This window comes from Odocoileus virginianus, chromosome 4, assembly GCF_023699985.2.
Source record: "Odocoileus virginianus isolate 20LAN1187 ecotype Illinois chromosome 4, Ovbor_1.2, whole genome shotgun sequence".
In the NCBI taxonomy this organism is placed as follows: Eukaryota; Metazoa; Chordata; class Mammalia; order Artiodactyla; family Cervidae; genus Odocoileus; species Odocoileus virginianus.
The window spans coordinates 83,476,280-83,679,140 of record NC_069677.1 but is presented as its reverse complement, the minus strand read 5'-3'; the positions used below and the strand labels follow the sequence as shown (position 1 = coordinate 83,679,140).

General features: G+C 50.1%; 7 protein-coding genes and 2 long non-coding RNA genes across 22 annotated transcripts; 5 read left to right on the top strand and 4 right to left on the bottom strand.

The window, feature by feature from the left end:
- The first annotated feature begins 4,744 nt into the window (after positions 1–4,744).
- Positions 4,745–17,471, top strand: C4H21orf58 (chromosome 4 C21orf58 homolog). Of its 3 annotated transcripts, XM_070466922.1 has the most exons (9): positions 4,745–5,026; positions 5,806–5,866; positions 7,208–7,281; positions 8,346–8,510; positions 10,726–10,837; positions 15,455–15,576; positions 15,905–16,122; positions 16,516–16,578; positions 17,230–17,317. In XM_070466922.1, exons 1-8 carry the CDS (start codon positions 4,967–4,969, stop codon positions 16,559–16,561), a joined length of 858 nt encoding a protein of 285 aa, XP_070323023.1. In that variant the 5' UTR covers positions 4,745–4,966; the 3' UTR covers positions 16,562–16,578; positions 17,230–17,317. The 3 variants fall into 3 exon arrangements, with proteins under 3 accessions (XP_070323023.1, XP_070323024.1, XP_070323025.1); XM_070466923.1 differs by lacking the exon at positions 15,455–15,576 and having other exon boundaries at positions 17,230–17,471; XM_070466924.1 differs by lacking the exons at positions 4,745–5,026; positions 5,806–5,866 and adding an exon at positions 5,879–6,595.
- A 4,741-nt stretch (positions 17,472–22,212) lies between these two features.
- YBEY (ybeY metalloendoribonuclease) lies at positions 22,213–26,364 on the bottom strand. 3 transcript variants are annotated; one of them, XM_020877049.2, is made up of 4 exons: positions 26,050–26,364; positions 24,760–24,888; positions 23,479–23,547; positions 22,213–22,470 (listed from the first exon to the last, which is right to left on the bottom strand). In XM_020877049.2, the coding sequence occupies exons 1-4, from the start codon at positions 26,257–26,259 to the stop codon at positions 22,384–22,386; spliced, it is 495 nt and encodes a 164-aa protein (XP_020732708.1). In that variant the 5' UTR covers positions 26,260–26,364; the 3' UTR covers positions 22,213–22,383. The 3 variants fall into 3 exon arrangements, with proteins under 3 accessions (XP_020732708.1, XP_070323026.1, XP_070323028.1); XM_070466925.1 differs by lacking the exon at positions 23,479–23,547; XM_070466927.1 differs by lacking the exon at positions 24,760–24,888.
- On the top strand, positions 25,912–67,257 carry MCM3AP (minichromosome maintenance complex component 3 associated protein). 5 transcript variants are annotated; one of them, XM_020877036.2, is made up of 29 exons: positions 25,912–26,015; positions 27,592–28,924; positions 29,197–29,420; positions 31,544–31,622; positions 31,854–31,998; positions 33,312–33,502; positions 35,466–35,605; positions 36,965–37,162; positions 37,500–37,768; positions 39,034–39,196; positions 40,855–41,015; positions 41,694–41,935; positions 42,154–42,359; positions 42,943–43,043; positions 45,775–45,906; positions 46,214–46,327; positions 47,412–47,564; positions 49,090–49,287; positions 51,114–51,182; positions 51,265–51,399; positions 54,202–54,355; positions 58,416–58,674; positions 58,890–58,987; positions 59,788–60,178; positions 61,249–61,506; positions 61,940–62,069; positions 64,173–64,379; positions 65,927–66,077; positions 66,970–67,257. In XM_020877036.2, the coding sequence occupies exons 2-29, from the start codon at positions 27,709–27,711 to the stop codon at positions 67,126–67,128; spliced, it is 5,943 nt and encodes a 1,980-aa protein (XP_020732695.2). In that variant the 5' UTR covers positions 25,912–26,015; positions 27,592–27,708; the 3' UTR covers positions 67,129–67,257. The 5 variants fall into 5 exon arrangements, with proteins under 5 accessions (XP_020732695.2, XP_070323021.1, XP_070323022.1 ...); XM_070466920.1 differs by lacking the exon at positions 25,912–26,015 and adding an exon at positions 26,401–26,418; XM_070466921.1 differs by lacking the exon at positions 25,912–26,015 and adding an exon at positions 26,695–26,796 and having other exon boundaries at positions 27,684–28,924.
- On the bottom strand, positions 51,296–58,417 carry LOC139034833 (uncharacterized). The gene is made up of 2 exons (XR_011487416.1): positions 56,115–58,417; positions 51,296–53,547 (listed from the first exon to the last, which is right to left on the bottom strand). It is a non-coding gene; the product is annotated as an uncharacterized lncRNA (long non-coding RNA).
- A 7,071-nt stretch (positions 67,258–74,328) lies between the features above and the next one.
- Positions 74,329–108,223, top strand: LSS (lanosterol synthase). Of its 2 annotated transcripts, XM_020877012.2 has the most exons (22): positions 74,329–74,435; positions 74,881–75,049; positions 75,748–75,886; positions 77,893–78,001; positions 78,703–78,824; positions 79,554–79,650; positions 80,911–81,046; positions 81,288–81,396; positions 82,029–82,147; positions 83,207–83,304; positions 83,563–83,590; positions 85,133–85,189; positions 85,794–85,865; positions 86,142–86,192; positions 86,678–86,827; positions 87,130–87,226; positions 87,969–88,074; positions 103,584–103,649; positions 104,032–104,112; positions 104,627–104,797; positions 105,543–105,621; positions 106,094–108,223. In XM_020877012.2, the coding sequence occupies exons 1-22, from the start codon at positions 74,422–74,424 to the stop codon at positions 106,223–106,225; spliced, it is 2,202 nt and encodes a 733-aa protein (XP_020732671.1). In that variant the 5' UTR covers positions 74,329–74,421; the 3' UTR covers positions 106,226–108,223. The 2 variants fall into 2 exon arrangements, with proteins under 2 accessions (XP_020732671.1, XP_020732679.1); XM_020877020.2 differs by lacking the exon at positions 86,678–86,827.
- Positions 108,224–118,497: 10,274 nt separating this feature from the next.
- On the top strand, positions 118,498–135,411 carry SPATC1L (spermatogenesis and centriole associated 1 like). 2 transcript variants are annotated; one of them, XM_020876982.2, is made up of 5 exons: positions 118,498–118,793; positions 125,594–125,730; positions 125,821–125,941; positions 134,338–134,489; positions 135,025–135,411. In XM_020876982.2, the coding sequence occupies exons 1-5, from the start codon at positions 118,592–118,594 to the stop codon at positions 135,349–135,351; spliced, it is 939 nt and encodes a 312-aa protein (XP_020732641.2). In that variant the 5' UTR covers positions 118,498–118,591; the 3' UTR covers positions 135,352–135,411. The 2 variants fall into 2 exon arrangements, with proteins under 2 accessions (XP_020732641.2, XP_020732633.2); XM_020876974.2 differs by having other exon boundaries at positions 125,594–125,941.
- LOC139034832 (uncharacterized) lies at positions 132,423–138,620 on the bottom strand. 3 transcript variants are annotated; one of them, XR_011487414.1, is made up of 4 exons: positions 137,432–138,620; positions 135,576–136,566; positions 134,360–135,370; positions 132,423–134,075 (listed from the first exon to the last, which is right to left on the bottom strand). It is a non-coding gene; the product is annotated as an uncharacterized lncRNA (long non-coding RNA). The 3 variants fall into 3 exon arrangements; XR_011487413.1 differs by having other exon boundaries at positions 132,423–135,370; positions 135,576–135,895; positions 136,409–136,566; XR_011487412.1 differs by having other exon boundaries at positions 132,423–135,370.
- Positions 137,557–153,920, top strand: FTCD (formimidoyltransferase cyclodeaminase). 2 transcript variants are annotated; one of them, XM_070466917.1, is made up of 14 exons: positions 137,557–137,681; positions 138,269–138,452; positions 139,397–139,525; positions 140,313–140,401; positions 140,486–140,665; positions 141,635–141,772; positions 141,864–141,995; positions 147,418–147,479; positions 147,808–147,937; positions 148,015–148,176; positions 149,608–149,651; positions 149,826–149,964; positions 150,892–150,986; positions 152,005–153,920. In XM_070466917.1, the coding sequence occupies exons 1-14, from the start codon at positions 137,628–137,630 to the stop codon at positions 152,177–152,179; spliced, it is 1,713 nt and encodes a 570-aa protein (XP_070323018.1). In that variant the 5' UTR covers positions 137,557–137,627; the 3' UTR covers positions 152,180–153,920. The 2 variants fall into 2 exon arrangements, with proteins under 2 accessions (XP_070323018.1, XP_070323017.1); XM_070466916.1 differs by having other exon boundaries at positions 137,565–137,681; positions 150,892–150,987; positions 151,986–152,253.
- Positions 153,921–163,571: 9,651 nt separating this feature from the next.
- COL6A2 (collagen type VI alpha 2 chain) lies at positions 163,572–194,863 on the bottom strand. Its single transcript, XM_070466915.1, is given in 29 exon segments — positions 163,572–164,168; positions 164,170–164,693; positions 170,285–170,323; positions 170,501–170,953; positions 171,118–171,270; positions 171,439–171,484; positions 171,674–171,709; positions 171,853–171,915; positions 172,001–172,063; positions 172,286–172,321; positions 172,568–172,618; positions 172,887–172,949; positions 173,332–173,394; positions 173,598–173,660; positions 174,228–174,290; positions 174,884–174,973; positions 175,259–175,321; positions 175,831–175,893; positions 176,293–176,346; positions 176,906–176,950; positions 177,056–177,082; positions 177,298–177,324; positions 177,619–177,663; positions 177,749–177,802; positions 179,060–179,125; positions 179,849–179,869; positions 180,097–180,695; positions 180,881–181,020; positions 194,756–194,863. Coding segments are annotated over 28 exon segments (3,084 nt in total). The 5' UTR covers position 181,020; positions 194,756–194,863; the 3' UTR covers positions 163,572–164,093.
- Between the last annotated feature and the right edge of the window lie 7,998 nt (positions 194,864–202,861).

The following is a 202,861-nucleotide window of genomic DNA, read 5'->3' as shown; positions in this document are numbered from 1 at the left end:
TGCTCTCTCAGACTGAATGACAATAGCTATGCTCCTCCACTGGTATGCTGCCGGGACTCTTTGCTGACATGAGCTTACCTTTTAACCACAACTCACAAATCCTCAGGGAGCCTTGGATACTCAACCACCTCCTGAGTCAGACCACAGCCCTCTCTGTGTGGTGAGTGGAGTTTCCAGTCTTGGCTCACAGACATGAGGCACTGGACTCCTAAGGCTGACTCCTAAGGGGTCAGCAGGTTACACTAGCAGACCACAGGATCAGATTTCCCAAGAGCATTCAGGGACTCAGATCCACACCTGAATCTCTCAATCTCTACATGTTGCGATACATCAGATTGATTATCTTCCTTGCAGTCAAAGATGGAGAAGCTTTGTACAGTCAGCAAAAACAAGACCTGGAGCTGACTGTGGCTCAGATCATCAGTTCATTTTGCAGAATTCAGGCTTAAATTGAAGAAAATAGAGAAAATCACTAGGCCATTGAGGCATGACATAATCAAATCCCTATGATCATACAGTGGAGGTGACAAATAGAATTCAAGGGATTAGATATGGTAGACAGAGTGCCTGAAGAACTATGGAGGGAGGTTTGTAACATTGTAGCAGAGGTGATCACAAAATCCGTCCCAAAGAAAAATGCAAGAAGGCAAAGTGGTTGTCTGAGGAGGTTTTACAAATAGCCAAGCAAAGAAGAGAAGTGAAAGGCAAGGAAGAAAGGGAAAGATATACCCAACTGAATGCAGAGTGTCAGAGAATAGGAGAGATGAAAAGGTCTTCTTCAATGAACAATGCAAAGAAGTAGAGGAAGACAATAGAATGGGAAAGACTGCATATCTCTTCAAGAAAATTGGAGGTACCAGGGAACATTTCGTGCAAGGATTGGCACCATAAAACACACAAAGTAAGGACCTAACAGAAGCAGAGAAGCTAAGAAGTGTCAAGAATACACAGAACTATACAAAAAAGCTCTTAATGACCTGGATAACCACCATGATGTGGTCACCCACCTAGAGCCAGACATCCTGGAACATGAAGTCAAATGGGCCTTAGGAAGCATTACTACAAACAAAGCTAGTGGAGGTGAGGAAATTCCAGCTGAACTATTTCAAATCTTAAAAGATGATGATGTCAAAGTGCTACACTCAATATGTAAGCAAATTTGGAAAACTCAGCAGTGACCACAGGACTGGAAAAGGTCAGTTTTCATTCCAATCCAAAAGAAAGGCAATGCCAAAGAATGTTCAAGCTTCTGGACAATTGTGCTCATTTCACAAGCTTACAAGGTGATGCTCAAAATCCACATGTTAGGCTTTGAACCGAGTATGTGAACTGAGAACTTAGAGAGATTCAAGCTGGATTTAGAAAAGGCAGAGAACCATTCATGTACAGCTTCCCCAATGGCTCAAGGAATAAAGAATCCCCCTGCAATGCAAGAGACACAGGAAACACGGGTTCAATCCCTGGGTTGAGAAGATCCCTGCAGAAGGAAATGGATGTATAAAAGGCAAAGGAAAAAAAGAAAAGGCAGAAGAACCAGAGATCAAATTGACAACATTCGTTGCATCACAGAAAAAGCAAGTGGATTCATCAAAACATCTACTGCTTCATTGACTACACTAAAGCCTTTGACCAGTGGATCACAACAAATTGTGAAAAATTCTTAAACAGATGGGAATACCAGATCACAGAAACCTGTATGCAGGTCAAGAAGCAACAGTTGGAACCAGACATGGAACAACAGACCATGGTTCCAAATTGGGAAAGGAGTATGTTAAGGCTGTATATTGTCACCCTACTTACTTAACTTACATGCAGAGTACATCATGCAAAATGCTGGGCTGGATGAATCACAGCTAGAATCAAGATTGTCAGGAGAAATAGAAACAACCTCAGATTTGCAGATGATTCAACTCTGATAGAAAATGAAGAGGAACTAAAGAGCCTCTTAATGAAGTTAAGATAGTTTAAAAGCTGGCTTGAAACTCAACACGAAAGCACTAAGATCATGGCATCGAGTCCCATCACTTCATGGCAAATAGAAGGGTAAGAAGTGGAAACAGTGACAGGTTTTGTTTTCTTGGACTTGAAACTCACTGCAGATGGCGACTGCAGCCATGAAATTAAAAGGCGCTTGCTCCATGGAAGAAAAGCTATGACAAACCTAGACAGCATATTAAAAGCAGAGGCGTCACTTTGCCAACAAAGGTCTGTATAGTCAAAGGTATGGTTTATCCCGTGTTCATGTGCACTTGTGAGAGTTGGACCATAAAGAAGGCTGAGCACCAAAGAACTGATGCTTTTGAACTGTGGTGCTGGAGAAGACTTGACAGTCCCTTGGACTGCAAGGAGATCCAACCAGTCAATCCTAAAGGAAATCAACCCCTGAATGTCCATTGGAAGGACTGATGCTGAAGTTAAAGCTCTAATACTTTGGCCACGTGATACAAAGAGCCAACTCATTGGAAAAGACCCTGATGCTGGCAAAGATTGAAGGCAAAAGGAAAAGAGAGCAGCAGAGGATGAGATGGTTAGATAGCATCATCGACTCAATGGACATGAATATGAGCAAGCTCTGGGAGATGGTGAAGACCAGGGGAGCCTGGTGTGCTGCAGTCCATGGGGTCTCAAAGAGTTGGACACGACTTAGCAACTGAACAACAACAAACCACAGTATGTGCATCATGCCCATGCTGCCTTGGCCAGTGATTCTCAAACTGTGTTCCTAAGAGCCCCAGAATCCTTTCCATGGCTCTTCTAGATGTTCTGTAAATATTGGATCTGAATTTTAGTTTATTTTTAACAATTGAAAAACTGTCCAAATATGTAGATATACACCCTCATGGAGGGAAACATAACCCCCACTCCTTATGAATGGGCTGTGCATAGCTACTTCGTCCTGCAGAGGACAGTGTGGAAAGAAAGAGAAAAATAGTACCTGTGCAGTGGGACACCTGACAGACACACTTGTACCACGTAACTGAGGTCGACATCATCTGTGTGGGTCATGTTGATGCATGCACTTTGGATGGAATGTCGTTACAAGAGGCTCTCTCCTGTGTGGTCTTCCTCCCAACAACCGTGACCCCAGTGCAGTCATGAGAAATTATCAAACAAATCCCAATAGTGGAGAGACCCCTTGCAAAGATTCCAGATATAGTAGATACTGGTACAGTATACCATAATAGAAAATACTGTAGTCATGCGCTCAGTCGCATCCAACTCCTTGTGGCTCCATGGACTGTAACCCGCCAGGATCCTCTGTCTATGGGATTTCCCAGGCAAGAATAGTGGAGTGGGTTGCCATTTCCTACTCCAGGGGGTCTCTCTGACCCAAGGATCAAAGCCACATCTCCTGAGTCTGCTGCATTGGCAGGTGGCACTGGATCAAAATAGTATTCCTCAAAACTAGCAACATCATCAAAAGCAAGGGGAACCCAAGAGGACATGGTGACTAAATGTCATATGGTGTCCTGGATAGGATCCTGGAACAGGAAAGGAACAGTAGGCAGCATAATATGGAAGTCAAATGAATTATGGACTTTAGTTAATGCTACTGTATCGGTATAGATTCATTCATTGTAACAAATGTGTCATACTAACTTAAGATGTTAATAATAGGGAACCCATGTGTATGGAAATTCTCTTCTCAATTTTTCTATAAACCTAAAAAGAAGTTTTTTAAACTAACAAACTGAAACCCACTGGGATGTGTTATGGCGACCTCCCGCCATCTCAAGTTGCTTGGCTAAGTTAACTCATTTTTGTGTACCTCAGACCTCCTGTTTGAATCTTAGGGTCATGAAACATATGAAGCCATAAATACTGAAGTGTATGGGCAGTTTGGCTGCCAGGTCAAGTTTCTGGGTCGGCTGCTCTGAGCGGGGCTGTAAGCATAATGACACGGCACTCACCCCAGCCAGGACTGCTGGCACTGGGTCCACCTTCAAGTCTGCTCTGTTGGCTTCCTTCTTCAGGCTGACTCATTTGGGAACCTGAACTGGAAACAACAGGGTGCCCTGCCCTCCCTTGCTGGGCTCATCCCCTCCCCACACCAGCCCCATGGACATGCACTCCCTCCCCACCCAGCAGGTGGGTCATCCATCAAGGGCTGACCTGGCAGGGGGGGGCCTGCTCCCAGGTGCCCCTGACCCCAGCCACCAGGACCCCCCCACCCTTCTCTGGGCAGATGTCCCACATGGGCAGTCCCCCTGCTAGAGTCCCATCAACACTGACAGGTGATGCCTTGGGAGGCCTCATGTCCTGTGAGATGCCGGCTGGGTGCCTATGGGGTGGGCCCACCTCAAGACCCCACCCCTGCAGTGGAGGGGTGGGGTGGTCACACCGTGACCTCTAGGGGTCCATCTGTTGGGGAGGCTCCCTAAGAGGGGCTAGGGTCTTGCTGGCCTTCTGAAGGCCATAATCAACTGGGAGTTGGAGTGGCAGACCCCGGTGGTGCATTGCCCCACCTCACCCCTCTGGGCTCTGTCCTGGGGGTTCTGGACTGTCCTCCCCCCAGGGACACATGCCCCTTCCCGTGCTCTGCCCCTCTGGCCCCAGCGTCTGCCTGATCTCTCCTTCCTGAGGAGCCCAGCCCGGCTACACCTGGGGATCAGCAGTGTTTATAGGTAAACCCTCATGGGGACCGGGGCAGGCCTGGGAAGGACTCTCAGCAGGAACCTGGCAACGGGGGGCCTCCTTGCGTCTGCAGTGCCTAGCAACTGTTGCGGTGATACCAGCCTGTTGACTCTGGACACTCTGCATCCATGGTGCAGGGCCACCTCCTACACGCCCTCCTGAGGCCAGCCAGCTGGCCGTGGAGACCAGTCTCTGGGATATACGTCACGTCCAGCAAGGGAGTCCTTAGTGACCCCAGGATGGGGCTGCTTCTCTCTAGCTGAGCAATTCTTCCGGAGGGGACCGAGCAGGGAGGGGGTGGGCCTGCAGTGTCCCCTCCTGTGGCCCCAGGATGCTGGACTCCTCAGTGGCAGATCAACTGACCCGACTGACCCTGAAACTCCTTGAGAAGGTAAGACAGCTAGAAAAAAAAAAAAAAAAGACAGCTGGGCACTTGTGCTTTTAACAGCTTGTTACAGAGCACAGCTTACACCTGTCACGCCCACTTCCAAAGCAAAGCACTTCTGGGTGGTCCTAGCCTTGTAGTGAACAGCTGTGGTTTCTTGGTTCTTCTTTGTGTTTGAATGGAACCAAGTAGGGTCTTCTGGAAGTTTCTACAGCTGGGAGGCAGGCCTGCAACCACAGGATGGAGCACGTCCAGGGCTCCCAAAGCTCTCTCGCAGCCTCCCAGCTTCCAAATTTTAGGAAAGACAGACCCAGCCTACCGCGGCCTCTCAGCAGGGCATGGGGCAGGTAGCCTGTGCACGCTCCTCAGGCCGGTCTTCTCCTCCTCTGAGGGTCGCATGGTCCTTTCAATGCCCCCCTCCAACCCCTCACCTGCCTGCTCTGTTCTTCTGCCCACCATGCTTGCCTTCTGCCCTCCTGGGCTGCCCAGAGAGGGCAGCAGGGGTCACCCCAGGACTGGTCTGGATTATAACTGCTCAGCCCTGGGTTCAGCTGGGGCGTCAGGGCAGTCAGGACGCAGGGCTGGCCTGGTCAAACTCTTCAGAAAGCTGCCTGAAGGGGCCCATAGGTTTCAAGGTGGAGCATGTGTGCGTCATATGGAAAGTGTGACCACAGGACCCCACCTGGCACCAGTCAGTCGTCTGGGCACTCGTTCCTGGCCCGGCCCCTCATCCGGAGGAGCCTGTGCCTGGAGCCCGCAATGCTTGTCCCTCTGTCTCCTCACAGAAACTGGAGCAAGAGCGTGAGGATGTGGAGGGGGCTTCTGAGGACCCCCATGTCGTGCCAGGTAAGAGCCTGGGCTGCTTGGCGCTGTGTGGGCCCCAGACCCACCTCCAGGTATGGCCAGACTGTCCTCTAAACATCACTCTCAGAGCAGAAAGGCCTTGTTTATGTCTTAAACGCACACACACACGCACCCTCATATCGTATCACCTCTGTCTGCACATCCAGGGGGGCACGTTCATCACTCCATCTGCAGATGAGAAGAGGGAGGCAGAGAGGGTAGGGGACCAGCCCCACTGCCTTGCTCAGATCAGAATCGCCCTTGCCTGCATCAGACCATGTTGCTCTGAGCTTGCTTTGGGGTGGGGGGTATATGGGGCCCAGCCATCCACATCCACCTGCTCATCCTCAGGTGCCCAGACCAGACGTCTCCACATCCCCAACCTGTCTGGTGGTCAGATGCTCAGGCCACAGGAACCAGGGGAAGGGCCACCTTCCCTGGCTGGGGTTCTGGGCTCAGGGACATCTGGGCAAGGTGCTGGGGAGACACTGCTTGCTCTTCACCACATGGTGAAGCTCCTTGTGCTGCGGAGTTCCAGGCAGTTCCTGAGGGCAACAGACAGAGCCCAGGGCTGAAATCCAGATAGGAAATCCCAAATCAGTTCACATGACCAAGGGCAAGCACAGGCATGTGCTGCGCTCAGTTGCTCAGTCGTGTCCGACTCTGCGACTCCAGGAACTGTGGTCCACCAGGCTCCTCTGTCCGTGGGATTTTCCAGGCCAGAATACTGGAGTGAGTTGCCATTTTCTCTTCCATAACACAGACATGGAACACTACAAATGGGCCGGGGGAGTGGGGACACCTGGGGGTGGGGGGAATGGGGACTCTAGGGGGAAGTGGGGACTCTTTGGGGAGGAGTGGGGACTCCTGGGGGAGAGGAGAATCCTGATTGGGGGCGGGGAGTAGAGACATCTGGGAAGGGAGTTGAGACTCCTGGGGGAGTGGGGACTCCTTGGCGGGGGGCGGGGGGAGGGGACTCCTGGGGGGGAGTGGGGGCTCCTGGGGGGGAGTCAGGATTCTTGGGGGTGGAATGGGGACTCCTGGAGGGGAGTGGGGGCTCCTGGGGGGGAGTCAGGATTCTTGGGGGTGGAATGGGGACTACTGGAGGGGAGTGGGGACTCCTGGGTGTGGAGTGGGGACTCCTGGGGTGAGTGGAGACTCCTGACCCCAACTCGAAGACTCAGCTTCCTGAACGCCCCCTACTGTTGCCCACACAACCCCCATGGGGTGGCTCCTGAGCTCCGCCCCCGCAGGCACCTCCCTCCTCCTCTGGGACAGGCAGGTCCTGGAGGCAGGAAAGGCTGGGATATGGTGCTGAGCCCTGAAGCCTGCGCTTCCCTCCAGGAGATGAGGATGGGCCAGAGGCCGCCTTGCGGAGCGCTCTGAGGATGAGGAAGGACCTTCTGCAGAGACTCTGGGTAGGCCATGTGGACATGGGGCGTCTTCATCAGAGCTCTGTGCAGTGAAGCTGCGGCTGGCGCTCAGAACAAGCACTGGGGTGGGGTCGGGGGGGTAGGGTATGGGGGTGAGGGTGGGGTTGTGGTGGGGTTCCTGCACCCACACTGCTTCTGATGTTTGTGAGGTGGCGGTGGACAACTAGTGGACCATGGACTCCACTGGAGAGAGAACTCACCTGCTTCCTGTAGGCTGGGCTCTCACAGGGGCTACTTGCTGAGAAAACCTGCTCTGGCTGCATATGATCAGAAGCAGACATGCCCCATGAAGGGTCTGGTTCCAGGAAGTGGGATTCCAAGATGCCCAGGGCTTTGTCCAAACAGACACACTTGTTGCAGGGAATGACACATGGGGGGAGGAAGGTGTTTGGGTCCACAGAGCAGCTGTGATAAACTTACTGCTCTGCACTGGAAATGTGCTGGAGAGACAGAGTATCCTCTACCGGCTTCCCTCATAGCTAAGTCGGTAAAGAATCCGCCTGCAAAGAAACCCCGGTTCAATTCCTGGGTCAGGAAGATCCACTGGAAAAGAGATAGGCTACCCACTCCAGTATTCTTGGGCTTCCCTTGTGGCTCACTTGGTAAAGAATACACCTGCGATGAGGGAGACGTGGATTTGATCCCTGGGTTGGGAAGATCCCCTGGAGAAGGGAAAGGCTATCCACTCCAGTATTCTGGCCTGGAGAATTCCCTGGACGGTATAGTCCACGGGGTCGCAAAGAGTCAGAAACGACTGAGCAACTTTCATTTTCACTACTGGCTGGAGAAAGTCATCTTTGGTTAATTGCTCCTGTGTGCACCACGTGAAGGGCTTTGCCTCCAGAGTCTGGCTGCAGTCCCAGCTCAGATGTACGCTGGGCCCTGGTGGGGGCAGGAGGGGGCCGGGTGCAGGGCAGTGGTTGGTGGTACTGGGGCTCGCTGCTTCTGACTGGGGTCACACACCTGTGCGCTGGCACTGCTCTGCCAGGCAGTGTGAGGGCCGGGACACACCCCCACCGAGCGGCCATGGCTCTGCTTTGGCTTTGCAGGAGCAGCGCCTCTTGGAAGAGGCTTCCCGGGTTCGTCATCACAGGGAACTGCATGGAGGAGCCCATGGGTCTGTGCTGCCCCCAGAGGCGCCTCCTGTGGGCATCCACCCCGCTGTCCCCCCAGCCCCACCTGCCCCAAACCCACCACGGATCATCCAACACCTGGTACGTCTGCCTTGGGTGACCCTGGGGGGCAGAACCAATGGGGAGGGTACCGTGCACCCAGAGACCTCTCACCTGAGCGGAGATGTCGGTCACTCCACACTCGCACCCTAAGCAGTTTAGGGAAGTGCGCTGAAGGGGCCATCGGCTCAGTGGCCACAGCGGCTGCTGCCTGTGTCCAGCCCTGTTGGGAGAAACGTGTCCCGTATCGTCAGGCTTCACAGGCGCCCTAAGCACTGGCTGTGTGTGGAGGGGCGAACCGTTATCTCCTCATTACAGGTGGAGGCTGGGGTCCCCGCTCAGCTCCAGGTGCTAACCTCTGCAGCAGAAGCGGAAGTATGGGGGGATTCCGCACTGGCTGGGCCTGAATTTGGGGAAGAAGTGTGTCAGCTGCTTTCCAAAATTTCCTAATTACCAGAGGAAGCTTGGGCCCCTAGTCTCCAGGCAGAATTTTAAGGTGCATTGAAAGGTGAATGTGCACCCACTCCTGAGAGGCTCACCCCTGCATATGGCAACAGAAAGCCACTCTTCCTTAAGCAGAAGGAATTGTATCAGGGCAGGTAGGTGCCCAGAGGAAGGAGGGGCAGCAGCTAGTCCCGGCGGGCTGTGGCCTCAGGGGTTGAGAGCATGAGTAGATGACAGGCAAGGGCTGTGGCCTTGTGAGGAGGAGATGACAAGGCAGGAGGTGGCCAAGGCTGAGCGGAGAAGGTTCTGGATTGGCTGGCCAAGGAGACCGATGGTGCCGGTGGGCCAGGTCGTGATCTGGAGGACGTTTATCCCCTGGGGGGCCCTGGCTGCCCGTGCAGAGGGAAGAGAGAGGGATCTGTCCAGTGGAACCCCCAGAGCCCTGGCCCCAGCACTGTCTGTGTCTTCCCCAATTTCCTGCCCCTGGAACCTCTGCCAGGAACGGTGGGAGAGGGGTGTCGGTGCAGGAGGCTTGCCCAGTCCCCAGCGTATGCTCACATTTACTGCAACTCCTTACCCCAGTCGTGCTTGGGTGTCTCAGCCTGGACTCTGGTGACACCACAGAGCAAGCAGGATCCAGGGTGGTTGGGATGGGTTTTCCAGAGACCCTGGGGTGAGTTGCCATTGGCCACTCAGGCTGCCTCTCCAGTCTGCTCCAGGTGGTGGGCTGTGACGACGCCAAAGCTGCCTGCCACCTGTGTGTGCCCAACCTGCTAGCCGAGGGGTCTGGTAACACACAAAGAGGATACGAAACGCGCATCTCTGGGTGCTTAAGTGAAGTTTCACCGGATCAGCTCTGTTGGCTTACCAGTCTGGGGCTGCCTTCCAACTGCAGCAGCAGAGGTGAACACTTACAACTGAAGCTGTGTGGCCACAAAGTGGGAACAATACCCCATCAGGCCCTTTGCAGGATGTTTGCCAGCCCTGTCTATGCCATCCTTTCTGTGAACCGAGGGAGAGGGGACAGGGCAGGGCCCGGTGCATTCAGAAGAGGATTTAAGTGGGAATCAACACCAAGTGCATGCTCTGAACCGTGGTACGTTTGTGTTAACTCAGGAGTGAAGCCAGAGGGTGTTTCCATGCCAAGCTCCTTGGATGCCTCTATTAAAGCAGAAGTAATGGACGCAGGGATGAGCTTAGCCCACTGACACCAGGAAATGTGGGAAACATTAGAAAACGACACGCCATGTTTCACTCAGCTTGGGCTCCGTTATAAAATATTAATACCCCCATAGTCTTTGAGCTTAAATGTCAGACATTTCCCTTATTACTGCCCGGAAGCTGGATGTCTTGGATGGAGGTGCCAGCCAACCTGGTTCCCTGAGCATGGCCTCCTGGCTAGGGATTGGCAGCCTTCTCGTGGTGTCTCATGGGGCAGAGAGAGTCTGGTGTCTCTTCCTCTTACCAAGGGCACCAGGCCTATCAACCTAGAGCCCCACCCTTATGCTCTCTTTACCTTTATCACCTCCTCACAGGCCCCATCTCCAAATGCAGTCAGTTTGGAGCTTAGGGTTTCAACATGTGAATTTGAGCGGGGAATAAACATTCAGTCCATAACATGCTATGTCCTAAGTGATACCCAGATGCAAGTATTTATCTAATTGGACACTTGTTTAATCTCTAGGGTTTCTCGCCTAAAATCTCCCATGGATGGATGGATGGATGGTGGATGTCTGGATGGCAGGTGGTGGGTGGTGCTGTAGGTCACTATTCCTAGGGCACATTCAGATAATGGGTTGTCTGGCTCTTCCAGGCCCCCCCACCTCCTGCCACCATCATCCAGCAGCTGCCTCAGCAGCCACTCATTGCACAGATCCCCTCTCCCCTGGCCTTCCCCACCCAGCGGTCAGGAAGCATCAAGGAAGGTAAGTGTCCACACGAGTGTTGTCTTGTTGTTGTTCAGTCACTTAGTCATGTCTCTTTGTGACAACTCTTTGCGTCCAACTCTTTGCGACCCCATGGATTGTAGCATGCCAGGTTTCCCCGTCCTTCACCATCTCCCAGAGTTTGCATAAACCTATGTCCATTGAGTCGGTGATGCCATCCAACCATCTCATCCACTGTGGTCCCTTTCTCCTCCTGCCTTCAATCTTTCCCAGCATCAGGGTCTTTTCCAGTGAGTCAGTTCTTTGCATCAGGTGGCCAAAGTATTGGAGCTTCACCTTCAGCATCAGTCCTTCTAATGAATATTCACAATTGATTTCCTTTGGCGTTGACTGGTTTGATCTCCTTGAAGTCCAAGGGACTCTCAAGAGTCTTCACCAACACCACAGTTCAAAAGCACCAATTCTTTGGTGCTCAGCTTTCTTTATGGCCTAACTCTCATATCTGTACATGACTACTGGAAAAACCATAGCTTTGGTCATACAGACCTTTGTTGGCAAAGTAATGTGTCTGCTTTTTAATATGCTGTCTGGTTGGTCATAGCTTTTCTTTCAAGGAGCAAGTGTCTTTTAATTTCATGGCTGCAGTCACAGTCCGAGTAATTTTGGAGCCCAAGGGATTAAAGTCTATCACTGTTTCCATTGCTTCCTCCTCTATTTGCACGAAGTGATGAGACTGGATGCCATGATCTTTGTTTTTTGAGTGTTGAGTTGGAAACCAGCTTTTTCATTCTCCTCTTTCACCTTCATCAAGAGGCTCTTTAGTTCCTCTTTGCTTTCTGCCACAAGGGTGGTGTCATCTGCATATCTGAAGTTATTGATATTTCTCCTGGCAATCTTGATTTCAGCTTTAGCTTTATCCAGCCTGGCATTTCACATGATGTACTCTGCATAGAAGTTAAATAAGAAGGGTGACAATATACAGTTTGACATACTTTTCCAATTTGGAACCAGTCTGTTGTTCCATGTCTGGTTCTAAAGTTGCTTCTTGACTTGCATACTGATTTCTCAGAAGGCAGGTCAGATGGTCTGGTATTCCTATCTCTTTAAGAATTTTCCAGATTTTGTTGTGATTCACACAGTCAAAGGCTTTGGCACAGTCAATAAAGCAGAAGTAGATGTTTTCCTGGAACTCTCTTGCTTTTTTGATGACCCAGCAATGTTGGCAATTTGATCTCTGCTTCCTCTGCCTCTTCTAAGTCCAGCCTGAACATCAGGAAGTTCACTGTTGAAGCCTTGCTTAAAGAATTTTGAGCATTACTTTGCTAGCATGTGAGATGAGTGAAATTGTACAGTAGTTTGAACATTCTTTGGCATTGCCTTTCTTTGGAACTGGAATGAAAACTGACCTCATCCAGTCCTGTGGCCACTCCGTTGCCCTTCTTCGGGATGTTGTCACAGGTTTATGAAATTGTCTACTGAAAGAAGAAATACTTTTGTAAGCAGGGTAGTCATGTAGGGCCTGGGTCCTTAACACTCGGGCCGCGGACCAGGACTGGTCTGTAGTCTGTTAGGAGCCAGGCTGCAGAGCAGGAGGTGAGCGGCAGGCTAGTGAGCGAAGTGTCATCTGTATTTACAGCTGCTGCCCATTACTCGCCTTACTGCCTGCACCCTGCCTCTTGTCAGATCAGCAATGGCATTAGATTCTCAGATTAGTGGTCACCCTACTGTGAACTCGAGGGACCTAGGTTGTGTGCTCCTTGCGAGAATCTGATGCCTGATGATCTGATTTTGCATTATGGTGAGTTGAACAATTCTTTCATTATATATCACAATGTAATAATAATAGAAATAAAGCACAAAATAAATGTAGTACTGGAATCATCCCAAAACCATCCCCCTTGACCCGAGCCTGTGGAAAAATTGTCTTCCATGAAACCAGTTGGAGACCTCTGATTTAGGGCCATTTTTTTGACTACTCAATGGAAGCTATGCATTTACCAACATGAAAATAATTTTACTTTGAAAAATCCTTACTGATGGATATCCCTGAGGGAAGGGCCTGGACTCAGAACAGAAAGAACTGGGCTCACCGTACCAACTCGTTTAGTGATTAGCTTCTCAAAATCATTGGTTAAATTGCTTTTGCTCTTTAAATAACTTTTGAATACCTTTATTTCAGAACAGCTCTACTGAGGTGACATAGACTAAATTGCATGTGGTTAAAGTGTACAATCTGACAGTTCTGACACCTGTACATGCCTGTGAACCCATCATTAAATCAAGGTGGTGAACATGGGCACCACCTCAGGCCCTGTCTCTCGCCATCCTGCCTGCTTTGCCACTAGGCATTGATCTGTGTCTCCTCTGTTCTGGTCTGAGTAGAATCACCCAGTGTGCACTTTCTGGGCGACTTCTTTCACTCAGCAGCACTGCTCTCAGACTCATCGCTCTTGTTGGGTGCAGCAAACCATGGCTCCTTGAAATTGCCAAGTGACAGTCCTCCCCGTGGATGGACACATTTGTGATCCTTTCACCTGATGATGGAGCTGGAGTTGTTGGGTATCACCACACAACTCCCTGGACATTCACATTTGAGTCTGAGTGTTTATTTCTCCTGGGCACATACCTAGGACTGGAGCAGCTGAAACGTGGCAAGTGTGTGCTTAAAAGTGCTGCATGTGAGAGGTCTGGTTTGTCACATCTTCTCCTGCACATGGTGTGGTCAGTTAGTGGGGGTGGTGGTCAGTTAGCGGGGGTGATGGTAAGTTAGCGGGGGTGATGGTGAGTTACTGGGGGTGATGGTGAGTTAGTGGGGGTGATAGTCAGTTAGTGAGGGTGATGGTCAGCTAGTGGGGGTGATGGTCAATTAGTGAGGCTGATGGTCAGCTAGTGGGGGTGCTGGTCACTTAGTGGGGATGGTGGTTAGTGGCGGGGGTGGTCGGTCACCGTGGTTGTAGTTTGCGGTTCCCTAACGACGGGCAGTGATGAGAGTCTGGAGGCAGACCTATGTATGGAATCACCTGATGAATGTTCTCAGCCCTGTCCTGGTGACCATAGCTCCACCATGTACATGCTACATGGCCCATGCCAGTCTGCAGCTCCTCGGGAGGCTGCTCACACCGAGACCCATAGGAAGGTGCCCTGCAGGTGCAGGGAGAACCGCGCACCGGCCTCTCCTCACCACCCTCCTCGGTTTTTCCAGATGAACTTTAGTGACTATCTGGCCCTAGAGGGGAAGCCAGCACACTGTGTGTGTGTATATGTGCATACTGCACGCATGCAAGTATCTGTGTGCTTTAAAAAAGTGCATTTAAAATCATTGGTAAAAATGAAAGTCAGTAAGTGTTGGTCCTTTAATGGACCGGAACTTGGTGGCCTGGAGTCGACGATGAGAAAGTGAAAGAAGGAAAGAGGCTAATATTCCCTGGGTTACACAGCTGGCTTTAGCACTCCAGGGAATCAGCCAGGAATAGAGAGATAAAGAGAGAGAGAGGAAGAGAAAGAAAGAAAGAAAGACATAATGGAGCAAAGGTGTTTTAATCAACATGGCATGCGCATATATACTGTCTTACAAGGTAGTTATTCTCAGCAAAGATAAAGATTAAAATTCCAGACTTACAAAACACAGGGCGATCCCTACCAAAGAGAGAAGAGGGTACTTATCACCATAATGAGAAACTGACAAAGGAAATGCCTGGATTCCTCGGCCCCGGGAAAGGGAAAGGCGTGCCTCTCCTCTTAACTCCTGAATATTCAGGAATTAATAAGGGCCAGAGGATTCCTGACAAGTAAGTAGCTAGCTATTCAGAAAAGTAAAGTCATGTTCCTTACCCTACTCTTTGTACCAAAACAAATCCCAACTCGATCAAATACGGAATGTAAAAATAGGAAATCTCGAAAGTACTCTAATAACCACTTTGGAGAAGTCTTGGGCTATTTTGTATGAAGTTAAACTCAGTTTCTGTAGCATCCACTCTGCCCCGACTCCTCATGACTGTTCTCCATGCCAGTTCTACCTTTTAGAAAACCTTCTCAGAAACAGACACTGGTATATCATCATACAGAAGTACATTTGAATTAACCACTCTTCATTGTGTCTCAGACTGTCCCCTGGAGTCCCCATCTATCATCTGGGGAGCCTGCATCTGTCATCTGGGGAGACCGCCCCCTGAAGTCCCCATCTGTCATCAGTCTTTTACAAGGCCTTGCAGTAAGGCTCCTAAGCTCCCTCAGCATTCCCTTTCTTCTGATGTCCGCCTGTTCTTAAACACGAATGTTGTTGCTGGATATTCAAGTGTAGGGTGATAGTTATTTTCTCACAACATCAGGACCACCCAGATAATCCAAGATAATTGCCCCATCTCCAGATGCGTTTCTTAAAAAAAAATTAATAAATGATTAATTTACTTTTAAAACTGTGGGGAATTCCCTGGCAGTTCAGTGGTTAAAAGTCCACCCATCTGCTGCAGAGGGTGTGGGTTTGACCCCTGGTCGAGAAACTAAGTTTCCATGTGCCAGGTCTACATGAGGAGTCCAGTAGCAGGAGGGGCTGCATGGGACCTGCAGATCCACAGGCAGTGGCAGATTCCAGGAGCGGCAGGGTCGCGGCCGCCCACTTGAGTGACCAGCCCTCCATGCCCCCCGCCCCCCACACAGAGGTGGTGGAGATGATGCTGATGCAGAACGCGCAGATGCATCAGGTCCTCATGCAGGCCTTGATGCTCAGAGCCCTGCCCCCGCCAGCACTCGCGCCCACCCCGCCGCACCTCACCCCACAGGTAGGCTCCACGCCCAGGCCAAGACCAGAGGACCTGTTGGCTTTGCCTCCAGAAACTCATGTGTTTCTGGCTCCGGGTCTGTGTTTCCTGCCTGAAGCCCCCGGTGCTCCCCAGGGCAACCCCAGGGGAGAAGGACAGGTTGTGCCATCCAGGCCCAGACAGCTGCCCCCCAAGCTGCAGGAGCTCTGTGGGAGCCTGGTCCGCCCCTGCCCACCACTTCTGACCCTGACCGCACCCTGAGTCAGGGCCCATGTGGAGGGAGGGGGCCGGGGCGCAGCCGGCGTCCTCGCTGAAACACTCTGCTGTGTGTCCTGCTGCGGATGCACAGCGCGCCCGCCCGGCCACCCAGAGGCCGCCCTCCGTCCGCCACCACCACCACCGCTACGCACCTCCAGCCCTGCTGCCGGCCATGCCTGCGCCTGGCTCCCCTCTGGGTTACTCCGTGTGGCCCCTGGTGGTCTCTGCCACTGCTGTCCCGCCTGCTGCCAGCTTCCTGCCCAGCACCGCGCAGCACGTGACCGGCCCGTCTGCGGCCGCCCTCAGCACGTAAGTCTGGGCCGGGCTCTAGCCCGGTCTCCTGAGCCTGCAAGGCGGGAGGACCCCGGGGCCTGGGTCACCCCTGCTTGCCTTCTGTCAGGCCAGTGGCTGCAGCGGGAGTCTGCGGAGGCCTTCCCAGCTCCTGAGCGACAGGGGCGGGCTGGGGAGGTAACCGCGGCAGTCTCGGTCCTGGTTGCCATGGCTGAGTGTGGACCCCGTGCCATCCTCCCAGGGGAGCAGCCTGAGGCGGGGGTCGTTTGTCCCGCCCAGCAGGGGGTCCCTGGGAGAGCCCAGGACAAATCCAGCTCTGAGGGCCCCACCGAGGCCTGGTGGTGAGACACACCTGAACGTGGCGTCTTTGAGCCAGACCAGGGCAGTAGCAGACACCCTCCTTCCCCTCAGGATGGCATCCAGTGGGGTCCTGCCGGCACAGGCGCCAGGCCCGTGACCTCATGGTGGGCTCAGGTAAGCAACAGGCCCCATTCTCCCGGGTGGTGGGGCAGCTGAGGCTCCTGGACCCAGGGCTGTGAGGATCACCAGGGGACACGGGGATGTGACCAGGAAACGGGGCTCAGGAGCCAGGAGAGAAAAGGCTGATGGGTTCAGCCACACAAATGCCATGAACACAGTCACACATGTGGTGCCCGGGGAAGGCGCTGTGGCAGGACGTGTGCCTGGTGTGCCTGGGTGAGGGCAGCGTGTCTGTTGAGGGCAGAGCGTCTGGTGAGGGCAGCCTATCTGAGTGAGGGCAGGGTATCTGGGTGAGGGCAGGGTGTCTGGGTGAAGGCAGGGTATCTGGGTGAGGGTGTCTGGGTGAGGGCAGGGTGTCTGGGTGAGGGCAGGGCATCTGGTGAGGGCAGGGCCACAGGCTGGCTGGAGCAGTCTCTCCCCCTGAAGTGAAGCAATAAAGCTGGTTGAGGGGACTCTCCTCCATCTGAGCCAGTCTGGACTCTCCCAATGGGACACGATACCTCTACTCCATTTTTGGCTCTTTTATATTTTTCTGGTGGAATTGCACCTCCTGGATGCTTTAATATCATTTCCATGTAAATGCCCTTTGCAAGCATTATACATGTTTGCATTGGCCCCTTTGGGGATGTTACCTCTTTCCTCAAGTTCCACACAAGCAGGAGCTCTGCTCGGGTCTGCGTCTTTGGAACTGGCAGTTGCCAGAAGACTCCTCAAAGGAAGAGATGACCTTGGAATTGCCCTCCAGCTGCACGCAGGCTCCCCCACTGGGCTGACTGCACCCCAGGCAGCTCCCCAGTGGCGAGAGCGCCAAGGGCCTGGGTGCAGCGTGTCCTGACATCTGCACATCTTGTTCAATGTGCCATTAAAGGTCTGACCCAATTTCCGTATTTTCATGTTGACATTTTCTTTAAAAAAAAAAAATTCACCACGGTTTGTGGAATCTCAGCTCCCCAACCAGGAAGCTAACCCGAGCCCTCAGCAGTCCAAGTGCTGAGTCCTCATTACTGGACCGTGAGGGGGTTCCCATTCATGTTAACATTTTCTCACATGGCTTTTCACTTTGGTTTCACTTCTCAACATAATTGTTAACTCAATAGAGGGAAGAGGTTTGACAGCAGCTCGTCATCTTTGGTTGGCCCGGGAAACTGGACAATCTGTTTTGTTTGCCTTTGGAGTCAGGGAAATCCCAGCCCTTCCCTCAGGTGTCTGCCTCTCCTGTGAGTCTCCCCTACTGTCACAAAGGATGTTTCACTTCTGGCACCAAATGTGTGTGAGGTTTGCCCACAACAAGCAGGTCCCCGTGATCCTGCTCGGGTGTCCTGCAATTCAGCTCAATTCTGATACCACCTGCCTGGAGATGGGGTCAGATCCCTCAGGTCAAGGGCTCAGTCTCCTAGGACTGTCCCCACTTCAGACACCAGTCACAAATCCAGGGCTCACCTGTGTCCCCGCGCAGTGGGGTGCGTCACCTCCCAGCCTGGATGCGTCTGCCGACCTGGACCCCCTGCATCTTAGGCTGGGATGGTGTGGAGGCTTCCTCACATGGGCCTGACCACTGGTCACTCCATCTCCAGCCCCCTCCCTACTCCAGGGAAGTTCCGAGGCTCTAATCCTGCTTGGCCTTCCCAGCAACCAGACTCATCCAGGATCCACCCAGAGTCACCTCATCATCATGTGGGAATTTACAAAGGTTTCAGGATCCCTGTCAGGAGCTGGGGCGGGGGGCGGCGTGAAGACTAACATGCATGTTTTCTGTCACCGCACACCTGGCCTTGGCAGGTCAACCAGGATGAAGGGAATATGTTCCTGCATCTGGGAGAGTCCAGTGCTGTGAGAACATGGCAAGGCCACCAATGGGAGGGCCTCTGGGAAGGGAGGTCAACGTTGAGGACATGGGGTGAGATCGCCTTCATGAGTTGGCCAATCCGGGGCAGCTGAAGAAGTCTCAGTAGGCCCTGGAAGTGGGGTGGGCCTGCCAGGGAGGTGGTGCTGGGGCCCAGAGGTGGGGGCTTTGCGTGCTGTGATACTGTGGCATAGTAAGAAATGTGTATTTGGTTTTGCCCTGGTTCCTGGCACACAGCTCCTAAAACCTTCGTAATCCGGAGGTTATGCTAATGAGGTGACTCTGGGCCCCAGGAGGGCTTCAGGAGGATGGGGGACGGTTGTCCAAGGAGCCCACCCTGATTGGAGGTTGGCACTTAAGCCCCACCCCCAACCTGAGGCAGTGGAGGCTGGAAGTTGAGTCAATCACCAATGGCCAATGACTGAATCCATCAATGCCTCAGTAAGAGAACCTCCATAAATCCACTAGAAGATCGGGCTGGTGAACATCTGGGAGGCGGTGCACACCCCGCTCCAAGGGGACAGAAGCTCCTGTGTTCACCCCATGCACGTCTCCAGCTGACTGTTCATCTGTGTTCTTTACAATAAAGCAGTGTTCCCTGAGTTCTGTGACCATTCTAGCAAATTACTGAACCTGGGGGACGGGGAGGGTTATGGGAACCTCTGATCCTGGTGAATTTGGATACTGAGTATCCTGGTCTAGAGTGGGAGGGCATTTTTTAAAAAAATATTTATTTTTATTTGTTTGGCTGCACCAAGTTCTAGTTGCAACATGCGGGATCTAGTTCCCTGACCAGGGATCAAACCTGGGCTCCCTGCATTGGTAGCTCAGAATCTTAGCCGCTGGGCCACCAGGGAAGTCTTGAGAGGGTTAATAGCCTTGATAGGGAGGCCATATAAGATGGTTGGATGGCATCATCAACTTGTTGGCCTGGGAGATGCCCATGGGAGTCCATGGGAGGTGGGAGAAATATCAATAACCTCAGATACACAGATGACACCAGCCTTATGGCAGAAAGTGAAGAACTACAGAGCCTCTTGATGAAAGTGAAAGAGGAGTGAAAAAGTTGGCTTAAAACTCAACATTCAAAAAACTAAGATCATGGCATGGCTTAAAACTCAACATTCAAAAAACTAAGATCATGGCATCTGGTCCCATCACTTCATGGCAAATAGATGGGGAAATAATGGAAAACAGTGACAGACTTTATTTTCTTGGGCTTCAAAATCACTGCAGACAGTGACTGCAGCCGTGAAATTAAAAGACACTTGCTCCTTGGAAGAAAAGCTATGAAAAACCTAGACAGCATGTTAAAAAGCAGAGACATTACTTTGCTGACAAAGGTCTGTCTAGTCAAAGCTATGGTTTTTCCTGTAGTCACGAATGGATGTGAGAGTTGGACTACAAAGAAAGCTGAGCACCAAAGAACTGATGCTTTTGAACTGTGGTGTTGGAGAAGACTCTTGAGAGTACCTTGGACTGCAAGGAGATCAAACCAGCCAATCCTAAAGGAAATTAGGAAGGACTGATGCTGAAGCTGAAGCTCCAAAACTTTGGCCACCTGATTCAAAGAACTGTCTCATTGGAAAAGACTCTGATGCTGGGAAAGATTGAAGGCAGAAGGGGATTACAGAGGATGAGATGATTGGATGGCATCAATGACTCGATGGACATGAGTTTGAACAAGCTCCAGGTATTGGTGATGGACAGGGAAGCCTGGAGTGCTGCAGCCCATGGGGTCACAAAGAGTCAGACATGACTGAGCGACTGAACTGAACTGAACTGAACTTGTGGGCCTGAGCCCTTCACTTGTGGGGGGCTGCACTGTCTCCGAGCAGTTAGTGGTAGAAGTGTTGTGAGGAGAGGAAATTTTAATGGTTGTGCCAAGTGCCCTGGTGGGGGTGCTGGTGGGCCTCTCCTCACCAAGATGCCAAGGACAATGAAGCAGGAGGCACTGCCTGTGCCCTGTGGACCTGGCATAACTCTAAGGTGCCTTCAGGGCTTGGAGGCTGGGAGGCGAATCTAGAACACAGCTAGGACAGTAAAGGGCTGGGAACCCAGGCAACACCTGGAGCAGGGGCTCTGCTCAGGCGACACTGGATGTGCCGGAAGCTCTAGGACTGGGCATGTGTGGATATGAGAGCTGGACCATAAAGAAGGCTGAGCACTGAAGAATTGATGCTTTTCAACTGTGGTGCTGGAGAAGATTCTTGAGAGTCCCTTGGATAGCAAGGAGATCCAACTTGTTAATCCTGAAGGAAATCAGTCCTGAATGTTCACTGGAAGGACTGAGGCTGAAGCTCCAATACTTTGGCCATCTGATGGGAAGAAGTGACTCACTGGAAAAGACCTTGATGCTGGGAAAGACTGAAGGCAGGAGGAGAAGGGGATGACAGAGGATGAGATGGTTGGATGGCATCACCAACTCGATGGACATAAGTGTGAGCAAGCTCTGGGAGTTGGTGATGGACAGGGAGGTCTGGCATGCTGCAGTCCATGGGGTCGCAAAGAGTCGGACACAACTGAGCAACTGAACTGAACTAAACTGGGACCAGGCAGCATGTGTCTGGGTGAGGAGGGTGGAGGGTGGGGGCAACCAGTGGAACGAGACAGAACCAAGACGCCCTGTGGCCAGCAGATGGCCTGGCTGCTGATGGACCGTGGCATGGCCTTCTCTCAGATTCAGGTCAGGACAGTCGCTCACATTCTGTACTAAAATTCAAGGGCTGTTTACAACCACATGTTAAAACACCTAATTAATAAGAAAAAAGGAAAAACCAGTAGAAAATGGGCAAGTCTGCTCAGACTTGAACACAGGAGGAAGTTGCCTGTGTCCAGACATGACCAGAGGTCCTGTGGGGGGCTGGCTCTAGTAGCAGGTGAAGAGCCTCCGAACACTTGCTGGCAGGACTGGCGGGTCTCAGGACCCTTCAGTCCCTTCAAAGGGCCCAGAAAGCAGAGAGCGCTGGGGGCTTATCTTCGGTCTCTGCCATGTTAAACTCTAAACTGAGAACAAGTTTAATGATTACAAGCAGGTCACACGCAGCCAGCAGCTCAGGAAAATGACAGACCCGTGTCCCCAGGAGCCAGTGGAAGTCCAGGCTCAGGACACAAATCCAATGGGAAATGCGTTTTCGTTTCTAAAATCAACATATGGGAGAAACCAAGTTCTTAGAACCATGGTTTTCTGAGTTTTAGAATCTCCAAGAGGCCGTGTGTTGTTGCCCTGACTCGTCTGGAGCTCCAGGCGAGTGGAGAGTCTGTGGCACCGTGGTGAGTGCTGGGGCCTGAGGTCCAGGCCCTGAGTTGGCTCAGTGTCCGCCCCCTCCACATCTGCCCCACTTGCGAGGTCAGAGCTTAGGCACAGCTCTGGAGAAGGCTCTGGGTGACCCCTGGGTTTACTTGACTGTCCAGAAGTCAGGACTGAACAGGACTGACAGAAGGACGCTGTCCGACAGAAGGATGGGATGTGGCAGTCAGAGCTCTGCCATGCGGGCAGAGGACTCGGGAATGACTTACGAGCAAATGCTTGAACCGGGGACTGAAGGGCTAGGGCAGGTGATGGCCAAAGAAGAGCTGAGGGTCCCCCGGTGTGGGAGTGGGTCGGCGGGCCTTGCAGCCATCTTGCTCCTGTGGGGGCTGGGTGGGACTGAATCCAGCAGGATTTCAAGGGAGGGTACACCCACCTGGGCTCCTTGATCTGTCCTGAGATGGGAGAGATGCCCCTATGCCAAGGGCAGAGCCCCGGGGAAGGGGCGGTTCCCATGCCCCACCTCTGCATGATCTGAGAGCTGAGAACTATTTTATTTACAACACTGGAAATAGCAGACCAACTGTGTCCTAAACAAAGGAAGGAGTGGAACTTGCCCCACAGGGCAGCAGTGGCCACCGAGACCCGCAGTGTGGGGGCGCCCTGATCTCTGGGGCCACCTTCCAGCCACTCTCCGTCACCTTCGTCAGAAGAGGCCTCTGCTCAGGGGCTGCAGCCTGGTCCCCATGTGCTTGTTCAGCTCCTGCAGAACCTGCTTCTCCTTCTGGTACATCTGAAAGAAAGGGGTAGAAACCAGCTCTGGACTGGCCCAGAGGCCTGGCCTCCCCTGACCCTGGGGGCTCTCTCCCTGAGGCCTGTGGCCTCCCACACAGCCTGAGGCGGGCAGCCCTAGGACAGAGGCGCTCTTGGTAGGAGCCTTGGAGCCAGCAGGGGCAGGGGGCGGGGGGCCAGGGCCAAGTTGGTGGTCTTGGGTATGAAGAGGAGGGGAGGGCCTACCTCGGGGTTCGAAGAAGGGGTCAGACTGGGTGACCTGCCCCAAAGCCTGGGAGCAGGTGTGTGAAGCCCTTCTTGGGGGAAAGGGTGGGCTGCTGGGAAACCGCCCTGGAGCATCCCTGAGATGCTGCTGGTGTGGAGGGCAGCGGGGCTGAGGAGGGGAATGAGGGGGTTACAGCAGGGATGGGGGTGTGGGACAGCCAGGGTGTGGCCGGCGTGGACCCAGGAGCCTCGGAAGGCCATGGGGAGGCCAACTGTACCAGGACCATTTTGTTAATTTTCAAAAAATGTTTTTCTATGCAGTTCAGAAAGCCTACTTGATTATGAACATAATTTGAGTTAATAAAATGCAATTATGGTTCTATACCAACACAGACCTTTATAAACTGAGTAAATAACTGGTAGTCTTTGAGGAAACAAACCACCACATAATAGGTCTGGATCAGATACTCGAATGTCCCAAATCCTGTTTCCAACTGACAAATATCATCACAATAACTCTCATAAAGATTTTAAGTCATCTTGGGATTTTATGAAATTCATGGCAGCGTCTCTCCTTGGACCTTTCAGTAGTGAATGAATAATGTAGTTATCAGCATTTAGGGAGTCCAGTATTTAAAACAAACACTGTCTCTTTTATAAAGTGGGCCCTATCAACTCCTCATTTTGCTGCATTTCTCCATTTGGTTTTCACACTGGACAGCAGGGGGCAGGTCGCACAGCCTGGTTTCTGGGGCCTGGGCTGCAATGCGTGCCGTGTGTGCTGCAGGCAGGGCAGGGGTCCTACCTTCTGCCATTCGGCCTCTGTGCTGTGTGTGAAGCCCAGCAGGTGACAGAGCCCGTGGGTGGCAGTCACCTGTCAGAACAATTAAGAAGCTGCCTCAGAGGGTGGTCAGGATCAAGCCATGAGCCACGGTGGTGGTGGCGGTGGCGGAGGAGGAGGAGAAAGAGAAAAAAGTCAGGGAGGGCTGGTGGATGCTGAGCGGGAGGTGAGGAAGCCTCCTCTGGGCCCAGGCAGGGCTGTGGGCAGGTGGTGACGTCACGGTGGGGGGTCTGGTTAGCAGGAGTAGGTCAGGCCCCTGTGGTGGGGTGTGAAGATCAGGATCGCCTCTGGAGTTGGGGGGAGCTGTGGAGACATGGAGAGCCAGGGCAGGGGAAGGGGAGGAACCCAGCGTTGCCATGCAGGTGGGTGCCAGCTGGGAGGAGAGTGGCTTGGCCTGGCCCAGTGCCAGGGAACTGAGGGTCCTACGCGTGCAGGCTGGTCCTCCACTGTGGGTAACAGACTTCTCAGAAGGTATTGGGGAGTGGACAGTGTCCACAGGTGACCCAAGCCCAGAGCCCTCCGGGGCACATGACGCTAGTCACGGAGATCCTGGAGTTGAGATCGGTGCTAAGCGGTGCTGTCTACACAGCAGTTCTCACCACTTGCAAGGAGAAAGCACACCTTCCTCCTGTCAGCAACCCTGATGCCTGAGCACAGGGTGTCTCGCTGGGAAATTCCACTTCAAGTCTCAGAAGCACTAGGATTCCCCAAAGATGATACTTTAGGGTATGGATAAAGGGAGACACCTCCATTGAATCCATGGGGACAGTGGAACACGACTCAATGGCACACCGCTTTTCAGAACACTCCCACCATCCTGCCATCCTTCATGGCATCAGGGGAGGAGACAGATTTGAAGGTCCTGGAGGCTGGAATCCTGCCCGCTTCTAGCAGTTCAGTAAGAAGCTCCTTCAGCTGCCCTGAGCTGGCTAAAGGCAGCCTGCTCATCTCCAGAGGCAAAGCTAAGAATCAGGCCACTCCTAGGGCTCCCTCCTCCCAGGAGTGTCCCCTCCCCTCACCCAACACTGCCTCGGGGGCACAGACCCATGCCCCAGGCTCTCCTCTCTGAGATGTGGTGAGAGGGTACGGCCCTTGCCTGCGGGTTTCCCCCAGGAACCCTTGTCCTACTCAAGGCTTATGGTGTGGATGTTCATGTCACCTCCACAACCTCTTCTCGTGGCCTGGATGAAGGACATTGGCTTCTGCTTTGCCCATGAGGATTTGTCATTTCCGCATCCCACTTACAGTCAGGATGTCATAGTAATCTTCATCTTCCTTGCACTGCTGGAGGATAAACTCCACGCCCAGGAAAATGTCTCCTAAATTATAGTCATCTGGAAAGTTGGGCTGGGGGATTTCACCTGCTTTCAGATTCTGAAAATAAGGAAATATACATCTGCAGAACATGACCTCAGAACACTAACTGGCCACAGGCCCACAGGTTTCACCCTGAAAGACCCGGTGTTGCTAGTCCCAAGGCAGACAAATCAGGGACTGTGGCAGAGATACTGCACACGACTGACTCAAGATGTTCCCACACTGTCAAAATAATTATTTCCATTTCTTTCATCCTTCCTAATGCACAACTACCCAGCTCCAAAACATCTAGGAGCTAAATCACCACATTGATACAAGTTTACATTTCTGTTCTTCCCAGTTTTGATACTGATCACATGTTCCCACATAAAAGACCAGTCCATTCAGCTGAGGGCTGTTCACACTAAGTCAGTCAAATATTTTTATTTCTTTTTACGGAAAATAAATGGACACTTTAATATATTTTTATATTAAATGTTGAACATTTAATTCTCTTTCCTCCTTCAATTTATTTCCTTAGGTGTGATCCTAGTGGATTAAACAGTTATCAAGATTTACTTCAGGTAAATTGCCAGACTGCTTTCCAAAAGGGTTGCCCCAATTTATGTGGCCACTAACAATGCAGGAAGTCTCCAATGAGTCATTCACATAACATAGGTAATAACCTGATGCGTGTGTTAGTTGCTCAGTCGTGTCCAACTCTTTTTGACCCCATGGACTGTAGCCTGCCAGGCTCCTTGGTTCATGGGATTCTTCAGGTAAAAATACTGGAGGGTTGCCGTGCCCTCCTCCAGGGGATCTTCCCGACCCAGGGATGGGACCTTGGTCTCCTGCATCGCGGGCAGATTCTTTACCGTTTGAGCTACAGGGAAATCCTTATAATCTGATAGACAGCACATATTTGTTTTAAAATATTTGCCCAAGTCTGTCCTCTTATTTTCAGAGTTATTTAAAATTTTCAACCCGTACATATCCATTAATGAACCACACTTAAAACTGCAGAAGCGCTTTCTCTTTAATTCACTGTTACGAGGAGGGCGGGGATCACCCTCCCTCCTTCAGCGATAGGCTCTGATCAGTAGCGACGGTCACATCTTACTCCCTACTTCCGTGTGTATTTGAAATTTTCGGAGCAACACTGACAATCCTGTCTGTGGTGTAATTAACGGAATTCACAGCGGAAGGTAGGCCGGATGTGAACCGAAGGGCTGCCTTTACCTCGTGAAAGGGGAAGGAGAGTACGTCGGTCGGGGTGTCTTGCTCTCGGTAGACCCTGTTCATCTGCTGAATCTTCCGGTTGTCGACGCAGACAACGCCCAGGTCGAAGGCCTGGACGCCCAGGGCCCCGCGCACCGCCTGCAGCCTCTGGCGCAGCAGCGCGCGCCGCAGGGGCACCGCCCGCTGCAGGTTGCGGAGCGCTAGGCTCATCGCGACTTCGGGCCGATTAATCGAAAGCCCGCGGAAGTTCTGTAGCAACGCATGCGCACGCACGCTCACGTCATCCCGTTCGGTGGAATTCGTTGAAAACTGTCGTGGAACGTGCGCTTTACCGGGAGGAAGACGCAGCCCGGGGGGCCTGGGCAGACGGTGGAGTGGGGCGCGCCGGACGGGCGGCGACACACACTAGAGAACGGGCGAGAAGGGAGGGCCCAGCGGTGTAGGGGTGCACGGCGGGCCCAGCGCGCGCCGCCCCACTTTGGGGAAGAGGCGCTTACTGAGCAGAAGCGGGCGGACCGGGGTCTGGACGCCGCGCCCCGGAAGCCCCGCCGCCGCCGCCCGGCCGGAGAGCGGAACCCGAGCGCGGCGGGGCCCGGGCGGTGCTGGGTGGCGCGGGACCGACCGGAAGTGGGTCCGCGGTGTTTTTTTGTTCTCGGGCCGCGGGCGGCACTGGCCTAGGCGGCCACGGGCCCTGCGTGCCTCTCTAGCCCGAAGGCATGGCGGGCGGCCGTGTCCCTGAGCTAGACGGTGAGCACGGCGCGGGGCACTGGGGGGGGCGGAGGCCGCCTTCTTCCCTGCCGCCGCGGCCGTGTCGCTAACCGAGAGGGGCTGGGGGAATACGGTGGGCGCGCGGCCAGGGGCGCGGGGATGGGACATGGCTCGTCCCGGGGCGCAGGGCCAGGGGCGTTGGGGGGCACACGGCGGGCAGGATGGGGGGAGGTGCGCGGCAGGCGCCGAGCCCACCCATGGGCCCGCCTGAGATTTGGGTTGCGCTGCACCCGCGTTCTGGCGGAGCTGCCTGTTTTTCATGAGCACTGTGTTCTTCTAGCTGGATCCTGGGGACAGTCGCCACCGTGTTAAAACGCAAATTATTTCTTTGTTTGGATAAAGTATTTGGTGCTCTGGTTACTGGGAGAAACAATTAGATGGAAGGAAACATTGAAACACTAACGTTTTAACAGTGTTACATTGTAATTCTCTGGCTGTGGAGATTGAAAGACGTCAGAAACTCCTGTCTTGCAAAGTGCAACTGGCGTGTACTTTGTTATTGCTATTTTAGGTTTTCCATAAATTTGCGGATTCAGTAAGATGTTTTGATTTTTTTTTTTTTTTTTTAGTTTTAAAGGATCATACTTTGAACCCCCATAACAAAGTAATTTATTTGTATCATCTTCTACTCTGCATTCCCCCCAAAAAGGCGGGGAACCACCATTTGGCTCTCAGAAAATAAGAATTAGCCCTTTGCTTTGCCTGCCATGTGATTAAAAATTCTTAGCCTTCCAACACCACGTAGTTGTGATTGTCTGAATTTTTGTTTTTCAGCTTATTGTGGAGATAGGGGGGAGCTGCCTATTTGAACAGACCATTTGAGGAAGAGGACTCCTTTTTTACACATAGTATTTATTGCCTTCTAGTAACTTGCAGTAACTTGCTCAGAAGATGAATCCAACTAATCCTTTTGGTGGGCAGCAGCCTGGTGTTTTTCCAACATCTTCCAGTAGTTCCATAGGAACATTTCAAGCTAAGCCACAATTTCGGTTTGGTGAGCCCTCTCTTTTTGGACAAAGCAATACATTATCCGGCAAAAGCTCAGGATTTTCACAGGTGTCCAGTTTTCCAGCATCTTCTGGACAAAGTCATTCTTCAGTGCAAACGTTAGGATTCTCTCAAACCTCAAGTGTTGGGCTATTTTCTGGACTTGAACACAGTCCAGCCTTTGTAGCTGCCTCTGGGCCTTCGAGTTCATGTGTGCCTGCAAACCCTGGATTCAGTTTTAAGTCCCCCAACCTTGGAGCATTCCCAAGTACTTCTACTTTTGCCCCAGAAACTGGAGAAAAAGCAAGCCCTGTCTTTGGGAAAACAGAATTTAGCTTTAAACCTCTGGAAAATTCAGTGTTCAGACCAATATTGGGGGCTGAATCTGAGCCAGAGAAAACTCAGAGCCAAGTTACTTCTGGATTTTTTACATTTTCCCACCCAATCAGTAGTGGACCTGGGGGACTGGCCCCATTTTCTTTTTCTCAGGTGACAAGTAGTTCAGCCACCAATTCAAATTTTACCTTTTCAAAACCAGGTAATAATAATTCATCATCTGCCTTTACCCCTGCTTTGCCAAATCAGAATGTGGAGGAAGAGAAGAGAGGCCCAAAATCACTGTTTGGAAGTTCTAGTAGTACCTTCACTGCCTTCCCCATGTCTTCTTCAGGGTCCTTGGGTGAACCCTTCCCAGTTAGCAAAACAGGTGTCAGACAAGGATGCGAAGAAGCTGTTTCCCAAATGGAGCCACTTCCCAGCCTCATGAAAGGACTGAAAAGAAAGGAGGACCAGGATCGGTCCCCAAGGAGGCATGGTCATGACGCAGCTGAAGACTTGGACCCTCTGTCAAGGGGCGATCATCCTCCAGATAAACGACCTGTTCGCTTGAATCGACCCCGAGGAGGCACTTTGTTTGGTCGGACAATACAGGATGTCTTCAAAAGCAATAAAGAAGTAGGTCGTCTGGGCAACAAGGAATCTAAAAAGGAAATTGGCTGTGTCGAGTCTGGGGAAAATGACCACTTGGTCATCCCAGGAGGCAGTCAGTCTGTCCCAGCAGCTTCCCGGCTTCCAGGTGTGAATAAAGAGGAAGATACTGAAAGCAGAGATAAAAAAGAAGGTACGTTCTAGAAAGTACGAAATACAGTATATCCTGCTGGCAGGTTCTTGGTAAATTTCCCTGAGTGTTAGCTTGAATCTCCAAGTTAACCCCCTGCAAACATTAGGGATCCTAACATGTAGGATCTTGGAGCAGGTCTTAACATCCATAAAAATTTTCTTTGCTCCTTCCTAGTTGATGCCGCCAGTAATTGGAAAATGTTGCATCTGATACTTTTTTTTTTTTTTTTTTTTGCATCTGATACATTTTTATGACTTTCACTGACCCCCTAGATTCTCTAAGAGGAACTCCTTGCCGTCCGAGTAAGAGGAGTGAGAGCGCAGACAGCCTCGGGGGCTTGTCTCCTGCTGAAGTCACAGCGATCCAGTGCAAGAACATCCCTGACTATCTCAATAACAGGACCACTCTGGAGAACCACTTTGGCAAAATTGCTAAAGTGCAGCGCATATATACCAGGCGCACCAAAAAGCTTGCAGTGGTGTATTTTTTTGATCATGTGAGTACTCCAACAAAGTTCATGTGAGAAAAGAAATAGGCTTTAAAGTGGCAAAGGTAGAGAGAGCTTTGTCACTTTAAAACTTATTTTTAAAAATCTTTCAGTTACTTGTTAGAATTTAGAAAAGTACTCTAATGTCTTAATTTGGAGAAACTGGAATACCACTATTTTTTTTTTTCATAAATTAGATTTATTTGTGAAAAACTTGCGGTTCCAGCTATACGCAGTGTTCTAGAAATTTTAGGTGAGTGATTCCCATGAAGTCAGATTTCTCTGAAGCACATGGGAATGTCTTGTAACCACATAGCATTTTTTCAAAGTTGAGTTTTCTTGTTTTGTTTTTGACTTTATTTTATTTGCTGATTTCATAAACATTCAGAACAATACAGGAAAGGTAAAATCTTTTAATCCCATCTTCCAGAGAGAACTGCTGTTAATTGTTCCTATGCCTTGACTTTGATATGTGTATATACACACACATGTGTAACGTATTGGTTGTAGTGTATATGCTTACATGAGCTGCTCACTTTATATCTTTTTATTATTTTTTTCTGAATATTCTTGTGGGGAAAATTATATTCTATAGGTATTTACAAAGCATGTTTTCATTCTTTTTTAAATAATGGAAGTGTTACCTGTCAACATAGAGGAAAAATCCAGAAAGTCCTTTGGCAGGGGACACAAAATCACCCATAGTTCTATCCTCTAAGATACCACCTGTGAATATTTTGGATAACGTCTTTGTAAATATATAGTCACATTGTTTTTTCACAAATAAGATTGCACGACATATCCTGTTTGGTAACCTCTTAGGCGGTCATTTTTAGTAGCTTTTGAAACCAACGAACAGTCTAGATTAGAATGAGGTTGTTAAGAGCTACATGACATTCTATCCTATTTACCTACTTGGCCAGCTTTCTGCTTATGGGCATTTCTGTGCGTTTATTTTTGATTATAGCCTTTGTTTAGGTTCCTGAGAGTACAAGTTCTCTGCCCAGATATGCACAGTTTTAGGGCTTTTGCTGTTTTTTCCTCTCTACTGATTTTTTTCAATTCAGTAGCATTAGTTACATTCACAAATGTTGTACAACCATCACATTATCTGGTTCCAGAACTTTATAATCCTCCCAAACAGAAGCTCTGTAACCACTAAGCAATGACTCCCCATTCCCTCCTTCACCCAGCCCCTGGTGACCTCACGTCTACTTTCTAGCTCTATGGATTCATCTGTTCTAGATATTTCATAAAAGTGGAATCATACAATATTTATTCTCTTGTGTCTGGCTTATTTCAGTTAGCATAATGTCTTCAGGGTTCATTCATGTGGTTGTATTTCTTTCCTTTATTCCGGGTATGGTTGTCCCACACTTTGTTTATCTGTCCACCTGTCCACGGACCTTCTGGGTCCTGTGAATAATGCTGCCGTGAAGACAGTGCAGGTCTCTTTTCAGGACCCTGCTTTCACTCCTGTTGGGTGTATACGTGGGAGTGGAATTGCCAGGTCATATTATTTCTGGCTGTTGCAATGTCCTTTTTCTTCTATCTGAACCTTAAAAAATATTTAAGTATACAGATTATCATTGTAAGCAGTTCATTGATCTATAGAAAGTTGAGGTCCACTCATCACCCCTTTCTCCCCTATTAGAGCCAGCACAATTATCTAATGTGTGTATGTTTTCCTAGACATTTTCGTGGGTATATTTATAGGTATGCTAACATACAGTTGGTTTTGTGTATGTATGTTTTATGATAAATTGTACCCCATATGTGTCATTCTACAGGTTTCTTTTGTGTTTAAGTGTTACTTGGCCATCTTTCCCTTGTTCTTCAGAAAATCATATGGTGAGAATTATCTCATCAAATGCCAATAGGGCCAAGTTTATGGATTCTATCACAGCAGAGTCATTAATTTCGATAAGGAGAAGTGCAGGTACATGCTGTAAGTCAGGTAAGGGAGATGAGGACCGTGGCTGCCATGGCTGGAGGCAGGCGATGTGGTCAGAACACATAGCTGTAGAGGTGTAGCTCTGTTGAACAGAATTCCACTAATGCATGTGAAAGCTTGATCTCGTTTCCTTGGTCTCCTGATGCCTTCGTCCTTTGTGTTGTGGACTGCCTTCCAGGCATCTGCAGCCCTGGCCAGGAAGAAAGGGAAAGATTTGCATAAAGATATGACCATCTTCTGGCACAAGAAGAAAATAAGTGAGTTTTCAGTTGTTCTTTACACAGTCTCTCCTGCTTTGTGCAAGGCCTTTGAGTGCTGAGTGTGAGCCTGATCCCCAGTGTGGGGTGAAGTGGGGGTGGGGGTGTCTCATTTCCTTGGGCTCCTTTCTAACAACATCCTGTCACAATTATAGTATAACTTTCCCAAGAAGCCCCCGTGTCAAGTGACTTGTGGTGTCATTAACTCTGTCCTGACTTTTGCATCCTCAGGTCCCAATAAGAAACCCTTCTCCCTCAAGGAGAAGCAGCCAGGTGATGGGGAAGCTGGCCAGGGCGCCGAGGACACACCCTTTCAGCACTCCCCGCTTGGCAAGCCTGGGGTGAGGACTACGACTGGCGGCCTCCTGAGCAAAAGGTGTGGCTGGTCCTTCCAAATGCCACTGTTCTAACAGGGCAAGTGGGTTCTTTGGCTTCTCCTGTCACTGACCTCGAGGGACTTCATAGCCGTTGTGACATAGCATGGAAGGGAAGTGGGTGATCGCTGACCCCTGGATAGGGGCTGAGGGATGGGGAGAGGACCTGGTGGGGGGCGGTGGAGGCTGCCCTGGGCCCCTCATCTCCCTCAGCCCTGCAGCCCACGCAGTTGCTGTCATGCAGTCTGTGTGATGTATATGTGCACAGACAATCGCTTTTCTCCTTGAATGTGTAATTGGCCGCACACCATGTTCCTGATTGTCACGTGTAGCCGTGGCTGTAACCACATAGCCCTGTGCGGTCTCCGGCCAGGTCCAGCACACCGCGTGCACTTCAGCGACCTCCCCGTCTGTGTCTGTGTCTGTGTCTGTGTGGAGCCTCCGTTCCCTGAGGCGCTTCCCTCCTTCCCGTTGGCTTGTGCTCCGGGACTCCTGTGTGACCCCCGCCTTCCTTTGCACAGCAGGCCAGCTTCTGTGTAATCCTGCTTTCCCGTATTTTGGTCAGTGGATAGTTTTCCGCACATTTTGCAGTTAATAGTTCCGTTGCTGATTTGCTTTCGTTTTTTCCTTTCTTTACAACCTCTTTGACATTCAAATTCACAGAATGTTGAAAACCAGCTAGAAATGAGGAAGCTCACAGAATGCCCTGTTCTTTTCAGTACATCATTCTACTGAAGGGAAGCTGTGTTTGAAAACATGTAGGCATGATATTTCCTCATGGTGTTGAAATGTTTTTACTTCACTCTTAGTTTCATGTCTTTAAGATAGAAATCTACAGGTAATTCATTTCATGGCTGCCCTGATAGCTCAGTCGGTAAAGAATCCACCTGCAATGCAGGAGACCCTGGTTCAATTCCTGATCGGGAAGATCTGCTGGAGAAGGGATAGGCTACCCACTCCGGTGTTCCTGGACTTCCCTTGTGGCTCAGCTGGTAAAGAATCTGCGTGTGATGAGGAAGACCTGGGTTCGATCCCTGGGTTGGGAAGATGCCCTGGAGAAGGGAAAGGCTACCCACTCCAGTATTCTGGCTGGAGAATTCCATGGATTATATCGCGGTTTAAAGGGGAGAACCTGTGAGTGACGTGAGCCTTCATGCTCATCTCTGGTGGTGTTACGGCTGCCTCCCCTCTGTGCTGGCTGCTGTCCAACTTTAGAGGAGCCGGGTGTCTAGGACGATAGCAGAAGTGTTTGGATGTGGAAAAGATCCAGACACCTGATGGATATACAGCCCTTAGCATGTTGCCGTCCTTCTAGCTCTCCTGTGAAGAAGCCAAGTCTCCTGAAGTCCCATCAGTTTGAGGAAGACCCTTTCGATGAGAGCTCCGAGGGCTCCGAGGGCCTCGGGCCGTGTGTGCTGTCCCTCAGTCCCCTGATAGGCACCGTGGCTGAGACGTCGGAGGAGAAGTACCGCCTACTTGACCAGAGGGACAGGGTCATGCGGCAAGGTGAGGGGCCGGTCTCGGCGGAGGAGGTCTTCCCGGCAGCTGTGGGGGGAGGGGTGACCCTGGCCTGGGGACACCACTGCTCTTGGGTCTTGGGACCTGTGATGTGTATGTGTGATCCCTGCTGCTTTCTGGTCTACTGAGGCTGAGTGTAGGTGTGGAATCAGTGCAGGTGTGTTTGTCATGTAATGTTATTTCTGGAAGAAAGCCAACACCATTGATACATGCTGGATTAAATAATTTAAAGGGCAATTTTTTAGCCATTGAGAAAGCACACATTAAAGATCAGAATTTTCCATTTTAACAGAAATCACCACAAATAAAACTACAAAAGATGTCAATCCAGGGGAAGAGTCTGTAACTCATGACAGACAAAAGGCTGATTCCCAGGTACAGAAAGTCCTGTAGAGTCAATGAGAAAAAGACCAAATCCAGGAGAAAAATGAGTAGGGTCTGAGAGGTTTGGAAAAGGAAGTGTCAAGAGTTGACACTTAGAAATTCCCCGGTGGTTCAGTGATTAGGATTCGGCTTTGGCTTTGGATTATATCCCTGGTCAAGGAACTAAGATCCTGCAAGCTGCGCAGCATGGCCAAAAAGAAAAAAAAAAAAGAGTTACCTCTTAAACATGTGGATGGAAAGTGGAAAGATCCAGCTGCTCTCTGCCCGTCACATGGCAGCGAGAGATGGAGAGGTCTCATACCGCCCCACCCCTGGGCAGGCTGCTCGGAGGAGTGAGTCGGCAGTGTCTCCAGCCTCAGGGGAACAGTGCTTTTGACCCAGCATTCCACACCCAGGAGTGTGACCTACAAACTGCCCCATGAGTGTGTGATATGTTTACAAGGTTGTTTGTGATGACAAAGATTGGAAAGTGACTGTCCACACAGTGGGATTCTAAACAGCCTGAAAGAAGACTGGGGTTTCTTGATGGGAAAATGTTGAGTATTTATTGTGAAGTGGAAGAAGCAAGGTGTGGGAAGTGTACAGAAGGGGGCGTGTGTGTGTCCATATACATGTGAGTATACTTGGCCTGTGTGTGTAAAGTCTGGAGGTGAGGAAGGATCACTCACATAGCTGGTCAGGACAGCAGGGAGTAGGGTCATGGGGTTCCATCTGGGATGTTGTACCTTTGGAATGTTAAACCATGTGAATGTATTTAAAACCTATTAAAAAATCAGATATCCTGTTAACACTAAAAGATATGTACAGTGACCAAAAATAAAACAGCACCTGTGCTCTTTTTTGCAGAGTCTTTTTCAGAATTAAATTTTAGCTGTAGGATCTTGTAGAAGCGGTACAGGAATAATGACATGTTTTCCTTAACACAGTAATAAAAGCTGCTACCATAGGTTATGTCATTGACGTGATTTTTGTATTCCCAAAAGATTCATTAATAGATATTGGAACTTTTAAAAATAAAATAAGATGTGAATGTTTTGAATTATGAGGTTGTTGCATTTCGTTTCATTTAATAGACACTTTGGTAACTGTAGTTCTGTGGGTAATAGTAGTTTATTCAGGTCAGGATTCAGCTAACTTCCATTATGTTGGTTCCTGTTAAAAACATGATGAAATACTGAGAGTTTGGGAATACTGGCATATTTTGAATATTTTCTTTTAACAGATTGATCCTTTGAACAAAATATTGCAGCATGATTGTTTATCATTAAGGTCATTATAGGAGCCATAAAGACCCATGTGTGCCCTGAAGGTCTGTGCCTGTTGGAGGCCCACCCGGAGAGGAGAAGCCCTGTAGGGTCTTCATGGGTCTTGGTGGCTTGTCACCTGGTGTGATAGGCAGTGCTTTCCTTTCTCTGAGACCCAGTAGTGTTTTTTAGATTTCTTTGCCTTTGTAAAGAAAAGGAAAAGAATTTTTGTTTTTATTTCTCTGTTTATCATTGTGAAAATGCACTTCTCTGGCTTCCCAGTAACTGTGGTACATTTTTACTTTTTACTTGATTCTGTTTAGCTCGGGTGAAAAGGACCGACCTGGACAAAGCAAGAACTTTTGTTGGGACGTGCCTGGATATGTGTCCTGAGAAGGAACGGTACATGCGGGAGACCCGGAGCCAGCTGAGTGTGTTTGAAGTGGTCCCAGGCACTGACCAGGTAGAGCGTCGCATCCCTGTGGGGTTGCTCTCCAGGCTGCTGTCCATGTTTAATCATTGGGGTGGAGCGGGGTGTGCTGGGGAGGGAAGGCTGGTTTCGCGATTTCTACACGTATTTGATTTGGGGGTTGCTTTGCTAGAATGTGGTGGGGATATGCTATTAACAATCATATTTATTCCATTATTTGTATCATGAGGTATGTATGAAGCAGTCTTATGTAAGGTGACTGGACCACATGGTTCCTTAAGTTATGGAAGTACATACAAATCTGTGTTTCAGAAATTAAAATAATTTCCATTTCTTTTTGCTTTTCACAGTTTTATTCCTTTTTTATGTTTGTGTTTTGTGTGTTTGAGGTTATGCTCTAGGTATTTTGTATGAATCTTTTTCACTTAAAATTCTATCTTGAGCATTTTCTTTTGTATGGTAAACTCTCTATAAATATTTAAAACTTTACATGTAGGCACACTACTTGATTATGTAACTCTTTCAGAACTCCCCCTTTTGCAATCATCAGGCTGTTTCTGATTTTCCATTGTTACTAACTGTTGGGCATGCTGTGTGTAATGGTTCTAAGGTATTCAGCTTCCTTCCTTCTGATAGATTCCAGGAATGAAGGGCTGTACCAGAGGTGTGACTTTTCTTAAGGTTCCTGAACATGAGTAGCCACATGTTCCAAGTTGTTTCCCCAGAAATCTGCACCATCTTAGATTCATTTTCTCTCTGTTAATTTTCCTTCGGGTTTCTCCTCCTTTCCTGGCTGGGGGTTTTACGGCTGCCTTCACCATTCTTGGGGTCCTCAGCAAGGTGGCAATTGTCAAGGCAGAGGCCCAGGGCTCCTGCCCCAAGAAATGGTGATACCAGCTTGCAGGGTGCCCAGGGCGGGGACTTGTGGCTTTTCTGCTTCCACCGTCAGCCACACGTCTCCAGCCTCTTCTTGCAGCTCTGGCCTCTGGAGGTCCTTTCCCGGACCCTGGTGCTGCTCTTCCTGTCTCCTCACTGCCAGCTCCATTTCTGGTCTGTATAGACAACCTGGTATATGAGCATGGCTGAGACCTTTTAAAATCTTTATCAAGTCCTTCACCTGTCACACCCCAGCAGGTGTGTCTTCACTTAAATTCCTCTGCATTTTGATGTGGTAGCCTGTTCACTCCTGGTCATGTTTGCCAAAAGCAGGTTTCTTTATTTTGCCTTTTAATGTTAATTGTTACCTTCAAATAGAAACTTTGTGTTCTAAAATTGTATTCTGTAGTATTGACCTTGTGTGTGTGTGTGGTCTTCCCCACTTCCGGGTACAGCAGCTGGGAGGCTGGCCCGGCACCTGCCACTCAGCTGCTCGTCCCTACTCCCCGCCCTCAGGTGGACCACGCGGCTGCTGTGAAGGAATACAGCCGCTCCTCAGCCGACCAGGAGGAGCCCCTGCCCCACGAGCTGCGTCCCTCGGCGGTGCTCAGCCGGACCATGGACTACCTGGTGACCCAGATCATGGACCAGACGGAGGGCAGCCTGCGGGACTGGTACGACTTCCTGTGGAACCGCACGCGGGGCATACGGAAGGTACCAGCCACTTCCGATGAGGAAGCTAGAAAAACTAGAAAGCACACGTGAAGTCTAGAGTGAAAATGAGAGTTCTTGTCATTTTACTCAGTTACATTTCATCTGTAACAAAAAAAAACACTCTTCCTTAAAATCTTTATAAAGTCCTGTTAAAATGTGCTTCATGCTTGTTTCAAATTGAAGTCTGAGAAATTCAGGTAATCATGGTTTTTCTAATAGTTGATTCTTACGTTTGGAGATGTGTGGAGACCTGTGTGTATGTGAGAAGTGTGTACGTAAGGTGTGTGCCGGCATGCGTGTGTGACACGTGTAATTATCCCACCTCACTTGTGTCCAGGACATCACACAGCAGCACTTGTGTGACCCAGTGACGGTGTCCCTGATTGAGAAGTGCACCCGGTTTCACATCCACTGTGCTCACTTCATGTGTGAAGAGCCCATGTCCTCATTCGACGCCAAGATCAACAACGAGAACATGACCAAGTGCCTCCAGAGTCTGAAGGAGATGTACCAGGACCTGAGAAACAAGGGCGTGTTCTGTGCCAGTGAGGCAGAGTTCCAAGGCTACAACGTCCTACTCAATCTCAACAAGGGGGACATCCTCAGGTGAGCTTTCCAACTCGGAAGGCAGCCTCAGCCGTAGGGAAAGGCAGGCTGTAACCAGGAAGAGTGTGTTCGGGATGAGTGGTGGCGGCGGCAGTGAGGACGCTCTGGTGTCAGTGTTAGTGAGAAGGCTGGGCTCGGCCTGCAGCCCCTGGGGCTGAGCTACCGAGGGGGAGGCTGGGGCTGCCCACTAGTACCTGAGCACACTAAGTGGGCCCCAGACGCTTCCTGAGGACCAGGTCTCCTTGTCAGCTGGAGAGACTGCGCTCAGTGAGTGGGTCCCCTATCAGAGTAGTATATACGTGCACTCAGACCTCTTCAAATATCTTAGCCACAGGAGAGGGAATAATGGTGTGAAACAGAAGTGCTAAGGGTGGGATATCATGAATGAATTTTAAACCTTGCTGTGATATACCTGTAGACATTTCTGTGAGGAATACTAGAGTCCCCAGGCCCTCCATTCCTATTGTTGGTAAACTGGATTTTCTGAAGTTGAAATTTGTTTTCAACTTAGTGTTTTCCCTGAGAACCTGGTTACAGAATATCTTAAGTGTGTGATTGATTTTAAGTTTTAAAATTACGCCTTAGGGATAAACTAGTCAGGGAAAATGGCTGTGTAGTCTTTTCATATATGATAAGCTTTTGTTTCCTATCTTGAATAATTCAGTCTGGAGAATCCCAGGGATGGGGGGAGCCCGATGGGCTGCTGTCTATGGGGTCGCACAGAGTCGGACACGGCTGAAGCAACTTAGCAGCAGTAGCAGCAGCAGCAGTCAAATCAGTATTTTATCCCCCCTGGCCTTGCTGCACAGCTTGTAGAATCTTAGTTCCTTGACCAGAGATTGAATCCAGGCCGTCGACAGTGAAATCGTAGAGTCCTGACCATTGGACTACCAGGGAATTCCCCAAATCAGTTTATTTCTAAACAAGACAAAGTTAAACTTTGTTTCTTAAGCGTCATCATCAAACACTGGCAGCTGGCAGTCAGTTGGCATTAAAATAACTCTTTGATTTGATAATCAGTTCTTACAAATTATTGCACAAGTCTGTTTATTCAGCATCTTTTTAAAGAATGCCTTTGTTGCCAATCCAGCCCGAGTTACGGTGGCCTTGACGCAGGTGAGCCATGAACACGCTGGCACTGTGACCACCAAGACCTTCTACTTCAGTGTAGTTGAGATCTTATGTTACTGTCAGCTCTGTTTTTGTGGAAATCTTGTCTCATGAAAGATCACGTTCTAAGCACTTCTATCTCCTTTGGTTAACAGAGAGGTGCAGCAGTTCCACTCTGCCGTTAGAAACTCCCCCGAGGTGAAATTTGCCGTTCAGGCCTTTGCTGCATTGAACAGTAATAACTTTGTGCGATTTTTTAAACTGGTCCAGTCGGCTTCTTATCTGAACGCTTGTCTTCTGCACTGTTACTTTAATCAGGTGAGTATTGTCACTGTCCTGGAAGGAAAAGGTCATGCACTGGGAAACACTCTTCTTCTGGTTCAGATGAGAGAGGTCTCTTCAGAACACTCTCACTTGAGTTCAGCACTATCATTTTCCATGGGAACAAAGAAGCCAGAAAGCAAACCACATGCACAGACCTCTAAGCTAGAACTTAACAAGTGTAGTCTGTCTTCAGTTCTGGAGTGAGCCTGATGATGCTAAATTCATTTTGGTAAATATCTGAAGTGCCTGCTGTTTGTTGCACTGGGGTTACAAAGACTGGGCAAGACCAGTCTCTTACCTTGGGCTTTGCGTAGAGTGTCATCCTGGTCTCAGACTCCCACAGTCAGGTCTAACACCCTTGAAGCAGCTGGGGAGGATAAGAAAGCAGTGGCCCTGCCACCTCACAGCAGCCCCTGCACCCCTGGGGCCCTCGCCAGGAGCACCTGGGCTGGTGGGGTAGGGAGGAGGCTGCATCAGGCTTCTTGGGAACCTGCCTGGCTGGTTTTGTGACTCCAGCTCATTTTTCTTCTTTGGTCACAAGTCCTCCTGTAAACAGTGACTAAACCCACTATCACATCCCAGGCAAAGAATCTACAAGTTTGCTCATTGTCAGATCTGACAGTTTCCAAGAGAACAGAAATTCTGGAACAAATGAAAGGATTTCTAACAAAGTGCACTTGGGGAACTCCATGCAGTTGATAAATACAACTGGTAGTATTTTTACAATGAGTATTTAATGTTACTAGAATGTTGACCATTTGTACCCATTTTAATAATTTTAAACTAAGAAGGAATCTAAGCATTTTTTTTTAGAGAAACAAAGTGTTTCACCAGCAGTAGCCACAGGGTCCTGTTTTCCCCACCTACAGCGGTGCCTTCCTACCCTCCAGCCCCAGCACGCTCCTGCCTCAGGGCCTTTGCAGTTGCTGTCCTCACTGCCCGTCTTTCTCCTCACAGAACCAGATCCTTCTCGGCAGGGTCCGCCCTCGCCACCCCGCCCGTCAGCGCTCCTGTTCCCCCTCCTTGGCTGTCCTTCCTGTCACACTGTCACTGCTGAATGCACTCTGCATTTTGTACACACATATTGTTCAGTGTTGGTCTGTCCTGCCACGTCAGCTCTGTGAGGACAGGGGTCTTGTCTGTTCATTGCTGGACACTGGCATGGACAATGCCAGCCTTGAAATAACGCTGTCAGCCGGGGTTGGATTGGTTAAAGGACATTGAAGAGGAGGGGGCGGATCACTTGAGCCCTGGGCCCAAGCTGACTTGTCAGCGCCTTCTTGTTTCCCTCTGTGTTTGTGGAGCGCTCAGTGTGATGCTGTGAAACAGCTTTTACTCCGTTTCACGTCACACACTTTCCATGGCATCCCATCGTCTCCGTGGTGAGTGTTAGCACCTACACAGCTTTGTGTTGAGTGGAAGACGCACCTGCTGGTGGGTGGTTTGTTTTTTAGTTTTTCTTATAAAGTCTTCATGGCCCAACCAGTTCCATGTGTGAAGCTGTTTGCTTTGCATCATCTCTGGGCATCTTCTGAAGAGCAGACAGCCCAGTGAGCACTAAGCTGAGTCCAGGGTACTTTCCAGAGGAACTGAGCACTCTGGTCACGGGCACACGACCTGCTGTGACTCAGTGACTTGGCTTCTCCTTTCAGATCCGCAAGGATGCTCTCCGAGCGCTCAATGTGGCGTACACGGCGAGCACACAGCGCTCCACCATCTTCCCCCTGGATGGTGTGGTGCGTATGCTGCTGTTCAGAGACGGCGAGGAGGCCACAGACTTCCTCAACTGCCACGGCCTCACTGTCTCTGACGGGTAAGCACCGCGGCAGAGGCGTGGGGCTGCTCTCCTTTCTTCCCTTTTACTGGGAAGGCCGGGAAGAGCCTGTGCCTCACCAGGCCCTGGAGAAGGCACATGCCATGGGCTGCCTCCCTGTGGTACAGGCACGAGGGCAAGGCCTGGAACAGCCGGCAGGGTGAGGTTCAGACCACCAACTTTTCACAGGTTACTTGAGAACCTGATGGTCGAGGTTGAGGTTGGGGCCTCCTTGTTTGGTCCCTGAAGATGGCCTCTCCGACTGGCCAGGGTGTCGTCTCTGCTGCAATCAGAGATTTGAGAACACAGTGGAATTTGAGGACCCTCTTCTAGAACATGGCTCACAGCCTGTTGTGTCTGGATCTGGGATTTCCTTGACCCCCATCTCCTCTGACTTCTCATCACAGGCCACACCTGCTGCCTTGCAGACCTGCCCTTAGGGGATGAGCCAGGCACTTGTAGTCAGGTGTCATTCTACCTGGGGGTACAGACAACTAGGCCAGGTGACTCCTGTATCACATGGAGATGCTGGCGGTGGTGGGTGCTATGGGCTGGACTTTTGCCGCCTCCCACGTTTCCATGTGACTGTCTGGCAGCATGGCGACTAGGGGTCTGCAGAGGTGAGGGCGGCCTCTTGCCTGTGTGATGCCTCTCCATGGGTTCTTTGTGGTCTGATAGCTGTGTCGAGCTGAACCGATCCTCGTTCCTGGAACCCGAGGGCTTGTCCAAGGCCAGGAAGTCGGTGTTCATCACCAGGAAGCTGACGGTGTCGGTTGGGGAGATTGTGAATGGAGGGCCGTTGCCCCCCACACCCCGTCACACCCCCGTGTGCAGCTTCAATGCCCAGAACAAGTACATCGGGGACAGCCTGGCCGCAGAGCCTCCTTCGGGCATGCAGAGACCTGGCTTGGACGTGGCAGGTGAGTGAGGCCACGGTCTCGGGAGAGTGGCTCACCCTGGGGCCGGGCAGACACCGGCGGGGTGCCGCCTGAACGGCTTCCTGGCCCCGCAGGCGCTGGGTTCCTACTGGGAAAGCGCTCCTGGCACCCGGTCATGGCTCAGGAGGCACCCCGTGGTGGTCTGCTCAGGAGGGTGGCCTGGGCCTATCCCTGATGCCCGCCTTTGCCTGTTCCTCCAGGCGCGGGGAGAGCAGAGGAGTGTGGTGCAGAGGCGGCCGAGCCCCTGCCAGCTCTCCTCCTGCAGCCGCTGCCGGTGTCGGCTTCTCCACCACATCGCCCGGTGCTGCCCCCGAGCGTGGCGCCCAGCCTCTTGCAGCCCCCTGTGCAGCCCCCCATGCAGTCAGAGCTTCTCCCGCCAAAGCCTGTGCCTGTTTACTCAGATGCGGTAAGGAATCCTGCCATTGTTGGGGGCAAACATCCAGCTGTGTCTGATGTCCAGTCTGACCGTTGTCTGTGTCCCTGGGGTCAGTGTGCCCCTGGTGGATGGCCCCAGGTCTGAGCACCCCACACAGGTGTGAGACTTTATCTTGCCACCACATTGCTTGGGCAGGCGCTGGGCACCATCCTCACTGGGGAACAAGGAGACCTGAAGGGTAGCGAGGAAGGACCGCAGAAGCTGAAGCTGTGTCAGCATTGGGGGCGGCACTGGGGCCGTCTGAACGGCTGTCGTCCAGCAGGCAGCAGGCTTGTCTGTCATGTCCAGAAGGCTCCTGCTTATTAGGAAACCTTACCAGGTGTGCATGACCATGCCTTGTGTGAGGGTCATTTAGACACCTTCAAAGAGCTTCCAGTGATGAAGTCTTGCAGGAATTTCTGACCCAGGTGGGACGTCCTGTGATGTCTCTGTGGCTCATGGAATATCTTCAGTGCTCCTGGCTGTAGAGGTGGATTGCTTGGGGATAAACTGGGTGTGGACTGAGGCAGTGTTTCTTTGGCCAGCACTCCTGACCCTTCTGCCGTCCCCTTAGGACCTGGCCCAAGTGGTGGATGAGCTCATCCAGGAGGTTCTTCAGAGTGACTGTGAGGAAGTCGGTGCCGCCGGGGCGGCCTTTGCAGCCACAGCCCTTGGGTAAGTGCGGTGCGCCTCCTGTTCTGAGGCTGTCTGCTCTCGGGGCCGCCTACTGTCCCTCCAGACGCTTCCTCTCAACGAGTGAGCACAGCTCTCCCTTGGCGCAGGCTCGAATGTTGGTCCTGCTCACTAGGTGGGCACCCCTCACGCTCCTGACCCGTGTGTGGTGTTTGCAGGTGCTTTCTCTGTGTGTGCGCGTTTTGAGCAGCATTAGGTTTATTAAAGTTGTAAATTAGAAACTTGTTTTTTAAATTTTAAACATGATTAAAAATCTAATAGTAAAAAATCTAGTGGTAAGTAGTTCATTCTCTGTTAAAAAATAAAAACACTTGATCTTAGATTAAGTCTCAGTTTATAAATTTGGCAGATTAAATTCCTTTAAGCATTTGATACCATTTGCATTTTATACCATGATAAAATTTCCTTTGGCATTTCAGACCACATTTACAGATTTTATAAATCTGATTTTGTGTAATACTTTAAGAATCTAGTCTTGATAAATTTAATAACCAAAATCTTTCTAAACTCCTAAGCAGCTTTTGTAGTTAATAGTTAATTAAAATCTGATTAATTAGTAAGTTAGGCTGTCTTAAGGATTTCAAACTTCTTTTAAAAATTCTAGTACATATAAAGCAACACACTGATAAGAAAGGATATTATTTCACCTGTATAAATGTAGGTTACATAAAAGGATCAGTATTTTTCATAGATTTGTTCTTTTTTTTTTTATATACCAGAATTAGATAACATACTTTCTATTTGATGGAGTTAAAAATAAATATGATTTCCATGGGCTTAATTTTTTATTGTGGTAAATACACATAACAGTTTACCATTTTAACCATTTTAAGTGCACAATTCAATGGCATTAGCTTTATTAACAATGTAGTGTATTCATCACCACTATCTACTCCCAGATCTATTTCTGAATGATATTCTGTTTAACATATGCACATACATACACACAAACACACACATACATATTCATGCCACATTTTATTTATTCACTGGTGCTATTTAATAAGCTGTTATTTCCACCTTCTGGCTGTTGTGACTGATGCTGCTATGAACATTGGGGCACAAATAACTGTTTGAGCCCCTGCTTTCAGTTCCTATGGGCACGTGCTTAGGAGTAGAACTATTGGATCATGTGAGCTATTTTACATTTTTTTTGCGAAATCGTCAAACTATTTTTCATAGGAGCAGCACCATTTTGCTTTCCCACCAGTAGTGCACAAGGGTTCCAGTTTCTCTACATCCTTTTAATTCATGCTATCCTTTTCTTTCTTTTTAAAGTAATAACCATTATAATGTGTGAAGTAGTAACTCTTGGTTTTGATTTACATTTCTCTAATGACTAATCTTATTGAGCATCTCTTCATGTAATTATTGTCCATTTGTATGTCTTCTTTGTAGAATTATGTACTTAAGTCTTTTGCTCGTTTTTGAATTTTTTTGTTGTTGAGTAGTAGGAATTCTTTCATATTCTGGATATTAATCATTATTCAGTATTTGATTTGCAAATATTTTACCCCAATCTATGGATTGTCTTTTCACTCTTTTGAATGTGCATCCTCTGATGCACAAAAATTTTTAATTTCTATATAGTTCAGTTTATTTTTTCCTTTTGTTGTCTGTGCTTTTGTTAGCATATTCAAGAAATCACTGGCAAATCGTGTTGTGATGATTTTGCCCTATTTTTCTTCTAAGAGTTTTATAATTTTAGCTCTTGTTTGTTTTTGATCCATTTTATTTTTATATATTGTGTAAGATAAGGATCCAACATTGTTCTTTTGTATGTGGGTATATGGTTTTCCTAGCACTGCTGTTGAAAAGAGTATACTTTCCTCTTTGAATGGTCTTGCTATCCCTGTTCAAAATCAGTTGACCATATATGTGAGGATTTCTTTCTGGGCTCTATATTCTATTGGTCTGAATGTCTGTTTTTATGATACCATATTGTTTTTATTTGATTACTATGACTTTGTTGTAAGTTGTTATAAGTTTTGAAATCACAAAATGTGAGTCCTTCATCTTTGTTTCTCTCTTTCAAGATTGTTTCCCTATTTGGAGACCCCTTAAATTTCATAAGAATTTTAGGATGGGTTTTTCTATTTCTGCAAAAAGTTATATTGGGATTTTGTTGGTGATTGCAATGAATCTATAGATTGCTTTGGGTGGTATTAACATCTTAACAGTATTAAGTCTTCTTCCAGTCTGTGAACATGGACGTCTCTCCATTTGTTTCTGTCTTCCTTAGAATAAGGATTAAAAAATCGCTCAGGGGACTTCCTTGGTGGTCCAGTGGTTAAGACTCTGTAGTTCCACTGCAAGGGGGTGTGGGTTTGATCCATGGTCAGGGAACTAAGCTCCCAAATGTCATATGGCATGGCCAAAAAATAAATTAAAAAATTTAAAAAATACCACTCAAATTTTTTTGTTTTGACATCATTTTTATAGTCTAAAATAAATATAAAATAAACAGCAAATAGTCATTAGCAAAAAATCATAAAGCAAGAAATGCGCATTAAAATGATCTGTAACAACCACATTTAAGAATATTCCAATATCAAACTGCAGATTTCCACAATGCAAAACTGCAGTTACTTTTGCATCAACTTAATGGAAACCAAGTAGATACTTTTTTCCTTGCCAGTGTTAGAAGTCTAGTAATATGGTGTGTGTGGCTTGTATTATTTATTTAGAACAGTATCCACTTTGCTCTGTCTAGTGTTTCCAGTGCTGCTATGGAGGAGCTGTTAACAGCTACAACCACAGGCATTCTGAGGCACATTGCAACTGAAGAAATCACCCAGGAAAGGGAGCAGAAGGAGGAAGAGAGGCGGAGGGCTGAAGAGGAGAGGCGAGTGTCTCATCCCTGCTGTGCCTGGGGCAGCGTGGCTGCAGAAGAGAGCCTTCCGCGGCCTCGGATGCTCTTGCTTTTGCCCGCTGCACTAGTTGGACTCACAGCTCACCCCGCACCTTCGTACACTGTGGCCCAGGGTGTGGGTGATGGTCAGGGGAATGGGAGTAGGGGTGGCTGTGTGACCTTCTGCTGGGACCAGAGGAGTCAGGTCTGCCGACTCAGACAGCATAACTCAAATCCCCTCTTGCAAGGTCACAGAGGGTGGTGACTCTTATTTCTTGTGCTCTTTTTCTTTTTCCTTTAGGTTAAAACAAGAGAGAGAATTGGTGTTAATTCAGCTGAGCCAGGACCTGGCCGCAGAGCTGACAGAAGTTGTGGTGACAGAATGTGTGAGAGAAACCTGCTCCCAGGAGTTGAAGTAAGTGAAGCTCTGGTGTCCTGCAGTGTAAGGCGCACGGGTGGGCAGGAGGAGGGTTAGCGCAGGCTGGCTGGCTTTCATCTGCATGTGGAGTGTATCTGCTGGTTAACTAGACACGAACAGGCCCTCCCTGAGCTTCTGTCTGTTACTGCCGGAGGGGCCCTCCCTACTGTCATCTTCCTGTAGACCCTGCCCTGGGCTTGGGGATGTGTCCGTTAGCAAAAGAATTTGCTGACAGTCTTCTCCACACTCTTCATTTTTCTTAAGTAGAAGATCCTTTCCCTTGTTTCATATGTCAAAAAGATCCCTTTGCGTTATCTCACTTAAGAACTTCAATGTCAAGCTTCAGGAAAGAGGTTCAATTGTGCTGGGAAATCTGTCCTTGTGTTTCCTCTGGGACAAGCCTGCAGCCTCTGGTGCAAATGGAGACACAGCTAGGAGGCAGAGTGTGTTATTGAATGTTTCTTTCCATTTTTATTAGTTGGGAGTCTATTTCACTGCTTCCTATAGCAAGAGACCTCACAAATGATGGGTATTTGTCTGCTCTTATTCCCAGGAAGGGTTATGAGATAGCAGCACCTAGGACTCATTGACATGCAGGGCAACTGCTGTTCTCTGTAGTTCCAGGAGACTTGAACTAGAGTTCAGGCCCAGGATGTCTCTACCCACGGTAGAGGATAGCTATTGGAAGTGCATCTTGCTTTCTGAGCTTCTTTGACTTTGTGGCTAAATAAATTTGATAATAAACTTCTCATCAGATATTGTTGATGAGAAGATAGTTTAGTTGTTTTAATGACCATTTAAAAATTAAATTTCTAACTATAAAATAAAGGTTTATTTCTTGACTGTTTATAAGGGCTGTGTTGGATCTACAACCTTATACCCTGTACCACTTTAGTTCTTTTTCCATCTATCTTTTCAGATGTCTGTGCCTTATATGAAATAAAATCTTCGAGCTTTTCTTATGGTGACGACATGATTTCATTTTAGAGTTAAGGACGTGGACTTGTATACTTCCAGGCAAGCCCTCTGTGGGGCCTTGGGTGCAGTGTCTCTTATGCTGATCGATCACCCTGTTCCCTAGGAGTGCAGTGGAGATGGACCAGAGGGTTCGTGTGGCCCGTTGCTCTGAGGATGTCTTTGCCCATCTGGTGGACTTGTTTCTTGGGGAGGAAATTTTCCAGACTGCAAAAGAGACCCTGCAGGAGCTTCAGTGCTTCTGCAAGTATCTCCAACGGTGAGTCTCGTGTCCTTACAAATAGAGTCAGTGCACATACAGTCTCTTTTACCAAGACTATACTTTCACAGTTGATAATACACACATGTAACATGTTCCTTCATAAGGGCTATAAACTAAGTAAAGAATTAGATTGGGATGGGGGAACTGTTCTGTATTTCAACAAATATTTATAGGCAGCCTTCTGCTGTTTACCCAATGTGCTGGACACCGGGAGATGGCCATGAACAAGCCAAGTGATAGCTGTGTACACCTATATATGAATTTGTAAAACATAATTTTTAGTGAAAACATAAATTTTAGTGTAAAAATATAATTTTTAGTAAAAACAAAATTTTAGTGAAACATAATTTTTAGTTAATTTTAGTGAAACAGTTCTTAGGGAAATGTGTACAATATCTAAACAGTCTATTCCAACTAAATAGGTTGTTTTAGATTTATGAATAGTAGTACAACCCTAAAGAAAGGAAAGGAAATAACAAACATAAAGCTGACACAGGGGTTACCTTTGGGAACAAGAGGGTGTGTGACTGAGCAGGGCCCGTGGGTGCTTGTGGCCACAGCTTCTTCATTGCATGGAAGGATGTAGGTGTTTGATTTATCATTAATCTTTAAAATGGGGGTACATGGGTTATGTATGAAGGGTGATTCATTTCATAATAACAATTAAAGTGATAGTGTGCTTGATAGCTATAGCTGTACAAAAGGAGATTTAGTGAGAAATGAGTCTCCATTCCACGAGGACCTCGGAGCTTTGTGTGGTGGTTGGCACAGGTGGGAGCATGCTCACTGCTCTGCGCTGGACTTGTCTTGACTCCCTCTGACATAAGGTGGAGGCCTGACCGCAGTAGCACAGTGGCCCCTCTGCGTTGTCATCCATGCACTGGGCAGTATCTGGCCCCTCATTGGACTTCAGTGTGGCTTTTCCTCTCTAGCTATGACAGAGGGTGCTTCAGTGGCCACCCTTGTACAGACATTTCACACACATGCCTGGAGTGTCTGGAGAGAGATTCCTGTCGGTGGTGTTTGCTGGGTCAGAGGGTACATGTATCTGTGTTTGTATACATATCAGCAAATTGACCTTTAAACACTGTTTAGCATTCACTTCTTTTTTTAATATTTATTTATCTATTTGGCTGTGTCAGATCTTCTTTGTGGTGTGTGGACTTCTCTCTAGTTGTGGCACAGGGGCTTAGTTGCCTCCCGACATGTGGAATTTTAGATCCTGACCAGAGATCAAACCTGTGTCCCCTGCATTGGAAGGCAGATTCCTAACCACTAGACCACCAGGGAAGCCCCCAGCATTCACTCTTAGGTTCAGTAGTTTCATTGCCCCCCACCACTCATTCTCTGTCATGCATCCCCACACCTGAGCTTTAGTTGTGATTAATTTCTCAGTTTGAGATCTGTTGCTGAAATAGACCTAAACATGTTGGCAGAAGATGTTTCCTTTCTTAATGCTGGAGGTGTTTTGCATTTGTCCTGTGGCAGACCTTTACAACACCTAGTCATGTGTGTCCTCCAGGTGGAGAGAAGCTGTCGCAGCCCGCAAGAAACTAAGGCGCCAGATGCGGGCCTTCCCTGCGGCACCCTGCTGTGTGGATGTGAACGACCGGCTGAGGGCTCTGGTGCCCAGCGCGGAGTGCCCCATTGCGAAGGAGAACCTGGCGAAGGGCCTCCTGGACCTGGGCCACGCGGGGAGAGTGGGCGTCTCCTGTACCAGGTCAGCACCCGGGGCCTCCCAAGTGCCTCCTGGCCCAGCTGGCCTTAGGAGCGTGGATTGATGCGTGTGTGGTACAGGGCAGACACGTGGGGCCAGAGGCAGTGAGGACAGATGGAGAGTTGCGTTTTTGGAGTGCAGCTTGCTCTACTTGCTGTGTTTTCACTTACCTTTTCCCCTTAAAACACTCCTGGTCCTGCCAATCGAATTACCTGGAATTACGTGCTTTCTCCTCACCTCCCTGACTCAAGGACGCTTCACGTCCATTCTCGTGACTGGAGCCAGAGGTCCATGTTGGCCTCACCCTCATCCCGTCCCCTCTGCCATCCTGGGTCTGCTGCAGCAAGCAGCATTTTAGCAGCTCTTCCTCCACTTTCTGGTCTGGCCTCTCACAGGCTGCCTCTCTGTGTCCCCTTGCATGGCCCTCTCTGCTACTCCTCCTGGCCACTCTACGGGTACCTGGAACCCTGCCCCGGTTCTGGCTTCAGCTGTGCAATCCTGGCCCCGCAGGGCTTGACCTCTCTCTTCAGACCATGCCACTGTTCCCTTTGGAGAGGACCTCCCGGTGAGGGGCCAAGGAGGGTCATGTGCAGGGGCAGCAGCAGCCCCCTGTGCTAGGGCCTTAGGGCATGCCTTGTCTTTCCCAGGCTGTCACGAGGTGCTCCCTCTGAGAACCAGGTCCATGCTGCTGACAAACTACACAGCTGCTCAGGTTCCCAGTGCTGGGCCTGCGTCTGGAAGCAGGGTAGCGTCTAGAAGCAGCCTGGTGGCAGCGCAAGCCTGTCTCTGATGCGTTGTGTGTGGTCTGGGCATTCGGGGTTCTTTCTCTCTGACCCGTGGCAGCCTTGGCCCTGCTGCGTCCTGGAGTCGAGGCTGCTTTACCTACATCAGGACGGCCCTCTCTGTGTCCCTCTACCCTCACCCTTCCAGCCCAGCCCCCTGCCCCTTCTTCTCCTCCGCTTCTTTCCCTGTAGTCTTTCCATCCTGCATGCTGACAGCGCCCTTCATGCCTGAGCAGCCAAGGCTTCCTCCTGGTGTCCCCAGCTCGAGTTTGGAACCTGCTCTCCTGGCCCGCTGCACTCAGTGCTCCTCTGTCTCACAGGGCTGGTCTGACCTCCCTGCACTGGGTCACCTCCGGACTCAGACCCACCACCCTGCAGCTCGCCCCTCACCACCTCCACCCCCAGCCCTTGCTCACATAGCCACCTGTCTGTGTGCCGGTTTCTGCCCTTGGTGCCTACAGCCTGGTGTTCTCATCACGACCGCGGTCAGGCCATCCTGACAGACTTCCCTGGGCTCCTCTCTGAGTCCTTCCACAGTGGCCTGCATCTGCCTCCTGGCTAGCCCACCACTCTCCCTGCGCTCCTTCTGTGTGCATGCCATGGCCACTCCTGACATGGCCTGGCCTGTCCCCTGGGAGTCTTCATGCTGGCTCCGCTTGTTTCCTTCCGGTCTTCCAGGTCATCTCTGAGCACCCGGTGTATGTCCATAGCTTGCCCACGGCGCCTGCCACGCCGTCTACCTACAGGGGCCCTTCTCTCCCTATGGCAGCATGTGTTCTATAAGGGCAGGATTTTTGTCTGTTTACTGCTGATCTGCCATGACTGGCACACAGTAGATAACTGTTTGGTAGTTGTGAAATGAACAAGTCCTCTGACTAAACTATTTCTTCATCAGAAAAAGTTCTCGGTCTCCTGAGTATTGCCCACTGGGAGACACTTGCTACCCAATCAGTAGCCCTGAGAACATCGCTAGATGCTTGTCCGCCTCCCACGTGGGTGCTGAGTGGGCCTCACGTGGGACTCCTTCGTGTGGTCCCTCCTTCACAGGTTAAGGTGGCTCAGGGACATGGTGGCGCACCAGATGAAGGTCCAGCACTTCCACCAGCAGCTGCTGAGGTTGGTCACCCCTGCCCGCCCTGCCTGCTGCTCCTGCTGAGGGCCTGCAGGTGACTCAGCTGTGGCGCTCTGTCCCTTCCAGTGACGCAGCATGGGCACCCCTGGACCTGCCGTCCCTCGTGGCTGAGCACCTCCCCAGGCGGCAGGAGCGAGTGTTTTGGAAGCTGGTGCTGGTGTTGCCTGATGGAGAAGAACAGTCCCCAGGGAGCCCCGGCAGGTAAGGGAGGGTTCCCTCTGTGGGGCTGGGGCTGAGTGAGGGGCAGGAGAGGAGCGAGTCCTGGCTGAGCCTCGGCAGCTGGGTGTGCGCCAGCGTGGCTGGTTGTCAGCCCTGAGTGCTCCTCTTCTGCCCGGGACCCTGATGCCTGCTTTCATTTCGATGCTTACTTAGCTTTGTAGGCTGTTTTGTGTGTGATTTGAGTTGACACTTTAGGTCATTCACATTTTAATCTTGTACAGTTATCAATGGTCTTTGTCCAAAAGTATCTTAAGACTTGATTGTGACTTAAAGCTGTGCTGAGGTATATTATTACAGCCCATTTAATTTTAGACTCTTGGGGAAGACAATATAGTTTGTTTGCTGTAGTTCCATTTTTTTCCTTAGGGAAATAAACTTGGCAGTTTTAAAAAGAAATCCAGAAAGTTGACATGGCATTATTTCCTGTAACCAAATTGCTTCTAGAAACCATACTTTTAAAGCAACTACAGAACATATTACTTTTCTCTTTTAATAGCTTTTTAAAATGTAATTTGCATATCATAAATTTCTCCCATTTAAAGTGTACATTTCACTGGTTTTAGTATATTCACAGAGTTGTATAACCAACAACTATCTAATTGCAGAACATTTTTTTTTTCAGATGATAGTTTTAATTTTATCAGGAACTTCATACTATTTCACATAGTGGCTGTACCAATTTATATATATTTTCATCAATGGTTCACAGAGGTTTACTTTTCTACGCATCCTCAGCAACATTGTTTGTCTTTTTTATAATCGTGTTAGTTGCTCAATTGTGCCTGACTCTTCGCAACCCCATGGATTATAGGCCACCAGTCTCCTCTGTCCATGGAATTTTCCAGGCCGGAATACTGGAGTGGGTTGCCATTTCTTTCTCTAATAGCCTTCCTTTTTCATAATAGCCAGAGTAATGTAAGGTGATCTCTCTTTGTGATTTAATTTTGACTTCCCTAATGGTTAGCCACGTTGAGCATCTTTTCATGCACATTTTGGCTATTTGCATGGGCTTCCCTGCTGGCTCAGATGGTAAAGAATGCTTCTGCAATGTGGGAGACCTGGGTTTGATCCCTGGATCAGGAAGATCCCCTGGAGGAGAAAATGGCAACCCACTCCAGTGTTCTTGCCTGGAGAATCCCTATGGACAGAGGAGCCCAGCAGGCTACAGTCCATGGGGTTGCAAAGAGTCAGACGTCACAGCACAGCACACATGTCTTTTTTAAAGAAAATGTCTATTCAGATCTTCTACTTATTTTCTAATTGGATCATTTGTGTTTTGCTATTGAGTTATAGGAGTTCCATATATATTTAGAATATTAACTCATTATTAGATATAGGGTTTGAAAATATTTTCTTTTATTTCATTAGTTGCCTACTCCTTTTGTTTCTTTTACAGCAAAGAAGCTTTGTAGTTTGATATTGTCCTAGTTTATTTTTACTTTTGTTCCTTGTGTTTTGGGGCTCACATCCGAAGAAATCATTGACAGTACCAGTGTTGGGGAGGTTTTTCCTATTTTATTCTAGCAGTTTTATGATTTTAGTTCTTACATTTAAGTCTTTTATCCATTTCAAGATAACTTTTATTTGTGCAGGATAGGGGTCCAATTTTGTTCTTTTTATTATTCAGTTTTGCTAGCACCATTTTTTAAAGAGATTATTCTTTTTCAATTGTATATTCTGGGCTCTGTTGTTAAATATTAGAAGACCATATATGTAGGGTTTTATTTCCAGGCTCTCACTTCTGTTCTGTTAGTCTGTGTGGCTCTATTTTATGCCAGTACCATACAGTTTTAGTTACTATAGTTTTGTAATGCAATTTGAAATCAGGACGTGTGACGCTTCCAACCTTCTTTTGCCTATTTGGTGGTCTTCTGTGATTCCATAAAAATTTTAGGATTTAAAAATGTTTCTTTGGACTTCTGGTTCAAGATGGTGCAGTAGAAAGATGTGTGCTCATCCTCTCCTGCTAGTTTTGGGGGGCCTCCTGTGGAGGTGTGGGTTGGCAGGGGCTCACCGCAGGGATGGGGGCACTGGCAGCAGCAGGCTGGGAAGGTCCCCCTTGGCTTAAACACTCTTGGAGTTCGCCATTAACCCTACGACATACCCCAGGGCTGGAGAACATTTTTTCTCCTGAAAAGAAACACATGCCCATTAGCAGTCCATCACTCCTTACCTGCAGCCCCTAGCAACCACTCATCTGTTTTCTGTCTCTGCAAATTTGCCTGTTCTGGACATTTCATACAAACAGAACTGGAATATATGTTGTCCTCTATGACTGTCATCTTGCACTTAGCATAATGTTTTCTAGGTTCATTTATGCTGTAGCATGTATTAGTCCTTCATTTTGTGGCTAAATAATATTTGATTGCATGAATATACCATATTTTATTTCTCTGTTCCTTGTTTCCACTTTCTGGTTATTATGAATAATGCTTTGTGAACGTTGATGTATAGGTGTTTGTGTGGACATATGTTTGTAGTTCTCTTGGGTTTAAACTTAGGAGTGGAATTGCTGGGTTGTATGGTAAACTCTAAGGACCTTTTCGATTGTTCAGCTTCTTAGGGCTTCAGAATGATACATCACATTAGAATGAGTGCTCTCTCCTCCTACCCAAATATATAACCCAGTTGAGTTCCTAACTCCTTTTAAAAATCACAGTCTGCTTTGTTCAGATCAATTTCATAGTAAGGTTTGATGTTTGTGGATCTCTGTGTGATATTTCTCTTTGTGATTCACATTTAGAATTAGACTCTCCTTCAAGTGTTATTTTCTTTCATTCACAGAATTCTATCACATTGGTTAAAAGTCAAGTTCATGGGAGGTGATGGCTCAGTGGATGACATATACCTTGATATTGGTGGGATTCAGACACTCACTCTCTTTAACACTCTCAGCAGCAAAGGGGATCAGACAATTTCTGTCAGTGTGTGCATCAAGGTGAGTGACAATCACTTAGTGTATTTACTTCTATAACTTTCTTATTTATACTCACTCCCAGACATCATGGGAATCATTATAACTCCCCTGAAGTGGCTCTGAATCAAAATGGGAGGCTCAGAAGCAAGTGTTGTATCTGTTCTTCCTTGCGCCTTGATGACCCATGTACCCCCGCCTTGGTGTGAGAGATCAAGCTAGATTCTCAGGATGCAGTAAGTCTTCTCTTGGTTCACAGACCTCTCTTTGAGAAATTGGTGAAAACTAGAACCATCGTAAAAGGTATCTGTATTTCCCTATGTGTTCTGCACACAGTTCAGAAGCCGTGAACTCCATGGACCTCTGGTAATTAACCCAAGAGGGTTATGACAGATGATTACACAGAAATGCAGTGTCTGTTGCATTTCACAGGGTCTGCCAACTGCTGACATCTTTGTTTAAATAGCTTCCTGATAGATCAAGTCCTACCAGAAGACTAATGGTTTTTAGTCATACGCAGTTTTCATATAGGTTCAATGTTAGGCATTTCAGGTTAGTTGTTTTTATTTTACATTCAAGTTGTCCTCAGCTTTTGATTATAAGTTCTAGTCTTTGTTCATTATAGGTGTTTGTACAATACTGAGCTTAATTGGTTCCTACAGAGAGTCTTATTTAATGAAAACCTGTTTTCTCATTAGATTCAAACCTGCAGTAATGAATTTTAGGTTTTACTATGTGTGTTCAGAAATAAAACCAGATGCATATTTTATTTACTTAGAAAATAGCAGTGCAAAGCAGGAAGTGTGGGCTTCAGTGTTGAGCAGACCTGGCGTTGGTAGCTGCTGCTCTGGCCAGCACTCTGACCTGGGTCTCTTGCAGTCCACAATGTGGGATTCATGACTGGCTGCATGCTCAGAGCAGGGCCTGGTGAAAGTTGCCCTCCTCACCATGTCCTGACCCTAAGGCCTCACTCCAGGCTTCTCCTCTTCCTGACAGTCTCCTTCATGGCACACCCTGGACATTTGCATGTGGCACTCTAGTCCGTGTTCCTTCTGTCCTTGGAACTGCTTCAAATTGTAGTTTGACTATAGGATTTTTGTTTGTTTCTTTCCATCTTAATACTGTTTAATATTTGTCTTAAATGTGAAAGTAATACATATATAAAACTTTAAAAATATAAGGAAATATAGAGGAAATACAAAGATGGTAAGAGCCATCTATGTTTTCACCATTCAGAGGTAACAGAAACATCCTGGGACATGTGCTTCCCCTTTTCCTAGGATGATAAAGTCATCCTTCACCTACTGGACAATTAGTTTGCTTTTCTTGCCTTTAGTCTTAAGATTTAAGTCAAAGTAATACTTGCATGTAGTTAAAGAGTCAGATAGCATGGCATGATTTATGATGATAAATTGCAGCCCCTGCCCCATCTCCTAGCCCCTCTCTCCAAGATTTGGTTTCTGTCATGTTTCCACATCATGTAATTATACTGCTCTTTCTCTATTTATCCACTTTAGATCTTCTCTGCTGACTTACTATTAAAATAGGTGTATTTTATCTATTATTATATAACATGTTACCTCCAAATATGGCAGCTTTGGAAATTCCCTGGTGGCCCAGTGTATAGGACTCTGTGTTTCCACTGCAGGGGGCCTGGGTTTGATCCCTGGTTGTGGAACTAAGACCTTGCATGCCACGTGGCTCAACCAAAACAAACAAACTAAAAACACAAACCAAATGTGGCATATAACCAATGTGTTAATAACCAATGTTTGTTACTCACAGTTTCTGTGTGGTAGAAGTCCAGGTGTGGCTTAGATCCTCTGGGGCATGATTTCTCAGCAGGTAGAAGTCAGGGCTCTGGTCTTTCTGAAAGCCCACTTTTCATGGTTGTTGGCAGGATTCACTTCCTTGTAGGCCATGCCCGTGGGCCTACATGAGGCAACTCACAATAGGGCATCAGCCAGCTCCCGTGAGCTGAGTAAGCTGGCATCATCTCTTTAAGCTAACCTTCATGTTGGCTTCCCATCATGTTTATCTGACTCTGTTAGAAGCATGTCACTAGGCTCAGCCCATCCTCAGGGCAGGCAATGGTGCCGCGGCATTAGCACTAGGAGGTGGGCTTATGGGGGCTATCTTGGGGCTGTGCACTCACCCGCTAGGTGAGGCATGAACTCTTAACACCCTGCTTGCTCTCAGCCTTCCCCATCTTCCTGGTGGTTATGTGGTCACTTTATAATATCTCAGAAATTGAGGTCACATGTGTGTGCTCCAGAACCAGCAAATGTTCTGTGACTACATTAATTTTTTCTGCACATAGTATTTGCTACATTATCTTACTTAAGAGGGTGCCGTTCTGCTGCTCCCGTTTGGGCTGGAAACGTGTCCCAGGGTGTGGCTGCCTCTGGGGCCTCCACACCAGGAATGCAGTCCTGCTCCTCCACCTGTAACTCTGACCTTGGTCCTCGTCCCAGGTGCTGACTGTGGGTTGGTATACTCTTGCCTGAGATGGTGCTGGCACCATGCATGGGGGCCCATGAGGTGACTCGTGTTATACAGAATCCAGCACTCAGTGCTGCCATTGGCAGCAGCAGCAGCAAAATTTTTTCTTGGTTTAGTGTCTTGTTTGAATGGAGCACGTTTTCCATTTTCTTCCAAAGGAAGAATGCAATGGGAGGAGAATTTTCGGAGCTCTAGACTTTCTAAAAATGTGTTTACCATCACATTTGCTTCATAGTTTAGCTTGGTATGTAGAATTATAGGATGAAAGTTACTTTCCCTCTAGTTTTATTCCATGGTCACTGACCATCCAGCATTGCTGTTGATATTTCTGAAACCGTTCCCATTCCTTTCTCTGGCCTGGCCTTGTTTCACTTGGGAAGCCTGCTCTTTTTGCCCTGGGACTTAGGTGCCCACTTCCTTCCCTCATCATCTGGGAAGGTCTTTGATGGGACCCTTGGTGCGTCCTTGTGGGCTGGAGACTGATGTTTTTGCATCTTGATGACATCTGCTTTCCTTCTCTTTTATTCTTCCTCTTTTTAATATTATTTTCTAGGAGATGTCTTTGAGTTTTTAATAACATATTGTATTATTGATTTCCTTTTTTTTACCCTTACTTTACTTTCTCGTATCATCTTATGACTATTTCTGGATGCATCTTCAGAGGAAATTAGGGTTTTTGCCTAAGTTTTCTTCCGTTCCATGTGGTATCCATTTTCTTAGGGTTTCTATTCTGTTACTCTAGTTTTTCTCTTATGTTGAAGGCTCTCCTCAGACACCTTATCTGAGCCTGCCTATACCTGAGTGAGGCCCTAAAAGGCTGGTCATAGGCCTGTGTTTGGGGTGGGGTGGAGGGTAACTGAAATGGCAAGCCAACCTTTTTTGGGGAGATCTGGGGATCGATTCCTTAGGTTGTTTGGCTTCCCTGGAAAGGACTCATCGTGTCTCCTCCTTGTGCAGCTGCTGGTGCTCTCGGGGTAAGGTAGGGGGTGCCCCGCCAGGTCCCCTCCTCTGTGCCTGCAATGCCCCTATGTTGGGATCCTCAGGACAGGATGCTGGCCCAGGGCAGGGGGACGGCTTGTGCTTAGAGGCAGGGGGGTGGACGACCTGTGGGCCACTGTGTCGTGGGTGACTTGTCCTCCTGGCCTGGAGCCCTGGCCTGGCTCTGGTGCCATGGGCCTGGGCTCCCAGGGCTTTTGCAGGCCCAGACAGCCTGGTCCCTGCTCACTGTGTCTGCAGCCTTCGGCGTGGCATCCTCTGGTTCCTTTCCCCGTCTCTGCACTGCCTTTTAGAAATGGGTAGGGATCCCTTTTCTGCTGCTGCTTGCCTTTCCTTTTTTTGTCAGTAAAGGCTTATTTGTTTTGACACCTGTTTGAGATAACTGTTAAGATTAAACTGCTCAAACACAGTTCTCACCAGAGGCTGGGTTCATCGTTTCCCCAGTTTCTTGTACTAGTTCTTGGCCTCACAGAAGGAGGCCGACCTGGAGTGCAGTGAGCGATTGGCTGTGCTCTCTCTGGGGCTGACGCTCACTGTTGATCTGTCCGCCGGTGCGTCCATCTTGATGGTCTGGGTGCCGTTCCAGGTGGCCCACGGTGCTCTTAGTGACGGTGCCCTCGATGCCGTGGAGACACAGAAGGAGCTCCTGGGAGCCAGTGGGCTCATGCTGCTGCTTCCTCCCAAAGTGAAGAGTGAGGACATGGCGGAGGAGGACGTGTACTGGCTGTCGGCACTGCTGCAGATCAAGCAGCTCCTGCAGGCCAAGCCCTTCCAGCCTGCGCTTCCACTGGTGGTTCTTGCGCCCAGCCCTGGAGGGGACGCCGTGGAGAAGGACGTGGAAGAGGGTTTGTGAATGTAGTTCCACTTCTGAGCTGGCATGTTTAATAAGTGGGTAGAGCCTGGGGTCTGAGAAAGTGCTGGCGGTGTGGTGCTGCCACATGTGACAACAGCCGCTGCAGTGCCTGGGCACGGGGCTCTAGGGGTCAGGGCAGTGAGACGCCTCAGCTCGTGTGCAGATCTCCACCAGGAGATAGCTGACTGGTGTCTGTCTGTCTTAAAGGTCTGATGCTCCAGGATTTGGTTTCAGCTAAGCTGATTTCAGATTATACTGTTATTGAGATCCCTGATTCCATTAGTGACTTAAAAGGCACAACTAAGGTAAGGTTTCATCGTTTTTAAAGGTCTGACAAGATGTTTTAGTTTTTTCCCTTTCACTCTTATCTTGAATTTAGTGTGTATTACATTTTGCATTTTAATTTTACATTTTGACAGGAAACTTTCTAGAATTATAAGCAGATATCAAAATAAAAGATAAATTTTGCTCATAGTCCTGCTATTGGCAACAAATTAAATTCTGTAAATTTTTTCAGAGGTTTTGTTGTTACAGATTTAAACTGTGACAGTGAAGGTGAATGACAGTGAATGTCTTGTATCTGAGGGTCATTTGTATGATTATTTCCGTAGGGTGGTTGTCCTTGGAGTATGAAGAAATAACGTTATCAGAGTTTCCTTAAAAATTCTGTGCTGACAATTACATTTAGGGAAAGAAGTGTCGGGACTTAAAAATAACTACAGGAAGAAAGATAAAGATGACTACAGGATGTGAAAGCATCCAGGCATGAAGCGAAGCTGTTAGTCCTCTGATAACTGAAGATGTAGTGTTCTCTTCAGTGTGAGGTGGAGAGGATGTGCATGCTGCTTCCCTTGGGCTTCTAGCCCTTCTGGGTGGCAGGAGTGATGGGAATGGGAGCCCTTCTTGGGGTCCCTGCTGTGTTGGTCTCCAGGGAGACCAGACTCAGCTACAATGGAAGCTTCTGCTCCCCTCTGGCATGGTGAGAAGCTGCTGTTCCGGTGGCACCTGCTGTGGCAGCTGTGGGAGGGGCGCCTTCAGGAGCCTCCTCTTGAAAAACAGCGTAGATTGCTGAACCCGATCTCTCCCCACTGTCTTTGCTTCTCAGGTTTCGCAGGCTGTGCAGTGGCTGGTCTCCCACTGCCCCTGTTCCCTTGACCTCTGCTGCCAGACCCTCATTCAGTACGTGGAAGATGGGGTTAGCCGGGAGTTTAGCAGCCGGTTTTTCTATGACAGAAGAGAGCGGAGGCTGGGCGGCCTGGCCTCACAGGAGCCAAGTGCCATCATTGAGCTGTTCAACAGCGTGTTGAGCTTCCTGGCCTCTGTAGTGTCCTCCGAGCAGCTCAGCGACCTGTCCTGGCCTGTCACCGAATTTGCTGAGGTAGGGGGCAGCCGGCTGCTTCCTCACCTTCACTGGAACGCCCCGGAGCACCTGGCCTGGCTGAAGCAAGCCATCCTTGGCTTCCAGCTCCCACAGATGGATCTTCCACCTCCAGGGGGTGCGTACTGGTGCTGAGGGGACTGGCTGGGAAGGAGTGTGGGGGGTGCATTCCCCAGATCCTTTTTGCTGTCGGGACACTAGCAGGTGTTGGGTGCCACTGTGCACCCTGGACTCCCATGGCTTCCACCCGCACTTGCCTTTGAGTTCAGATGTCAGGACAATCTGGGTTTTCTGGAGCAGGAGCTGTTGGCCTTCTACCACCAGCTGAGTGGTCTGTGGGTGTCTGCTCAGCCCCAGGACGGAGGTTTCAGGAGGAGTGCTGAGTCCAGGCCTAGGGTTTCTCAGTTAATAGCAGGTCCCATCTTACCTGCACCATGGCCTTTGGAAGCTAAAGGCATGGAGACAGTGCAGTCCTGTCTCCACGCTATTGGCTCTGCTTGGGCCGTGGCGTTCAGTGCTGTTGTAACACCAAGGTTCCTTTTCTGTTAGAGAAGCTCATTCTGTGGCTCTGGCTGTGCCCAAGTGAGGCTTCTGGGCTGTTCTGACACAGATACTGTGGGCTGCTGTGCTGCAAGGAGCTGTCCCTTCCCTTGCTGATGCTGTTAGGAGGGAAGGAGGCTGTTTGTGCTCATGTGGTCTTGGTAGAGCCATTCTCCTCTGGATCATGTAAAGCAGAGGCCTCAGGCATCCTTCTAAAATTTGAGGTGTGATCTCCAATAGGTCTAACAGATGTTTGCTACTGAAGGAACCCAAAGGGAAACAAACTTCACTGCGTAAATCCTCTGTGGTGAGTTAGGTTGGGCCTCCCTGAGAGAAGCCCACGCCTCTGGGACCAGATCTCCTTGAGTGCTTGGTCAAATACAAATTCCTGTGTGCATCCACAGACCTATGCAGTCAGCCCCCCTGGTATGGACCCTTTGTTGTGAACTGTGGCCTGGGTAACTGCATCCTTTACCTGGACACAGGGAGGGAAATGTACTTTCTTTAACAACTATGGTTCTGTTGTACTCAGAGTTGAAGACTGACTTCTCAGCTACATAGTTGCCTTCTAGGAAAAAAATACAGAGTGAAGAACATTTCATGTAGATTTCCACCAAACCCTGTAACTCCTTGGTGCTTTCTCTCCAGCTCCCTGGCTCCCTGTGTGTTCCATGGTCATCCAGTATGCCTCCCAGATTCCCAGCTCTCGCCAGACGCAGCCTGTCCTGCAGTCACAGGTGGAGAGCCTGCTCTGCACCACATACAGCAGGTGGAAGAGCAGGCGCCCCTCCCCAGGACAGGGGTCTGGGCCCTCAGTTGCTGAGATCCCGTGGGATGACGTCATCGCCTTGTGCATCAACCACAAGCTAAGGGACTGGACACCCCCAAGGCTTCCTGTCACATCAGGTACTTAGTGTTCGGTGCTGAGTGGCTGGCTCCTCAGGAGACTTTCCTGGTCCAGTTTCAGCGAAGAAAGATGTCTACTTGATGTTTGTGTCTTTCCTGTGGGTCCGGACTTCCAGATGACTTTGGGAAGAGCTGAGAAGGTTCGGTAGAGCCTGCACTCATCTCTCTGAAATGGGCCCCTGAGTCTGGCTTTAGAGGGACCTCTCTGAGTAGTCATACTGGGCATAGAGGTCTGGACATGAGCCTCTCTGGACCTTGAATGAACTATGGACACCTGGAACATATTTAGCTCAAGCATGGAAGTCACATGATTGTGTGACTTCAGTTAATCAGAAGGGCTTATCCTTAAGTTGGTAAATTTAAGCAAACATCATCAGGTGGTCACCTGTTGCTCTCTTGATAATCTTTTCTTATTTTTGTATTGTTTTCTCAGAGGCATTGAGTGAAGATGGTCAGATATGCGTGTATTTTTTTAAAAACCATTTGAAAAAATACGACGTTCCTTTGTTGTGGGAACAAGCCAGAATGCAGACGCAGAAGGAGCTACAGTTGAGTCAGGGCCGGTGAGATCTGTGTTCAGTGTATGTTTCTGTCATCCCTCAGCCAAGAGAGTAAACTGTATTCTCTTCCAGAGTATACTGCAGAAATTCACATCCTATACACGAAATCTAGGTGACTCTGGTGGTAAAGAACCCATCTGCCAATGCAGAAGACTTAAGAGATGCAAGTTCTCTGGGTGGGGAAGGATCCCCTGGAAGAGGGCATGGCAACCCACACCAGTATTCTTGCCTGGAGGATCCCATGGACAGAGGAGTCTGGCAGGCTACAGTACATAGGGATGCAGAGAGTCAGACAGAACTGAAGCAACTTTGGACACATACACGAAATCCAGCCCATTGTGGGAAGATTCCAACAAATAATGGGGGGCAGATCATTCCCATGTAGTAGAAACTGTTGTAGAGCAGAGAAAAGCAAGCATCTTGTTTTATTTACTGGACGAACCTGACCCTGAAGTCATAACATAGCCAGGAGAGTACAGACAAAGAAGGCTGACCTCTGATCTCAGTTACAAACCTGGTCCAAAAATACTAAGTAAAATGTTAGCACTTGTAGTTTTGTAGTGTATAAAAAACTCACAAGCTCACTTTATACCATGCTAAACAATATGAACAATAGAAATCTATTATGTAGTTTGCTGCCATTACAGAAAAATAAGTGATCATTTCACTAGGTGTTGAAATGCTTTCCTTAACATTTATAGCCATTCCTTCTTCCCCTCCCCAAGAAAAAAATGTATACCCATTCCCGATAAAATTCCTTACTAAACTTGGATAAAATTCCTTAGCCTGATATGGCTACCTACCGTAAAACTAGCCCAAAGCCTCTCTGCTTCTTGGTAAAACATGAGAAACACTGAAGTTAGAACCAGCCTTGAACTGCACCTGACATCACTGTTGTTTACTGTTCTCCTGGAGACCCTGCCCAGTTTAGCACACAGACACGGTGGCATAAATATTGAAAGAGAGGAGGAACTGTCATTTCCAGAGGGTAAAATTGTCAGTTCAAGATCATAAACAGTCACACTATTAGAACCATTCAGTATTTAGCAAGGTGATCAGACAGATCAACCTACAACCTACAAAAATTCTCATTCACAATGGCAACAAATCTAGACTGTATGGACACAAACTGGCCAGGAGAGGTGCTAAACCCTTATGAAGGTGATTCTCAGGGCCCTGAAGATGCAAAGAAAATCTTAAATAAATGCCTTGTTAACTGGAGGATGAAATGCTATAAAGATGTCAGTTCTGAAACTGTAAAGTCGGGGCATTTCTTTTTTAAAAATTTCTTTTTAATTGAAGGATGATTGCTTTACAGTATTGTGTTGGTTTCTACCAAACAGCAACATGAATCAGTCATAGGTTTGCCCATGTCCAGGGCGTTTCTAATCAAAAGCCCAAAAGGATGTTTATCCCTGGTCTTGACAAGTTAATTCTAAAATTCATCAGAATGAGAAAATTAGTAGCAATTGCTGAGAAAATTTTGAATAACAAGGAAGGTCTGCTCTACCTGATACCAAAACAAAATAAAGTCATAGTAGACAAATGGATCACAATGGAAAAAATGCAAGAACAGAACCATATGGGATAAAAATACCATGCCAAATGAGGGAAATTAATGAGGAGAGGACAGACACTGGCATCTGTTTAGAAAAAGCATTTGACCCTCATTTCCCGCTGCTGTAATCATTACTTCCAGGGAAATTCCCTGGCATTCCAGCAGTTAGGACTCAGCACTTTCACTGCCTACAGTCGTGGGTTCAATCCCTAATTGGGAAACTAGGATCCCACAGGCCTTGAGTCACAGCGAAAAAAAAGAAAAAAAAATCTCAGATGGATTTAGGAGCTAAATGCAAAAGTAAGAACCTTGCCAAAATTAGGGGAAAACAGAATCTGCTGCTGACCCTGGAATGGGAAGCAAAACTTACAGTAGAGAAGCTTTGGGAGCCCAGCTGCTCAGGAGAGGGGAAGTTCCTGCAAGACAGAGGCTGCTTGCCCTTGGCACCCGTGCCCGACCCCAAAGCACCCCCACTCTACCTGATGCCAGAGGAACCCTTTCCTCCCTCTCTTTGTTGACTGTAAGCATTTCAAAACATGTACTTACAGTTTGGGGATAAGATCTTTTCATCCTTCCGGAAACAAGCTTCCTACTCCATTACTTCACGTGCACCTCAAAGGGAAGAGAGGTGTGGAGCGTGGCCAGGAGGGACGGATTCCCAGTTCGGAGGATCTGATGCACGGAGCCTCTGCCCAGGAGCTCCTGGCCCAGTGTCTGTCTAGCAGCCTGCTGCTGGAGAAAGAGGAGAGCAAGAGGTGAGGCCTGCTCCCTGGGGTTCCTTGTGTCCTTTAGGCCTCTTCTTGCTGGGTTAGCAAGGATCTCAATGATGAGACTGAAAAAGGAGGCAAGTCAGACGTTTGACGTGTGAGCTCTTTGAGGACAGAGGCTGTGCCCTTAATAGTGTGCCTTAAACTGCTTTATTACTTGAAATCAGTTTCCTTGATTGTTTATCACTGAAGGTCTTGAGTTTCCTACTGGGAACTGACTGTGGTTGGCTAATAAGCCTCTGCGGCGCGTGGCCGGCACCTGCTCTGTCTGTCTGGCCAGCCTGACTGAGGATGTGGATGCATCCCCACACTGCAGGTGGGCAGTAACTGGAGCAGACCCTCCTCTGCCTCCCCCGCTACCCTTGTTTATGATTTTACCAAGAAAGAACCTGCAAGATAGGAGTTTGCATTGTTGTCCTCTTGCCTCTTGCACTGTTCCCTCCAGCAGCTTCTGTCCTGGAGGCAAGGTCAGCCCCTCCCTTTGGTTGGACTCTGATTTCCCACCCACTCAAGGACACTCATCCAGTGAGAGTCCTTCACTCTCCTGTCAGTGTACAAATGTGAAAACGTGCTGCCATTTTTCCCTGTCATGGTTCCGTTTCCCTCTCTAGTCACCACTTCTGTGTCTCTGTTCCCCTCGGACATGAATTCCTCAAAAACTGTGATTCTCACTTTTCCAGTCCTCTTTCCCAGTCTTCTTCAGCCCTTCCCTTCCCCTGCCCCCCAACATTGCTTTGGCTCACCTTGTACTCACTTCTAGTCTCTGCTCATATCTACTCAGCAAGGACCTCTTTACCCATCTCACCAGTCTTCCCTGTGCCCATGTCTCTGCTTTGTCTTTCTAGCCTTCAGATGTCTCCCATGTCTGTCTCCCCTCACTTAAGGCTTTCTGCTCTGTCTCAGTCCTGTATATTTAGTACCCAGAATGGTGCCTAGTGTTTGGTGGAAGCTTGATAGAATGTGTTAGGAGAGTGAATGAACGTGTTACAATTCTAAAAGTAGGTTTTTCTAGATATGTATCATTTAAGCAGTTTGGATCTCATTGTTTTTCTTAAAAAGGCTAAGTATATAGAGTGGACAGCTCTGGAGTGTGTTAGGTGGCAGTGGGATGTTACTTTGGGTTAATCTTAAACTATAAGCAGCAATTCATACATTTGGATAATCCAAAGAAATACTAATTAATTATAGACACATAATAGTAAAATAAGTCAAAGAAGATAGACCAAATGAGACAATTACAAATAATGTTAAAAAAAAACCAGTTGTTTTGGATAAATGCCACCTTTTTCATTAAATAGAAATCATGTTTATAAATTAAAGAGAAGATAGTAACCTGTTATATTTTTCTGCTTCTCAGTTGATGTTATAACTTAATTCCACCCTTAGTAAAAAGCAAAACTTTAAAAAATTTAAAGCATACATAGGAGAAAAGTGAGTGATAGTTTTTATCGTCCTAATAATTTTTTTCTTCCTAATAGATAATTTTTTTCTCCCTAATAGATAATTTTTTTCTCCCTAATGCACAAATGTTTCAGGTTTGAAGATCAGCTTCAGCAGTGGTTGTCGGAGGACTCAGGAGCACTTAGAGATTCAATGTCCCTTCCCCTCTACCTTCCTCAGAATCTGGTGTCTCTGCCTCAGACTATTGAACCTATGATGAAAACATCTATGACTGCTAGCCCTCAGGTGAGAAGAAAATACATTTGGCTTTTGTATTAGACTTAACGACTGAGAGAATGGGGAAAAAGCAAGGTCTCTTTATTAGCTTAAATTAGAACTTTTCTTACACTTATCTGTCAGTGTTACAGTGGCCTAGCTAATTCTGAATGTTTGCTTATGAAATGGGTGAAGAATGGAATTGAAATGTGCTTAAGAATTGAACAAAACCCATAACCACATGCTGACATGCAGTAGAATGTTGAGAATAGTCAAGTTGACAACAGTGGCTTGGTTCATGGAGCACATACCATCCAAGCTTTGGCATCACCCAGACCCCCCTTTCTGGGATTGACTTTCCATGAGGAGAATTAATGAATGAGGAAGGCATGCTCACAGAAGTCCAGGGCTTCACCCAACAGTGTAAGATGACATACTGTTTCCAGTTATTTGTTTGGCAGATACCTTAAAAATATTTGTACTGATTAACTTAGCAATTCTGCCCTAAAGAAATTACTGTATATGACAAAAATTAATGTATTTTTGTTCACTGTAGTGTTAATTATAATATATAAAAGTAGAAACTAAATATTCAAATATGAGAGTCTGCTTTAGCAGTTATATATAATGGAATAGTTCCTCGTTCTTGACAATGATATTTAATAATAAAAATTACTAGAAGTTGTTCATGGTAGAATCAGGAGAGAAAACATTCCATGTGCAGATGATACCAGCTAAATGTGTGTGTGTGTTGGGAGGGGCTGGAAGGATGTATGATAGATGCCAAGAGAGGAGTTTGTTGAGCCCAGCAGCCCCCAGGAGAGGTTTCTAACGTGAGCTAGATCTAGTGGCTTTAAAGAGAATATATCTTGGCTTTTGGGTATACCAAAACTACTTTTAGTTTCTTTATTTGTTCAAATAGAATGAAAGGACAGGGAGGCAGCTGCAGCTGTCAGAGGCAACAGGCACATCTCTGACTGAACGGCTGAAGCACCTAGAAAGGCTGATCCAGAGTTCAAGGGAGGAGGACATTGCCTCTGAGCTCCATCTCTCTGCAGTGTTGGACATGGTGAACATTTGAGCTGCTGGAACTGAGAGAGGGTCCAGAAGATTTTATTTTACTCAAAATAATGTTATTCTCAGATGCTTGATGCATGTTGGAAATGTGATTATTAATCATGCAAATAAACCTTTGGAATATCTAATGAAATCTTCCTCAGTTTTTGCAATGAAAGTCTGTTTCCTCTTGTGTAATGTTTTTGATACTCTTTATCTGTTTTCATAATCTCTTCTGTCACCCACCAACCCTTGCTGTTACATTTCCATGTGTAACAGTGATCATTCATTTCTCAGCAAAAGTTGTAGTCCCTGATGTGCCAAAATCAGTCATGCAGAGATGAATAAGCTGCAGGGACCCCACCAGCTCATACCTCAGAGAGACAACAGATGTACTGAGCCAACAGTATATGTCCATATCTCTTTGAGGCATAGAGCATGTGTCTGGATTGGGAGCAAAGGGACACAGGGGACTGGGTGGAGGAGAGAGCAGAATTCCTGAGAGGAGTGTACCTGAGAGGATATGATGAAAACCTGGAGGTGCCAGTTTGGTAGTATTGCCAAGTGAGAAGACAGGCCAGGTCACAGCGACTCTTGCTGCTTTACTGTGAGTTCTGTGGGAATCAGCTGTTGGAGGATATTAGGCAGAGAAGTGACTAGGTCACTTTTGTTTTAAAAATTGCCTGTGGGGAACATTAGGAAGACAAGCCGTGAATTTCGAAAGGGGGGTGCTGCAGGTGTCCAGGTGAAAGATGAGCCTGCGAGCAGTTGGTGTGGAGAGAAGGGACACATTTGAGACATACACAGAAAGGGGTATTAAGAGACTTGGTGATGTTGAGTATGATCATCAGTCTTTTTTTTTTTTTTTGATCATCAGTTTTTAATTGGCACTCAGCATCTCCCTACCATATCCCACATCCCCTAGACTCTGAGAAGACTATTTCATATCTTCTCATTCTCTTCAAGTGTACATTTCTAGATGACGACTTGCTTATCTCACTGAGAAATGAGAAGCAGTAGGAATACAACTTCCTCATCCTACCAAAACTAAATCTACCAGCCAAATTTTGTGTCCCCTAGAACAAACACTAATCGACTCTTAGGAATTTCTTCAGTGATTAACTTCATGTTTTCAATAAAGACTTAAGTAATGCTATTTCTTAATCTTGATTTTAGATATTATCTATTGATTTCCTACAATAGAAAATGAGTTAGCTCTTGTACTATCTTCTCTGCAATGAGTATCACCCACACACCCATGCTACATTTCCTCTGCCACTAGTCTCCCAAAATAGTTTAAGATAGCTGAAATCTGCATTCAGAGTTCAGTATGGGTGTATTAATACTGTTTGCTCTTGAGCCCTGTATTGGTTTATGATTACATTTCCACTAGGTACAACTGTTGTCCCCGGAGTCAATTGTCTTTGTTTTTTCATTTGCTTGGTTGTCTGTGTTCCTGGTTCTACTTCACTCAAACCTCTCATCACTAAATGTAAAGCTTCTATCAACACTCCTGTGCATCAGGTAGTATGCTACTTCCATCTTCTTTTGGAAATGACCCTTTGGGAAACCCCCATCTTTGTGCCACACATTGGACATTTCCTGGATTCTGAGTCATAATATCTGACTTGGTTTGCCTTCTCATTTTGATGGAGCTCATCTTGAGCCTTCTGAGTTTGCATATCTAAAATGTCTTTAATTCTGCCCTTATATTAGATTCATAATTTGAATGGAAATATAATTTTACATTGGAAATCATTCCCCTATGTTTTTGTTTTGTTGTTGCTCAAAGTTTTAAAGATTATCTCTATCCCTGGTGGTCTCAAATTTCTCAACAACATGGTTGATGTATTGGTCTCTCTCCTCTATTCCCTGCCAAATTTATTGTGCTGGGCACATAGTAGTTCTTTCCAATAGTTTTTGCTGTGTAACAAACTACCCCAACCATAGGTTAAATTTGGGCAGCTTAAAGCTGGGCAGCTTTCTCTTGGGATCTCTCATGCAATTGAAGTCAGGTATTCCATGCATTGACTGGGACTGTGGTTATCCAAAGTCTTGACTAAGCTGGATGTCCCAGACAACTCACTCATATAGCTGGCAGGTGATGTTGCACTATTGGCTAGGGGCTCAGCTGGGCCCCTTTTTCAATCTGAGTAGCCTCAGGTTGAATATGTGACCTCACCATGTGGCCTGGCTTCCTCACAGCAAGGTGGCCTCAGACAGGACTTCTCACATGGCATCTCAGGGGTTTAAGTGCAAGTGTCCCAGTGAACAAAATGCAAGCCCAGCTTTGGAATCTGTACAAGATCTCTACTGGTTACAGACAACTGGTTATAGATTCAAGGAATGGGGCATAGGTCCTATTTCTCAGTGAGGATAAGTGGTAAGACCACATAGTAGAAGAGTATGTGAGATGGGAGATTTTGCAGGCTTCTTCAGAAAACATTCTCCCATACTTTTTCAATCCAGAAAATTCTCCACAATTCTGAGAATTTTTGGAAATTATTTAATGCATTCTTCCCCTCCACTACTTCCCTTAGTAAGTCCTACTATTCAAATGTTTGACCACCTGTATTGATGCTTCAAATTTCTTTTTAATTTTTTTAATATCTTTATCTTTTTATCTTACTATCCTAAAATTTCTCTATCTCTGTTCTAGTGACTTTAAAACTGCTGCCATATTATGAATCACTATATTGTACACCTTTATATAATATTGTATATCAACTATACCTCAATTTTAAGAAGTTAAAAAATTTTTAAACTGCCATATTTTTAATTTTCTGAGAATTTTTAATGTTTTTTTTTTCATTTATTTTTATTAGTTGGAGGCTAATTACTTATAATATTGTAGTGGTTTTTGCCATACATTGACATGAATCAGCCATGGAATTTTTTTTCTTAATGTTTCTTATTAGAGACTCATGCTCATCCACTCATTTATTTAGTATATAATTTTGGAATATTTACCATATGCCAGGCATTACTCCAGGTGCTGGAGATATAGCAACAAATGAAACAAATTTCAGCCCTCACAGAGGGCTTATATTTTAGTAGGGAGATAGGCAATAAACAAGATAAATGTTCAAAACATTTGGAATGCTAATTGATGATAAGCACAGAAAAATAAGGCAGGGAGGGTTAGAATATGTCAGATGGTTATTTTTTTGTAATTTCTTCATTTATTTTTGACTGCAGTAGTTGAGGTGAGCAGGGGGCTACTCTTCGTTGCAGTGCATGAGCTTCATGTTGCAGTGGTTTCCCTTGTTGCAGAGCATAGGCTTTAGGGCACACCAACTCAGTAGCACAGGATTAGTTGCTCCGTGACTGGTGGAATCTTCCCAGACCAGGGATTGACCCTGCATCCCATGCATTGACAGGCGGATTCTTATTTACTGTACCACCAGGGAAGTCCAACAGATGATTCTTGTTTCATGGGTGCAACATCCTATCTCTGTGAGGACGTTTTTGTCAAAGTCTTCTTCCACAATTTTTGATTATCTCCACTTCTCAAAATTTCCTTTTTCTGTGTGTTTTGTTGCCTTTCATGATAGAGGTCTTCCTTGAATGTCTGGCTCGTTGATGGACCTCTGAGGATCTTGCTGGAAGCTCTATGCCAACTAATAGGCTTCTCTGCTTTTCCAATGGGTCCCAGTTGTCAATGTTTGCAGGTCTTTTGTGGGAGCACCATTTGTTTCAGAGAAATCCTCCTACTGCCTGAAGTTATATGGCTAGTGGGAAAAGTGGCACTCCCATATGAGTGGAGACTTTCGTTCAACACCCTGCTTTCAGTGACCCTCAGCTATGCTTGTGCCTGAGTTCACACCTGCTCTGACTCAACTGCAGCAGGCTTCCACCCAGGTAGGAGAAAGGATCTATTGTCACATTGCTTCTTATTCAAACTTCCCACCAGTTCTAATTTCTGCACCTCCAGTTCATTGGCAAAAATGGTTTTTTTTCCTGAAAGACTTTACCTCCACACATGGGTTTCAGCTTTCTCTTCCTTGCTAGGTCAGTTATTGAAAGTGAAAGTGGTAGTTACTTAGTTGTGTTCCACTCTTTGTGACCCCCATGTAACCTGCTAGGCTCTTCAGTCCATGGGATTCTCTAGGCAAGAATACTGGAGTGGGTAGCCATTCCCTTTTCCAGGGAAAATTCCTAACCCAGGGATCGAACCCAGGTCTCCTGCATTGTAGCCAGATTCTTTACTGTCTGAGCCACCAGGGAAGCCCAAGTCAGTTATTACCCCTTCTTATTTTCCCGGCCTCTCTGATTTTGTTGACCTCTCTTGTTTATTGGTGCTTCCTCTCCAATGCTTTTACTATGCATTTTAATCTCTTATTACTTTATGTAAGTAGCGTTTAAGTAGGAAATGGTAGTCAATGCCTCTGCTCAGTCTGATATGTTTAACCTGAAATCCCCACCCCCCCACCCCCACCTCTTTTTAATTGCCACTGGGCTTTTCTTCTCACATCTGAGATTGCTCTGTCAGTCACCAGTAAATTGTCTTGCTGCATCTAGTCACCTATTCTCAGAGCTCATTTTACAATCCCTTTAAAATCTTTGCACAGATCACCATATCTTCTCCTGGCTTCCCTGACTCCACATTTCCCTGGTTTTTCTCCTCTCTTTGGCCATTCGTCCTCCTCTAGATTGGAAATTGTTGTTGCCCTTGGACTGATTCTGAAAATTCTTCTGTGAAATATTTATGCCCTAGTTGATTTCATCCAGTCTTATGTTTCCAAAATATCAACCGAAAACAGACCATTCCCAAACTCCTCTCTCTAGTCTTGTCCTCTCTCTTGAACGCCAGCCTATTCAACCTGTCTACTTTGAATGTCTAATGGGCATCTCTGTCTTAACATGTCCCTAATCTAAGCTGAAAGTTTTCCCTAAGCCTTCTCTACTTTAGAAGTGACACTACTATATGCCCAGTTGTCCAAGCCAAAACCCTCAGTCTTCTGTGTCCTATTTATTAAACAAGATGGAATTGGTAGGGTGCAAGTAGAGAGAAGCATTATGTTTTCTCGTGACTATCCCTGGAAACTCTTATCTGTAATTCTCAGATAGATTTTATAGGTTTTTCCTTTCTATCTTAGAAATTTTTAAAAATGGATTATGTATTGCTCATAAAAATCCAGTCCAGTAAAATACCAACACTCAAACTCCACACCAACTGAAATGAGTTCGAGATGTCCACATAGGCTGGAGTCCTTATTCCCATGCTTTGTGTTTCCACATGGAGGCACATCCCTGGAGAAAAACTTCCAGCTTTTTCCCTACTCCCAGGAAGTGTGAATTAGTGAATTTGGGGGAACAGAACAGAATTTCAGGCTCTTCTGGTACACTTTCTGGGATCAATAGGCTAATAGGCATCTTTTCATAGGCACTTGGCTCCATGGTGCTTTGTGGGGCAGCTCTGTGAAGGGTACAGTTGTCCCCCTGGGCCAGAGGCTGAGAGGTACATGTGTATGATTTAGAGGTGGAAGTAGCTGGCCATCTTGTCAATCGAAGCCATGTCTTTCAAACTATAGTTTTTTCTGTGTGGCAAGGCTGGTAATTTGATATCGATTCCTCTTATTGCTATGTCTTCTTCATTGGTTTTTGAACTTGGATAGGAAGAGGCAAGTGTCCTTTACTGACTGTCTAATATCCTAAAGGGGATCAGTCCTGGGTGTTCATTGGAAGGAATGATGCTGAAGCTGAAACTCCAATACTTTGGCCATCTCATGCGAAGAGTTGACTCATGGAAAAGACCCTGATGCTGGGAGGGATTGGGGGCAGGAGGAGAAGGGGACAACAGAGGATGAGATGGCTGGATGGCATCACCAACCCGATGGACATGAGTTTGAGTAAACTCCGGGAGTTGGTGATGGACAGGGAGGCATGGCATGCTGCGATTCATGGGGTTGCAGAGTCGGACATGACTGAGCGGCTGAACTGAACTGAATAGCCTGATATTCCATTAGGGGAAATGTACATGTGTTTTCGTTTGCAAGTACCCCCCCTGCCCTTCTCCTCTGACTTGCTGAGATTCATGGCCTGGGGACAGGACTCAAGGGATGGGTACAGAAAAACTCACCTGACTGGAGAAGCTGTGACATGATGGCTAGAGCTTCTGTAGGGAAGAATAAGAAGCGGTGGGGCTGTCCATGAGTTCCTGAAGAGTCACATTTGGGACCTCAATGTCTGCACAATTTCCTCCAACTCCATGGAGCCCCTGGCTCCTGCTGCATACCTTGAGACCACTTTACCGCCACCCATCCCATTCCCAGTCCTTTTGGCATGTTTTCCATTTTTCTCTCCCTTCCTTTTACAGTCCAAGCCTTCCACATTTACTTAAACTGGAACTCCAAAACTGTTAGGCTCCCCACTGAGTGACCCAAGCTCTTTCAATGTGGCTTCCTCCCTGGGCAAATAAGTGCTTGGCACCTGTACCTTGAAAGCCCCACAGCAAAGCATCCTGAAAGATGCACCGCCCCTTGTGGACAGCACCAGCCTGTCATCTGTCCCTTCCTGTTGTCTCCTTCTCATGTTCTTTTCTCTCTCCTGTTGTCTCCCCTCTCCTGCTATCTCCCCTCTCCTGTCGTCTCCCCTCTCCTGTCCTTTTCCCCTCCTGTCGTCTCTCCTCCTGTCAGTCTCTCTGGTGTCATCTCCCTTCAAGTGTCATCTCCCCTCCTGTCAGCCGCCCTACCATCAATCTCTCTCCTGTCAGTTCCTCTGAGGAGAGCAGCTCTTCAGCAACCTTTCTCCCTCGGAAGCCTCCCCAGCCCCCCCGCGGGACCTCGCGGCCACGTCTCCCCTCACTCACTCACTACAGCCTCGTGCCCTGCCTCAAAGGCACTCGCCGTTCTCCAAGCCCCCTGCTTTCTGGTCTTGGGTGGGACCCTCCTCAAGGGTCAGTCTTAGGCGCCCCTTGGTGGCCTCGTCCTGGCGCTTTGCTCCACAAGTAGCTCCGAGGCTGACAGAATCTGGCTGCATGCGTGACAGGCAGCCTTGTCCCTCCGGGGCTCGCCCGTTCGCCAAGCCCCGCCCACCGACGCGCCCCCGCCCGCCGACGCATCCCCGCCCATTCACTTCCTCGTCCCGCCCCCAGATCAACCTCTGTCGCTGAACTTCGGCTCCACCCCCACTGCGCCGAGGTTAGCACTCCGCCACTGAGGTATCCAGGCATGCCCCAGGCCCACCCTCCCTGTGCTCTGATTGGCTGCGTGGGCATCTGGCCACCGCGCACGCCAGTCGGCCCAGGCGAAAGACTTCGCCGGCTACGCCAGGTACTGGGCGCAGGTTGCCGGGAATCAGGATCGCGGCAGCGGTCATGACGGAGGGCACGTGAGTCCCCGCGTTCCGCGAGAAGGGAGAGCGTCGTCGGGGGTCCAGAGGAGGGGGGTCTCATCGGGTCGAGGGCTTCCAGGGAGGCTGCTGCACCGTCCGGTCCAGCCCGCCGTCTGTGGAGACCTGCGGCACCAGCCTTGGGGGGCGGTGACGGGCAAGCTTTCCTTCGGCGGCGTCGCCCGAGGGCCTTCTGGGGCCGGGCCGGGGTGAGCCGGGTGGAGCCGGGGGTCGGGGTGGGGGCGAGGCCGTGGGCGGCGGTCCGGTGGCAGGTGTCTCCTCTCCCGGAGAAATAAAGGCGCGATGTGTAGGTGCAGAAGCGCCTCTGGAGGGTTTTTATTTTACAACAGTCTGCTGGTAGGTTGTTGGGGTGAAACAGTGAATTCGTTGGGCCTCTGGCCTCTGACTGGGTCAGAGCAGGTCACTTGAACATGATCTTTTCTAGGTGTCTGCGTCGAAGAGGGGGACCCTATAAGACAGAGCCGGCCACAGACCTCAGTCGCTGGCGACTCAGCAATAAGGTTGGGAGGCAGACATGGACCTACTTTCAAGAAGAAGAAGATCCTGGCCGAGAGCAGTCTGGCCTGGAAGCTCACCTCTTGGGACTGGATACAGTAAGTGTTGATTCTGCTAGTCCCATGCAGCGTCTGGGACACCACCAGAAACTTGCGTCCCTCCCTTCTTAGTAAGGAGCACCAGGAACCAGCAGGGAGCTTTAAACAGCTAGATGTAAAGGGTATTTTTTTCTTTCTTAAAAAGAAGGGATGTGTAATGTGTATTTGTGTCGCATGTCACCAAATCTGGTTCCTACAGGAGTTAACTGGATAAACACAGAACATGAAGCCCCTTTGCTTCAATCCCTTTATCACTAAGCTGTGTGTAAAAAACAGCTCTAACTTTGTTTTTATTCAGAAAAAGAAGTTTTTGATCCAGCGAATTTCATGAGAAATTCAATTAGAGAGTATGACATATAAATGAGGTCTCCCTGTCACTGTGCTATCCCGTGGCCCCTGCCCGAGAGAGGCCTGAGTTCTAGGTCTGAATGGGCATCAGTGCCCCACCCCACACTCTTGGGCACCTGGTTTATATAAGATGTCTTGGAGAAGTTGTGAATAAATTTGAAAATATATGACTGGAACACAGAACCGTGAGGGAGATTGGCAATACCATCATCAGAATTTTAGGCTTTGAAACAGCTGTAACTTTCAAAGTAATTCAGGTTTGTTACTTTGGCTTCGTGTCTAAATGCCGAGGGCTCCTCTCGCCTAGCTGCAGACCCCTCAGCTCTCATCTCTTTTTTTCTTCTTTGCAGAAGAGTTTCTTTAAGGACTTGCCAAAAGCGCACACAGCCCTCAAGGGGGCTCTGAATGGGGTGACATTTTACGCTGCACTGCAGACTGAGGATGGGCATTGGGCGGGTGATTACGGTGGCCCGCTCTTCCTCCTGCCAGGTAGGAAGGTGATGTTGTGGCTTGTGGGTAAGGCATCCTTGAGATCCTGGCTTGATTCTGGTTCAGGCCTTCATTGAACATCTGTGGTGTGAGTGAATGAACAGGTGACAAACCAGGAGCTTACATAGAAAAGGTCTGGGGAGGGTTGCCTTGTGCCTGAGTTGTCCTGGTGTTGTTGCTGGGGGATAGGAGCAAAGGCTCAGCTAGCTAGTGTTCTGACAAAGGAAGCAAGGGTACTTTGGGCGGTACCTCCAAGCAGGGAGGCTCTGGAGTCCCAATGCAAGGCAGGGGCATCCCTGGAGGGCCTGGCCTGTGGAAAGGTACAGAGGTGAGCAGGGTGGTGGGTGGGGATCTTTAAGTTCTGTGTAGGCAGTTCTTGCACATGTGAACTCGCTGGAAGGCTTGGCCAAGAGAGCTTAGCCGGGAGCTGTAGATGGAGGTTGGTGAGCTGTAGGAGAACTGCAGTTGCATCTCCTGGGTACTCAACTGGTTTGGCTATATCAGACTGTTGCATCCTGGGAACATTTCTCTAAAACAATGTGAGAAATTCCTTTTGTGAATTTCTAAGAGTCCATCAGGCTCCTGTCTCTGCTTTGACTCCAAGCCCTGCTGTCTCCTGGACTGTTCAGCTTTGAATTCCTGTCCAGGGACCCATGGGCCTGTCCTTGAGGGCAAGTCATTGGGCTTTCTTCCTTTGGTCCCACCTGGAGCCTGTTGAGACTTTTCCCAGGGGTCTTTGTAGGGAAGCAGTGGACTGCACTGGCTTGCTGTGACCCTGGGCAAGGTGGCAGGACTGCACCATGCCTTGGCTGACTCATCTGTGACGTGGGGACGATGGGAACTGGGTTTGGTCATGTGTGCATAGCACCAGGTACTCAGTAGGTGACAGGTCATGGGGATGCTGCCTTGGTTTGTGCTTGCTGCTGCAGCTCTGGGCTCCGCCTGCTGCCCCCCTCTCCCCACCCCCACCACCCCCGGCCCTCTGCAGGCTGTAGGGTGGGGCTTTCCTCTCTCCCTCTGGACTCTGGACAGACCATCTTTCACAGGTTAACACTGGCCTGTTTTGGGGTGCTGTCTCAGGGCTCTTCCATGGCTGGCTGAAATTTGACTGGTCTTTTTCTGCTTTAGTTTGGAGAACCCTCCTGGAGGTCATGACTCTGTGTGGCCAGTGTTGCACTGAGCATCACCATGGTGATCACTGACTCTGGGGTTAGACCTCCTGGGCTTCAGCCCCAGCCCCACCACTTAGGGGCTGTGCCTCAGTTTCCTTGACTGTAAAATGGGGAAGCCACAGGCACTGCTTCCTGCTTGTGTGTTTCACTATCTTAAGAGCATCATACCTGTTACAAAAGGGGATGGACTTTTTCCTATGAACCTCTGTGGTATCTGTGTGGCTATGTCTGCTGGGGCTTCTCGTGCCTCTGGCCAGAGTCAGGGATCCATTCCACAACACGTTGTTGCTGAGGCCTGCCTGAGACCCCATGTGCTCAGTGCCATCAGCATGTGGCTGATGAGGTTGAGGCCAAGGGTAGATTGGAGGGGAAGGAGGTGGGGAGCCTTTGAACACCATGCTCAGGAGGGTCAGGCTGGGAACAGAAGGTTCTTTGTGGGTATTATTTATTGTTGTCCATCTCTCAAAGTGACATGTGCAATTAAAACATTTAACAAAACAGAAATATGTAAATATAAGCAAGTAAATACTACCCCATCCAGGGATGATCCATTTGGGGTTTCTTTCCCAGTTGGCCTGTCAATATCATGGCACCCTGGAGGGCCTGGTAGGTTCTGCATGCCCCACACAGTGTGTGTCACGTGTGCTGTTGCCACTGCTCCTGGGGCCTCAGTTCTGAAGTCCTTGATGGGGTGGGGAGGAATAGCCTTCCCAGGCTTGTTTGCACAAGAACGGGCTGAACAGAGAGCTCCCTGTTGTGTGGGGTTCCCAGGGTCTCAGACCTGGGCTTAGAAGTGCTGAGTTCCTGCCAAGGAATATCTGTTCTGCCCCACAGGCCTCCTGATCACGTGCCATGTGGCACACATCCCTCTGCCGGCTGGATACCGAGAAGAAATTATACGGTACCTGCGGTCTGTGCAGCTCCCCGATGGCGGCTGGGGCCTGTGAGTCTGCCTGATCCTGGTTCATGGCATGTGTGTGTGTGTGCATGTGCACATGTGTTCTTATGTGAGAGATGCACCTGTTGGCAGGGAGTTACTGTAGCTGTGGGCTGGGAGTGGGTGGGGAGAGAGCCTGGCAGGAGGGAATTGGGCTGGAGGCTCCATGCAGGCGGGTCCAGGTTTCCCTGGTGCTTCTTATCCTGCAACTGGGGCATGGGCTCCTCCTGGGCTTGCTGACTTCATACCGGCAGCCTTCATTACAGAATCCTGGGAGGACAGCTCGGCTCTGCTCACCTCCTGGACAGAGCTGTGGGCGTCTCGAGCTTGGGATCCCAACTCTCTGGCCTGTGGGCCCTGGGGCAGACAGGATCTTGCCAGCACCCTTTCCCTCCTGGCTGGCTGCCTCTGGAGTGTACTCTGTGGGCCTCAGTGATGTAGAGTCTTAGCTGAGTCACTGCCACATGACACTGGTCCTGTCGATTCGGTGTGAGAAGTGGACAGAGGAGGCGGGCAGGCCTGGGGAGCAGTTTGGAACTGCTCGGTTGTCACAGAGGTGCAGGAGCTCTTACCAGAGTATGGCTGTTCTGGATGTTTCTTGTGTAGTTATGTCATTCTTGATTTGCTGAAGCAACTTAATGAAAGCATTGCTTAATTTCTTAAGTCATAGAAGACATCATTTTCTCATCCACCTCCTTCTGCCATAGGCACATTGAGGACAAGTCCACGGTATTTGGAACTGCGCTCAACTATGTGTCTTTGAGAATTCTGGGTGTGGGGCCTGATGATCCTGACCTGGTGCGAGCCCGGAACCTTCTTCACAAGAAAGGTACCCCCTGCCCAGAACACACTGTGCAGTAAAGAGGTCGTGTTACCTCAGTGTAAGGAGGGCTCGTAAATGGAAACTATTATAGACAGATGCAAGGAAGGCATCAAAGCAGGGGTAGGAGGAAACTGTCTACCCTTGCCCGTAAAATTTCAGAGCACAAATTAAGGTTGCCGTGTTTCACAGTTCTGTTTTACAAGTCGGCATGGACTCACGAAGGACACACTGGTGCATTGCTTGCGGGAGTGTGCCTTCCCAGAGGGCAACCGGGCCGCACATGCGGGGTGGAGCTGGTGGGTTCTGCTCTCCCCCCGCCTGTGTGCCTGGCGGAACTCCTAGTGGTGGCTGTTCTCCCCTCACCCTGGGAGCCCCTTCTCCTGCCCCTAAGAGATCATCCACTGCTGCTCTGGCCCACCTGCCCGCCCCTCACGCTGTTTGTGCTTCCAGCTTTGTGCTCACACACCGGAGGACCTTCCAGTTGGCACCCTGAAGCCTCTTCCTGGTTCAGGGATCCGCCTGCACTGCTTTGTCTTCCTAGGGGCAGGGGAGACATGCTTGTTCTGGGGAAGCTGTCTGTTCCAGCCGATGGTCATGGTGTGGGTGGTCTGAGAGCTCTGGAACCTGCTTGGCATGAGGAGAGGACCCTCAGCAGCGTGTTGGCTGAGGGGCTCTGTTCCTGAGAGTGTCCTCTTCAGCCAGAGGCCAGTGATGGGGTCTGCGCTCTCCCTCCAGGTGGTGCCGTGTTCATCCCATCCTGGGGGAAGTTCTGGTTGGCTGTCCTGAACGTGTACAGCTGGGAAGGCCTCAATACACTGTTTCCAGAAATGTGGTATGTGCCCCCTACAGTTAGTTTGGTGGCCGGGTCACCAGTGTCTCAGCAAGTGGAGTGACACTGCCTGGGTCACTTGCTGCCTGTTAGTCAGATATGGGACTGTCCGTTCAGTGGTGTGGGGTGGTGTTAGGCTCCTGGCAGAACCTGTGCTTGGCTGACAGAGGAGAGAAGGGGGTCCCCAGCTGGGGGGGAGGGAGGGAGGTGCAGTGGGGTTGGGTCCTCAGCAGGTGGGTGGGTCCTGCCTGACTGCTTACAGAGCCGCTGGGGTAGGGAATGAAGCGCTGGCTTTGCTGCACAGGTGCCTGTAACTGTGTTGTTATAGACACCCTGAGCATCTGTCGAAACAGAGAACTAAGGGGTCGGCCATACAGCCCTCCCCAGCCAGGGTTGGGGTGTGCATGCTGTCTTACTGCCTGCCTTCTAGTTGTGGGCCAGTGAACGTTAAAGTTGATCCCAGACATCCTATTTCCCCTGTGAACACTTCAGTGTGTATATCTGAAAGATGAGAATTTTCCTTTCAACAGAACCATAATGCTGTTTAAAAACTCAGCAAAATCAACACTCATTCTGTATTGTGTGAGGCCTATTAGCTGCTGATTTTAAGCATTTTGTGAATATCTCATGAAAGCTGTGGATGTGTCCAGAACACTTCCATATACATACAAGCATCTGGTATCACCCCCCCAGGAGGTGAGGTCCCTGGGGCGGGGAGCTGTCAGAGACCCCCCGCATATGTGGTCTGAGGCTGAAAGGGGAGGGTGGAGGAGACTGCCCAGGCGCTCAGCCGCCTGGGGGGCTGCAGAGCTGTGCCCACGTCAGGCTGGGTGTCTGGGCAAAGCACAGCAGGGCCAGTGGTCAGAGTTGGTCAGACTTGAGGAGGCATGGCAGTCCTGAAGGTTTTTAGGTAAGAACTTTTAATTTTGAATAGTTTTCAATCCCCAGAAAAGCTGAAAAGATAGTCCAGAGCGTCTCTGTAGCCCCTCACTCAGCATCTCAGTGGTTAAGGGTTTCTGTTTCTGTGACATGTTGGTCACAGCTGGGAACTCACAGCCTCCCTGACCCATTAGGGGCCGCGTCTCCTGGCGTTAGGAGGCACTGGTGAACCAGGAGGGGTTGTTGGCTACTGCGGACTGTGCCCCTCAGGAGCTCGGCCGAGAAGCGCTGAGGGCTGTGCCCACTTGGCTGGAGACAGCCCTGCCTCGGGTGTCCACGGGCCGTAACAGTTAGGGGGTGCCCACTAACATACTCTGCTCTCAGGCTGTTTCCTGACTGGATGCCCGCACATCCCTCCACGATCTGGTGCCACTGTCGGCAGGTGTACCTGCCTATGGCCTACTGCTACAGCACCCGGCTGAGTGCCGAGGAGGGCCCGCTGGTCCAGAGCCTCCGCCAGGTGAGGCTGACCGCGCATGCGTGCCCCAGAGTGCAGCCCCGCCCCCGCGTGCCTGAATGACTGCGGGGGGCGGGGCGGGCGGCGAACGCTGCTCTATCGGTAAAGTGAGCCTCGAAGCGCCCTGGGGTGGACTTGGGGAGGCTGTGCTCATCAGGGTCTGCCCGGGGCGGAGCGGGGATGGGGGCAGGGGCCTGGGGCCCAGCGCCCAGCAGGTCTGGGCTGAGGCGCCGCACGCCCGCAGGAGCTCTACGTGGAGGACTACAGCTGCATCGACTGGGCCGCACACAGGAACAGCGTGGCCCCGGACGATCTGTACACGCCGCATAGCTGGCTGCTCCACCTCGTGTACGGTGGGTATCCCCCCGGCACCCACTCCCCAGGCTGGCTGGGCCCCTGGAGTCGGGGGACACCTGAAGTCATAGGAAGGGACACTGCCCCTCAGAGGGTCTCCTTCTGCCCTTCTCACCATCCTGTATTGGGGTCCTGTGGGGACGAAGGGGGCCGGCCTTGCACAGCTCATGTCCAGCAGACCTGCCTGGGACTCGGGCTCCTGGACAGAGGATTCGGAGCCTAGGGCCTTGAGGGGTCAGGGGTGTCTCCTCTGTGGAACAGAAGGGGCGGTCCCCAGAGGCCAGTCCAGGCCTGGCTCCCGTGGATCCTTCTGGCCGCTCAGAGCCGGGCGCCTCCTCGTGGTGCTGTGTGAGCAAGCGGCATGTTCCCCTTCACTCCTCTGCTCCCCGCCCCTTCCGCTCGTACCCCCACCCCCACCCTGCGCCCGTACACCTGTCTGCTCCCCGCCCCCCGCCCGTCTGCTCGTCCCCCCCGCACAGGTCCGTTCACTCACTGCAGGCTGCTGGGGTGGGGCGTGGAGGGCAAGGACACAGTTGCCCAGGCAGGCGGGTGGGGTCGAGGCTGCCGGCTGTGATGGAGCCAGCGCTCCTCCCGTCTGCTGCCATTGACGACCCCCTACCACGCCCCGCAGCCATCCTCAACTTGTACGAGCGCCACCACAGCACCAGCCTGCGGCAGCGGGCCACCCAGAAGCTGCATGAGCACATCGCGGCCGACGACCGCTTCACCAAGTGCATCAGCATCGGCCCGGTCAGTGCGCTCGCCCCGGGCGTCTGGGCCTGGGTCTGTGGGGCTGGGGGTGGGGGCTCCCCCAGGTGAGGTCCCTCCTTGGGATGTGGCCTCCGATCCCCCGGGACCCTTGGCCTGGCCCACACTGCCCCAAACGCTGCTCCCATTCCCCCCTCCCCCACCCCTGATGACCCACCGCTGGCCTTTCTTCTTCTCCTTTGGAGAGTCGGGTGCTTGTTTCCATTCCTGACTCCTGATGAGCCTGCTGGCTCGAGGCTCTCACTTCATTGAGCCTCTGGGCTCCTTATCCGGCTTTGCCTCTCGTGTGCGCCCAGGCGGCCATCACAGGATCAGTCAATGGCCTGCAGCCTTAGGGCGACGGGTCCGGGAGGCAGAGTTGTGTGAACCAGGGGGAAGGCTGTGACCTGCATGCTAGGTAAGCCCACGGGTCCATCGTGTGAGCCACATCCCTGACCCTGCTGGCAGGTGTTTGCTGGGCCACATGGTACCTGGGGCCGTAAACCACCGCTGCCCCAGTGAACAGCCAAGTGTTTCCCTTTCAACACTGGGGGATTCTGTGTGGGCTCTTAGCACTGCATAAGCAAGTTCAACCTTGATTTGTGATCTCTCGGGGTAGAAGGGTTGGGCCTCTAGAACTTCTGCTTTGAGCAACAGGCCCTGGCTCACTGGTCCCACTTCCAAGTCTCTCCAACGCCCCACAGACAGCTCTGCCCTCGGTCCTGAGTTATCTCGAACACCCCACACCCCAGGCGCCCACGCAGGGCCCCCCGCCTTGTCTGTCACCTCGTGGCAGTCCTGCTCGCTCGCTGGCTGGCTTGCGCCCCCTCTGTGGGTCACCCTGTCTTTCCCTGCTGCAGTGCCCCCGCGCTCCGGGCACACCTGCCTTGGCCCCTCGCTGCAGCCTGGTTTTTTTATCTCGGAGCCTGGAAGCAGAGAGTGCTTGGGAAAGTGGTCAGAGCAGTGGCCTGGCCTGGAACAAGGCTGTGCTGGGGCCGCAGCCCTCAAGCCCAGGAACCTGGTGGGTGTGGGGCAGGGCCCTGACCAGGCTGTCTCCTGCAGATCTCGAAAACCATCAACATGCTCGTGCGCTGGCACACAGACGGGCCGGCCTCTGCTGTCTTCCAGGAGCACGTGTCCAGGATTCCTGATTATCTCTGGTGAGTGTGCGGGAGGCAAAGCCAAGAGCCGAGTGCTGGTCTGTCTGGGGGAGGGTGGGCACAGCCTATGTGTCCCTCAGTCTGCGTTCCAGGGTGGCCTCTTCTCCCCGTGGACCCTCTGCATGCCGGGTTTGGGGGAGCCGTCCTTGTGTGTCCCACGCTGCTTGGGTGGGTTACTCTCTGGATGTGGACTCTGGGCCCCTGACGTCTGGCACTGCCTGTGCCCCCTGACCCAGATCATTCTCCTCCTCCCTGTAGGCTGGGCCTTGACGGCATGAAGATGCAGGTGAGGGCAGCGGGGCCGAAGCTGTGTCCTTGCCACCATCCCCGCCTAGGATTTGTTCACAGCCCCAGTCTCTCCTCCCTGCATGGCCTGTTGGCTTGAGGTCTTGTGTCTGAGGGGTGCTGCTGGGCCCTCCTGGGCAGATGCCGTCTGGCAGGAATGTTGACGGGCCCTGGGGTGATGGGAGAACCAAGGGCTGGCAGCCACCCTGTGGGAGTGGTCTGTACACTGAGGTCACTCAGCTGCAGCTCAGAGGAGACAAAGGCATGGGGGGTTCTTTGACTGCTGCTGGACGCTGATCTTGCAGCTCACACACGGAATCTGGCTGGCGGGGTCAGGACAGTCAGAGGAGAACCCCTGCCCTCCCCTGCCTCCTGGATCTGAGCCCCTCTTCAGCGTCCTGAGACATGCTCCCTGTGGGCAGGCTGTTTGTGCTCTTTGCTGGTTTCCAGTGTCTGGATGCCGTAGATGATGTTCCCCCCACTTGTGTCCTATGCATGGCCCTGGGGGTGAGGCTGCGGGTCACAAGGCGGCCTGGGTTGACCCGGTCCTGTCCCGGCAGCAGGGGCCCCAGAGGCAGCCAGCCAGGAGCTCTCAGGATTTGGTCTGCTGTCCCTCAGTGTGGAACAGGGTGCCCCCAGCAATGTCCTTGGGTCACACTAACTGCTGGACCCTGTGAGATGGGTGCATGTGAGCCTGGCCCTGCCCAGCACAGACCACCTGCCCAGCTGCCCTTGCTAAGTGTGCTCAAGCCTCTCTTCCAGCTCCCTGGCCCTTCTTCCAGCATTCGAGCCCCTCTTCTAGTTGCCTGGGCCCCACATGGTCAGTCTTATGTGAAGTATCCCAAAAAAACCCTCAAAGTTGAGGAGGGTGGGAGCCTCCAGCCCTGGAGCTTCTGGTTCTGATGGAACTGCCATGCTGTCCCCTGGATCTCATGGCAGCCTGCAGTGGGGTTCTGCTGTGGGTTCACTGGTATCATGATTTGACCCAGGAGGCTGGTCCTTAATGTCACCTTTGTCCTACAGTCTCCCAGTGTCCTTCTTTCCTGGGCCATTTGTCCCTAGGGTATCCACCTTCTGCCTGCTCTGTGCCCTGATCTGATTCAGGGCTTGATCAGATCAGGTTTTTGTGGCCTGGGGTTGTCTTTGTCGTGTACTTTCTTCCCACACATTGTCTGGCAAGGCCATGATGTCTGGGGCCCCTGAGAGCCACCAGTCTGTCTGGGCTCCGTGCCACTGTGTGGGCAGTGGAGGCCATGGCATCCAAATCCTGGAAGTGCCCTGAGGAAGCCCTGCCCTGGCTAATGTTCTGATGAAGGCAGATGGAGTTGCCTGACCCATGTCTGCCTACTGGATCACCCACTCAGGCCCCTGTGGGTGTCAGAGTGCAGAGCCCAGAGCCTGGGGTCAGGGGTCAACTGGGCTCCCACCTCTTCAGGATCTGGTAGAGGCCCCTGCACCCTCTGACCCTCTAGGTGCCTATGGGATCCAGGAAGTTGGGGTGGAGTGCAGGAGAGGCAGCTGTAATGTTATCCTTTCTCCACAGGGTACCAATGGCTCACAGATCTGGGACACTGCGTTCGCCATCCAGGCTTTGCTGGAGGTATGTGGCTCTGTCCCTCGTTCTCCAGCTGCCCTTGCTGTGTGTCCACCCCTGCATCCAGCGGACATGGTGCCTGCTGGCCCTGACCCTCCCCTCAGCTGGGCTCTGAGGCTCTTGCCTGGCAACTCTGGGTGGGGGGGATGGTGATGCTTGAAGGCTCCAGGGGCAGGGAGCTTTGGGGGGCAGTTCCTGAGGTGATGAGGTGGTGGGGTCCTTGGGAAGGGGCAGTGGGCTCCAGGCCCTCTCTGAGAGTGCTCAAACAGCTCATTATGGATACATCTGAGTACATGCTGGGGAGAAATAGGAGCTGGTGGGAATGAGGTTGGCAGGATGGGGAGCCCCAGGAAGAGGTGTGGGCCATGTGGCAGCCTGCCTTAGACAGGCAGGGACCCTGTGTGGTGGGCTGGGGCTGGGTGCAGTGGAGAAGCCTGCTTCATTGCTCCACCACATCCTGCTGACTTGGCGGCAGAACCTGAGCCCACCAAGACTTGGGGGGTTTGCCCCTGGCTCCCAAGGGTGACTGGGTGTCACCAGTAGCATCCAGGGACCAGCCATCATGCAGACATACACTGCCGAGCATCTCAGCCCCTTTTCTCTTTTCCAGGCAGGTGCACAACACAGGCCGGAGTTTTGGTCCTGCCTGCAGAAGGCACATGAGTATCTCCGGATCTCCCAGGTAAGGCCAAGCCCGGCGCGTGCCTCCCACAGATGGGGCTCCCCTCCTCCCCTCTGCCATCTCCTGCTCAGGGTGTGCCCGATTGTGGATGGGGGGAGTGGGCCAGGGGGTGCTGCCAGGGGGGGTTCCCTCTGGTGCTGGTGACCGAGGGGGCGGCAGCTCTGGGTCTCAGCACCTCTCCCTGTGCCGGCCCCTCCTGCCCCGTCTGTGTGTGTCCGGTACGGTAGTGATGTATCCCCCCCTGCTCTCCCTCTGTGCTCCTTGGATGCTGCCCAGGTGCCAGACAATTTCCCCGACTACCAGAAGTACTACCGCCAGATGACCAAGGTACCACACCCCACACCACTGGCCCTGTTTAGCTGGACCTTGCCTGTGAGGAGGCAAGTCTCTCCCAGCCTTCTGGGGCTTCCTGCTCTGACAGACGCACAGGGTGGGGTTCCACCGGTGCACCCATGATATTCCTGACCATGGAGTCATGCACAAACCCAGTTGCTGAGCTGTGGGGGTTTCACTGCACCACGTCATACACAGGTGCACTCAGCAGCACGTGCAGACTTTAAACAAGCTGTCAGACATGAATGGGAGGGAGGAGGGCAGGGCTGGATGGGTCGTTGCTGCAGTGTGTGGGGCATCAACACGGCCACAGCCACCTTCTCGCAGCAGCTGCTTGTGCCCTTCCTGGAGGCTGGGGGCCTGTCTGCATGTGCGTGGCCTGGGGCTGTGGCTGTACCTACCCATGATGGTCAGGCATCAGCCCTGCGAGGGCGGGGAAGGTGCCGTGGCCTCCACCTTTACAGCCCCGCACTTTACAGGGCGGCTTCAGCTTCAGCACGCTGGACTGTGGCTGGATTGTGGCCGACTGCACGGCTGAGGCCTTGAAGTCCATCCTCCTCCTGCAGGAAAAGTGTCCCTTTGTTACCAATCATGTCCCACAAGAGCGGCTTTTCGATGCTGTCGCTGTGGTGAGGCTGCTGGGTGTGGGACTCCCATTCCTGAGGGTGCTGGACACGCAGAGTCTTGGCCACCCAACCACAGATCCTCTTAATATATCCAGGTCTTATCCAGGTTTTACGTGGAGATGGCTCGTTTGGTGGTGCGTATGTGATTTATAAGTGATAAGCGTGTGTGTGCTGGGAAGGGATCCCAGGTGGTCCTAGGGCGCCTGGTTGACAAAATGCCCACTGTTCTGGGCACCCAAGGTCTGGGCTGCTCCTCGGCTCCTTGCCTTGCACGGCTTCTCAGGACCTTTTCTCACTGGTTTTAGTTGCTGAGCATGAGAAACCCCGACGGAGGGTTTGCCACCTATGAGACCAAGCGGGGGGGACACCTTCTGGAGCTTCTGAACCCCTCCGAGGTCTTTGGTGAGTAGTTGACCTGTCATGTGGCCACGGACTCAGGGGCCCCTTGTGTCCAAGGCGGGACCTCCTGCCAGCGCCTGGAGGTCTTTTCTTGCTTGTGGGTGGGGGGCGGTGCGCAGTACCCACCAACTGCTGGCGGGGAAGGTGGATGTGGGCAGATGCTCTGAGGAGCCCAAGCACCAGACTGTCTGGGCTGCTCACCTTCCAAGGGTGTGGTGACCCTGGTGGTAGATAGAAAAGCTGCAGTCTGCCTCTCGGAGGTGGGTGGGACTCACTGGGGCTCTCGGGTCTCCTCCTGGGCCACTCCTGGCTCTGTGTTCCATGAGGGCTGGCCTGTCTCCTGAGTGCCCCTCGTGGAGCCCTCGAAGGGAGGTGATGGTGGGAGTGCTCACCGTGTCCTCCCAGGTGTGGCCCATGTGCACCCTGTACCCTCCTCTGGGTTTCCATTTGTTGGGCTCCTGTAACTGGCAGGCGTGCTCCCAGGCAGGCCTTTTTAGGGTGGGTGCAGCTCCACTGTGCGCCCTGCTCTTTCACCCTCGCACCAGCCTGGCCGTCCTGTGGCACAGACGGGCCTCCAGGTCACTGGTACTGGTACCACCTTCCCACCTGGTGGCCACGTCCCCAGGCTGGTCGCTGGGGACGTTTCCTCCTTTCCTCTGCAAGACGGTCAGGCCCCATGTGTTATGGCGCTCTACTGCGTCATGGTTTGGCTGGAATTGCCTCAGTCTTCCCTTCCCTTTACCAGGGGACATCATGATTGACTACACGTATGTGGAGTGCACCTCAGCAGTGATGCAGGCACTGAAGACTTTCCACAAGCAGTTCCCAGACCACAGGGCCAGGGAGATCAGGTAAGGGATGCTTGGCCATGCAGCATAGGTGCCATTAACTTGGGGCCAAGAACTCAGACAACTTTGATGTCATTGACAGCAAGCCATTTGCTCACTTGGGTGCTAGGGCGGGGGACCCATCTCAGAAAGGGGGCTCTGGAATGAAACTCATTTAAAAATGCAAGAGGTTCAGATGCTTCTGGATCCAGTTGTATGCCCTGAAGTATAGCAAATGTGTGTACTGGAGGTCAGGGTAGCACAGTTATACCAGAAAAGCTATTCTTTGCATCTTCTTAATAATGTTTAAAGAAGACACATAGAAGTGTACCTAGGAGATAGCACAGGTTCAATTCCAGCCACTGCAAATGTCACTATAATGTGGATTAGATGAATTTTTTGGTTTCCCAGGGCATTTGAAACTTATGTTTATGCTATATTGTAATCTTTTAAGTGTTCAATAGCATTATGTCTAAGAAAATAATGTACACATCTTATTTAAAAACATTTCATTGCTAAAAAATATTAACCATCATCTTAGCCTTCAGTGAGTCGAATTGTTTTTGTAATAGTACTATCAAAGATTACTGATTATAGATCACCAAAACTGATATAATAATAATGAGAAAGTTTGAAATATTGTGAGAATTACCAAAATGTGACAGAGACATAAAGTGAGCAAATACTGTTGGAGAATGGCACTGATAGACTTGTTTGACGCAAGGTTGCCATGAACCTTCAGTTTGTAAAAAAAACATAGTATCTGCAAAGTTCATAAAGCAAAGTACAATAAAGTGAGGAATGCTCCACCTGTATCCAAATAATAGAGTTTTTACATACACCTTTCCTGGTAAAGTTTGGCACATGTTCAGAGAAGCACACAAACCCTGCATGTAGCCCTTGGGTGAATAATGAAGTCTTCACCCACACACCCATGTGACCACATCAGGCAAACACGTTACCAGAAGCTCCCCTCCTGGTTCTCCTTCCCACTGTGATCCCAGGTAGAATCCCATGTCTGTGTCTGCTGTCAAATACAGATCCCATACTTTGTTTTTGCATGTGCTGTCATGGATCTTTTAGGGCCTCTCAGTGGGTTATGATGAACCATCCTGCTGTGAACCCTCTTAGACTTGTCTTTTGGGGCATAGAGGTTCCCATTTCTTGAGGATGTGGATGTGGACTTGCTGTGTTATGGGGCTTCTATGCAATTTTTGCAGATTTTCCTTCATCCTTGTATGATTCTATTGTTTCATGATTCTTGGTCATTATGTGCTTTCCCTTTTATAGATTGTTGGACCTGGTAAGTATCTTGTTCAAGATTTTGTCAAAGGTTTTTATTTTGTTAAATAGCTAAAGGGAAACCAACGAATCACTGAAGCAGTAATTAGTAAGGATTTATCATGCACACACCAAAAAGACAGTTTGCAAACCAAGAGTGCTCAAACCAAAACTCTGAATGAGAGTTGGGTATATATTGTTATAAAGCAGCTTATATTGTGGGAAAACAAAATGTTTATTCTTCACAATGATTGGTTTACAGTATTAAAATTTTCAGTGCTTACTTTGTATCAAGCTTGAGAAGCAGTTTTCTTTATGATTTCCAGAGGTGAAAACAGGAAATGACCCAGGTCAAGTTAGTCCTGCAAAGTAAGCTAAATTAGCCTTTGTTTGTATGACTAAGCTGGATTTGTCTGCTTGGGGAATTTTCCAGGCTGCACTCAGTTTTTTGGTCACTGTCTTGGCTGGCTGAGAGGATCACCAGCCAGTGTCACATTACTCTTTGTCTCTACCATTGCTGTCTCTTCTCATTATTTGAATCGACAGATGGGAGGGCCATGTAGTCATGATGTTCATCATCCTTGCGGCTATTGTAGATTTCATCCAGTTGTCTTATTCTGATGGATAGCATTTGGCATGTGAGTGGCTGCATGTGACTGAGACATTTAAAACCATTGAGAGTTTAATGTGATGACTATAAAAAGAACAACAGTCAAGATTGAGAAATTTCCCAGAGCCAACATTTAATCAATGAAGTAAATCAAATGGGTTATCATCAGATTCAGGTATTAGCTTTCTGACTCAGTCTTCAAAAACTTTAAACGTTGTTTATGTAGACACATATAGTGTGTTAGCAAGTGCATGTCCTCAGCGTTCCTCAGTAGGAAAGACACATGGGGGCTTTACTTCAGGAGGCAGTATTGCACATGTGCTTCCACCTAAATCAGTCCTTTATATGATCTGAGCCATCAGGTAATTCAGTGAGAGGCATTTCTGTGGAAACAAAAGAAAACAATGAGTAATAGTTAAAGCAAATTATAATCTCAGTTTCTGAGTTTGGGGAGCAGCCAGTTGAGACAATTTCTAGGTGTTGGGTTCAAAGCATTGTCAGAGGAAGTGAGGACAGGTGTGGCAATCAGGTAAGATATTCCTGGTTCTCAGTGTGAGTCTCTGGTGATCTTTCTGAGTGGCCACATATCAACAGGCCTGAAGACTGTCCTCTCATGAGCTGTTGAAGTTTGTATCAAGTTGTCCAGCTTTTGCTTGCAAGGTTTGGGAAAAGGGCAGTATTCGTTTTGTAGTGAACTCAGAAGATGGAAGAAAATTGGAATTGTTAGTTTGAAGAGTTCTACCTACATACAGGAAGAAATCAGAATTCAGGATTCAGTACTTCAAAGACAATTAATGATACTAGCATCTAATGTACATCAGTTCAGTTCAGTCACTCAGTGCTGTCCAACTCCTTGAGACTGCATAGACTGCAGCACACCAGGCCTCCCTGTCCATCACTAACTCCTGGAGTTTACCCAAACTCATGTCCATTGAGTCAGTGATGCCATCCAACCATTTCATCCTCTGTCGTCCCCTTCTCCTCCTACCTTCAATCTTTCTCAGCATCAGAGTCTTTTCCAATGAGTCAGTTCTTCACATCAGGTGGCCAAGTTATTGGAGTTTCAGCTTCAACATCAGTCCTTCTGATGAACACCCAGGACTGATCTCCTTTAGGATGGACTGGTTGGATCTCCTTGCAGTCCAAGGGACTCTCAAAAGTCTTCTCCAACACCACAGTTCAAAAGCATCAATTCTTGGGCGCTCAGCTTTCTTTATAGTCCAAATCTCACATCCATACATGACCACTGGAAAAACCATAGCCTTGACTAGACGGACCTTTGTTGACAAAGTAATGTCTCTGCTTTTTAATATGCTGTCTGGGTTGGTCATAGCTTTTCTTCCAAGGAGCAAGCATCTTTTAATTTTATGGCTGCAGTTACCATCTACAGTGGTTTCGGAGCCCCCCAAAATAAAGTCTGCCCTCTTTCCACTGTTTCCACTGTTTCCCCATCTATTTGCCATAAAGTGATGGGACTGGATGCCATGATCTTAGTTTTCTGAATGTTGAGCTTTAAGCCAACATTTTCACTCTCCTCTTTCACTTTCATCAAGAAGCTCTTTAGTTCTTCACTTTCTGCCATAAGGGTGGTGTCATCTGCATATCTGAGGTTATTGATATTTCTTCTGGCATTCTTGATTCCAGCTTGTGTTTCATCCAGCCCAGCGTTTCTCATGATGTACTCTGCATATAAGTTAAAGAAGCAGGATGGCAATATACAGCCTTGATGTACTCCTTTCCCAATTTAGAACCAGTCTGTTGTTCCATGTCCAGTTCTAACTGTTGTTCCTGACCTGCATACAGATTTCTCAAGAGGCAGGTCAGGTGGTCTGGTATCCCCATCTAATGTACATAATGGTGTATTATTGAAGAATAGTTTTTCTATCCATAGTAACCTCCGTTTCTGTCAAAGATACCCAAGTCCACTTTCAATAAACTTGTCCTGATTATTTATGTAAGTGTAGCTGGAATAGTGACTGACCATGTAAGCTTTTAAAATCTGTTTTGCTGAAGCTTTTCATAAGGTATCTCAGATTAGACCTTCAGCATCTCTTTAGGCTAAGAGGACAAGCCAAGGAATTGTCCAGTTATGGCCTGTTACTGGAACAGATTTGTATTGAACTTTCACAAATATGTATTGTTATGAAAAATTAGAATGTTTAATAGGAGTTTCAGAATTCGATCTGGGGGGACCAGATTGGGAGAAAAAGATAACTGTTTACCAAATTGCTGTAAGTTAAAGATAGCTTAAAAAAGAAGAAAAGGGGTTCTTTAAATTTAGAAAATGAAATGATAAAGAATGAGCAATGTTTTAAATGAAGTTATAAAAATTATAATTACCTTCATCAGTTCATTTATCTCCAGTGATTAATGCTTGCTGATCTTGATCTTTTGTTATCAGTTATGAATTCACCAGTTTTCCATCAGAGTTACAGAAACTTTTACCCAATTCAGTGTTTTGATCCTAAACTTAATCAGAAACCTTCATTCTAGAGGACTTGTCAGAGTCTTCCATGAATCTCTTTGAAGATGAAGCACTTTTGCAGGAATATTTTTGCAAAAGCTGCAAAGTAAAACAAATAATAACTATTTTAAAATAATAACTGTAAATGACAATAATTGGTATTATGACTGATGACATTGTATCAAGGCATACCAGATTTTTGGGAATTTCATGATTTCTGATTGTTGTTTAGTTGCTAACTCATGTATGACTCTTTTGCGACCCCATGGACCATAGCCTGCCAGGCTCCTCTGTCCATGGGATTTCCCAGCCAGGAATACTGGAGTGGGTTGCCTTTTCCTTCTCCAGGGGATTTTCCCAACTCAGGGATCGAACCTGTGTCTCCTGCATTGCAGGTGGATTCTTACTGCTGAACCACCAAGAAAGCCGTGTTTTTTGGAATATTTATATTAACAATTTCCATATAAATATTTCCTTAAAAAAGTTCAGCCTCACTTCTTATTTAACAAATTTCCCATGAAATTTAACACATAATGAAAGTTAGATAGTTGTAAAAAAAAAATTTCTTTCTTTTAGTAGAGAAGACTCAGTTTTCCTAACCCTAACCTGATAAAGACAAATCATAGAATTTTAGTTTCCTAGGCATATTATATTAAAGGTAAACAAAAATCTTTCTTATTAAGATCAGACCAGCAATCTAAGAAAAATATCTTTTTAACAAAGAAAAATTCTAATTTTGTACCAGTGTGATTTTGATATAAAAATTCTTCCTTTTTAAAAAACTAGCATAAAATCCATTCTAATCTTAGTTGACTTGACTAAACATAAAATTCCTTTCTTAAGATTCCTTTTCTATAAACCTACAGCTTTTTACATCCATTCGGGTTTTGTCCGTTTTCCTTTTTTATTCTGGAACAATCATTTTACCTTAGAACAAAATTACTTTCTTTTTTCCTTCAACGAAAATGCATATTTATTTATCCCTCATGCTTTCTACTGAAAACATACATCTGACTTCTCCTATATAGTCCACTGTTTTCATCTGTATTATTTCTTGTAGTTTTGTAAACAAAGGAACAAGCTTAGCTCTTTTGCAAATCAGTTTTGGTAAGGGAACTTGCTGTAGGCAGTTTGCATTTTCTTTGAAAAGCCTCTTTTTTAAATGCTGTAGTTTCAACTTTATTAGTTCAAATGTTATTTTATCAATTTCAAAAACTTATAAAGCTTATCTAGAAAGGATGCAAGGCAGTCGTCACTCTGGAGTGTGTGTGTGCTCAGTTCTTAGTCGTGTCCGACTCTTTATGACCGCATGGGTAGCCTGCCAGGCCCCTCTCTCCATGGGTCTTTCCAGATGAGAATACTAGAGCGGCAACACCATTTCCTCCTCCAAGGGACCTTCCCGACCCATGGGACAAGCCCACGTCTCTTGCGTCTCATGCATTGGCAGGCGGATTCTTTACCACTTCACCACCTGGGAAGCCAGTTGTCACTCTTAGAGGATAGCATAATTGCCTGTGAACTACAGGCAAATGATTGTGAACTCTTTCTACATAATACAGTTAAAATACACCATATGCTTTTTGGAAGCTACATTATGAGATTCCCTTGTGTCTACGGGTTCATCCTGGTGTTCTCTGCTAGAGTGGGAAGGACCGAACAGGCAGGGATGCAGGGTCCCCACGTAGCTGCTGAAGGGGGTTGCTCTCTGAGTTGAGTAGGCAGAATAAAGATTTGAAAGATGGGAGAAAAACTTCTGAACTGGTGGCAGCTTCAACTATCAGCTGTGACTGTCTTTGAAAACTCCACCAGAATTCCCAGCCTTGCAAGTAGTTATAAGATTGCTCCCTGGCTGAAATCTGAAAAGACACGGCAACAAAGCAGGGGCCTATCAGAGAGTGGTTGCACCTGGCTTGGAGGAGTTACAACTGTGTGGGCAGGGCAGGACAGGTGGTGTGGCTGTGCTGGCCTCTGACTGGTGCACAGCCCTTTGTTACTCCATTTGCCATCCTATGGGAATGGTGATTTTCAGACATGTGGAGTCATTCCTCAGAAGAAATACAGTGTACATTACTGCCTGTAGCTTTGCATGTAAAACCATGGAACTAACTGAAAGAAAAGTTTAATAAATGGACACATGTTTCTTGTTTTCAGTATATGCCATGCATGCATTCTATTTTGTACTTTATGAAACTATTACTTATATATAGATGATAAATGAATCTATAATAAATCTACCTATAAATTATGGATAAAATTGAAAGTATATGCTATTTCTTTATATAGATATAGGGATAGATAATATATATATATTTTCTTTTCTTTTACATGCTTATGATTCTTTTTCTTTAGAACTCGAGAAAAGAGAGATTGATCTTTGTAATGGAAGCAGATCATTGGTTTCCAGAGGGTGGAGGGAGCATCAGGAGCATAAGGACACATTAGAGGGATGGTTTGTCCATTGTCCTGAGTATGACGATGCTTTCTCAAGTATATACATGTAGTAGAACTTACTAAATTATATACTTCAAGTAATATACCATCTGTCAGTTATACCTCAATAAAACTTCTTAAAAAAAATACAGCACCTAAAAGCACAGGTACCTGTATCTTTGCGAGGCCAAAGAAGAATGAAGCCCTTCAGCATAAAGGAAAAGGACATTGAAGTGGGGAGAAAACAGGAACAGGTTAAAGGTCAGATGAGTAGGGTTGCGCCTCAGTGGGGCTCTGCCAGCACTTTTTAAGGTGGGCTTGTCAAACAGCCAGGAAATCCAGGCCCACCAGGAGGAGGGGCACTGGCACAGGTAGAACATTGTGCCCAGACCCTTTCAAGTGTTATGTCTCTAATCACAGTGTAGGACACACATCACAGTCTCTGGGAGCTCTTTGAAATGGGCCTGTCCTAGGCCTGCTAAGCCAGAGCCTGTATTTACATAACATCCTAGATGATTCATAGATAGTTAAAGTTTGTGAACTGCTAACCCAAACTATCAGTACACAACAGTCTTTCTTTTTTAACATTAGCTAATTATAATGTTAATTATAACTCTCCAATAGTCTGTGACCACAGTTTGAGAAATAAGAAGTTGCAGTCAGTCCTCCCATATAGGAGAAAGCTCTCTTGTGCTGTGCTGTGCTTAGCTGCTCAGTCCTGTCCAACTCCGTGCAACCCCATGCATTGTAGCCCGCCAGGCTCCTCTATCCGTGGGGATGCTCCAGGCAGGTATGCTGGAGTGGGTTGTTATGCCCTCCTCTAGGAGATCTTCCCAACCCAGGGATAGAACCCAGGTCTCCCGCGTTGCAGGGAGACTCTTACTGCCTGAGCCACCAGGGAAGCCCACCCTGGGTCCTGCAGATGCTCCAGGGCACATGCACAATTGCCCGCCGGGCCCTGGGGTAGGGGATGGGGAGTACTTCTGTGCTTAGAGATGAGCGCAGTTACCCTCCAGTCCTTCAGCAGTTGGCAGGCCTCCAGAATAGTCATGTTGGACACATTCTTCCAGTGCAGCTGTTGTCGTGGTGGGAGAGGGATTCCTGTGCTGCCTGCCCTGCCATCTTTCTAGGATCATCTACAACTGATTTTGATATTGGTCTTCTAGCTAGACAGTTTGCTAAACTTTAATAAAGTTAATACAGTTTGTCTTATATAGCAGTCTTAGGTTTACAGAAAGATTGCATAAAGGGTTCCTGTTTAGCCACTTTTCTCCCACCTTGTTTCCCCTGTTATTAATATCCTGCATTAATTTGATACACTTTTTAAAAATATACAATTGATGAACCAGTATTGACACATTATTGTCATCCCAAGTCCATAGTTTACATTCAGATTCACTCTTTGCATTAAAAATTTTGGGGGGTAACATAATGGGTATTGTGATTTTAATTTCAGAATAGAATTGTTCATTATTGTAGGAAAAAAATTGTCTATTGTATATTAATCTTGTCTCCTGAAACCTTGCTATAATTATTTAGTGGTTCCAGGAGTTTTTTGGTTGAGTCTTTGGGATTTTCTCTGTAAATAATCAGGTAATCTGTGAACAAAGACAGTTTTATTTCTTCGCCCCCAATATGTGCACCTTTTATTTCCTTTTCTTGTCCTATTGCTTTAGCTAGGACTTCCCATATGAAATTGAATAGGAGTGCTGAGAGTAGACATTCTTGTTCCTGATTTGGCAGGAAAGCATCTAGTTTCTCACCATTAAATATGATATTAGCTATAGGTTTTTGTGGCTGCCCTTTATCAAGTTGAGAAACTTCCTTTCTGTTCCTAGCTTGCTGAAAGCTTTTCTTATCATGAGTAAGTGTTAGATTTTGGTAAATATTTCTTCTACAGCTGTTTATTTGGTCATGTGATTTTTCTTCTTCTTTAGCCTATTGATTTGATAGATTGCATTATTTGATTTTTCAGTGTTGAACCAGTTGTTTCATACCTGGGATAACTCTCACTTGTGATATGTAATTCTTTTCATACATGATTGGATTGGATTTGCTAATATTTTATTGAGGACTTTTTAATGCCTGTGCTACTAGAGATACTGATCTATAGTTTCCCTTTCTTTTTTTTTTTTTTTTTAAGAATTCAAGGTTAGAAATAATTTTCTTTCAGAATATCTGGTGTGACTGTCCAGAAGTCCAACAAAATTCTTTTTTTTTTTCCCCCATTTATTTTTATTAGTTGGAGGCGAATTACTTTACAACATTGCAGTGGTTTTTGTCATACATTGAAATGAATTAGCCATGGATTTACATGTATTCCCCATCCCGGTCCCCCCTACCACCTCCCTCTCTACCCGATCCCTCTGGGTCTTCCCAGTGCACCAGGCCCAAGCACTTGTCTCATGCATCCAGCCTGGGCTGGTGATCTGTTTCACCCTAGATAATATACATGTTTTGATGCTGTTCTCTTGAAACATCCCACCCTCGCCTTCTCCCACAGAGTCCACAAGTCTGTTCTATACATCTGAGTCTCTTTTTCTGTTTTGCATATAGGGTTATTGTTACCATCTTTCTAAATTCCATATATATGTGTTAGTATACTGTAATGGTCTTTATCTTTCTGGCTTACTTCGCTCTGTATAATGGGCTCCAGTTTCATCCATCTCATTAGAACTGATTCAAATGAATTCTTTTTAATGGCTGAGTAATATTCCATGGTGTATATGTACCACAGCTTCCTTATCCATTCGTATACTGATGGGCATCTGGGTTGCTTCCATGTCCTGGCTATTATAAACAGTGCTGTGATGAACATTGGGGTGCATGTGTCTCTTTCAGATCTGGTTTCCTCGGTGTGTATGCCCAGAAGTGGGATTGCTGGGTCACATGGCAGTTCTATTTCCAGCTTTTTAAGAAATCTCCACACTGTTTTCCATAGTGGCTGTACTAATTTGCATTCCCACCAACAGTGTAAGAGGGTTCCCTTTTCTCCACACCCTCTCCAGCATTTATTGCTTGTAGACTTTTGGATAGCAGCCATCCTGACTGGCGTGTAATGGTACCTCATTGTGGTTTTGATTTGCATTTCTCTGCTAATGAGTGATGTTGAGCATCTTTTCATGTGTTTGTTAGCCATCTGTATGTCTTCCTTGGAGAAATGTCTGTTTAGTTCTTTGGCCCATTTTTTGATTGGGTCATTTATTTTTCTGGAGTTGAGCTGGAGGAGTTGCTTGTATATTTTTGAGATTAATCCTTTGTCTGTTGCTTCGTTTGCTATTATTTTCTCCCAATCTGAGGGCTGTCTTTTCACCTTGCTTATAGTTTCCTTTGTTGTGCAAAAGCTTTTAAGTTTCATTAGGTCCCATTTGTTTATTTTTGCTTTTGTTTCTAAAATTCTGGGATGTGGGTCATAGAGGATCCTGCTGTGATTTATGTCAGAGAGTGTTTTGCCTATGTTCTCCTCTAAGAGTTTTATAGTTTCTGGTCTTACATTTAGATCTTTAATCCATTTTGAGTTTATTTTTGTGTATGGTGTTAGAAAGTGTTCTAGTTTCATTCTTTTACAAGTGGTTGACCAGTTTTCCCAGCACCACTTGTTAAAGAGGTTGTCTTTTTTCCATTGTATATCCTTGCCTCCTTTGTTGAAGATAAGGTGACCATAGGTTTGTGGATTTATCTCTGGGCTTTCTATTCTGTTCCATTGATCTATATTTCTGTCTTTGTGCCAGTACCATACAGTCTTGATGACTGTGGCTTTGTAGTAGAGTCTGAAGTCAGGCAGGTTGATTCCTCCAGTTCCATTCTTCTTTCTCAAGGTTACTTTGGCTATTCGAGGTTTTTTGTATTTCCATACAAATTGTGAAATTATTTGTTCTAGTTCTGTGAAAAATATCATTGGTAGTTTGATAGGGATTGCATTGAATCTATAGATTGCTTTGGGTAGTATAGCCATTTTGACAATATTGATTCTTCCAATCCATGAACATGGTATATTTCTCCATCTGTTTGTGTCCTCTTTGATTTCTTTCATCAGTGTTTTATAGTTTTCTATGTATAGGTCTTTTGTTTCTTTAGGTAGATATACTCCTAAGTATTTTATTCTTTTTGTTGCAATGGTGAATGGTATTGTTTCCTTAATTTCTCTTTCTGTTTTCTCATTGTTAGTGTATAGGAATGCAAGAGATTTCTGTGTGTTAATTTTATATCCTGCAACTTTACTGTATTTGTTGATTAGCTCTAGTAATTTTCTGGTAGAGTCTTTAGGGTTTTCTATGTAGAGGATCATGTCATCTGCAAACAGAGAGAGTTTCACTTCTTCTTTTCCTATCTGGATTCCTTTTACTTCTTTTTCTGCCCTGATTGCAGTGGCCAACACTTCCAAGACTATGTTGAATAGTAGTGGGGAGAGTGGGCAGCCTTGTCTTGTTCCTGATTTCAGGGGAAATGCTTTCAATTTTTCACCATTGAGAGTGATGCTTGCTGTGGGTTTGTCATATATAGCTTTTATTATGTTGAGGTATGTTCCTTCTATTCCTGCTTTCTGGAGAGTTTTAATCATAAATGAGTGTTGAATTTTGTCAAAGGCTTTTTCTGCATCTATTGAGATAATCATATGGTTTTAATCTTTCAATTTGTTAATGTGGTATATTACATTGACTGATTTGCGGATATTAAAGAATCCTTGCATTCCTGGGATAAAGCCCACTTGGTCATGGTGTATGATTTTTTTAATATGTTGTTGGATTCTGTTTGCTAGAATTTTGTTAAGGATTTTTGCATCTATGTTCATCAGTGATATTGGCCTGTAGTTTTCTTTTTTTGTGGCATCTTTGTCTGGTTTTGGAATTAGGGTGATGGTGGCCTCATAGAATGAGTTTGGAAGTTTACCTTCTTCTGCAGTTTTCTGGAAGAGTTTGAGTAAGATAGGTGTTAGCTCTTCTCTAAATTTTTGGTAGAATTCAGCTGTGAAGGCATCTGGTCCTGGGCTTTTGTTTGCTGGAAGATTTCTGATTACAGTTTCGATTTCCTTGCTTGTGATGGCTCTGTTAAGATCTTCTATTTCTTCCTGGTTCAGTTTTGGAAAGTTATACTTCTCTAAGAACTTGTCCATTTCTTCCAAGTTGTCCATTTTATTGGCATAGAGCTGCTGGTAGTAGTCTCTTATGATCCTTTGTATTTCAGTGTTGTCTGTTGTGATCTCTCCATTTTCGTTTCTAATTTTGTTAATTTGGTTCTTCTCCCTTTGTTTCTTAATGAGTCTTGCTAATGGTTTGTCAATTTTGTTTATTTTTTCAAAAAACCAGCTTTTAGCTTTGTTGATTTTTGCTATGGTCTCTTTAGTTTCTTTTGCATTTATTTCTGCCCTAATTTTTAAGATTTCTTTCCTTCTACTAACCCTGGGGTTCTTCATTTCTTCTTCCTCTAGTTGCTTTAGGTGTAGAGTTAGGTTATTTATTTGACTTTTTTCTTGTTTCTTGTTTCTTGATAGTTTCCCTTTCTTATAATGTCCTTATTTGTTTTTAGTATGCTGTGCTCATCAAGTGAATTAGGCAGAATTCCCTCTTTCTGGTCTTTGGAAGAGATTGTAGAGATGGTATAATTTCTTCCTCAAATGTTTGGTAGAATTCACCAGTGAATCCATCTTGGCAACTCTTTTTGTTCTGAATAATTGCTTATAGATTCTTTTGGGTTTTCTCTTAGAGAAAGCTTACAAATGACATATTTTTCCTTTCAATCCATAGGCCTGTAGTCCATTTTCTTGTTTCATTGCCCTGGCTGAGACCTTCAGTGTTTTGCTTAGCAGAACTGGTAATAGTGGCATCTTTGTTGTATTTCCTGATTTTGAAGGACAATGCTTCTAATATTTCTCCATTAAGAATGACATTTGGAAGCTTGCATCTGTGTCCATTAATGAACAGCCTGAAGTTTGTACTTTACCACATCACTCTTATCTGGCTGATTGAGAAGCTTATGTTGAGCTCCCAGAATGAACGAGGGAAAATGTTCCTTCCTCTTTCTATTCCCTAGAAGAGTTTGTATAAGATTAGAATGATTGTTCTTGGTGACTTAGTAGGCTTCACTTATAAATTGTCTAGACCTGGAGTTCTTTTTCTCGGCAAAGTTTGTTTTTTATGCATATCTTTAGTAGTTGTACGACTATTCAGGTCCTTTATTCTTGAGGCAGTTTTGATAAGTTAATATTCTGAGTAATTTGTACATTTTGTCTAAGTTTCCAAATGTATGTGTTTTTCTTTTTTTCACTTTTTAATTTCTGCTAAAACTAGAGTCATACCACTCTTTTCATTGCTGATGTTATTTATTTGTTCCTTCATCCTTGGTACTAGTATCTCTTGCTGAGTGACAGTATTATGACAGACTTGGTCGCTCAAAGCAACACGTCTGTCACCTCACAGTTTCTGTGGGTCAGGAGTCTAGGCATGGCCGAGCCGGGGCCTCTGCTCTGGATTTCCCTAGGTGGCCATCAGGATGCTGGCAGCATGGGGGCCTCACCTGAGCCTCAACTGGGGTCTGCCCCAAATGCATGCAGTTGTTGGCCTGTTTCCATCCCCCATGGGTTGTTGGCCCCAGGCCCCATGTCCTTGCTGACTGCTGGCTGGAACCACCCTTGAGTTCCTGCCATGTGGGCCTCTGTACAGTGGCTCCATGAGAACCAGCAAGGGTGGGTCCAGTAGCGCCAGGGAGTCCATCCACCAGTCAGGGGAAGCTGGAGGCAGTGACCGTCAACTTGCAGGGTCAGCTGGCTACATGCAGGTTATGGGCCACCGCTCACGGATGACATGGGCTGAGTGCCTGGGGGCAAGTGAGCATTGTGGAGGGTAGGTCATCCTGAGGCTGTATGCGTACATTCACCTCTAGCCTTTTCAAAGAACCCGGTCTTCTTCAGAAGTATCAGTTAGGCCTGTGATGGATCTTCTCTGCCCTCTGAATGTATCATTTTCTCTCTCACTTTATGTTTACTTAAAAAATTTCATTTGTGCGACTTAAACTATCTATGTCACTGACCCTGTTTTTGGTGATACTGATCCCCATTGTAGCTGCTTCTGTGGGCTTGTCCCTGAGGTTTTCTCTCCTTCATTTCCTCCTTTATCTGCCCCTTCGCTCTCCTCCTGTGACCTGTGATCGCTGCTCCTTCAGCCTTGTATCTCCTCTATGAACCATTTGTCTTTGTGTATTTTAAGGAAGATCATGCTCGTACTTATTTTATGTATTTTAAGGGAGACCATGCTCATATTGGGCACAATAAAGGACAGAAATGGTATGGACCTAACAGAAGCTGAAGATATTAAGAAGAGGTGGCTGGAGTACACAGAAGAACTATATAAAAAGATCCTAATGACCCAGAAAACCACAATGATGTGATCATTCAGCTAGAGCCAGACTTCCTAGAATGCAAAGTCAAGTGGGCCTTAGGAGGCATCACTACGAACAAAGCTAGTGGAGGTGATGGAATTCCAGCTGAGCTATTTCAAATCCTAAAAGATGATGCTGTGAAAGTGCTGCACTCAATATGCCAGCAAATTTGAAAAACTGAGCAGTGGACACAGGACTGGAAAAGGTCAATTTTCATTCTAATCTCAAAGAAAGGCAATGCCAAAGAATGTTCAAACTACACAATTGCACTCATCTCACATGCTAGCAAAGTAATGCTCAAAATTCTCCAAGCCAGGCTTCAATAGTACATGAACCATGAACTTCCAGATGTTCAAGCTGTATTTAGAAAAGGCAGAGGAACCAGAGATCAAATTGCCAACATTGTTGGATCATTGAAAAAGCAAGAGAGTTCCAGAAAAACATTTACTTCTGTTTTATTGACTATGCCAAAACCTTTGTGTAGATCACAACAAACTGTGAAAAATTCTTTAGGAGATGGGAATACCAGACCACCTTACCTGCCTCCTGAGAAATCTGTATGCAGGTCAAGAAGCAACAGTTAGACATTGAACAATGGACTGGTTCCAAATTGGGAAGGGAGTATGTCAAGGCTGTATATTGTCAGCTTGCTCATTTAACTTACATGCAGAGTATCTCATGTGAAATGCTGGGCTCCAAAACCACTGCAGATGGTGACTGCAGCCATGGAATTAAAAAATGCTTGCTCTTTGAAAGAAAAGCCATGACCAACCTAGACAGCATATTAAAAAGCAGAGACATTACTTCGCTGACAAAGATCCATCTAGTCAAAGCTATGGTTTCTCTAGTAGTCATGTATGGATGTGAGAGCTGAACCATAAAGAAAGCTGAGCACTGAGGAATTAATGCTTTTGAACTGTGGTGTTGGAGAATATTCTTAAGAGTCCCTTGGACTGCAAAGAGATCAAACCATTCAATCTTAAAGGAAATAAGTCCTGAATATTCATTGGAAGGACTGATGCTGAAGCTGAAGCTCCAATACTTTGGCCACTTGATGAGAAGAACTGACCTGTTGGAAAAGACCCTGATGCTGGGAAAGATTGAGGGCAGGAGAAGAAGGGGACGACAGAGGATGAGATGGTTGCATGGCATCACCGACTCGATGGACATGAGTTTGAGCAAGCTCCAGGAGTTGGTGATGGACAGGGAAGCCTGGCGTGCTGCAGTCCATGGGGTTGCAGAGTTGGACACGACTGAGCAACTGAACTGACTGACTGATGTTCATACTTCTGAGGCGGTAGAGTGGGGGGTGAGGGTAGCAGATGCACTGCTGCTTTGCTGGAATGGACATCACAATGTCCCACTGTGTTGCAGGGAGACCCTCGAGCGGGGCTTGCAGTTCTGTCGGCAGAAGCAGAGGCCTGATGGCTCCTGGGAAGGGTGAGTGCTGCCTGTGGGTGCAGATGCCAGGGGCAGGGGTGGGAGGGGGGCACTGTGCTGCCCAGAAGTCTCTGGACATGCTCCTGGGCCATCCCCCACAGTCACTGCTCAGCATTTTGCTGGGCAGTGTAGTCAAGGGCGTTGGAAGTACTTGGTGGCCTGATGGCTCCTCACCCCCTTCCTCTGGGCTTGGATCTGGCTTGTGGAGCTGTCGGTGGAAGCCAGGTTGGGCAGGTCTGTCTCCGTGTTGAAGGCTTGAGGATGTTTTTCTTGAAAACAGATGCAGCCCCTCCCTGCACTCCAGAGGGTACTGGAGGTGTGCCTGCACCCTGCCGTGACTGAGAACTCAGGGACCAGACTGTTCCCCCTTGTCTTCCTCCAGCTCCTGGGGCGTGTGCTTCACGTACGGCACCTGGTTTGGGCTGGAAGCCTTCGCTTGCATGGGGCACACCTACCATAATGGGTGAGTGCAGGCATTTGTGCTGTGGTGGGAGGCCGTCTTCTCAGCATAATACTCTGCTGGGGGCTTTCTTCCTCTGATGTTTGACTTTGGGGTTGTTTTTACATGCTTTTAAACATTGAGATAAGATCAGTTTTCCAGAAAAATGTATGAGGTGCTGTGCCTCGCTGCTCTGCAGAGCCTTCTGGCTATTGTGGGGCAGGAAGCCTTTGGCCTTCTGCCCTCCCCCAGCTCACCTACCCCACCCAAGTCCCACATCTGGGCTGGAGCAGGAGCAGCCACAGGCCAGGAGGTTGGCCAGGCTGGGTTGTGTCACGTTCGGAAGCCCATCTGCAGCTGTCTGGTCATCTCTCAAAATCCTGTGATGCTGGTACCTCTGTCCCTTTCACCTCCGCTCTGGCGCGCTGAGTGCAGGGGGCCCACACCCCCCTCTCCGTTACCTGAGGAAGCCTGGCCAGGGTGAGGAGGGGCAGGGACCCTGCCCAGAGTGATGGCTCTGAGTCTTCTGTCTCTGCAGGGCTGCCTGTGCGGAGATCTCCAGGGCCTGTGACTTCCTGCTGTCCCGACAGACGGCAGACGGAGGCTGGGGGGAGGACTTCGAGTCCTGCGAGCAGCGTCGCTATGTGCAGAGTGCCCGGTCCCAGATCCACAACACGTGCTGGGCCCTGATGGGGCTGATGGCCGTCAGGTGGGGGCTTGAGGCCTCTCCCGGAGCCGCGGGGTTGGGCGGAGGAAGGACAGTGAGCCGGCAGCCAGGGTGGGCACAGCAGCGGAGGGAGGGGGAGGTCACCTTGATAGGTGACAGGTTCGCACGGCTAGGTGGTGGTTCCTGCAAAAGGCCTCTGAACCAGGTCAGCCAGGGCACAGGGCTGCCAGGGCATGACTGTGTAGCAGCACCTGCAGCGGCTGTGTCACAAATGTAATCAGGCATATGCACACATGACATGCACACACAGTCATGCACACGGACGTGTACGTGGTGCCCCAGTCTGTGCCCCCTGTTGGATTTGGGGCCATTGGGAAACCTCCCTAAACCCCTCAGAGGAAGGCCAAGGGTGTGGGCAGGGGCAGACAGGCTGCACCTTGACCTGAGCCATCGTGCCTCCTGGTGCCTCATCCAGCAGCAAGCGAGGTTAGGCCCCTGAGGACCGGTGGCCAGGTGGACGGGACAGCACTGCTCATGGCAGGGACAGCTCGCTTGGCCACAGGTGGGGTGCCCTCCTGCCCCCTCGTCTCCATCCCAGTGGCATTCCCGCTCCTCGGGGTGTCTGGAGGACCGGCTGTTCCCAGCGGGCCTAGAGGTTCAGGGTGTCCATCATCGGGCCGCGTTTCTCATCCTTGTTCCTGTGCTTGGCTGCGTGAGCCTGAGGACCCAGCCAGAGGGTGTCTCATTCAGGGGGGCGGCGGGAGTGTTCAGTGCCCCTCTCTCCCAGGCACCCTGACGTGGCCGCCCTGGAGAGAGGAGTCAGCTATCTGCTTGAAAAGCAGCTGCCCAACGGGGACTGGCCCCAGGTACGTGTGGCTCCCCCACAACAGGGCCCAAGACCCCTCATGGCCTGTGGGCAGGGTTTCACCTGCAGGGTTTCACCTGCAGGGTTTGGGCGTCACAAACATCACCAGGGTTGGAAGCAGGTCTGTGACAGTGGCAGGTCCTAATGGCCTGGGCTGGTGGCAGGGCTGGTGGTATCAGGGAAGGGCTGGAGGAGAGAAGCTCTCAGCCAAGACACCTTGGGCTGAACCGGTGGCCCCTTACTGAAAAGGAAGTGTGGGAGGGCATGGGGTCATGAGATCAGGGGAGACTGACCCCCCTTTCGGGTGAGTCCAGATGAGCCTGCAAGGGCTGGTGGCCCAGGCTGAGGTTTGCTTTAGGGCCTGGGGTCCTAGAGGTGGGGGGTGGTAAGCCCGCCTGCTTAAGTTAGGGTCCGGTTCAGGGAGCTGTCCTCCATCTAGTGGAGCCGCTGTGTTAACCCCTGTGTCTTTTCAGGAGAATATCAGCGGGGTCTTCAACAAGTCCTGCGCCATCAGCTACACTAGCTACAGAAACGTCTTCCCCATCTGGGCCCTCGGGCGCTTCTCCCGTCTGCACCCCGAGAGCGCCCTCGCTGGCCACCCTTGAGAGCATCCCTGCGGGTGCCTGGGCGGGTAGGGGTTGCTGGTCTCGCGAGTTCCAGGGGAGGTTGGGGCGGGGCGGGGCCTGCTGCGGGGGCAGGGCCTGCTGCGGGGGTGGGGCTTTCAGCTGGTGGAGCAATTTAGAGGAGCACGGGTGAGGGGAGCGACAGAGTGAACCTTGATGCTGGGTACAGCGCATTGCGTTCATGGAACCGCCTGGAGCGGTACCTGGCCTAGCTGTGGGCGGGGCTGGGAGCTTTCCTGACCAACCACCGAGATCGGGAGACCAGCGGCTAGCCTCGTACGCATCCTGCCGCGCGCTGTTGAGGGCCGGCTCTCCCTGCCTGTCTCTGGCTGGGAGAAGTGCTCGTCTCCCTATCACCCCAGCAGGAGAGGCTGGGCCTCGCTGTTCACCAAAGCCGGTTGGGCTATCCGGGATGGGGGACCAGACTCGGTGAGTGTCCGGGGCTGCTCAGAGGAGAGCCAGATGCTGCACCCTGGCCCCGCCTCAGGTCGCGGTTCAGCCAGCTTGTGGGGTGCCAGCATGGCTACCTCCAGAAGTTAGAGTTGTCTCCTAATGAGAAAAGCAGGAGCCTGAGCTAACACGGGGTGAGGGGTCGTGAGTGGCCCCACAAGGGGATGACCCTCACGCCCCCTCTAGGGTGCTGCCTCTCAATTCTCCTCTGGCTTCTAAATGCCTCTGGTTTGGCGTGCATGCACTTCGGGCTCAGGTTGGAAAGTCTTAAGTCCTGGAGTTGCTTCTGACCTACAAGGATCGGCAGCTCACATGCTCAGGGTTCCTGGGAGTGTGGCTGTGAAGGTCGTAGAGCTTTGATGAGGGCCAGAACCAGGCCTGGTGTCACCCTTGGGCCCCACCTCCTTCTCACCCACCCCAGGGCTGGAGGGACCCAGAGAGGTGCCACCTCCCCTTCTGATGGCAGCCCCAGTCACGCTCCCCCAGCCAACTGTTCTCCCTCAGACAGCCGGAGATGCCTGGATGCCCCCCTGCTCCCACCATTCCTGCCGGGAGCCCTGAAGGCCTCTCGGAGGTTTGCACCCTGTGGCCTTGCTCCTGCCGGCTCTGGGGCCCCCAGTGCAGTCCCTGACTTCTGTCTGGGGCTCACCTGCGAGGAGCCTTTTCCTGAGCTGCCCCAGTCCCCCTCCCCCAACTACCCCAGGTGGTGGTCCTCCTGCTTCAAGCCTTGCAGGGCCTGGGCACAGGGAGGCAGGCAGGTCCTGCTGCTCTACCAACCACCCCACTGGCACCTCGTGGTGTTTAGTTGTGCTGGTTGAATGTCAACACTCTGCAGGCACTTTTAAATGAGTGTTTATGTTGCTGAAGGTGCTGTGCTGGACCCTTTGGGATCTGTCCAGTTTGCTCTTGTTCCAGCAGCAGACAGTGGTTTACCGGTTTGCTCCTGGCAGTAGCTACTGCCAGGCATGACCAGGTCCCTGGACAAAACACTAAGCTTCCCGAAAAGAAATGAACATCCACCTTTATACTGAAACATTATTGAAAGTCACCTATCTCACCAGTTACCTTAATACCCAGATCCAGCCCCTAGGCAGAGGCACGTAGTGCTCTTGTCTTGTCCTGGAAGCAGTCATGGACTCGGGTCCTTCACGCCTCATGGTGGACACTGGACCACCACCCCTCAGTCTCAAGGAAAAAGGAACTGCGCAAGATAAGCAGGAGGCACTCTAGTTATCTGAGGGAGAAATACTTGCCTCAGCCTGATTAAAAATCAAGTTCTCTATCCTGGGTGAAGGATAGAGACCTAGGTGGGTCTTGATTCACACTGCTTTTCTTTTGGTTATCGGGAGCAAAATCTGAATGTTCACCAGGACATAAACCAGATCTGACCCTTTGAGGGATTCTCTAACCAAAAGTGCTTAACGCATAATAAAAATGTGCCTCCAAGAAAGTACTTTCTTTACTGGGCGTAACCAATGTTGATACGTAGATCTGAATTTTTTTCTGGTAATAAAAATGTTTAAAAACTGATGCCATCAACTGTGGCTTCCTCATTCTCTCAGCTCTCAGCAACTAATTACAGGTTAATTGGCTGGCTTGATTTAGTTTCATCTCTCCATCTGCAGTAAAAAGTTTTATTTATAACTCCCGTTGTTTAAAAAAAAAAAAGTTAGACGCACAAGACAATGGGACATGAAGGCCAGAAAGTCAAAGGGGACTGGGAGGGACATTGCTTGACTTGCTTGGTGTTGTCAGCCTCCTAGCTCCTGGCTCAACTTTGTCCTTGCTTGTGGGGAGGGGGCATCTGGGTTCTTCTCTCCATAAGGCATCTGGGTTCCAGCAGGATCACAGGAACTATCCTTGGAAGTATCCATGTTGGAAGCTGGAGACGCAGCTCTGGAGAGCTCTGGAAACTTCCTAGGGGCCCTGGGGCAGACGGTCCTGACATTGGTTGCGTTTTTCACTTGGAATTTCTGCTGCTGTTCTACAGGCCCTCGTTTCTCACTCAGGGTTAGGGTGATACTGGTAACTTCAGAGTTACTTGTAGTCTTTTGTGAAAATGATTTACCCATTAGTTTCTATGAGCCTATTATTGGTACATGACTTGCAGGCTTCCTCATGGGAAAGTACCGCGTGGGGGCTGTTTGAGACCCACATTGCCATCACTGCAGAGTGGCTGTGTTGGTGGCTTCAGGCAGACTCGGGTGCCTGCCCCACAGCCAGGATATTCTTGGGTACAGGACAGAGCAAGCCTTCAGCTCTGTGTTCCCTGACACCCCCCATTTCTCGGGAAGATGGAGAAGCAGGGCCTGCCCTCAGGTCATCCAGGAGTAGACAGGCACTGAAACGCCGTGAAGGTGGCCAGAAGACATAAAAAATTGAGCAGAGTTTCAGTGGCCTGTTGGATAATAGCAGTCCACCCTGTGTAATCTGAGTCCTAGGAAATGGGGAGGGAGGGCAGGAGGCAGGCAGTAAAATACTTAAGTAACTGTAGCTGAAATTTTCCCAAATATGATACATATAAGCTCACATTCATGAAGCTCAACCCACATGTAGCAGGATAATCACAGACCAAAAAGCCCAAGCAAAACCCACTTCAAGGATCATGATAATCGATGATGAAAACTAAGGATGAATACAGCTTAAAAGCAAGCAAAACAGGCAAGTTAGGCTTCCCTGGTATCTCAGTGGTAAAGAATCTACCTGCCAATGCAGGAGACACAGGTTTGATCCTTGATATAGGAAGATCCTACATGTCGCAGAGCAACTGAGCCCATGCACCACAACTATTGACCTGTGCTCTAGAGCCCAGGAGCTGCAACTGCTGAAGCCCTTATTCTAGAGCCCGCAAGTCGCACCCACTGAGCCCACATGCCCTAGAGCCCATGCTCCACAGTAAGGGAGGCCACCGCAACGAGAAGCTCGTGCACTGCTGCAACTAGAGAGTAGCCCTGGCTCACCACAGCTATAGAAAAGCCCGAAAAGCAACAAAGACCCAGCACCACCAAGAAAGAAAAACCAGGCATTTTATGTATCAGTGAGCGAAGACGAGAATGACAAATGACTTATTAGGAGGAGAGCACAATGAAATGACTTCCTCAAAGTATCAAAAGGGGAAAAAAAACCCTTAAATTCTGTATTCAAAGAAAAGAGAAATGAAAGCAGAGTAGACCTTTTCCAGATGAACCAGTGCTGAAAGAATTGTCCAGCAGCCTTGCCTTTGAGAAATGTTAGGTTGTTTGGTGCAGGAAAGAGATGCTGGATGGAAACTGATCTCCAGAGAATGAAAAGCACCAGGTGGTGTGTGGTAAGGATAGAAGACCTCCCCCCTTTGTCTAAAAGATTTTTTCTTTAAAATTAACTTTTAAAATAGAAAAACAATAATGGTGTTTTTGACATAAGAAGTAAAACATATGACAACAATAACAGGATGTTAAAGGTGGATGGAGGTTCCCACCTGTATATGAAGTGGTTTATTGCTTAAGGGTAGACTGTGATGAGCAAAAGAAACCTGCTGTCAACCCCATAGTAAGCCACTGGAAAAGAAAGAGGTACAGCTAGTAAACTAAGAAAGTAGGTAAAACGACCCAAAAGAAGATGAGAGAAAAAGAACAGATGGGACAAATAGAAAACAAATAAGATAATAGGCTTAAACCCAACTCTTATGTACTGAATTGCGGCCCTCTCTGTTCATATGATAGGCTTCTCAGGTAGCACTAGTGGCAAAGAATCTGCCTGCCAATGTGGAAGATACAAGATTCCGGTTTGATCCCTGGGTCGGGAAGATCCCGTGGTGTGGAAAATGGCACACCCCTCCAGTATCCTTGCCTGTAAAATTGCATGGGCAGAGAAGCCTGGTGGGTTACAGTGCATGGTTGCAGGAGTCAACACGACTAAGAGACTGAGCCCAGGAGCATTCATATGATGCTGCACCTGGAGATGGGGCCTTTAAGAAGATAAGGTTAAACATGGTTGTAAGGGTGAGCCCCTGATTCAGAAGGACTGGTGTCCTTGAGAGAGAGAGACACCAAGAGCGCACGCTGAGGAAAGACCACATGAGGACCCAGGTAGGCAGTTGTCTGCATGCAGTTGCCGTAGGAGGGTCCAGCCCTACTAATACCCTTGTCTTGGACCTCTAGCTTCCAGAACCCTGAGAAAATTAATTTCTGTTGTTTAAGTCACCCAGTCTGTGGTGTTTTGTTATGGCAGCCCCCAAACACTAGTAAGACATACATCACCAATTCAAATAATTGTACTAAATGTAAAGGGCTAAACATTCTGGTTAAAAGGCAGGGATTGTCATGTTGGATGAAAAGCATGACACATCTATGTTGTCCATTAGAAATTTCTATTTTTTTTTTTTGGTAAGATTTATTTATTTGGCTTCATCGGGTCTTAGTTGTGGCATGCGGGATCTTTGTTGCTGCTGGCAGGCTCAATAGTTGCAGCACATGGGCTCTCTAGTTTGTAATGTGTGGGCTTAGCTGCTCTGTGGCATGTGAGATCGTAGTTACCGGGATTGAACCCATGTCCACTGCATTGCAAGGTGGATTCTTAACCACTGAACCACCAGGGAAGTCTCCAGAAGAAAGTTTTAGTATAAAGATACAGGATAAAGGTGAAAGTTCAGGAAAAATGTGTAATGAAATCACAAATAAGAAAAAGTGCTTGGTTTCAGTGTAGGTATGGAGGCTTTTGGACGGTCTCTTATTACTTAAAGTTCCATGTAGTCAGGAGTTTTCTGGTGTTCTCAGGTTTTGGGCTTAAATCTCCTGCCTCTGGATTTCAGTTTTATTCTTCCAGTAGTCTCAAGACTTCTCCAACTATACAGCACTGATAATAAAACTTCTAGGTTAATGGTGAAAAGATTCTCCCCCATGAGGGACACTCAGAGAGGTTCACAGAGTTACATGAAGAAGAGGAGAGGGAGGAGGGAGATAGAGAAGAGCAGGAGGAGAAAAAGGGGGGGACTCAAGAGCAGAGAGACAGATCTACGCAGTTGTCTGTTCCCAGAGTGTTCTCCGTAGCCCAGACACCCACAAAGATTCACAGAATTGGATTGGGAAGAGAAGGGGAAAGGAGGAAATAGAGGTGTTCTGAGGTAGAAAACGGAGAGTCAAGATTGGGAGGGAGTAATCAATACACTCCTGAATAAAAATGGGAACTGAATATTGGAGTCTTAAATGTCCACAATTTATATCATATACTGAAAAACAAAGATTAAAAATCTAGAGTAGAGGTTAGACTCTTAAAAATACAATATTAAAAACAAAAACCAAAACACACACACACAAAATTTTAGAAATATATATGAAGTTCAGTTTAAAAATAGGGCTTCTCTTTTTATTTGTAAGGTTATAGTGTAATGAAAATGAAAATTAAGGAGTAGTAGAGGAGTAATAGAGGACTTTAAAAGGAAACAAGAGAAAAGAAAAATAGAAAATAGAAGAGAAAAAGAAAAAAAAGAAAAAAAAAAAACAAGAAAAAAAATTTTCCCAATTAAAAAAATCATAAAAATCTATGAAAATGAAAGTTAAGGAGTAATGGGGGAGTAATAGGGAATTTTAAAAGAAAATAAAAGAGAAAAAAGAAAAAAAATTTTTTTTTTTTTTACTAAAAAAAAACCAAAAGTAAAAATATATCTAGGAATTTCTCTGGAGCTGTTGCGGTCAGTGTGGGTTCGGTTCAGTTTCAGATAGCGCCTCGTTCCAGCTTATACTTCTCGATATCTACAGGCCCCTTCCGGTGTAGTCGGTGTTCTCTAAAGCTGGTTTTTTGAAAAAAATAAACAAAATTGACAAACCATTAGCAAGACTCCTTAAGAAACAAAGAGAGAAGAACCAAATTAACAAAATTAGAAACGAAAATGGAGAGATCACAACAGACAACACTGAAATACAAAGGATCATAAGAGACTACTACCAGCAGCTCTATGCCAATAAAATGGACAACTTGGAAGAAATGGACAAATTCTTAGAAAAGTGTAACTTTCCAAAACTGAACCAGGAAGAAATAGAAGATCTTAACAAAGCCATCACAAGCAAGGAAATCGAAACTGTAATCAGAAATCTTCCAGCAAACAAAAGCCCAGGACCAGATGCCTTCACAGCTGAATTCTACCAAAAATTTAGAGAAGAGCTAACACCTCTCTTATTCAAACTCTTCCAGAAAATAGCAGAAGAAGGTAAACTTCCAAACTCATTCTATGAGGCCACCATCACCATAATTCCAAAACCAGACAAAGATGCCACAAAAAAAGAAAACTAGAGGCCAATATCACTGATGAACATAGATGCAAAAATCCTTAACAAAATTCTAGCAAACAGAATCCAACAACATATTAAAAAAATCATACACCATGACCAAGTGGGCTTTATCCCAGGAATTCAAGGATTCTTTAATATCCGCAAATCAGTCAATGTAATACACCATATTAACAAATTGAAAGATAAAAACCATATGATTATCTCAATAGATGCAGAGAAAGCCTTTGACAAAATTCAACACTCATTTATGATTAAAACTCTCCAGAAAGCAGGAATAGAAGGAACATACCTCAACATAATAAAAGCTATATGTGACAAACCCACAGCAAGCATTACCCTCAATGGTGAAAAATTGAAAGCATTTCCCCTGAAATCAGGAACAAGACAAGGCTGCCCACTCTCACCACTACTATTCAATATAGTTTTGGAAGTTTTGGCCACAGCAATCGGAGCAGAAAAAGAAGTAAAAGGAATCCAGATAGGAAAAGAAGAAGTGAAACTCTCACTGTTTGCAGATGACATGATCCTTTACATAGAAAACCTTAAAGACTCTACCAGAAAATTACTAGAGCTAATCAATGAATATAGTAAAGTGGCAGGATATAAAATTAACACACAGAAATCCCTTGCATTCCTATACACTAACAATGAGAAAACAGAGAAATTAAGGAAACAATACCATTCACCATTGCAACAAAAAGAATAAAATACTTAGGAGTATATCTACCTAAAGAAACAAAAGACCTATACATAGAAAACTATAAAACACTGATGAAAGAAATCAAAGAGGACACAAACAGATGGAGAAACATACCGTGTTCATGGATTGGAAGAATCAATATTGTCAAAATGGCTATCCTACCCAAAGCAATCTATAGATTCAATGCAATCCCTATCAAGCTTGATAGGGATGGTATTTTTCACAATGGTATTTTTCACAGAACTAGAACAAATAATTTCACAATTTGTATGGAAATACAAAAAACCTCGAATAGCCAAAGTAACCTTGAGAAAGAAGAATGGAACTGGAGGAATCAAAAACCTGCCTGACTTCAGACTGTACTACAAAGCCACAGTCATCAAGACAGTATGCTACTGGCACAAAGACAGAAATATAGATCAATGGAACAGAATAGAAAGCCCAGAGATAAATCCACGAACCTATGGACACCTTATCTTCAACAAAGGAGGCAAGGATATACAATGAAAAAAAGACAACCTCTTTAACAAGTGGTGCTGGGAAAACTGGTCAACCACTTGTAAAAGAATGAAACTAGAACACTTTCTAACACCATACACAAAAATAAACTCAAAATGGATTAAAGATCTAAATGTAAGACCAGAAACTATAAAACTCTTAGAGGAGAACATAGGCAAAACACTCTCTGACATGAATCACAGCAGGATCCTATATGACCCACCTCCCAGAATATTGGAAATAAAAGCAAAAATAAACAAATGGGACCTAATGAAACTTAAGAGCTTTTGCACAACAAAGGAAACTATAAGCAAGGTGAAAAGACAGCCCTCAGATTGGGAGAAAATAATAGCAAACGAAGCAACAGACAAAGGATTAATCTCAAAAATATACAAGCAACTCCTGCAGCTCAATTCCAGAAAAATAAATGACCCAATCAAAAAATGGGCCAAAGAACTAAACAGACATTTCTCCAAGGAAGACATACAGATGGCTAACAAACACATGAAAAGATGCTCAACATCACTCATTATCAGAGAAATGCAAATCAAAACCACAATGAGGTACCATTACACGCCAGTCAGGATGGCTGCTATCCAAAAGTCTACAAGCAATAAATGCTGGAGAGGGTGTGGAGAAAAGGGAACCCTCTTACACTGTTGGTGGGAATGCAAACTAGTACAGCCACTATGGAGAACAGTGTGGAGATTTCTTAAAAGACTAGAAATAGAACTGCCATATGACCCAGCAATCCCACTTCTGGGCATACACACTGAGGAAACCAGATCTGAAAGAGACAGGTGCACCCCAGTGTTCATCGCAGCACTGTTTATAATAGCCAGGCCATGGAAGCAACCTGGATGCCCATCAGCAGATGAATGGATGAGGAAGCTGTGGTACATATACACCATGGAATATTACTCAGCCATTAAAAAGAATTCATTTGAATCAGTTCTAATGAGATGGATGAAACTGGAGCCCATTATACAGAGTGAAGTAAGCCAGAAAGATAAAGAACATTACAGCATACTAACACATATATATGGAATTTAGAAAGATGGTAATGATAACCCTACATGCAAAACAGAAAATGAGACACAGATGTACAGAACAGACTTTTGGACTCTGTGGGAGAAGGTGAGGGTGGGATGTTTCGAGAGAACAGCATGTATATTATCTAGGGTGAAACAGATCACCAGCCCAGGTGGTATGCATGAGACAAGTGCTCAGGCCTGGTGCACTGGGAAGACCCAGAGGAATCGGGTGGAGAGGGAGGTGGGAGGGGGGATTGGGATGGGGAATACATGTAACTCCATGGCTGATTCATTTCAATGTATGACAAAACCCACTGCAATGTTGTGAAGTAATTAGCCTCCAACTAATAAAAATAAATGGAAAAAAAAAAACCACTACAAAAAAAAGTGCTATATTAGTATCAGTAGATTTCAGGAAAAGGAACAGTATCAGAAAGAGACATTTACTAATGATAAAAATGTCAATTCAACAAGAAGGCTTAACAGTCTTATATGCACCTAATAATAGAGCTTCAACATACATGAACCAAAAACTGGTGGGACTACAGAGACGATTAGACAAATACATGATAAAAGTGGGAGATTGCAGTACTTGTCTCAGCAACTGTAGACGAAACCTCCAACCAGCTTGAGTAACCGCATTTATATAACATAGCACTCTTTCCGGTGCTAATTCACTAAGATAGGCCATGTGCTGGGTCAGGAGACAAGTGTCAAGAAAATCAAAAGGATTGAAACTGTACAGAGTGTACTGTGACTGCTGTGGAGTTAAGTTAGAAATCAGTAATAAAAAGTCTTAGAAAATCCCAAATATATGGAAAGGAAACAATATACTTCTAAATCCTCTACAGTCAGACTTTCCTAGTGGTTCAGTGGTTAAGAATCCACCTTGTAATGCAGGGGACATGGGTTTGATCCCTGGTCCGGGAAGATCCCACATGCTACTGGGCAACTAAGCTCGAGTGCCACAACTCCTGAAGTCTGTGCACCCAGAGCCGGCGCTCTAGAGAAGCCACCTCGGTGAGAAGCCCACACACTGCAGTGAAGAGAGTAGCCCCCAAATAGAGAGCTCTTGTGTAGCATCAAAGACCCATCACAGCCAAAAATAAAGACATAAAAAATAAATCATCTGTAATAAAAAATAAAACACAAGGGGAATTAGAAAGTGTTTCAAACTGAACAAAAATAAAAACATAACGTCAAAATTTGTGGGTTGTCACTAACGCAGTGTTTAGAGAAATATTTACAGGCTTACGTATTAGTGCTGAAAATTAGGCTTCCACCTTAAGAATCTTAAAACCAAAGTAAGTAGAAGGAAGGGAATACGGGACCAAAGAGTAGATGTCAGATGCTGCAGAATACATGCAAGAAGATCAATGAAACCAAGAAGTGATGCTTTGAGAAAAGTGAACAGGCCTCTAGTCTGACCAAATTAAGAACCCATATTGGGACTACAAATGGTACATCAGTACAGATCCTGCAGAAGTCAGCCTGCACCCTCCTCCCCGGCTCACATCAGTCCCACCACTCTGCTTGCTGTACGTGCTCCTGCAAAACCCACTGGCACTGTTTCTGCACTTTTACATTTGGCTTTTCTGCCTTGGCTGTACCTATTTGTGCTCAGAGGTGTGAGGCTTCAGAGAGCGTAGCAAGGAAATATGAACTGTGTGATGCCTGTATTCCACCATGTAGGTGTGGAATACACTGTGGAATACACTGTCCACAAATGATGTGGACAGCTTCCTCAGAAGCCACAACTGTTATCTATATGGGAATGAGAAGAAGTGGAAACATTAAGTGACTTTATTGATAGTTAAAAAATTATATCAGAAACTTTCCCAGAAGAAAACTCTAGGCTCTCATGGCTTTGCTGGTGAATTTATTAAACATTTAAGAGAGAAATAGCAATCTAACACAGCATACAGAAAAGAGAGGAGGGAACTCTTTGCAACTCATTGTATAAGATCAATATGACCTTGATAGTAAACAGGATATCACAAAAAAAGATACAGATCAATTTCCCTCATGAATATAGAAAATACTTAAAATATTAGCAAGCTGAATGTGATGTGTTAGAAGGGAACTGCATCATGACCAGGAAACTGGCAGGATGTCTCCAGGTCCGTGGCTGAGAGGGTTTTCTTGGGGTGGGAAAGAAAATGGCATTTTAAATGTGAGGGGGGGTGCCAGCAGAGTGGAGCTACTCGTGCCCCCCTGCCTAATTCTCGAGTCTGTAGGGCACTGCCTCCAGCCTTCCTCAATGGGCGCCGTCCATGTTTCCACTGTCCCATCTGCTCTGTCTCAGGATGTGAGAGGGACAGTTGGGATTTAGTATCATTTCTCTGCAAGCCCTACCCAGGGCTCTGTCTTCCTGTGGTGACCTTGCACTAAGTTATTAGTCTGGGGGGAGTTGAAGGTGTGTTCTGCTGGAGGGTCCTCCCACCCCACCCCAGCCCTCGCTGCCAGGGGGAGCCCTAGATGTCAGCAGGAGGGGAGAGAGGACTCGATGCTCCTGTTGGGGCTCATGTCCTCAGGAGGAGCAGGCCTGTCTGCTGCCCGTGGGGCCAGGAAACTACTGACTTGGTGTACTTCCCAGGTAGATAGTTGGGGGCGGGCCTTACGGAGGTCGAGGTCACACTGCTTGAGGACTGGAACTTGGGCAGGACTCTGCGTGGGATTGTCCAGACGGCCCTGCCCTGGCTGGGGGTCCTCAGGTCCGATACTGGCCAGTGTCCCAGATGCTCAGTGCTGGCATTCAGTGTGGGGATGCAGACAGGCTGCCAGGACCCTGAGGACCAGGGGAGTGCAGTCAGCAGGTGTCCTCCGACTGCCAGCCTCTGAGAGCCCGCCAGAGCTCCATGGGCTGTGGGGGCAGTTGACGGGCACTCCCAGGCCTGTCTCCCTTGTGCCCATGGCCTCCTCTTCCTCAGGCGTGCATCCTGGGGCTACGTCATCCACGTCTGCAGGTCAGACAGCCCCAGCTCCAGGCCGGCCTGCCTGCCTCCAGGACCCTGCAGGTGACCTGCAGTTGAGGGGCCGGGGGCAGGGGAAGGGGGTCCTTGAGTCACTCAATGAAGGCGGAGCTCCCCTCCCCCAGGCCTGTGGATACTCCTGCAGCCCGGATTTCTGGCTGTTCGGAACCTGCTGGAACATTCTGGCCTCGGCCTCGGGCCTGTGCTGTTCCCTTGCTAGGAAGCCCACCCCGTGAGGCGCCCCATCCCCAACCTCCTGTCCCCGCCCCTCTGCTCACCGTGGCCGAGACACTGCCGCTTTAAGGGCGACATCACAAGGCTGCGGAAGGCCGGTGGAACTTGGGGTTCTTGGCGTTTCTGGAGCGCCCGTGGGCTCTGATTTTCCATCTCCATGGGGCCGCAGGCCCACACGTGACAGAGGACTGGCCATGGCTGAGGGCAGCGAGCTGATGAACAGGCTCATGAGCGAGAATGCTGACCTCAAGAAGCAGGTGCGTCTCATGAAGGAGAACCAGATGCTGAAGCGACTGCTGAGCGAGAGCTGCCAGGAGAGCTGTGGGCGCGGGGGCCGTGACTTTCTCTTCCCCAAGGCGCCCGCCTACCCTGAGGCCTGCTCCCCGGGGAGCACAGGTGAGCTGGGGCTGGAAGGTGGGTGGGCAGGTGGGTGACCCACTTGGGCTAGTGGGGCTCTGTCCATGGTGGCCGCCGAGGTGCGGCCACAGAGGCTTAAAGCAGGTCCACTGAGGCCAGCCCAGGGGATGGTGGGGCCAGGCTGTGTGCAACTTTGCTCTCCTGGGGGCTGGCCAGCCGGGCATGCCCAGCCCTCGGCCAGGGCAGCTGTGCCCACCATAACTGGCCAACGGCTGTGCCCGGAGAGGGAAGGACCCTGCCTAGGAGAGAGACCTGTGGGTCACAGACAGGAAGTAAGCGTGGAGCGGTCACCCAGCTCGCCCCGTGGGAGCCCCATCAGAGGCCAAGACACTTTCTATGAAGGTAGCTGGCTCTGCTTGAAAGTTTTTGTATGTAGGAAGTGTGACTTAGGGTGTAGTTGGCGCTGTGACCTTGGTCTGAGTGGCTGGGATGTGGACCATGGGCCCTGTGACCAGGTGAGCTCCGTGTTCCCGGAAGTGATGATCACTCACTGCCCAGCAGGGCGGGTGGAGTCCACACCCTAGCCCTTGCCCTGGCATTGCCCATGCCCACCCCTGGCAATGCCCGTGCCCACAGACCAGCTGTCTTCTCAGGATAAGTTGTGCACCTGGAGTGAGATGTTTTCCTCTGTTGAAGCTTCTTTCAGAGCTACTGCTGGTTCCCAGTGGGATGCTCGGCTGCTCTGGGACCCGCTCTGGATGTGGTCACCTCCTGAATGTTGGGTGTGGTCACCTCCTGCCCTGAGCAAGCAGACCCTGTGAGCAAGCATGTCCCGGTGTGCGAGGGTCCCTCATGGCATCTCCATACCTTCAGCCTCAGGGTGGGCCTTGAGGAGGGAGCTCAGCCAAGCAGGGTCCTCATGGGGGCGGGGGGCAGTACGGCGGGTAGAGGGGGAGCAGCTGGAGGAGCCTGGGGCCCTGTCTTCAGCTCTGCCCGTGGCCAAGACACACAATGTCCCCGGGTGACCGTGGGTAGAGGGGCGCCTGTCTCTCGGTGCTGTGTCCCTGACATGATGCCCCGCAGAGGGTCTGTGCCACCTCTTCAGCCTACGAGGAATGCCTGCTAGGCAGTGGCTGCCTGAGGCACTTGTCCCCAAGGCCTTGTCTGCGCTGTGACCACTGCCAACAATCATGTGCTTCGGTCTGCTCTGTGGCCATTTGTCCTAAGAATTGAGCTTTGCTGAAACACAAGCTGGAATCAAGATTGCTGGGAGAAATACCAATAACCTCAGATATGCAGATGACACCACCCTTATGGCAGAAAGTGAAGAAGAACTAAAGAGCCTCTTGATGAAAGTGAAAGAGGAGAGTGAAAAAATTGGCTTAGAACTCAACATTCAGAAAACTAAGATCATGGCATCTGGTCCCATCACTTCATGGCAAATAGGTGGGGAAACAGTGCAAAAGTGGCAGATTTTATTTTTGAGGGCTCCAAAATCACTGCAGATGGTGATTGCAGCCATGAAGTTAAAAGACGCTTACTTCTTGGAAGAAACCTATGACCAACCTAGATAGCATATTAAAAAGCAGAGACATTACTTTGCCACCAAAGGTCCATCTAGTCAAAGCTATGGTTTTTTCAGTAATCATGTATGGATGTGAGAGTTGGACTATAAAGAAAGCTGAGTGCCAAAGAATTGATGCTTTTGAACTATGGTGTTGGAGAAGACCCTTGAGAGTCCCTTGGACTGCAAGGAGATCCAACCAGTCCATCCTAAAGGAAATCAGTCCTGAATATTCATTGGAAGGACTGGTGCTAAAGCTGAAGCTCCAATACTTTGGCCACCTAATGTGAAGAACTGACTCATTTGAAAAGACCCTGATGCTGGGAAAGGTTGAAGGTGGGAGAAGAAGGGGATGACAAAGGATGAGATAGTTGGATGGCATCACTGACTCAATGGACATGAGTTTGAGTGAACTCTGGGAGTTGGTGATGGACAGGGAGGCCTGGCGTGCTGCAGTCCATGGGGTCGCAAGGAGCTGGACAGGACTGAGCGACTGAACTGAACCTTCAGGGCACAGAGCTGTCTGTGTGATCGGCGGACTGGCCAGGCTGGTAGGTGGGCTTCAGGTGAGGTGCAGGCCTTTGCTCAGGCTGCGCTGATCCCCATCAGGGTACAGTCAGGCTGTTTCTGGGGCATGGCCAGCATCCCACCCATGGGCAAGCTCAGATCCTCCTGGATGCCCAGGAGGAGCCCCAGCCCCTGGCCAGCCCGAGGCCTCAAGCCTTCCAAAGAAAGGCCTTGGAGCCCCTGTTGCAGGGTGTGGGCTGATGGGCCCCCGCCATCCTCAGAGCCACCTCTGTCCCCAGAGTGCAACCTTGGCCTTGGGGCTGGACTTGGAGAATCGGTAGGAGTTCCGCAGCGGAGCTCGAGATTTCAGACGGACGGGAACTGCACACAGCAGCGGCTCAGGGTTTGCTTTAGAAACCAGATGTGGTTTATTTATTTATTTATTTAGGCTGCAGGCTTCTCGTTGCAGTGGCTTTTGTTGTTGTGGCGCACAGGGTCTGGGTGCACGGGCTCAGCGACTCTTGGGCTCTAGAGCACAGGCTTCAGTAGCTGTGGTGCACGGGCGTAGTTGCTCTGCAGCGTGTGGGATCTTTCCGGACCAGGGATGGAACTTCTGTCCCTGCATTGGCCCTCGGATTCTTTACCACCAAGCCACCAGGGAAGTTGCACAGGATGAGCTTTAAAAATGTATTGTCCTCACTAAGCAAGATCACTTGGGGTGAGCGTGACTACTGCAGGCTCCTGGCCCCACTCCCAGCGGCAGCCGCTGTCCACGTCGACTCTGGCTTCTCTCTGAAGTTTTGGTAGCTGTTTGCGTGTGTATCCCAGGATCCTCAGTTTATACGGCCAGGGTGGAGCCATTCTGCACTGACTCCCCAGCCGTCCATCTTCCATCCTTGACCATCGGTCATCTCCTGGAGGGCTTGCACTGTTCCCTGCGGGTTCACCACCAGCCCTTAAGTCTGGTCCCCATGACAGGAGTGCTCCTCCATCTTCCAGCAGCCACGGGGGCTTCACAGGAACCCCTGTGGCCTGCTGATGAGGGGCTGTCCAGGAATCCTTGGGTCAAAGGCCACGTGCAGCTCAAGTGCTGACATGGACCCTGGGACCCTCTCCAAAGGGCTGCGGCCTCTCCACCTGCACCTTTCCCACAGCTGGTGTCACCGTGGGAGGGAGCCAAGCCCCGCCAGCATCTTCTGAGGCCACATGTTCTGAGGGACAGGGTGGGGTGGGGGGCCTTGGCCGTCCCAGGCCCTCCCCTCCCAGGCCAGTTTCCTTTGGATCACCCTGCTGCCTGAGCCCCTGGCATCTCGGAGCCTCCACTGTTGCCTGGACTCCTTCTCCTGCGTGGAGTGTCCAGAGATTTAAAGTAGTTTCTGAGTGTTCTCTTTGCCTCTTCCCTTTACCATCACGATACAGCTGCTTTTGTATTGTTATAAATACATTCTAAATAGCTGTGTAATATTCCAGAATCAGATGAACCAGAATTTAATGAATTCTCCTTATGTTTGAAATGACAGTTCTTTTCTCTTACCCTGAAGTTAGTGTTAGTTGCTCAGTTGCGTCTGACTCTTGTGACCCCTTGGACCATAACCTGCAAGGCTCCTCTCTCCATGGAATTCTCCAGGCAAGAATACTGGAGTGGGTTGTCATTTCCTTCTCCAACCCTGAAGTAAATACCACAGCAAAAGCATTTTATATTCAGAGTTATTTTCTTAGGGTATGTTTCCCTAAAGGTAGAATCACTGGCTCGGAGGCAGGGTAATTATTTTCACGTCTCTTTTTCTTATATTTGCCCGGAGGGTGAGAGCATCCCCTGCAGCTCTATTAAGACTCTGTTTCTTTAAGTCTCTTTAGCCATTTCTCACATAAATCTTTCACATTAATTGGCTTATTCCTGGAGCACTTTATGTTACTTATTGCAATCATGGATGGGATTTCTTTTTCCACTGTGTTTTCAGTTATCTGCGTTGCTGTGTTTTGGAAATCTGTTGATTTGTAAATATTTAGCCTATATCCAGGCCCCTTATCATAGTTTGCTTACTTTATATTTTTATTTTTACTTTTGGCCACCAGGCATGCTGGTTCTTAGTTTCCTGACCAGGGGTTGAACCCAGGCCCTGGGCAGTGAGAGCGTGGAGCCCTAACCACTAGACCACCAGGGAATTCACTATCCAGTCCCTCCCTGAGCTATTTTTGTTCTGCTAAGTTTTCCAGTTCTTTTTTCCATGTTTTCTGAGTTCTGTAGCTGCTGTTTACAGACTTTTACATGGGGTTGGCAGCTCAGATGGGCTTCCCTGGTGGCTCAGTGGTAAAGAATCCACCTGCCAAGCAGGAGACAAGGGCTCAATCCCTGGTTCAGGAAGATCCCCTGGAGAAGGGAATGGCAACCCACTCCAATATTCTTGCCTGGAGAATTCCCACGGACAGAGGAGCCTGGCGGGCTACAGCCCATGGGGTCGCAAAGAGTTGGACACATCTTAGCAACGGAACAACGGCAGCTCGTACGCTCGTTTCTGTCTGTCTTCCTCAGGAATCCCAGGACTTTTGGCCTTGACAGGCTCCCCACTCATCCTTCTGGTGGGTGGTCGGCAGTGGACAGCCCTGTCTGTCCAGGTATCGGGGGTGGGGGTGTAGGCTGGGTGCTGGGGAAAAGCCTTCTAGTCCTTATTTTTAAAGAGCAACAACAACAACAAAATTGAAGAAGGGCTCATTTTGTTAAGATTTGGTGACCTCACTTCTGTAGTGGCCAAAGTGCCCTCGGCTGCGTCCCCACTGGCCTGTGGGGTCTTGTTCCGCTGTGTTGTTGAGAGACTCCTGGTTCTGGGCCTGAGCTGTTTGCTGTGGCATCTGTTTGGCTGGGGCTTCACTCAGGATCTCTGGACTCTGTTTTCTCTGATTCCTATGTGAATCTGGGCTGTGGTTTTCTTTCTGTGGGTTGTCTTTTCAGGGATTTGTTATCAGAGTTGTGACAATTTATAAGCTTAATAATGAAGCATCATTTAATTTTTTCAGTGTTCTAGCCTCATTCATATGATGCAGGGGTTGTGAATTGTTTGGGGATGTGAAAGAACTCATCCACCAACCACCCAGGCCTTCAGCCCTTTGCCTATAATTCTATAACTTCTAGGTTTTTCTTTTTTGCTTATTCATCTGTGCAGGTTTTCTACTTCTTATTGAGTCATTGAAAATAGCTTCCCAAATGATCTCTCCTTTATTAAAGTTTTCAATTAATATTCAATTGGATATTATCTTTTATAAATTTAAACATTATCTTTTATAAATTTAAACATTATCTTCCTGGTCATTCTTATCTGGCTTTTCTCATTTTCAATTTAATTCTTTTGTTTTCTGTTTCTCTAAAGTAGCTTTCCACAGTTTCACTATCTTATTGGACTTTTTGTAGAACTGTTTCAAGTTTATTTCTGCTGCCATTTTTATTATTCTCTAAACTTTGCTTTCTTCAAGAGTTCATTCCTATATGAATGTTTAATTTTTTGATGATGTTTTAGAAGTAATTAAAGGATTTAAGTTGCTAATTTCACTTTAGATACAGTTTTAAATGTATTGATGTCAATATACCTAGTGTTCTGATTTTCATTATTTCTCAATAATCATTTTTCCTATTTTTATTTTCTCCTTGATCTGATCATTACTGAAGATAATTTTTTTTCTAATATGTATATATTTTTTGGTCTTAGTTGTGGCACTTGGGCTTTCTAGTTGTGTGGTGGACTAAGTTGTTCTGCAGTATGTGAGATCTTAGTTCGCTGACTAGGAATTGAACCCACAACCCTTGCATTGCAAGGTGAGTTCTTAACCACTGGACTGCTGGGGAAGTCCTGAGAATGTTTTCAATTTTGAGGAGATGGGGTTTTCTATTGACTCTGATTCATTTATAGTTTTATTATAATGTGGCTTGAAGGTTTTGACTGAGGATTAAAAAAATTGTTTTATGTTTAACACAACTTTATTAGGGCTTGGGAATAACAGAAGGGAATTTCAATTCACTAAATAGAAACTAAAAGTGAAGTGCAAACACGCCTGACCACACAATAATCCCTTTAAAATTAGGTCACAGATATGGCTCTTCCCGAAGCCCACGAGTAGAGTTTTCCCGGCCCCTGCCCATGGCTGGGATGGCCCACCTCCCCTGGGAATATGTGAGTCCTGAGCAAAGGGGACCAGGCTCCTGGGACTGAGCTAGAGGAAGAACAAGCACCGGGGGCCTTTGCTGCCTCACCGCTGTGACTTCCTGACAGTTCCTGGACCATAAGTCTGGCAGGGGACACACATGAGGGATGCTGATCACTGCTCTGCTTTTACAAGGAATACTGGCAACAGTGCCATGTGCATCAGGGCGGGTGGATGAAAAAAATCCATGTGTGTGTGCATGTATGTGCAGATGTGTGCCCATGTATGCACGTGTGTCAGGAGATGGTTAAGTGAACAATAGAGCTACCCAATGATACACTCATCATGGATAAATCTCAAAAAGAGAAGTTTCATAATAAAAGGTGCTGGATGATACCACTTATGTAAAATTTAAGATGCACATATAAGTCACTGTCACAGTGTGTGGACACATTGTGTTGGAGGCCACACACGTGATATGCCTCTGGACCTGGAGCTGCTGGTGTCCTGGGATCCATTGCCTCCTCCAGAGGGGAAGTGGGGACAGGTGTTAGAGCTGGGAGCAGGGTCTCTGTAAGACATGGGTGCTCCAGGAGCCTCCACCTCACAGCTTCTTCCTCCCTCCCTGCCCCAGTTCCAGACTTTGGAAGGTTCGCCAGCGGCCCTGATGCACCCTCCCAGCTGCAGTCCTCCCTGGAAGACCTGCTGTGCTCACACGCCCCCGTCTCCAGCGAGGATGATGCCTCCCCGGGCTGTGTGACGTCCTCACAGGTGCCCTTCAAGGCTTTCCTCAGCTCCCCGGAACTGCATGTCCCCCGAGGCTCTGACCGAAAGCTGTCCCCACTTCTGAGCCCCTTGCAGGACCCGCTGATGGAGAAGACCCTGATGGAGACCCGGGATGTGGGCCGGCCCAAAAAGGTGTGCTTCTCAGAAAGCAGCCTGCCCTCCGGGGACCGAACCAGGAGGAGCTACTACCTGAATGGTGAGGAGGGTGAGGAGCAGGCAGGAGTGTGGGGTTGGCCGCTGGGGAGGGTGGTCAGGGCCCAGCTTCTGCATCCAGCCAGCAGCAGCAGGAGGAGAGTGTGCCCATGCTCCTGGGGTCCGGGGCCCTGTCTGTACACATCTTTTGACCATTTAAATAAGTGAGTAGCTTATCATCTTATGATTGAGTTGTGTATTCTGGATACCAGACTTTTTTGGTACATGTTTTGCAGACATGATCCATGAAAGGGGAGGGGGTGTCCTTCCTTCCTCCAGTGGATTACATTCTGTCAGAACTTTTCACTATGACCCACCCATCCTGGATGGCCCTGCAAGGCATGGCTCATAGCTTCATTAAGTTATGCAGGCCTCTCTGCCATGACAAGGCTGCAATTCTGCTTCATTGACTACACTAAAGCCTTTGACTGTGTGGATCACAATAAACTGTGGAAAATTCTGGAAAGTAAACTGTGGAGATGGGAATACCAGACCACCTTACCTGTCTCCTGAGAAACCTGTATGCAGGACAAGAAGCAACAGTTAGAACTGAACGTGGAACAACTGACTGGTTCAAAATTGGGAAAGGACAATGTCAAGGCTGTATATTGTCACCCTGCTTATTTAACTTATATGCAGAGTTCAGTTCAGCTCAGTTGCTCAGTCAAGTCCAGCTCTTTGGGACCCATGGACTGCAGCACACCAGGCTTCTCTGGCCATCGCCAATTCAAGGAGCTTGCTCAAACTCATGTCAGTTGAGTCAGTGATGCCATCCAACTATCTCATCTTCTGTCATCCCCTTCTCCTCCTGCCTTCAATCTTTCCCAGCATCAGGGTCTTTTCCAATGAGTCCATTCTTCTCATCAAGTGGCCAAGTTCTTTCTCATTAAATGGAGCTTTGGATTCAGCATCAGTCCTTCCAATGATTATTCAGGACTGATTTCCTTTAAGATTGAATGGTTTGATCTCTTTGCAGTCCAAGGGATGCTCAAGAATCTTCTCCAACACCACAGTTCAAAAGCATTAATTTTTCAGTGCTCAGCTTTCTTTATGGTCCAGCTCTCACATCCATAAATGACTACTGGAAAAACCATAGCTTTGACTAGATGGATCTTTGTCAGCAAAATAATGTCTCTGCTTTTTAATATGCTGTCTAGGTTGGTCATTGCTTTTCTTCCAAGGAGCAAGTGTCTTTTAATTCCATGGCTGCAGTCACCATCTGCAGTGATTTTGGAGCCCAAGAAAACAGTCTCTCCATTTGTTTGGAAAATAATCTCTCCATTGTTTCCATTGTGTCCCATCTATTTGCATGAAGTGATGGGACTGAATGCCATGATGTTCGTTTTTTGAATGTTGAATTTTAAGCCAGGTTTTTCACTCTCCTCTTTCACTTTCATCAAGAGGCTCTTCAGTTCCTCTTTGCTTTTTGCCATAAAGGTGGGGTCATCTGCATATCTGAGGTTATTGATATTTCTCCCAGCAATCTTGATTCCAGCTTGTGCTTCATCCAGCCCAGCATTTCACATGATGTACTCTGCATATGATTTAAATAAGCAGGGTGACAATATACAGCCTGGATGTACTCCTTTTCCTATTTGGAACCAGTCCATTGTTCCATGTCTGGTTCTACATGCAGAGTACATCATATGAAATGCTGGGCAGGATAAATCACAAACTGGAATCAAGATTGCCGGGGGAAATATCTCCAGGAGTTTGCTCAAATTCTTGTCCATTGTGTTGGTGATGCTATCTAACCACCTCATATTGCCCCCTTTTCCTTTTGCCTTCAATCTTTCCTAGCATCAATGTCTTTTCCAGTGAGTCAGCTCCGTGCATCAGGTTACCGGAGTTTTGGAGCTTCAGTGTCAACATCAGTCCTTCCAGTGAATACTCAGGGTTGATTGCCTTTAGGATTGACTGGTTTGATCTCCTTGCCATCCAAGGGACTCTCAAGAGTCTTCTCCAGCACCACAGTTCAAAAGCATCAATTCTTGGGCTTTCAGCCTTCTTTATGGTCTAACTCTCACATCCATACGTGAATATTGGAAAAACCACAACTTTGATCATATGGACCTTTGTTGACAAAGTGATATCTCTGCTTTTTAATATGCTGTCTAGGTTTGTCATAGCTTTTCTTCCAAGGAGTAAGCTTCTTTTTGTTTTATGGCTCCAGTCAGTGTCTGCAGTGATTTTGGAGCCCAAGAAAAGAAAATCTGTCACTGCTTCCAATTTTTCCCTTCTATTTGCTATGCTCAAAATCCCTCAAGCTAGGCTTCAGCAGTATGTGAACCATGGACTTCTAGAGGTACAAGCTGGATTTAGAAAAGGCAGAGAAACCAGAGATCAAATTGCCAACATCTGTTGGATCATAGAAAAAGCAAGGGAATTCCAGAAAAACATCTACTTCTGCTTCATTGACTACAAAATTATCATCTTTGTTGTGGTGATCTTTGTTCAGTGGTCTTTCATGTTACTATTGTAATTGCTTTGGGACACCAAGGACTACGCCCATGCAAGACAGAAAACTTAATGCCTAAGTGTTGTGGGTGTTCTGACTGTTCCACTGACCAGCACTCCTCCATCCCTCTCCCTCTGCTGGGACCTCCCTTGTCTCTGAAACACAACAGTATTGAAATTAGGTCGGTTAATAACCCTCCAGTGGCCTCTTAAGTGTTCAAGTGAAAGGAAGAGTTACACATCTCTCACTTTAAATCAAAATGTAGAAATGATTAAGCTAAGTGAGGAAGGCATGTCAAAAGCCAAGGTGGGTTGAAAGCTGGGCCTGTTGTGCCAAACAGTCAAGCTGTGAATGCGAAGGAAAGTTCTTGAAGGAAATGAAAAGTTCTACAGTGAGCACACAAATGATAAGGAAGCACAACAGCTTCATTGCAGATACAAAGAAAGTTTTAGTGGTCTGGGTGGAAGATCAAACCAGCCATACCATTCCCTTAAGGCAAGGCCTCCTCCAGAGCAAGACCCCAACCCTCTTCAGCTCTGTGCAGGCTGAGAGAGCTGCAGAAACTGCAGAAGAGAAGTTTGAAGCCAGCAGAGGTTGGTTCATGAGGTTTAATGAGAGAAGCCATTTTATAACATCAAAATGCAAAGCGAAGCATCAAGGGCTGGAGTAAAAGCTGCAGCAAGTTGTCCAGAAGATTCAGCTCAGATAATTCATGAGGGTGGCTGCACTGAAGGACAGATTTTCAATGTAGAGGAAACAGCTTTCTTTTGGAAGAAGATTCTATCTAGAACTTTATAGCCAGAGAGTAGAAGTAAGGGCCTGGCTTCAAAGCTTCAAAGGACAGGCTGATTCTCTTTTTAGGGGCTAATGCAGCTGGTGGCTTGAAGTTGAAGCCAGTGCTCATTTATCATCTAAAAGAATTATGCTACATCTACTCTGCGTGTGTTCTGTAAATGGACAACAAAGCCTGGATGACAGCATATCTATTTGCAAAATGGTTCACTGAATATTTTAAGCCCACTATTGAGACCTACTGCTCAGGAAAAAGATACCTTTCAAAATATTCCTGCTCATCGATGATGCACCTAGTCACCCAAGGTCTCTGATGCAGACGGACAAGGAGATTAAAGTTGTTTACATGCTGCTAAGGCACATCCATTCTGCCCATGTATCAAGGAGCATTTGACTTTCAAGTCTTATTACTGAAGAAATATACTTCATAGGGGCTTCCCTGGTGGCTCAGATGGTAAAGAATCTGCCTGCAATGTGGGATACCTGGGTTCCATCCCTGGGTTGGGAAGATGCCCTGGAGGGGGGCATGGCAACCCACTCCAGTATTCTTGCCTGGAGAATTCCATGGACAGAGGAGCCTGGCAGGCAACAGTCCATGGGGTCACAAAGAGCAGGACACGACTAAGCCATTGACCACAGCACAGCACAGCACACACTTCATAAGGCCATAGCTGCCATAGATAGCAGTTCCTCTGAGGGCTCTGAAACTTTCTGGAAAAGATTCACCATTCTAGGTGCCACTGAGATCATTCATGATTCACGGGAAGAGGTCAGATGATGGACATCAACAGGAGTCTGGAAGAAGTTGATTCCAGCCCTCATGGATGACTTGAAGGGATTCACGACTGCACTGGAGGGTGTAGCTGCAGATGTGGCGGGAACGGCATGAGAACTGTAATTAGAAGTGGAGCCGGAGATATGACCGAACTGCTGCACTTACAGATAAAGCCTTCACACAGGAGGAGCTGCTTCCTATGTGTGAGCTAGGAAGGTGGTTTCTTGAGGTGGAATCTACTCCTGGTGAAGATGCTGAAACGACAACGAAGATTTAGAACAGTACGCAAACTTAGTTGAGAAAGCAGTGGCAGGGTTTGAGAGAGTTAACTTAAACTTTGAAAGAAGTTCTATTGTGGGTAAAATGCTCTGAAATAGCATTTCATGCTACAGAGAAATTATTCCTGAAAGGAAGAGTCAACAAATATGGCAAACATCATTGTTACCTTTTTAAAGAAATTGCCACACGAACCCCAACTTTCATCAACCACTGTCTGACCAGTCAGAATCTGTCAACACTGAGGCAGGACCCTCCACCAGCAAAAAGGTTATGTCTCACTGAAGGCTTAGAGGATGGTTAACATTTTTTAGCAATAAAGTATTTAAAAGTTAAGGCATGTACATTTTTTTAGACATAATGTTATTGCACACTATAGACTACACTGCAGTGTAAACCTAACTTTCATGTGCACTGAGAAACTGAACAATTCACGTGACTTGCTGTTTTTTTTTCTTTTTTTTTTTTGGTTATCCTTTTTTTTTTTTTTTTTTAAATTACACGACTTGCTTTCATGTGGTATTTGCTTTATTGTGGTGGTCTGGAACTGAAACCAGCAAAATGTCCAAGGTATGCCTGTATATCTCTCCATTTTTTTAGTTCTTTAAAAATACCTTTCAGTAATATTTTATAGCTTCTATGTGCAGATCTTGCACATTTTTGTTGAATTTACCCTTTAGTATTTCATGTTTTTGATGCTATAATGAATAGTACTTTTTATCAATATGCATTTCTGATTATTTCTTTCTAATATATAATACCACAATTGATTTTGTATATTTATCCCATGATGGTCAACTTGACTGGGCCATTAGGTGCCCAGATATTTGGTCAAACATTATTCAAGGTAGTCTATGAGAATGTTTTTAGATGAGTTTAATATTTAAGTCAATAGAATGAATAAAGCAGATGGGCCTCCTGAATGTGGGTAGGGCTCATACAATCAGTTGAGGGCCTGAGTAGGATAAAAAGGCTGACTGTCTCCCAAGTAAGAGAAAATTCCTCCTGCCTGACTGCCTTTGGATTGCAACTGAAATCTCAGCTCTTCTTGGGTCTCAAGCTTCCAGTTCTTTAAACTGGAGCCACACCATGGTTCCCTTGTTTCTCAGGCCTTGAACTCAGACTGGGACTACATCATCAGCTCTTCTGAGCCTCCAGCTTGCTGACTCACCATTGTAGATCTTGGGATGTGTCAATTTTCATAATTGCGTGAGCCAATTCCTTTTAATAAACACACAGAGACACACACAGACACAGACACACACACACATATGGTTCTATCTGTAAAATCTATGGTGATACCATCTTTCATTTCTGATAGTGGTAATTTTTATCTTCCTCTTTTTCTGTAATTAATCTGGCTAGGGATTTATCAATCTTACTGACTTTTTTCTTTGAGGAATAGCTTTTTTGGTCAGATCTTCAAGGACCCAGGTTGGACTAGAAATGCTTTCTAGATCCTCTCAGATCTAGAGGTTGCTCATTCCTTCTACCTAATTTATACTTTAGAGGAGGGGAGGCAGGGAGAGGGACCGACTCCTGATGAGATAAATATATTACTACAGAAGGGGGAGATTGTTTTCTGCTCCTCCATAGGCCCTGTTTTCCCTAACATGCTTCTGTGCAGTGTATCCAGTTCACAGTTATAATTCCTGGGTAGTTTCTGCAGTGTTGCCAAGTGATTTTGGAAAGAATGCACTGGAAACTAGGGCTTCCCAGATGGTTCAGTGGTAAAGAACCTGCCTGGCAATGTAAAAGACATGGGTTTGATCCCTGTGTCAGGAAGATTCCCTGGAGAAGGAAATGACAACCCACTCCAGTATTCTTGCCTGGGAAATCCCATGGACAGAGGAGCCTGGTGGGCTATGGTCTACGGAGTCACAAAGAGTTGGACATGACAGTGACTAAACAACATCACTGAAAACTACAAAGCATTGAAAGAAATGAAAGGAGACCTAAATAAATGTAAAAAGTCTTCTGGTCATGGCTTGAAAGACCTAATATTATCAAGATGGCAAACCTCCCCAAATCAATCTACAAATTCCAATGCAATCCCTATCAAAGTCCCACCTGACTTCTTGGTAGAAATTGACATACTGATCCTAAAATTTGTATGGAGATGCATGGGACTCAGAATAAGCAAAACAGTCTTGAAAAAGGAGAATAAAGTTGGAGGACTCACACTTTCCAATTTCAAAATTTACTCTAAAGGTACAGTAATCAGCAGCGTGGTACTGGTGTAAGGACAGGCATACAAGTCCATGAAATAGAATCAAGAGTCAGAGATAAACCCATGCATTCCCAAGTCTGATGTCTGGCAAGGGTCCCAAGACAATTCGATGGAGAGAGGAGTCTTTTCAACAAATGGTGCCAGGAAAGTGGATCTCCACATGCAAACAGCTGAAGCTGGACTTCATATCACATAGGAAAATTAACTCAAAATGCATCAAAGATTTTTAAAAGAACTAAAAGAGCTAAAACCATAAAACTGTTAGAAGAAAACATAGACATAAACCTTATGACCTTGGATTTGGCCACAGAGTCTCAGCTGTGACAGACCTGGACCGGGCTAAGTTAAACCTCATCTTCCCTACTCAGCATGTGCATTGGCACGGCCGAGGGAGCAGGAGGACACGGGCCCCCTCGCCTATCCCAGTGCCCACAGAGGAGGAGGAGCTACCCACGCCTGGCCTTGATAAGCATGTGTTGACTGCCATCCTGTTCCTGCCCAGAGTGACTAGCCAGGGCTCTGGGATGGGTGGCTATGTGGGTAGTCCCAGGGTGGGGCTGAGGGACGGAGAGCAGCTGCCCTCGGTCACAGGCAGGGTTGGTCCTGCAGTCCAGTGCACACAGCCGCATAAAGCCCTTGTGGAGGTCTCGGAGCAGCCCAGCGACTCCCCTGGCCACTGAGCCCTCCAGCAGGGTGGGGAGTCAGACCAACCTCTGTATGTGGTGGGGGTCCTAAGCCCTTGGCAGGCACAGGTATCTGTGGGTAACAGGACCTGGGGGCCAGCTCTCCGGCCCATCTGTGCACTGCCTGCCTGCTGGACGGACCTTGTGGGGCTTCACCATCCAACACTCTTGGGAGGGGTTTGGAGCACTGTTGGGTTAGAAAGTTGCAGGGCTTTAGAAAAAGCTTTAGAAATGGGCCTGTTATTAAGTGTTTCCTGTGGGGAGGAACAGAGTTCGGGAAGCATGGGAGCCTGTGCCGAGTGCCTGCTCTCCCCGCAGAGTGCATCCTGGTCACAGGGCACTCCAGGCGCCGTGAGGCGGGCCCTTCCTCACTCCACGGTCCCTCAAAGTTAGGTGCACCTGGTGGTAACAGTGTCAGCAAGATCTTCAGAGAGCACAGTAATTTTGAAGGGTAGTGGTAGGATCATGGCTGTCGGGTAGAAGACGTGCTGACATCAGAGGCTGCCGTGGGGAGGGGCAACCTGGAAGCAATTTTGGAGGGGACAGTGGTTGATGTGCTGGGGTGATATTGGGGAAATAATTAGAATCTCCCGCGAACCCAGCAACTCTCATCTTATTATGAAATAAGCATTAGACCAGCCTGCAATACACACAGGCTGCTGAGACAGAGCGTCTCACTGTTTCACATAGCTATGCAGACTGGACCCACACGTGCTACATATGTGTTCTTGAGTTGGACTCTACCCTCAGGTGGGGACATGCCTAGCCCATTCCGAGTTCACCTGGTCATGCGGCTGAGAGCTCCGAGAGGCGTCACCCTAGACCAGGTGCTGAGCAGACTTGCTGGTGACAAGGGGACCAGAAACCAACCCTGGTCTGTGAAACGTCCATCTCAGGGAACTGAGGCAGGGCCTGGGATCCGGGCTGTCAGGGAGCAGTGGTGAACAGGGAGAAGGGTGCCCCCTCAGGTCACCACTGGGCCTTGCAGGAAGGCCTTGTTGGGGTCCCCAGGCTTCACCTCAGACCCACAGTGGCAACATCTGGGTCAGCCCTCTCCCTGAGATGGACCCTGGAGCTCAGGCAGGAGGAATGTGGGCAGCCCTGGACCCTCTGAACCCCTTGACCCTCCTACCCTCCCAGATACTGGCTGCCCGTCTCACCAGCCCCACCCAACCCTGCCCCCCAGAGATCCAGAGCTTCACTGGCACCGAGAAGGATGGTCGCATTGTCGGGGAGATTGCCTTCCAGCTGGACCGGCGCATCCTGGCCTACGTCTTCCCAGGGGTGACCCGGCTCTACGGCTTCACTGTGTCCAACATCCCTGAGAAGATCAAACAGGTACGCCTCCCTGGCTGGGGGCCTTCCCCTGGCCTGGTCCCGGACTTGCCCTAGGACCCTCCCAGCCCAGGGTCCCATCCTTGCCCGGGGTCCCTTGTTGCCCAGCTCCCCGCCCCCCCCTTCCCCCAAGGTCCCCTGGCCACCAGTCCGCTGTAGTGTCCACACAGCTGTAGGCCTGGGCAAGGCTGAGTGGTGTCTGAGTGGGGAATGGATGAGCTGCTGCCCCACGAGCCCCTTGGCTCCGTCCCGTCTTTAGTAGTCTGGGACAGCCTCAGGAGTGGCTCCGTCAGGGAGCACTGTGACGCTCCGCCCTTTTCTGGGCTCCGGGGATGGAGCTCTCTGCTCTCCTGGCGGTCCCTGCGCGCAGGAGGGAAACCGGGAGCTGGCCCCGGGTGGGGGCTTGCCTCTGGGCCTCAGTGTCCCCACCGACACAGCTGTGCTGGGAGGGCGCGGGGATCTCAGCCCGGGCCTCCGCCTGGCCTCCCGTCCTCCTCGCCGCGCCGGCCCCGCCGCCCACTCGCGCCTGTGCCCGCAGACCTCCATCAAGTCCCTGGACGGCTCGGTGGACGAGAAGAAGCTGCGGGAGCTCACGCACCGCTACCTGACGCTGACGGCGCGCCTGGAGAGGCTGGGCTACAACCGCGACGTGCACCCCGTGTTCAGCGAGTTCCTCATCAACACCTACGGCATTCTGAAGCAGCGGCCGGACCTGCGTGCCAACCCGCTGCACAGCAGCCCGGCCGCCCTGCGGAAGCTGGTCATCGACGTCGTGCCCCCCAAGTTTCTGGGCGACTCGCTGCTGCTGCTCAACTGCCTGTGCGAGCTCTCCAAGGAGGACAGCCGCCCGCTCTTCGCCTGGTGAACCCGCGCCCCGCGCCTCCCTGCAATAAACGCGTGTTGCAACCTCGGGCGCCACGCTCCTCGTCCGCTCCCCGGAGGGCGCGCCGAGGGCGCCAGGGCCGGGTGGGCCGCTGCCCGCGCTGTCCCGCCCCCCGGCCGGCGCGCACCCTGGTGCCCGCCCCGCCGCCCACACCTGCACGGTGAGCCCCAGTCTATTAAAGTCGTCTGTTTGCTGTTCCTCTTTACCGCTGCTCTTTGAGGGACGGCGGCGCCTCCCCGTGGGGGTCTCCCTGGAGGGCAGGGCCTGGGGCCAGGTTCAGCCGCGGACAGGGCAGCTGCAACGTGAAGACACAAGCCCTTGTTCAAAGCCAGGGACAGCAAGACAGCAGCGGAGCTTTAAAGCAGGTGCCCGCGTGCAGCTGGGCGGGCGTCCCTTCAGTGAGGCCGGTCCAGGTGTGGCTGTCTGCCTGGCAGAGGATTCGCGGCAGCCGGAGCCCCTGGAGGAGAGCCGGTGTCGGCGGGGCTCCTCCTGCGGGTTCTGGACTCGCGATCCCTGGTCCGTTTGGCTGCGGGGTGGTCACAGAAACCAGCATCGGGGCACTGACTGGTGAGATCGCTTTCCCTGTAAATAGTGGAGCTTCCCAGGGTCCCCTCCTCAGGAGATATTTTTAGCACCTGCCAGCATTTTTAATGTCTCAAAACTGCCCCCCAGAGCTGGTCTTGGCATCACACTGGGTCCCCTCTGTGCATCTTGCATTCCCAGATGTGGCCAAGCCCTGGGCCAGACCCATCTCCATAGGACACACAGCCCTCTGCCCCCCAATTTCCACACCACCCCCCATCTCTCCTGAGGCCTAGAGAGGGCAGGTGGCCCCCTGGGGCCCTGCGACCGACCCCTCCCCGGCTCCTCCTCTGCCGTAGGTAGGAGGATGAAGGTGCCAGGATGCCTGTCCCTTGTTCCCCACGGCCTGGCATGTCCCAGATGCCCCGGCTCCTCAGACCCCTGTCTCAGTCAGCTTGGGCGCTGTAACAAACACCGCCGCCAGGGCGGCTTGAACAGTAGACATTTATCATCTCACAATTCTGGAGGCTGAAGTCCGAGATGGGGGTGCCACAGGGCTGGTTCCTCCGGGGCCTCCCTCTTTGGCATGCAGACAGCTGTCTTCGCCCAGTGTCCTCACGTGTCATCCTCTCTGCGCATCTCTGGTCTCATCTCCTTCTCATAAGGACACCAGTCCTACAGGATTAGGACCCGCCTTAGTGACCGCATTTTAACCTCATCAGCTCTGTAAAGACCCTGGCTCCAGGCTGTGCTGGGGTGAGGGCCAGGTGGTGCTGGGGCTTGCATTGGGACCATGTGCGACGGCCGGTCACCCACATGCACCCACAGTCACCCAGGGCTGCAGCTGCCCCGGACGCGCCCACCCCCAGCCTTCGGGGTCTCTGGGCTCCCCCAGCCACTTCTCCCTCTTCCAGTTCCCAGGAGCAGCTGCTAGAGGGGTGGGCTTCCAACAGCCCAGACAGCTGGGCGCCTGAAAGACGTGGGTATCTCCTCTTCTGGCCCTGTGGTGACTGTGAGAGGGGTGAAGTGGCCTTGGACCTGATCACCCCAAAGTGGGGCACCCAATGCCGGGAGAACCACGGATGGTGCGGGCTGCTCTTGGGAGGGGCTTGCGGGGGTCCATGTGCTGCCAGGGCATTGACCTGAGCGGGCCCTCTCAGCTTAGGGCGCTGTGCTGCTGACCTGGGCTACGTGGCCCCTTGTGGGGGTCCTCTGGCCTCGGTGGAGTGGTGAGCTGAGCCTCACCTGCCTGCCCCTCCCCAGTGCCATGGGCCTGCCAATACCCACCCTCCTGCCAGCCAGCTGTGCTGACCTCTGCTGAAAGCCAGGCCCAGGGCCTCACACACAGTCGCTCTTGTCCCTCTGTGGCCCTGAGGCTCAGCTGTTCCACGAAGAAACAGATCCCAGGAGGGTCACCCAGAGGGTCACCAGGGGGCCCTGGGCCCAACTGGGCCTGGAGCATGGGGTGGCCTGAGGCTGCAGCCTGCTAAGGACTTGTCCCTGGGAGTCCAGTACATCTTTCAGGGGAGCCCACACTCACCTGGGCAGAGGTCTCGGCCTCCCCTCCACCTCCTCCTCTGCTGGCCGCCTCGCAGGGTCCTGGCTCTGCCCCTCCCCCATCTGCCCAGTTAATAAGAAGCCTGGTGCAGGGAGGGACCTGCTGGGGGAATAAAGGCCCCGCCAGCCTCCTTCCCACCTCTGCTGGTGAAAGGAGCGTCTGGATCAGGGTCTGGACCATGTCCCGGCTGGTGGAATGTGTCCCCAACTTCTCAGAGGGGAACAACCAGGAGGTGAGGGCCTGGGGGCGGCCAGGGCAGTGCAGGGGGCTTGGGGCCAGGAGGGCATGGTTTGGGGTGGAGTCTGGGGACTGTCTTTTCTGGAAAGGGTGAGAAAGGAGGAGTGGGTGGACAACCAGTCAGGGGTACTGGTTCAGGTCTGGGCAGGTCGTTTGGCCTCTTGGGTGAAGATGGAGCCCTGGAAGGCTAACCCACACAGCTGTTTGAGGGTCCTTGTGTGGGGCACAGTCTCCCCTCCCCCACCTGTCCTTATCCCCAGGTGATCTGCAGGAAACTGAGTCACAGAGCACTGGGCAGGCCTTGCTACTGCCTCAGGAGCCTCTGGGTTGCCTGGGGGCCAGGGCCCCAACCCTCTGTGACCTTGGCCTGTAGTCACCTTCTCGGGGCCCTGGCAGCCCCTCCACCCAGTTCTGCTCCCTGCCTCAGTTTCTCCCCATGGGGCTGCCTGTCGCTGCTCCCTGATGCCCAGCGCCAGCTCCAGGCCCTGTGTCCGGGTGGGGGCAGGACAGACTGGGCCCCGGCAGCTCCCGCGCCCTCCTCCTTGTGGGGAGACGGAGGCGCAGGCCCGGCTTCATCCCCAGGTGATTGACGCCATCTCTCAAGCGGTGGCGCAGACCCCAGGCTGCGTGCTGCTGGACGTGGACGCCGGCCCCTCCACCAACCGCACCGTCTACACCTTCGTGGGGCGCCCTGAGGATGTGGTGGAGGGGGCCCTCAATGCTGCCCGCGCTGCCCATCGGCTCATCGACATGAGCCGGCACAGAGGTGAGGGCGGGGGAGGGCAGCCCAGCTCGTGCTCAGGACTTGCAGAGGGCGAGGAGCCAACAGGCTCGCCGGATGCTCCTTGGACCCCATTTACGTTTCATGGGCCCAAGAGTGGCCGGCAGCAAGGTGCTTGCACTCTGCATGGGCCCTGGGTATGGGGGACAGAGCCCTATCTGTCAACAGCCCACAAACCAAACACATTCTTTGGGCGGCAGTGTCAAAGGCCAGTGAACACATGGGGAACTGTTCAAAAGGGCAAGGTCTCTGGCCTCTCAAGGCGGGGGGGATTTCACGAGTGATTCCAACTGGTGAAGGACAACCGAGGCTTATCTCAGAGAAGCTGCCTGGGGGAGGGATGATGTGGGACTGCCATCTGGGGGGCCGCCTGGGGGGAGGGGACATAAGGCTGCCATCTGGGGGGCTGCCTGGGGGAGGGATGATGTGGGACTGCCATCTGGGGGGCCGCCTGGGGGAGGGGACATAGGGCTGCCATCTGGGGTCTGCCTGGGGGGAGGGGACATAAGGCTACCATCTAGGGGGCTGCCTGGGGGAGGGATGATGTGGGACTGCCATCTGGGGGGCCGCCTGGGGGAGGGGACATAGGGCTGCCATCTGGGGTCTGCCTGGGGGGAGGGGACATAAGGCTGCCATCTGGGGGGCTACCTGGGGGAGGGGACATGGGGCTGCCATCTGGCCATGGGCTGCTGGCCCACAGTGGGCTCGGCGTCTGAGGACAACCTGTAGGGCAGTGGGGTGGAGGCGCCCCCTCCCTGAAAGCGCAGGTGGTCGCTGGGGGGGAGGGGTGTACCACCGACGGGTCGAGGCGCTCAGTGTCTGCCTCTCTGGGGCCCCGTGGTCAGTCTCCTTCTGCGTGTGTGCAGAAGGGGCTGGGGGGCGGGGCTCCGCACCGAAGCCCCCCCTTCCTCAGCCCCATCTCTGTGCAGGGGAGCACCCCCGGATGGGCGCCCTGGATGTGTGCCCCTTCATCCCGGTCAGGGGCGTCACCATGGACGAGTGCGTGCGCTGTGCCCAGGTCTTTGGCCAGCGGCTGGCAGAGGAGCTGGATGTGCCAGGTGAGCGCCCGGGGCGGGTGGCCCTGCCTCACCTCAGCTCAACAGCAGCAGCAGCAGGCACCCTGTGAAGGTCTCCACTCTAACATCCTTAGAAATGCAGATTTTAAGGGAAAAAACCCTACCAAGCAGGGTTTTGACAGGCAGGAATATGTCCCCCTTCTCCTATGATGAGAACCTGTGAGGACAGGGTCCCAGCCATCAGGGACAGACTCTCAGCCTTGCTTGGCAGTGGGCTTGAGTAGCGGCTCTGTGAGGGGCTTGAGCAAGATGGACAGACAGAAAGCCCTTAACAGCCTCTTTGGGGAATTAAACAAATCAAGGGGCAGCCTAGCGCATGTAACAGGTGGATGCCTGAGATACCAGGCGGGGGTCCAGCCCCTGCCTGTGGGCCGATGCACCAACTTGGGGGTGGGTCTCCTGCCTCGGGCAGGTGTCGGGAGCTGGCGGTGAGCTTTGTTTTCTCTCCTCCTCATTCCGTGTTTTGTTCAGCAAAAATGCACTTTGGAGAGAAACATGAATATCCTTCCAACCCTGCGTGCCTGCTCCCAACTCTTATGGGCAGACGATGCCTTTTTCTGGGGCATCAGAGCCTGAGCAGTTAGAGTGGGGCCTGCCCTGCCCCTGGGTGGGCAGAGGAGGGGTCCTGCCCATACAGAGTGCCCATCAGCGACCACTCACACCCACCCGACGGGGCACAGAGATGGGGGCCGCCAGCAAGATGGAGCTGCAGGAACGGGGTCCTGCAATGCCGGCCACCGGGGGCCTGACTCGCCAGGTCCCTTTGCAGTGTACCTCTACGGCGAGGCAGCGCGGGCAACCAGCCGCCAGTCCCTGCCGGCCATCCGGGCTGGGGAGTATGAGGCGCTCCCTGAGAAGGTGCCGTGCCCCTCGGCAGGGGGCGGTCTGGGGTGGGCCCTCCTCCCCGCTTCCCGCTTCCCTCACCCGCCCGTCTCCCCACAGCTCAAGCAGGCCGAGTGGGCACCTGACTTCGGGCCCAGCGCCTTCGTTCCCAGCTGGGGGGCCACCGCCACAGGGGCACGGAAGTTCCTCCTCGCGTTCAACATTAACCTGCTCAGCACCAAGGAGCAGGCGCACCGCATCGCCCTCAATCTCCGTGAGCAGGGTCGTGGGAAGGACCAGGTGGGCTCCTGGCGCCTGCAATCCCATGAGGTCTGGCCCGTCCCTGTTGAATCTCGAGGGCCTCCCAGAGAGGGTCAAGGCTGGACACCATGTGTGGACCCGCTGACCACAGGTCCTGCCCACCTCGGTGTCCACGCCATGCAGGACTGGCAGGGCCAGGGTTCCAGGGTTTGAGGTTGGGGAGCAGGTCTTTAAGGACATTTTCCATGGACGCAGCAGGGCTACATCTATGGTCAACATACTGCAGCATTTCCATGCTAATAGGAAAACAGCCGTTCCTGAGCCCCAGGTATCCCCAGGTACCCCAGGTCCCCTGATCCACCAAGTCTGCCATAGGAAGTCCCACCTAGTTTGAGCACCACCTCTGCAGAAACTTTGCACTGGACACAGGTAGACAAAGACACACCTGGTGAAGGAGGCCCTGCTCCTCACCTGTCAGCCTCCACCCCCGGAGACCTGGGCCTGGCTTCTATCCCGAACACTCAGCCGTCGGCAAGCACAGCATAGAAGCACAGCAGCTCCCCAGTCCTGCTCTGTGCTCTGCTGAGGTCAGAAGTCAGAGGCTCCCCCTGAGGGGGAGGGAGTGCCCCAAGGAGCAAGGGCTGTGCGCTGGCCTCTGGGGCAGGGGTGGGATGGGAGGAAGGAGCCAGCCCCCAGGACAAGGATGTGAGGGGAATGCTGGCCAGGCGGCAGGGCCTGCTCTGAGCCTGGACCCTGTGTGGGGTGAGCCACCTTTGGGGGCTCTGCTTCCGGTGCTGGGCAGGCCCCTCCCAGGCTCAGATGAGAGACCGGGAGACCAAGGCGAGGAGACCAGCTGCACTGCACAGTCTTCAGGCCACGGCCTGCCTTGTCAACGTGCCTGGGCAGAAGGGAGACCCTGGGCCAGCTGAGGGGATGCAGGGGAGGGCGCTGTCAGTGCGGGGTGCCAGGAGAGGCAGGGCCGGGCTGGGTAAACCTCGTTCTCTGCAGCCAGGACGCCTGAGCAAGGTGCAGGGCATCGGCTGGTACCTGGATGAGAAGAACCTGGCTCAGGTGTCCATGAACCTCCTGGACTTTGAGGTCACAGGGCTGCACACAGTCTACGAGGAGACCTGCAGAGAAGCCCAGGTGAGCGGGGCAGGTCCTCCACGTATTCCCAAGCCCAGCTGCCTGGGCAATGATGCCTCGATCTCTGACCTCCACCCTCCGCCCTCCGCAGGAACTGAGCCTTCCAGTGGTGGGCTCACAGCTGGTGGGCCTGGTGCCTCTGAAGGCCCTGCTGGACGCGGCCGCCTTCTATTGCGAGCAGGAGAATCTGTTCCTCCTGGAGGAGGAGCAGCGGCTCAGGCTGGTGGGCAGGGCTGGTGAGGGTGGGGCTGGGGCTGGGGGGCTGGGGGGCTGGGGGTCCTTAGAGGGAGCAGGTCAGCTGCTCCAGACACCTGCTCCCCAGGCCTGGGTTCCTGTCCGTGTGGCCTTCTACTTCTCCTTTGTTTTTTTGTCTGTGCCTGCAAGTTGAGATCACATTTTTCACTTGGACACTGTTGGGGTTTTCTCTGTGACCTAAAATATATTCAGTCTTGTGAAACTTCAGTGAGAGGGGGTGCCTGGGCTCAGTCGGATGGAGGGACTTGCCCTTCCTCTGGTCCTGACTGGTCCAGATTTGGGGGTGTGAGACTAGCCTCTGCGGACTATTCACCATGTGGTTCCTATGGTCCTGGGTCCCTCGAGCTATCTCTGGCGGTAGCTGGTTTTTGCTATCCTATTGCTCTGGCCTCAGGGTGGTTCTGTTTTGAAGGTATTTCTTAAAACGAGCACATGACTGGATTTCTCTGAGAGTTTTTGTCTTTTGCTTGTTGGGTCTATCCTTTTGTATTTACTAATCTAGCAGATATGCCTGGACTTGCTTTTGTCCTGTTTTTAGGCAGAGCGGATGTGGTTTCCTTCCGGTTATATGGAGGCAATAGAATGTGTGTATGCAACTCTCTGTGTCCAACTCTGCAACCCCATGGACTATAGCCCTCCAGGTTCCTTTGTCCATGGGCTTCTCCAGGCAAGAATACTGGTGCTGCGCTTAGTCGCTTGGTTGTATTTGACTCTTTGTGACCCCATGGACTATAGCCAGCCAGGCTCCTCTGTCCTTGGGGATTCCCCAGGCAAGAATGCTGGAGTGGGTTGCCATGCCTTTCTCCAGGGGATCTTCCCAACCCAGGGATTGAACCCACATCTCCTGGGTCTTTTGCATTGCAGGTGGATTCTTTACTGCTGAGTCATCGGGGAAGCCCATAACTTAATCTATTTATCTCTATTTTTGATTTATTAAGTTAAAATCTATCTAAATGTATCAATGTGATTTTTCAATTTTTTTTTGATTTGTCAATTTTTATCAGTGCAGGCACCACAAAGATATTTGGTTCCAAGCCACTGCAAATAAATCAAATATCCCAATAAAGCCACTCACACGATTTTCTGGTTTCCTGGTGTATATAAAAGTTATGTTCATACTAGACTATAGTCTGTTAAGTATGCGATATCATTGTGTCTAAAAAAAACTGTGCACGTACTTAAAAGTACTTTATTGCTAAAAAAAAAAAAAGCTAACCTTCATCTGAGCTTTCAGAGAGTTGTGATTTTAATGCTGGTGGAGGGTTTGAAATGTTGTGAGAATTACCAAAATGTGACACAGAGGCACAGAGTGAGCAAATGCTATTGGAAAAAGGGTGCCCATAGACTAGTTTGAAGCAGCGTTGTTACAAAATTTGTCAAAAACTCACTGTGAAGCTTGAGGTCTGCGCTCTGCAGACTGCTTGCTGTGCATATGAGAAAGTAACTCTCGATGTTTGCCCCCGTCTTTTCTCCCTTCTCTAGTTCCCAGTTTTTTAGAGCTGTGTCATTTTTTTTTTTAGGGAGTTGGTTCTTTTAAATATTTTTTCAGCTTTTGAAATTACGGTAAAATACACATGACATAAAATTTCCCATCTTAGCCATATTTAAGCGTGCTGGTCAGTGGTGTTAAGGACGTTTGTGAAGTTGTACGGCCGTCACTGCCGTCCAGGATGGATTTTCCTGTTTCTCTGAAAGGTACTGTCAGAAAGGTATTGCTCATACTGCCCCCGCTGGTCACTGGTTGGAGCTCCATATCACTTCACCATCTTCCCACCCTGGACTTGGGCTGTGTCCCCGTCAGTGTCTGTAGCTCCTTTCAGCATGTTTTGTAGTTCTCATTGCAGTCTTTCACCTCCTTGGTGAGGTTAATTAATTCCTAAGTGTTTCATTTTTTTTTTTTTGGATGCTACTGAAAATGGAATTGTTTTTGTAATTTGTTCTTCAGTGTTCATTCATCGTCAGTGTTCAGAAATGTACAGATCTTTGTGGGTTGACTGCGTCCTCCTCGCTGAATTCATTTGTTAGCTCTCGGTGGTTAACTTTCTAAGTCTGCATAGTATACTTACTCCTTTAGCTCTTAATCAGGGTTAGAATGTCTCTTGACTCTTGGTGAAGAAAGACAAGAAAATTAGTGCACTGTGTGAGCTGTCGTTGTTGGTCCAGATTTAAATTGCTTCGTTGTTACTTTTACATTGTCTGAAGTATACCATTTACCTTCTGTAAACATAGCCACATGAATTAAATATACATAGATATTTAAGTTTGGTTCTGGACTTAAGTGAGGTCACTGTGCATCTCTGTCCTTTTCCCTGTCTGTTGCCTAGATTTCACAGTCAAGCAGGTTTTTGAAGAAAGGCTCAAGGGTTTATTCTGTAGGTTCTATTATGTTTGGGAATGTCTTTGTGTGATTTCATTCTTTCAAAACAGTAGGACAACCAAAAAGCTTCCCTGGTGGCTCAGTGACATGTGACAATGCAGGAGGCACAGAGACGCGGGTTTGATCTCTGGGTCAGGAAGATGCCCTGAAAAAGGGAATGGCAACACACTCCAATATTCTTGCCTGGAAAATCTCATAGACAGAGGAGCCTGGTGGGTCCTGGAGGTCCACGGAGTTGCAAAGAGTCAGACACAACTTAGTAACTAAACAACAACAATAAAGGAGAACCAAAACCTCCAGTCGCTTGTTTTTCTCCTGAGAATGTTGCAGGCACATCTTTGCCACCTTTGGAATAAATGTCACTGTGTGTATGCAGGGGGAGTCTAAGGCCGTCTGGTAACTTCCACATCCCTGCTGACCGGTTCTTTCTCCCTGATGCTTGAAGAACTGTCTTTATCCTTGAAATTCAGTAACTCTGCCATATATATCTTGGTGTTGATTATTCTGCATCAGTTTTTCTTTAGACCAGGGTTCTGTGTGATTTACAGATTCATTCTTGTTCAGTTTCAGGAATATTTTCTTTAATATTTCTGATTCAGTGTTTGGTTCTTTCACTTTGTAGACACAGTCACTCCATGGTAGCATTTTCTTCTTCCATATATTCTGTTTTTTTCTGCACTTTCTCTCCATTTTTCCCCTCTGTATTTGCTGTGGTTTTCTCAGGCCTCACTTCTTAATCACTTATCTACTTTATAGCTGGGTTTGTTCTCTTTCTGGCCATTACAAAATTCTGTGTCACTTTTTATTTTGATGTAATTCTTGCTCACAGAAGAGGTGCACATATAGTATCTGCTTTATTCCCTCCAGATTCACCTATTGTTGTATTTTGCACCGTTTTCTGTATCTTTCTCTCTCTACATTCACGCACAATCATATTTGTTTCTGGACCATTCCAGAGTAGATTGAAGACACTGTGCCCTTAATGCCTCATTTATTCAGAGTGTATTTGTCTAGATCAAGGACATTCTGTTACACAACCACAGTGCAATGATCAAAATCAGGAAATTCGGCACAGTACGATCTGCTCTAATCTGCAGACTGTAATCAAATCATGTCAGTGTCACCCTGTCCTGGCTCTGCCCCAGACCAGGAGTGGGTCCACCTGCCTTGTATTTTGTGGCCTTTAATCTGGACCAGGGCCCCAGTTCTCCCTGTCCTTCCTTGACCGTGATGGGCTGTGAGCAAGGCGCTGCTTGCTGGGTGCTGGTCTGACCTTTCTCAGGGCTGGGTATACTTGTGCATTTCTGGCAAGAGCAGCACAGAAGTGACCGGGTGTCCCCCTCAGGGCGTTACCTGGGTCCCCTTGTTGAATTGGTGTCCCCAACCCAGGATTATCAATGTGGTGTTCCTATTTTTCCTGTTGTTGTTAATAAGCACTCCCTGGGAAGACAGTTGAAGACATCTAAATACTTTGTGCCTCTTGAAATCCAGCCTCAAGAATCTCCTCCCTCCATCCTTTTTCCACTTTCACCTCTCCCACATCTATTTATCATTTATTAACATGTTTGATGCTCTCTATTGCTTCTTTAAACCATAGTATTTTATATTCTTTATCTGAAAGTTCTGAGATCTACAGTTTTTGAAGTTCTGGATTTCCAAACTATCATGCCTGCCGACACACGTAGTGATGCTTCTTCAGCATCACTGAAGTTCTGACTTCATCATCACTGGGAGTTCTGACTGCATGCCTGGGTTTCCTCTGTGGTGATTCTTGGTCATGCCTAGTTGCTCAGTCATGTCCAGCTCTGTGCGACTCCCTGGACTGTAGCCCGCCAGGCTTCTCTGTCCATGGGATTCTCCAGGCAAGAATATTGGAGTGGGTTGCCATTTCCTGCTCCAGGGGATCTTCCTGAATTCTTGGTCACTGGTTTAAACTTGTGTTGCTTCAGGCAGGTGCTTGGGACCTGTAGATGAGCCTCTTGTTTGGGGCTTGGAGCCACACAGAAGAGAATTCTGTGTGATCCGTGGCCTTAATCCCTCTCCGATTACAATTCCCAGGAAAGATATTTTCTGGGGCTTCACCATCTGGGGGCTTCACCAAATGTAAGCCTCAGACTGGAAAGGACCTCAATTATTTCCTCTGAAGGGTGGCTCTCCCCAGATTCATCCTTGGAGATGTCGTCTTCCAGGGGTCTCCCGTCTGACCCCTGCTCCTGAGAGGTGGCTCAGGCATCTCCGGGTGGACCTAGCTCCAGGACAGGGAGAGATTTCTGGGCACTTCTGGGCACTCCTGGCCATGGATGGTTTCCTTTACTTCCTGCCAGGCTTGTGGGTGCTAAAGTCCGTTCTGACAGTTCTGTTCCTCTTTCTGAAGTTTTCTGCAGCAGGCGGGCTGCTCTCGGGCGCCCTCTGCTACGTTCCCGCCTCGTTCCCGCGTCCTCCAGGAGACCTCGGGCCATCCCTGGCTCTCAACTTGTCCTGTACTTGTTGCTTTCTGTTCTGCGTGGAATGTGTCCCCGTGTGGCTCAGAGGGGCTGGGACTGTGTTGCCAGCATCAGCATCATGATGTGTCCTCAAAGCATCTTTAGGTGAAAGGATATTTCCAACTTTGTTTTGAAGTTGGGTAAACTTCACTGTCACACATCGAGGGTCATATCTGGGCTGCTCACGAAGCTCTGGGCCTTTGAGAGCCAGAGCCACTGACTCCCAGGAGCTGGAACCCCGTCCAGGAGGCAGTTGTGTCGGCCCCTTTCCAGCACAGGCTCGCATGTGGGGAGGACGGGTCACACTGGGCCTGGGTCTCCCCGGGGCAGCACAGTGGGTGGAGTTGGGGCCCGGCAGGGCGCCTGCCTTGAAGGGCTTCTGTCTGCAGGGATGCTGGTGGGTGTGAGGGGTGGTGTGTGTGTGGCAGCTGTGTCCCTGCAAGCTCCACACCAGGGCCGGGAGCACCCCCACGGGTGGCAGGGGTGGGACCTGGGCTCGAGGGGACCCCAGTCACCGGGCCCTCTTCCAGGTGGTGAACCGGCTGGGCCTGGACTCCCTGTCCCCCTTCAACCCCAAGGAGCGGATCATCGAGTGAGCAGCCCCTGATCCCCACCCCTCTGCAGAGACCCCCTCGGTCGTCCAGAGCTCTGCTCTGTCACTAAGTGTAGGGCTGGGGACTTGTTGGGGGACCCAATGAGGCTCCAACAGGTCCCACTGGTCCTCACACAGCTCCTGACTGGTCACAGCCCCTCTTGGGGCGGCTGCTCTGCAAACAGGGCCCATATCCCCTCCTCTGTGCTGGTGTGAGCCAGGGACCCCCCAGTCCCTCCTTCCTAGCCTAGAAGTAATGACCCAGGACCCTCTGACATAGACCCCAGCCCACCCCCACCCTGGCCCCCCTGACAGCCCCCGCCCGCAGGTACCTGGTCCCCCAGGATGGGCCCGAGCAAAGCCTGATGGACCAGCCCCTGCGCGCCTTCATCCGGGCCGTGGGTGCCCGCTCAGCAGCCCCAGGGGGCGGCTCTGTGGCCGCAGCCAGTGCAGCCATGGTGAGTGGGGTGAGCGGCGGGGCGGGAGGTGGGAGCCCAACCCGGGGCTGGTCCCCTGATCAGCACGCTGTCCTCAGGGTGCCGCCCTGGCCTCCATGGCCGGCCTGATGACCTATGGGCGGCGCCAGTACGAGCACCTGGATGTGACCATGCGACGCCTGATCCCACCCTTCCACACCGCTGTGGCTGAGCTGACTGCGATGGTGGACGCTGACGCCCGGGCCTTCGAGGCCTATCTGGTGCGTGTGCAGGCAGGCCACCGCCACTGGCCCTACGGAGCAGGACCTGAGGGACAGTGGGGTCAGTGGACAGTGATGCGGGGTCTCCAGAGGAGAGAAAGGTGGGCAGGGTCATGGGGGTGAGGGGGAGACTGCCACTAGCACAGACATCTGGAGACCAGGGGGCCTGCAGGGAAGGGACAGTGGTCTGGCTGCTCTTGGGTTGAGCCCAGCAGGTTTGGTGCAGGTGTGACCCCAGGTCGGAGTCTCTGCAGGGCTGGGGGTCGGGGGAGAGGAGGACACCTGCCCTGAGGGTCAGCCAGGCTCAGCGTCCCCCTGCCCAGCTCCCTGTGTCCTGCTGATGGGCCGACACCCAGACCCGCAGATGCTGGAGGAAGACCCGGTCCTCAGGGAAGAGCTCTGGTCCCGAAAGGATGGGAACAGAAATCTTTACATGGTAACACAGTCAGTCACAGTGTCAGCGATCAGAGAAGACAGTTCAGCGACAGACAGAAAGGGCCTCGGGAGCTGGGAGGCTAGATCCAGACTTCCCTTGTTCAGGAGGGCCCGGAGGAGGGGTGTCCGTCAGACCTGGGTGGAGAGCAGGGGACTCGCAGGAAGGCCGAGGTGTGAGTTCAAGGTCAAGAAGCCCCAGGTGTGTGTGAGAGCAGTCAGCAGGGGACACAGGAGAGGAAGGAAGGGGGGTGCTTGGACCTCGAGAGGGAGGAGGGCCTGCTGGGGCAGGTGTGAGCTCCCGGCCGACACCACAGCCCAGAGCCACCTTGGGGCAAGACCTAGTGTGAGGGTGGACAGTGCTCTGGGCATGCCTGGGGCGGAGGCTGTGGGCCAGCCCTGCTGGGGGGTTTGGGCCGAGTCTAGTCTGCACCTGGGCGCCTGGGTGGACAGCTGGCCTCCGTCGCTGGGCCTCAGTGGATGGCTGTGTGAGTGACTCAGGGGAGGCTTTCGCCCCTGGGTGAGTGCGTTTCCTGCATGAAGGATGCCGCCGGGTGGCCCCTGCAGAGCTTGTGCGGGTGGTGCCTGGAGTGGTCCTCCTGAGGTCCCCTGACAACGCGGCCATCCGACCTGGAGGTCACATGCATCTCTTGGTGCGTCTCACATGGGCGGGGCCGTGGGAGGAGCAGTTTCATACTTCCTGGAAGGAGGCCTGGGTTGCGTGTCGCCCTCGGGGATGGGGAGACACGGCCTGAAACTTTAAGCTGGTCTCTGGGGTCGCACAGTTGCCTCCCCTGGAGTGGGCGGGGAAGACTGCTGCTGGAGCCCTCACTCCCCTCCGGCCCCCGCCCCAGTCCCTCAGAGGTGGCCCTTGATCTGTGATCCACGGAAGCAAACTTGGAGGTGGTGGGCGCTGTGTTAGGCCCCTGCCCTCCCCAGGCTCCCAGTCCCCTTGTCACAGTCCCTCACCCTCCTCTATTTCTGTGCTTGCTCTGGCAGAAAGCGACAAAGCTGCCCAAGAATACACCTGAGGACAAGGACAGGTGAGCGCAGCGAACATCCTTGGTTCTGGTCAGTCCCCCCAGGTGTGCTGCGGCTGAACAACGATTTCCCTGTGGTCCCCAGCCTGGTTCCGTGAGCTCCTTGAGGAGCCATCGGGTAGGGACTGGGGGTGTCTGGGTGCCCTGGGCTCTGACCGCCAATGCCCTTGCTTCCAGACGTGCGGCCGCCCTGCAGGAGGGGCTGAGGCAGGCGGTGGCTGTGCCCTTGGCGCTGGCGGAGACGGTGGCCTCGCTGTGGCCGGTGCTGCGAGAGCTGGCTCTGTGCGTGAACCTGGCCTGCAGGTCAGACCTGCAGGTACGTGGCAGGGCCCTGCTGCAGACGTGCACGCATACCCTGTCTGTCACTTCTGCACAGAGGCCTGGGGACAAGGGCCATCACACCCAGTGCTACTTGTCTACCGCCTGATCCGAGGCCCCCAGCCACATGGTCTTTACAGAGGGACACCTTTTTCCAGTGTCTGGTCTTCAGGCCCTAAGGACTGTACCTGCCTTTACTGGGAGGTGGCCAACCTGCGAGTTGTCAAGAAGGTTCTATAAGCCGCCTGAGCACAGAGGCCATCGTTCCTGTATTCTGGGTCTTCCTGGCCCATTTCTGTGGCCCCTCGGGGCCTGTAAGCGGCCAACATGCTGTGCTCGTTGTTAAAGGGCCCCCTGCAGCTAGCTCCGGGCTTCCTAGGTGGCTCAGTGGTAAAGAATCTGCCTGCCAATGCAGGAGCCGCAGGTTCCATCCCTGGGTCGGGAAGAGCCCCTGGAGAAGGAAATGGCAACCCACTCCAGTATTCTTCCCTGGGATCATCCCACGGACAGAGGAGCCTGGCGGGCTACAGTCCACGGGGTCACAAAGAGTTGGACATGACTGAATGAGCAGGCACCAGCCTGTCTCCAGCCTGGGCTGTGCCTGAGGCAGCACTGGGTCATGGGGTCAGAGTGCTGAGGTCAACAGGGTGTGGACTGCTGAGTGCTCAGCTGAGGGTGGGCCTCTGGGCACTGGATGGAGCAGGGGCCTGGGACCCACCTTGGAGAGGGCCAGGCTTCTGTCCAGTGACTCCGGGCTCTCAAGGGCTGTGTGGATGCTTTCCTGCTCGAGTGACCAGTCAGATTGCTGTCTTCCCGGTTGAGGCGTGAGGCCCCCAGGCTATGTTCTGGGCTGAGGAGTGGGCAGGGGGAGGCCCTGCTGCCTGCCCCATCACGGCCGGCTGGTTCTGCCTCGTGGCCATTGCAGGTGGCAGCCAAGGCCCTGGAGACAGGTGTGTTTGGCGCATATTTCAACGTGCTCATCAACCTGAAGAATGTCACTGATGATGCGTTTAAGGACCAGGTGAGCAGGGGCACAGGCCGGGCCCACTGAGGGGCCTGGAAGTTGCCTTGGTTCCCGCATGTGGGGCACCTGGCTAGCATGTCTTTGAGGGAGGGATGTGTCTGTCTGACGAGACAGTCCTCCACCTGCTGCGGGTGGATGAGGACTGTCTTGCAGAACACAGGCCTCAGGGGAAGGCTGGGGCCTTCTTTCAGGGTCTCCGTGGGGGTGGGTGGCCTGGGTGCCTGCTGGTACCCCATCACTCCCTCCTGGGCGCTCTGGCCAGGGCTGGGTCCCCTGGATGGGCTGGGCTGCAGTACCAGCAACACGTGGTCTCAGAGAGCAGTTGCTGGCCTTGCAATTGTCCCGCTTCAGCGTTTGTGACAATTTCACTGTCACTCTTTTTGGAGGAGAATTCACAGAACGTGCAACTCACCATGTTAAACTATACAAGTCAGAGGCAGTTGGCACATTTATGGTTGTGAGACCACCACCTCTATCGAGTGCTAGAACATTCTCACCACTCCAGAGGAGGCCCTGCAGTGTCACCCCCATTCCCAGCCCTGACCACCACCCTGTATTTGTGATTTTGTGATGATTGTTAAAAAGCGATTTCCTGATGGGAAATGCGAGCATTAGGGCCAGCTGATCCCTACCTGCCTCTCTAGCCAAGCTGAGCTTGTCATCAGGGAAGGCCCTGTCCACCCCAGGGGATCCAGATAACTCACTAGCCACTGGAGCGCTGCCCCTTTGGGCCTGGAGGACACAGCCCTGCCTTCAGCAGTGGTGGATAAAGTAGGGAGACTGGGAGGGTGGGGACTGGGCCTTGCTGGCCCCAAACATCAGGAAAGACAGAGGGACCCCCCCATCCCCACTGAGAGACCTGTGATGATCTGGAGTTCCCCAGGTCAGAGGCTCAGGGCCACCCAGAGTGGAAAGCCCAGGGAAGGGGCAGGGAGGCTGGGCCCGTGGGGTGGGTGGTAGGTGAGCAGTGATGACATCGCTCTGGTGTCTGTCAGGTCCGCCAGCGCATCTCCGGCCTCCTGCAAGATGCCCAGACGCAGGCAGCACTGGTGCTGGACCAGCTGGAGGCCCGGCAGGAGTGACAGCCGAGCGGGGATTCGACGGACTCCACTCCCCCTTGCAACCCCTCCAGACACGTCCCGGGGGGCCCAGATGGGGGGATATGGGGGGCAAGGAGAGGGGGCTGTGAGGAGTGGGCATGGCCGGGGTTGGCAGAGCCACCTTCTGTGACCTGGGGGCTCCAGTAAAGTGATGACACACGGGTGCCTGTGGGGTCCATGTGGGGTGCACATGGGATACCATTGAGGGGCTTGGGGGAGGTCTGAGCTGAGTGGCAGGAATGGGACCTCGTGAGGTGCCAAACACGGGGAGACAACTGGGAGGGCATGGGGGTGAGGCATGAGGTGGCACAGGGTCACAGAGTACCTGGGGTCCTGGGGGTCGAAGCCCCCTTAGTAGGACCCTCAGATCTCATGGAGGGATGAGGGCCATGCTGCCTGATGGACAGGGGAATGGCGGGGGATCCACCAAGATGAGGAGTGGCTGGGCCAGCTCCTCCCAGGGCAGGAGATGATGAGAGCAGCAAGCGGCCGGGGACATGAAAGTGATGAGTGGGCCAGGTCCCGTGTTCTGGGGGAAGAGAGTGCAGTGTCAGACCTGGGGTCCCAGAAGGGAGAGTCCCAGGTACTGGGCGCTGACTTCTCTTGGTGGAAGCTCAGGGGCCCAGGCCCAGTGGTGGGGGTCCCAGGAGGGTCTCTGCAGGGCCTGGGTGGCGAGGGAGGGGTGGGAAGTGGTGGAAAGTGCAACCCTCGGCCCCTCCCCAAATCCCAGGGCTGGGGGCAACAGGACAAGACCCAGACCTGAAAGGTTGTGTCTGCGAGCTGTGTGTTACGCCGGGATTCGTGACCTCCGGAGGAGAGGATTTCCATTCAGGGTCAGAGATGAGGCTTGATGACTTGGAGCTTTTTGTGTAGCAGAGTATTTTTAAAGCATAATAGAGGTAGGGAAAGCTTTCTGACATAGACATCAGAAGGGGACAGGAAAAGAGTGCCCCCTTGCTAGTTTCTAGCAAGGTGTTGTATGTCTGTTAGAAAACCATAAATCAGATAAGAAAGACAACTCAAGGCTGAGGGACTTTCCCCAGGCCCCGCTCCCACATTAGATAGGACAGACAAGAAGTGTATTGTCAACCCCCAGCCATAAAACAATTGACAGGAATACTGATTTGTTTGTTGAGCCATTATCAGCCCAAGGTTTGAAAAAAGAAAACAAGTTAGTCTTAGGTAGAACCATGTTGAAGAAAGGCAAATTGAAAGCAAATACATAGCTTCCTTAACATAGCTTAAGAAAAACATTTCCATAAGAAAAAGACACTGGTTAGCTCCAGGCAGGACATCAGCCACTTATTTCCTCCTGCCTCTTGCGGACCTCTGGCCTTCCTGCCTGTTACCCTCTCAGACCCACCTGGGCAAACTCTGGTCCATGAGCTGTGAGTCAATGAAGATGATGACGGCTCACTGAAGGGTGGGCCATGGGGTCCTGGGGGTGTTGGGAGCTGGAGGTGGAGGAGGGCAAGAGGTGTGACCTGGGGGCCCTGTGGGGGTACCCCAGGAGGGCAGCATTCATGAGGCTGGAGCTTCGGGTGGTGAGGGTCAGAGCTCTTGTAGGACTGGGTGCTGCCAGGGGTCTGCAGGCTGAGGTCTTTCAAAATAGGCAGTGCGTCAGGTCACCTGGTTCTAAACCCAGGGCTGCTTAGAGATTCCGCAGAGAAGCCCCGCCCCTCGTCCCCACCAGCCCCTTCCTATCCTTGTCAGGAAATCGCTGAATTCCCTCTTTGTGCCCATTTAGTGTTCATTTATGCAAACACAAACACATGTGAATTTATGGTCTTCATTCCTTGACACTACTTAAACAGAGCAGATCAATGCTGATTTTTGTTTCTAGTTAATGTGAGAGGCCCCCAGCGTTTAGAGAGACTCCTATGATCAATTGCTCAGTCATGTCTGACTCTTTGCAACCCCATGGAATGTAGCCCACCAGGGAGAATCCTGTCCTCCGTCCATGGGATTCTCCAGGCAAGAAGGCTTGAGTGGGTTAGAGAGACTCCTACGTAATGTATATTTTATTCACTTGTCCTTTTCCTGTATTTCCGTTACCATTTCATTGTGAAATATGAGACACATTCAAAAAGGTGCGTGTCCTGAGTGGCCATCTCCCCACCACAGAATCCTCCTGACCCTGACCCCCACCCCCATGGCCTGGCTCCGTGGTGGCCACACCCCTGCCCATGATTCTCACGCAGAGGTCCAGTTTTCCCTGTGAGCTGATGTTCGGGTCAACAGGGTCATGTATGCCCTCTGCACCTGCTGCTCGTCCCAGCCCCGTGTGAGTCCTGCACCAGCCCACAGGGTGGGGGATCCCTGAGTCCTAGGGTGTTGCCCTGTTGAGCCACAGCACCCCAGTTCCCTCACAGCCCTGTGGCAGTTTGGAGGAGCCCCGGTTCTCACTGCTGACAGCAGTGTGTGTCTTCAGCTCTCTGATGCTGGGATAGGGGAAGAGGAGGTGAGCATGGTAACAACCAGGTCAGAAGAGACTCTCACCTGTTGCCTGTCTTGGAACCATTTACCTCCACCTGAGAAGAGGGTTCCCTGAGCAGCCACAGCCATGGTCTAAGCATCCCCACCGACCCACAGCCCCAGGCATTAGCTGGCCTGAGGTAGCCCCTGGAGTCTCAGGCACAGATACCACGGGTGACAGTGGGTGATTCAGGAAGGAAATAAAGGCCAACTCTCCCACCACGAGACATTGTGGCTGGCTGTTATGTAGCAGGAGCTGACAGATACACTTCCCAACACACCTCAAACTTCTGTTACATCTGAGGTTGACTGTCTCGTCATATTAATGATGGATTTCCTTCTCTGTGGTCTGTTCACATGTGTAGCCTGTTTTTCTGTTGGGTGCTAGTCTGTCCAGTCCTAAATATCCATCAACCTCCAGCTCCTTCCCCGGGGCGGGGTCTCCCCACCTCAGCCGCTCCTGCTATAGCAGCCTCTGACTTCCAGGACATTCCCATGAAAAGTAATTTCAAAACATCACCACACCCTGAAACTCTTTCCAGATGGGCTATGCACAAGGGAAAAACAAAAAGTATGCATGCACTTGTTAGGTAACCATGCAGAATATTGAGAGAAAATGATGTAGAGGGTCTGTCCTCCTGGAGCAAGGCGGAGAACCCAATACCTTATAGGGAAATTAAAAACTTGTTTTGGTAAAAGTCATGATAACCAGAGCAAATAGTAACTTATTTGAAGTTACTATCGGCCAATAGAAAAGCTCCTACAAATCAAACCAGCAAGGGCAGTGTGCGAGCAGGCTGCGCTGGGTGTGCTTGTCTGTGTGTGCAAGTGCATATGCGTGTTTGTGTGCAAATGCAAAGAAAGCTCTGGGAAGGTCCCCAAGGGGTGAACTCAGGAAAGAAGGTGAGCTGGGATGCAGTGTGGTGTGTGGGGACAGGAGAGGGGCCAGCGCTCAGCAGCCTCAGAGGCTCACCTGGGGCCTGCCTGCACGGGGCAGCGCAGCGGGTGGGGAGGGGTCCTGCAGGCCGTCTGGGGTGGGACTGGGTTCCTTTCAAGGGACATTCAGAAGAACTGCAAGTGGGTTTTTAAAGCCACTCGGCAACAGCGCATCCGAGGGTCCTGTGCTCCCCGAGGCGGCGTGGCTCCTTCATCTGCTTCTGTTTGCTTCTCTGAGGCAGCTGTATCGATAGATGCTCACAATCGTTACTTTCGCTAGCCCTCCTGGAGACGTGGGCGCTTTCATCTGCTGGTGCACCGGCCTCTGCCCCTAACTCTGCCTCCCTCCCTTCCCCCTGCACTGGGTGATGTGCCCCACCCTGTACCCCCAGCCCACTGGTCCTGATTCTCTGCGCCTCTGTGGGTCACTCCTCAGCTGTCTTTGCCCTTTCCTCCCAGGTTGAGGGGCTGGGCGGTGAGGCGTGTGGGGTCTCTCCAGGTGGTGGGGGGTGTGAGGGTGAGGTCAGCTTAGAAACACAGAGCTCCCCCCCCTTTCACACCGCCTTGGCTCAGCTGGCCCCACTGCATGGTGGGTACCCAGCAGGGGCTCAAGCGGCACCTGAGCCTCAAGCCTTCGAGCTGTGGGACTGAGGGGACGGCAGTGTGGAGGCTGAGGGGGCTAGTGAGCAGAGGTGGACATGGGGACGTCACGAAGGCCTGCTGTGAGGAGGCATCAGTGAGAGGACAAAGGTGTAGACGCTGGTGAAGTTATGTTAGTGAGGGGATGTTCCTGAGGGGACTTTGGGGAAGAAAGTGGCTGAGGGACATTAGTAAGGGGAACTTAGTGATGAGATGTGGGGGCCTCTACTGAGGGGAAGTTGGGGAGGTGATCTTGGGAAGAGAGGTTAGTGAGAATGTTAGTGTGGGGTGTCCCTGAGGGCACATGGTGAAGTGTGTGAGGGCTGTTAGTGTGGGGATCTGCTGAGGACGCCTTAGTGAGGGATACTGGTGATGGGTGGTTTGTGGGGCATGAATGTGAGAGGCGGTTACTGAGGAGACATTAGTGGGAGGCGTTTTTGTTGGGATGTTAGTGAGAGGATGTTGATTTGCAGACTTTGGTGAAGGATGTGCCTGAGAGACAATGTGAGGAGGTGTTGGTGGGGAGGCTTGACTGAGGGGGCATCAGTGTGTGGATGTGGGTGACGTGATAATGGTAGAGACAGAGCCGGATGTTAGTGTGGGGTCACTGGTGAGGAAATTGTTGAAGGAACGTCTATGACAGATGGAACTGGAAGTTTATTCAGTTCAGTTCAGTTCAGTTGCTCAGTTGTGACCGATTCTTTGTGACCCCATGGACTGCAGCACGCCAAGCTTCCCTGTCCATCACTAACTCACAGAGCTTGATCAAACTCATGTTCATTGAGTTGGTGATGCCATCCAACCATCTCATCCTCTGTCCTCCCCTTCTCCTCCTGCCTTCAGTCTTTGCCAGCATCAGGGTCTTTTCTAATGAGTCAATTCTTGCATCAGGTGGCCAAAGTATTGGAGCTTCAGCTTCAGCATCAGTCCTTCCAATGTATATTCAGGACTAATTTCCTTTAGCATTGACTGGTTTGATCTCCTTGCAGTCCAAGGGACTCTCAAGAGTCTTCTCCAACATCGCAGTTCAAAAGCATCAATTCTTTGGCACTCAGATTTCTTTATGGTCCAACTCTCACATTCATACATAACTACTGGAAAAACCGTAGCTTTGACTAGATAGACCTTTTTCAGCAAAGTGATGTCTCCGCTTTTTAATATGCTGTCTAGGTTGGTTATAGCTTTTCTTCCAAGGAGCAAGTGTCTTTTAATTTCATGGCTGCAATCACCATCTGCAGTGGTTTTGGAGCCCAAGAAAAGAAAGTCTCTCACTGTTTCCATTGTTTCCCCATCTATTTGCCATGAAGTCCTGGAATGTGAAGTCAAGTGGGCCTTAGGAAGCAGCACTGGGAACAAAGCTAGTGGAGGTGATGGAATTCCAGTTGAGCTATTTCAAATCCTGAAAGATGATGCTGTGAAAGTGCTGCACTCAATATGTCAGCAAATTTGGAAAACTCAAGCAGTGGCCACAGGACTGGAAAATGTCAGTTTTCATTCCAATCCCAAAGAAAGGCAATGCCAAAGAATGCTCAAACTACCACACAATTGCAGTCATCTCACACACCAGTAAAGTGATGCTTAAAATTCTCCAAGCCAGCCTTTAGTAATACGTGAACCATGAACTTCCAGACGTTCAAGCTGGTTTTAGAAGAGGCAAAAGAACCAGAGATCAAGTTGCCAACATCTGCTGGATGATCAAAAAAGCAAGAGAGTTCCAGAAAAACATATATTTCTGCTTTATTGACTATGCCAAAGCCTTTGACTGTGTGGTTCACAATAAACTGAGGAAAATTCTTCAAGAGATGGGAATACCAGACCACCTGACCTGCCTCCTGAGAAATCTGTATGCAGGTTAAGAAGCAACAGTTAGAACTGGACATGGAACAACAGACTGGTTCCAAATAGGAAAAGAAGTATGCCAAGGCTGTATATTGTCACCCTGCTTATTTAACTTATATACAGAGTACATCATGAGAAATGCTGGGCTGGAGGAAGCACAAGGTGGAATCAAGATTGCTGGGAGAAATATAAATAACCTCAGATATGCAGATGACACCACCCTTACAGCAGAAAGTGAAGAAGAACTAAAGAGCTTCTTGATGAAAGTGAAAGAGGAGAGTGAAAAAGTTGGCTTAAAGCTCAACATTCAGAAAACTAAGATCATGGCATCCGGTCCCATCACTTCATGGCAAATAAATGGGGAAACAGTGGAAACATTGGCTGACTTTATGTTTTGGGGCTCCAAAATCACTGCAGATGGTGATTGCAGCCATGAAATTAAAAGACATTTACTCCTTGGAGGGAAAGTTATGATGAGCCTGGATAGCTTATTAAAAAGCAGAGACATTACTTTGTCAACAAAGGTCCATCTGGTCAAGGCTATGGTTTTTCCAGTAGTCATGTATGGATGTGAGAGTTGGACTACAAAGAAAGCTGAGTGCCCAGGAATTGATGCTTTTGGACTGTGGTGTTGGAGAAGACTCTTGAGAGTCCCTTGGACTCCGAGGAGATCCAATTAGTCCATCCTAAAGGAGATCAGTCCTGGGTGTTCATTGTAAGGATTGATGCTGAAGCTGAAACTCCAATACCTTGGCCACTTGATGGGAAGAGCTGACTCATTGGAAAAGACCCCGATGCTGGGAAAGATTGAGGGCAGGAGGAGAAGGGGACGACAGAGGATGGGATGGTTGGATGACATCACCGACTCAATGGACATGGGTTTGGGTGGACTCCGGGAGTTGGTGATGGACACAGAGGCCTGGCGTGCTGCAGTTCATGGGGTCACAAAGAGTCGGACACGACTGAGAGACTGAACTGAACTGAACTGATGGTATCAGATGCCATGATCTTTGTTTTTTGAATGTTGAGTTTCAAGCCAGGTTTTTCACTCTCCTCTTTCACTTTCATCAAGAGGCTCTTCAGTTCCTCTTAGCTTTCTACTATAAAGGTGGTGCCATATGCTTATCTGAGGTTACTGATATTTTCCCTGGCAATCTTCATTCCAGCTTGTGCTTCATCCAGTCTGGCATTTTGCATGATGTACTCTGCGTAGAAGTTAAATAAGCAGGGTGACAATATACAGCTTTGATGTACTCCTTTTCCAATTTGGAACCAGTCTGTTGTTCCATGTCCAGTTCTAACTGTTGCTTCTTGACCTGCATACAGATTTCTCAGGAGCCAGGTCAGGTGGTCTGGTATTCCCATCTCTTGAAGAATTTTCCACAGTTTGTTGTGATTCACACAAAGGTTTTGTGTAGTCAGTAAAGCAGAAGGAGATGTTTTTATTTTTGAGACATTCTCTTGCTTTTTCTGTGATCCAACAGATGTTGGCAATTTGATCTCTGGTTCCTCTGCCTTTCTAAATCCAGCTTGAACATCTGGAAGTTCTCGGTTCACGTACTGTTGAAGCCTAGCTTGGAGAATTTTAAGCATTACTTTGCTAGCTTGTGATATGAGTGCAATTGTGTGGTAGTTTGAACATTCTTTGGCCTTACCTTTCTTTGGGATTGGAATGAAAACTGACCTTTTCCAGTCCTGTGGCCACTGCTGAGTTTTCCAAATTTGCTGGCATATTGAGTGCAGCCCTTTCACAGCATCATCTTTTAGGATTTGAAATAGCTCAACTGGAATTCCATCACTTCCACTAGCTTTGTTTGTAGTGATGCTTCTTCCTAAGGCCCACTTGACTTCACATTCCAGGATGTCTGGCTCTAGGTGAGTGATCACACCATCGTGGTTATCTGGGTCATTAAGATCTTTTTTGTATAGTTCTTCTGTGTATTCTTGGCACCTCTTCTTAATATCTTCTGCTTTTGTTAGGTCCACACTGTTTCTGTTTTTTATGTGGCCATCTTTGCATGAAATATTCCGCTGGTATCTCTAATTTTCTTGAAGAGATCTCTAGTCTTTCCAATTCCATTGTTTTCCTTTTCATTCTATTGTTTCCAGTGTATTTCTTTGCACTGATCACTGAGGAAGGCTTTCTTATCTCTCCTTGCTTTTCTTTGGAACTCTGCATTCAGATAGATTTATTTGTCCTTTTCTCCTTGCCTTTCTTTTCTCTTGTTTTCTCAGCTACTTGTAAGGCCTCCTCAGACAAGCATTTTGCCTTTTTGCTTTTTTTTTTCCCTTGGGGATGGTTTTGATCCCAGCCTCCTGTACAGTGTTCCAAACCTTCATCCATAGTTCTTCAGGCACTTGTCTATCAGATCTAATCCCTTGCATCTATTTGTCACTTCCACTGTATAAGGGATGTGATTTAGGGCATACCTTAATGGTCTAGTGGTTTTCCCTACTTTCTTCAATTTAAGTCTGAATTTTGCAATAAGGAGTTCATGATCTGAGCCACAGTCAGCTCCCAGTCTTATTTCTGCTGACTGTATAGAGTTTCCCCATCTTCAGCTGCAAAGAATATAGTCAATCTGATTTCGATATTGACCATCTGGTGATGTCCCTGTGTAGAGTCTTCTCTTGTGTTGTTGGAAGAGGGTGTTTGCTATGACCAGTGTGTTCTCTTGGCAAAACTCTGTTAGCCTTTGCCCTGCTTCATTTTGTACTCCAAGGCCAAATTTGCCTGTTACTCTAGGTGTCTCTTGAAGTGTATTAGTAGATGACATTAGTGAGAAATGCTGGTGAGGGAACGTCACTGAGGGGACGTTTTTTGAGGGAACACTAGGAACTGTTAGTATGGGAAACTAGTGAGCAGACTAGTGAAGGGTGTTACTGAGGGGATGTTCCTGAGGGGACATTAGTGAGGGGACATTAGTGAGGGGGCGTTACTGAGGGGACATTAGTGAGGGGGCGTTACTGAGGGAACATTAGTGAGGGGGCGTTACTGAGGGGACATTAGTGAGGGGGCGTTACTGAGGGGACATTAGTGATGGTGCATTACTGAGGGGACACTAGTGAGGGGGCATTACTGAGGGGACATTAGTGAGGGAGTGTTACTGAGGGGACGTTAGTCAGGAGTTGTTACTGAGGGGACGTTAGTGAGGCATTGTTACTGAGGGACATTACTTAGGGGATGTTAGTGAGGGCATGCTGCTGAGGTGACATTTGTGTGGGCATTGCTGAGTGATGAGAGGATGTTAGTGAGGGGACATTCATGTGGGACATTGGTGTGGGGATATTAGAATGGTGACATTGGTGAGGGTCCTTGGTGAGGGGATGTTTGTGCAGAGCTGTTGCTGAGGGGTGCTGGTGGGGGGGCTTTATTGTGGGGTTATTCACGTGGGGTGTCTGTGTGGGGACACCAGTGAGGGGGTGTGCCTTCTAGAGACAGGAGTGTGGCTGGTCAGGCCCCTTGTGGACACTTCGAAGGCCTAGACTCTCTGGGTCGACTCTGTCCTTCCTGTGGGGAGTGGAGTTGACAGGTGTGACATCCACTCAGGCTGAGGGTCCTCCTCAAACACTGTGTTTTGGTCCTGGAATAAGGATGCCATTCCTAGGTAGGTGGACCCATGGCCTTGTGCACATTTCTGTTGCCTAGGAGTCACTGGGCTCCCACGAGGACCTGGAGTCCCAGCTCATGGACAGTTCATGCTGGCGATGCCTGCTTGGAGGCTGGAGGGGTGGCTGGCGCCCTTCACTCTCCTGTGGGTCCTGTGGCCACTCTGCTGGCTTCCTTTTGTGACCTTTGCCCCAAATGAGCCCATTTGGGTTCATTTTTGCTGGGTTCCCTTCACTCATGTCCACTGCTTTCAGGGAAGAGGATCCACATTGAGTGGGATTGGGTGAGGGTGAGCAGGCAGAGTGGTGGGGGGCCCTGCAAACCCGGCCTTGCTAGAGGTCTGAGGGTGTCCCATGTGTATGGAGCAAAGGGCCTTGTAGCAAACCATCATATCAGCACATGTATGTGGCAGGGAGTGAGTCTGGGGGTCCCCCAAGGGCTGAGACCTGGACAGGTGGGGCCTCAGAGAACAGCTCTGAGAGGAGGCTGTGCCCTTGGCCTCTGGGGAGGTTGGGGCCCTCAGGGGAGAATCTGTGGTATGCAGTGTGGTGAGCACGCTGCAGCTTTCCAGGGTGGTGTGCGTCCTGGAAGGACCCTGCCCACCCACTCACCAGCATCACAGAGAGAGAGAGAGAGAGAGAGAGAGAGAGAGAGAGAGAGAGAGAGAGAGAGAGTGTGTGTGTGTGTGTGTGTGTGTGTGTGTGTGTCCTTCCGTCTGCAGAGGGGACCTGTGCAGGGCCCACTGGGCAGAACTCTGGAGACCTGGAAGTTCACAGGCACCAGCACTGCACTCTGAGACCTGGATGCTCTTTGTCTGGTGCTGGCATTTTGTTGGGTTTTCTAGCGGGAGAGAGGAGCAGAGGAAGGGAAGGTACTTGGTGGGATATCCTGCCCTCTAGCTGCAGGCTACACAGGCAGACGAGGAGAGGCGGAGTGAGTCGGTCTCATGCCCCCTCCCCATGTTCTGGGCCAAACTGTGTCTCCCTTCCCCAAACTCCCACGTTCAAGTCCTAGCCCCCAGCTCAGAATTTGACCTTATTTGGAAGTAGAGTCATGGCATCTGTGATTAGCTGAGATGAGGTCATCCTGGGTGGAATGGGCCCTAATCCAACATGACTGTGTCCATGCGCAAAAGGGAAACATGGACACAGATGGGCCAGGAGAACATGCGTTGTAGGATGTTGTAGGATGTTGCAGGTCGAGGGGGCGACAGGAGCTGGAGGCCCTGGAAGGATCCCTCCCAAGAGCCTTAGGGGGATGGTGGCCCAGCAGACACCTGGACCCCTGGTCAACTGCTGGCCTCCAGACTGTGCTTAAGGGCCCATGTTGAGGCCCTTTGCTAGGCCAGGCCAGGCCCTGCAGATGATAAATAGCCCAGGTTTAAGAGGGCACTTCCCAGAGGGTGAACTTAAAAGACGTGGGTGTCTGAACACAAAATCACCGAGGCCGCCAGAAAAAAAACCGCCTCTGTCTCATCTCTCCTCTATTTACATCTATCATCTATCACTCTGTTAAAAGCATCAATATACCCATCAATCAATCTACCTACCTATCATCTTTTTCTACCACTGATCTATCTACCCTCTATCTCTACCACCTCTCCATCATCTCTCCACTAGCTATCTCTATCCACAAATATCGTTGTACAAACACCAACAAGTGTCCCTAAAGCACTGTGGCCCTGGTTTGGGGGCAGAGTGAGGCTTCATCAACCAAGTACATTGTTTTCAGCCCAGAGTCAACTAGAGAGAGGTGAATTCCATGGTTGAGGCTGTCCTGCCCCTTGGGAGTGCCGGTGTCGGAAGGGCTTGAACGTTGGAAGTTCCGGGAAGAGAGACACAGTTCAGCCCAGAACACGGAAGGACAGGGGGCCAGGCCCAGCAACATCTCAGTGTGCAGAACAGTGTGGGGGGACCCAGCGATATGATCAGTCCTGGGGGTTACGTGAATCCCTATTGGTAGAGTCACTTGGAAGCTGGGGAGCAAGAGGGGTCAAAGCCTTTATTGGACTGGGGTGTGTGCACACAGGGAGATATGGGGCCTGCTGTCACCACTCAGTCTGATGGGGGAGGTGACCTCTAGAGACCTGGAAGCGGCAGGGGGGCTGCTGGGGCTGGCAGAGAGCCTTTGCGGGGGACGGGGGTGGGCGGGGGGAAGGATGAGTCTGTGAATGAGGCTGGGCTGAGAGAGGTCTACTGAAGAATGCACCCCAGGAAGCCGCTGGGGTCCCGGGAGGGCATAGAGGGCAGGGCAGGGCAGGGCAGATGATGAAGAGGGGAGGCGGGCTGGGGTGCCTAGAGCTATGGGATTCCCAGTAGGAGCTGGGTGGGCCGGTGTCCTTCGCGCCTGATTTTATACTCGTAGGTGGAGACTCAGTCCTCAGCGGCTGGACCTCTCAGTGGGGTCAGAGTAGCACCATGGACAGGGGGACAGAGCCCGTGGGGCAGAAGGCACGGGGCTGGGGCCCGGGGCCTGGTGGGGGTGCGGGTGCTGGGAGGGAGGCGCTAGCAGATCCAGCGGATGAACCTGTCGAAGAAGCCGGGCTGGGCCAGGCTGTCATAGTCTTTCTCGCGGAAGACAGGCGGCCGGGTCGCCCAGGCTGATCTTGGAGAGCACGTCCGCGTCCACGTCGCTACCCACGGCCACCACGGTGGGCACCACGTTCTGCTTGCGCATGGAGTGTACCGCCTCGTCCAGGCTGTCGTTGCCTGTGACGCCGTCGGTGAGGAACACGAAGGACAGCTCCGCGTGGCGGCGCGCCCCAGCCCGAGCGCCTTGCACCACCTGGTTGATGGCCTGCACGATGCCCGCGCCCACGTGAGAGAAGGAGTTGAGGTAGCGCGCGCTCGCCAGCGCCTCCTGAATGACGGTCAGGTTGAAGGTCAGTGGGAAGGCCACTTGCTGCTCACGCGGGCCTCCGAACTGCAGCAGGGCCACGCGCGCGTTGAGTGGGTCGTCGTCCCTGCGCGCCAGGGTCAGCCGTCGGGAGACCTCCTCCACGAAGCGCCGTGCCTTGTGGAAGTTCTGCTCGCCCAGCCGCTCAGAGCCGTCCAGCAAGAAGACGATGTCCACCGGCCGCTGTGTGCACTGGGCCACGTACAGCTCTAGGAGCGAGAAGGGGTGTTGCGCGGGCGACCCACATGAGGCCCGGCGGCCGGGCCCCTGGAGCGCCCACCGGGCCACGCCCCGCGCTCTCCTCTTTCCGCTCACCCCGCCCACAGGAGCGCTAAGATCGCTGGAGCTTCCCCCGAGGTCACTGCGGTTGGGAACTCCCCCACCTGACAGCGCCCAGGACGTTGGTGCAGACTCCCACCCTGTCTCCCTGAGACCAACACCGTCTCTCTTGGTTGTGCTGCCACCAGGAAATGTCCCCAGTCCTAAGACTGAGGGGCCCCTTTTAACTCTACCAGCACCATCTCTGCCCAGCAGCCTCCAGGCCCTCATGGGAGGGGTCCATAAAGCACCTTTTTTTGACCCAAGAATTGGATACCCCCCAAAGGATCACAGTCCATGTGGAATGAGGGTGTGACTGTGTAAAAAGACCTCAAGAAGATCCTCAGACTCAAAGACCCGCCTCTGGCCATATCTCTCCAGCCTTGGGAACGTTAGAGAGAGGGGCCCCTCAACTAGATGAGGCTTTGGTAGGACAGTGAGCACAGGTGTGGCCAGGACACCCTTGCCCTCATCTGGGTAGCCACCAGCCTGGACATGCTGGACAGTGTGCAGGCAAGATTGGTGCCAGGCTGAGGCTAGACCTATGGGGCATGCCACTACGCTGGCGGAAAACCCGCTCTATACACAGGAGGGACCACAGGCTTGGTCCCCGTCCACAGGCCAGGAATGTGCAGTCAAGCCCCTTCCCCAAGCCACCGCTGAGACTGCAACTCTAACCACCGTGGGGGCTCGGCATGGACCAGGCTGGTCCTTTCCACTTGGGTCTAGCTCCTCAGCCCTTGGTCACCCTTCCTGACCTGGGCAGGTCAGGTCACAGCTCAGGTGTGCCGACCCGGGGCTGGGCACACAGGGGCCCCATCAAAAGGAAATCCTGACCCTTGGCAGCAACCATGAGGGGGGCGAGGTCCTGTTTGGGTCCTGCAGGCACCAGGTGACCCCCACCCCCATGTGCTGCATGGGTCACCCTCAAGGTCCGGCGAGCAACCAATTCACCCCAGCAAGCCGCTGACCACAGCACACACTCAGGTACCTTGCTTTTCAGCTTTTATACAATGTCTGAGATGAGCTCACAGCACCTGAAGGACACGCTTGGGTGTGTCCTTGGAGTGCTGCTCCTGGCAGAGGAGCGAGGGTTTTGGTAGATTTTTTTTTTTCTTTAAGGAGCTTATTAATGATGCAGCTTATCTTGGTGGTGGTGCAGATGAAGAGCAGCTTCGAGCTGGACTGAAACTGCCCAGCAAACTCCCCTTGTGTCCCTGGCAGGCAGAGTCTGAGATGTAGGAACTGGTGGTATGGGCAGGGGACAAGAGGACTGCACAGGGGCCCTGGGCAGAGGCCAGCGGTGGAGCCGGAAGCTGGGTCGTCTGTGAGGCTCTCCTGGTATCTTTCTTTCTGGCCAGATAATGGCCCCCAAGAGGTCCTAATCCTGGATTCTATGACTGTGACCTTATATGGCAAAAAGGACTTTGCAGCCGGAAATCAATGAACAATTCCCTTGAGATGGGGGGGACTATCCTGGGTTATCTAGCTCTAAGTGCGACCACAACAGTCCTTGTAGGAGGAGGCAGAGGGGAAGGGGAGAGGTCTTATGACCACAGAGGCAAAGAGGGGAGCTGGAGAGGCAGGAAGGACACTCTCTTAGAGGCCCAGGGGGTGTGTGGCCCAGGACACCTTGACTTTGGACTTCTGGCCTCCAGACTGAGAGAACAGCTTCTTGCTGTCTCAAGCCTGGCAGTGTAAGGCAGGCAGCCCCCAGGAGCTCACGCAGCCAGGTGGGGCGGCGCCCTGCGGCTTTAGCACAGCGCCAACGCGGTCTCGGGGTCCCCCACGATGTCCCTGTGCACCAGTTTAAAGGTGTCAATGAACAGGTCCATCCAGTCCTGCCGCTCGTTTCCTGTGGCGAACTTGGCCCGCTCCGCGGTGTAGACCAGCACAGCCACCAGCTTGGAGTAGGCAGCTGGGTCCTGCGTGAGCTCCGTGGCGTTTAGCAACTGTTGGATCAGGGGGATGGTCCTGGGGAAGGAGATATCCGGGCCCTCTTCCGTGCGGAGGAAGGTGACCGGGGGCTCGCCGCCAGGCCACGGTCCATCTGCGGGGGATTCCAGAAAGGCCTTTCAGGGATGTGGTGGGTATGAGCACGCCTCCAGCTGCTTCTCTCCTCGGAGACGAGGAGGGGCCAAAGGCTCAGCCAGGGCTTAGATGCGGAGCCAGGGAGGCTGCAGCTCCCCCACTGCTGGCACCGAGGGCCAAGGCCAAGTGAGTGGGGCTTCAGGGAGCCCCGAGGAGATGGAGCAGAGCTTAAGAACCACGAGACTCTGAGCACGGATGGCTTCTGAAATGGACCCGGCCTGCTGGTGGCTGACAACTCAGGGCCCTGCCCTGGGATGGTCTCAGCACTGGAGGAGAATTTCCTGCCTGTTTCAGCCCTGCTTGGTGCTAGGCAGATGGCCCCTGGAGTCCCTCTGGAGCAATTTCTTTAGACAAATCTGCCTTGCCCTTTAGATGTACATCTCCGGGCCCAGAGCCATCTCCGAGGACCAAGGAATGACCACTCGGTGAGCCTCTAGCTCTCTACCCACCCTGTCCCTGGGGAGGTCAGGGCCTACCCTCTGGGCCCAATGGGCCCAAGGCCTCCTATCCTAGGGGAGCCTCGGTATGTCCAGTTAGCTTATCCAGGTGGCCCGGCCCATGGCCCCACCCCTGCCCTGCGCCCTTCCTTCGGGCCCCAGCCTTCCAGAGCTCTGGCCTTGGTGTGGGGAGCAGGGCTCAGGCCTCTTGGCTCTCCTCTCTCCGACAGCAGCTGTCGTGGAGAAAAACCTGCCTTTGCTGCCTTTGACTGATGTCCAGCATTGTTTCTCTTTGACGGCGGCTTCATGGTTCCGCCCCAGCTGAGTTGCCACCCAGCTCAATCCAAGCCCAGATGTGGCTGAGTCTCTGGGTGGACAGGGCCACTTGGCCCAGAAGGTCCGGGCTGCACCAGAGCAGGCAGCATCCCCATGTGCCTGTCTGATCAGCCCTCAGCATGCTGGACGGAGTCCACTTGTGTCAAGGAGCACATTCTGCAGTTACATCTGCTCTCTTCCTCTCTGGGCACAGTGTCTAATTTACTTGGAAATTTCAAATCATTTTAAAGGAAATGAGGGACTTCCCTGGTGGTGGCTAAGATGCCACAGTCCCAGTGTAGGGGGCCCAGATTCAATCCCTGGTCAGGGAACTAGATCACACATGCACAATGAAGAGTTCAAATGCTGTAACAAAGACCTGGCATGCTACAACTAAGACCCAATGCAGCCAAATAAATATTAAAAAAAAAAAAGAGAGGACAAGGTGGAAATTAAAAAAAAAAAAAGGAGAATGAGGTTGTGAGTTTTGTAAAAGGAAGAGTTAGGAGAAGGGAGAAGGGGTCTCTCAGGTGTCTGTTCCCTTTCACTGTCAGGTCCTGGAGGCTCAGGAGAAGCAAGATCACCAAGCTGAGGAACAGCATCACTCTAATATCAAAACCAAACCCATCACAAGAAAGGTCACACAGCCCTATTCCTCTCTCATGAACACAGATGCAAAGATCAACAAAATACTAGCAACTGAATCCAATAGTCTATATCTATGAGTGTTCAGTTGTTCAGTCATGTCTGATTCTTTGCGACTCTTTGGATTATAGCCTGCCAGGCCCCTCTGTCCATGAGATTTTTTTCAGGCAAGAATACTGGAGTGGGTTGCCATGCCCTCCTTCAGGGGATCTTCCTGACCCAGAGATCAAACACGGTCTCCTGTATTGGAAGTGGATTCTTTATCCACTGAGCCTCCAGGGAAGCCCAACAGTGTGTGAATATATATATATACACACACACATGTATATATATTACACACCATGACAAAGTGGGATCTAAGTCAGGTCTGTAAGGCTGGGTTGACATTCAAAATGCAAAGACTGTAGCCCATGATGTTGACAAGCTAAAGAAGCTAAAGAAGAAACACCACCATCATATCATAGGTGCAGAAAAAGCATCTGACAAAATCCCACACATGTTCATGCCAGACTCTCAGTAACTAGGAACGGGGGGACCAGCCTCAGCTTGTGAGAAGCAGCTACAGAGACCCTCAGCTGACTGCCCGTGTGAGAGACTCGATACTTCCCCAGCAAGATGACTGCTGGGCCCTGGCACCAGGGCTGGGGTCAGGTTTCTGCCCTCAAGAGGCCACCTGACCACAGGGCTCCTACCCTGGGAGGACTCGGGGGTCCTGAGGGCAGCAGGGGCATAGACCATGGGTTGTCTGGGTCTCTGTGGGGACACCAGCCCCTTTAGCCCCAGAAGAGATGGGGATTGGCGCTACTGGGTCAACCTCTGGGGGCTGGGTGGCTCTGGGCACCACACACCACTGTCTCCAGCTGACTGGGGAACCTCAGGCTCAGGCTGTCTCTGGGATGCCCCCACTGCTTGCCATCGGCCATGGCGTGGTCACTGGTACAACCTCAGGAGCACTTCCTTGGAAGTTCTCTGTCAGAATAAGAGTAGGGACCCTTGTCCCCAAGTCAACACACTCCCTCTCCTCAGGCGGCCTTGGAGCCTCTGAACCTACCCAGGGGTCCATCTGACGCCTGGAAGGAGTCTGCCCCAGCGCCGACTTCATGGCAGACATGGACGTGGATGCAGGCCCCGAGTTCCCGTCAGCGTTGGACCTGCCAGTAGCCCAGCCCAGCCTGGCCCCTGCCTGCTGTGGCAGCCCCTACCTCTCAGAGTCAGCTCTGGAGGCCCCACTTCCAGGACAGGCCCAGCACCCACAACTCAGTGCAAGGATCCAGTGCTGGCTCTACGACCCGGCTGGCAAGGGCAGGGCGAGCCGTGGGGGCTCAGCTCCTGGTGTCCCTGGGCACCTCCAGGGCCCAGTCACTGCAGCAGAGCCCTGCAGGCAGCAGCTTGATGCCCAGTGGAGCTGGACGATGCCATCCTGCCCCGTCCCCCGCCTGAGGGACCCCTTGGAGCAGCCTCTGTGGGTCCCCAGCCTCCCACACTAGTGCAAACACGTGGGGTGGTGGGGCATGGCCCCCTAAACGTCTGCTTCCAGACGGAAGATCAGACCGGTGATGCCAGGCGGCAGCAGCGTGGGGCTGTCAGGGCAGAGGCCCCTCTGCCTTGCGCAGCTGCCCCTGGGCTGTGGATGTGTTCACCTCCTGGAGGGTTTAAGACCAGCTATTTCATGTATGGATCCAGGGCTTTAGCCCTAGGCAGCCCTGGGGTTTCTGTCCCTCTGGGCACCTGTGTGTTTGAGACCAGTAGCTGGAGAGCCCAGCGCAATGCCCAGTGGGCAGCTCCCCTTCCCCACATGCATGAGGTAGGGGGTGGCTGAACACCCCCAGCCCCCTCCTCGGAAGCGCTGGGATTCTGGAGGCTGGGCCACCGCAGGTCTGGAATCTGAGGCTTCTCCTGGGGGTGGCCACACCAGCATTTCCTGAGGTCCCTGCACAGCCCTCCCTACTGCCCTGGCTGCCGACTTGTCTGGGGGTCAGTGGCGCCCACGTTACCTGTTTGGCAGGGCAGATCCGGGCACACGATCTGGGGATCTAGGAGAGAGGAAGAGAGGCGGGGGTCCTGGGGACTCCTTCAGTTCTGCGGGGCCAGGAGCCCCTCCTCTCTCCTCCCCTCCCCCCTCCTCCCCGCGCAGCTCCGCCTCTCCCTGCCCCGCCCTGTCCCTCCCCTCCCCCCGCCCTCCCCTCCCCTCCCCCGCTCCCAGGACTCACCGGGGCACAGCACGTCCTCCATGTCGTCGATGAACTTCTCGGCCACCAGGTCGGAGAAGAGCGTCATGTTGCGCACCTGCTGCGGCTTGTCGCAGGCAATGGAGTACAGGTTCTCGCTCTCGTGCTTCTCGTGGAACATGTCCCCGATGCCGATGGCCGTCACCGTCACTTCGTGGTTGCACAGCGCCCGCAGGTTGAGGTCGTCGTCCCGGGGGTCGTGGCGGCCGTCCGTGATGACCACCGCGAACACGCGGGTCTTCTGGCGCCGGCTTTCCTTGATGAGCTTGTTGTAGGCGAACTTGAGGGCCGAGGGCGTCCAGGTGCCGCCAGCGATCCACTCAAGGTTCTTGACGGCCTCCTTGAAGCTGGACAGCGAGTCGATGCGCTCGTCGTCCAGCTGGATGGCTTCGAAGGTGCCCTCGTGGCTGTACTGCACGACGCCCACGCGGGTCCCTGCAGCGGGCGCGGGCGTGAGGTCAGCCTTGGCGAAGCTACGACCCCTCGGAGACCCCTCCCGTCGGCTTCCGTCTGGATCCCTGGCGCCCTGCGCGCCGGCCCCTCTGCTCAAGACTGCGGCCTGGCGCTCCCCGACCCCACCCCACTGCGGTGCAGCTGACCCGTCTCCGACTTGGGGTCCTTGGCGATGGCCCCCAGCCTGTTGACCACGTTGATGACGAAGTTCTTCTCCAGGGTGAAGTTGGTGTAGCCAATGCTCTCGGAGCTGTCGATGACGAACACCACGTCCAAGGCGCCACAGCGCTTCTCACAGTCTGCCGAGAGCGGTGGGGTGGGCTCAGGGGGAAGGGGGCAGGAGGGCGGGGCCAGGCGAACCGTGGGCGGGAGGGTTGCTGCGCTGACCCCCGGCCCATGGAGACACCCTTAGACCCCAGGGGCGTGCACAAGTGCTCCGGTGTAGCCGCGTGGGGGCCCCGACTCACCACAGCACCCGCAGGTCTCCCGCACGTAGGTCATGACGTCGCATTCCTGTAACACAGCCGGGTGGGCGCGGCAGAGCGTGAACCATGGGGAGGGACCAGAAGTGCTTCCTGGGAGCCTGCCGACCCTGTCTGCCTCCTGCCCTGACCTCACCCCCTGACCTGTCCATCCCTGGTGCTCTTTCTTCCGATTTTAAGAGGAAGGAGGACCCCGAGTCCAACCCCAACTGATACCTACCGTGAGGCCGGGGTCTCCTGGGGGGCCAGGCTCTCCCTGGAGGAGGAAGGGTGACAGTGAGAGGTGGCACTCCTCATGGCTGAGGCTGGGAGGGCTGCAGACCACATGGTTCGGGTGCCTGTTGGTCAGGCTGACCCAGGGGCTGGGCCTCAGGGCCAAAGACATGGCGATTGACCTACCTCGGGTCCTGGGGCTCCCTTCTGCCCCCGTGGGCCAGGCTCACCAGGGGGACCAGGATCTGCCTGCGGAGGGAAAGGGCAGGTGGGCTCTGGCAGTGCCCCGGGTGGTGCCCGCACACGGCTCTGCCCTGGGCGCGGAGGTACTCACGGGCTCTCCCTTCTGGCCTTTCCTCCCAGGTTCTCCTTTGAAGCCAAAGTCACCTCTGCCCCCCTGTGACACAGGACACCCTTGTTAATAGCGCAGAGTTCTGTGGTCCAGCACTGCTGCCCTGCCCCAGCCTCAGCAGACCTGCCGGCTTTTTCAGGAGGAACCCGTACTCAGCAGTGCTGGCAGAGATGCAACCCTGCGTGGATTCAGGGCATGGCCGGCTCCCACCCCCAGAGCTCAGCGGAGGCCAGACGCACAGACGGCTCCATGCACCACAGTACATACCTCGGGGCCGGGGGGGCCCGGCTCACCCTTGTCTCCCTGGGAAGCAAGCAGAAGGGTCACTCAGCAAGGGCTGAGGGCTGGCAGGCCCTGCAGCCCCGTCCCAACCCTCACGGTGAGCCACGCAGGCTGTGGAAGGTCTGAGGTTCCAGGAGACCTGCCCCTTCTCTTGCTGGCGCCCCGGGCCCTTCTCCACTCACCCTGGGCCCAGCAGGAACTAGCAAGAACCTTCCCTGGTCATGGCCCACCCCCAGTACCTGTCCCACGCCAGGTGCCAGGACTTACAGGTGCTCCTCGGGGGCCGGGATAGCTGAATCCAGGCCTGCCAGGGTCTCCCTGGGGGACACAGGAGGCCAGTCAGGGCAGGTCCAGTGGGAAAATGTGGAGACTGAGGCAGCTGGCCTGGACTGGGGGCAGGTGGGGAGGGGCCTCATGGGCAGGGCCCGCTTTGGGAGGATGTGCCACCCCCAAGGGTGAGAAAATGGGGGGGGGGTTGCGGCTCCGCCCCTGATGTCCTCCCACACCAAGGGGGCTGAGCAGGCAGATTCCTGGAAGATTTGGTCAGGCTCCCAGCCCCATCCTGGAGGATAGGGAGGGGGCATACCTTGGGGCCAGGCTGTCCCGATTCTCCGCGGGGACCAGCATCACCAGGGTCTCCCCGAGATCCCTGAGAGCAGAAAGGAGGCAGGGAGTCAGCACAGAGGAGGACTGACCTCATCCTGCTCTGACCCCTAGGCAACACTGCTGCCCCACGGGGCTGGGCATCCTGAAGGTCTCTACTCTCCATGAGCCATATCCAGCTCCCAAGTCCCACACCGCTTCCCCCTCGCCCACTCCCACCTGGTAAAGCTGGACCCCCTCAGGGCAGGATGAGGGTGTGAGATGCCCCCTGTCCCGCTGCCCAGGTTTGTGGGGACAGTGTCCTGCCTGCCCAAGGACAGGAGGACCCAAGTGGACTGCAGGGTGGGGAATGGGGACAATGAGGTCAAAAGGCAGCGAGGGGCCTGGGTCCCAGAGCCACGGGCCCTCCTCGGCGTTCTGCTACTGACTTGTTTCCCAGGCTCTCCGACAGTCCCCTGGGGACCTCTGGGTCCAGGCAAACCGCGATCTCCCTGGAAGGAAGAGGGACGAGGCGCTTCAGAGACTCACTGTGGATGTGAGCAAGGCGGGGCTGTGCTGCCCTCCGAGAGGCCCTCAGCCCTGACCACAGTGGCCCCCAGGCTGGGTCTGAAGGGTGCAGGGCAGGGGCTCCTGGTGCAGCCCCTCCAGCAGGAGGGCACGTGGCCTCTGTGACCACCCAGCCATGACCACTTGCCTTGGCTCCTTTGTTGCCAACCTCTCCAGCCAGGCCCCGGGGCCCCTCAGGACCAGGGTCCCCCTGTGAGAAGAGAGGCCAGGTTAGTCTGGGTTGCATACGAGGGAAGTAGGAGAGGGGATCATTAACTCCCTGGGGGAGGAGGCCGCACACTGTGGAGGGTGACGCTGGCCTATCCACTCAGCCTCACGCAGCCCAGGCAGGGGCCACTACTCATGTTCAGAGGAGGAAGTCCTCCTTGGAGCCCTTTACTCTCATTTCACAGGGAGCTGGCTGCCCTCGTCTTTCATCATAAAACCTCCTGTGCCAGCTATAGAAACACACGTGTGCGGAGTAGGGGAGGGGATGCGGCGGGTGGAGCAGTGTGCAGCCTGCACAACTGTGCATGGCGTGCCTGGAAGTGGCCCTGCCCAGGCCCCTCAGCAGGGAGTTCCTCCTGCTCTCCCAGGCCCTGCAGGGAGCACCCCCTGACTGTCAGGCCCTGGGGGTCGCCTTCGTTCTCTGAGGTGGACTGTGGAGGGGTGTTGGTCATCCCATGTTACAGGGTCCCCGTTGGCCCCTCAACCCAGTGAGACCCCAGTGTAGACACAGACACAGTCGACAATGCCCCAGGCTCCCCAACACACTCACCTTCTCACCCTTGGGGCCGTCGCCGCCTGGGCTGCCCTTGGTTCCAGGGTCTCCCCTGCGCCCCTGCAGAAAACAGGCTTGTGGGAGGGGGGTCCTGATGGTGGGGGCCACACTGGAACCCTACTCTCTGTCCTCGCCATGAGGACTTTGGTGGTGGGGCCTGGGACCCCCTTCAGAGTGCTTCAGCCTAGACTGTGTCCTCTGCTGGGCCAGTTTGTCCCAGGCGAGGGTCTGGGAATGATGCGGGCTGAGGGTTCAGGTGACATGACTGACACCAGCTTGGACCATGGTCATTCAGGTCCCTTCTGGATTAGGCCAGGCCTCAGGTTGCGACCTCTCAGGGTCAGCCTGGAGATCAGCCTCGTGTGTGTCTGGGTCTAGGTTTAGCCCTCAGGGGTGTCCTGCTAGGGGGTGAGGTGGGGACACAGGGCCACTTCACAGGCACCAGGTGTCTGGCGTGGGCGTGGTTGGGCCCTGCAGGCCACTCTCTGGTAGCCCTGCTTGGTGTCTGCGGCACGGGGACAAGGGGCACATTTAGAGATGCCAGAGGACGCTGGGCTCAGAGACGCCCGGAGTAGGGAGTGTGAGGGGTGGCTCAGCAGGAGGGGGGCGGCCAGGGGGATGGGCATCCCGGGGCTGGGTGGGTGTGAACTCACAGGCTCGCCTTTGGGTCCTCGGGGCCCAGGCCCACCCTTGGCTCCTTTCAGGCCAGGACTTCCTGGGGCTCCGTTGTTGCCTTGATAGCCCTGTGGGGAGGAGATGGCTCACTTACGGTGATGGCCTGGCCACACGTGTGAGTGGCCAGGGGCAGGGCCCAGCCCCAAGTGGACTCACGCCTGCTGCCTCCAGAGGGACCATGTTTGCCTCGGGTGCAGTACACCCCGGTCACCCGGCAGCAGGACCACAGAGGTGGAGTGCGGGGGGTGCTCAGGGTCCAGGCTGGCCTGCACGACCACCTCCTTCCCTCCCTCACTGCCCCTTCCCCCATGGGGTAGCACAGGCCTCAGTGCAGGGCCCCCGGGAACACTTGCCTTGCTTCCTTTTGCCCCATTCTCCCCTGGGGGGCCTCTGCGTCCTGGGCGGCCAGGGTCCCCCTGGAAGTGTTTGGAGAAATCAAGAAATCAGCCTCTTGTTTCTCAGACCCGGGAGTGGGACAGGACCCCAGTGGGGCTGGGGGCTTGCAAGTCTCCTCCTGTGTTCAAGGAGCAAGCCCCGCCCCTGTGTGGGAACCCCACAGCCCCCTTGTGTGGGCACCCCACGGCCCCCATGTGTGGCCATCCCACGGCCCCCATGTGTGGCCATCCCACGGCCCCCATGTGTGACCACCCCACATCCCCCATGTGTGACCACCCCACGTCCCCCATGTGTGGGCACCCCACGACCCCCATGTGTGGCTACCATACAACCCCCATGTGTGGGCACGTCCCCCATGTATGGCCACCCACGACCCCATGTGTGGGCACCCCATGGCCCCTGGCCTGGTTTGCAGCGACAGCGCCTGTTGTTGGGCATCTAGGCCGAGTGCTGTGGGCAGGGAGAAGGCCCTGGGAGGGTGGTGGCCCCGTCTGCTCTGGCCCGCCCGCCCCCTGGCCAGGCCATCTACCTTCGAGCCTTGGTCTCCTCGCTCCCCAGGGCTGCCGGCTTCCCCCACGTAGCCATCGGGGCCCTGAGGGAAGGGAGGGGGTTATGTTGGGCTCCTGCCCAGGGCTGTGCTTGAATTTTCCCTGTGAGCTCAGGGCCAGCTGACCAGGGGGAGGGTGACCAGCACCCCATCTCTGGACTGGATGCTGGGACCCTTTGGGCCTGGGTGGGCCGATCAGACAAGCTGCCAATCTGGGGGGCATGCCCTGGGACTCTAGAGCAGCTCCCCTCCATTTGACTCAGAAGCTCCAGGGTCACTTGTCACGTTGTGACCTCAACCCCGGCTGAACCCTGGCGGGGGTCCAGGACAGGCGGCTGGGGAGGAACCCAGCTATGGGCCCTGCCACCTGCCTTCCCACTACAGCTGGTGGACTGACCCCCGCCTGGTGCCCAGCATCTCCCAGAGCCACCAGGCTGCACTCACCCGATCCCCGGTGTCTCCCTTGCAGCCAGGAGGTCCGATGCGCCCCAGCTTGCCCTGAAGGAGAAGAGGGGAACAGACGACGTGTCAGGGCCGGATTTGGGGACATGAGCCTTGATGACAGGGGTCAGAGGTGCCAAGTCTGGGCACACTGAGCACCCCTTGTAGGACATCTGTGTGAATGGCCGTCAGGGTTGCACTTCTGCGAAGGTGGGAGGGCATCCCCCGGGTGTGGCTGGGAGCGTGGGGGTCTGTGGTGTCTCCTCCACGTGTGTGCATGTGTGCGTGCATGCATGGTCTCCCGTGACACTTGTGTGTGTGCACCTGTGCAGGTCTGTGAACCCCCAGCCAGGCCAGACATGAGGTCCGCAGGCCAGGCTGGGAGACTCCTGCCTGGCCAGTACCTGCTTTTCTGCAGCAAATGTCCACGCCCCTCATGCAGGGTCCCTGTCTGTCCTGTGTCCACTGAGGAGGCACGACCAGGGGCTGCCCAAGCCACAGGTGTGGGCAGTGGGCGGATGGGCCCAGAGCCCACCCCCTGAAGGACCTGAGAGTCTCAAAGGGATCATGCTCATTCCACGGGCACTGCTGCCCCGCCCAGGGATGGTGTACTCACCTTCTGCCCATCTGTCCCGTTCTTGCCCGCAAGGCCAGGGGCACCCTGGAGGAGAGGGGAGGAGGGACCCTGTTAGCTCCCTGGACTTCCTTCCTTCCTTCTGAGTAGTGGGAAGGTGGGTACCCTGCCCTTGCCCGCCGCTCTACTCACCTTCCGCCCGTCGGCTCCAAACTCGCCCTGTGTAGGAGGAAAGAGGACAGTTAGTGATAATCTTCAGCATCACAGACACCACTGCCTCCAGGCCTCAGACCAAACACGAGGCCAGAGAGGCCCCAGAGGTCACTACCGGCATGATGCGGGGTCTCATGCCCTAGCAAGGACCCTGGGCTCGCTGAAGGATACAGCTGAGGGGTCGGGCTGGGTTAGGTCAGATGCCCGGAGTGGATTCTCACCTTCTCGCCTTTGAAACCAGGAACACCCTGAGGTCAGAAGGAAAGAAAAGAAGCATTACCAGGGGCAGGCGGGGCGCTGGGACCCACCCACCAGGTCCAGGGAGGAGAAGGGAGTGGTGTCGGCAGGCTCTGGTGGAGAGGTGCCCCCAGGGATGATGCGACGCTGGGAATACCGAGGTGCTTCACTTCTGTGGGGCAGGGTCAGGGATGATGGGCTGTGCCAGGCACAGCCTGACCCCGTGGCTGGCCCCTCCTGGAGGCAGGAAGCCCTTGGCTTGTCCCCATGTCCCTGCCCCCCAGGCAGGGTCAGCAGCAACTTACCTTGGGTCCAGGGAATCCAATGGGGCCTTCAATGCCTGGATCTCCCTGTGGAAGAACAGAGGATGGTGGATGCAACCCCAGCTGCGGGGACAGGGGCCTCTGGACGGGTCGGGGTGGGGAGGGCACTCACCTGTCGCCCCTTCTGTCCAGGCTCTCCGGGTTCACCCATGTTGCCTTTGGCGCCCTGAAAGTAGATGACAGAGAAAGGAATAAGGGAGGCATTGGGCTGGGGGAGTTCCTGGTAGGTGGCAAGACTGTGATCCTGGGGTTGGGTGGCCAGGTGACGATTACAGTGCCACCTCGGGACCCCTAGAGTCCTGGTCCCTGTCAGAACAGCCCTATCTGACCTGCTCCCTTGGGCTCTGACTGTCAGCTCTCGGAGAAGCCGCCCTGTGGTGGGGCTGGAGCGGCCCTGGGGTGGGGTGCCCACACAGATCTACAGGACTCCAATTCTGCTCCTGGCTGCTCCTGCCCATACCTCATGCCACAATGTCCTCTAGATCCTGTGGGGGCAGCTAAATAACACCTCAGGACAGGCTGGCTCCTCAGAATTCAAGGTTTAACTGTACAATGTGGGACTGTATTAAGTAAGTGCATCTACTTATTAAGATGCTTCCAGTTTCAGGGCAAAGATGGGCAGAAGTGAGAGGTGGTCAGAGGAGGGAGGAGTAAGGAGCAGAAGGTCTTGGGGATCCAGGAAGCGGGAGACCAACAGACAGGAACCAGTGGGTGGGCAGAGGCTTCTGAACAGCTGTGCCCTGTTTTGGGGTTCCTTCTGCCCCCACACTAACCACAGTGATCCCTGCAGCAGCTTCCAGAGACGCCCCCTCCCCACCAAGGACCGGAGTCACACCCCTGCCATGGGTGGCCAAAGCTGCCTCTGGTGGCAAATTCATCCCTGGATCTAGGACTGGAGTAACCAGGGAGGCTGTGGGAACATGTGACCAGCAGCCTGGCAGACAAGTACCTAGATACCTCACCCCTGAACTTGGAAAGAAGCAGCTTTCTGACATGAATCACTGGCGTTTCTTATACTCTGGTAGTAATTTTGGAGGAATTTCACTTTATACACCTCTGCTGTTATGAAAATGCGGGGCCAACCTGACCTCTTAAAAACCACTTATTTAATAAATGATAAGCAGGGGTTCCCTGTATGAATTTTCATCATGTTACTAACAGTAATGTAGCTCATGCTTCTTTATGAACATGGGTATGCTTCTTTACTTTAGAGGAGTATTTTATGGGCAAATCTTAATTTATAAGTATTCCTACTTTTCTGAAAATGCCATAGGAAAGGAAGTTGATAAAAACTGAATTTTAGATCCTCCAGGGTGAGAAGTGGTGAGTCCATCCAAGGTGCAGTAGCCCGAAGATATGGAGCTGGGGAGAGGTCAGGGGCTTTCCTGTGACATCGACCCCACCGGTGGTCTGGGCATCTTACCTTCTGTCCGCGGTAGCCCTTGGGGCCAGGGGGCCCAGGGATCTCCAGACAGCTGACCTTGTAGCACTGAAATGGGAAGCAAGGGGCAGTGTGTGAGGCCAGGGTCACAAGTGCCGGCAGGGAGGGAGGGGCGTAGCCTGGGCCCCCTGGATGCTGGGCCATCCTGAGAACGGGGCTGTGTGATGGAACAGACTTCAGAGGTGTCTAGGAGGCCTCTGTGCCCACCAGGGGCAGGTTTGGGGGTCCACATGAGTACTCTAGTCAAGTTTGGGAAATGAAGGCTGGGTTAAGCAATGACTGGCAATAGGAAGGATTAAGTTGCTGCTGGCCAGTCTCCGCTGTTCTTGCGTGTTAAATCTCTTGTGTTTTGAGCAGCTGTCCTGGGAAAGGGCAGGCCTGTAGGAGCCAGGGCTGTTGAGATGGTGCTGGGGAAGCACAGGGACGAGGGTCCCACACTGGGCACACAGCTGGCCACCTGCCTTCTCCTCCTGGCCTGATTTAGGTGGACAGAGCCTGTCAGCCCGGGGGCAACCTTCAACCTCGAGCCTCATCCACAGGGATTGCAGGTGACTCTGATGCTGATCTCCTGGGCTTAGACAGCATGGTTTTGGCCACAGCCCCTCAATCAGACTCCAGTCTCAGGCTCCACAGGGAGCAGAGGGGTTGTGCTCCCTCAGCCCTTCTCATTGTCCTAGCTCCTGGGAGTGCAGGTGTGGGAACGGGGGGCGGTCATCTCTTCTGAGTCAGAGGCCCAGGCAGCCCCCGGGGCTGGGATGGAGACACTCTCACCTCTCCATAGGCTTCATGTTTCTGTGGAAAGGACACAGAGAGAAACCCTGGTGAGTGGGGAACTGGAGGTGGCACTGGCTCCGCATCTGGGCGGGGACCCAGGACAACAGAGCAGACATCAGACCCCTCCCCACACCAGACCCCTCTCCACCCCCGCCCCACACCCTTCAGTAACCTCACTCACAGCGGGTAGACAGACCCGGAACACTGTACTGCCTCCTGCTGCCCTGCCCCAGCCTGCCACTCACCATGACCTTGATGATGCGGTTGATGGTGTCCTGGTCAATCTCAGTGGAGTCCGGCCGCATGGTCGCGTAGTTGTTCCGGTAGAGTTCGTGTGGTGTGTTGGCGATGTCCCGCAGGCCCTGTTCGTTCAGCTTCAGGTTGGGCGGCACCGCGAACAGCCGGATGCCCTCCTCGCGGGCCCGCTCCGCCTGCAGCTTGATGCCCCCGCATGGGCTGCCGGTCACGTGACCGTCAGTGATGACCACCGCGAAGTTGACCACGCCCTTGCCCACGTGCCGCCGGACCTCCTGGGTCATGTTGGCCAGCATGCAGTCAGTGAAGGTGCCCCGGCGAAAGGAGCTGATGCTCTGTAGGCTCTTGGTGAAGGAGGCCCGGTCGCTGCCCGGCGGGCTGAACACCTCTACCAGATCGGAGAAGTGCAGGCCGCCGTAGCGCCAGCTCAGGGCCACCTGGTCCAGGTAGAGCTCATCCTGCAGTTGGCTGATGAACTGCAGCACGAACTGCTGCATGTGGTAGAGCAGGCTGTCGGTGGGGGACTGCATGGTGATGCTCTCCGATGTGTCCAGCACGAAGTACACGTGGACCGGGCAGTCGGCCTTCTCTGGGGGTGCACAGGAGTCACCTCGGGGCCTGAGCGGGTGGTCCTGGGGTCTGCCTGGGTCTCCCTGCAACCCGCCCCGCCCTCGGTCCGGCCCCGCCCCTCCACCGCAGGCCCCACCCCACCCTTGCCCCACTCGGCCCCGCCCCCACCCTAGCCCCGCCCCACCACACCCACACCGGTTGTACCTGGGCAGCTATTCCTGTCCGAGGTGCCGGGGCTGATGACCTCCTGCTGCTGAGCATGGACGGCCCCCAGGAGCCCCCAGAGCAGGAGGGCGGAGCAGGGGCTGCGAAGCATCTTGGCAGCACCCTTGCGCCTCGACATCCTGCAAAAGGGAAGAGCGGCGCTGCAGACCGTGCCCCACCCTCACATAACCGGCCCCCAGGCCCCTGCCCAGATGATGCTGGGGGGACACACGGAGGTCAGGAAACACCTCAGCTCAGGGTGCACCTTGCTCCCTTGCCTGGGTGGGGGCCAGAAACACTGAGCGGGAGCAGAGACTGCAGGCTTAGGGCTCCATTCTGAGTGGGACATTCACGGTTCCCCACTGCCCTGCACAGCCTGGCTGTAGAGATTAAAGCAAGCCCCATGGGAGCATCAGGAAATCCAGGAGGGCTTCCTGCAGGAGGTGATGGATGTGCCCAGAGAGAGAGAAGTGTCCAGAGGAAGGGAACTCCCCGCCCAGAGGAATCTAGTTTACAGAGGACTGGGGGCAACACTTGATTGTGTTGACTGAGAAGGTGGGGTGAGGTGCAGGCCAGGGGCTCTGAAGAACCCTGAAGCCTCCAACCACTGCTGATGGCCACACACACTCCACACCACACACATCACATACACAGACATCTCACACACACACATCATATACTCACACATCGTACACACACCACATATCATACACACATCATACCACACACCACACACATTATACCTTAGGGGTATAACCTTAGGGGGCCAGTGAGGGCTGAGGATGGGATGTAGGCAAAGCTTTCTCTTCCACTACCCCTCACGCTGAGGCCCATGGAGGAGAGACCCCAGGGAGGGCGCCAGGAGGCCCACCATGTCCTGTGTGCTACAAATGAAGGAGGGGACTGACGGGAGACTCACCCAGATCAGCCGTGTTCTCCATGTACACAAGCATCACACACCACACACCACACACCACTCACATTATACACGTCACACACACACTCCACACCACACACACCACATACATAGACATCTCACACACACATCATACACACATCACACACACATTATACATATCACACACACACACAGCACACACATACCACCCACATTATACACGTCACACACACACTCCACACCACACACACCACATACATAGACATCTCACACACACATCATACACACACCACACACACAGTATACACACCACACACACACTGCATATCACACACTCCACATCACACACATACACCACACATACATTATACATATCACAACACACTCCACACCACACACACCACACACACATATCACACACTCACATATCATACACCACACACACCATGCACTAACACACATAATTAAAAAGAGGCCCACATAATAAAGTGTACTGGTAGAAAATATTAATCTCAAATATAATGAAAACTTCTAAAAGTATCTACCCAGTGGAAAAACACAAAAGCAACAAATACAAAATACAGAAATACCCAAAGGGAAAAATCACTTTGGCCTATGGGAGGCAACCTCCAAGGTACCCCCGTTGGAGTCCTCTCAGCCCCGAATTATCAGTGACCACTGTGACCAACAGAATAACCTGGAGTGTGTTGTGTGACTTCCATGCGTGGGGTATAAAAGGCATGGTGGCTTCTGCCTGGTCCTCTCTTGAACTACTTGCTAAGGAGGAGGCTGGCTGTCATGACACGAAGATGTGCCAACAGCCTTTGCAGCAGCTCATGAGGGGAGGAGATGAGGCCTCCAGCTGACAGCGGTGAGTGAGCTGTCTTGGAGGCAGATCCTCCACCCCAGCCAAGACTTCAGATGACCGTGGCAGAGCCAATATCCTGCCTGCACCTTGCAAGGAACCCTGAGCTGGAACCACCCAGCAATGCCTCCCTTGAATTCCTAACCTGAATAAATTACGAGACAGTAATTTATTAGTGGTAAAGAACCTACCTGCCAAAGCAGGAGACATAAGAGATGCGCGTTAGATTCCTGGGTTGGAAAGATTCCCCTGGAGGAGAGCATGGCAACCCACTCCAGTATTCTTGCCTGGAGAAACCCATGGACAGAGGAGCCTGGCGGACTACAGTCCATAGGGTTGCAAAGAATCAGACATGACTGAAGTGACTTAGCACATTGTTTTAAATTACTGTTTTGAATACTTTATTATACAGCAATAAATCACTAATAGAGGAATCAGACTCTTCTTCTACAACATTGTAGACTGAAGATGAGACAATAATTCAGAATTTTGACAGGGAAATAAAATGACCCAAGAGATGTCTACCCAGCCACTTTATCTTTCATATACAAGAATAAACATCTCAGAAAACTAAAAATAGGATTTCCATATGATCCAGCAATGCCAATTCTGGGCATATATCCAGACAAAACTCTAATTCAAAAAGATGCATGCACCCATATATACATAGCAGCACTATTTACAACAGCTAGGACATGGAAACAACCTAAATGTCCATTGACAGATGAATGGATAAAGATGTGGTCCATATTTAATACACACAATGGAGTGCTACTCAGCCAAAAAAAGGACAACATAATGTCATTTGCAGCAACAGGAATGTAACTAGAGACAGTCAAACTAAGTGAAGTAGGTCAGACAGAGAAAGACAAATACCATATGATATCACTTACTTGTGAAATCTAAAACATGGCATAAATGAACGTATCTACCAAACAGAAACAGACTCACAGACATAGAGAACAGACGTGTGGTTGCCAAGGGAGAGACAGGATGGACTGGGAGTCTGGGGTAAGTATATGCAAACTAGTACATTTAGAAAGGATAAAAAAACAAGGGCCTGCTATATAGCACAAGGAAGTATATTCAATATCCTCCAATAACTCATAATGAAAAAGAATATGGAAAAGAAAGTATATACATGTATAGCTGAATCACTTTGCTGTGCAACAGAAATTAACACAATACTGTGAATCAACTATACTTCAATTAAAACAAATAGAGTAAAAAATGGATAAGGACCTCAGATGTAAATGGGCTCAGATCTATGCCACCTACACACCATCCCTAAAAAATATTCTGCAAGGAGTTTCTGCAAACAATAGAGAGGCATTGTGGATTTGGTTCCAGACCACCATAATAGAGCAAATATAATAAAGGGAGTTTAGGGATTTTTTTGGTTTTCTAGTGCATAGAAAAGTTATGTTCACACTATAATGTAGTCTATTATGTGAAATGGTGTATGTCTTAAAAAACAATATACATAGCTTAATTAAAAATATTTTATTGCTAAAAAATGCTAATCATCACCTGAGCCTTCAGAGAGTTGTATTAGTAATATCAAAGACTGCTGATCACAGATCATCATAACAAGGTAATAACAAAAAAGTCTGAAATATTTCAAGAACTCCCCAAATGTGACAGAGACACAAAATGAGCAAATACTGTTGAAGAAATGGCTCTGATAAACTTGTTCAATGCAGGGCTGCTACAAGCTGCTGATTTGTAAAAACCAAAATATCTGCAAGGTGCAATAATGTGAAGTAATTAAAATAAGGTATGTATGTCACTGCTCTATTAAAGCCACCAAACATCCATTTATGATTAAAAAAAATCAGACAAGGCAAACCTCATAAGAGATTTAGGAGTTGGATTAACACTATAAGGGATATAAATTTCAAATCAAGAAAAGTTATGACAAACCTAAACAATGTATTAAAAAGTAGAGACATCACTTTGCTGACAAAAGTCCATCTAGTCAAAGGTATGGTTTCTCTCTAGTAGTCATGTACAGATGTGAGAGTTGGACCATAAAGAAGGCTGAATGCCAAAGAACTGATGCTTTTTTTTTTTCAGGGCAGAATTTTAAAAATCATTTATTCATGAATCTGGAATGGATTTCCTCTCTCCCAGCCCCCACACACACGATGACAAGAGGAAAAGATGGCAAACAGTGGTGTCTGGTCTTATTACACAGTGATGATACAATTCTCAAATCAGTCTACTGATCACAACAAAGAGGACGCTAACATCACTGAACTCAACATGACCGTGTTTAAGAAGTTCATCAAAATCGGGTCTTTCTTATGAAAGAGGATTTGGAGTATGACCTCAGACAAGAATAACAGCACAGTTCTCTCTTACAATGTCTATTTCATGGCACTCTGCCTCCACAGAAGAGCTAGCTAGTGAAGTTCAGAGTTCACTTAGGGGGTTGCCTTGCAAGTTTCAACCTCAGCCTCTTAATCTCCTGGAGGTCAGATTGGCTAATGTCCAGAAGTTGTGTGTGTGTGTGTGTGTGTGTGTGCGCGCTCGCGCGCACACACACGCACACACTCAGTCAGTCCTGTCTGACTTTTTGTGACCCCCATGGACTGTAGCCCACCAGACTCCTTTGTCCATGGAATTTTTCAGGCAAGAATACTGGAGTGGGTTGCCATTTCCTTCTCCAGAATTGATGCTTTTGAATTGTGGTGCTGGAGAAGATTCTTGACAGAGTCCCTAGGACTGCAAGGAGATCAAACCAGTCAATCCTAAAGGAAATCAACCCTGAATATTCACTGGAAGGACTGATGCTAAAGCTCCAATACTTTGGCCATCTGATGCAAAGAGATGACTCACTGGAAAAGACCTTGATGCTGGCAAAGACTGCAGGCAGGAGGAGAAGCAGGCAACACAGGAGGAGATGGTTAAATGGCATCACTGACTCAATGGACATGAGTTTGAGCAAGCTCCAAGAGACAGTGAAGGACAGGGAAGCCTGGTGTGTCACATTCCAGTGGGTCACAGAGTCAGACACAAGTTAGCAACTGAACAACAACAATCACATTTTACACAAAACTAAAATAGATGTTTTTGTCTTCATGGGTCACAGACTCCTTTAAGAATGTGGACAATTTTACCTGACACACAAACACAGATTACTCATATACAGAAATCATATTCCTTATTACTTCAGTGGACCCATCTATGGAACTGACTCTGGATTTAAAACTCCTGCACTTGAAGAATGACCAGTAGAGTACAAAAATTAAAAAAGACAAAGAGTGTTGATCTCACTCTGTCACTTACTGTTGTGCAAGAAGCCAATGCAATAAGACAGTAAAAAGAAAGAAGTATAAATCTTGTAAAGGATGAGATGGGAGCTCCTTATTAAAGATGGTACTATCTACCTAGAAAACTCAGTAAGATAAACTGAACAAAGTTTAGGGGAGAGAGAAAGGGGTTTCAATGAGGCAGTTATAAGAAAAATACACAAAAATCTACAGGTTTTCTTCTATCAGGAATGACCAATTAGAAAAGGCAATGGAAAAAATACTATTTACACTAGCAAGAAAACCAAAATAAATCCAAGGGATAAACTTAATAAGAACCTAAGGATGTGCATGACTTATGGAAAAAACTCAAAAAATTTCCAAAGAACACAGTTGCTTTTAGATGAGAGACACAATACTTAAGAATATCAGTTATTTCTAACCAAATCTATAATTGAATATAATTTGGACTAAAATTTCCAATAAATTTTCTTTTTTGCCATTATTTGTTGACAAAATAAATCCTAGGTTCATCTGAAGGAATAAATAAGAGTAGGTGAAAAAAATAAAAAATGAAGGTTGATAAAATTTATGCTATCAAGTGCAATAATGGAATACAATCACAGTAAAGAAGTATTTGTTGTTTTGGTGCTGGAAACGGCCAGAAGACCACACAGCAGTGGCATAAAACCATATGAGAACTGAAAAGATGAGATGGCTGTTTTTCAGAGCAGTGAAAGAAGGCTGGGAAAAGGGCTCACAATATGACTGACTATAAGTAATCCTACCTCATGCAGGGCACCCAAATAAAATCCAGGAGGAGCAAATAACTGTGTAGAGCATGAACTAAAAAGTCTTTGAAGAAAATAGAAAAGATTAAGTGGCATGAAATATCTATGATTACTCTGCACCAGATGGTACACTGCAGATTTTCTTTTAACCTTCACAACAGCCCTTGGATATTAGTGCTAATATAACCTCCATTTCATAGATGAGGAAACTGAGACCAAGATAGGTAACTTGTCCAAGGTGCTCAGCTAGTAGCTGAGCTCCAAATCCAGGCAGCATGGTTTTGAGTCCATAGTCTTGAAAACTGGGCTCTCACATACCACCTTTATTACAACTTAGCAACATGGGCAGAGTGGAAACAGACCAAGAGCCAGGCAACCATCTCTCCAATGCATGATCAAGATTTAATATTTTTAAGGTTCAAAAATTTTGATGGCCTGTTATTGTGTGTATGTTTACAACTATAATATGTTGTTTTCTGTTGTCTTAAACTTTTTATTAATATATAATGCCCTTCTTTGTCTCTTATGACTCTTTTTGATTTAAAGTTCACTTTACCTGGTGTTGGTATAGCTGCCCCTGCTCTTCTTTGGTTCCCATTTGCAGGGAATAGCATTTTCCATCCTTTCACTTTCAAACCTATTTATGTCTTTGGATCTAAAGTGAATCTTTTGTAGACAGTATTTAGCTGGATGGTGTTTTTTAAAGTCCATTCAGCCAGTATCTGTCTTTTGCTTGGACGGTATAATCCATTTACAATTCAAGTAACTATTGACAAGGAGACACTTACTTCTGTAGTTTTGCTATTTGTTTTCTATGTACCTTATAGCTTTTTGTTCCTCATTTTCTGCATTACTATCTTCCTTTCTGTGTAGCTGATTATTGTAGTAAAACATTTACATCTCTTCCTCACTTCTTTTTGTGTTTTTAGGTACTTTCTTTATGGTTACCATGAGATTAACTTAACATTATAAAATTATAACAATATAATTGGAATTTATGCCAGTTTAACTTTGTGTTGCCTGCCCAGTCATGTCTGACTCTTTGCGGCCCCATAAACTGGTAGCCCCCCAGGTTGCTCCATCCATGGAATTTTCCAGGCAAGAATATTGGAGTGGGTTGCCATTTCCTACTCCAGGGGATCTTCCCCACCTAGGGATAGAACTTGTGTCTCTTGTGTCTCCTGCATCATCAGGCAGAATCTTTACCACTGTACCACCTGGGAAGCCAGTTTAAGTTCAATAACATACACACAAAAAACTGCTCCGAAAACACAAGCAAATATTATTTTTAATGCATTGGTCTCTTAAATTATGTAGAAAACAAAACATGGAGTTACAAATTAAAGTTACAATAATACAAGTTTCAAGAAGAACAGAGCTGGAGGAACCATGTAGCCGATTTCAGACTTACCACAAAGCTACAGTAATCAAAACAATATAGTACTGGCACAAAAATAGACACATAGATCAACAGGAAAGAACAGACAGCCCAGTGCATAAACCCATGCACTTATGGTCATTAATCTACGACAAAGGTGGCAAGAATATACAACGAAGAAAAGACAGTCTCTTCAATAACTGGTGCTGGGAAAACTGGACAGCTAAATGTAAAAGAGGAAATTAGAACATTCTCTAACACTATATACAAAAATAAACTCAAAATGGATTGAAGATCTAAATGTAAGACTGGATACCATAAAACTCCCAAAGGAAACACAGAACACTCTTTGACACAGCAGTATTATTATCATTTTTTTGCTCTGTCTCCAAAAACAAAGGAAATAAAACCAGAATTAAACAAATGAAATCTAATTACACTTCAAAGCTTTTTCACAGCAGAGGAAACCATTGACAAAATGAAAAGACAACCTGATGAATGAGAAAAGATATTTAAAAATGATTTGACCAATAATGGGTTGTGTGTGTATGTTAGTCACTCAGTTGTGTCCAACTCTTTGTGACCCCATGAACTGTAGCCTGCCAGGATCCTGTATCCATGGGATTTCCCAGGCAAGAATACTGGAGTGGGTTGCCATTTCCTTCTCCAAATAAGGGGTTACTATCCAACATATATAAACAGCTCATACAACTCAACATCAAAAACACAAACAGCCCAATTAAAAAATGGGCAGGAAAACTGAATAGATATTTTTCCAAAGAGGAAAGGTAGATGGCCAACAGGTACAGGAAAAGATGCTCAATACTGCTAATCATCAGGGAATTGCTAGTCAAAATCACAATAAGATATCACCTCACACATGTCAGAATGGTTATCATCAGAGAGAATACAAATAACAACTGTTGATGAGGATGTGAAGAAAAGGAAACCCTCATGCACTTTTGAAGGGAATTGGTGGATTCCACTGTGGAATCAGTTGGTGCATCCACTGTGAAAAACAGTATGGAGGCTTCTCAAAAAAACTAAAGATAGAGCTACCATATGACCCAGCAATCCCAATCCTGGGTATACATTAGATTAGTTATTGTTTTTTTAGAAAATGTATTAGTCTCTCAAATCATGTAGAAAATAAGTGAGTTATATGCCATTGTTATAATAATAGCTTTATAAAATTGCTCATGTATTTACCTTTACTGAGATCTTTATATCTCCATATGACTTCAAGTTATTGTCTATTGTCCTTTCATTTCACCTGCAGGACTCTCTTGAGCATTTCTTATAGGGCAGATCTAGTAATGAACTCCTTCAGGTTTTGTTTATCTGGGAAATTTTTTAAGTTTGCCCTCAACTTTGGGGGACAGTTTTGCTGGATATAGAATTTTTGGGTGACAGATTTTTTTCTTTTAGCATTTTGAATATATTAACCCACTGCCTCTGGTTTCCAGAGTTTCTGATGAGACATCTTCCGATAATGTTATTGAAGTTCCTTTGGATATGGCGAGCCACTTCTTTCTTGCTGATATAAAATTTTTCTCTTTGTTTTTGTCTTTTGACAGTTTGATTATAATGTGTAACGTGTGAGTCTCTTTAAGTTCACCTTATTTGTCTTAAATGTTTATATTCATGTCATTCATCAAATTTGGGAAGTTTCTTCACATGTTTCATCTGCCCCTTTCTCTCTCTGTTCCTTCTGGGACTCCCAAAACTGTATGCAGGTCCTTTAGGTTCTGTTCACTTTTCTCTAATCTTTTTTTCTTTCTGCTCTTCAGACTCATAATTTCCATTGTCTTATCTTCAACTTCACTGATCCTTTCTTTGCTCAAATTGGCATTTGAAGCCCTCTAATAAATAAAATCATTGTGCTCTTCAGCTCTATTAAATCTTTTTTGATTCTAACAGGTTTTCTATTTATTGATATTTCTATTTTATTAATATATTATTTTTTAGTTTCTTCACATCTTCCTTTAGCTCCTTGAGCATCTTTAAGTTAGTTGTGTTAAAGTCTTTGTCCAGTAGATCCACCATCAGGTCTTTCTCAGGGATGGTTTTGGTTGGTTTATATTTTTTCATTGAATGGGCCATATTTTTCTGTTCATTTACTTGCCTTTTGATTCTTGTTAAAAACTGGACATTTGGATCTAATATGGTAACTCTGGAAATCAGATTCTTCTCCTTCTCTAGGGTTTGCTATTTTTATTGTTTTTGTTTTATTTATGTTGTAGGCTGTCTCTGTGCCAAGGATCAGCCTGAACAGTAAAGGTGCGTGTGTACATGCTAAGTCACTTCAGTTGTGTCCGACTCTTTGTGACCCCATGGACTGTAGCTCGCCAGGCTACTCTGCCCATGGAACTCTCCAGGCAAGAATTCTAGAGTGGGTTGCCATTTCCTTCTCTAGGGGATCTTCCTGACTCAGGGGTTGAACCTGTATCTCTTATGTCTCCTGCATTGGCAGGCAGGTTCTTGACCACTTGGGACTTGGGAATCCCCAAAGAGTAAAGGTAAGGTCTTCTTATATCCTTCCTGAGCCTGTACTTTCCCCTAGATATGTGCAGTGCCTGTCTAATTTCCCCTGTATGTACAATTGCTTTCCAATGTTATAGTCTTCAATGTCCGACTTCCAAAAGGAGAAAAAGAGAAAAAGAAAAGGGTGGGGGAGGTGCCAGTCTTTTAAATCCCCTGGAAGTCAAGTCAACCAGAGAGGGTAAGGCTTGCAATGATAGGGAAAAGTATAACAATAATGGAAGCCTCAATAGATTTAAAAAGAAAATATCATGAAAAGTATCTTCTCCGATCACAATGGGATGACTTTAGAAGTCAATAACAGAAGGAAAACTAGAAAATTCACAGAATTGTGGGAATTAAACAACGCACTCTTAAACAACCAAAAGATTAAAGAATAATCACAAGGAAAATTAGAAAATACTCACAGACTGATAATAATGAAAACAAGACATACTAAATACATGAAACACAGTAAAAGCAGTATGAAGGAGAGAATTTACAGCTATAAATGTTTACATAAAACAAGAAAGATCTCAAATCAATAAGCTAATTTAACAATGTAAGGAACTAGGAAGAAACCAAACTAAACATACATCTAGCAGAAGGAGTGAAATAATAAACATTAGAGCAGAGATTAATGAAATGGATAGCAGAAAAACAATAGAAAAAAATCAATGAAACCAAAAGTTGATTCCTCAAAAAGTTCAACAACACTGACAAACCTTTAGCTAGATGGACTAAGAAAAAAAGAGAGAAAACTCAAATCACTAAAATCATAAATGAAAATGGGAAATTACTACTTATTCTACAGAAATAAGAAGAATTATAAGAGAGTGCTATAATCAGTTGCGCATCAACAAATTAGATAACCTAGATGAAATGGACAAATTCCCAGAAACACAAAACCTACAAAGAGAAAATCATGAAGAAAAATCTGAGTATTATTAGTAAAGAGTTTGAATCAGTAACTGAAAATCTGACAAAGAAAAGTCCTGGACCTGATGGCTTTATTGGTGCATCCTATGAAGCATTTAAAGTGGAACTAATATCAATATTTCTCAAACTCTTCCAAAAAAATTGAAGAAGAGGGAATACCTCTAAACTCATTCTATGAAGTCAGCATTACAGATGGCATCACTGACTCACAGAATATGAATTTGAGCAAACTCTGGGAGACAGTGAAGGACAAGGAAGCATGGTGTGCTGCAGTCCAAGGGGTTACAAAGAGCTGGACACGACTTAGCAACTGAACAATATTACCCCTGATAGCAAAACCAGATAGACACTACAAGAAAAGAAAACTACAGCCTAAAATCCTCAACAAATTATTAGGAAGCAGAATTCAACAGGATAAAAAAAGGGTTAAATATCATGATCAAGTGGGATTTATTCCCCAAATGTAAAGATGGTTCAACATATGAATATCAGTTAATGTAACACACCACATTAACAGAATGAAGGAAAAACCCACATGATCATCTCAATTGATGCAGAAAAATCTTTTGATCAAATTCAATATCTTTTCATGATTCAAAAACTCAACAAAGTAGGACTAGATGGAAACTATCTCAGCATAATAAAAGTCATTTATGAAAAGCCCACAGCAAATATCAAACTCAATCGTGAGAGACTAGAAGTTTTTCTAAGGTCAGAACAAAAGAAGATGCCATTTTTACCACTTCTATTCAACACAGTATTGGAAGTCTTAGCCAGAACAATTAGGCAAGGAAGACAAATAAAAGGTAGAAGTAAAATTATCTCTGTTCATAGGTGACATGATCTTCCATGTACAAAATCCTGAAGAGTCCACAGAAAGAAACTGTTATATAAATGAATTAATCTAAGTAGCAGGATACAAAGTCAACACACAAAAATAATTTGCATTTCTATACAGCAACAATGAACAGCGCAAAAGGTAAATTAAGAAAACAATTCCATTTACATTAACTGCACTGTTCCTTTGTGATCTGGCCCAACCCCAACGCATGCTCAGGGTAGGGGCTGGCTTCCAGGTCCTGTTCATTGAGCAGAATCGCACGAGCCCTGCTTCTCTGCAGATGTGCCCCACATCAGGGTCCCCCGGCTCTGCACAAATGTTTGAAAGGAGTCACAGGAGGGGCCAATCCAGTGGAATGTGGGGTGGGGTTTAAAATTAAAAAATCAAACTATTTTGGTTTTTCTTAGAATAATCATGAGAGCCAAGTTTTCCAGGTATCATAAAGCATTCATGGCAGCAAACACGGTCTCCCTCCTCTGTACCTGGAGACCCTGTCCTACAGATGAGAAAATGGTGATGGAGAGGAGGGCAGGCTCGGCCCACACCCTCTGCTGAGGCCTGAGAAGACCCCTGGGTCCTGCTCCTTCTCCCAGGTACTGGCCCATTCCAGGGAGCTCAACTGACCTGAGGGACCTCAGGCGGGTCCACTGCACAACAGAGCCACCTGTGCTGGCTGGCGACGCAGAGTTCACTGGGTGTGGATGTGCCCTGCCTTGACCAGGTGAACCAGCGACCGAAGCCTGGTCTCCTATATGTTGCCTTGCCTGTGGCTTCCACTTCAGACGGGCCCAACAACTGCCCCCAACCTGCTGCAGTCTTCACAGCCCTGCCCCCAGGTCACTTTCATCAGCCCAGGGTGGCAGCTTTGCAGTGGCCAGAGTATTTCAGAGGTCCACTGAGACGCACGTCTGGCCGAATGGACACAATTCTGCCCCTTGCATCTAGCCCCTCCAGTCACCTATGCCCAGGGGCGCAGGTCCTCTCCCCACCCCATCTCCTGCGGCCAAGCGACAGGAGGAGGCAGACCACTTCCCTCCCTCCTGGGAGCCCCAAATACCCATCAGGCCTCCTGGCCCTGGTGAGGCAGACAGGCAGGCAGGGAATAAACCCTGTTTTAAGAGGGCCTCCAGGCCAGAGCTCCTTTACTGGAAACTAAACCAGGGAAGTCATTGGAAAAGACACTGATGCTGGGAGGGATCGGGGGCAGGAGAAGGGGACGACGGAGGATGAGATGGCTGGATGGCATCACCGACTCGATGGGCATGAGTTTGAGTAAACTCCAGGAGTTGGTGATGGACAAGGAGGCCTGGCGTGCTGCGATTCATAGGGTCGCAAAGAGCCAGACACGACTGAGCGACTGGACTGAACTGAATTGAGACCCAGGGAAATTTGTGGACCTTAAGCCTCCTTTTAGAGTGTCTGCAAGTGAAGAGCCTTCCCTTGGGGACAGCTGGGTGGCCTAGGGGTGTGGAAGCTGTCAGCTTCCTCCCTGGGTGCAGGGGAGGATGGTTGGGGGCCCTGGGCAGGATGGCAGGCACACAGGGGTGGCATCCTGCTGTTTTTGATCGTCCTTACTGGTATCAGCAGGTATTCTCAGCGGCAGACCTCCCCCCACCACCCCAGGGGGTGCCCCTGAGGATCTGGGGCGGGTGTGGGGCCGGCCCATCAGGGGAGCCGCCCAGCATAGTCACCACCCCCCCTCCCCCCACGCTCCCCTCAGTCTCCCTCAGCAGACTCTCGGGTTGGGGGCAGATGCCCAGTGGACACCTCCAGCCTCAGAGGAACGGGGCAGGCTGGGCTCCTGCGGACTCCTGGGTAGGTGGGGTGTGACTGTGACTCCCCTTCCCCTGCTCTCCATCGGAATGTCAGGGACCCCTCTTCCCCTGAGGCCCACTGCAGGGAAGCTGGTCCCTCGGAGCTCATTCTAGGGACGAGTCTTTCTGGGGAGTAGGGACAACCGCTCCCTCTCAGCTGAGCCGAGGAGGGGGGGTCAGCACCCCTGGACACCCCGTGCCCAGTTTCGTGTTGGGCGGGGTGTCATCCCATGGGAGTGAGTTGGGCTCCTCAAACTCTGGAGATGTCCCCAGGCACGAGACACAGGACCGAACTTCCCAGAAAGGTCCAGGGGTCTGGCTGCAGATGGGGGACCGGGCACGGATGGCAGGCTTCCGGAGCCCCAGCACGGCGTCCCGAAAGGGGACCCGGCTCTGCCCAGGAGAGACGGGGACAGCCGGACGGGTCCCCGCGCGAGGCGCCCCAGGAGCGGCCCGGGAGCTTCAAGCGAGCCCAGTGGTGCAACTGGGAGCACCGCGGCTGGGGCGGACCCCCAGGCAAGACCCAACTCCCCGCGTCCCCGCGCCGCGCGGCACTGCGCTGTCGGGGGCCTTACCTGACCGCGCTTCGGGCGCCCTCGTCGGACTCGTCCCGAGCGAAGAGGCTCCGGGTCCTGACCGCGCGAGACGGCGCCGAGTGGGCAGAGGGAGGGGCGGCGGGAAGGGCCGCCGCCAGACCCCGCCCCCTCCCCTCCCCGCGCCCCGCCCCCCCGCCCCTCCGCGGCCCGACGGCGGCCACCGGGCGGCGCTGCGGCCACGCGGATGGCGGCAGGGCGGGGCCGGGAGGCGACCCGAGGGGACAGCGGTGCGGAAGAGAGGCCCCTCTGCGGTCCCTGCTAAGTCAGGACCCCTCCGTGTTCTTGGGATGCTGCTCCGACTGGACACCTGCCCACCTCCCTGCTTGCTGCCCACTCCCCCATTTCCTGGCGACCTGGAGTGTCTACTACCGGGCTTGGGGCGCCTCACTCACCACTCACTCGGCCCTCGGAGGAATGGCCCTGGGAGGCTGCAGAGTCCTCCCGCCAAGGGGACTTCTCAAGTCCCCCCTTGCTCAGAACCGGCGGGCTGGGGTCTCGTTCCTTGCTCAGGGACACGCAGCTCTGTTGACCCATGGATCACAATGTGTGTCTTGCCCCGCCACCCAGAGGTGAAGGGCCGGCCTGGAGGGGCTTGAGTGGCCAGGATAGCGGGAGCCTCAGGCTCTCTGGGTGGAGAGGAGGGCCTAGGGGACTGGCAGACCGTTACCCTGTGAGAACCCCAGAGCTGCTCTTGGGACTGGGCCCTGGGGCCTCTGTGATGTCCCTGCCTGCGCATAGTGAGAAGGGGTCCCTGGTAGGGCTGTGGTGGGGGGTGCCACTCCCCAGGACCAGTGCTCCTCCTGGAGGAGGGATGCAAATGGGACTGGGGGCCTCACCAGCACCCTTGAAGCGGGCCAGGCAGCGGAAGTTGTCTGCTTGGCCATTGCTGGTCTGTGACTGTCAGGCCCTGGCCGAGTTATGTCGAGATGCTGAATCTGGATGGGGACGTGCAGGCCTGGTCAGAAGGAAAGAGGCCATGTGTCAGGACTGGCGAGGGAGCCCTGCAGGTGCCGACTGTAGTCCTGGGCTGGATTTGCGGGTCCTTGACCCAGAAGGGCTTCCCAGGTGACACTAATGGTGAAAGAACTTGCCTGCTAATGCAGGAGATGCAAGAGACATGGGTCAGTCCCTGGGTCGGGAGAAGGAAATGGCAACCCATTCCAGTATTCTTGCCTGGAGAATTCCTTCGACAGTGGAGCCTGGTGGGCCATAGTCCATAGAGTCGCGAAGAGTTGGACATGACTGAAGCAACTTAGCACACATACACTGCCCAGAAGCCAGGACAGATTAGAGAAACAGGAAAGCTGGACTCAGAGGTACCGTCTTGGAACGCAGGATTTAATCTCCCAGCAGTCTTCAGGTCACAGGACAGACTCAATTCTGGGATGACTCACAGAGGCCTGGAGAAAGTGCTGGCCCCTGGTGAACAGAAAGGAAGCGCTGAAGCCATCCTGGTGGAAGGTGGAGGGAGGAACAGACAGGCCCCAGGCTGTGCCAGGTGCAACACCCTTGTCATGGGTTAGTGAGGCTGTTGGCCAGTGATCACGTTCTTTTCCATCCCAATTACCAAAAGAGGCTCAGACACAGTTTGCAGTCATGTGGGGGCACAACAGTGCTCATTTATGGTTTAGCCTCAGGGCAGTGCCAACTCTCTCCTCTGTCCTAACGCTGGACATCCCCCCAGGACAAGACAGGCCCCTCACACTGAGGTCATCTCACACTGGTCAGGATGGGCCAGGAGGCTAGTGGGCAGGGGGCCTTAAGAGATGTGTGCCCTAGAGGTGCGAGAGGAGCCCTGTGAAATACAGGGAGCTGCTCTTCATGCCAGTTGTAGGGGCTGTTGGCCAGGGCATGCTCAGATGTCCCCAAAGAGAAGGACAAGTTGCTGTCCCTTGTGTCCCCTTCCGAGGCAGAAGCACAGGCCTGGCAGGCCTCTTAGGTTCTGGAGGCAGCACCTTCCACTCTTAGGCATGCCACTCGACCCTGTGTGTTGGGTGACTCAGACGGAGGGCAGCTTTGAGGGCGTCAGTTCAGTTCAGTCGCTCAGTCCTGTCTGACTCTTTGAGACCCCATGAACCGCAGCACACCAGGCCTCCCTGTCCATCATCAACTCCCGGAGTCCACCCAAACCCATGTCCATTGAGTCGGTGATGCCATCCAGCCATCTCATCCTCTGTCATCCCCTTCTCCTCCTGCCCTCAATCTTTCCTAACATCAGGGTCTTTTCAAATAAGTCAGCTCTTCGCATCAGGTGGCCAAAGTATTGGAGTTTTAGCTTCAACATCAGTCCTTCCAATGAACACCCAGAACTTATTTCCTTTAGGATGGACTGGTTGGATCTCCTTGCAGTCCAAGGGACTCTCAAGAGTCTTCTCCAACACCACAGTTCAAAAGCATCAATTCGCTGGCATTCAACCTTCTTTATAGTCCAACTCTCACAACCATACATGACTACTGGAAAAACCATAGCCTTGATTAGATGGACCTTTGTTGACAAAGTAATGTCTCTGCTTTTTAATATGCTGTCTGGTTTGGTCATGACTTTTCTTCCAAGGAGTAAGCTTCTTTTAATTTCATGGCTGCAGTCACCATCTGCAGTGATTTTTGAGCCCCAAAACATAAAGTCAGCCACTGCTTCCACTGTTTCCCCATCTATTTGCCATGAAGTGATGGGACCAGATGCCATGATCTTAGTTTTCTGAATGTTGAGCTTTAAGCCAACTTTTTCACTCTCCTCATTCACTTTCATCAAGAGGCTCTTTAGTTCTTCACTTTCTGCCATAAGGGTGGTGTCATCTACATATCTGAGGTTATTGATATTTCTCCCAGCAATCTTGATTCCAGTTTGTGCTTCATCCAGCCCAGCATTTCGCATGATGCATTCTGCATATAAGTTAAATAAGCAGGTTGACAATATACAGCTTTGATGTACTTCTTTTCCTATTTGGAACCAGTCCATTGTTCCATGTCCCGTTCTAACTGTTGCTTCCTGACCTGCATACAGGTTTCTCAGGAGGCAGGTAATGTGGTCTGGTATTCCCATCTCTTGAAGAATTTCCCACAGTTTATTGTGATCCACACAGTCAAAGGCTTTGGCACAGTCAATAAAGCAGAAATTGAGGGCGTCAGGGAGCAGGAATGTCTGTGCAGCGGGCCTGGGCCATTGGCCCTGCACTTGGACCTACGGTACTGGAGGTGTCGGTGGGCAGGTGCCCTCAGGGTGTGGGCAGGCCCTGGACTCTGGAGCGAGGTTGTGTGTCTGTGGACGATACTCACCTTTGGAGAAATGCTTCCTGACTCTCGAGCATGGGGAGCAGCCCGGCCTTGCAGCTCTCTGCCCTGGGGCGTCCGTCGTCAGGGGTGCTGGGCACTTGCAGTCTCCTGGAACACTGTGTCCCCCGCTTCCTCCGTGGAGGGAGCCATCAGCTCAAGGCCGGCTGTCCTTGCTGCTCTGTATGCCTGTCCAGGCAGTCATGACATCGTCAGTCACTCAACGGCTTCCTACTTCTCGAGGGGGAGCTCCCCGCCAGGCACTATCTTTGTGCAGCTTTTGACATCCGCTGCCCATGCCATCCTGCCCTTGCTGCCAAGGAAACAGGTCTGAGAGTGGACATAACCTTCCTGGAGAGAGAACATCAGCCTTGGAGGTGAGGGTGGTCTCCTGAGCCCTCCGCCTGCAGGGCCGTGACCGGCTTCAACACGGAGAATGGCTGCTGAATCAGTGAATCCCTGAAACTCGGAAGTGCAGGCATTGCAGGGCCTGGCGATTCCGTGGAGATTCATGGGACTGAGATCCTCAGGGCTGCCCGCCGCGTCCAGCCCACCTTGGCTGTGGGGGTGGGGGGTGGTCTGCGAGGTGTGGGACAGATCTCAGACCACAGCAGTGAAACCAGACACCCCATGTGTCCCTGGAAGGACCTCCTGCTGTGGCTTTATCCAGCCTCTATGATCCTTGAGCCCAAGGAGCCTCCCCTTGTCAGAGCCAGGACGTGCGAGGGGGCCGTCCTGATGTCCTAGAATTGCAGCTGGGCAGTGTCTGCTCCCCACCCGTCAGTCCATTTGCAGGCTGACAGTGGGGGTGGAGCTCAGGTCATGCTGTCCCCTTGCTCCTGCGCCACTGTTCCCTCAGGATTCTGTGGGGGCACTCAGGTCAGCCCTTGGCCTCGGGCAGCTGTCTGCACTGGGGTGGCTGCCCGATCCGGGCCGCATCCATGAGGGGCCTGGCTTGGTCAGAGGCTGGGGGCTCTCGGCCCCGAGAGTTTCCAGGAGGAAGCCAGGTGCCAGGGCCGCTCTAATCTGTGGGGAGGGGTGTGGAGACAAGCTGCATGAAGGGAGTGGACAGCCTAGTCCCAGGCCTTGGCAGCGCAGACACGCCGAGGCCTGGGACCAGTGACTCCAGGAGATGCGTGTGTGCTCGCAGTGGGGGAGGGAGCGGTGCTTGGCTGTGGGCCCTGCCGGCCATTTCCTCCTCTGCCCACACGTTCTCAGGCCCACGGAGGCCTTAAGTGGTTCCGTATGGACAAGCCCTCTGTGGCTTTCTCATGTTCAGGGCCTATTGTGGGACCGTTCTGGGTGACTGGTGGGATTCTCACAGCCCAGAAATGCATTCAGAAGATGAGTGAGGACTCACATTTTCCTTTGCTCGCTCTCAGGGCTGACAGAGCTAACTCCCGCTCTCCAGGGAGACACGCAGAAACAAGACCTGCCATTAGCAGCGAGGCTGAAGAGTCAATGTGTCAGTTCGGATCCTGTGCCAGCGGGAGAGCCTCAGCTTTCATGGTTTTAAGCCAAAGCCACTCACTGGTCTGGACCGTCTTAGCGGGGTTGGGCAGTGGGCCGCTTGTATTCATGACAACCCCGGGGCCCTGAGACAGCTCAGCATGGGCCACCGTCCACCTTTCTGTGGAGCCAGAACAGCAATGAGCCCTGGTGAGGAGCCCGCGAGGGGCCAGGGCACTGGGTGGCAGGAAGATCAGGGGATTTGTGGTGGCAGGAAGTCAGGGGACTTGTGCTGGCAGGTGAGAGGAAAGGGGCTGTGAGTGCCTGGTGGACTTGACCCAGCCACGTGACGCTCCTGAGGGGTCTTTACTTCACCTGCACATCTGGTCATGTCTTAGGAAGTGAAGCCAGGCTGACGATAGCATCCTGAGCGCTCCCTTCACACATCTGGCTAATGGATCCTGTGTTGTGAGAGCCTCGAAGTCAAGAGACTGGTGCTCATAGGGAGTGTAGGTGGGGGAAGAAATTTCTAGGTCTTGAACGTCTAATCTCCCCAGCAGTGGTGGTTCTCCCCCTCTGCCACCTCTGGGTACTTATAAACTACATGAAATTAGTTTACAAAATGCCTCAAAATATTTATGCCTCCTCCTGACCAGCCATGCTGTCCTGAGCAGAAAGGGCCCAGAACATCATGCAACTCAACTTCTGCTGGTTCAGGAAGGCTGCTCTGGGATGCCAGGGCTGGCCTGGACGGTTGGGGTGTGGGATGGCCAGGCAGCCACACCACAGGGCTTCTCACTGCAGGTCTGCCTCAGGGTCCAGGTCGCCAGACCCCCAAAGTCTGAGCAAAACTGTCCCATGCACTTCTTCCAGGAAAGAGGACCCACAAGTTTCATGGTATTCTCGAAAGAATAAGTAATTCCAAAGGCATTGCAGATTTTCAAAGAACTGGGACTGAAAAAATTATACAAAAACCATATGAAACAAAGTTTAGTCTTTTTAAGATGACTTAGGAGGTCCAGAGGGGTCATACCACCACCGTGACCACCATCACCCCCCACTGTCACCCCTGCCGTGACGACCACACCCCCGCCTTCACTACCACCTTCACCTCCACCCCCATCACCATCATGATCTTCACTACCACCAGGCACCATCACCTTTGGATCCAGGATGGGATCGCTTAGAAGTCCTGCAGGGTTGTCTGTTTGGTCAAAGCAAGACACAGGACTACTATGACTCAAGAATGGAGGTGTGGGAAGAGGTGCAGAGGTTCTGTGACTGTGATTAGTCTATGCTCCCACCACAACTGAGGCCCTCTCCCATTGCTGCCTCCATCCTGTTTGTCTCGGTCATGCTCTCTCCCCAGGCAAGTGTTGACCATTTCAGGGGCTTATATCTTTAGAAAGTTACAGCCTCTGTTCTCAAAGGTCTTACCATGTGAGTGAAGATGAAAGACACTCATAATGGGTGTGCTCATGTTGGAGTGCTAACCACATGTTCCAGGTGCAGGAGTGTCCTTATCAGTTGTGTTTAATTTCCATGGCCTTTAAAATTTTCGTAATTAAAAAATTTTGACTAGTGTTTGACCCTAAATGTTTATAACATTATTTATTTATTTTGGAGCAGATAATGCGAGTTCATTGTGCAAAATTCAAAAGGTGCAACAGGACATAGAATAGAAAGCAGACCTTCCTCTCAGCCCACTCTGCAAGGCCTGACTGGGGAGAATCACTGCCAAGTTCCATAGGGGACACTTCAGACACTGCCCATCGTCATTCTCTTAATATTTAGTTTAGTGTACGCCTGGTGGTAATACATCTTTTCAGTTTTCACTTGTCTCTACAATGTTTTATTTAGCCTTCAGTTTTGAAGTCTGTTTCCTAGGCAGAATTCCATCTCAGCTAAACGACAGAGAAGACAGGCATCGTCTTCAGGCTTCCAGATTTGTGGGAAGTCTGTCTTTCTGTGGTTCCTTTGAAGATAATGTGCCTTTCTTCTCTGGTTGCTTCTACGATGTTCTGTCTTTGGTTTATAGCTGTTTTCCTGTGACATGCCTAGGAGTGCTATTCTTTGCATTTATCCTGGTTGGCATATGTAGATTCCTTGTGTGAACTTGTAGTATATGCCTTTTTATCAGTTTTAGAAAATTTTGTGTTATCTCTTCACATACTGCCGCTGCCCTATTCTGTCTTTTTTCTCCATCTGGGCCTTAAGTTTCACATATATTAGATATTTCATCATTTTCATTTATCTCTTATGCTCTTTTCTGTATTTTCCATTTCTCATTTATCCTTCAGTCTTGACCATTTCCTACTGATCATTTTCAACTTTTGAATGATTTTATCTTCTCTTTCGCTGTGTCTAATCATTGTTAATCCCATCCATTGAGTTCTTACTATTAGTCATTATTTTTTTAATTTTTGGAATTCCCATTTTATCTTCAATTTCTAGATTACAGTTCTCTTATTCAGTTGGCTATCTCACCTTCCATTTTATGGGAAAAAAATAATATCTCAATATTAATAATATGATATATTAATCACATTTAAAGTTAACATATGATAACTCTGAAACCAGAGGCACTTGTGGATCTGTTTTTCCCTCCCCATATAGTCCTGTCTCTTGACTAACCTGGTGATTTTTTATTAAATGCTGGACATTATTTGTGAAAGATTATAGAAGTTCTTCTAATATTATCTTCCTTTTTATAGGGTTTACTTTTATTTTAGTGGGAAGTTAGTTTAGGGACAGATAACCTTTTTCTAATCAGGAACTGATGTAATTCAAATCTAGATTTATGCCTTTGTGAAGAATGGTATATTATCACCACTTCTTCCTTACTTTTAAACAACTTTCTAAGTGACCCAGTTGAGAGTGTGGCATATTTACCAAGGCTTCTGTTCTTTTGAAGGTCCAGAGTTCTAGGTGTTGAACTGAGATAATCGCAAAGATGATGCGTAGCTTAAACAAAAAACAGATTTACTGAGGTGTATTTTACATAATAAACTTCATCCTATTCAGGTGTGCAATTCAATGATTTTCAATAAAGTTGCCAAGTGGTGTAATAATCAACACAAATTAGCTTTAGAACTTTTTCAGTGTACCAACAAGAGCCCTCAGGCTCATTTACAGTCAACCCTTTCCCACCTCAGCCCCAGGAAACCACTAGTCTACTCATCTGTATGGATTTGCCTTTTCTGAGTGTTTCACATAAAAGGAATCATATAGGGATTTCCCTGGTGGTCCAGTGGTTAAGACCGCACTCCCAATTCAGTGGGATCAGGTTCAATCCTGTTCAATCCCTGGTCAGGGAACTAAATCCCATACGCTTCACACTGCAAACAAACAAACAAACAATGGAAT

Excerpts from the sequence above, each read along its gene's own strand:
- C4H21orf58 (XM_070466922.1), top strand. The coding sequence starts at position 4,967 with ATGCTGGACTCCTCAGTGGCAGATCAACTGACCCGACTGACCCTGAAA. Across the intron at positions 5,867-7,207 it reads GGACCCCCATGTCGTGCCAG|GAGATGAGGATGGGCCAGAG; the intron begins GTAAGAGCCTGG and ends GCTTCCCTCCAG. Across the intron at positions 15,577-15,904 it reads CGCCGCACCTCACCCCACAG|CGCGCCCGCCCGGCCACCCA; the intron begins GTAGGCTCCACG and ends GCGGATGCACAG.
- YBEY (XM_020877049.2), bottom strand. The coding sequence starts at position 26,259 with ATGAGCCTAGCGCTCCGCAACCTGCAGCGGGCGGTGCCCCTGCGGCGC. Across the intron at positions 24,889-26,049 it reads TCTCCTTCCCCTTTCACGAG|AATCTGAAAGCAGGTGAAAT; the intron begins GTAAAGGCAGCC and ends CCTTATTTTCAG. Across the intron at positions 22,471-23,478 it reads CAGAGGCCGAATGGCAGAAG|ATGTACCAGAAGGAGAAGCA; the intron begins GTAGGACCCCTG and ends CCTTTCTTTCAG.
- MCM3AP (XM_020877036.2), top strand. The coding sequence starts at position 27,709 with ATGAATCCAACTAATCCTTTTGGTGGGCAGCAGCCTGGTGTTTTTCCA. Across the intron at positions 37,163-37,499 it reads GCACGCGGGGCATACGGAAG|GACATCACACAGCAGCACTT; the intron begins GTACCAGCCACT and ends ACTTGTGTCCAG. Across the intron at positions 54,356-58,415 it reads CTGTCAGTGTGTGCATCAAG|GTGGCCCACGGTGCTCTTAG; the intron begins GTGAGTGACAAT and ends GTGCCGTTCCAG.
- LSS (XM_020877012.2), top strand. Across the intron at positions 85,190-85,793 it reads CCATCCAGGCTTTGCTGGAG|GCAGGTGCACAACACAGGCC; the intron begins GTATGTGGCTCT and ends TCTCTTTTCCAG. Across the intron at positions 87,227-87,968 it reads GAACCCCTCCGAGGTCTTTG|GGGACATCATGATTGACTAC; the intron begins GTGAGTAGTTGA and ends TCCCTTTACCAG.
- SPATC1L (XM_020876974.2), top strand. The coding sequence starts at position 118,592 with ATGGCTGAGGGCAGCGAGCTGATGAACAGGCTCATGAGCGAGAATGCT. Across the intron at positions 125,942-134,337 it reads GAGGAGCTACTACCTGAATG|AGATCCAGAGCTTCACTGGC; the intron begins GTGAGGAGGGTG and ends CCTGCCCCCCAG. Across the intron at positions 134,490-135,024 it reads TCCCTGAGAAGATCAAACAG|ACCTCCATCAAGTCCCTGGA; the intron begins GTACGCCTCCCT and ends CTGTGCCCGCAG.
- FTCD (XM_070466917.1), top strand. The coding sequence starts at position 137,628 with ATGTCCCGGCTGGTGGAATGTGTCCCCAACTTCTCAGAGGGGAACAAC. Across the intron at positions 141,773-141,863 it reads AGACCTGCAGAGAAGCCCAG|GAACTGAGCCTTCCAGTGGT; the intron begins GTGAGCGGGGCA and ends CGCCCTCCGCAG. Across the intron at positions 149,652-149,825 it reads ACACCTGAGGACAAGGACAG|ACGTGCGGCCGCCCTGCAGG; the intron begins GTGAGCGCAGCG and ends CCTTGCTTCCAG.